Here is a 288,358-nt window from a genome sequence, read left to right as displayed (position 1 = left end):
CCTGCAAAGGACATGAACTCATCCTTTTTATGGATGCATAGTATTCCATGGTGTATATGTGCCACATTCTCTTTATCCAGTCTATCATTGATGGGCATTTGGGTTGGTTCCAAGTCTTTGCTATTGTGAATAGTGCCGCAATAAACATATGTGTGCATGCGTCTTTATAGTAGAATGATTTTTAATCCTTTGGGTATGTACCCAGTAATGAGATTGCTGGGTCAAATGGTATTTCTGGTTCTAGATCCTTGAGGAATCATCACACTGTCTTCCACAATGGTTGAACTAGTTTACAGTCCCACCAACAGTGTAAAAGCATTCCTATTTCTCCACATCCTATCCAGCATCTGTTGGTTCCTGACTTTTTAATAATTATCATTCTAACTGGCATGACATGAGATGGTATCTCATTGTGCTTTTGATTTGCATTTTTCTAATGACCAGTGATGATGAACTTTTTTTGTCTGTTGGTTTCAGAAATGTCTTCTTTTGAGAAGTGTCTGTTCACATCCTTCGCCCACTTTTTGATGGGGTTGTTTTTTTTCTTGTAAATTTGTTTAAGTTCCTTGTAGATTGTGGATAATAGCCCTTTGTCAGATGGGTAGATTGCAAAAATTTTCTCCCATTCTGTAGGTTGCCTCTTCACTCTGATATTAGTTCCTTTTGCTGTGCAGAAGCTCTTTCATTTAATCAGATCCCATTTGTCAACTTTGGCTTTTGTTGTTGTTGCTTTTGGTGTTTTAGTCATGAAGTCTTTGCCCATGCCTATGTCCTGAATGGTATTGCCTAGGTTTGCTTCTAGGATTTTTATGGTTTTAGGTGTTATGTTTAAGTCTTTAATCCATCTTGAGTTAATTTTTATATAACGTGTAAGGAAGGAAGGGGTCCCGTTTCTGTTTTCTGCCTATGACTAGCCAGTTTGCCCAACACCATTTATTAAATAGATAATCCTTTCCCCATTGCTTGTTTGTGTCAGGTTTGTTAAAGATCAGATGGTTGTAAATGTGTTGTGTTATTTCTGAGGCCTCTGTTCTGTTCCACTGGTCTATATAACTGTTTTAATACCAGCACCATGCTGTGTGGCATTATTCCTGAGGCCTCTGTTCTGTTCCATTGGTCTATATATCTGTTTTGGTACCAGAACCATGCTGTTTTGGTTACTGTAGCCTTATAATATAGTTTGAAATCAGGTAGCATGATGCTTCCAGCTTTGTTCTTTTTGCTTAGGATTGTCTTGGCTATACAGGCTCTTTTTTGGTTCCATATGAAATTTAAAGTAGTTTTTTCTATTTCTGTAAAGAAAGTGTAAAGAAAGTCAAAGGTAGCTTGATGGGGATAGCACTTAATCTATAAATTACTTTGGACAGTATGGCCATTTTCACAATATTGATTCCTCCTATCCATGAGCATGGAATATTTTTCTATTTGTTTTTGTCCTCTCTGATTTCTTTGAGCAGTGGTTTGTAGCTCTCCTTGAAGAGATCCTTCACATCCCTTATAAGTTGTATTCCTAGGTATTTTATTCTCTTTGTCACAATTGTGAATGGGAGTTCACTCATGATTTGGCTATTTGTCTATTATTGGTGTATAGGAATGCTTGTGATTTTTGCACATGAATTTTATATTCTGAGACTTTGCTGAAGTTGTTTATCAGCTTAAGGAGATTTTGGGGTGAGACAATGGGATTTTCTAAATATACAATCATGTCATCTGCAAACAGACAATTTGACTTCCTCTCTTCCTATTTGACTATCCTTTATATCTTTCTCTTGCCTGATTGTCTTGGCCAGAACTTCCAATACTATGTTGAATAGGAGTGCTGAGAGAGGGCATCCTTGTCTTGTGCTGGTTTTCAAAGGGAATGCTTCCAGCTTTTGCCCATTCAGTATGATACTGTGTGTTTGTCATAAATAGCTCTTATTATTTTGAGATACGTTCCATCGATACCTAGTTTACTGAGAGTTTTTAGCATAAAGGGTGTTGAATTTTATCGAAGACCTTTTCTGCATCTATTGACATAATCATGTGGTTTTTGTCATTGGTTCTGTTTATGTTATGGATTATGTTTATTGATTTGCATATGTTGAACCAGTCTTCCATCCCAGGGATAAAGCCAACTTGATCATGGTGGATAAGCCTTTTAATGTGCTGCTGAATTCAGTTTGCCTGTATTTTATTGAGGATTTTCACATGATGTTCATCAGGGATATTGGCCTGAAATTTTCTTTTTTTGTTGTGTCTATGCCAGGTTTTTGTATCAGGATGATGCTGGCCTCATAAAGTGAGTTAGGAAGGATTCCCTCTTTTTCTATTGCTTGGAATAGTTTCAGAAGGAATGGTACCAGCTCCTCTTTGTACCTCTGGTAGAATTCGGCTGTGAATCCATCTGGTTCTGGGCTTTTTTTGTTGGTAGGCTATTAATTACTGCCTCAATTTCAAAATTTGTTATTGATCTATTCAGGGATTTGACTTCTTCCTGGTTTAGTCTTGGGAGGGTTTATGTGTCCAGAAATTTATCCATTTCTTCTAGATTTTCTAGTTTATTTGCATAGAGGTATTTATAATATTCTCTGATGGCAGTTTGTATTTTTGTGGGATCAGTGGTGATATCCCCTTTATCATTTTATTGTGTCTATTTGACTCTTCTCTCTTTTCTTAGTAGCCTGGCTGGCAGTCTATTTTGTTAATCTTTTCAAAAAACAGTTCCTGGATTCAATGATTTTTTGAAGGGGTTTTGGTGTCTCCATCTCCTTCAGTTCTGCTCTGATTTTAGTTATTTCTTGTCTTTTGCTACTTTTGAATTTGTTTGCTCTTGCTTCTCTAGTTCTTTTCATGTGATATTAGGGTGTCGATTTTAGATCTTTCCTGCTTTCTCCTGTAGGCATTTAGTGCTATAAATTTCCCTCTAAACACTGTTTTAGCTGTGTCCCAGAAATTCTGGTACATAGTAACTTTGTTCTCATTGGTTTCAAATAACTTATTTATTTCTGCCTTAATTTTGTTATTTACCCAGTAGTCATTCAGGAGCAGGCTGTTCAGTTTCCATGTAGTTGTGCAGTTTTGAGTGAGTTTCTTGATCCTGAGTTCTAATTTGATTGCATTGTGGTCTGAGAGACTGTTATGATTTCTGTTCTTTAGCATTGCTGAGGAGTGTTTTACATCCAATTATGTGGTCAATTTTAGAATAAGTGTGATGTGTTGCTGAGAAGAATGTATACTCTGTTAATTTGGGGTGGCAAGTTCTGTAGATGTCTATTAGGTCCACTTGGTCTGGAGCTGAGTTCAAGTCCTAAATATCCTTGTTAATTTTCTGTCTCATTGATCTAATATTGACAGTGGGGTGTTAAAGTCTCCCACTATTATTGTGTGGGAGTCTAAGTCTCTTTGTAGATCTCTAAGAACTTGCTTTATGAATCTGGGTGCTCCTGTATTGGGTGCATATATATTTAGGATAGCTCTTCTTGTTGCATTGATCCCTTTAGCATTATGTAATGCCCTTCTTTGTCTTTTTTGATCTTTGTTGGTTTAAAGTCTGTTTTATCAGAGACTAAGATTGCAACTCCTGCTTTTTTTTTTTCTCTTTCCATTTGCTTGGTAAATGTTCCTCCATCCCTTTATTTTGAGCCGATGTATGTCTTTGCATGTGAGATGGGTCTCCTGAATACAGCACACTGGAGGGTCTTGACACTTTATCCAATTTTCCAGTCTGTGTCTTTTAATTGGAGCATTTAGTCCATTTACTTTTAAGGTTAATATTGTTATGTGTGAATTTGATCCTGTCATTATGATGCTAGTTGGTTATTTTGCCTGTTAGTTGATGCAGTTTCTTCATAGTGTCGATGGTCTTTACAATTTGGTATGTTTTTGCAGTGGCTGGTACTGGTTTTTCCTTTCCATATTTCGCACTTCCTTCAGGAGTTCTTGTAAGGCAGACCTGTGGTGACAAAAATATCTTAGCATTTGCTTGTCTGTAAAGGATTTTATTTCTCCTTCACTTATGAAGCTTAGTTTGGCTGGATGTGAAATTCTGGGTTGAAAATTCTCCTCTTTAAGAATATTGAATATTGGCCCCTACTGTCTTCTGGCTTGTAGGGTTTCTGCAGAGAGATCCACTGGTAGTCTGATAGGCGTCCCTTTGTGGGTAACCCAACCTTTCTCTCTGGCCGCCCTTAACATTTTTTCCTTCATTTCAACCTTGGTAAATCTGATGATTATGTGTCTTGGGGTTGTTCTTCTCAAGGAGTATCTTTGTAGTGTTCTCTGTATTTCCTGAATTTGAATGTTGGCCTGTCTTGCTAGGCTAGGGAAGTTCTCCTTGAAAATATCCTGAAGAGTGTTTTCCAAATTGGCTCCATTCTCCCCGTCACTTTCAGGTACACCAGTCAAACGTAGGTTTGGTCTTTTCACATAGTCTCAAATTTCTTGGAGGCTTTGTTCATTCCTTTTCATTCTTTCTTCTCTAATCTTGTCTTCACGCTTTATTTCATTAAGTTGATCTTCAATCTCTGATATCTTGTCTTCCGATTGATCGATTCAGCTATTGATAATTGTGTATGCTTCACGAAGTTCTCATGCTGTGTTTTTCAGCTCCATCACGTCATTTATTGTTCTTATCTAAACTGGTTATTCTAGTTATCAATTCCTCAACCCTTTTTTCAAGGTTCTTAGCTTCGTTGTATTGGGTTAGAACATGCTCCTTTAGCATAGAGGAGTTTGTTATTACCCACCTTCTGAAGCCTACTTCTGTCAATTCACCAAACTCATTCTCTGTCCAGTTATATTTGCTTGCTGGTGAAGAGCTGGGATCCTTTGGAGGAGAAGAGGTATTCCAGTTTTTGGATTTTTTTCAACTTTTTTGTGCTGGTTTTTCCTCATCTTCTTGGATTTATCTACCTTTGGTCTTTGATGCTGGTGACCTTTGGATGGGTTTCTGCATGGATGTCCTTTCTGTTGATGTTGATGCTATTTCATTCTGTTTGTTAGTTTTCCTTCTAACAGTCAGGCCCCTCTGCTGCAGGTCTGCTGGAGTTTGCTGGAGGTCCACTTCCAGCCCTGTTTGCCTGGGTATCACCAGCGGAGGCTGCAGACAGCAAAGATTGCTGCCTATTCCTTCCTCTGGAAGCTTCGTCACAGCGGGGCACCTGCCAGATATCAGCCAGAGCTCTACTGTATGAGGTGTCTGTCGACCCCTGCTGGGAGATGTCTCCCAGTCAGGAGGCACTGAGGTCAGGGAACCACTTGAGGAGGCAATCTGTCCCTTAGCACAGCTCGGGCACTGTGCTGGGAGATCCCCTGCTCTCTTCAGAACCAGCAGCAGGAATGTTTAAGTCTGCTGAAGCTGTGCCCACAGCTGCCCCTTCCCCCAGCTGCTCTTTCCCAGGGAGATGAGAATTTTATCTATAAGCCCCTGACTGGGGCTGTGGCCTTTTTTTCAGAGATGTCCTGCCCAGAGAGGAAGAATCTAGAGAGGCAGTCTGGCTACAGTGGCTTTGCCAAGTTGCAGTGGGCTCCACCCCGTTTGAACTTCCAGGCGGCTTTGTTTACACTGTCAGGGGAAAACCACCTACTCAAGCCTCAGTAATGGCAGATGCCCGTCCCCCCACCAACCTCAAGCATCCCAGGTTGACTTCAGACTGCTGTGCTGGAAGCGAGAATTTCAAGCCAGTGGATCTTAGCTTGCTGGGCTCCATGGGGGGTGGAATCTGCTGAGCTAGACCACTTGGCTCCCTGACTTCAGCCCGCTTTCCAAGGGAGTGAACAGTTCTGTCTTGCTGGTGTTCCAGGTGCCACTGGGGTATGAGAAACAACTCCTGCAGCTAGCTCAGTGTCTGCACAAATGGCCATCCAGTTTGGTGCTTGAAACAAGGGCCCTGGTGGTGTAGACACCTTAAGGAATCTCCTGGTCTATGGGTTGCGAAGACCATGTGAAAAGTCATATCTGGACCAGAATGCACCATTCCTCATGGCACACTCCCTCATGCCTTCCCTTGGCTAGGAAAGGGAAATCCACCACCTCTTGCGCTTCCCACGTGAGGCAACACCCCACCCTGCTTCAGCTTCCCCTCCGTGGGCTGCACCCACTGACTAACCAGTCCCAATGAGATGAGCCGGGTACCTCAGTTGGAAAAGCAGAAATCACCCATCTTCTGCATTGATCTCGCTGACAGCTGCAGACCGGAGCTGTTCCTATTCCACCATCTTGCCAGCTACCCAGAGTGATTTTATAAAGGCAACTATTAGCCTCATTTTTTGGCATTGGGAATAGTCACAGTGCTTATGGTGTTCATACCTTTCTTTATATCCATGAAAATGTGTAAGTTAAACATTTATAAGAGGAAAACAACCATAATATAAATAAATGTATAACATATATATTATGTTTAATATATATGTTTCCTGGGCTGCCATAGCAAATTACCACAAAGTAAATGGCTTACAACAGCAGAAATTTATTCTCTCACAATTCTGGAAGCTAGAAGTCTGAAATTCAGTGTTGGCAGGGTTGGTCTCTTATGGAAGTTCTGAGGGAGAATCTGTTCCATGCTCTCTTCTAGGTTCTGGTGGTCGCTGGTAACCCTTGATGTTCTTCGGCTAGGGGACACATCACTCCAATGACTGCTTTCATCTTCTCCTCATGTCCTGCTTTGTGAGGAGGACTCACAAAGTGAGTCCTCTGTGTTTCCGAGTCCAGACATCCTCTCAGTCCAGTGTCTAAAGACACTAATCATTGGGTTAGTGTTTGCCATAATCCAGTAGGACCTCATATTAACCCAATTATATCTACAAAGATTCTATCTCCAAATAAGGTCACATTCACAGGTATAAGGGTTAAGATTTTAAGATATCATCATGGGGAACACAATTTAACCCATGATAAACAGCATCTCCAAAACAGGGTGTTTCCATTCAACCAAAATGCGAAAATTACCTTGTGTAAATGAAAGAACAAGTTTTGAAAAGTTATTATTTATGTCTCCACTGGGAACATTAAAATTTATATCCACTTAATTTGAGAAACATGCATAATATCAAGGTTTCATATATATGGGTATTATTTGTAGAGATACACATGCACCCATCCACTTAACTCACACACACACAAACACACAATCTTATACCACACAGCCTTCTGCATGAGGGTGTGATGAGGCTTTACTATTGTGCTTCCCTAGCTATGCACATATACATGTGTACAAGCTGAGAATATCCAAAAAATGTTCATCCATCTTTGAACCCATTCCACAAAACACTGTCTGGCATTGGAGAAATTAGTAAGATTCAGATTACAAAATTAATAAGATTCAGAGTACAAGTTTAGTAAATGATGGTGGGTGAGTCATCAACAAACACATGTCAAGTAGTACTTTGTCTCCCCTCTCTTTTTGTTTCTTGAATTTGATATTCACGGATGTTATGGCTAACTATTCACCTAACCTGTCTCTTCATCCTTGGCCCACACCTAGGTGACATTTCTTAGCCAGTTAGACAAAGTCATGGACCTGACTTCTACTCATCAGAATGTGAACGGAAGGAATATGTGCCGCTTTCAGGCTTGACTCACAAAAACCTGCAACGGATGCTCTTTTCTTCTGTTCCCTCCTTCCTCCAGATTGGCTCCGATGAGCAAAGCATCCTTTTGGAAGCTGTTTTGAAGATGGCAGAGCCACAAGGCAGAAGTAGCCTGAGTTTCTGAGTCACTAACTGGCAGTCATGAACACCCATATTGAGCTTTATTATGTCTAAGCCATTATATAATTTAGGGTTTGTTTGTCACATCACCTTACACCACCTTAGTTTAAATATGTGTGCTACAAACACAAATGGGGATTTAAGCTGGCATAAGTCAGCAGTAATGTGAGAATGACTGAAAAATAATGTTGTTATTATTTGACTGCAATGTTCTCCCAATCTAACTAGTGCCTTGAAGCCTCTGCAGCTGATCATGCTCTTGAACGCCTTTCATCATATTGCTGGCTTATGTACGTGTCATACAAGGCCACGCATATTTCTCTCTTATTTCAAGCCTTTGACCTGTCTCCTTAACTACATAGTAAACTCGTTAAAGCCTTTTGCTTTGTCTGCTACTGCCCCTGGTTCAGAGTTCAGGACTATTGAATGCTCAATATAGAATTTATTCATCTGAGGGTAGACTGATTCTTTAAACAAAGCCAAAGGAAAATTTTACCAGCTAAATAATTTTTGGTGTACTTAATGACTTTTAAAACTAGTTTCAAGGCCATAAAGAAATGTAACCCATATGTATATTAATAAATATACTTACAGTATAAACATTAAAAACCATAAATACTATTAAAATCCATTTAAATTACTATTGGTCTCTTCATTTAAGGAGATGAAAGAGGTTTTATTGAATTTTTCTCATAGCATTTTGAGAGAAAATGGGACATTTTTAGAAACAAATTTATTTTCAACTGAGACTTTCAATGTGTTTCTTGACACACCTAATCTATCAAATCACAGCTAAATTAAATTAAAGGAGGAAAAAAACCCATGCTATTTCTCAGGTTTAGATACAATAAATAGGCTCACAAAACCAAAGTCAGGCCATCTGTAAATTACTTCCCACATAAACTTTGTTTCACAGTCTAGTCCTAAACTAATGAAAATGTAACTCAAGTCCAAGTCAGATTAACCTAAGGTTAACTGGCCTATATGAGAATCCATATGCAACATGTAAAACCATACAACTAAGAGACGAGAGACAAAAAGTAATAGAAGGTAAGGATTTTATCCTTTCAGTGGCTGTTGTCTATTTCTGCCCAGCTTCTCTCCATTTCTCTGGTAACATAATGTATCCCTTTGGCCTCATGAGAGTTCAGAAGACCAGGGCTAGCCCAGTTAGGGTATCCTCCTGTCCTCAAATGTGGAAGACAGGATGACAAGTGATGGTCAGTGATGGTCAGTTGCAACTGACCCTAACTAAGATCTGCCCTGAAATTTTTCCACCTGAGATTAATGGGACAGAAGTTCTTTACTCTTCTGGTGGCAGAGTTGTTGGGTTGACTTGAGGGATTCCTGTTGCCCATCATGTGCAGAAAGAGGATGCAGAGGTAAGAGAGTGAAGTCAGCACAGATGAAAAGCAGATGCCAGACCGAAATGGAGAGAGGGAGCCTTGAGAGCATCAAGGGACACCAGCATTGTCATTCCTGAGGCCAGTATTATCCTTTGTCCTGAGTTTAGTTTTATGAGCCTATAAATTCCCATTATTGAGTTAAAGCTAGCATGTGTTAGATTTTTGTCACTTGAAACTAAAAGGCAGTCCTGAACCTGCAGTCCCTAAAGCTAATGTTGTCTTCCCACTCTGGCATGGGACCATTATAGTTGGTTTCTGTTAGTTGGATACTCTTCTGCCCTCAGTAATCTTACTTTGGGTATTGGGCTGGCTCTATTTTTTCAAACCATTTTCCCACAAGACCTTAAGGGGTATATCTTATACATCATATGCATAATAAATATTCCAGAAGATTAAGAATAATATACCTTGGAATCATGAAAATCTCATAAATATTTGTGCTTAATCTACCTAAAATTCTGGATATCAAAAGGGAACACTGGTCCTGGAAAAAACTGATTAAACTCTTGAATATTTTAGGTATATATTTATGATTATGTATAAATATTTGTGCATAAGCTATCATAAAAAATTGTGCATAATCTGCCTAAAATATTCTACTTCATGGTAGTCCATTTAACAAGATACTCCATTTAACAAACTAGCAAATGGTTTGCTACTTGATTCAGTAGAATTCTACCACTCTAGGAGACATCTTTATTGTCTTACTAAAGCAATGCTTGGTTGGCATGTTAAAAAAAAAAAAAAAAAAAAAAAAAAGACACTTTGAGCTATCTTTCTAGCATCCTGTAAGGATTGAGATTCTGGGAAAGTAATTCAATAGAGTAATGAAATTAGCACCTCCCAGGATACATTTGGGAGCCAATCATGTGGTGAAAGAGTACTCACTAACTTTAGAATTAGAAAACCTCAAGGACATATTTGGTTGTAAGTGAAATAACCGTAATTCCTGTGATCTCAAACAAGTTTGGTTCCATAAGTTTGCAACTAATATTGATCATGTTAATGGATAAGTCATATTATTCATACAGGAATTTATCATTTGAATCAGTCATGAGAATACAACTACTTCTTACCCAGTAGTAAATGTATTTCTTTTTTAATTCTAGCATCTCCATTTTTGTGCCACCTGAGCTCTTGGTGGATTGCAGATTATTATCATTATCTAAATATTCATTGTCAAAATCCCCATAACTAAGAATTTGAAAAGTACCAATCCTCATCATAACATGAAAATGTTTACTAATCAACTCTTTATCAACAATATAAATCCCCACCAAAACATGCCACCCAACTTCACACTGGAGTCTATCCTCCTTCCTCTGGTTCCAAAGTCTTTTCAACTGCACATGAAACGGCAAATGCCAAAAGTGAAAAAAGTTTTTTTCTTAGAAAACTGCTAGAATCACATGGAAAATTACTGACAAATGAAAATCCAGGAGGTTTAGATGCATTAGCAATTGAAGACAACAAAAATCAATAGACAAGGAAATACAGGAATGTGAAATAAAATGATTTGGATATCAAAAGTTAACACTGGTCTTTGGAAAAACCAATTAAACTCCAAATATTTTTGCAAAATAACCCTCTGTTATATATTACCTTCCTGCTGTAATGCTACTTTCCACCAAAAATGTTATTCTGATTATTTGTATGTTCTAAGAATAACAGTATAGGCAAAATTAAATAATAATCTAAATTTAATTAAATAAAAATTATTTTTATATTTTTAGCTTTATTTTTCAAGACAAATTCTCAAACAAACCTTTTCCAATTTATTTGGAATTAGAAAAGTTGGTCTCCACTTTAAATGGATTCAATTTAAATGGCCTTTAAATGGTCATTGAAAATGGTTCCAAGTTTTCTTTGATAATAAGAATGTTCCTGTATCTTTATGAAAGCCCTCATAACATCCTTCTTGTTTGTGTTTCCTATACCAGATTCAAACTGTGAGCTCCTTAAACACAGGTATCTTTTTAAATTCATCTTTGATTTCCCTAACACCTAGCCAGGTATCTGCTGCTAAGGTTGGTAAAATAAAAAAATTAATGATTGCATGCATCTAACAGATATTCAGCATCTACCTTGTCAAGGGCCTTGGAATGTCCACTTAAGATGAATGTCCTGAGCAGTGGAAGTCTGAGTAGTCTATTTCTAGAGGCATAGAACTAGAAAAGAATACTCTCTTAAAATCCTTAAAGTATGGCAATCCTTACCCTTTTCTGTATTTGCCTTCCTTTGAAAACACAATTTTCAGGTATACTTTGCCTCACACACACACAGAAACAGGTTTCCAAAATATCTAAGAAATTGATTGCTTGTAAAACCATCTCTTGTCACTAACAAAAGCCAACTCTTAGATGAGAAATCAACAAGCTCGTCTTCCAAGAGTTGAAATACATGCTTGGGAGTGGTCTAGTATAGTTTCTAGGAGCCAGAGGCACAATAAACTACTGCCAAAATGGTCTTGAGGCAGTCCATAAAATGACTGGAAGCTGGCTGGACTTAAAATGAGGTTGGCATCAAGAGGGTTTGCACATTCAGCCTGCAGTTGCTAACATGCCTCTTTGATTCACTTAATGGAAAGTAACCCTAACAGGGGCCCTCTCTGCTTGGCCTGGAATTATATGGCTCAGACCAAACATATTAAATTCATTACAGCAAATTGGTCTTTGGCCCCTAGTGGCTGCAGGGATACAGGGAGGACAAAAGCCCTGCTGCTGTCAAGACATTGGAAATCTGCTGCTGGAGATACACAGTGAGGTGGAGATGGATTTTACACAGATTCAAAGTGGGAGTCATTATCTAATTTAAATAGATTGATTTAATGGCTTAGAGGATGATATAATGAGCCTGAGGAGGAACTCATAAAGGGCTTTTGTGAGCTTGAACAAGCATTCTGAAAAAAACATCCCTGGAGTTTCATGCAGTGCTACATAAACTCTGCATTTGGAGGCTTTTGAAAGCCACATGCAGACCAAAATTAACAAGAATACTTGACATCACTGTTTTGCCTTAAAGAGAGAATGATGAGAAGCATCATAAGGCAATTCAATTTAGTGATCAACTACTATGCACCAGGCGCCCTGTTAGGCACAGTGTTATCCTGCCCTAAAAGTGCTCCCAGAGTTATTAGACAGGGTATATGGGTCAGAATTGCATATAGATGTGGCCTAAACATAAATAAATTCTATTGAAATGTAGTATAAAAATTTAAAAGTTGTAGGGAATTTAAAAATACACCAAATATCCAAAGCAATCCTTAGGAAAAAGAACAAAGCTACAGACATCACAGTACCACACTTCAAAATATACTACAAAGCTATAGTAACCAAAACAGCATGGTGCTGGCATAAAAACAGATATATAGGACAATGGAACAGAATAGAGAACCCAGAACATAATCTACATATCTACAGTCAACTGATGTTTTTAAAGAGATGGGGTTTCACCATATTGCCCAGGTTGGTCTCGAACTCTGGGCTCAAGCGATCCACCAGCCTTGGCCTCCCAAAGTGTCAGAATTACAAGCATAAGCCACCATGCCCAGCCTATAGCCAACTGATTTTTGACAAAGGCACCAAGAATATTTGTTGGGGAAAGGACAGTCTCTTCAATAAATGGTGCTGGGAAAACTGGACATCCATATACTAAAGAATGACACTAGACCCTCACCTCTCACTCTGTACAAAAATCTTCTCAAAGTGGATCAAAGACCTAAATGTAAGACACGAAACTATAAAACTATTAGAAGAAAATATAGAAGAAACACTTCAGGACACTGGTCTGGGAAAATATTTTATGAATGAGACTTCAAAAGCACAAGCAACAAATGCAATAATAAACAAATGAGAATATGCTAAACTAACAAGCTTCTGCACAGCACACCAAAAATCTTCTGCCAAGCAAAAGATCAACAGAATGAAAAGCCACCCTAAAGAATAGGACAAAATATTTACAAACTATTCATCTGACAGGGGATTAATATCCAGAATATACAAGGAACTCAAACATCCCAACAGCAAAAATACACACAAGCCAATTTAGAAGGAGTAAAATGACCTAAACAGACATTTCTAGAAAGAATATATAGATGTACAAATGGCCAACAAAAAAAAAAAAATATATATATATATATAGAGAGAGAGAGAGAGAGAGAGACAGAATGAGAGATGGAGTCTTGCTCTGTCACCCAGGCTAGAGTACAGTGGCGTGATCTCAGCTCACTGCAAGCTCTGCCTCCCGGGTTCACGCCATTCTCCTGCCTCAGCCTCCTGAGCAGCTGGGACTACAGGTGTCTGCCACCACGCCCGGCTAATTTTTTGTAACAAACATATTTTTTAAATGCTCAACCTCACCAATCAGCAGGGAAATGCAAATCAAAACCACAATGAGGTATCATCGCAATCTAGTTAGAATAGCAATTATCAAAAGGACAAAAAAGAGAAATAAGGGCCAGGCACAGTGGCTCACGCCTGTAATCCCAGCACTTTGGGAGACCGAAGCAGGCAGATCATGAGGTCAGGAGATCGAGACCATCCTGGCCAACATGGTGAAACCCTGTTTCTACTAAAAATACAAAAATTAGCTGGGTGTGATGATGTACGCCTGTAGTCCCAGCTACTCGGGAGGCTGAGATAGGATAATTACTTGAACCTGGGAGACGAAGGTTACAGTGAGCCAAGATTGAGCCACTGCACTCCAGCCTGGTGACAGAGCAAGACTCTGTCAAAAAAAAAAAAAAAGGCTGGCAAAGATTTCTACCAAATCTTGCACACTGTTGGTGGGAACGTAAACTTGGATAGCCACAAAGCACAATGGAGAACAGTATGGAGGTTCTGCAAATAACTACAAATAGAACTACCACATGACCCAGAAATCCCACTACTGGCATTTATCTAAAGGAAGGGAAATCAGAGTATCGAAGAGATATCTACATCCCCTGTTTACAACAGCATTATTCACAATAGCCAAGATTTAGAGTCAACCTAGGTGTCCAACAACAGTTGAATGAAAACACATGCACACATACACACAATGATACACTAATCAGCCATAAAAAGAGTGAAATCCTGTCGACATGAATGGAATTAGATGACATTATGTCAAGTGAAATCAGCCAGGAACAGAAAGTTAAACACTCATGTTCTCACTCATATGTGGAAGCTTAAAAAAAAGTTGATCTCATAGAAGTACCAAGTAGAACAGAGGACACTAGAGGCCGGCAAGGGCCGGGGAAAAGGGAGATAGGGGGAGATTTGTTAAAGGATGCAAAGTTACAGCTAGATGAAGGAATAAGTTCTAGAGTTTTATACCACTGTAGGATGACTACTGTTAACAACAATATGCAGTTTAAATAGCTAGAAGGAGGACATTGACCGTTCCCAACACAAAAAATGATTAGTGTTCAAATGATGGACACGCTAATTATCCTGACATGATCACTATATATTATATGTATTGAAATATCACTATGTACCCACCATATGTGTACAATTATTATATGCCAATTTAAAAAAGAGAAGAATAAAAAATAATTCAGGCAAAACAAACCCTAAACTTTCAAGGTGGCTGAACATTGGAACAAGATTTTTTAAAACATCACATGTACAGGTTTGTTGGGCAAGTCCACCTTGAGTGATTTGTGTTAGAGTTGGAGGCTGCGTATGGAGCTTCCTGGAGTTCTTTCAAGCCTCTTGACACTAGATCTGTTCGAGAGTGAAATTCAACAGGGGCAGTGCTTCAATAGTAGCTTTTATGGGACCGTGAACAAGGTGTAATTCCAGGTTGAAGATTTCAGCTAGAATGGCAGGTGAGAAAGTCCCAAATGGCTTCCCTTCTACAGGGCTGCTGCAAACCTTGGACTTCAAAGCTAACCACATAATGTCTACTAGTATATTAAATTTAGCCCTAATTTTTCTTCTTAAAAAGAAATTTTGAGTTGGTTTAAAAGAAGCCAATTAACAAAAAGATTAGTAAAATAGAAATATCAATTAATAAATAAAACAGGAGGGTGTAAGTATATTACTTCAAATGCTAAATCTAAAAGTTTGCCTTTATAATTTCCTTGCAGTCAAGGCAAAAATGGAAACATAATTGGTTGCATTACTCTCATTATTGGAAAAAGGAGTCAAATCAGTTTTTTAAAGAAGAAAATAAACCTCTTAAACTCTAGAAGAAATTTCTCACATGGAGCTTTGTTTGGAAAGCATTAAGTTATATAAAGAATAATTGTCACGTATTTTTTTGCAGAGCAAATTAAAAAGTGAATGTCATCTGCTTGTTTCATGTAGCAACTTTTTATTCTTTTGCTAAAAGCTGAAAGAATACTATTAAAGCATAACTTAGAGTGGACAAAGCATTCTGCATTCTAAGTGTCTAATTAGAGTCAAGGTTAGAACTTAGAGATGTAAATTCATCCATAGGAAAGTAAGGATCTTTGCATTTAATGAATATTATCTGAATAGACTTTCTTACATGTTCTGAAATGGAAGAACATACATGTGTGTGTTCTTCTGTGAATGTAATTATAAGCAGCCTACCCCCTTCATTTTAGAGATCACACATTCTTTTCTCTCTTCCCACAGCATTTGTAGTTCTGCCAATAATGCTCCCTATAATACACAGTGATTTTCAAACAGATGGGGCAAGAGTGATAGAAAGGTGCTACCAGATATTCTGAAAGACCACTCTTCAAGGGATAGACCTGCCCCCTTCCACTTGAGAATTTCTGCTTCAGATAACTATTCTGTATGCAATTTCCTTCATCTTGGTTTTTGATGAGAGCATAGCGTTAGACGTTTTGAACTTGATATCTTGGATGGGGTTCTGAGTGCCAACTGAAAGCACATCCCAAAAATAAGGTCCAGTTGCCCGTAGAACATTGACAAGTTCCATCTGGGGTTCTCACTAGGAAACAGATTACAAAACTCCAGAGTTTCCGTATAAACATAGCTATATATTTACTCTGGTATTTGAAAAAAACTATATTTCAGTCTCCCAAACCTTTGGTCCGAGAAAAGGCAGAAATTTTCTATTAGCCTCGATGTTCTTCAAAGAAGAGAACTGCTGCAGTTATAGAAAAACCCCAGTAATGCTTCTAAAGTGTCTGCCAGGATATCATCATATCTATAAAGGATCAGGCTCCATTCTTTACCATTGTCTTGGGAACATGGGCTGCATAGGACAACACTATTAGATGACAACTGCTGGACAAAATTTGACTAGGGGAGAAAGACATCAACCTGAATGGTCCCTCCTACCTATTGAACTACAATTTGTTCTCATCCTTTAACTCCACCTCTTCTCCATTCCAGGAAACGGTGGCTACAGAAGGGGAAAACAAAGACCTTTAGCACATTCTATAGAAGAAGCAGAGGGACATGCAGTCACTGCACCAAAGACATCACACACTTTCCCTACGTGAATCCTTTGGGTGAGGTAGATGGCAGGTGACTCTAAGCTACTATATAGCAAACATGGAGTGCTTGACACTGAATGGCCATTAATTAAAGGAATTATCACTTCTTTTAAGCCCAGGATATTAAGGAAACCGACTGAACAAATAAAAGCATATTAAAGGTATGTCTTTTGTCACCCACAAGGAAAGCATTCTCTGTGAGAAAACTTTTAATAATCTTTTTAATGAGTTTAATCTATTAAATTTATCATGTGAGGGAATGAAGGAAAAGGAGCAGAAATACCAGATAGAAATGAATGCATGGAAGAGTTATTTCACTCACATTGTATCTGTGGACTCCCATCTAATCAACACCAAGTCCAGCTGATTTGGCCCTGTCAATCTCTCTCAATGCTTTCTATCCTCTCCATTCTACATACCGGCTCTCTCGTCTCAGCCACTGCCATCTCTCCCCAGGCTACTGCAATTACCTCCCAAGGACTCCTTTTTACTTCATCCACCATGATTGAACCCACAAGTGTCAGCATAATCCATTGCTTTCCATTTTGCTTAGGATTAAAACACACACACAAAGACACACACCCCTAACAAACAAACAAAAGAGCAGGGCCTCGGGGCCTAAGGGCCTCCTCTCACCCACTTGTCTCCTTGCTCTACCCTCTAGGTACACTGGGCTTCTTTCAGTTTTTCAAACATACCATACTTCTTTCTGCCCCAGAGGATTCACACTTGATGCTTCTAACTGCCAACTTTCTTTCCCTGAATAATGCATGCTCTAGGTCTCAGGTAAAATGTTAGTTCCTCCACAACCCCAGTCTTCTCAGACTCCTTACTCTTGATCAACTCCTATAGCACCCTAAACCTCTCCATAATAATACTCAGAGCACTTTGAGCCACTTATTCAACACCTCTCCTCCCCAGTGATTGAAAGCTTCATGAAAGAAGAGGCAAGGTCTTATTGTTTCAAATTTGTATCTACAGATTCTAACAACTTAGTAACAGATGTTATTATCCCAATTTTAGAAATCAAAATATTGAGACTTTGAGAGTTAAAATGATTTGTCTATGATCTTGAAACTTTTAAGCAAAACTGAGTATCTCAACTTTGTCTATCTGGCACAAAAGTCTATATATGTGTGTGTGTGTGTGTGTGTGTGTGTGTGTGTGTGTGTGTGTAATTTCACCTGCCTCCTATGATTTATGGACAAAGACATAGAAACATAAGAAATAAGTATTGGGTGCTGTATTAGCTCATTTTCACACTGCTATAAGGAAATCCCTGAGATTGGGTAATTTATAAAGGAAAGAGGCATGGCTGGGGAGGCCTCCAGGAACATACAATCATGGTGGAAGAGGAAGCAGGCACCTTCTTCACAAAGCAGCAGGAGAGAGAATGTGCAAAGTAAAATGAGTAACCATCTAAAATGTTGACTATCAATTCTTCTATTGGTGGGGGTTTAGAATGAGGTAAGAATATAAGAGGACATGGTTTTAGAAGCAAGTTATAACAAATTTACAAGGAACAGATAATCTCTATTTTATAAAAACTGTTTCAGATAACTGACAATGAAAGAAAGTTGCCCAATACTTCTAGAAATCTAGTTGACCCCAAAATAAAAAAAGACAATATAATTATAGTCCAAATTTACTTACAAATAGAGATACAAAAATATTAGTCAGCTGAATTTAGTCATTTTCATATTGACCAAGATGGGTTTAGTATAAGGATAGAAGAATGGTTGAATATCAGAAAATCTACTGTCTTTTACATGACATTAACAGATTAAAGGAAAAATGTTTGTCTAACTGATGCCCAATTTTTTTGATAAATTTCAACATTTACTCACTTATGATTAAAATTCTTGGTAAGCCAGGCATAAACGAAACTTATTTAACCTAGAAAATAGTTTCTATCAAAAAGTTGTATCAAACAGCACATTAGTTGTAAAACTGTTAATCCAGTTTCATTAAATCAGGAACCAGATGTCCCTTAATCTCCATTGCTATGCAGTTTTACACCTGAGGATGCTGTCTAATATAACTAGCCAGGAAAAGGAAATAAAACTTGTAGGAACTGGAAAAGAAGAATCAAAGCTTCACTCTCCTGCTCGAAGTTTCCCTCTCTTCATCTGAACTAACCTCACCAATATGTAACTTCACTTTTAAGGAATCAAGTCACTGCTCTCCTCTGCTTTGAGTCAGAGATACCGTCTCTTCTAATTGTCAGAGAGAAAAGCAGTTAACTTGATGCTCCATGGGTAGGGGGAGGAAGATATCAACAGGTTTCCTTTTCTTATTTGTAGTTTGATTTTTGCATAAGAGGCTAAAAATTTCTGATACATTTCACATGGTGAAAGTAAACTTTCTCCCCAAATCCCTCATCAAGCCTACAATGAGATTTTCTCCAGTTATATAAATTTGTACTTATTATTATTTGTCCTTTTCTGGACTCATGATTCTAAAATAAAACTTGGTAAAGAAGATCTCCATAATACTCACTTAACTCAACTTCTTATGATTTTCTTCTGACCAGCAGACAGAGGCTGTCATCCTAAAATATAATTATTTCAACATAAAAGTTCTTTAAAAATGTGGCTATTTTTTGACCTAGTGATAATACTTTTTGAAATTTATTCCGAGGAAAATAACACATGTTGTACAAGGATATATATCTCAACACATTTATAATAGTAAAAAATTTGAATGATGCACATGTTTAACAATATGGAATTGATTAAGTAAGTTATACGCTATTAATCTCATGGAATGTTTTGCAACCAATAAAAAAATCATGTTGTAGGAAAATATTTGCTGACATGAGAAAAATGTTTTTGATATCTTGCTAAGTGATAAAGAAGGCTACTAAACCTTGTCTGATAAATTATACTATCATTTTGATGATAGTTACATGCCTGGGAAAACACTGAAAAGACCTACAATAAACATCTGAATTTTCTTATTTCAGAATGGTGCGATTATAAGGTATTTTCTGCTTATTTGTTGTTTGTTGTTTTTCTGTGCCTTTTCATGTGTTCCAAATGAGAAAGAAAAAGAAGAGCCTGACAGCTATCAGCTGGAAGCTAGACTGGCTCTAATAGCTGCGTCATACTGTTCTCCTGATGAACATCATTTCACACTGCACCAACAGCATGAGACCTTTACCTGTAACCATCATGAAGTAAAACAAACACAGGACCCCTCTATAAACATGTCTGAGCACAGACAAAAACAAAAACACTGTACAAACCACGAAGAGCCAAATATGAGTGACTTCAACTTCCTTGCTGACTATAGTGTTTGTTAACCTACTCTGTTCTTCTACCTCCTAAGATAAAAACTTGCAATATAATCATAGAATTCCCCTTCTTCCACTTCCTCCCAATCCACACATCCTCGAACCCTACCCAAAATACCCAACACAAGCTAATCCTAACAAGCCCCTGTAACACCCTCTTACTGCTATGGTTTTCAGCAGCCTCCCTTGCTACAGCAAAATCAATAAATCTAACTTTTAGAATAGGTGTGTTTCTCGTGGTCTTTGGCCAAAGATGGTCATTGACATAAGTTGTATGCAGGGAGCATGTGTTCCTTTTGCAATTAAAGATAAAAATATTTAAAATTAAATAATCTCCATCCATTAATATGTCAAGTGACTTCAACCTCCAGAAAAAAGGTGGACCTTCAGCGACCTACCACTGGGTTCTTGCATTCACAACCAGCCAGTCCACCAGTCTGCCACAGGAGCTTAGGTCCTCAGGCGTCATGGACTTTGAGGACCATCAAAGGCATTGCAGACACATGCAAAACAGGGTTTCTCAACAGCGATACTACTGATATTTGGGCCAGACAATTCTTTTTGTGGGACTGTCCTATATATTGTAGGATGTTTAGCAGCATCTCTGACCTCTACCTACTTGATGCGAGTAGGATCCCTCTTGTGACAACAAAAAATGTCTCCAGACAATGTCCCCTAAGAGGGAGGAAGGGAAAAAATTGCTCCCAGTTGAGAATCATGAATGCAAAGAAGGTCGGTGTAAAGAGGAAAGATATTGCGTAAGTTATTAGAAGGACTGAGGATGGTCTTCTACCTCCCTGGGCCGTGGATCCTTCATCCTTGAGAATGGAGGCAGTCAGCCCTACCTACCTCATGGAAATAGTAACAAGAAGGGATAGAAAAGATAGAAATAGGCTTGAAAGTAGCTAAAGAGATAACTATTTAGTCAGTAAAGATTTATCTAATGCTTACTGAGTGCTAGATATAGAGAAAGGGTATTCTAATACCATCAAAGAGTACAAACTGAAAGCACACTAAGACCCTAAGTCTGAATGTATGTACACAGGAAAATGACAAAATGGAGTTATTATGGATCGTTTAAAATAGCAAAACATAGCAATGATTATAATGATGTCCTCAGAAATAGTGGTATAACTAAGGTAAATTTATGTAATTTGGACTTGTCCAATGTAGCTTAGTAGGGAGAACCAATTTTCATATAAGAAATAAGAAGAATCAAATTATTTCTTCTGAAATCAATCCTTCAGAGAGTGTTCTTAATTTTGGCTTCAATTTTAATGCAGAACTGCAAACTCCTTTCATGTATCTCTGAGTTATTCTTGACTGATTTTTTTTTAGTGAGTAGAAGGCAGGAAGAAAATAAGCTAAGAGAAATTTAATACAATATCTTCATGTGTACTGAAATGCTAGGAACAATCTTCTTTGGAGCTTCTAAATGAATAAGAATAACAGCACAATAGTTAAAAATGAAGAAATGTAGAGTCACAACATAATAATTTGAATAGCTTTTAAGTAACAGTAGCATAAGGCCAAAATTACTCCATGGAAAGATGACTGAATGCGAGTGGCATAGTTTACAGTGTAAGCTCCATAGAACACTTTAAAAAGATATTCTAAATAATAAAATTTAGCCTTGAAATTTTAACAAAATATTTTCTTTCTAAAGACAATGGGTTTTTTGTTTGTTTGTTTGTCTGTTTTGTTTGTTAATTAATTTATTTTTTGAGACAGAGTCTCGCTCTGTCGCCCAGGACGGAGTGCAATGGTGTAATCTCGGCTCACTTCAACCTCTGCCTCCCAAGTTCAAGTGATTCTCCTGCCTCAGCCTCCTGAGCGGCTGGGATTACAGGTGCCCACCACTGCACCCAGCTAATTTTTGTATCTTTAGTAAAGACGGGGTTTCACCATGTTGGCCAGGCTGATTTCGAACTCCTGACCTCAGGTTATCCGCCCACCTCAGCCTCCCAAAGTGCTGGGATTGCAGGCGTGAGCCACCACACCCAGCCGGTTTTTGTTGTTGTTGTTGTTGTTTTTCTGAAAAATAGAAATCAGCTATTTCTATTTATACGTATTTTATTGAAATGTGCCATGAGGGACCTTTTTAACCAGCTCTCAAACAACCAAATGGAAGACTTGCCCTTCATTGCAAAGGATGAGATGTTTCTTATCTCACTTTTTAAAGTGTAAAAACAGGGCTGATCTGGGGTTATGAAACTTCTCAGTTTCACAAAACTGAGAAGCCAAGATTAAAATCTTTCTCCTGAGTGGTAATTTAACGCAGTAGTTACTGTAGGAAAACAAGACAGTTAAAGAATGGATTCAGGTGTTGAAAGATGTTACACTGGGATGTGTAAAGGACTCCAGGGATAACCTGGTCTCAGTAGATAATTGCTTGAGCTTTGGGGGTTTTATTTACATTGTGGTGAATCAGAAAAACAACCTTTGGGAAACAGCTTCGTGACTACCTTAGATGGCCTTTAACAGAGCCTAAGACAACACAGGCTTCTAGATCCTCCCAGCTCCCACCTCAGCTCAACAACTCACACAAACTGCTCCCTAGTACAGGAACCTGATATCAGTACTCCTTTTTTGTTACTGTCAAAGCTTCCCATTTTCCCATAAAAAAAGTACCTGGCAAAATTATAAAATAAATGAAATAAAGAGAAAATGATCTGAGATAATTTCAAGACACTGAAAGATTTATACAGGGAAAGAGAAGGAATTCATCATTTGGTATTTGCATCTAAGTAGAAAACTACACAATCATCTGACCCAGTTTTATCATCTTTCCTTTGCCTTTTTTTTTTTTTTTTAATTCCTATTTGCAAATAAGCCTTTTTGGTCAGCATTGTAGACAGCAGGCTGTGCCTATCTTCCTTCAGCAAGTTGCACTTGATGTTTCATGAATACTTTAATACAGGATTGTTTTCAGCACTGACACATTTCACTTTGTTTATTTCTATTTCCAATAAAAGATAATGAAAAGTAAGGAAATGTGCTATTAAAGTTGCATCCTTGTGCTACTACTTGACTCAATCTTTACATCTAGATGCTCACGTGGCATGCCCATTTCCTATAGTGCTACATCATCATGCTGAGGCAATCGGGACTTAGGATATCTAAAGGATGGGTTCCTCATCATGGGGTGATTAAATAATGGGGAGAGGGAGCCAAAGCCTCTAGGAGGAGGAAAATGCCCACAAAATAGGAGATTCTTGCATACTTGGAGATGTTTAAGTGTCTATCTGTTACTTGGACAGCCACTTTCCACCCCGGAACTACCTGTGCACTTAATATACATGCAGTGTGGGTGTCCCACTCTTCTACTGTTCCAGATAAAGGTGGTTGAGACCTTTTAACAGCTTGCAATTTTTTGTAATTTTCATCATTCACAGTAACATGGACTTCACTAGACTGTTGATTATCAAACTGTCTACACATTTGAATACCCTGGAGAGCTTTTTAAAAAAGTACCTATGCCTGTGCCCCAGAAATCCTGATTTCATTAGTCTGGTGTGGGCCTTTGGCATCTGTATTTTTTAAGAACTTCTCAGGTGATCCTAATGTTCATCCAACATTGAGAACTGCTGGATTAGACTCTGTCTCTGTCTCTGATCTACTGAACCGGAAGTTCTTGGAAGAAATCCCTGGCAATATGTATTTCCCAAGCATGCTCTCAGTGCTCTGATTTCAGTAAAAAATTTCCAAATTCAATATTTATTAGGTTTTCTCTATAACCCTGTGCAGTGGACTATGAAGATGCTTTCTCCCTTATGCATGATGAATCAGTGGCTCACAGAGTTTAGATGATTCACCCAAGTTCGTCTGGCCAGAACTGACAGCCTGGGCCAGGACTTCTGACTCAGAACCCTGCATCCTGCTCCTGCTGAATGCATAGAATGTCAACTACGTAGGTGTGGTTTGGGTCTCACTGTTGACTAGGTTTTTAACAAGTCTTCATGCTTTCATGATATTTCCCAGTCTTCTTTGCTGATAGATGGCAGAGATTTCTTTTGTTCTAATTAAAAGTGTCTCAAATTGTGCATCCCCTTAACATTTCCTAGTCCCCTTCCACACTTTATTTTTCTTCTCTGCATTATCTAGCATACCATATATTTTACCATTGTTTATTTGGCTTCTGAGTCTGTAAATGACTTTACTGTCCCCCATGGCTTCCTCACAGTGCTAGAGGAGTAGCTTGGGCTTCTCTTTCTACGATAGAGGCCCTGGAAACTTCCATTGGGAAGAGCCCACTCAGTGCTACACAAGCCCCAACCCCAGCAAGCTGGGGCCCTGGAGCAGCAGCCACTGGCCCATGCTCTTATTGTATGCAGAATATTGTGAGATTGGCAGGCAGCAAGACCTATAGGAAAGTCCTTACCCTGTTTGTCTGTCTGATTTATTGTGTCTCTAGCACTAGGTATTTTTAATGTGTTATTTGCTGCTTTATTCCTGAAATCTAGAGGCAGTCCTTAGGATACAGCTTTTGAATGAATAAGTGGTTGAGACAATGGAAGCTCCTTCATCTCTAGTTAACAGGCTATGTCTAGGCCTCTTGGTTCTTCCTAATAACAGTCCTGTGGTATTTCCTAAACTAATGGTCAAACTGGCCCAGTTTCTGGCCCTGTTTTTCCTTTATTATGATTTGTTAAACATACTTCTCATGTGCTGTTGAGCTAACTTATCAGTTTTACAATTAACACAGAAACAAATGGAGCCGTCTTTTGTTGTTTTTGCCAATAAAAGAGTACCAGTAAGACTACACCAAAAAAGGAAAATTGTGAAACTTTAAGTCATTTCTCAACACATATATATGCCATTCATTCTTCTACCATTATTTATTGAGTTCTGGAGATCAACGACTTCCTGAAGGACAGCCAGGACAGGAACTCCATTCATCAGAGCTTTGAAACAGCATGAGGAGAATGGATGTGCCTTTGGCCTGGAAGAAATGAAGCATTTCCAAATATTTCATTCCATTTTATGAAGAGACAGAGCCAGTTTCAGGAAAGTGGTTTATTTTCTCTAGAGGTTATACTGAAATGTTTTCTGGCATTTCACTTAATAATGAAAATGGCAAAATAAATATGCATTCGTCTGTTTCATTTGAGGCAGGATCAATGACTCCTCTGACATGCTGGGCACACCATCAGCTTACCAGCAGAGACGGTAAATGACTAAATAGGAATAGATGCAGATCAGCACACCCATCAATACATATCATCTGGGTTCTAGGAAGAGAATTTCCAATCCCTTTAATTCTACTGTGTACCATTATTGGTGGACTTTGCCAAACTAAAAAATATAAAACACAAAACATCCACACTGAACCTTGAACACATCCTTATATAATAGTTTTTATTCCACCAGCAATAAAGCATCCTCAGAGGACCTAGAAGCCCACATTCCTGAGGAGAGTGCTTGACACTGATTGATATATTTTCCAAGCTACCTGGTTCAGTGTTCTGACCACAAATATAGCTAAAAAATCTCGCCAGTCCTTCTGAGTCATCCCTCATGACTATTCCCATCTGCACTCTGCACTTCACTTGCCTGATACTGCTTCCCTTGACCTTCCTAATTCACTCATTTGGGTTGATGTGATGCTCTGTAAATGCTCCTTCCACTTGTCCCATGGACCCTGGATGGTGCCACTGTACCTTTTGAGGGTGAGGGAGTCTCCTGTATGTCTTTCTACCCTTAAGACTTACAAGAGTCTGCACATAGCAGGAACACAATGGCTGCAGTTAGAGGGCCTGTGGCTGCTATTCCAGGATAGCCCAGCTTGCTGAGATTGACATCATACAGTGCTGAGTGGGCTCCCAGGGGAGGTCCCCAGGCCTCTAACTCAGAGAGAGAAGCCCAAGCCACTCCTCAGGACTGTATGACAGCCACTGGGGGCAGTAAAAGAATTTTGCAGAATGAGGAGCTGGGCAAGGCAGTAAATAAGAAAGGTATGTCTATGCAGGGCCTAAGGAGATGGCAGGTTGGGCCCCTGTTCTTCCTGGCTATTTTGGCTTTACCTTGATAGTCAGAGAGCATAATTCTGGAGAAATGAGTTGGGTTCCCATTTCTGTATTATACCATCTTTCCACCATCCTTCCACCTTTCTGTATGTTTTCCTTTCCTTCCTTTCTGCTTTCCTTACTCTTCTTTCCGCACCCACTCTTCCCCTTTTCCTTTTCTGCCTTCACTATTCATGCAGAGTTTTCCACAAGACTTTTCATGCAATGCTACACAGATTCAAAGGTGAGCAAGACTTGATCTCTGCCTTCCAGAAATGTAAAACCTCCTTGGGGAGATGCAACCTGAACACAGGCAGGAACTCGAGGCCACAGTCAGATGGATAGAGCGTTTAATCTTTATGAAGATGTGGATAATGTCAGGGGAACTGTAGTGGATGATGTCAGGGGAACTGTAGTGGATGATGAAGTATCCAGCAGTTAGTAATAGAGGGAAGCTATCACCACTCCTAAGTCCAAAGAGAAAAAAAGGGGACTGGAACCCAGAGAAAGCCAAGCTGCCCAGCAGGATCTGTGGCCTCATGTACTCCACACAAATGCCATCTTGCCCCTCAGCTCACTGTGCCTCATTATTCACTCCCCTCCATCCTCTTCCTATAGCCCTACTTCAGCCTTTATCCTCTAGTGTCTGCAATTCTCTCCACCAGAAAAGTCCATCTCTATCTACCTGATACATGGATATACAACCTGGACTTTGACCCTCTCTTGTATCTTAGAAGCCAGCATCTCAGGCTTTGGTCAAGTGATGATGGACAATATTTTTTCTAACTGGGAAGGCGCCAAGGTGAGCCCTGATATCAATGAAGAGGGTGGAAAGTGGGAGGAAATGAACACTGTCAATTCCAGCTCTGTCTTTCCACTAGTAACGGTTGTGTCCAGTTTTCTCACACTTCACCACAGTGAGTGTTAATTTCCCTCCCAAGAAAAACCCAGAATAGCCTCATGTGGAGGAGTATACTATTGAGTATATTATTGAGAAATAATAATCCCAGCATCTTTGTTCTCTCTGATCCTACTTATATCTGAAACCACCATATCAACTGAACATGGGTTTGTCTGAACTCTCGGGGATATAGCACCAGCCCCAGATTGTTAATTTCTAACCCCCAAACATCCCTCCTGCTGGTTGGAGGTAAGAGGGAGATCCCATCCAATCTGCCACAAACAGATGAAGGAGAAGAGACATAGAATGGGGAAAGGAAAGGAATTTTTCCTCCTAACTGAAACTTCATATTCTGTTCTATAGTACAGTGACTAAAGTAAATAATATGTATTGTCATTTCAAAATAGCTAAAAGAGAGGCTTTTAAATGTTCTCATGACAAAGAAATGATAAATATTTGAGGTAATAGATATGCTAATTAGCCTGATTTGCTCTTCTACAATGTATACAGGTACTGAAACATTATATTGTACCCCATAAATATATATAATTATTAGTCAATTAAGAATAAAAGATTTTTAATAAAAAAACTTTATGCTTAATATTTTAAGTGTTATTTTAAGAGAACTTGAATCCCTTCACGAATTTCTTTCCACTTCTGATCCTTAAAGAAATATTTATTTGTGTTATGGGTTGAATCATGTATCACATCCCCTCCCCAAAAATTCATATGTTGAACTTTAACGCTCACAACGTGACCTTGCTTGTAAATAAGGTTAGTACGGATGCAATTAGTTAAGACGAGTCATCCCAGAATCGGGCAGACCCTAATTCAACATGACTAGTGTCCTCATAAAAAAGGGAAATTTGGACACATACACACACAGGTATAACACCGTGTGAGAGAGAATGAAGAGATGGCTCTGATGCTTCTATGAGCCAAGGAACACCAAAGATTGCCAACAAACCTCCGGAAGCTAGAGGTGAGATCTGAGATAGGCTCCCACTTTACAGCTGTCAGAAGGAACCAATCCTGCCAACTCCTTGGTCTTGGATTTCTCTCCTGTAGAACTGGGAGACACTACATTTCTGAGGTTTAAGTCACCAGGTTGCTGGTACTTTGTTATGGTGGCTATGGAAAACTAATACAATTGTAAATCTGATGCTTTACATACAACTCCAAGCATCTGGGCTATAGGACTGTGGCTGAGCCTGATACAGGAGTGGCTTACCCCTGTAATCCCAGCACTTTGGGAGGTGGAGGTGGGAGGATTGCTTGAGCCCAAGAGCTCCAGATCAGCCTGCGCAACACAGTGAAACCCTGTCTCTACAAAAAAAAAATGCAAAAATTAGCCAGGCATGGTGGCACACCCCTGTGGTCCCAGCTACTTGGGAGGCTGAGGTGGGAGGATTGATTGATCCTGGGGGCAGAGGCTGCAGTGCACTGAGATTGCGCCACTGCACTCCAGCCTGGGTGACAGAGTGAGATCTTGTTTCAAAAAAGAAAGAAAGAAAAAAATTAAAGAACAAAGGGCAAGGGAAGCCCAGAGCAGAAACAGTAACTTTAAAATGGGAGGCAAATTAACAGCAATATATCAAAAAAGATAAGACAAGTCAGGTTTTTAAGGGACCCTAGATGCTTCTTGAATTCATGTCAAAAGTGACTTCTATCTTCTAAGAAACTCATCTGTAAAATGGTTCATGTCAACTACATTTGGATGTGAGCAGCATGGGAACAATAAAAAGCACACAAATCAAAATTGCACTGTTTCCTAAACATGCTATGTTGTAAATTTTAATGACATTTAATTACATTGCTATATTTAATTACCTTGAGTTTTGACCAATGCAAAATTTCATCAAAACGTCTTTGAGTAATTTCATGGGAAGTACATTAAACAGAAACTATTTGGCTGATTCTGAAGGAACCATTCTCCAAGCCTGTTTGCCCAACTCAACTCATCAGAATGGGGCTATTGCCCAGAGCACAGTGTGGGGCTGGATGAAATCAGTGATGGTATTGGCAGATGATCAGTCAGACTTATACAGAATATTTCAAATAACTGCTTATATATTACTTTATAAGCTTCTGCAGTTTGGGCTTTAATAGACTCTTAATATTTTAAACACGTTTAAAGTCCACATGCTTTTAGTTTTTACAGAGGCTGAAAATGAATCCAAGACTTTTTTGTCCTGCTATTGCAATGAGAAGATGGGAGACTTGTCTTCAGTTCATCACTGGGCAGCAGGCCCTGTGACCCATCTTCCTGGGCCCTCACTGCATAGGCACTGCATGACCCAGAAGTTTGACACATCTGGTCATTTGACTCTGGAATGCTCTAAGGACTCCACTGACATTACTACCTTTTGAACACAGACCCCAGAGACCAAGTCCCTGCTTCTCCTTTGAAGATGCAAAGATTTAACATAATAAAGGAGCTGGTCAAGGTCACAGGTGCCCCTGTGAAACTCAAATTGCAGGCTCTTTTCTAGTAGCAGACAGACAATGCTGACACTTTAAACATACCACTAATTAAATGTCCAGATGTAAAAAATATTGTCTGGGGTCTATCTAAACAATCGTGTGTATTTTAGTAAGTCTTTAACTAAACATCTTATTTATAGGAAGAGATAGGAGGGAAAAAGTGTGGTCAATATGCTTGCTTTCAGTTATTAGAAACGTAATAACCAGAAGTCATTTTATCTATTATGTAACAATAGGGTTAATGATGTCTTGGTTTATGTTTCTTTTTTTCTTTTTTCTTTTGATGTTTACATTTTATTTTATTTATTTATTTTTAAGGAAAATGATATTTTAAATTTAATTTTGTTATTAACTTTTTTTGTGTGTTTTGTCTAATATTTTTTCTTTTTTTTATACTTTAAGTTCCAGGGTATATGTGCACAATGTGCAGGTTTGTTACATATGTATACATGTGCCATGTTGGTGTGCTGTACCCATTAACTCATCATTTAGATTAGGTATACCTCCTAATGCTATCCCTCCCTCCTACCCCTCCCCACAATATGACCCAGTGTGTGATGTTCCCCTTCCTGTGTCCAAGTGTTCTCATTGTTCAATTCCCACCTATGAGTGAGAACATGCGGTGTTTGGTTTTCTGTTCTTGTGATAGTTTGCTGAGAATGATGGTTTCCAGCGGCATCCATGTCCCTACAAAGGACACAAACTCATCCTTTTTTATGGCTGCATAGTATTCCATGGTGTATATGTGCCACATTTTCTTAATCCAGTCTGTCACGGATGGACATTTGGGTTGATTCCAAGTCTTTGCTATTGTGAATAGTGCCACAATAAACATATGTGTGCATGTGTCTTTATAGCAGCATGACTTATAATCCTTTGGGTATATACCCAGTAATGGGATGGCTAGGTCAAATGGTATTTCTAGTTCTAGATCCTTGAGGAATTCCCACACTGTTTTCCACAATGGTTGAACTAGTTTACAGTCCCACCAACAGTGTAAAAGTGTACCTATTTCTTCACATCCTCTCCAGCACCTGTTGTTTCCTGACTTTTTAATGATTGTCATTCCAACTGGTGTGAGATGGTATCTCATTGTGGTTTTGATTTGCATTTCTCTGATGGCTAGTGATGATGAGCATTTTTTCATGTGTCTGTCAGCTGTATGAATGTCTTCTTTTGAAAAGTGTCTGTTCATATCCTTTGCCTACTTTTTGATGGGGTTGTTTGTTTTTGTCTTGTAAATTTGATAGAGTTCTTTGTAGGTTCTGGATATTAGCCCTTTGTCACATGAGTAGATTGCAAAAACTTTCTCCCATTCTGTAGGTTGCCTGTTCACTCTGATGGTAGTTTCTTTTGCTGTGCAGAAGCTCTTTAGTTTAATTAGATCCCATTTGTCAATTTTGGCTTTTGTTGCCATTGCTTTTGGTGTTTTAGACATGAAGTCCTTGCCCATGCCTATGTCCTGAATGGTATTGCCTAGGTTTTCTTCTAGGATTTTTATGGTTTTAGGTACAACATTTAAGTCTCTAATCCATAGTGAATTAATTTTCATATAAGGAATAAGGAAAGGATCCAGTTTCAGCTTTCTACTTATGGCTAGCCAGTTTTCCCAGTACCATTTATTAAATAGGGAATCCTTTCCCCATTTCTTGTTTCTCTCAGGTTTGTCAAAGATCAGATGGCTGTAGATGTGTGGTATTATTTCAGAGGGCTCCGTTCTGTTGCATTGGTCTATATATCTGTTTTGGTACCAGTACCATGCTGTTTTGGTTACTGTAGCCTTGTAGTATAGTTTGAAGTCAGGTAGCGTGATGCCTCCAGCTTTGTTCTTTTGACTTAGGATTGTCTTGGCAATGCGGGGTCTTTTTTGGTTCCATATGAACTTTAAAGCAGTTTTTTCCAATTCTGTGAAGAAACTCACTGGTAGCTTCATGGGGATGGCATTGAATCAATAAATTACCTTGGGCAGTATGGCCATTTTTATAATATTGATTCTTCCTATCCATGAGCATGGTATGTTCTTCCATTTGTTTGTGTCCTCTTTTATTTCATTGAGCAGTGGTTTGTAGTTCTCCTTGAAGAGGTCCTTTACATCCCTTGTAAGTTGGATTCCTAGGTATTTTATTCTCTTTGAAGCTATTGTGAATGGGAATTCATTTATGATTTGGCTCTCTGTTTGTCTGTTGCTGGTGTATAAAAATGCTTGTGATTTTTGCACATTAATTTTGTATCCTGAGACTTTGCTGAAGTTGCTTATCAGCTTAAGGAGACTTTGGGCTGAGACAATGGGGTTTCCTAAATATGCAATCATGTCATCTGCAAACAGGGACAATTTAACTTCTTCTTTTCCTAACTGAATACACTTTATTTCTTTCTCTTGCCTGATTGCCCTAGTCAGAACTTCCAACACTATGTTGAATAGGAGTAGTGAGAGAGGGCATCCCTGTCTTGTGCCAGTTTTTAAAGGGAATGCTTCCAGTTTTTGCCCATTCAGTATGATATTGGCTGTGGGTTTGTCATAAATAGCTCTTATTATTTTGAGATACGTCCCATCAATACCGAATTTATTGAGAGTTTTTAGCATGAAGGGCTGTTGAATTTTGTCAAAGGCCTTTTCTGCATCTATTGAGATAATCATGTGGTTTTTGTCTTTGGTTCTGTTTATATGCTGGATTACATTTCTTGATTTGCGTATGTTGAACCAGCCTTGCATCCCAGGGATGAAGCCCACTTGATCATGGTGGATAAGCTTTTTGATGTGCTGCTGGATCTGGTTTGCCAGTATTTTATTGAGGATTTTTGCATCGATGTTCATCAGGGATACTGGTCTAAAATTCTCTTTTTTTGTTATATCTCTGCCAGGCTTTGGTATCAGGATGATGTTGGCTTCATAAAATGAGTTAGGGAGGATTCCCTCTTTTTCTATTGATTGGAATAGTTTCAGAAGGAATGGTACCAACTCTTCCTTGTACCTCTGGAAGAATTCGGCTGTGAAGCCGTCTGGTCTTGGACTTTTTTTGGTTGGTAGACTATTAATTATTGCCTCAATTTCAGAGTCTGCTATTGGTCTATTCAGGGATTCAACTTCTTCCTGGTTTAGTCTTGGGAGAGTATAAGTGTCCAGGAAATTATCCATTTCTTCTAGGTTTTCTAGTTTATTTGCATAGAGGTGTTTATAGTATTCTCTGATGGTAGTTTGTATTTCTATGGGGTTGGTGGTGATATCCCCTTTATCACTTTTTACGGCATCTATTCAATTCTTCTTTTCTTCTTTATTAGTCTTGCTAGCGGTCTACCAATTTTGTTGATCTTTTCAAAAAACCAGCTCCTGGATTCATAGATTTTTTGGAGGGTTTTTTGTGTCTCTATCTCCTTCAGTTCTGCTCTGAACTTAGTTATTTCTTGCCTTCTGCTAGCTTTTGAATATGTTTGCTCTTGCTTCTTTAGTTCTTTTAATTGCGATGTTAGGGTATCAATTTTAGATCTTTCCTGCTTTCTCTTGTGGGCATTTAGTGCTATAAATTTCCCTCTACACACTGCTTTAAATGTGTCCCAGAGATTCTGGTATGTTGTATCTTCGTTCTTGTTGGTTTCAAAGAACATCTTTATTTCTGCCTTCCTTTCGTTATGTACCCAGTAGTCATTCAGGAGCAGGTTGTTCAGTTTCCATGTAGTTGAGCAGTTTTGATTGAGTTTCTTAGTCCTGAGTTCTAGTTTGTTTGCACTGTGGTCTGAGAGACTGTTTGCTATAATTTCTGTTCTTTTACATTTGCTGAGGAGTGCTTTACTTCCAACTATGTGGTCAATTTTAGAATAACTGTGATGTGGTGCTGAGAAGAATGTATATTCTGTTGCTTTGGGGTGGAGAGTTCTGTAGATGTCTATTAGGTCCGCTTGGTGCAGAGTTGAGTTCAATTCCTGCATATCCTTGTTAACTTTCTGTCTCGTTGATCTGTCTAATGTTGACAGTGGGTTGTTAAAGTCTCCCATTATTATTGTATGGGAGTAAGTCTCTTTGTAAGTCTCTAAGGACTTGCTTTATGAATCTGGGTGCTCCTGTATTGGGTGCATATATATTTAGGATAGTTAGCTCTTTCTGATGAATTGATCCCTTTACCATTATGTAATGGCCTTCTTTGTCTCTTTTGATCTTTGATGGTTTAAAGTCTGTTTTCTCAGAGACTAGGATTGCAACCACTGCTTTTTTTTCTTTTCCATTTGCTTGGTAGATCTTCCTCCATCCCTTTATTTTGAGCCTATGTGTGTCTCTGCATGTGAGATGGGTCTCCTGAATACAGCAAACTGATGGGTCTTGACTCTTTATCCACTTTGCCAGTCTGTGTCTTTTAATTGGACCATTTAGTCCATTTACATTTAAGGTTAATATTGTTATGTGTGAACTTGATCCTGTCATTATGATATTAGCTGGTTATTTTGCTTGTTAGTTGATGCAGTTTCTTCCTAGCATCGATGATCTTTACATTTTGGCATGTTTTTGCAATGGCTGGTACCTGTTGTTCCTTTCCATGTTTAGTGCTTCCTTCAGGATCTCTTTTAGGGCAGGCCTGGTAGTGACAAAATCTCTAAGCATTTGCTTGTCTGTAAAGGATTTTATTTCTCCTTCACTTACGAAACTTAGTTTTGCTGGATATGAAATTCTGGGTTGAAAATTCTTTTATTTAAAAATGTTGAATATTGGCCCCCACTCTCTTCTGGCTTGTAGGGTTTCTGCTGAGAGATCTGCTGTTAGTCTGATGGGCTTCCCTTTGTGTGTAACCCAACCTTTCTCTCTGGCTGCCCTTACCATATTTTCCTTCATTTCAACTTTTGTGAATCTGACAATTATGTGTCTTGGAGTTGCTCTTCTCAAGGAGTACTTTGTGATGTTCTCTGTATTTCCTGAATTTGAATGTTGGCCTGCCTTACTAGGTTGGGGAAGTTCCCCTGGATAATATCCTGCAGAGTGTTTTCCAACTTGGTTCCATTTTCCCCTCATTTTCAGGCACACCAGTCAGACGTAGATTTGGTCTTTTCACATAATCCCATATTTCTTGGAGGCTTTGTTCACTTTTTTACTCTTTGTTCATTCTTTTACTCTTTTTTCTCTGTACTTCTCTTCTCGCTTCATTTCATTCGTTTGATCTTCAATCTCTGGTACTCTTTCTTCTGGTTGATCGAATCAGTTACTGAAGCTTGTGCATTTGTCACGTAGTTCTCATGTTATGGTTTTCATCTCTATCAGTTCTTTTAAGGACTTCTCTACATTGGTTACTCTAGTTAGCCATTCATCAAATCTTTTTTCAAGGTTTTTAGTTTCTTTGCACTGGTTACATATTTCCTCCTTTAGCTCTGAGAAGTTTGATCAACTGAAGCCTTCTTCTCTCAACTCGTCAAAGTCATTCTCTGTCCTGCTTTGTTCCATTGCTGGCGATGAGCTGCATTCCTTTGGAGGGGGAAATGCCCTCTGATTTTTTGAATTTCCAGCTTTCTGCACTGCTTTTTCCCCATCTTCGTGGTTTTATCTGCCTTTGGTCTTTGATGATGGTGACGTACTGATGGGGTTTTTGTAATGGTGTCCTTTCTGTTAGTTTTCCTTCTAACAGTCAGGACCCTCAGCTGCAGGTCTGTTGGAGTTTGCTTGAGGTCCACTCCAGATGCTGTTTGCCAGGGTATCAGCAGCAGAGGCTGCAGAACAGTGAATATTGCTGAACAGCGAGTGTATGTGTCTGATTCTTGCTCTGGAAGCTTTGCTCAGGAGTGTACCCAGCCATGTGAGGTGTGAGGTGTTGGTCTGCACCTAGTGGGAGATGTCTCCCAGTTAGGCTACTCAGGGGTCAGGGACCCACTTGAGCAGGCAGTCTGTCCATTCTTAGATCTCAACCTCCATGCTGGGGGATCCACTGGTCTCTTCAAAGCTGTCAGACAGGGACATTTACCTCTGCCGAGGTTTCTGCTGCTTTTTGTTTAGCTATGCCCTGTCCCCAAAGGTGGAGTCTACAGAGGCAGGCAGGTCTCCTTGAGCTGTGGTGGGCTCCACCCAATTCCAGCTTCCCAGTGGCTTTGTTTACTTACTTAAGCCTCAGCAAAGGCAGGCACCCCTCCCTCAGCCTCACTACCACCTTGCAGTTAGATCTCAGACTGCTGTGCTAGCAATGAGGAAGACTCCGTGGGCATGGGACCCTCTGGGCCAGGTGTGGGATATAATCTCCTGGTGTGCCATTTGCTAAGACCCTTGGTAAAGCGCAGTATTAGGGTGGGAGTTACCCTATTTTCCAGGTGTTGTGTGTCTCACTTTCCTTTGGCTAGGAAAAGGAATTCCCTTCCCCATTGCACTTCCCACATGAGGTGATGCCTCGCCCTGCTTCAGCTCTCGCTAGTCAGGCTGCACCCGCAGACCAGCACCAACTGTCCAACACGCCCCAGTGAGATGAACCCGGTACCTCAGTTGAAACTGCAGAAATCACCCGTCTTCTCTGTCGCTCCAGCTGGGAGCTGGAGGCTGGAGCTGTTTCTATTCAGCCATCTTGGGCATGCCCTTTATCTCAGTTTAGGTTTCTTAATGAACCCAAGGGGTTAATTCGATCAGGTCTGCCTGTTCTGCTTGCTTTGGGTGGCTTGCTTTTTGTTTTGTTTTTCTGTGCTTTTTCTGTGAAGCTGAAGGTGTGGTAGCTGAAGGCTATGCCCCAAATGCTGAAACTTAATCTTTACTGGCCACTTTATAGATGACATTCATAAGTCACCATTGTGACAGTCGTTTCAGTTGTTTTTCAGGGACTTGGGTCAGCTCCTATCCAGTTCAAACCGTTGAAACCACTGACCTTTCACACGGACCTGTGCAAGTGCCTAAGAGGTGGCCTCTTCACGTCATAGGGCCAAAACCTCCACCCTCAGAGCACGCTAATGCTGCCATTTTCTGTACATGTCCTATGAAATGCCATGAACCCTGACTAAGCTTGCACAGAATAAACCTGTCACTTCATTTTCCCCCACTGCCAACCACCTTTCCCCATTCCTTAAACCACCCAACTTCCCTAACCCATTGATATCCCTAAGACTTATCTTTATGGAAGTGGAATTGAGAACTATTTTCCCACATCTCAATTCCGCAAGAACTCAGTGGCCTCTTTTCTTTTTCGCAAAACCCATGTGACTGTGATTGATTTACTGCACGTGGGCAGAATGGACCTAGACCTGGAGCTGGCTGATCATATTTATAGAAGAGGTGGTTTAAGTGTGAGATTTGTAGATTAAAGGATATTGCAGGTTTGGGGAGGCTTATTTTTTCCTCTTCTAGCTTCCCCCAGTTCATTTAACTCTCCAGTGTTCCCCTTCTGTTGTTCCCTCTCCTATAGCCTGAAGGTACAAGGAAATGCGATGGGCAGGCAGGAGCACCTAAGTGGTGCACAAGCTCCATAGTACAGTGGTTTGAAAACCCAAGCCTAATGGCCAACACTCAGCTGTCCACACACCATAGCTGAATCCTGGTGACTCAAGACCCAAGGAAGCCACAGTTCTCATCATTGCCCCCAGAAATCCAATATCTTTCATAAATAGGGCAGTCTCAGGGAGGGGCTGTTTCTGGGGAGACATTTTCTGTAAGAAATTTACAGTAGTTTTACCTGAGGCCTTGATTTTCAAAGAAATGCTGAAAGGCAGTATACAGGCTATCCCCTTCATGAACACTTCTGACAGGAGGAAAGGAAGTGGGGCCTTGACCCCACTTCAATCCGTGTCTCTTCCCTGCAAGCTGGGTGCTCCACTACCCGCTTGTATAGTCACCCAAGCTCTGGATTAGCCACCCTGGGAGTGACTTGGGGCTAATCTGAGTTTTCAGGCTTTTCCTGGCCACACTGCCTTCTACCCCATTTCCCCCCTGCCCTTCTCTAGTTATACTGGCCCCTTCCCTTCCCTATTACCCATTAACTCTTCTTCCTCCTGCCCATGCCTGTAACTTGAAATTCATATTTCCATCCTAGACCCTGCCCTGGGTGGCACAACTGTATTTCCAGGGATCAGGTGGATGTCTTACTAGGTTCTCTCACGGGTACCTTAAACTGACATCTCAAACACTCTTGTTGCCACAAGCTTCCTTTTCCTCCCTATGCCCTTTCTGTGTTTACATTATGACCCTCTTTTCAGTTACTCCTGCTGGGATCCTCAGAGCCATTCAATGATCCTTTCTCTCTTCTGTCCCAGATCCCATTTTACACCTAGTCTTGTCGATTCTACCTTCTAAATAGACTTTCACTCCATTCCCTCATCTCCGTTTTCTCTGCTACCTCCTTGGTCAGATTCCTACCATCTCTTTGTTTCTGCAAGTGTAAGAGCCTCATAACTAACAATATCTGATATTGCCCTTCCATAGTTTGCATCAATCCATCACCCTAAAATTATTTTGTTTAAAACCATTTCCTCTAATTACCAATTCATCAGATGAAACTTTATCTAAAATTCAACCTTCCTTGGGGTTTTGCATCCATACAAACATCAACTTTTTGTTGACTTCTTTGAGGAATTTTAAGGATTTTGTTACCATATCCCATCATTCAATACTTTCTTCCAAACTGATGTCATTAGACCCATAGTTAAAACCTATGTGCCAATGACTTACAGATTTATGGCTCTATCCTGACCTCTTCTCTGAGTTGTATTTTTTTTGTTGTTGGTGGTGGAGGTTTTTGTTTTGTTTTGTTTTGTTTTGTTTTTTGAGATGGAGTCTCGCTCTGTTGCCCAGGCTGGAGTGCAATGGTGTGATCTTGGCTCACTGGAACCTCCACCTCCTGGGTTCAAGCAATTCTCCTGCCTCTGCCTTCTGAGTAGCTGAGATTACAGATGTGTGCCAACACGCCTGGCTAATTTTTGTATTTTTTATATCCACTGCCTACTTGATGTCACCACTTAGATGTCTTTAAGGCCCTGCAAACTCAGTATGTATAACACTGAACTAAGATTTCCCTGTACTCACCACCTCACAAAAGCCCTGGTCTTCTTTCAATGTTTCTTATTTCCATGAATGCATAACACAAATCTAGTTGCACACACCAGAAATCTACTGGAGTCCCACTCTGCCACATGCAATTCATCAACAAGCCCTGTTGATTTTGCCTCTTAAATATCTCCTAAATAGCTCTCCTATCCATCCTTCTCTAGGACCAACGCCACAAGGTAGTCAGTTGCCACATTTCACCTTCGCTGCAGCACAGAAGGTCTCCTCATGTCTCCTCAGTTTATTCCCTTTCTCACCCGTTCTCCTCACCACAATTAGAGTGATCTCTGACAAAATGCAATTCTAATGAAATCATTTCTCATTAACACTTTCAATGGTGCCCTGTGGTTCTTAAATAAACGTTATAGACCCTAACTTGCTCCTCAATGCCCTTCATAGTCTGGTTCCTCCCTACACACTGTGCAGCCCTCAGATCTCAGATTAAATAGGATTTCTTTCAAATCCCTGAGTTATATAGGCTATCATAGTTGCAATTTTAAATTTGTGTGCTTATTTGATTACTTAACTTTAATGTTAACTAAAGTCACAAGCTGCTGCACTAGGTGACATCAATGGCCTACAGAAATATGTAAATCAAAAGAAACACTCTTGAGAAATAAACTGTCTTACATAAAATGTTCTTGACTTGATAAATATTTACTGTTTAAACTAAGTTACAACATTTTCAGGCATTCATATTCTATATTCAGTCTTTGAATTTGAAGATGCATGAATTTCCTGAATATCAGATAGACCTATACTCACTAAGAAGCAAAAGCCAAAAAACAAATCAAATAGAATGGATATTTTGAGCATATGAAATGTTACTACACTTCTATAATTGTGGAAATGTTGAACACTTCCACAACTATATCCATATTGAATATGTTAATTTTTCCCTTGGCTTTGCCTGAAATATTTGCAATTAATATAGGAAGCAGTAATACAATAGAAAGTTGATGCTGATAAACTATAAAAATTTTTCTTACAAGATACCAAAGACAATAGAAGATCAAATAATCCACAGCAAAAACAAACCAACAGATAAATTAGGTAGAGTCAGTCAAGGCACTTGTTACTCAGAAAAAGGCCTGCAGGGTAGAATTGATGGAAAATTGAATATGAGCAAAAATTGATTATTGCCAAAAACAAAATATAAAACAAAAATACAAAAACCCAGCAAAAGTAGAATTCAACATAATCTCTATTTCCTCAAATTAATGTGACATTTAGTATAATCTTGAATGTTTTACACTGAAATGCTTTTGGCCAAAATTATCCTGTGATGTAGTGTACACTTCAACATCTTCTTCGGTAGAATACATCAAACATAATGGAATAAATTTCTTAGAACGCGTTAGACCTTACCAATTATTCATGTGATCAATTTCCCCCTTTCTTCTGATGACATTCACATGTGGGACACACCTCTTCACACACTCATATGTGTCTACAAGCTATGGATATCGCACAATTTCTAACTAGCTAACAGCGATTCCACCACCCCTTGGTGTAAAAATGTGTCAGTTGAGAATCACTCACCTAGAACAGTCACCTTATTTTACATTCTGAGGTTAAGCAAAGCACGCAAAGACTTCCAGGTGTGTAATGGCATAGAGAGCCTTATAATTCCCAATTCTTTGTTCACTTAATTTGTCACTCTGAATTGGTAATCTGGAATTATGAAGATAATAATTATACTTTATATTTTAAAACTGTTTCTAAATAATGCATCTTCTTCAAGACCCTCAGCCATAAGAGGTAGGTATTGTTATAATCATGAGCATTTTGGCAAATGTCTAAAGAGAAGATATGCAAGAAAAATAAGCAATTCCTAGGGGATAATGTCTGAGCCCTTTGAATGCGCTCCCTAATAGAGAATTTTTGTATGCCTGAGGCCATGAGCCACACTGTATTAGTTTGATCAAATATTTTGGCTAACATATCTAATTTATGGTGAATATCCCATGTACCTTTTTCTTTGACTGATTTTAATCAGGATTCTTCTGCTGTAATAAACTATAACCATGAGCACAACAGCTTTTCTTAGACCTGTGAGTCCTTGTAGTGAGTCATCAACCTAAGAGTCATTTTGGGGAAATCTCCCCCATGCTGTTTTCTATGGCTGCTATAAGAAATTACCATAAAGTTGGTGGCTTTAAACAATGCAAATCTATTCTCTTGTAGTTCTTAAGGTCAGAAGTCTAAAATCCTTCAGCAGGTGATATGGTTTGGCTATGTCCCCACTCAAATTTCATCTTGAACTGTAGCTCCCATAATCCCCATGTGTCCTGGGAGGAACTCGGTGGGAGGTAACGGAATCACAGGGACAGGTTTTTCCCATGCTGTTCTCATGACAGTGAATGAGTCTTATGAGGTCTGACAGTTTTATAAACAGCAGTTCCTTTGCACCCAGTCTCTTGCCTGCCACCATGTAAGATGTGACTTTGCTCCTCATTCACCTTCTGCCATGATTATGAGGCACCCCCAGCCATGTGGAACTGTGAGTCAATTAAACCTCTTTTCTTTATAAATTACCCATTCGGGTGTGTCTTTATTAGCAGCATGAGAAGAGACTAATACAGGAGGGCTGCATTCCTTCTGGAGGCTCAAGGGAGAATCTATCTCCTTGCCTCTTCTAGAGCTTCTAGAGGCTGCTTGCATTTGTTGGCTCATGGTCTCATCTTCAAATGCAGAAGGGTAGCATCTTCCAATCTCTCTATATCTGTACTTTGGTCATTCCATTGCCTTATATTCCTCCTCTGACCCTCCTTTCTCATCCCACTCTTACAAGTAGGCCTGTGATTACATTGGAATCACCCAGACAATCCAGGGTCTTTCCAACTCAAAATCCTTAACTTAATCACATCTACAAAGTCGCCTTTACTATGTAAGGTAACACAGTCATAGGTTCCAGATATTGGAACTTGGACATCTTTGGGGATGAGGAGGCATTATTCAGCCTACCATAGCCCCAGTGTGTTCATACCACACAAAGGCCAGAATTACAGTGGCTCTCCATTCCTCCACTTTCTGGAGGCCCTATCTCCTTGCAGGACCATGAGATAAGGAGGACTTATCTCACCTGTCTCCCCCTGCCCCAAAAGCTCACCCAGATATTACTTGGAGCCTCCAGGGATATCTTTCATTTCTTACCTCCTGTTCCTCTTCTTGGATGAAGGACAAAGGTGGAGTGTGGAGGGTAGCTCTCTAAGAACAATACAGCTAATGTCTTTTGGAGAACATTGATTTCCTATTGTTCTTACTGTGAATTGCATTAGAAGAGATGTCATTTAAATCAGTTATTCTCAAATTACGATTATAGGAACCACTTCCAAAAGGATCACCTAGCAAATTTGTTAAGCTGAGCATTCCTGGCTGTACTCTCAACCCAAGAAGGAGATTATGAGGTAACGTTTTCATGAGGTTTGAGATTCTTTGGCTTAACAAATAGTATTGGCTTTATAGAGAAAAGCAAAACATCCTCCTCCTTTTGTCTCCTGATAAGAATGTTTCATCTTCACCTTCCTAAGCATGATTTTCTATCCCCACTTTGGGTCACCCTTTCCCAGGGTACACCCTGAAGCCTAAATTAAGGTAATAGCTCTAAATTTGGTCATCACTACCACCATCTCTTTATGCAAGGAACTCCCAAATTATTATTATTTGGCTTAAAAATGTTTCTCCCTAAAAGCACTCTAGGACATGTATTTATTCTTCCAATAAATTAAATAAAATTATTTTTCAAATGTACAACTCTAAGGCCACTGGAGATAGTGTGGAATGTTATAAAACAAAGACCGGCAATCACCAGTTTATGCAATGTACTCAAGACTGATAACAAGTTTGTGTAAAGATAAATAAGGAATCAACAGCAGGGTTGCAAACCTAATTAATCACTCCCCTGACGCTGAGTTTGTTCGATTACGGCATATCGGAAAAAGCCAAGATATGGAGTCCTTGGATTGTCCCTGATTTAGCTGATTACTTATCTGCATTGTCCCAAAAGAAACTTGAGAGTTATGGTTCTGCCACCCAAAGCACTGAAGATAATGTCTTTGGGGGAAAGAGCCAAAAAAGGTGTAAGTCCTTTTCACTGGTGCAACACTGCCTACAGCTGGTTCCATGTAACTCACACAGGGCATAAAGGATTCAATGCTTTGGGCCATTTAAATTGTGCAGCTGGGTCACTACATGCTTAATCCTGTGAAAAGATGAAGTAAATAGTTATGATATGACCCAAAATACAAGTGGCCTATAGCCAATATTTTGAACCACTAAAGACATAGCCATAATTTAATCTCCAAGTTAAAACATAGAAACATACAAACAAAAAATCTACTTAAGCTCCTTCAGTTGATTCGTTCTACCTTTCCAGGAATCAAGCTTTTGTGTAGGAGGTAGGTAGGATTGGGATACACTCCTTCACACCATTCCCATAAGGGAGCCCCACCTCCAAATTACCAGGCCATCACTTTGGACAATTTTGCTGTTTTTCAAGAGCTTGCAAGAAAGAAAATTGTGCTTGTCAGTGAATAGGTCCTTACTACGGAGGGAGGCTTTGTGCATTGAAAAGCTTGCCTTCAGAATATTCAAAATGATGGCAAATTTAGCCAAATTGGGCAAAAGTGAATCAGGTTTCACAAATTTAGGAATGTTTATTTAAATCTTTAAAACATATGTTGCCACAGCTGTGTTTACCATAGAATGATGATGAAAATAATCCTAATGAAAATGATGATGTATTTATATAATGTCTTTCATCCAACAAGCACCAAACCCGCTGCACAACTGATCTCATTAGGCCTGACTAAATCCCTTTGAGCTACAACATAAATATTATTTCCAATTTGCAGATGAAGAAACTGGGACGTGGGCAAGGTTATTTGCAGCTAAGGAGATGAAGTTACAACCCGACTCTCCCACCTGTGTAGTGAGCTGCCCTTTGAGCAGACTCTGAGAGGGGGATCCCTTCCTCCACACTTCCCCACATGAATTGCCACCCCCATCCTAGCCGTGGGAGAAAGAAGGAATGAAGAGCAAAGTACCATTGATTTTTATGCATTATTTTTTCTTGGAATTAACTGTCTGGATATATGGGTAGATAATCATCTTCTCAAAACATGCCATTGAAAGTGAGAGTTGAGAAGGTAGCAGAAAGCTTTGTATCATGGGTTTCACTGATGAGAAACCCAAGACATAAAAAGGAAGGAGCTAATTTAGAGCCACCCTCAGCAAAGGCCGAGAGTCAGCCGTGTGTCCTACCCTGCTCTCCCCACCAGTGCGACTCAACTTTCTGTCTTTTTAGAGTGTTGGGGAATGGGAAGAGCTTTTTAACAAAATGCCCATTGTAGACTCAACTACTTCAATTTGACCTATAAAATTCTGTCTTTTCCTAAATCTAGATTCTCTTGAAGTGATAGTTAACTCAAGCATTCAAGCATATTTAAGTTCAGTTCCTAATAGAGTTCCCATAGTTCCACCAGCTAATGGTTAGTTTCTGCATGTCTCCTCCTTCTACAATTAGTACATTTTTAAGGCAGCTGTGAGATCATTACCTCAGAATGTGTGGTTCAAATACCTAATACAAGAACCTGCATAGCACCTGAACCCTAGAGACTTTACCAAAGCACTGATTTTGACTCCACTCTCAACAGCACATTTTGAATTAAAGTTTTAAAGTAGAAAAGAATGTTTTGCCTAATCTCTTGCAATCAGTATTGATGTTAAATATATGCTTTCCAAATTCAATAAAAAATTGCTTTCCTTCCATTTGGAAAAAAAGGAGGTCTTTTCATGCAGGCATTTTTTGCCAAAACCTGAATTTAAGCCTGCCCAAGAAAAGATACTCTCTAGAAATAGCAGAGAAAAACAAACCCTGTTGAATATCTTATAGACGTTATCTAAATTTGAATTCTCAGAGTCCCACAATATATTTAATTTTAGTAAAAATGTATTTACCTATGCATGGAATATGGCTTTTACTGCCAGACTCATTTTCCCAATAAGAGTGATAGAAACAGTGTGGTGGGCTGCAGATAATCTAGGCATTTCCTACAGATAGCCCTGGGCTGTTACCCTGCCCTGCTTATTTATTCATAGGGACCTAGGGAAGACCACTCAACTTTTCTGAATCTCAGTTTTCTCATTTGTAAAATGGAAATAAAAATGAATACCTCACCAGTTGTGGAAATTAAACTTTAATCCAGAGCTTTTCCAAAGGAGACTCTGAATACATTAAGATTTCCTTCACTACCACCTTTCTAGCCACTCTCCTCTAAATCTGTAAAGGTTACCAAAATTAGTGTGTTTTATATACAGTGTGTGTGTGGACTAAATACACCAAAATATCAACAGCTGTTATCTCTGAGAAGTAGAATAATGAATATTTTTTTTCCTCTTTGCACTTTTCTGATTTTCCAAATTTGCTATCATTTATAATGAAGATATTGGGGTTTGTTTGTTTGTTTTTTGAGATGGAATCTCACTCTGTCACTGAGGCTGGAGTTCAGTGGTGCCATCTTGGCTCACTGCAACCTCCACCTCCCGAGTTCAAGCGATTCTCCTGCCTCAGCCTCCTCAGTAGCTAGGACTACAGGTACACCACCATGCTTGGCTAATTTTTGGGGTTTTTTTTGTTGTTGTTGTTGTTTTGAGACGGAGTCTTGCTCTGTCGCCCAGGCTGGAGTGCAGTGGCCAGATCTCAGCTCACTGCAAGCTCCGTCTCCCGGTTTTACGCCATTCTCCTGCCTCAGCCTCCCGAGTAGCTGGGACTACAGGCGCCCGCCACCTCACCCGGCTAGTTTTTTGTATTTTTTAGTAGAGACGGGGTTTCACCGTGTTAGCCAGGAATTTTTTGTATTTTTAATAGAGACAGGGTTTCACCACGTAAGCTAGGATGGTCTTGATCTCCTGACCTCATAATCTACCTGCCTTGGCCTCCCAAAGTGCTGGGATTACAGGCATGAGCCACCACGCCTGGCCGCCACTGTATTTTTAAGAGCTGATTTTTACTTTATGCTTTTTCCTTGCTTTGTCTTTGACTTTTGACAATTTCACTATAACATGCCTCAGAGAGGACCTGTCAGCTCTTCCAAGTTCAAATCTGCCCTTGAATTGGCCAAACTACTGAGATCTCCCCCAAATGGGAGAGGCCCGTGAGCTTCCAAGCAACTGATACAACCCTGGGCCAACAGAGAGGCTATGGACCTGGGCTCAGGACCTAAGAAACAGCCCCTCAGTACCCTGCCCCCTGCAAACACACTCCTGGTCTTCTTGATGACCCCCCCCCCACCACCAAGTAAGGGCCTGCAAAACAATCCCATAAGCTGCCTCTGATAAGCACAGTCCAAGGCTGGCTGAACAGCTAAGAGCCCATGTCTCAGACCTAAAAACAGCCCGGTGGGCCACTCCTGGTGGACATATCCCAGACAAGCCAAGCAACCACATGCCTGCATACTGGGCCTGAGAAACAGCCCTTCAGGCTGCCCCTAATGGCCATGTCTCTGAACTGGCTGAACAGCCTCACACTTGCATTCCAGACCTGAAAAAAAATATATAGGCTGCTCCTAGCAGATATGCACCCAAGCCAGCTTGAGAAGCTGTGCACCCACATCCCAGGCCCAATAAACAGGCCTGAGAAACAAATCTGTTGGCAGCACCTCTGGTGGGCACACCAAGAGACTGAAAAAGCAGACCTGTACCTGTGTCCCAGGACTACAAAGCAGCTTCAAGTACTACCACCTACAGAAATGTCCCCAAGCCAGTCAAACAGCCTTGTGCCCACATCTTGAGCCTAAGAAGCAGCCCTATGGGCCGCCCTCAGGAGACACACCCCCAGGCTGGCTGAGCAGCAGTTTGCCCATGTCCAAAACACAGAAACAGCCCCATGGATCACCCTCAGTGAACATGCACCCAGGCCAGCTGAGAAGCCATCTTATTACATCTTAGGCCTGAAACATAGCCATGTGCTCTGCCCTTAGAAAACATACCACTAGAAAAACTGAGCAGTGTAAGCAGTGTCCTGGGCCTGAGAAACAGTGCTGCACAATGCTCCTGGCAGGTATAACTCCAGGCTGGCCAAGCAACTGTATGTCCATGCTCCTGGCCAGATAGCCCATGGCCTCCATCTCAGAGAGACAGACCCCAAGCTAGCTGACTCAACTCCAGCTAGAGAAATAGCCAGACAAGCCCAGCTTTGGCTAAGCTACACCACAATCACCACAAATTCTGTCAGCCTAGGCCACTGAGAAACTCACAGATACCACTAATGTGGATTATGGCTGAAGAAACTACACAGAAACTATGTACTGCATCCACCTAGAACGAAGATCAATGTACCCCATCAGACCAACAGCGTAAGACCTATTCATACAAACAAGTCCCTACAAAGCCCATAAAATTACAAGAGGTGACTTTTCCCCCAGATGAATAGGAATCAATGTAGAAACATATCGACCATGAAAAATCAAGTACATATGTTATCTCCAAAGGAGGTAACAGATCCCAATCATAAGATAATATGTGAAATGCCAGAAACAGAATTCAAAATAAAAATCTTAAGGAAATTCGGTGAGATATAAGAGAATACAGATACACAATTCAATGAAACCAGGAAAATAATTCCTGATTTGAATGAGAAATATAGCAAAGAGCTAGATATCATAAAATAGAACCAAACAGAAATCCTAGAGCTGACAAATTCAATGAATGAAATTTAAAAATACAACCATGACCTTCAACAACAGACTAGATAAAGCAGGAAAAAAAATTCTGAACCTGAAGACAGCTCTTTTGAAATAATACAAGCAGGCAAGAAAAAGGAAAAGAGAATAAAAAAGAATAAAGAAAGCCTATAGGATTTATGGAATACCATTAAACTAACAAATATTCATATTAGGGGCCTTCTAGAAGGAGAAGAGAAGGGAAAAGGCAAGGAAAATATATTTAATGAGATAGTAGCAGAAAATTTTCCAAGTCTTGGGAGAGAGACGTACATCCTGGTCTGGTAAGCTTAAAGAACCTCAAATAGATTCAATTTAAACAGGTCCTCTCTGAGGCATGTTATAGTGAAATTGTCAAAAGTCAAAGACAAAGCAAGAAAAAAGCATAAAGTAACATGTAAGAGAATTTCCATTAGATTAAACATGGATTTCTAGGTAGAAACCAAAATAATAAAATTATATGTTCAAATTACTTAAAAGAAGAAACTCCCAGTCAAAAATGTTATATCCAGCAAAGCTATCCTTCAGAGAAATAAAAATCTTGCACAGATAAGCAAACACTAAGGAAACTGATCACCACTAGAACAGGTTTACAAGAAATGCTGAAGGGAATCTTACACCTAGAAGTGAAAAGACAATAACCATCTTATGAAAACATGTGAAACCATAAAATTCCCCATGTTAGGCCATTCTTGCATTGCTATAAAGAAATACCCGAAACTGGGTAATTTATAAAGAAAAGAGGCTTAATTGACTCATGGTTCTTCAGGCTTTATAGGAAGCATGGTGCTTTCATCTGCTTGGCTTCTGGTGAAGCCTCAAGAAGTTTCAATCATGGGAGAAGGTAAAAAAGGAACAGGCACACACATGGTGAAAGCAGAGGTTAGCAAGAGAAGGGACACAGGTGTTACACACAAACAACCAGATCTCACAAGGCAATCACTATTGCAAAGATAGCATTAAGCCTTAAGAGATCTTCCCTCATGACTAAAACACCTCCAACCAAGCCCCACCTCCAACACTGGGGATTACAATTCAACATGAGATTTGAGTGGGGACAAATATCCAAACTATATCATTCTGACCCTGGCCTCTCCAAATTTCATGTCTTTCTCACACCGCAGAACACAACCATGCCTTTACAACACTCTTCCAAAGTGGTAATTCATTCCAGTGTTAACTCAAAAGTCCAAAGTCCCATCTGAGACAAGGCAAGTCCCTTCCACCTATGAACCTTTAAAATCAGAAACAAGCTATTTACTTCCAAGATACAATAGAGGTATATACATTGGGTAGATATCCCCATTCTAAAAGGGGAAAATTGGCCAAAAAAAAATTTAAAAAAGGACTTACCGGCCCCATGCCAGTTCAACACCCAGCAGCGCAATCATTAAATATCAAAGCTTCAAAATAATCTCCGTTGACTCTGTCTCCCACCATTCAGGGCACACTGGTGTGAGGAGTGGGCTCCCAAAGAGGAGCAGGTATGCAGGAAGCAGTGTCTTGAGGCTGTGCAGGGCTGCAGAGCCTTGGGCATGGCCCATGAAACTGTTTGGTCCTCCTAGGCCTCAGAAAGGTGGGGGCCTGCCCTGTGATGGGAGGGGCTGCCTCAAAGGTCTCTGAAATGCCTCTAAGGCTTTTTCCTTGTTAGTCTTGGATATTAGCATTTGGCTCCCTTTTAGTTATGCAAATATCTCTAACAAGTGGTTGCTCCATAGTCTGCTTGAATTCCTCCCCTGAAAAAGCTTTTTCTTTCTTTACCACAAGGCTAGGCTGCAAATTTTTCAAAATTTTATGCTCTGCTTCATGTTTAAATATAAATTCCAACTTTAAGCCATTTCTTTACTCCCATACCTGAGTATAGGTTGTTAGAAGCAACCAGTCAACTTCTTGAAAACTTTGCTACTAAGAGATTTCTTCCACCAGATCCCCTAGGTCATCACTCTCAAGTTTAAATTTCTACAGATCTCTAGGTCATAGACACAATACAGCCAAGGTCTTTGCTAAGGCATGACAAGGGTGACCTTTGCTTCAGTTCCCAGTAACTTATTCATCTCCATATGAGACCTCAGCAGCCTGGACTCAATTGTCTATATCACCTTCAGAATTTTTGTCTCAACCATTTAACCAGTCTCTGAAGTTCCAAACTTTCCCTCATCTTCCTGTCTTCTTGTGAGCCTTCCAAACTCTTGCAACTTCTGCCCAGTACCCAGTTGTAAAGTCACCTCCACAGTTTCAGGTATTTCATAGTGTCATGTAAGTATGTGTGAAGAGAGTTCACCAATAGGCTTTGTGTGAGCAGCAAGGCTGTTTATTTCACTTGTGTGCAAGTGGGTTGAGTCCAAAAAGAGTCAGCAAAGGGAGATAGAGGTGGGGCACTTTTATAGGATTTGGGTAGCTAGTGGAAAATTACAGTTAAAGGTGGTTATCTCTTGTGGGCAGAGGCAGGGATCACAAGGTGCAGGATGGGGAGATCATGAGACTCATTGTCCAGGGGAGGAATGTCACAAGGTCGACTGATTCATTGAGGTGTGGCAGGAACAAATCACAATGCTGGAATGTCATCTTTTGTGGTTCTTCAGTTGCTCCAGGCCCTCTGGATGTATACGTGTAGGTCACAGGAGTTATGATGGCTTAGCTTGGGCTCAGGCCTGACATTCCTGTCTTCTTATATTAATAAGAAAAACAAAACAAAATAGTAGTGAAGTACTGGGGCAGCAAAATTTTTAGGGGTGGTATGGAGAGATAATGGGCAATGTTTCTTAGGGCTGCTTCAAGCCGGATTAGAGGTGATATGGGAACCTTGAGAGGGAGAAATTAAAGTGAAGAAAGCTTTTGGGGTAAGGGGTGATATTGTGGGGTTGTTAGAAGGAGCATTTGTCATATAGAATGATTGGTGACAGCCTGGATGCGGTTTTGTATGAATTGAGAAACTAAACGGAAGACACAAGGTCTGAATAAGAGAAGGAGAAAAACAGGTATTAAAGGACTAAGAATTGGGAGGACCCAGGACATCCAATTAGAGAGTATCCAAGGGGGTTCAGCACAATTATTTGCTTGGTTGGCGAGTTTTGGGGCTCTATCCTTGAGTTTTTTTTATTAATATGTTGTTATATACCAGGCCAGATTGATTTAGGTAAAAACAACATTCTTCATTAAAAAATATAGAGTCCTCTTTTTTTTTTTTTTTTTTTTAGCAGTGAGTAAGTCAAGGCCTCGGTGATTTTGGAGCAAAGAGACATGCAAAGTCAGCAATTGTTGTTAAAAAAGGATAAGAAAGAGCTACAAGAGAGTGAGTGAGATTGACGGTGTGGTGGAGATAGCTGGGGAGAGGTAGAGGGTGGCATAAGAATGGGAACCAGAATAAGAGTGAGTATAAAAGTAAAGAATAGGACTTCATCAGGGTGAAAGTATTGGAGGATGCCCTGTCAGCAAAGATCATCTACCCACTCTATGAGGGAGTCAAGAGTGGCAGTTTGAGGTAAAACCAGGAGATATCAATTATGATGGTTTAGAGAAAAAGTGTAAACTAGCATTGTAAATAAGGGCAGGGCATTTTTGAGTAGTTGGGAATGGTGAATAGGAGTATGACTAGACAGAAGATAGTAGGGATGACAAGTTTTTAGGGTACAATCCAAGTAGTGGGGGTGACTATGTAAAGCCCTGTTACAAAAAGTAGAGTAAGGATGAATAAACCTAATAGAATGAAGGGATGTATTAAGCTCATAAGGGTGATTACTGTTCTTCAGAAATGTGAGCGAGTTTAAGGGAAGTAGGGGTGAGTACTTGAGGCTTCCAGGAGGAAGAGGAGAGATCAGGCTGGCTGGCTGACAGATACAGCTTTATTCTGGAACAGTGATATGGAGGGGGTCACTGGAACAGGAATGGAGAGGGTCCTGCAGGCAGACAGCAGTTGGGGTACTATAGATGACTAAGTAGGGTCTGGTCCATCGAGGTTGTAGAGTTTGAGGGGTCAGATTCTTAACAAGAACTGATCGTCCAGCTAGGGTGTCTTCATATGGCTGGGAATGTAGAGTAGGAAAGAGAAGATTAGCAGCCTGGTGAATTTTCTGTCTAGCCTTCTGGAGGACTGGAGGATAGTCACCTAGAGAGCTGACATCTGGGATGAGGTTGGCATTGAGCAACAAAGTGCGTCCATATAAAAGTTCAAATGGACTGTACCCTGTAGCATCTCAAGGACAGGCTCTAATTCTGAGAAAGGCAAGAGGCAAAAGTACTGTCCAGTCCTTTTTAAGTTGGCAGCTGAGCTTAGTGAGGTGTGTCTTTAAAAGACCATTAGTCCGTTCTACCTTTCCTGAAAATTGAGGATGCTAAGGGGTATGAAGGTTCCACTGAATACCAAGAGCCTGAGAAACTGCTTGGGTGATTTGACTAATAAAGGCCAGTCGATTATTGGACTATATAGAGGTGGGACGGCCAAACTGAAGAATTACATCTGACAGAAGGGAAGAAATGACCATGGTGGCCTTCTTAGATGCTGTGGGAAAGGCCTCTACCCATTCAGTGAAAGTATCTACCCAGACCAAGAGGTATTTTAGTATCCTGGCTCAGAGCATGTGAGTAAAGTCAATTTGCCAGTCCTGGGCAGGGGCAAATCCCCGAGCTTGATGTGTAGGGAACGGAGGGGGCCTGAACAATCCTTGAGGAGTAGTAGAATAGCAGATGGAACACTGAGAAGTCATTTCCTCAAGGATAAATTTCCATGATGGAAAGGAAATGAGAGGTTCTGAGAGATGGACTAGTAGCTTGTAACCTACATTGAAGAGGTTATGAAAGGATGACAGAATAGAATGGTCCTGTGAGACTGGAAGGAGATATTTTCCTTGGTTCAAGAACCATTTGACTTGAGTGGGGAGAGATCGATAGGTGGAAACTTCCATGGGAGAGTAAGTAGGAGTGACTGATGAGAAGGAGAAAAACTGGCCGTGAGGGAAAGAAGTAGGAATACTGGCTGCTTCTTTAGCTGTCTTATCAGCATAATTGTTGCCTTGAGCAATGGGGTCTGAGGCCCTTTGACGGCCTTTGCAGGGAAGGACTCCAGCTTCCTTTGGAAGTAAAGCAGCCTTGTGGAGAGTTTTTATTAAAGAGGCATTAATGATGGAGGACCCTTGCATAGTGAGAAAACCTCTTTAAGCCCATATAACAGCATGGTGGTGCAGGATATGGAAGGCATATTTAGAGTCAGTATAAATATTGACAAGCAGTCCTTTTGCAAGAGTGAGGGCTTGAGTTAAGGCAATGAGTTTGGCTTGCTGAGAGGTAGTGGAGTGGGGCAGAGTGGTAGCCTCAATGATAGATGTGGAAGATACTTATAGCATAGCCTGCCTTTGCTGGTAAATGGTGATTAGGCCTGGTGGAACTGCCATCAATAAACCAAGTGTGATCAGGGAGAGGAACAGGAAAGAAGAAAATATGAGGAAATGGAGTGAATGCCAGGTAGATTAGAGAGATACAGTCATAGGGATCAGGTGTGGTATCAGGAATAATGTGGGAGACTGAAGTCCAGGCGAGGAACAATGGTAATTGTGGGAGACTCAACAAAGAGTGAGTACAGCTGAAGGAGCTGGGGGCGCAGAAAGTATATGTGTCAGGTGTGAAGAAGAAAATAGATTTTGAAAGTTAAGAGAACTGTAGAGTGAGTTGAGCATAGTTTGTGATTTGGGGGGCCTCTAAAAGTATTAGAGTGGCAGCAGCTGCCACACGCAGACATGAGGGCCAGCCTAAAACAGTAAAGTCAAGTTGTTTGGACAAAAAGGCTACAGGGTGTGGTACCGATCCTTGTATAAGAATTCTGACTGCACAGCCCTGCACTTTGGTTGTGTGTAATGAAAAAGGTTGGGATGAGTCAGGGAGAGCTAGTGTGGGAGGAGTCTCTAGAGCTGTTTTTAAGGAACAGAAAGAGGAGTGGGGAAAGGATTTAGGATCTATGGGGTCAGGTAGTTTTCCCTTTGTGAGTTTATATAATGGTTTCCTTAGGATGGCAAAACCAGGTATCCAAAGGCAAAAGTATTCAACCATGTCTTGGAAGGAAAGGAGTTCTTGCTTTGTAGAAGGGGTTGGGGTTTGAGAGATCAGCTGGACATAACCGGCAGGAAGCACACGCATGTTTTCATGAAGAATTATGCCGAGGTAGGTAATGGATGAGGAAGACATTTGAGCTTTGGAGGGGGATACATGATATCCCTTGGAGAACATAAATGTTGAAGGAGCAGGAGGGTGTCTTGTTGAGAAGATTCAAAGGAGGGGCTACAAAGTAGAAGGTCATCAATATATTGAATAAGTTGAGAAGCAGAGGGGTGGAAAGAAAGTAAATCATGAGAAAGAGCTTGGCTGAAGTAATGAGGGCTGTCCCTGAAGCCTTGTGGCAGTGTAGCCCAGATAAGCTGCTGGGACTGATGGAAGTCAGGGTCAGTCCAGGTAAAAGCAGAGAGGCTTGGACCAGGGGTGCAGGGGAATAGTGAAAAAAGCATCTTTAAGATCAAGAATGGAATAGTGAATTGTGGAAGGGGGTATTGAAGATAGGGGGGTGTATGTGTTTGGCACTATAGGATGTATGGGAAGGACAATTTGATTAATAAGGCAAAGATCCTGAACCAACCTGTAAGACTTGTCTGGTTTCTGGACGGGTAGGATAGGGGAGTTATAAGGAGAATTTGTAGGCTTTAAGAGGCCATGTTGTAACAGATGGGTGATAACAGGCTTTAGTCCCTTAAAGCCTGTTGTGGGATGGGATACTGGTGTTGAGCAGGTAAGGGTGATTAGGTTTTAATGGGATAGTAATGGGCATGTGATTGGTTGCCAGGGAGGGAGTAGAGGTGTCCCATACTTGTGAGTTGAAGTTGGCAGATATAAGAGGAGGACACAAAGGAGGCTTTGGGTTGGGGAGAAGGGCAGCAATGAGATGTGTCTGTAGTCCAGGAATAGTCAGAGAAACAGAGAGTTTAGTTAAAATTTCTTGACCTAATAAGGGAACTGGGCAGGTGGGGATAACTGAAAAAGAGTGCATAAAAGAATGTTGTCCAAGTTGGCACCAGCATAGGGGAGTTTTAAGGGGTCTAGCAGCCTGACCGTCAATACCCGCAACAGTTACGGAGGCAAGGGAAACAGGCCCTTGAAAGGAAGGTAATGTGGAGTGGGTAGCCTCCGTATTGATTAAGAAGGGAAGGAATTACCCTCCATTGTAAAAATTACCCAAAGCATCTATGATGGTCCAGGAGGCTTCTGAGGTGATTGAGCAGTGTCAGTTTTCAGCCACTAAGCTGAGAAGACCTGGAAAGGAATCAATCCGAGAGGCTTGGGCTAGAGTTCCAGGAGCTCTGGCAGTGGCTGCCGGGCAAGTAGTCTGATTTCCAGTGGGGTCCCACACAGATGGGACATAGCTTAGGAGGAATCCTGGGCTGTGGGCATTCCTTGGCCCAGTGGCCAGATTTCCAGCACTTGAAGCAAGATCCTGGGGGAGGAGGTCCTGGAGGAATGCCTGGCCACTGTGGTTTAGGTGTTTTGAAGTTCTTGTGTGCTGTAGATGTGACTGGGGTTTCTCTCACAGCAGAGGCAAGTAATTGCAACTCAGAAATATGTTGTTGCTTGACTGCCTCTTCTCTATTATTGTACACCTTGAAGGCGAGGTTAATTAAATCCTGTTGTGGGGTTTGAGGACTGGAATCTAATTTTTGGAGCTTTTTCTAATGACAGGAGCAGATTGGGTAATAAAATACATATTGAGAATAAGACGGCCTTCTGGTCCCTCTGGGGCCAGAGCAGTAAAGCATCTAAGGATTGTTGCCAAATGGGCCATGAACTGGGCTGGGTTTTTATAGTTGATGAAAAAGATCCTAAATGCTAACTGATTTGGGAGAGGTTGGATAACGAAAAGGAGAATTAACCTTGACTATACCTTCAGCCTCAGTCACCTCTCTAAAAGGAAATTGTTGGGAGGGCTAGTCATGGAGCAAAACTATAAGCTGGACCGGGTGTGAGGAGGGGAGGTGATAGAAGGATTATAGGGTGGGGAAGTGGAGGTTGAGGAAGAATTGGGACCTGGCTCGGCCTGGCGAGGAGCAGCCTGGGGAGGAGGGGAGAGGCCAGATAGGTCCATAGAAAAGGAGGATTCAAAGGACTCAGAGCTTGGGGTGGAGACTGAAGGAACAGACAGGAGTGAAAAAAGAAAGATTTGGTATGAGTCACATTGGGAGCAGATACTAGGGAGGGACCAATATGTAAAAGAATGCCTGGACATCAGGCACCTCAGACCAAATGGCCCATTTTACGACAAAAATTATCTAGATCTTTTAGGATGGAGAAATTAAAAGTGTCGTTTTCTGGCCATTTAGAACCATTGTCAAGTTTGTACTGGGGCCAAGCGGTGTTACAGAAGAAAATAAGAGGCTTAGGTTTTAGATCAGGTGAGAGTTGAAGATGTTTTAAGTTTTTTGGAACACAGGCTAAGGGAGAAGAAAGAGGAATGGAGGGTGAAAAGTTGCCCTCCAACTTTAGGTAAATTTAGAGAAAAGAGAGGGTAGAGACATAGAGGGAGGGAGGTGGTATGTGCCACCCAGGGGAGGTGGTACTTGCCACCAAGGTGAAGGAACAAGGCAGGCATCCATGCGGTGATCAGACACATCTTGAATGTGGGTGAATAATCAGGCAGGCATCCCCGCAGTGATCAGACACCAAAGGAAGACTATCTTTTCGATTCCACAACCAGTGCAGGAGTTTTGAGTTCACAGATAAAACGCATCTCCTCTGTCTCTACAAGAAAGGGAAAGGAACTGAAATTAAGGAAGGGAGAGATTGAAGGGTGGAAGGATAGCGAGAGAGGTTGGAGAAGAGAATAAAAAGAGGCTGCTTACCCAATTTAAAATTGGTAAGATGTTCCTTGGGCTGTTCTGAGGACCCGAGGTTGTAGGTGGATCTCCTCAGGAAGAGAGGGTGAGGACAGGGGACCCGTCCCCCAAAGGAGTCCCCCTGTCCCAGGTCTTCAGCACCAAACGTCATGCGAATCCATGTGAAGAGACCACCAAACAGGCTTTGTGTGAGCAATAAAGCTTTTTAATCGCCTGGTTGCAGGCAGGCTGAGTCCAAAAATGGAGTTAGCCAAGGGAGATAGGGGTGGGGCAGTTTTATAGGATTTGGGTAGGTAGTCGAAAATTACAGTTAAAGGTGGTTATCTCTTGCAGGCAGGGGCAGGGGTCACAACGTGCAGGATGGGGAGATTATGAGACTCATTGTACAGGGGAGGAATGTCACAAGGTCGATTAATTAGTTGGGGTGGGGCAGGAACAAATCACCATGGTGGAATGTCATCTTTTATGGTTCTTCAGTTGCTCCAGGCCCTCTGGATGTATACATGCAGGTCACAGGGGTTATGATGGCTTACCTTGGGCTCAGAGACCTGACACAGCAATGTTCCACTGCTGGTACCAATTTTATGTGTTAAGCCATTCTTGCATTGCTATAAAGAAATACCTGAGACAGTAATATATAAAGAAAAGAGGTTTAATTGCCTCACAGTTCTGCAGACTTTACAGGAGGCATGGTCCTGGCATCTGCTCAACTTCTGATGAAGCCTCAGAGAGCTGTCAATAATGGTAGAAGGTGAAGAGGGAGCAGGCACATCACATGGCAAAAGCAGGAGCAATCCAGAAAGTAGAGGGGAAGTGCCATACACTTAAACAACCAGACCTTGTGAGTACTCACTGTTACAAGGACATCACCAAAACATAAGGGATCTACCCCCATGACCCAAACATCTCCCACCAGACCCCACCTTCAACACTGGGGATTACAATTCAACAAGAGATCTCAGTGGGAAAAAATATCCAAACTATATCACTCCCTGGTAGAGCTGATACATAAAGGAAAAAGAAAAAGGAATCAAAACTTGTCACTACTGAAAACCACTCAACCTCAAAAATAAACAATAAGAGAGAAAGGAGCAAAGAATATATTAAAAAACCAGAATACAATCAATAAAATGGCAGAAGTCCTCACCTGGCAACAATAACATTGAATGCAAATGGCTTAAATTCCCCCACTTAAAAGAGACTGACTGGTTAAATGGATAAAAATACAAGGTCTCCCCCCAAAAATATGCTGTCTACAAGAAACACACCTCACCTGTAAAGACACACATAGACTGAAAAATGAAAGGATGGAAACAGATATTTGATGCAAATTGAAGCCAAAAGTGAGCAAGAATAGCTATACTTATATCAGACAAAACAGACTTCAAGTTGAAAGCAGTAAAGAGAGACAAAGAAGGACATTGTATACATAATAACAGAATCAATCCAGCAAGAGAATATAACAATAAATATACATGCACCAAATACTGGAGCTCTCAGATATATAAAACAAATATTATTAGATCTACAGAGAGAGATAGACTTCAATATATTAATAATTGAGGATTCCAACACCCCATTTTCAGCATTGGACAGATCAGCTAGATGGAAAATCAACAAGGAAATATCATATTTAGACTGCACCATAGACCAAACAGACCTAACAGACCTTTACAGAACATTTCACCCAACAGCTGCAGAGCAGTCAGTCTTTTCATCAGCACATGAAACATTCTCCAAGACTGACCATTATGTTAGGACACAAAAGAAGTCTTAAAAAGCTTTAAAAAGTCAAAGTCACATCAAATGTTTCATCTGACCACAAGGGAATAAAACTAAACATCAATAACAAAAGTAACATTTGAAACTATACCAATACATGAAATTAAGCAATGTATTCCTGAATGATCAATTGGTAATGGAAGAAATTAAGAATGAAATTTAAAAATTCCTTGAAACAAAAGAAAATAGAAACACAACATACCAAAATCTATGGGACACAGGAAAAGCAGTAGTAAGAGGCAAGTTTAGAGCAAAAATGCCTATATCAAAACTAGAAAGATTTCAAATAAACAACCTACCTAACAATGGACAAAGAGACTAGGAAAGCACGACCAAACCAAACTCCAAATTAGTAGAGGAAAGAAATAGTAAAGATTAAATTAAAGATCAATTTAATATTAATATCAAAGTGACAAATGTATAGCTAATATCTTACAGAAAATCTTTCAATGTTTCCTTTAAGACCAGAACAAGACAAGGATGTCAACTCTCACCACACTTATTCAACATAGTACTGGATATTCTAGCCAGAGCAATACGCAAGAGAAATAAATAACAGAAAATACACAAAGATGAAACTAAAAAAAAACACAGATGAATGAAACAAAAAGTCAGTTTTTTGAAAAGATACACAAAATCAATAAATCACAACCTAGGTTAACTAAGAAAAAAATAGCTAAGACTCAAATAAATAAAACCAGATTAAAAAAATACAAATGATCATTAGAGACTATGATGAACAACTATATGACAATAAACTTGAAAACCTAGAGGAAGTAAATAAATTCTTGGGTGCATACAACCTACTAAGACTGAAACAAGAAGAAATAGAAAACCTGAACAGACTTATAATAAGCAATGAGATTTACTCAGTAATAAAATGTCTTCCAACAAAGAAAAGTTCAGAATTGGATGGCTTCACAGCTAAATTCTTCTGATCCTTTAAAGAAGAATTAATACCAATTTTCCAAAATATTTCAAAAAATTAAAGCAGACGGAATTCCTCCTCATTCTATAAGGTGAGCATAATCCTAATACCAAAACCAGACAAGGACACAACAACAAAAGAAAACTACAGACCGAAATCCCTAATGAACACAGATAAGAAAATCCTTAACAAAATACTATCATATTGAATCTAACAACACATCAAAAAGGTAATACATTATAGTCAAGCAGGATTCATCCCAGGAATGCAAGGATGGTTCAAGATATACCAATCCACAAATGTCATATCACATCAATCCAATGAAGGCCAAAGTCATATAATCATGCAATAGATACAGAAAAGGTTTTGATAAAATTCAACATTCCTCCATCATAAGACAAAACAAAACAACAAAAAAAAAACTCTTATTAGGAATAGAAGGAAAGTACCTCAAAATAATAAAAGTCATAAATGACATACCCACAGCTAATATCTTATAGATTGAGGGAAAGCTTTCAGCCTGTCCTTTAAAAACTGGAACAAAACCAGGATGTTGACTCTCACCACTCTTTTTCAACATAGTACTGGGTATTCTAGCCACAGCAATTAAGCAAGAGAAATAACAGGCTTCCAAACTGGGAAGGAGGAAGTCAAATTGTCCCTGTTTGTAGATGACATGATCTTTTATATACAGAAAGACCTAACACTTGACAAAAAAACTCTCAAAATTGATAAATAAATTTAATAAAGTTTAAGAATACAAAATTAATATACAAATATAATATTAATATACAAAAATTAGTAGTATTTTTAAACATGAACAAGTTAGCTGAAAAAGAAATCAAGAAGACAATCCTATTTATAATAGCAAAAACAGAAACAAAAAAAAACTAAAAATAAATTCAGCTAAGGACTTAAAATCCTCGTCCCGTGCTCACGGATTGAAAGAAGTAATATTGTTAGAATGACAATACTATCCAAACCAATCTATAAAGTCATTAAAATCCCTACGAAAATAAAAAGGACATTCTTCACAGAAATAGAAAAAAAAAAGTCCTAAAATTTGTAAGGAACCATGAAAGACCCCAAGTAGCCAAAGAAATCCTGAGCAACAAGAACGAAGTTGGAGATATGACACTACCAGACTTCAAAATATACTGCAAAGCTGTAGTAACTAAAACAGCATAAAAGGATACATAAAACAATGGAGCAGAATAGAGAACTCAGAAGATAATCCACATATCTACAGCCAACTGATTTTTTACAAAGTCACCAAGAACATGCATTGGGGAAAGGACAGTCTCTTCAATAAATAATGCTGGGAAAACTGGATATCCATATGCAGAGAATAAAACTAGACCTGCTACCTCTAACCTTATACCAAAATTAACTCAAACTGGACCAAAGACGTAACTGTAAGACCCAAACCTATAAAATTACTAGAAGAAAACATAGGGGAAATGCTTCAGGACTTGAATTTGGGAAAGATTTTATAAACACTTCCAGAAAACATAGACAACAAAAGCAAAAATAAGCAAATGGAATTATATCAAACTAAAAAGCTTATGCAAAGCAAAAGAAACAATTCACATATTGAAAAAATAATCTACAGGATGGGACAAGATATTTTCAAACTATTCACCTGACAGGGATTAATATCCAAAATATGCAAGGAACTCAAACATCTCAATAGCAAAAAAAAAAAAAAAAAAAAAAAAAAACCCACAAACAATGCAACTAGAAAATGTGCAAATGATCTGAACAGACATTTCTCAAAAGAACACAAACAGCTAAATAATATATGAAAAAAAGATTGTTATCACTAATTAGAAGGGAACTGCAAATCAAACCATGATGGGGTATCATCTCACCCTGACTGGGATGACCATTATCAAAAAGACAAAAAAAAAAAAAAATGTTGGCAAGGATGCAAATAAAAGGGATCCCTTATGCACTGTTGGTAAGAATGTAAACTAGCATAGTCACTACGAAAAACAGTGGGAAGGTCCCTCAAAACCTGCAGATAAAAACACCGTATGATCCAGTAATCCCACTACTGGGCATTTATCCAAAGAAAAGGAAATCATTATATTGAAGAGACATCTGCACCCTCATGTTTGTTACAGAGCTACTCACAATAGCCAAGATACAGAATCAATCTAGTTGTCCAATAAGATGAATGGATAAAGAAAATATACTATTCAGTCATAAAGAACGAAATCCTGTCATTCGCAGTAACATAAATGAAACTGGAAGACATTACGTTACATGAAATAAGCCAGGAACAGAGAGTTAAACACGACTTGTTCTTATGCGTGGAAGCTAAAAAACGTTTATTCCATTGAAGTAAAAAGTAGAACAGAAAATACTACAGGCTGGAAAGGAAAGGGGAAGTTGGGGAAAGGGAGAGATTTGCTGAAGGATACAAAATTACAGCTAGATAGGAGGAATGAATTCCAGGGCTCTTTAGCACTGTAGGGTGACTATAGCCAACAGTAATATATAGTTTCAAATAGCTAGCAGGAGGATATTGAATGTTCCCAACCCAAGGTAATTATAAATGTTTGAGATGATGGGTATGCTCATTATCCTAATCTGATCACTATACATTGTATGTATTGAAACATCACCATGTACCCCATAAATATGTATAATTATTTTTTGTCAATTAAAATATTTTATTTTTTTATTATACTTTATGTTCTAGGGTACATGTGCACAATATGCAGGTTTGTTACATATGTATACATGTGCCATGTTGGTGTGCTACACCCATTAACTCGTCATTTACATTAGGTATATCTCCTAATGTTATCCCTCCCTCCTCCCCCAACTCCACAACAGGCCTCGGTGTGTGATGTCCCCCTTCCTGTGTCCAAGTGATCTCATTGTTCAATTCCCACCTATGAGTGAAAACATGCAGTGTTTGGTTTTCTGTTCTTGCGATAGTTTGCTGAGAATGATGGTTTCCAGTTGCATCCATGTCCCTACAAAGGACACGAACTCATCCTTTTTTATGGCTGTATAGTATTCCATGGTGTATATGTGCCACATTTTCTTAATCCAGTCTATCATTGATGGGCATTTGGGTTGGTTCCAAGTGTTCACTATTGTGAATAGTGCCTCAATAAACATATGTGTGCATGTGTCTTTATAGCAGCATGATTTATAACCCTTTGGGTATATACCCAGTAATGGGATGGCTGGGTCAAATGGTATTTCTAATTATAGATCCTTGAGGAATCGCCACACTGTTTTCCACAATGGTTGAATGAGTTTACAGTCCCACCAACAGTGTAAAAGTGTTCCTATTTCTCCATATCCTCTCCAGTACCTGTTGTTTCTTGACTTTTTAATGATTGTCATTCTAACTGGTGTGAGATGGTATCTTATTGTGGTTTTGATTTGCATTTCTCTGATGGCTCGTGATGATGAACATTTTTTCATGTCTCTGTTGGCTGCATAAATGTCTTCTTTTGAGAAGTGTCTGTTCATATCCTTTGCCCACTTTTTAATAGGGTTGTTTGTTTTTCCTTGTAAATTTGTTTGAGTTCTTTGTAGGTTCTGGATATTAGCCCTTTGTCAGATGAGTAAATACCAGGCAAGAGAAAGAAATAAAGGGTATTCAATTAGGAAAAGAAGAAGTCACATTGTCCCCATTTGCAGATGACATGATCGTATATTTAGAAACCCCATTGTCTCAGCCCAAAATCTCCTTAAGCTGATAAGCAACTTCAGCAAAGTCTCAGGATACAAAATTAATGTGCAAAAATCACAAGCATTCTTATACACCAATAACAGACAAACAGAGAGCCAAATCATGAATGAACTCCCATTCACAATTGCTTCAAAGAGAATAAAATACCTAGGAATCCAACTTACAAGGGATGCGAAGGACCTCTTCAAGGAGAACTACAAACCACTGCTCAATGAAATAAAAGAGGACACAAACAAATGGAAGAACATTCCATGCTCATGGATAGGAAGAATCAATATCATGAAAATGGCCATACTGCCCAAGGTAATTTATTGATTCAATGCCATCCCCATGAAGCTACCAATGACTTTCTTCACAGAATTGGAAAGAACTGCTTTAAAGTTCATATGGAACCAAAAAAGACCCTGCATTGCCAAGACAATCCTAAGTCAAAAGAACAAAGCTGGAGGCATCATGCTACCTGACTTCAAACTATACTACAAGGCTACAGTAACCAAAACAGCATGGTACTGGTACCAAAACAGATATATAGACCAATGGAACAGAACAGAGCCCTCAGAAATAATACCACACATCTACAACCATCTGATCTTTGACAAACCTGACAAAAACAAGAAATAGGGGAAGGATTCCCTATTTAATAAATGGTGCTGGGAAAACTGGCTAGCCATAAGTAGAAAGCTGAAACTGGATCCTTTCCTTACTCCTTATACAAAAATTAATTCAAGATGGATTAGAGACTTAAATGTTAGACCTGAAACCATAAAAACCCTAGAAGAAAACCTAGGCAATACCATTCAGGACATAGGCATGGGCAAGGACTTCATGTCTAAAACACCAAAAGCAATGGCAACAAAAGCCAAAATTGACAAATAGGATCTAATTAAACTAAAGAGTTTCTGCACAGCAAAAGAAACTACCATCAGAGCGAAAAGGCAACCTACAGAATGGGAGAAGATTTTTGCAATTAAAATATTTTAATGTGATATTTAAAATACCAAAAATAGTGGGAAAATATATGAAAAACTCAAAATTTTAAATAAAGATAGTGTGGTATAATAAATAATATATATTGGCTTTTGTACCTGCATTTCTGGCACAGAGCTTCTTTATAAAGCCTTTGGAGTTTCCTGACTCATAGGCGCATCCTTTGTTATTCATAATGAGCCCCTTTCAACAACACTTGAGTTTATCCTAATGAGGTAAATTTTGGTTGGCCCCTAAATAGTTTCAGTCTGGGGACTAGTCACCAGAGGAAACAACTATGTGATTACAGGGTTAGAACTTTGAGCCCTATTCCCAGACCTTCAGGGTGGAGAGAGGGCCTTAAGGTTGACTTCAATTACCAGTGGCCAGTGATTTTCAAGTATGTCTACAAAATGAAAACTTTATAAAAACCCACAAACGATGGGGTTTAGGGAGCTTCCAGATTAATGAAGGCATCGAGGCATTGAGATGCTCTGAGAAGACTTGGAAACTCTGTACCCTATAGCCCCCAAACCTTGCCCTATGTGTCTCTTCCATTTGGCTGCTCCTGGGTTGTATCCTTTATAGTAAACCAGTAATAGTAAGTAAAGAGCTCTTCTGAGTTCTCTGAATCATTCTGGTGATTTAAGAAACCTGAGGAAGGAGTCGTGGGGACCCCCAAATTGACAGTTGGTGGACAGAAGTGGGAGTAGCCTGGGTGCTCTATTTGTGACTGGCATTTAAAGTGGGGGCAGTCTTGTAGGACTGAGCCCTTCACCTATGGGGTCTGCACTAACTCCTGGAGTTCATGTCAGAATTGAATTAAATTATTGGACACCAAATGGTGCTGAGAATTGGTGTGGAAAACTATAATTATTTGATGTTAAAGAAAAAAACAAATTTGGTGCCAGAAGTGGTGTAAGAAAACAATACACGTTGTCACAATGACACTATTGTGCCATGCCTTAGGAGAGCCAGAGGTAAGAGAAAGGACACTAACACTGATCTCATCTCTATTTAAAATGCTGATATTTTGTTTATCATGGATTGGGGGTATTAATTTTTATTTTAAGAAAATATTGCATTGAAATATTTATCTTGATTACTGAGTTTTGGCTAGTAAAATGAATAAAGTATCGTTAAAATAATCGAGGAGTCTATAATTGAAGCAAATATTTGCCTTTGGATGTTATCTGAGAGAGTAGGCACGGAGAATGAGCTGTTCTGCAGTTAAGCAAATGCATTGTTCCGAGATCCCAGGGGTATGCGACCTTTCTAATTTGTAGACTGTACTAGCCCCTCAAAATCCAGAACAAATAACACTACAAAATGGGAAGACTTGAGTTCTGACAAAGCATGGGATAGGGAACTGAGCTGGGCATGGTCCGCAGGGGAGTGACCAGGAAACAGCTATCTGGGGGCAGCAAGACTAGACAGGGAGATCAGAATTGAATCCAGAGATAACAGACCAGCTACTCCCAGGTCCATGCAACAAGAGCCGACACCAGTGCTCGGTGGCTCCAGTGATGGTGGCTCTGTTTAATTCCTTCTTAGAGCCTTGAAGTAATTAACTTAGAAAAGAATAATTCAAATTCCATCATATATATGGTTTCAGTATCAATATTTGGTCAAAACATTAAGGCATATTTCTTCACTGTGCTTTGCATAATATCTACACAGCTCTAGAATTTTGCAACTCCTAATATAACCTTGAAATCTCTTGGCAGCAACATTTGAATACCAAAGCTTTTGCTAACACCCAGAGCACTGGGCTCCAATATGCTAGTCCAAGTTTGCCGTGTGAAATCACTGTCTTCAGGCAGTCTGGAGCAATGACTGACAGCGATGTAATTCTAGAAGCCGAAAGCTGAGGCTCTACAAAAGGATCATATTTTCTACTCAAAGCCAATTATTTTCCCAAGCTATGAAATTTTGCCACTTGAAACATTTTTCTTCATATCCTATTCAAGACAGCATCCTCTGAAATAGTTCTCCCTGTCTACACTGCCATCTCAGATACCTACGGCATATCAGAAGTATTATGAATCCATGGATTTTATGAGACTTGGTGACAACTTTGTTATTGAATCTCATTTTTTCTAAACTGTCCCTACATGATTTTTTTCCTCCATATTTTGTGGTACCTCTTGGATGACACTGCACATTTCAAAGATACTTTATCCTATCTCTTCTGTGTTGCTGCTGCTGTTTGTTTATTGGCTTGACCTGCTTTGCTTTAGGTTGGGTTTGTTGGTAGAAAAAGAATATAACAGAATTCTTCCATTCAGCTCAAAATTTTGCAGTTCTGGGCTGGGTACGGTGGCTCATACCTATAATCCCAGCACTTTGGGAGGCAGAGGTGGACAGATCACCTGAGGTCAGGAATTCGAGACCAGCCTGGCCAACGTAGTGAAACCCCGTTTCTACTAAAAATACAAAAAATTAGCCAGGCATGGCCATGCACACCTGTAGTCCCAGTTACTCAGGAAGCTGAGGTGGGAGAATTGCTTGAATCCAGGATACAGAGGTTGCAGGGAGTCGAGATGGTGCCACTGCACTCTGGCCTGCGTGACAGAATGAGACTGCGTCTCAAAAAAAAAAAAAACAAAAAACAAAAAAAAAAACCTTATGTCTTGGTCTTTCTCCCTGACAGAGGAGAGGAAATGAGGCCCCTATAATTAAGGGTCTAATCAGTGTCACTTAGCTGTTTGGTGAGTGAGGCAGGAATAAGACTCAGCTTCCCAATTGCCACTCCCCTCATTTAAACCACACAATGTCTCAACTATCTGGAAGCAAAGTTTGGTCTGCATGGCATCTACTGAATGACAGAGTTGTAGCAGGTGTTAAGCGCCCCCTTCCTAGAATGGTATAAGATCCCCAGTAGCTTATATAGGGCCTGCAATATGGGCCAGAGACCTAGACTCCAAGTCACTGCTCTCCCTACAGGAGGCAGCTGGTGAAGACTAGTTCTTCTCTGTCTGTCAATCACTGCTTCTCTGGATAACTTCTAAGACATTCCTCCCACGTCTGTTCCATGGACCAAGGCAGGTGGAGGTCCCCCAGAGACCTTCCACATCCTATAAAGGCATTTAGGGTCCATCCTCCTGCTGTATCCTTTGGCTGCAAAATACTGTCCACACGCACCCCACCCCATGCTCAGCCCCTCTGGGTCTCTAGGAAGATACTCCTCTCCCCACCCCTGCAGAGCAGCAACTCCCTTCAGCCCAAAGCACTGGCCTCCATTCCCTATCAGGTTAGAATCTCCATTAAGGTGCCAAAAATGCAAAAGCTATTTCTTTCTTATATGTTAGAGTCCTCAGAAGCCTCTACATCTGAAGCTTCCCCTCCCTCCACTCACCCTTTCCCCAAACCCCACGTATGACCTCTCAGTAGATCTACAGCCCTGGGCTTTAGCAACCTCTCCTCAGCACTTACAGGATGGTAGAGCTCCTACCATCCTGACCAGCTCCATGAAATAGGGGAAAACACTGGAAGGATAAACATAGATTAATATTTACTTAAATTATCTAGTCATGCCTGGATAATATGCTTATGGGGAGAACAGATTCTTATGTATCAAAGGGGAAAATATTTGAAAGCTTTGCTCAAGAGATTTAAATTGCTTCATGTTAAATAATGTTTTAGGATTATGTATTCAAAACAATAAACACTTCAGAAGAGTTTATGATGGGCATTTTTATACTTGCAATAAAAATAAGGCAAATTTTTTTTTTTTTTTTTTTTTTTTAGACGAAGTCTCGCTCTGTCGCCCAGGCTGGAGTGCAGTGGCCGGATCTCAGCTCACTGCAAGCTCCGCCTCCCGGGTTCACGCCATTCTTCTGCCTCAGCCTCCTGAGTAGCTGGGACCACAGGCGCCCGCCACCTCGCCCGGCTGGTTTTTTTTTGTATTTTTTTAGTAGAGACGGGGTTTCACCGTATTAGCCAGGATGGTCTCGATCTCCTGACCTCGTGATCCGCCTGTCTCAGCCTCCCAAAGTGCTGGGATTACAGGCTTGAGCCACCGCGCCCGGCCAAAAAAATAAGGCAAATTTTAAAAAATTTCTCACTTTATCAAAACACAGGATCTGTTCCCCTCCCTCTTACTTTAGTTTCTATTAGTTTCCTATGGCTTCTGTAACAAATTACCCCAAATTTAGTGGCTTAAAGCAACACATACTTATTATTTTACCATTCTGGAGGTCAGCACTCATAAAATCAAGGTGTCAGCAGAGCTGTGCTTTTTTGACTTGGGGGATCCTCAGGGAGAATCTCTTTCCTTGCGTTTTCTAGCTTGTAGAAGCTGCCCGCATTCTTTAGCTTCTGGCCCTTTCCTGGCATCTCTCCTCTTGCCATCTCGGCTTCCACCTTCCCATCTCCTTCTCTCACTGGATCTCTTGCCTCCTTCTTTCATTTATAAAAACCCTCGTGATTATATTGGCCCACTCTGATAGTCCAGGATAATCTCCCCATCTCAAGTCCTAACCACATCAGCAAAGTCCCTTCTGCCAGGTAAGGTAACACATTCCACATTCTGAGGATTACAATGTGGACATCTTGGAAGTCATTATTCAGCCCACCACACCCTTCGCCAATTTACCCGCATTTTGGCCTCCTTGACCCTGCAATCTCTCCTTTCTTGCCAACCTGGCTTCTGGCCCTTCAGCATCTCCCAGACACTAGAGTCCTTGCCCTGGCTGTTCCCTCTGTGAGGTGGCCCATCCCCTAGTGAGCTTTGACACTCACTCCTTCGCCTCCTCCAACCCTTTGCTCAAATATCGCCTACTCAAGGAACACTTTTCTGGCCACCTTATTTAAACGTTCAATTCCCTCCCTTATCCCTAGACACTTGTTTTCCCCTTCCCTAATTTATTTTTTCCCATAGTAATTATTATCATCTAGTATATCATCTATTTTACTCATTTACTTCTTTTATTTTCCACTTAACTCATCTTAAATGTAGGCTTTATGAGGGAAATAATTTTTTTTTTTTTTTTGAGACAAGGTCTCACTCTGTCACGCAGGCTGGAGTGCAGTGGTGTGATCACACCTCACTGCAGCCTCCACCTCCAAGGCTCAAGCGATCCTCCCACCTCACCCTCCTGAGTAACTGGAACTACATGCATGTGTCACCACACCTGGATAATGTTTTTATTTTTTATAGAGATGGCATCTCACTATGTTGCCCAGGCTGGTCTCAAACTCCTGGGCTCAAGTGATCCTCCTGCATTGGCCTCCCAAAGTGAAGAATTTCTTTTTTCTTTATTTTTTTTCTGCTGAAACCCTTGGACTTAGAAAGATCCTTGGTATATCATAGGCTTTCAGTAAATATTAGTTAGATAAATATGGCTGGGAAATTTATTAGAGAAGTTTCAAAGTTAATATCTGTAAGTTTTATATCTCTGGCTGGTTAGACTACCAATAAAACACTTTCCCTAATTCCAGCGGAGTGGTGAAGGCCTGGCTGTCCAGTGAGTTCTGGGAATCCACTGGAAAAAGAGGGCTGAGTCCTCACTACAAAGAACACATCATTCACTTAATTCTCAATTGTGCCAGATACCCTCTGTTTTACTCTCCCCAGAGACCCCCCATCTTTGGTTGGGTAGGAGAAGGACAGTATTCTGGCTGAGTGTGGCGGGAGAAGGAACACAGAGGTCAACGGCTTTTTAAACAGACTCTCAGCCAATCTTCCATGTTTTAGATGCATCGCACTCTCACTTCAGAGGTACCCTGTGTTGTCGGTTCCTAAGGCACTGGAGGACTCTGCAGTCTAGGTTTTGCCGATGCCTAGATTTCCCTGTTACCTATTAATATTCCCTTTTCTATAAATCCTTTACCACTCACTCAATTGCTTTCCATATTCCTAAGTTTTATTGTTGTTTTCTCCCCACTATTCTTCCCTTCCTTGTGATCACATGCCTTTAACAAATCCTTTTTTAAAATCTCAATTAAATGATAAAAACTGTTATTTAATTGAGGTTTCAGGAGGGGATAACACAGACGTGTGGTCATCCCATCATCACTACAAATGTCCCATGCTTACTATCATTTGAGGTCTTATGGATCAATACACTGATCCATTGTGTATTCTGTGTGTCTACTGAGTTTTTAACTTGAACTTTAGGAGAAACTATATTCCAAATTATACTTAAATTATGACTGGCCACATTTCCATTTATGAATCACTCCTCCCAATTGAAGATTGCTTTAAGTTGCATGGGCATTTTTTAATTCATCTAACTTAATCCTGTGAGATAAATGAAGATCTGAGACTCAGAAAAATTGCCACAATATGCCCAAGACCAACACAGCCAGTCAGTGGTGGGCCCAGTTCTCGAACATGTCTTCTGGCTTCTGACTAAACCATGTGGTCCCTCTTTGTCATGTTGCCTTTCTTCCTACAAAGAAGACAAATTAGGAAAATGTGTTTCTTTTCATAAATGTGACACAGCACAGAAAGCTTGCTGAAAAAATAGTCACATTCCTGAAACAATCTTGGAAGCCTCCCCACTCTGGTCTTGTGCAGGGAACACGTTTTGCTAGACCATCAGGCTGGCCACATCTTTCCAGGCTTGCTGGTCTAGAATGCATTGTTGGTACTGCCTCTCCCGCTTTGGGGCCTATTGATAATGTGTCTTAAGCTGAAAATCTTTCCTCTTGATCCCTGAGGTCCTTTCTAGGTCTCAGTACCTTCTGAAATCTCACAGAAAGCTTCTCCCCCCAGTCCCCGCAATGCTCTCACATCTTTGCTCCCGCAAGGAGATCTGCACATCTGTTTCCCATGATTGTGAACTATGAGAAGTTGTCAGGGCCTTTCAATCAGTATAACGGCCTATAAAAGCTTGCTGTATTTTCAGTTTTACTAAATATTTCTATAATTCAAAAATTATGGAAATGGATAATGTTTCTCTTCTTTGGGAATATATTTAACAGCTGTGTGTGCACCAGATGCAAATGAATATATAGAAATAAATTGTGCATTTTATGGACTGTACTTCATATTAACTTGCTTCCCCTTGAGATACCTCAGGCCATGCTCCCGCCAGAATGCCAAAGACACTGGAGCACTTTACAGGGGACTGTCTGCTTCTTAGTTCCAGGGAGAGAACAACAGGTAAGGTTCCATCCAAGCAATCTATGAGTAAGAGCACTACTCCTCCTGCCTAAGCCAGTGTTTCTTGAGCTGAGGAGAAAATTGCAAATTGGTTATCTAGCCCAGGACTTTACATCTGAAGAAGTGATAAAACAAACAAGCAAACAAACAAGGGCAGTTGCAGAATTCCGTTTGGTAGAGCAGTGGCCTGGGGTCTAGTGTCCTCCAGCAGTGGCTGTGGCTCCTGACCAGCCCATCTCTACGTGCATCCCTTTGTGCTTCCTTTTCCATTTCTGAGTCAGTTTTGCTGGCCTTCCCACCCTTCTGTGAACCACCCAGCAGCCCTCCAATAAGTTCATTTTTGGATTAGGATAACTTAAAATAGGCAAATTCTCATTTAGGATTGAGAACACTGATTGTTAGGAAATATAATTTTAATTGCTTTCTAGAGTTTTGGGACTCCTTCCATGTGCATCACAGAACATTACAGAGACCAGAGACATAGGCTCTATGAACTGGGTACACCTTCTCACAACCTCCCTACTGTTCTAGTCATGCTCCCAATTATACGGCTTATGAAGGCAAGATCCAGGCTGGGGAATGACCCCAAACAGTCAGGGGTCATCATAACAATTGGGGCTGCCTGGGTCCAACTGTAACTGGGGATATTTTAAGAATCCTGTGATTAATAAGGGTTGGAGGAATACTCAGGAGACCATTGGAGGGAAAAGCCACAGTTCCCATGGCCAGGTGTCCCAGAAAAACGGGGATACACAGAAGGGCTCCCACTATCAGCCCTGCATCATCAGCACCCACTCTGGTTCCCGAGAGAGATAAGCAAGAACTCAATTGGTGATTTCACTCTGCCAATTTCTAGAGCTATGCTTCACTGGAGGAAACAATACACACTTCAGTTCTACAACTGCCTTGAGTTAAATCCCAGCTCTGCCACTTACCACCAACGGCGCTTTGGCCAAATTATTCAAAGTCTCAGCGTTCTTATTTCCACATCAGTGAAATGGGGATAATAATGGCACCTACTTCATAAAGCCGTTGTGAGGAGTGAATAAGTCAAAACATTTCAAGGTCTTAAAACAGGGCCTGGCCCAGCATAGGCACTCAATATTTATTAATGGTACTTTTTTTTTTTTTTTTTAATGCTAGTAATAAATGGTGCTTGTAGTCTAAGGAGAATGAGTAAAGTAACTGAAGTTACCTTACAAGATTACTTTATAGTCATTACAAGAACTACTAACTGTTGTATAATGGCCTGCACCTCACAAAGAACTTTTTTTTACAAGACTCATAGTTAAGAGTGTCAGTCATGGCATCAGACGGACTCAGGCTCAAATCCAAATCTTTTACTTCGTAATCAGGTGAACCTAGGCAACCCCTAAGCCTCAGTTTACACATCTATGATACAAGGTTAATAATATTTATCTCTTGGGGCTATGTTGAGGACTAAATTAGATAATAGGCACAAACAGCTTTACTCAGTGTCTGACATGTGGGAAGCACCCACTAAATGATTGTCATCATTTTTACAACAATTATGTGAGGCCCTAGGTTTTTAATTCTTATTTTCAAGATGAGGACCTTAAGGCTCAGAAGAGAATAGTAACTTCTCCAAGATCATGTTGTCTGTAAAAGACGGAACACGAGCCACGCACGGTGGCTCACGCCTGTAATTTCATCACTTTGGGAGGCTGAGGCTGTTGGATCACTTGAAGTCAGGAGTTCAAGACCAGCCATTGCCAACATGGTGAAACCTCGTCTCTACCAAAAATATAAAAACTTAGCCGGGCGTGGTGGCACATGCCTGTAGTCCCAACTACTCAGGAGGCTGAGGCAGGAGAATCGCTTGAGCCTGGGAGGTGGAGGTTGCAATGAGCTGAGATCGTGCCGCTGCACTCCAGCCTGGGTGATAGAGGAGACTCTGTCTCAAAAAAAAAAAAAAAAAAAAAAAAAAAAAAAAAAAAGATGGAACAGGAACTTCAAAGCCCTGTGTTTTTTTGACAGAAACATATTTAGCCCTCCTAAAAAGCTCTCTGGTCAGCATGATATTGTAATTCTCATTTTGGGTGGGTGGACTCTCAGGCACCATTTGATTTTCTCTCAGCGAGGCAAAGGTGTTTCCGTGATCCTCAAAATTATTCCAGCTTTATTTCTATTTGTATCTGTGCCTTTTTCATGCTTAAAGTCAAGTGATCCCAACTCTAGGGTAGGTTATTGGAGTAGGGAGAACAGAAACTCATCTCATGTCCATATCAGCCCAAGAGACAGTCTTCATCCAAAACTGTATTTTGTTAAATTCAGGTGATTCTTCTCTCTTGCCTGTGAGCCTATGAACCCTATGGCTTTTGAAACCTCTGCCTGAGTATACCCTTGTTACCCTGTCACCCTTCATTATGTTAAACAGCATCACTCCAAGCCTAGGAACTTGTCAGTTTCCAGAGTGAAGAGCCATAGTTTCAAAACCTCAAATTAAAAACAGGGAGAAAATGTTCTATTCCATCCATCAGAAGGAACTTCGTCTCCTTGAACTTGCTTTCTCATACCTCATCTCTGTTCTTTGTCTGAATAGACTTGACAGAAAAATTATTTGGATGTGTCATGTGCTTGTCATCTCAGACCAAGAAATTGATGGTTTAATGCAAAATGACATGACAGTCCAGGAATTTCATACATAAACCTACCTCACACTGCTTTCAAGAAAGTTATTCCACCTGGGAATTCTAAGTAACAGTTTGACACTGCCCTAATCTCTTGGACACTGATTTCTTAGTGAACGCACTAGCCCTGCAAGGGAAAAGGAAGTAGGAAATATAATCTCATGTCTCCAAAGATGAGTCTCTTTCCATCAAAGGAAAAAGAATCTTTATCTTCTTCAATGGAAACAAAAATCTCCTTGTGTCTCTGTCTCTCTCTCTCCCTCTTCCCTTCCCCACTTGCTCCCTCCCTGTCCCCACAAAAATTCTCAAAAGTGCTCACAACATCCAACAACCCAAATACAAGACCAGGAGTTGACTTATCCTGCTTTTAGGATTACTGTGTGCCAAACGAAATGGTCCAACACTAAATAATTACAGCACAGCTGGCTAGCAGGAAGCCTCTCACCTGGGGCAGTAGGTCTAGTTCCTGACACTGTGTCAGTCACCTGACTTCTCTAGGCCTCAGTTTCTTCGCCTGTGAAAATGGGTGGTACGTGGTGGGGAAGGGGTGGGCAATTTGATATTTAATGATGCGCTTCGTGATCTCAGCTTGGGAAATTTTGGCTGCCTCCTGAGAACAAAGAACGAATAGAAAACTGTCTAAGTCTTTCCCAGAAAATGGATAATTATTAGTTTATATGTAGAAACTATATAAAAACTAGAGATCTGTATACATGACAACTAAAGAAGTAACAAAATAAATAAGATCCAAGTAAATGTAGAGCTGGAAGGGCTCACAGAGATCCTCTGAGCATTTCCTTATTCTACAGAGATGGAAGGTAAAGTCCAGATATATCAGGAGTCAGAAACCCACATCCCCCAGCTCACCGTCTCCAGCTCTTCTCACATGCAGGAGGCCTGATGCTGTCTCCCAGCCACTTGGGTTAGAATTATAGTACTCAGCTTGAGAACTAGTGTTCCCTGAACTTTTTGGCAAATGGAATCTTAGGAAGAGAATGATGAATGGATACCCCTAACTGCCTTGGAGATATTAGGTGGAAATCTCTCACTTATGCATTTTTATGGGTACAAAGGGAGAAACAAGAAGACAGAGCAACTGGACGTTTTTATTGGGGAAATGGCTCTGATAATTATCTCAAGATAATGAAGGCAGTGCTCTTAGGGAAAAACAAGGGAAATTACATGCTCATTTTGGGTGAAATGAGCTTTTTCTAGGACTTTTCTAAGACTCTTGTCGTTTATAAATGACATCCTTTCCTTGAAAATCAGAAAAAAAAATTGTGTCTCATAGGGTATTAGTTAATAATTATTTCTCCTATTGCGAGTGAAATTAATATGCTCAGATGTAAATATACTAATCTTTCCAGTTGCTGCTCTAACCTGATTTTGTCTTCAGGTCTGAGTGTGTCCAAAGCCTGTCATACATCAACATTAACTGTCCTCTGTTACATTTTATACATAATTGTTTATTTAACTGGTGGCTGCTTCGCTCACTAGGAGTGCTTATATTATAAAATGAATTAAAATCAAATAACTTCATGAACAAAACAGTGATACAGACACCAATTATTGTTTTGCCAGCTTTTACATATATGGCAGCCTTAACTGTTACCTAGAACCATCTATTAAATAAATCAACCATTGCACGTTGCACATTGACAGGCAACAAAGAATGGAAAAATTCTGTTGCAATTTGACATAAGTAGAAAACTAAATTCACAGTTGAGAACGTAAGGAAGGTGGAAAAGTCAGTGTGCTAATCCTCCCAACAGCTAACCATTCTTTTCCTATGTGGTTGGATGGGAGCCAAACTGTCAGCTAAACCATGAGCAACATGTTTTAATCATATAAACCTTTAGACAACACAATTATATAAGAGAACACTTGGGAGGAGAAGGATTTAATTCTTTCTTCACTGTTTCACCAGAAAGATATTAGATAGTTCTAAACTCCAATCACCCCTTTTGGTGCACTATTTTAATAACGACTGAATTTATCTAAGTACCTAGCTTTAAAAAATGTGGTTACATGTATTTTGAAAACCAAGCCAAGAAACACAAGACCCATAAAATCCTGAAGCATATTAAATGACGGTTCCTTTTTCCTTAATCCACCACCGCAAATATCAATTAAATGTAATTATATTAAATAGGATCCCCTGAGAGCAAATAAAGATTTGCCAGAACACAAATTGCTACCCAGGTGAACAATATATAATTTTCTCGCATACACAGACAAATACCGATGGTATACTCCAGAATGTAATGCAACAAATGTGTGTTTACTATAATATATACATTTATTTTTTTCTTCGCTACCAAAATGGCAAAGGGCCAAAAAACACAAATGAAATATATGTTTTTCTCTTTTCTTGGATGAGAGGATAAAGATTGCATTTTATATTAATAACGGCTAATTAAAAGGCTATTAATCTGACAATAGTAAATTAATGAACTCTGCTAGAAGCAAATGCCAGAAATAAACTTGTAAGTTTTGGCAAAAAAAAAAAAGTATTTAAGCAACTATTTTTCTTATTAAAAGCAAACGTTTTACTGAGCTAACTATGAAAGGAAGAAATGAATCCACAAATAGGAAAATGAAAACAGGTAGGATAAGATGGATTTGGTTAACCATTTTGGGAGCTAGCTATTTCATGCCTCTGGAAGTGAAAGAACAGGAAGTGGTGAGGCAGAGGACAGGGGTGAAAAACAACTTTCCCAATTATAAAAATGAGCTGCTCGCAGATGTTTGAATTCAAAGATCCCAAGGAATATATATACATACCTACACACACACATACACACACACATATATATATATAGAGAGAGAGAGAGTCAGCTCTGTAGCCCCAACTAAAATGCAGTGGCACGATCACAGCTCACGGCAGCCTCCACCTCCTTGGCTCAAGTTATCTCACCTCAGCCTCCTGAGTAGCTGGGACCACAGGTGCCCACCACCATGCCCAGCTAATTTTCTTTATTTCTTTTCTTTTCTTTTCTTTTCTTTTTTCTTTCTTTTCTTTCCTTTCCTTTCCTTTCTCTCTCTCTCTCTCTCCCTCCCTCCCTCCCTCCCTCTGTCTCTCTCTCTCTCTCTCTCTCTCTCTCTCTCTCTCTCTCTCTCTCCCCCCTCTCTCTCTCTTTCCTTCTTTCTTTCTTTTTTTTATTTGCCCAGGCTGGTCTCAAACTCCTGTACTCAAGCAATCTGCTCACTTCAGCCTCCCAAAGCGCTCCCCAGCCACCACACCTGGGTGAAATATTTCTTAAGAAAATTTTCTTTTTCTTCTTCAGGAAAAAGGAACACATGCCATGCTTATGTTCTTTTTCATTACATGATATGTCAGGTATGAATTTCTTCTGTCAGATGTTTTTAGGAATAGAAATTTAATTCATTTTTGGTGTTGTATGGAAAACCTTGAAAAATAATCAATTTAAGATTGAATGTGCTGATATGTCAAATATTTTTAGTGTTTGCTCTCTTAAAAGCAATAAAAATAATTTTCTATAAACAGAATCTTGGAAGCCCAGGCACTTTCCTTTTCCTACTGCTCACTCTCTTCAGATTGGAATCTCTCCTCTGCCCCTCAATATTGACTTTCATAGTAAGAATATCCCAATGTCAGGTCTAGGCAGTGCCAGAGGGAAACAGAAATTAGGGCTTTTGAATCTACTGATCCTCAGCTTTCTCAGCTAGAAAATGTCAGAAGTAGTCACTAACAACCCTTCTCATATTAGTGATTTGAGGATTTCTCATCAAATTGTCAAATAATATGACCTTCAGATAGGACTCACCCTGGTGAAACAGACACTGTCTATACACGCTGGTGTACAGAGCTGTCTGTTCCTCCCCTTCTTGGAGCCCAGGGAAAGTTCTTCATGAAACTTGGCTTGAGGGATCTTCTTCCATGGCAGAGATACCCCTCAAGCTGCTTAGAAAGACTCATGAGAAGATGGGGCATCCTGGTTTTGTTGAGCTGATGCTTGGGGAGTACAAGGACCAGAAAGACAGTGATTATTTACCCTGAATGATGGACACCACCACCCTTCTCCCCAGGCCAGCTCTCCTGGAATAGGGTGGTGAAGCGGATGGACTCCAGAAGGACCCCTTTTCCCTTCCCACACTGCTACCCTCTCCACTCCACTTCCCCCATTCTCAACACCCTTAACTCCTTATTCTCCCTAAAGTTTCTTCTTTTCTCTGTTAGGCGTACTAAACCCCAAGCTCCCTGTTCTGTCTTGTAAATCTTGACAGGCTCTTCAGTATTGGATAGTTAGTCTTAACTCTTCTCTACTGCCCTGCTCTGCAGCTGGGTGGGAACGTGGGGCAGCAGCTTCCTTCCTAGGATGGCAAAGGAGAGGGAGGTTGGAGAATGGCCTTGCACGTTGGGAGATGCCCTCTTTCCTTTCCACTCTTCCTGCTCCACCCACCTCCCTCCTTTCTTCCTTCCTTTTCTAGGGAACCTCAGAAAGACTAATTACACCTTTTAGTTTATGGTGCATTCTCTACACGGATCCAAGGAAGGCTGCTCTCTCAGTTAGTCAGTTAATTATTAGTTATCCCTTGTCTCCCATTCCCTTTTCCTTCTCCCCTACTCACCCCAGTTAACCATTCTAATGTTTAATACACATCTTGTTATGTACGTTCTTATAAATTTCATAAGGTACTTCTCTGTATATGTCTTTTAATTTATCTGAGTGATATTATAAACCTCATGTTACTTATAATTGTCACTCAGCATCTCAATTTTAATACCCTGTCTGCTGCTTCCACCAGCTGCATAGCACTTCATGGTGCACAGCCACCACATCGCACCCGGGTGGTGATGGAGCAGTGACTGCCTCCACCCACCTTCAACCACACATAGCACTGCACCTGTCTCTTTATGGACACTTGTGAGAATGTGTTAGGAACGCATCCTCAGGAGTGGAATGCGTTAATGTAACTGAGTCCTGCCAGGTTGCTCCCTGAAAAGGCTGTGCCAAGTGACACTCCCACTTATGGCACACAACTCTTCTTCTATCTTCACCTCCCTAACTGTATCTGGTACTTAGACACAAGTTCATTAAGAACAAATATCATATTTTATGAAGTAGAAGGAACCTTCTCTACATTCTTGGGTCCATTGCTTCCAAAATTCTTCCCAAATTTTAAAAACAATGATGTATATTTGAGCATATAGGACATATTTTCTTTTTAGAAAGAAAGGGATAATGTTATTAAATTGCAAAAGGCATAGAATGAAAATTGCACTAGCTCAGTCTAAATAGTTTCCAAATGTTCTATGCTAAGAAGAAATATAAGTGGTGTGCAAGGCTCTAGAAGAAATATATTAGGGTTTCTTCCAAAGATCTAGCTTGAAGATAGTCTCACCTGCCTACCCTCTCATCCATTCCATCTTAATTCAGTTTCTTCCTGAAAGCTTTCCCTAAACCCCTAGGCTGAATAGGTGCACATCCTGTATGTCAGATCTGCCTGTTGGCTTGTCTGTCTCTCACCCTAAATTCCATTAGGCAGACTCCATGAGAGCAATGCTTCCTGTCTTGTTCATAACTGAATCCCAGTGTCCAAAATAGCATCTGAAACATACTGGCAATTTAACAAATATATGTTGAATAAATGAATGTATAAACAAGTAAATTGATTTTGGATTGCCACACCTTAATGCAGGGTTTGCTATAGGACTTGGATTGAATTAATAAATGGAGGCATGAGCAAATGACCAATTCTACCCCCTTTGTTCTCTCTTCCCTTCTCTCCTTTGGGCTCCCCCATCAGATCTTCCTCCTTGAGTTTTCCCACATTCCAGGTGGGAGGACAGGGCTGTTGCTAGCCTAGCTTTAACTCACTTTACTGTCACTTACCCCTTTCTCACTCCAAGATGGGGGAACTAAAAGTTGTGCACTCCAGGGAAGGAGTGAGAAGGCACAGCCAAAAGGCACTGTTCCAACTCAGTGTGCATGAGTGGCTCCCTGCAGGGCAGGCCACCTAAGTGCACACACACCTTGTCTCCTTTACCCTCCCTCTTTTCCTCTTCTCTCCCCTTTCCCCTCCTCCCCCACAGGCTTTATTCTTCAAGACTGTCTAATGAAAGGCTGGTTTAGGGATGGAGTCCCCTGATTACACACAGATCTATACATGCACATACCAAAGAATGCATATAATCACATTTAGACAGTTTGTTTTCATATTCTATATAGTTTATGATGATACAAAGTTGACAGTTTCTCGGCATCATTTTCCCTAAATAAGCCCTCTATATTTTTCCTGGATGTGAAACACTGTTTTCACAGCCAGAAAAGAGCACTTGAGAAATTCTTGGGGACTGAGTGGTGCTTTGGGCCATCTTCCTTGGTTAACAATCAGTGAATAAATCATCTTAAATTCTGTTTCTACCTAATTAAAAGAAGCAAGGGAGCCTTTTGAATTAAAGCCATCCAACTTAAACTATTTGGACCGGAGAACTTGAACATTTGATAGTGCAAGCCTCAGCCAGTTGCATTCCAAGTATGATAATACATTTACTTGTGCTGCAGATAGAATCTGCTTGATGTTTTCACTGATGGTCTCTCACCTCACTATGTCAACCTCCGTATTCACCCGAATTTGCAACAGGACATTGACAGCGCAGATTTCAGAGTGCTAACTCACTATTTATTTACATAATTTTTAAAAAGAGAGCATTTATGCTAAATTTATGATCCTTGAGGACATGGTCTATCACCCACAGCTGTTAGCACAGAGTCTTACTCATGTAGTAAGATATCAAGATTGATTTTCTTATTGATATAACTTTTAAAAATTAAATTAGTATTATTGTTAATGCTGGCTCTACTTTATTAAGTTGAGGACAGTTGTTGAGACCTGTATGGACCCCCCTCTTGCCCTCAGACATTATTCAAGTAAGAGCCCTACCACCCCTGGCAAGAGTTCATCTTCCCAAACCCTTTAGGGTCCTTAGAAGAAAGGATCCATTTAGAGGCAAACTAAATAGCCTCCATTTTCAGTAAACCAGATTACCCAGACGGGCAGAGAGCATTTTATTTAAAAAGAAAAAATATATATATTAGGTAAGCAGATTTTTTAAGAAGACCTCCATCCTTGGAAAATAAATACAGTTTTATAGCTCTGTGCCACGGAATTTTCTCCAAGTGACCTGAGCCAGAGGACAATTCTGACTGTAATTGAGTAGTATGAAAACCCTCAATAACGCCACTGCATAAGAGTGGTCAGCTTCCCAGGCACTGCCTTCTAGATACTTAAACTCCTCAGAGAACAAAAGGATGGGTTGGTTTGGCCCATGATTTGGGTACACTGGGATGAGTCATCAGATCAGTCCTCCAACTCTAAATGATTATAGGTGCTTTATGGAAATGTATCCTTTAAGACAGGACATAAATGTCATCTTAAATTATTTCTGGAACAAAGTAGGGAATACATACATACTACATGCTACACGTCAATACACTAGGCACAAAAGGAAGACCTAAAGACCCCAGAACTTCAGTCTAAAGTCCAGTCTGAAGATTAAAAATAATAGCTAGCATTTACTCAGCAGTTTTCACTGTTCTGAAACACTGTTCTAAGCCCTTTATATATATTAACCCATTTAATGCTATCACTGTCCCTGTTTGACTAACGCAAAAACCAACCGAGGCACAGAGGAATTGAGTATCTTACTCAGAGCTACATAGCTCAACCAAGGCAATTTGGTTCCAGGGCTTTCTTCTGTGTTACTGCCCTAATTCTGCCTTCTCTAAGCACTGCCCAGTTTAGAACACAGCTTTGCAGTATACGCAACCTGTGCTTAATTCTGCTCAACAAATAGACTTTTTCTGACACTCCCCCTTGAACCCAGCACCGTGTTGAGTTCCAAGGGGACCTACGGTAGGCACATAAAGCACAGCCCCTGCCTCCCAGGACCTCGTAGTCTAGGGAAGAAAATGTGGCAGAGCTTCTGACCAGTAAGAGTGGTGGGTACCTACCCAGCTGTCTCATCCCCCTGGAAGGAGGCAGAAGAGATTCTGGGCAGGGCCTCTGCTTTCTCTCCCCAGCCCAACCTGATTCAAGCTGATGGCCTGCCCTTCTACCCTACTCAGGCCTATGCCCCTGGAGGCTGAGAAGCAGCAAGCTGGCTGAGCTTCCCACCCAAGCAGGACAGGTCCAGAGTGGCTGCTTTGCAGAATGGCTTCCATTCAGGAAGTATCCTGTGAAAAAAGTAAAGGCCAGAGCTAAAATGAATTAAGGGGATATCCTAGCCTCAATAAAAGAAAGAAGCCTGCTAACAACACATCTACAGAACCCCAGAATTGAGGGCACAACCACATGGGTGTGACGCCTCAGATGAGAAAAATGCCTCAGTGGTTATTATTCTGGCATTTCTCCATCTTTTTTTTTTTTTTTTTTTCTGAGACAAAGTCTCACTCTGTCACCCAGGCTAGAGTGCAATGGCACAATCTCAGCTCACTGCAGCCTCTGCCTCCTGGATTCAAGTGATTCATATGCCTCAGCCTCCCAAATAGTTGAGACTACAGGCGTGCGCCATCACACCCAGCTAATTTTTGTATTTTTATTAGAGATGGAGTTTCCCATGTAGGCCAGGCTGGTCCTGAACTCCTGGGCTCAAGTGATCCACTCACCTCAGCCTCCCAAAGTGCTGGGATTACAGGCGTGAGCCACCACACCCAGCCCATCATTCTAACAAGTAATTGCACTGATTTGAATGCCTTGATTCACGAGAGCCACACCACCTGCCTTCTCACAGCTTCTTCAGAGAACCCACACAACTGGCCTAAGAACCAGGCCTGGAGCCCACTCCCTGCCTCCATAGCTTCCTCTTAAAAGCTACTCAGGACAGTTTGAGCCCTGGGCAATATATCAAGATCCCATCTATCAATAAAAAAAAAAAGAAAATCAAATTTGAGCCTTTTTCAGGAATTTTGAAGTAAATGTTTTTAATCTACCAGAGCTCATTTACAAATGTGAAGCTATCATTTAAATTGCACCTGACATCATATTGCACAACTTCAAACTATATTACAGGTCTACAGTGACCAAAACAGCACAGTACTGGTACATAAATAGAAACTTAGACCAATGGAACAGAATAGTGAACCCATAAATAAAGTCACACACCTACAGTCATTTGATCTTCGACAAAGTTGGCAGAAATGAGCAATGGCAAGGGGATTCCTGATTCAATAAATTGTGCTGAGATAGCTGGCTAGCCACATGCAGAAGAATGAAACTGGACCCTACCTTTCACCATATATAAAAATTAACTCAAGATGGATTAAAGACTTAAATGTAAGACTTAAACTGTAAAAATCCTAAAAGAAAACCTAGAAAATATCATTCTAAACATTGACCTTGGCGAAGAATTTATGACTAAGTCCTCAAAAGCAATTGCAACAAAAACAAAACTTGACTAATGGTATTTAATTAAACTAATGGGCTCTGTGCAGCAAAGGAAACTGTCAACAGAGCAAACAGACAACCTACAGAATGGGGGAAAATATTTGCATATTCTGCATTCAACAAAGGTCTAACATCCAGAATCTATAAGGAACTTAATTCAACAAGCCAAAAACAACCCCATTTAAAAAGTGGGCAAAGGACACGAACAGACACTTCTCAAAAGGCGACATACAAGCAACCAACAAACATATCAAAAAATGCTCAACATCACTAATCATCAGAGAAATGCAAATCAAAACCACAATGAGATACCATCTCACACCAGTCAGAATGGTTATTATTAAAAAGTAAAAAAAATAAGATTCTGGTGAGGTTGCAGAGAAAAGCAACCTTTGTACGCTGTTGGTGGGAGTGTAAATTAGTTTGGCTACTGTGGAAAGCAGTTTGGAAATTTCTCAAAGGACTTAAAAAAACTACCATTTGACCCAGCAATCCCATTACCAGGTATATACCCAAAGGAAAATAAATCGTTCTACCAAAAAGACCCTCATATGCTCACCACTGCACTATTTGCAATAGCACAGACATGGAATCAACCTAGGTGCCCATCAGCAGTGGATCAGATAAAGAAAATGTGGTACATATACACCATGGAATACTAGAGCCATAAAATAAAATTATCTCCTTTGCAGCAACATGGATGCAGCTAGAGGCCATTATCTTAAGCAAATTAATGCAGGAACAGAAAACCAAATACTGCATATTCTTTCCAATAAGTGGGCGCTAAATATTGGGTATTCACGGACATAAAGATGACAACAATAGACACTGAAGACTACTAGATGGGGGAGGGAAGGAGAGAACTAAGGATGGAAAAACTACCTTTCAGGTACTATGTTCACTACCTGGGTGACAGGATCAATTGTACCCCAAACCTCAGCATCACACAAACCCACACATGTATTCCCTGAATCTAAAATACAATTTGAAATAAAAAAAAGAAAAAGAGTGTGCCTGAGATAACATGTGATGAGCAAGACTTACATAATGTATGCATCAAAAGACGAATATTGACTATGAAGCAAGCTTTCTTTGTGGGTTTGAAAACACAATTCAACCTCCAACCCCATTCCTCCCTCAACCATACACACTCCATCTTGTTTCATTTTAAGTCAAGATTATTTTTCCCAAGGAAAACATTTATTGTGTGTTTACTGCATACGCTTATCTGGGAGCTTATTAGCAGAATTCTCTCCAACAACTAAAAATCTGTAGGGCTAATCTGAAGTTGAACAAAAAGTGGTTTTATAAACATTTGGGATCCCCATCACCTCCTTGGTCTTGGCACTCCATGAATCACTGATCCACATCTCCCTGGGGCTTCCGATGCTGCTGACAAGAAGAAATTGCTACTTAAATTATATCAGGGCTGAAATGAGCTCCAACCCACACAGGAATATCAGCTCCAAGGAGGCACATCAGAGCTGACAGTTACCTTAAGGTAAACAGTTCGACTGTAAAGTGCAGTTTTATGGCCCCAGTAAGTGATTTCCACTCAGCCTCACAGGTGTATGTGCATATTTTTTCTTTGTTGAGGAAACTGTAATATCTTACTCTTAGCACCACAGAATCTCCTCTCCCAGAGAGCGTATTAAATGTCCCTCCAGTTTCCAAGGCTTAGTTAAGAGCTTTGTAAAATCAACTACATATTTTTACACAGGTGGTTGCTAAGCATGTTGAATGATTCTCTGCCTACAGACACTTCCAGTCAAGAACCCATTCAATTGTGCATAAAAGGGGATAAAAAGGACTTTTCTTTCTTGATTTTTTTTACCATGTCTTATCTAAGGTAGTGAAAATTAGATCATCATTAGCTGGCATGTTGGGAGTATCGAGATATCTAAAATAACTTACATGTTATCCCTACCAAATGCCCAGGTCCTGATGTTTTAGGACTCTTGTTAGAAGGTGCACTTCTACCTTCAAGTATCACGTTTAGTTTACCCTCTAGATTGTGACCAGATAAATCTCAGGAAAGGAAAGGAAACAATTTCCTCTGATCATTAACAGAACCACAGAAAAGCAAACACAAGAACCACAATTGCCCATGATTCAGTACTTTGGGTGTTACCTTCCACTTACTATCTTTAATGAACTGTGCTAATTCCCAGTAAATGTTCTTATTTTCTATAAAAGGGCATATTCCTAATATCTACATTGTATACTATAGATATTCAAAATATTCAAGAAATATTATTTAAATGAATGTTTAACAACTCAGGTGGGGGTGGAAGGAATTTTCTAAATAATTTTTTGAAAAGCAGCCAGTCCATGAATAGACACAGTCCTTATTATAATCAAGGCAGATGTTTGGCCCCGTCTTTCTCTTCCCTTCCCCAGATATTCTGCCTAAAAGGTCTCTGTCTGATTCCCCTGTGAAGCTGCCTTCACTCTTAGGAAGAGAAAAAGCAAAATAGGAAGGACGAGATTCAAGAAGCCCCTATTCTTCAAATGCTCACAACAAATTTTCTTAATAATGACTTTTTAAATATGTAGATGCTATAACTGCTTTCTTAAAAGTCTGATGGACACAATTGTTCTGAAGCCTTTGCTTATTAGGGAAGATTTATTGAAAGGAAAAAGAATAATCAGTCCAAACTTTTCTGGATGACTTTTAAATAGATGTGAGTCTTAAAAGTTAACCCAGGGTTCCTCCCGAAGACTAAAAATGCAAACACATTTTTAAAACTAATTAAATGCTTCTGGTTGCTAGCATAGTCCTTTTAAATGAGTCTCATTTTAGATATACTAAACCTTAGCTTCTCTACTTTTGACATTGCTAAGCAAAGTTTTCAACCCTCTGGTTATAGTCAGCATGTGCCTACGTTTCTACTTATTTGAAAAGGAAGACTGTGAAATGTTGAGCCCTTCTGCTTTTAGCTCCTTGATCTTGAGCCTCAGTTTCCTCATTTGTGAGTTGGAAGAGTTGGACAACCTCCTCAAGGCTTCAGCGGTGAGGTGGGGCTATAGGATAAGCACAGAAGAGCTAGCCAAGGCAGTTCTATTTTAATCGGACATGTTCATTCTGTAAGATTTTCTTTGGTCAAAGAGGGATTTTGACTTAAAAAAGAAAAAGTTCACAAACACCAGGATTAAATGAATGATGACTGAGGTCCCTTGGGATTCAAAGTTCCCATGGTGGAGATTAGCTTTACAAATTTACCAGTTAAGTAAAATGTGCAATTTGGTGCTTGTTGAATCTTTGGTTTGGTTTGAAAAGCAGGTGATAGCTATGCCTTTTCCAAGGATGAGCTTTTGGTGAGGAATGCAATGCCCTCACTGACAGCCGTTCCTCTGGAAAGTTCTGGATGCATATTCAGAAGGTCTACTTTAGATCATATAATAGTTCTATTTTTAATTTTTTTAGGAACCTTCATAATGTTTTTCAGAGTGGCTGTGCCATTTTACATTCCCACCAACAGTGGACAAGGGTTCTAAAATCCTAACAGGTATGAGGGGATATCTCATTTCAGTTTTAATTTGCATTTCCTTGATGATTATTGATGTTGAGCACCTTTTCATATACCTGTTGGCTATTTGTATCTGTTCTTTGGGAAATGTCTATTCAAATCCTTTATCCATTTTTAAAAACTGGTTATTTGGATTTTGATGGGTTTTCTCCTCTCCTTTCTTTCTTTCTCTCTCTCTTTTTTTTTTTTTTTTTTTTTTTTTTTTTTTTTTTTTTTTGCTATTTTGTTGAGGAAGTTCCTTATATATTTCAGAGACTAACCCCTTATCAGATATACGGTTTTCAAATATTTTCTCCCATTCTTTGAGTTTCCTTCTCAGCCTGTGGATAGTTTTCCTTGCTGTGCAGAAGCTTTTCACTCCTGGGTCTATAACTCCAAAATCTGAAATCAGGATCTCAAAGAGATATTTGCACTCCTAGAGTCATTGCAGCATAATTCACAATAGCCTAGATGTGGAGTCAACCCAAATATCCATCAACAGATGAGTGAATAAAGAATATGTGGTATATGCATAAAATGGAATATTACTTAGGCTTTAAAAAAGAAGGAAATCCTGCCATATGCTACAATATGGATGAACCAGGAAGACATGAAATAAACCAGACATGAACGACGAATACTGCATGATTCCACTGAAATGATATATCTAAAATTGTCAAACTCATAGAATCCGAGAGTAAAATGGTTGTTCAGGGGCTGGGGGAAGGGGGAAATAGGGAGTTGCCCCTCAATGGGTATAAAATTTCAGGTTATGCAAAATGAATAAGATCTAGAAGTCTGTTGCACAATGTAGTACCTGTAGTTAACAGTACAAATCTGCGTACTTAAAAATGTGTTAACACGGTAGATCTCATGTTAAGCATTTTTACCACACACATACCCCCACATCCAAAGCAAAGGGACACAAGAAAATTTTTGGTGGTGATGTATATATACATTACTTTGATTTTGGTGATGGTATGATGGGTGTATGCACATGTCTGAACTCATCAAATTATATACATTAAATATGCAAAGTATTTTTGTATATCAAATATACTCAACACTACAACATGAATGAACCTGGAGGACATTATGCTAACTGAAATAAGCCAGACACAGAAAGACCACTACTATACTATTCCACTTAAGTAATATATCTATAATAGTCAAAGCGAGGGGTAGAATGGCATAATAAAACAGCCTTATTTTGCAGTAAAAATCCTAGAAGTACATGGTAGAGACAAAGAACAATGGATTGTACTTCTGTGGCTGAGGGAGGAGATGGTTGAGGGTAAGAAAACAGCAGCAAATGAAGCTCATCAATAGAGGTTATGCAGAGAGAATGGCTCTGGAATGAAAGCATGCAAGAAGAAAAAGCAGTTACTTACCTTGAAGAGAAGAGAGTTGTGACGAGACTTTCACTGGTAGGAGCCTACAAAACTGAAAAGAAGAAAATGAGTTAGAAGTAGCAAAAGGAACAGAATAAGGAGGAGATGGTGACAGCTTGACATGATTTGTGAAGACTTTCTACGGAGTGATTGCCAGTCCAAGAGAAATCGTGAAAATAAGAAGGTAAAGATGAACCAAATATAAAAGTTGCAGTGAAAGAGGAAATGAACAGTAGGAATGACAACAACAGTAGGAATGACAACAACAATAACACCACCAGACAGATAATGAGAAGAAAAATGGAACATGGAGGATTCATTCAAGGAAGAGGTTGCTTTAAGCCACAAGTCCAGGAAAAGGATGAGTGCTTGATAAAAACTCCCAACCCTTAAGATTAGCTTCTGAGTCAAACTATCACTGAAGGTTCTTATTACTGCCTCATAAATGGCCATATTCATTTCACAGTTCTCGAAGGGCTCAGAACACATTCTTAAAGCATCTTAGAGCTATAATCTGAGGGTTAACCATGACCAGCTTTTATTCACAAAGCTTCTATACTTACCATCTGCACAGCACTGCTCTCAACTCTGCAAAAGCCAAAAGAGAAACAAAGCTCTATGATTAAACAGTTTTTACTGAGCTAAGTGCCCACAACTCCCTCTCCCTCTTAGATTTTTATCACACGTTTAAAAGTCAGCAAGGCAAAGGCAAATGAAGATTTCTACAGAGAAAGGGGGAATAAAACTACTTAAAGAAAGCAGCTTGCATTAGGATCTACAGAACCTCATTTTGCAAATTTAAAATATTAAGTGACTTAAATATTATGACAAGTTGTTTCTGGGAAAAGAAAACCAACTCTATTTTTTAATCCATATTCACTGTAAGTTCTCTGTGCCCACCAAGGTAGACATAGTGAGAATTCATTGGTTGTACGAAGCTAATTCAGTGCTCCCTTCAGATTTGAATCTTTCCACAGACTTCTGCTGATGCTGTCATGAAATCTGCCACTTTCTCTCTTTTAAAATAGTGACACTAGTCCCCTTTATAGATAATAATGATGATTCTTATATTTATTTGCCTTAGCCAAAGGAGCAAAATGGCTTTATGATTGAGAAGAAAGCATAATGGTAAAGGGTATGCATTGAGCTACCCAATAATGGCTTTAGATGTTTAATGCAAAATGATAGGCTTGTGCCAAGCCCATGATGGAGTGCTTATCGGGCTCTTTCCTTCTTGTGGTGGGGGAGACAGGATCTATCGCTGTTTCTTTCTGGAATGTGACTGATTTAGATGATTTACAAACTTTGTTCCACAGAAATGCCCCTCTCTCTGTGGGCGAGGCTCTTCCTCTCTCCCCCATAATAGAAGGGACAAAACAAAACCAAGGAAGCAGCCGGGCACAATGGCTCACGCTTGTAATCCCAGCACTTTGGGAGGCCGAGGCGGGTGGATCACGAGGTCATGAGTTTGAGACCAGCCTGGGCAACATGGTGAAACCCTGTCTCTACTAAAAATACAAAAATTAGCCGGGTGTGGTGTTGGGCACCTGTAATCCCAGCCACTCGAGAGGCTGAGGCAGGAGAATTGCTTGAACCCAGGAGGCAGAGGTTGCAGTGAGCCGAGACTGCACCACTGTACTCCAGCCTGGGTGACAGAGACAGACTCTGTCTCAAAGAAAACAAAACAAAACAAAACAACAACAAAACAGCCTGGTAGGGAGCATTGCTGAAAGGAGGGAGAGAAGAATGGGGTTCCTACAGAGGTAGAAGTCAAAAAAGCCTTTGGGTTTCTGCAACTCCTCTCCCTCAGCACGAGTACACAGAACTCCAGCACCCATCCCAATGCCCCTCTCACCGACCCCAGCCTGGCCCCTCCCCAGCACAGGCCTTCTCATCTTTGCTTTGCTTTGCTTTCCCGGACACTGCCCAAGCCCCATCTCCTCAGCACAGCATTTCCTGACCTTCCAAAGCACCATTCTCTCTTCCTCCCCTGAATTCCTTCTGCATCAAGTCTGATTTGAGTGCTTGGCTCTAAGTCTCATTGCCTTTTCTTCAACTCTAGTTCGGACACATGTTTTGCTGTCCCACTGAGATAGCAAGCTAGAAAGACAAGGAGGCATCTCATACTTTTGTTTTCTTCATGGCCTTAGCATAACCCTCACTCAGGGATTCCTTGCTGAGTTGAATTGATTCAAACTGAACCATGAAGAGTAAAAGTACAGAAAATCAAACCCCTTCTGAGACAAAGATCTGACCTCTTCCGCTTTCCTGAGCATACAAAGAGGGTGGGAGGCTTTCCCACCAAAGTCCCCTCTGCTCAGATTTGGGGTCAAACTGTAGCACCTGAGAAAGTGAGAAGTGGTTGAGAGAATGAGTAGGTCCATACTGTTTCACGCCTACCAAATAAGGACTTTTTTTTTTTTTTTTTTCACAGAATCTCACTTACTCTGCCACCCAGACTGGAGTACAGTGGCACAATCTTGGCTCACTGCAACCCCTGTCTCCCAGGTTCAAGTGATTCTCCTGCCTCAGCCTCCCGAGTAGCTGGGATTACAGCCGCCCACCACCACACCTGGCTAATTTTTGTATTTTTAGTAGAGACGGGGTTTTGCCATGTTGCCCAGGCTGGTCCCAACCTCAAGTGATCCACCCGCCTTGGCCTCCCAAAGTACTGGGATTACAGGTGTGAACCACCGCGCCTGGCCAGGACTTTCTTCTTTGTTTGTTACCTTTTGATTTTTAAAACGGCCTGTTAGCCAGGCATGTCAGCAAGGGCCTGTGGGCCCAGCTATGCGGGAAGTGGAAAGATTCCATGAGCCCAAGGCTTGGAGTTCAGCCTGGGCTCCACACTAAGGTCCCATCTCTTTAAAACATATTGCCTATAATTTTGGAGGAAAACACAAAAACGTGAGGTTTATTAAAGCCAATTTCTGAGCCTTAGACATCGTGTTCTTGTCTATTCATTAATTATGAATTTACTAAAAATATATTGTTACTGAAATGGCAAAAGTTCCCTTGTCCCCCTCGTAGGGCACGTGACGAGGGTGTGGCTCACTTCTTCAATGCCCTGCTGCTCAAACCTCTAAGGGGAGCATACAGACCGGCAGGGAGCCCCAGGGCTGTGTCTAGGGGTGAATGTTTACAGCTGAAGCCACAGCGGGCATGCATTACAGGGTGCTCTTTTAGTTTAGCCATCAGTAGGTGGCTTGTGATAGCTCATTTAGACGCCCCCTGCCTTATCATAAGGAGAGAGGGCTTTCTGTATCCCGGGGTTCTTGACTTGGTGTACAGGAAGAATCAGATCACACGTGGGCTTGGAGAATGAGCGCAAGGCTTCATTGAGTGGAAGTAGCTCTCAGCAGATGGGGGAGCCAGAAGGGAGATGGTTTTTCCCTGGAGTCAGGATGCTTGGCCGCCAGGGCTCTCCTCCAACTGCCCCGAACTCCAGGCCGTTCTGCCAGTGAGTGGCCTGCTGGTGTGCCAGTGCCTGTCAGAGCTCCTCTAGATGTCCAGCCACCCACATGTGCCTCCGCTGAAATGCTCCTCTCCACGTCCAGCCGCCTGTGTGTTTGCCTGCTAGGGTCTCGGGGATTTTATAGGCAAAGGATGGGGGCGTGGCAGGCCAGGGTGGTCTTGGGAAATGCAACACTGGGGCAGGAAAACAAAAATGTCTGTCTTCACCTAGGTCCATGGGCACAGGCCTGGGGGTGGAGCCCTAGCTATGAACCATGCCCTTCCCCGCTTCCCTATCATTTAAAGAGACCATGCCCTTCCCTTCCCAGCACTTCCCTTCCCCATTCCGCATCATTACTGAGTGGCTGCATTGTGCATTATGATAGCTGCTGGGTGTCCACTGATGAACAAAAGACACCTGGTTTTTATCTTCATGGAGCCTGTATTTTAAATAAGTTAACACATAAATATAACAAAATAGAAGTGGTTAGATTGTATAATGTGTGAGTTGTATGTCAATACGACCATTACAAAAATAAATAGAGACTACAGAGAGCAGCCCTTTTAAGTAGAGTGGTCAGGGACACCTATTTTCACTCTGTGTTCTAACTGTGTGTGTGTGCACAACAGTTATCACCTGCATATCCTCACATGATACCCTGCACGCATTAGGTGCTTTTTAACACGTCTGCGGTCCAGATGAAGAATGCTGAGGCAGGACTGGACTTTCTTGCTTGAAGATTCTGGAGAACACAAAGAGACACGAAGCATTTAGCTGCCACCTCCCATCACAGATGTTCCAGTGGCATGTTAACTTGTAACTGGATTGGCTTCTCCAGAGACCATCCCTTTCCCCCTCTTTTTGGGAGTAACTGTAATCTCCAAGTGCTTTATTTTCCACTTTGGTGAGTCACCCAGCCAGAGGATGGAGAATGTAAGTCATTACTTTCTTCATCTTTGTGATAATTTGATACCGTCCTTTTGAATGTTTCTTCTGTATTTAAATCTTGGCAAGGGCCTGCTACATTGTTTGCGATTCTTCTATTCTCATTGCCAGTTTTTTTCTGGAAAAATCAAAAAGAATAAGATGCAGGACACATCAAGCCACAGCTACTTGGCTCCCTGGTAGGATAGGGTTTTTCCCATTCTCCTGCCGCCCTCATTGGCTCCTGGCTCTCGGTCTTTGCTTCTGAGGATGCTCCCTGGAGACTCTCCCCGGGTACATAGTCTCTTGCTGAGGCTGATTGAGAACATGCTAATCCCTTTCCTCTTTCACACCCCCAAAATTAAACATTCCACAAAAATTCTTCTTCAAGGTGAGACTGACTGGCTTAATCTCTGACAGGTTTTCTACTTGTGTTGACGTGAGCGACAGAGAAAAATTAGGTGTTCTCCAACAGGCTCTCTGAGAACACAAAGAAAGGAAGCCCCTTAATCTAAACCAGTCCAGAATTCCAATGGTCCTGCACGCCACACATTGTTACAGCTAGCTCCTCTAATAACAAGGGGGAGTTGTTGAACTTCCAAAAGATAAATTAAGTTACCATTCGCTGCCCAGTGCAGCAGTTAGGGGAGTTTTCCCAACTGATCCAAGCCAATCCTTATGAAAAACGAGAGTTATTTACCAACATTCGACAGTAACTACATTAAAATATAAGCCTTGGCCCTTGAGTCAGAGTAAAATTGTTTCCTTGACATTTGGGTTTGAATGTTTTCAATATATTAAACAAGACTCCACAGTAAAATATTGACACTGTATTTGTCAGCTTCATGTCAGTCCCTGAACTATTTCCTCAAATAAACAGTTTGTCACAGATTTATTTGTAGGTGGCACTAGATCTTTATTCTCTAGTGCATCCATCGAACATCAGGGAACATTTCCCAGATATAAGAAACTAATATGTTGTGAAAACAGAGAACTAAATGGGGAGTTTAGACTATCCCTAAATCAAATGCCAAACATGTAATTGAATAGCATATTTGATTCAATTACTGCAAAAAGGGTTGCATCAACAATTCAGCAATTCAGTCATGGGTTTGGTAATGAACTTGAAAATGTTCAGTTTTTTAATACCTCCCAGGCATAACCAAAAGATACGTCTTTTCAGTATAGATTTATGAAGACCCAGCAGCTATGATATTAATATAAGCACAGTAGGGAGCCATATCAGGGAGTTAAGTACCCAAGTGGATTTTCTTTTTCCTATCAGTTTTGGAATTCGACATAATAATCAGGTTAGGTGATTTGATCAGTTACGTAAGTTTGTCTCCCTGACTGTTCTTTCCAGTCCTAACCCCAGGAACATGGTACTGCTGTAGGTAGTGACTTGACTGAAGGTTACCTGTTTTGTTGCCTAAAGGTATGCCTTGAATTTTCTGAAAACCAAGTATGTAGCAATGATAATCGAGCCAGTACAGGCTTGGTTATTGCTTTCAGTCTCAGGTCAACAGAATCTTTATCCTTGCCTCACCTACAATTCAGAGCAAGCAAATAAAAGACTGAACTGCAGGTGCCAAAGCACAAATGGAGAATATACCAATGGCAGTCGTTGCTCTCTGGAATTTAGGTCCTATTTTCTCTAAATACAACTTGGGTCATATTTTTTTCTCTGTTAAAATGTTGGATTGTGTGAGTCAGGTGGTGTGGCTCACACTTGTAATCCCAGCACTTCGGGAGGCTGAGGCGGGTGGATCACGAGGTCAGCCTAACCAACATGGTGAAACCCCGTCTCTACTAAAAATACAAAAACATTAGCCAGGTGTGGTGGCACATGTCTTTAATCCCAGCTACTCAGGAGGCTGAGGCAGGAGAATTGCTTGAATCCAGGAGGTGGAGTTTGCAGTGAGCCGAGATCGTGCCACTGCACTCCAGCCTGGGTGACAGAGCGAGACTCCATCTCAAAAAAAAAAAAAAGTGTGTGTATATATATGTATGTCTGTATATATATATGTGTGTGTGTGTGTATAGGATTGTGTCTTGGGTTGAATTGCATTCCCTCAAAAGCTATGTTGAAGACTGAATCCCTGGTACCTGTGAATGTGACCTCATTTGGAAATAGGGACTCTGCAGCTGTAATCTCATTAAGGTGAGGGCATACTGGATTGGGATGGGCCTTAATCTAATGAGTAGTGTGCTTACAAGGAAAGGAAAATGCAGACACACAGACATAAAAGAAAGAAGCCCACGTGAAGGCAGAAGCAGACACTGGAGTGATCATCTACAAGCCAAGGAATACCAAGGATTGTCTAAAACCATGAGAAGGAAAAAGAAGCAAGGAAGGATCCGGGAGCCTTCAGAGAGAACGTGGCCCTGCCCATACCTTGAGTGTAGGCTTCTAGCCACCAGAACTGTGAGAGTATACATTTCTGTTGTTACAAGTTACCCAGTTTATGGTACTTTGTACTGGCAGCCCTAGGAAACTAATACACTTTTTCATTTTTTCTTCCATTTCAATTACTTACTGTCTAAATTTCCCATTTTTTACTTCTACAGCGTCTGTCCATCAAGATTTGAAGGTTACATGTTTATTTTAAAATGTATTTTGGGGCCGGGCACAGTGGCTCACACCTGTAATCCCAGCACTTTGGGAGGCCAAGGTGGACAGATTACTTGTGGTCGGGAGTTCAAGACCAGCCTGACCAACAGGGAGAAACCCCGTCGCTACTAAAAATAAAAAATTAGCTGGGCGTGGTAATCCCAGCTACTCGGGAGACTGAGGCAGGAGAATCACTTGAACCAGGGAGGCAGAGGTTGTGGTGAGCCGAGATGGCGCCATTGCACTCCAGCTTGGGCAACAAGAGCGAAACTCCATCTCAAAGAAAAAAACAAAATGTATTTTGGGAAATGGCAGGATTAGTTGATGACTTTGCAGTGGAATGTTTGCACACCAAGGGAAAAGAAAAGAAACACTTATTTATGTGTTGTAATGCACTGCTCTTGCCAAAATAAAATGAATCTCCATGCATGATATGACAGTTAAACAGGGAGTAAGTCTGCAGCAGGAAACCTGCAGCGAACGAGCTCTGTATCAATGTCACTCCCATAAGTAAGTGGACACAGTTCTAATGTGCAGAAGAAGTCTCTGGGCTCCACCAGTGGGCTTCTCCATGACTTGCTTCTAGTGGGCTGCTCTGAACATAGTTAAGTGTCGATTGGTTGACAAACAGAGAGCATTGGATTTGAATCTTCTTCATAAAATGACCCTATCTCTTAGGGTGACCGAGATAATTAAACAGTATAAGAGTGCCTGCTATATACTGGGAGCTCGATAAAGAGAAACAACTATTATTATTAACTGCCAAGATACCTAACATTGTCTTATTGTAAATCACTTTGAATCCCTTGTGAAAGGAAGCAAACTAGAAAAACAGTATATTTCAGGAGGTGAAATTTACTAGCTATTTTTCAAGAACACTTGAAAAATCTCTTGATACCCAAAATCCTCCCTCACATTCCTGTTCCCTGGGCTACAAATCTACCCCTGCCCCAACAAATGATTACAGCTGATGTTCAGCCTGACTTACACTGATTACAATATTAGCAACTGACCTGTTGACACTGATCTAGACTGTGATTCTTGTTTCTGCTCAACAAAAATAAGACATTAATATGTTGTGAAAACATCAGAAAATCTGTTATTGCAGGGTCTAAGGTCAAACTAATATTACATTTTAGCTATGCACATTCTCTTTGATCAATAGACTAATCCCTGAATTAAGTGATACCTATAGGTGCTAAATTTTAAGTAAGATAATGTAATTTTGTGAAACAGCTGTTTGAATTATGGCACAAATGCTGTTTGAGTATCACTGGTTTTAGAGGCAACATCTGCAAGAATGGGTCATGTGTCCATGTGTGACATTGCCTGGCGAATGCCTGTTCGCCTTTGCCAAAACAGCACTCAGCACTGTAGATAAAGACCCCTCACGTCCTCTCTGGAGAGTGTACAGCGTCTGTGGTTGCAATAGCCACGATTTCTGTGCCTCCCCTGTCCAGGCGAGTTAGACCCAACCCTTCTCCAAAGCCCACAGACCACCAGAGGGTGCCCATCGCCTCCTCTCTGCCATCCGTGTTTGACACCCTGCCTGGAGCAGTGAGAACTCTTTCCCACCCCTGAGTTAGGGGTCTTCTCCTTCCTCGCTGCTGGGACTGAGAATGACCAAACCTGTCAAGGATGCTTCCTTTTGTTTTACTTATTTTTATTTGGGAACATCTGACAAACATTGAAAATGGACTGAAGATAATAGAATTGCAACAAAATTAAATAGCTATGATTTGAGGAAATGAATCTGCACTCTAGCTATAATTGCTAAGCAGACAGAGACAAGAATAGCCAGTAGGGTCATGTAGAACACAAGTATGGAATAATATTGAGTCTCCCAAGTGTTTGGTGATACCAAGTTTAACCAAGTTTAATCTTATGAATGTTTTTTGTCACTTTTTTACTTTGAAATGATGTCAAACATACAGAGAGGTTACGAAAATGGTACAAGGTCTACCCAATATACCCTTTACTATGGGAGTTATCAGTTGTTTATTTTATCCCATTTTGTCCTATTTCCACTGTCATTTTGTCTCTCTCTATCTCTCCATATATATATATAAAAAATATATATATATGTATCTCTCCATATATAAACATACATAGTGATGTGCGTGTATACATAACTCTATGTGTGTGTATACATAGCTCTATGTATGTTTATATATATGTGCATGTATACATATCTATGTATGTTTATATATATATCTATAGACATATGTATATGAATATATTAATATTATTTTTTATTTGAGAGTAACTTGAGTTATCATGTGCCTTTACCCCTTAATACTTTAGTGTGTATGTAGAAGCCAAGGACATTTCCTTATATAACTGCAACATAATTTTAAAAATCAGGATATTTAATTTTGTTGCAAATCTATTATCAAATCCACAGTCCATTTTCAATGTTTGTCAAAAGTCCCCAAAATATAATGTAGAGCCAATTGTTTTCCAGTCCGGGATTTCATCCAGGAAGACACATTGCATTTGGTGGTCATGCCTCTTTAGTCTCCTTCAATCAGAAACATCTCCTTAGCCTTTGCTTTTGTTGACTCTTTCAACCTGGGAGATTACAGGTCAGTTACTTTATAGATGTTCCTCCATTTGGCATTGATGACTGTTTCTTCATGATTAGATTCAGATTATGCACTTTTTGGCAGAAATGTCACAGAGTGATACCATGCCCTTCATATCAGAAGGCATATGCTACCAGTTTGCTTCATTTTGAGTGATAATTGACCTTTATCACTTGGATAAGGTGATATCTACCAAATTTGTCCACTGTAATTATTTTTCCCTGCGTAATTAATAAGTAATTTGTAAGGAGGCACTGAGATCACGAATGCATCTTGTTCCTCATCAAACTTTCACTTACTTGTTTTAGCAACCATTGTTGATTTTCTAAGTCCACCATTCCTTCTATGGTTACGGCATGTTATTCTATTTTACTGTTTGCATTATTACTGATTCTATAATTATTATTAGCATTTTAATTTCATTTATGTATATTTGTATTTTGCTGATTTATATGCTTATTGTGGTTTTCCTTTTTTTTTTGTCCTAACAATTGTAATTTATAAGGTAATCCAGGGATCATTTATATTGTTTTTGTTTTTCTAAGACCATTTTTTGAGGTATGATTGACATACAACAAGCTGTACATATTTAATGTACACAACTTAATGAGTTAGGAGTTTAAGTATATACTGATGTGACCATCACCACAATCAAGGCCATAAACATACCCACCACCTCCAAAAGTTCCTTCTGCCCCTCTATTTTGTTTAAGATATTTTTCTTTCATGGTAAGAGCATTTACCATAAGATCTACTCCCTTAGCAAATTTTTAAGTATACACTGCAACATTGTTAACTATAGGCTTTATAACTATAGATCTAGTAGATCTCTAAAATCTATTCCATTTATTTTTTACTTTTGCTGATAAGAATCCATATATATATAGTTTCTTTGTTTTGTTTTGGTTTGGTTTGGTTTTTTGAGACGGAGTCTCACTCTGTCTCCCAGGCTGGAGTGCAGTGGCGCAATCTCGGCTCACTGCAAGCTCCGCCTCCCAGGTTCACACCATTCTCCTGCCTCAGCCTCCCCAGCAGCTGGGACTACAGGCGTCTACCACCATGTCCAGCTAATTTTTTTTGTATTTTTAGTAGAGACGGGGTTTCACCGTGTTAGCCAGGATGGTCTCAATCTCCTGACCTCATGATCTGCCTGCTTTGGCCTCCCAAAGTTCTGGGATTACAGGCGTTAGCCACTGTGCCTGGCTGCCCATAGATTTATATTTTATGTAATGTGTTATGATCCATTATGATAATTTATTACTATGTTTAAATTGACCCACATTGGCCAGTAGGAGCGTCTTTAAGCTGATTTCTATGTCCTTTCCATAGGTCTTCACTAACTTTTGAGTACTTCCTTAATTTGTAGCAGAAAAAGAGGTTTGTGAGTATTTTCAGCAAAATAATTACGTTTGCATTAGCTATAGCCACAAAAAATACCATTGGGGTCAGCCTCCCAATTGCATGCCCCTGCCCTAGAAGGCTTGTGGATGTGAGGGGAGGGGCTACACCAGGTAGGGAGGCTGACTTTGGCACCTCGGGTCCTACAAATGATACACATTTGATACACAGAAGCCTCTGCATGGGCTTAGGGATTTGGAGTCCCTGAGTAAAAGGAAAATGTACCTATTCTATTTATTCCTTCTTCAGGTATCTTTGAATGTCCTTTGTCATACTGTTATAACAATTTCTCTACTCCTGGCATTCAGGATTGATGTGGAAGAGAAATCAGATTCAAAAAGAATCAAGGATCCTAGACACATGTTGTCCATGCCTGGGCCACCAGTGTGCACACACTGTATTTACATCAAGCGTCTCTGCACCAGGAGACAAGCCCAAGAGACAGTAGCCAGGCACCCGAGGCAGCAACACAATACAGGGGTGGGTTTCAGAGTGGATTGTACGTGTGGCCTCAGATACTTCTCAGTCAGCCCACAAGTGTGATGGAAGGAAGAAGACATGACCCCAAAGAAAATGTGGAGGAAAGTGTGCATTTCAAGCTTAAAACCTAAATTCCCATTCTGCCACCACAAAGAGATAAAGTGGCTAAATTAATTATTCTCCTCATAAGAAAGAATGCTAAAAGATTTATTTTAACCTCCAATTGCTCCTCAGACCTTAAGAGAAGATTTATGGTGTGAGTAGAGGATTTAATTGTATTACAATTTTTTTGTCTTAAGATCACATTTTCCTAACAGATTACATGATTATAGTGTATTCATCATGATGCAGATGAATTACACGTTCTCTTGTTTGTAGGCAGCAACACAACGGAGTGCTCGATTCTGGAAAGTTGACTTCTCCATAATGCTTATTGAAAAGAAAAGGGAGTAGTCAATTAGTCACAGATTCAGCTAGAAAATCATATTCTGTGAAACTATAAGCAAAATGCCTCAGGGACTTTTCATAGAAGGTCTTAAATCTGTGTTTGCCAGATATGGACCTTACCCCTGAAAGTGAGAAAACATAATATCCCAAATCTACACACATGATGACAGACTTGGAAGAGAAATAAATTATACCCATAATAGCCTTGATTTAATCTTTAGGGCATGGTTAGGCTGAGCAAATGAAATAAGGCCAAAACATTTCCTCACCTAACTCATAAGAAAGTGAGCCTTTTTATTTCTGCAACAGACATTCATGTTACGGTTTGGTTAGGCACCATCACCCTCACCTCGCCACTTACAGAGGAATTTTCCTTTCACTAAAATCCAGAGAAGAAGGCTGGAGGGTGCAGTACAGGGAGCCCACAAGAACGACATAGTCCAAACTCACCACACTCTACCTTCTGCTATTTGGAAATATGGTGACTTTAAAAGCAATTTAGAAATAAATGTGTTAGCATGTGGAAAGTTAGTCTTAACAGAATATAAGGGGTCTTTTGGCACACAAGAGGTGTCTGATAAAGTGTGTTCCAGACCAAAGCTCCAAATTAAGTATTTGAGAATGTCATCCAAGAGAGAGAAAAAAAAAGCCAAATAGTTGGCAAAAACACAGCTGAATCGTGAAACTGTACACCAGGCTGCCAACTCTCAAAGAATACTCTTAGGTACAATTTACTAAACCAACTAAATAAGAGGCAGCCATAAAGTACAGATGAATGCAGATGTTGGTGGACTCTAGAGTCACCTTTAAGCCTATTAAAACTTTAAACACTCTGGTGCCTGATAGCCCAAAAGGCTGAAAATAGTGCTGTGGTGAGCTGCTTATAGGAGACGTGTGTGTGTGTGCGTGTGTGTGTGCGTGTGTGTCTGTGAGGAGAGAAAGAAAGGGAGACAGAGGTCTGCTGCTACTGGGTGCCCACTTCTGCCCTGCTGGTCTTGAGAATGTACCTCAAAAAATATAATAAAATGTCTGCGAAAATCACCACATCAGCCTAGTGGAAAATGTAAACTGCTCCAAGACGAAAACTTCCAACAAAGCTGTTGAAGTCACAAAACTTTCCTGGATTTTTAGAAACAAAATGCCTGCATCAAGTGCTTATGTGAAACACAATTCCATTAAGCTAATATATGAAAGGAAGCAAGCATGAACTTTAACTTAGGAAACCAGCTTCTACACTTCCATCCTAGAGATAAGACTGTACCACAGGGCTGAGAGGAAGATGCTGTCTTTGGAGCTGGAGGACCCTCCCTCAGCTTGGGTCTCCTCAGATGCCAAGGCATGGCTCCATTTCCTGGAGCAGTGCTGTTTCCTTAGGAATAGAAGATTGATTCCCTAGGAATAGAAGAATATGGTTTTGACCCAAGTTTGCACTGTGCTGTACAATGTACAGAGAGCAAGCACATATGTGTATATCTTTCAAGATCCAACTCTTCTAAAATTTTGAACATCTTTTGTCCCAAAATATGTCTTTTGGGATTCCAAGATGTAACCCTAAAATTCTGACTAAAATTTTGTCCAGTGGTAAAATTATGGGCTTTTACTCATTTGTCTCAAGACAATAATCAGATTGAAAGGAAGATGTTGAGGAGTTGACAATCTGGAATATTAACTACCTTTACAGTAAGCACCATTTATGTGTCATCCAATTATATTTTTCTTCTTTATCTTAAAAAAGAATTTTTTAAGATAAAAAATTTGTGCATTGCCCAAATTCCTCATATAGAATGAAAAACAATCAAGCTAAATGCACAGAAGAATTGAGGGACCCAATAACCAAATGTTGCAATTTATCACTTTCGATGTATTAAAGGATGTACTGAATGTAACTATTATAGGAATGCTGAATACAATGAAATCTAATTTCAACTGATAAACTCACTTGTTAATCCAGCTCCCCGGAGAAAGCAGATGCCAAGATGGGATTCACATGAGAGGATTTCATCAAGGGAGACACCTGGGAGAACCATTTAGATGGATAGAGTTCCAACCACAGTGCAGGAGAGAGAGACAGGAGGTTGGGCAGTAGCACCCTACACTACAATAGATAATGCTGGGATAAGTAGATAGCCATATGCAAAAGAATGAGGTTAGACCCCTTCCTCACACCATACACAAAAATTAACTCTAACTGAACCATGGGCTTACATATAACAGATACAATTATAAAAATCTTAGAAGAATACACAGGAGTCAATCTCATCAGACACTTTTCTAAACTTCCTTTCAAAAGTCTAGGCTAGGCCTCTCCATGGTACATTGGCCAGATGGGCAGATTCTGTCTTCTCAAAACTGACAACTTAAAACATAAAATAACCCAGCAAAAATGATATGTGAGGCAGACCAATGAACAAATAAGTCTGAACATAAGTATGTATTTAATCTTGTGGTTAAGAACACAGACTCAGGAGTCACACAGAATCCCAACTGCACTACTTACTAGTACTGATAATGACCTTGGACAAGTTACCTAACATCTCTGTGCCCAGTTATCACATCTGTAAAGTGGGATAATCATAAAAATACCCAACTGTATTAGTCAGGGTTCTCCAGAGAATCAGAAAGAATAAGGTGTGTGTGTGGGGGGGGGGGGGGGATGTAAAGGGATTTAAGGAATTGGTTCATGTGATTATGGAGCCAAAATTGGCAAGTCCAAAATCTGCAGGGTGGACTGGAAGACTGGAGACCGGGGAAGAGCTGATGCTTTGGTTCAAATCCAAAGGCCATCTCCTGGCAGAATTTCCTTTTGCCTGAGGGAAATCAGTCTTGTGTTCTATTCAGGGTTTCAACTGATTGGATGAGGTCCACCTGCATTATGAAGGGCAATCTGCTTTGCTCAGTCTACCCAGATGAATGTTAATCTCAACCAAAACACCCTCACAGAAACATTCAGTAAAATGTTCAACCACATATCTGGGCACTGTGGCCAAGTTAATTGAACACAAAAAATTAACCATCACATCACTTAAAAGGGCTTTTGCCAGGATTAAATCAGTAGACATATAAAATTCTTAGGACTGTGACTGGCACATAATGGGTGCTACGTAAGTGTTAGCCATTGAGACAATTATTGTCATTTTTATTACACAAGGGGCAATGGAGTGGCAAAGGGGCCATGTTGCTTACCTTCCAGAAGCAAGACCCATTCTCTTACAAAGCAGTTGGGAAGGGCCTCATTAAAAACAGGGAATTTCTGTATATTGTGGGAATGAGGAAAGAATGACTAGAACACCAAGACACTAGGGTGTGGCTTTGGGGGAAAATGTGACTAGGAGCAGAGGACATTGTGCAGCATTAGTAAGAAAAGGGTTAGACTTTGGAGCAAAAGATGAGACCCCGAGCCTTCTTTTGCAGAGCCACTGGAAGACCCTCTGAGGCTTGGGGATCAGGTTGAATGCACTGAGCAAACACAGGTGTGAAATAACTTTGGCAGTAGAGTTGAAGGAAGGGCTGAGTAGGAAGTGGAGGCTTTCAAGAAGAGGAGATTGTGGCACTCCACATACTGAGTGAAGAAAGGCCATTTTATCCACTGTCCCTAAGAACTACAGAAATGAAAAGTAAGGTCTATAATACAGTGGAAAATATAATAGAGTTTCTTGCTTAGGACTTTGAAAATTGCCTGTAGGTAGATTCCTATAAAGGGGATGACTGGCCTAATGAGAGAGTGGCAGAAAATTAAGCAACTTCTTTCTACAAGTGGCATTTTCGGTTTTCCCTTGCTATGCAGCTTATCTCTCACTTTAAATAAATCTACTACTATGAATTTATAGCATTAATAAAACAGGACACTAATTTATGCTGCTCAGTCAAAAGGCTCAAACATAACACTGTATGTTAGACAATGACAAATGATGTTATTGCAGCTTAACTACAGCAGACATTCATAATCCAAAAGAAAAAGAGAGGACAAAAATTAAGTTATGGGATCAGGGCACCAGTAAATCCTCACACGCGGGAGATTAAGAGGGGAGTCATTCAGAACCAGGAATTAAGAATGGGTTGCAAAACCACTTGTAGTTCAAGACCAAGAAAAGTCCATCCATGAATATCATTTCCATCCCTTGTTTGCCTGCCATCTTTTGATTCAACGGAACACTTTTTCCCCTAAATGGTATATTTTTGTGGCTATAGCTAACATAACATGTAATTATGCCCTAAAACATGACAGCAGCACAAATAGGCCAGCCAATTGAATTAAGCCAGATCATCTGGCCAGCCATCTCCAGGTTCCTTGCCTGCTTTTGTGCTTGATGTGTTTTTATCATTGTTTTGTTTCTTTTTAAGATGGAGTCTCGCTCTGTCGCCCAGGCTGGAGCGCAGTGGCCTGATCTCGGCTCACTGCAAGCTCCGCCTCCCGGGTTCACGCCATTCTCCCGAGGAGCTGGGACTACAGGCGCCCGCCACCACGCCGGGCTAATTTTTTGTATTTTTAGTAGAGACGGGGTTTCACCGTGTTAGCCAGGATGATCTTGATCTCCTGACCTCGTGATCCGCCCACCTCAGCCTCCCAAAGTGCTGCGATTACAGGCATGAGCCATCGCGCCCAGCCGTGTTATCATTGTTTAAGCATCCCAAGTGATTCTCAGGACGCAGGAATAGGTAGCACTGCCTAAAGGGAAGACAAATATGGAGGAACAAAAATGGAAACTTTGTGCTCCATCAGCTCCTCTCATGTAGAGACCGTTCCCACACCAAAAACCATGAGGGATCCTGCTTGACTTTTCCCTGGGATAGGGTGATCCCCCGCAGCCCCCTAGCTTCCACGTTGTGCTGGCGACAATGCCATCATCCTGGAGAGGATTGGGGTCTGTGGAAGGAGAGGAGCGGCACTCCTAGGCCCACCATCCCGTTTCTTTTGAACTGTGCTGTGCTGACACCTAGCTCCAGCGCAATATGTGAGAGAAAGCTTCTTGGGAACTTGGGAACGCTCCTCTTAGGGAGAAATTTAAGAGAATCCCTGACTTCTGCATTTCATTTTGGATGACAAGTTGGCTTTTCAGATCAGTCAGGGAAGGCAGGGAGGTGGGGAAGCCGTGGGAGGGAGAGGAAGCTCCGCTCTTGGAGCTAAAGCCCAAGAACTGCAGCCAGGTTATAAACATTTCCGTGGCTCATCACGGCAAAAGCAGAGGATGTGACCGCAGGGCCATGAGGATTGGACATATCCTGTCCCTCAACTTTATAGCTGTTTTATTTCCTTTCAGACTCAGAAAACTTGGATTGGAGTTGAGCCAGGGTGGAGAAATCAAGATCCTCACGTACAAGAAGAACTTAGAACCCTGAGCAGGCTGTTTGGGGAGAGGTGCTGATTCCAGTCTTCAGTGACCACATAGCCATCCAGCCATGGGCTCAGCTCCTGAGAGGGGAGTCCTCAAATGGAGGCCTTGCCTGGGCAGGGAGCCCCTGCCCTTCTCCACAGAGAAGAAACCAAATGGCCACCTTTCAACCTCCCAGGGCTTACAGGGTCTTCACAAGCTCTGTTCCCAGCAATCAAAATCAGAGGTAAATTCCCAGTGGTGATCTGGGAAGAGTGGGTGGGGGTCAATAGGAAAAAGGGGTTGGAAATTGACGAAGGTCTAGTTCCCTTGCCTTCAGATTCATGAACCAGCAGCACAGTGATTCCCAACAGGACTTGTCCTAACATGGTGCTTTTTTCTCCTTCTGAAAGTTAGTATAGCTGAGCCAAGCTTTCTGTCTTCTTTCCCTGGAGAAAACAGAAAAAAGGGCCTGTGTCCTGCATTTGAAAAACATCTGGTGGGACTATCAGGAGAGAAAAAGCAAAGACTATAATTTCACTTACCTTTTGGGATAGTTTTTATTACATTTACTTTCTTGGATACGCAAAAAACTTTGGCATTTCCCCATTAGTTAATGGGTTCGGAATTTTATTAATCAATGTCTAAATGTTCGTAAAATAATGCCACCTTTTAAAACCAGGGGCAAGGACTCCTTCCAAATGCTTCCAGTCATAAGGAATAATATTAAAATGCAGGTTGCATATGTGCCAAAACCAGTCTTCAGGGAGTGGGGCATAAGGCCTCAATTATCCCAGTCACCTCCAGAGCCAGAGATCAAGGGCAGAAATCCATGCCAGACCAAGGAATACACCTGAGGATTGGGCCTACCAGGCCCTTTCGCAGTTCAAGCTGATTCCTCACTTCCCTCCTCCCAATCTCCACACAAAATTCACCCTATCCCCGGTCTCCTGTGCCCTAAGGGCTACCAGAACAGTTGGGTATTAATCACACATCTCCAGGGAGCGTGTTGTTGCTCAAGCTGAGTGTGGTTCTCCCTGGCAGTTGCATGCTGTGCTTTAAGTACCGGGAAAGTTGAAAGTGTATCTTACATCCCCTTTTTTTCTGAGTACTCACTCCTGCTATCAGTTGATGTAACTGTTTTTTTATGTCAGATTCCCCACCTGGTTTGTAAAATCAATGAGAACAGAGACCGTATTTGTTTTATTCATATTCAATACCAAGTACCCAGCAGAGGACCTGGTACAAAGTAGGTACTTGGTAAATAGTTGAAAAAAAAATCCCAGGAATTCTCTCCCTGGTAAACACCAAAGAGATATGAATGCATTTGTCTTTTAAATATCACAGATGCAAATGTTCATAACAGATTTATTCATAATAGTCCAAAACTGAAAACAACCCAAATCTTCATCAAGTAGTAGAATCAACAAATAGAAGGTGGGGTATTTGCAGTGGAATAATAATCCCAAAAAAAGGAATATAAAAAAGAAGCTACAACTCTACTCAACCACACAATATTGAACAAATGAAGTTCCCCAAAATGTGTGATTACATTCATATGAAAGTTGAAGACCAGACAGAACAAATCTATGATGATAGAAGTCAGAATAGTAGAAACTCCTGAGCGGGGGTGGGTGGTGGTGTATGGGTGGCCAGGTGTCAGGGGATTGACAGGGAAGGGGCCAAGATTGCTTGAGGAGCTGGAAGCCCTTCCTTCAGGTTGTGATGGAGTGGATGCTGAATGTTTCCACATTGAGAATGACAAAAAGGAAAGCTACACTTTAGGGCTCTGCATAGGACTTGGGTCCTATCAATTGCTGTATAAGAAGGAAAGCTCCATGAGAAGAGCGACTCATCCTTGTTCATATGAATCTCAGGATTTAGAATAGTGGCTGCACACAGGAAAATGTTTTTGAATGAGACAGATTTGGAGTCCTTTTGCCTCCCTGTGACCATGGGTCTCTCCTTGATTCTCCCATCAGCACCCTCTCATGCTCACTGAATGCTCTCCCCACATGAGGCCCTGCTGTGCCTGCAGGCCAGCGGCTACCTCCAGTCAACATGTCTAAATTGGCATACCTCCTATTCCCACCCTCAGCAGTTCTTTCTCCTGGGCTTCCTCTTAATCTTCCACACCTTCAACTTACCCAGACTTGACACTTGGCCACCTTTAACATCTCCCTCTCCCTTATATACCACAACTACTCTTAAACAAGAGCCCATCTGCTATCATCTCACTCCAGTTAAAATGACTATTATCAAAAAGACAAAAAAATAAACCAATGATGGTGAGGACATGGGGAAAGGAGAATTTTTATATACTGTTGGTGGAAATGTAAATTAATACAGTCATTACAGAAAACAGTACAGCATTCCCTCAAAAAAATAAGAATATAACTACTATAAGATCCAGCAATCCACTACTGTGTATAAAGCCAAAGGAAAGGAAGTCAGATATTTTGAAGAAATATCTGCACTCCCATGTTTGCCACAGCACTCTTCACAATAGCCAAGATATGGAATCAACTGAAGTGTCCATCAAAGGATGAATAGATAAAGAAAATCTCAGATATATACACAATGGAATACTATTTAGCTGTAAAAAAAGAACAAAATCCTGCCATTTGCAACAACATGGATGGAACTTGAGGACACTGTGTTAAGTAAAATAAGCCAAGCACAGAAAGACAAATGTCACATGTTCTCACTTACATATGGAGTCTAAATAAATGAATCACATGGAGATAGCAAATAGAATGATGGTTATCAGAGGCTCAGAGGGTAGTGAGGAGGGGGAATGGGAATGAAAACACTTAGATATTATAGAAGGAATATAATCTAGTGTTCAGTAGTATAATAGGTTGGTTATAGTTAACAATAATTGACTGTATATTTTTAAACAGCTAGAAAAGAAGATTTGGAATGTTCTCACCATAAGAAACAGTAAATATTTGAAGTGGTGGATATCCCAATTGTGCTGATTTGATCATTGCACATTGTATACACATAACAAAACATCACACTGTACCCCATAAATATTTACAATTATTGTATATCAAAAATAAAGCTTAAAGAGAAAAAATGTAGAAGAAAAAAACAAAGAGATGCAAAATTAAAAACAACAACAAAAAAAGAGCCCATCTGTTGTCATTATCTGTTTCTACTCACAACACCCTGACACCAAAATACGTAAGTTTTTTGCCACGCCCACCACCAGTTCTCCAGCTTTCCAGACACCAACTGGGTGTCCAATGATTAAATTCCATTCTGACACTAGGTACCCAGAGTTAGTTCAGACCCTAGATTACGGCCTCAGTCCCACATGACTGTCCCACTTCAGACACCAATCACAAGTCCCAGCCACCCATACTTCTGATAAACCAGTCATAAAGTCAGAGGTTCCCACAACCCTTTCCTCAGTTTTGATGGTTTGCTAGAACAGCTCACAGAACTCAGAAAACCAGTTTACTTCCCATTGATTATGTATTATAAAAGCTAAAACTCAGGAAGCACCAAATGGAAAAGATGCATAGGGCCAGGGATGGGGGTGAGAACACTGAGCTTGTGTGCCCTCTTCACACCTCCATGTGTTTGCTGACCAAGAAGCCCTTCGAATCCCATTGTTTGGGGATTTTATGGAGGTTTCATTACATAGGCATGACTGATTAAATCATTGGCCACAGTTGATTGACTCAATCTGTATCTCTTCTTCTTTCTTCAGAGGTTGAGGGGTGAAAGTAGGGTTGAAAGTTCCAACTCTTCTAACCTGCCTGGGTCTTCCTGGGAACCAGCCCCCAGCCAGAGCTATCCAGGGTCCCCCAACCCCCAGCCATCTCACTAGCATCCACTCAGGCATGGTTGAAAGGGGATTCTGAATAAAAAAACACATTCCTCTCATCCCATCATTCAGGGAATTCCAAAGGTTTTAAGAGCTCTGTGTAAGGAACTAGAGCCAGGGCCGAAGACCAAGGATATCTTTTTGTATTATATCACAATATCAGGCTATCTCCTGAACCATTCCCTCCTGGCAGTTCTTACCACTACTGTTTAAACTCAGGCCTTGATTATTTCAGGCTGAAATAAACATTCTCCAGGAACCTCTGACCCATCATTCCTAGCACACAGTTGGAGTCATGGTGCTTTACTGTTCACACACTTTCAAAGACTCCCACTGCCGACCAGGTAAGACACGATACGCCTTATCCTGGCACTGACAGTCTTCTAAAAATAGGCCTCAAAACACCTTTTATCTTTATCCCCTGTTACTCCCCTCCACATACCCTATACTTAAGTTAAAGGGAACCATGTGAATACCCCAAACAAACATGTCAGTTTCTCACCCCATGCCTTTACTCCTTGCCTTCCCTCTGGCAATGCCTTACTCTCCCTTCTCTGCCTGCCCTCTGTAACACTACAGGTTCTAGTTGAAATCATGACCACCCTTCACAAAGACTCATCCCACATGTTGGTTCCCTAAACACCTCAGTTCCTGCTCTCAATTGATTGTTTCTATTTGTGCTGTTCTCATGTCACTTACTGTATGCTGCTTTATGGTGATTTCAGTTCCCTTTTAACCTGTAAGCCCATTTACGGCAGAGTGCATGTCTTACTCCTCCTTGAACTTATATAGTATCTTATCCTCAGATGCTCATTAAATGCATACCGATTGTAAAAATAAATGCACGAAGGAAAATAAAATCAAGTCTCAGCTAGCTGTTACACTGACTAAGACAACAAATTAATTCACACTTAGATGGAAATGACTGCTTAAATGATTATATACACAAAGATATTTTCATTGTAATTGCAGACAATTCATTAACCAAAGAATGACACTAAATTGTGGAACCTCACATGGGTAGTGTTGGAGTTTCCTGGTGCCACCTAAAATCAGATCACCAACTATCCTACTTTGGGTGTGAACTGCCTTAAGGATTGCCTAGGCCTAGATGTTTCAGGGTCCCCAGGATAGTCAGCTCTCCCATGTGACCAGTGCATCTTTATAATGCCACTCAGTTCAAAGTCAAACAAGGCTGACTGTCACATCCACCCTGCCATCCACTATAATATGTTCCTTCAGGAAACTGACTACCTACCTGAGGCTTGGTTTCTTCGTCTGTCAAGCAAGCATGATAGTCCTGCTTTTCCAGGTTCTCATGAGGAACAGTGATCCAGTCAGGCAAGTAGAAGCTGCCAATGCAACCGTGAGCATTCAAGTTTCTACTTGGGCCTCCAAGCACCACAGGTATGCTTGTGGTTCTGTCTGGCTCCACGTGGCTTTGGCAGGAGAAAGGGAGTCTGCCTCACTCTCTTGCTGGACACTGCGGGAAGATGTTCTAAGCCTCCCCTCCAGTCTTTGTGGAAAATTATAATAGGAAGTGATTTGGGGCAGGCTCCCTGATTCTTATGACTTTCTCCACCTCTGAGTTCACTGAGACCAAAGGAGCTTTTCCCAGTGAGAAGAGAAACATTCCAATCTATTGACATAAAAATGCCCATGGGATAGTCCAGGGGAAATCATCAGACAGGAAGAAGATGGAAGAAATTGCGTGGCAGAGGCTTCAGGAGAACACAAGGTCTCAGGGTCAAGCATGCAAAGTGAGAGAGGGAGCTCATGCTCCTGCCAGTTCCTTCTGCTGAACACGTACCCTTAGCACAAAGAGCAAACATGCACACACAAGCTTTAAAAATACAAAAAACAAATGGGAAGTTTTCCCTTGGAAAAAAATTACAGCCTCTGGCAGAAAACCACGAAGGTAATTGCGAGAGACTGGGCCCATCTCGGCCCATCGATGCTAAAGCACGGCCTCTCCATACATGAAAGCTCCTGCTTGCTGGTCAGGCCAGAACCCCAGGCCAGGCCTTCCGCTCTCTCTGGTTCTCCTCTGGGAGGATTTAATCTTACTGCCAGCTGGCAGTGAATCCGGACAAATTGGCAGGGTCCCACCTTGCTTTAAGTGAATGCATGTGCACCTCTCAAGCTCACAGAGGATATTCATTAGCCTGCTCCCCTGCCCCTTTGAGGGAGGTTAAGGTGGCCCTGTCTACCAACACCGACAGAGCCCACCTCTTGAAACTGTCACACGCCCCAACCTTGAGGAGGAGAAAGGAGGCCTTTGCTCCCCAAATCCCTGTACCTAGAAAGACCTTCTATTCAGAGTTACATGCTGGCTCCTTCTCATGCACCAGTCTCCCTACATATTACTGTGGCTATGTGCTATGTCCAAGTGGAAAGAAGCTGGTAGAGCTGACAACTCCCCAAAAAGTTAGCCATTGAGTATGACTCTAAATATGCCCCAGGGAACACAGCTCAGAAAAATTGTTAATTAATTCTCAGTGGAAAACTAAGTCTGACCACAGTCAACTTGAGTTTAACATGGATCAGCTAAGAAGTAATGGAGATCCATCCTGTGATCACGCTAGCCGGAACTTTGTCACCTCCCCGGGCCACCATCTGCTGAGGAGGCCTGGAATCAGGGCGGATGCACAAGACTTTGAGGGAAGGATGGATAAAGGGAAGCCTGAGCAGTTGGAGAATTTCTATTTCGCCCCTGCCCCTTCCCCTTCTCCTCTGAGGGGTCTGCTTTTTCTACTTTGTCACATTCTCTCTCTGACCCCATTTTAGATGAACTCTTTAAAATAATGAATTTCCTATTTGATGACTCAGTTTATCTCTTTGATAAATGGAGAGGGCATCGATTGCCGAAGCTGCCATCAACTGCCTGTATGGGTTGGGCCGGTCGGGGGCAGTAATTAGCAAATGTTTAAGGACAGAAGAGTCAGTTCCATAGTTCCGGTTATTCACAATCTCTACAGTTCTTATATATCCACCAATTCCACCTCTAGGAATTCCTCCTAGAGAAATATGCAATGATTTATGACTCAAACTAGTAACAGAAGTGTTATTTATAAAGGCAGAAAAAACAAATGTTAAAAAGTAGAAATGTACTTGAATGAGTTATAGCACAAAGGAATACTTCTAAACCAATAATAATTATACATCATTATGTATTTATCACAAAAATGTGTTCATAATACATGAAGTAAATAAAAGGGGATCACAAGCAGTATGATCTCATTTTGGTGAAATGAAATAGCAAAAAAATAGGAAGAGAGAAAAATAAAGACAGAGGAGGGAGAAAAGGAAAGAAATAATCTAAGGATATGTCTTTTAAAATGCTTCTTGCCTGTAATCCCAGCACTTTGGGAGGCCAAGGCGGGCAGATCACAAGGTCAGGAGATCAAGACCATCCTGGCTGACACGGTGAAACCCTGTCTCCTACTAAAAATACAAAAAATTAGCCAGGTGTGGTGGTGGGCACATGTAGGGAGGCTGAGGCAGAATGGCGTGAACCCAGGAGGCGGAGCTTGCAGTGAGCTGAGATCACGCCACTGCACTTCAGCCTGGGCGACAGAGTGAGACTCCCAATCAAAAAACAAAAAAATGCTTCTCTATGTAGTGACGTTTTCTTTATGCTTATCATGTGGTATAAATTTTCCTTATAAATTTCGTTTTTTTTTAATTAGAGAGGAAAATCATGCTATTTAAGCAAGGGCATGCGCGCGCACACACACACACACACACACACACACACACACACACGAATCTGTCGACTTCACTGTCCTGTCTCTGAGATGAAATGCCTGTTTGCCAGCTTCCTGCAGAGGGGCCGGGACCGGCAGGCTCCACCACCCGGTGACTTGGAGCATGTTCTTGCAGTACTTGCCCACCATTCCACCAGGCTAGGCGGCACCTGGCAAAGGTGAGGAAGAAGGGGTGTGGAGGAGCAAGACAGTAGGATGCCTGGCTATCCAAGTTCTCCTATTACGAGCACAGGCTTGTGAAGCAAACCAGAGCTCCTGTTACAGAATATTTTTGTTTTCCAAACCTAAAATACTGAATTGACTGGAAAAGGAGAACGCCCTGAAGGGCTCTGCTAAGTAGATTATTTCACTCCATGGCTTTACATTCGAAGTCAAACTAGTTTAAATGTTTGCTTCCTGTTGGGGAGCAGGGTGCACTGCTGTCCCAACAGTGGCTGCCTTGCTAAGGGTCACAGAGTATGACACTTAGTGCTCTACAGGAGGTGGCAGGTCCCAGCAGCAGCACCAACTCCAACAGTTTGGCATCACACTTCATTTTCCAGGCCTCAGTTCCCCCTCTGTAGTAATGGGTACTATGTATTCACTAATAACCAGCATAACAGTCAGTACTCTTCATGCTCTGTTAGAGGAGCTCCATGGGGAGCTTGTGGGGAGGGGGAGTAGTGACTTAAGTGGGAGCCAAGGAAGAAGCTAAATGGGCAATGCCTTGGACCCCCAATCCCCAATATAACCAGAGCAGCGCTGCACCTTCTCTCTTTTATATATTTAGGTTCAAGGGAAGGATTTATTGGAAAACAGAGTTTTACAATTATGACTTAGCCACCAAACTAATAATGTAGCTCTGATACACACACACACACACACACACACACACACGTTTTTTTGTTTTTTTTTTTTTTTTGAGGTGGAGTCTCACACTGTCACCAGACTGGAGTGCAATGGCGCAATCTCGGCTCACTGCGACCTCTGCCTCCCGGATTCAAGCGATTCTCCTGCCTCAGCCTCCCAAGCAGCTGGAATTACAGGCACCCACCACCACACCCAGTTAATTTTTTGTATTTTTAGTAGAGACAGGGTTTCACTATATTGGCCAGGCTGGTCTCAAACTCCTGACCTCATGATCTGCCCACATCGGCCTCCCAAAGTGCTGGGATTACAGGCATGAGTCACTGCACCCAGCCCTGATATTCATTATAATAAAGTATTACCTCGAAGCACAGTGGACTTATAATTATGTTTCAGCTGAGACAAGCATTGATTTCTGGACTCTTTTTCCTATTTTTCAATGTGATTCACTCATGCAGAGGAGGGGTGCCATCTTTGGGTATAATCTCAGAAATAAGATTCAAACATTCAGCAAACAAAGATGGGTTATTAAGTCATCCTCCCATAAAGAGAGTGAGAAATCCATGAACCTGGCATCTCTACAAGGCACCTGGCACCAATTATTCCTGGCCCTGGCTAAATGGCTCTGCATAAGAGTGCTCAAAAATAAAGTGGAGCTATTTTGGGCTCTTTACTTGGGTTTTATTAGGTATTTTCTTTCCATATGAGGAAATAGTTCATTGCTCTGTTCTCCATGGTACCTGCTATTTAGCAATGGTGATGTCTATGTTTGTGCATATGCACCTACATGCAATGCCCTTTGGTGGTGGGCATCTGCATTTTAGAAGTACTTTGAGTGAGGGGAATATATGCCAGCTTTATTTCTTAAAATAACAGCCATCTCAGTCTGTTTTCTGTTCCTATGACAGAATACCTTAGACTGGGTGATTTTTAAAGAAGAATTATTTATTCCGGTTCTGGAGGCTGGGAAGTTTAAGGGACTTCTCACTGCATCATAACACAGTGGAGGGCATCGCGTGGTGATAGCAAGAATGTGCGGGTCAGCTAGGGTCTTTCTTCCTCTTCTTATAAAGCCACCCATCCCAATTTGGGGACCTCCCACCCTCATGATCTTATCTAAACCTAATTTCCTCCAGAAGGCCTCATGTCCAATCAACATATGAATTCGGGGATTAGGTTTCCAATACAGTCAAACCATCGTAACAGCACCAAAGCAGAACTTTCACAGCTATCTGATTGAGCAAACCCCAAAATTCCTTCCTTTCCTGGAAATAAGAAGGAGAAAGAAGAGAGGAAACAGAAAGAGGAAAGGAAGGGATGGGAAGGTAGGAGAGATGAGAAGGAAGAGTAGAAGATAAAGAAATTAAAATTCATTTTACAGCAAGCTTTTTAATATCAAGTATGCTAGATTTTGGTTCTGGGTTTGGGAATTCTTAGCCTGTGCCATTTTCATGATCTTGAAAAACAAAACCATCTATGGGAAAGGCTGCCATGTGGACCTGGATTTGATTTTATTGCATTTTGCTCTCATCTCTTCTGGAGTGTTGGTGGAGTCCATGATTAGCATGAATGTCATTTTGACAGAATCCAGAGCAACCTAGCCAAAAAAAAAAAAAATATTCCTCTCTCTCTCTCTCACGCGCGCGCGCACACACACACACACACACACACACACACTTGATAAAGATTGTCAACTGCTCATGACTTCATGCTGAGCCCCCTTTCTCTGGGACAGCCCACATCTGCCCAGGCAGTGATGAAGCTCTTGGTAACCTCCTTAAGAGGTGTGACTGCTGCCTGCATATTGTTGTCCACGAAAAGTTGACATTTTCTTATTCTGAAGCATTTGTGTGTATATATGTGTATATATATATGAAAAGGCTTGGAAGGTTGATAAATTTTTCCACCTCTGGCACGTTTTTATAATATAGTGCTGAAAAAAAAGGTGACTTCAATGGTAGGTTTGAGTTTGTATTTTAGCAGATATACTAAGAAGAGAATGTCTCTGAATTTCACAAAACATCTGTATCCTGATGTGTGCTGGCAGTGACCATAAAACTAACATGTATTGGGTGACACCATATTTAGAATCCTCTCTGGGCCCTTTGCCTGAGGTAACTCATTTAATCCTCACAACTCCCCAGTACAGTAAGTCCTGTGGTTCTCCTCATTTTAGGCAGGAGTTTGAAACTGGTCCAGTCATGCAGCTAAGAAATGCTAAGCAAGACTGGAACGCAGTCCTCTAGCACCAGAGATTGAAGAAATACACAAACAGGTGGAGGAAGGAGGCGAAAGGTAAAATCTAGGTGTAGGATTGCTAAGTCTTATGATAAGTGTATTTAACCTTATAAGAAACTTAGCAAGCTGTTTTTAAAGTTTTTATTTCAATTTTGAATTATTCTTTGCTAGTATACAGAAGTACAGTTGATTTTAATATAATGAATTTGTATGCTGCAATCCAGTTAAATTCACTTATTGGATCTAATAGCATTTTTCTAGATTGAGATTTTCAATGTAAGTAATCATGCCATCTGAAAGAGTTTTATTGCTTACTTTCCAAATTGTATTTCTTTTATTTCCTCTTCTTGCCTTGTCGCACTGACTAGACCCTCCAGGACAATGTTGAATAGAAATGGAGAGAGACATTTACAGAACAGTCCATCTAACAGCCACTGAACACACATTCCTCTCAATTGCCCATGGAACTTTCTCGAGGACAGATCATATGTTAGGTCACAAACTTAATCTTAACAAATTAAAGAAGATTTGAATCATACCAAAATGGTATAAAACTGGAAATCAATGACAGGAGGAAATTTGGAAAATTTACAAATACATGGAAATGAGACAACGCACTATTGAATACCCAATGGGTAGAAGAAGAATTTAAAAGAGAAATTTTAAAATTCCTTGTGACGAATTAAAATGGAAATGAATCATATGAAAAACTATAGGATATGGCAAAAACAGTCCTAAGAGGGAAGTTTATAGTAACAAACACCTACATCAAGAAAGAAGAAAGATCTCAAGTAAACAATCTAATACTGTACCTCAAGGAACCAGAACAAACTCAACCCAAGATTAGTAGAAAGAAAAATTAATAAAAATCAGAGCAGAAATAGAGATTTAAAAAGCAATATAAAGATCAATGAAACAAAGGGTTGGCTTTGTGGAAAGATAAAATTGACAAACCTTTAGCCAGACTAAGAAGACTGGCTAAAGAAAAGACTCAATAAAATCAAAGATGAAAAAGAAGACATTACAGCTGATACCACAGAAATGCAAAAAGTCATGAGACTATTATAAACAATTATATACCGACAAACTCGATAATCTAGAAGAAACTAATAAATACACATACAATATACCAAAATTGAATAATGAAGAAATAAAAAATCTGAAAAGATCAATAGTTAGTAAGGAGATTGAGCTAGTAATAATACTATAAAATGTCTTCCATCAAAGGTTCCACCCAGAACCTGACAGCTTCACTGCTGGATTATACAAAACATGTAAAGAAGAACTAATACCAATTCTTCTTAAACTATTTCAAAAAATTGAAGAGGATGGAATACTTCCAAATTTATCCTATGAATAAGTTTGATGCCAAACCTGACAAAAATACACACACACAAAAGAAAACTACAAATGAATATTTCTGATAAACTTAGATGCAAAAATTCTCAACAAAATCCTAACAAGCCAAATTCAATGGTACATCAAAAAGGTTTCCCACAGACCATCATGGCGGATGGGAGGCAGGACTAGATTGCAGCTCTGACTTGGACAGACAGAGCAGCGTGCGGAGGCTCAAATCATGAATTTTAGCTCCAGAATGACTGCAAGAACAAAACAGGAATCCTGAGAGGACCCACAGACCCTCTGAAGGAAGTAGACTGCTCCTGCAGGACCCTGGAAATGTCCCAACTACTGTGAGTGCCCCAAACTTTGGAAGTAGGAAAGGCAGACCCTCCACTCCCAAACACAGGCGCCCACTGGGGAAAATAAAGGTCTAGTTTGCGGGATAAGTTTCCAACCTTACCTGAAGCTGAGTCAAATTAGAGAACTTCCTCTACAGGGGTAGAGAAAGCAGCAGGAAAGACCGTGAAAGCTCACTGGGTCCCCAAGCAGGCCATTCCTGCCTGGCACCACAGGGACCCTTCAGGAGGACAGCCAGAGGCATGGGGGAAAATGCTACAGGAAAAACAAAGTCTCCAGCTGAACTCTGTAATAATTTGAACCAGGTGAGAAGCCTCCTTGCCAAAACTTGGTTGGGGGGAGGGAGCGAATCCGGTGTGCAGACTCCACAGGTCAGGGAAAAACCAAAGTTCTGTTCTTTCGCAGTGGGAGGTGGGTAGCCTGGGGCAAGCTCTCAAGCCTGGCTCACCCACTGCCTGGAAACAGACTCAGGGCTTTTATGGGGGGTATGGTGGGAGTGAGACCGGACCTTCAGATTGCATGGGAGCTGGGTAAGGCCTGTAACTGCCCACTTTTCCCCACTTCCCTGACAACCTGCATGACTCAGCAGAGGCAGCCATAATCCTCCTAGGTACACAACTCCATTGACTTGGGAACCCCATACCCCACAGCAGCCACAGCAAGACCCACCGAAGGAGAGTCTGAGCTCAGACACACCTAGCCCTGCCCCCACATGACGAGCTTTCCCTATCCACCGTGGTAGCTGAAAACAAAGGGCATATAATCTTGGGAGTTCTAGGGCCCTGCCTACGGCCAGTTCCTCCCCATACTACCACAGCTGATGCTCTCTGGAAAGCACCATCTCCCAGCAGAAGGCCAACCAGCACAAAAATAGAACATTAAACCACCAAAGCTAAGAACACTCATAGAGTCAATTTCATCCCCCTGCCACCTCCACCAGAACAGGTGTTGGGATCCATGGCTGAGAGACCCATAAATGGTTCACAGCACACGACTCTGTGCAGATGACCCCCGGTACCAGCCTGGAGCCAGGTAGACTTGCTGGGTAGCTAGACCCAGAAAAGAGATAACCATCACTGCAGCTCGGTTCACAGGAAGCCACATCCATAGGAAAAGGGGGAAAGTACTATATCGAGGGAACACCCCGTGGGACAAGAGCCTTCAGCCCTAGACCTTCCCTCTGACAGAGTCTACACAAATAAGAAGGAACCAGAAAACCAACTCTCATAATATGACAAAACAAGGCTCTTTAGCACCCCGCAAAAAAATCTCACTAGCTAACCAGCACTGGAACCAAACCAAGAAGAAAACCCAGATTTACCTGAAAAAAGAAATCAGGAGGTTAGTTATTAAGCTAATCAGGGAGGCACCAGAGGAGGGTGAAGCCCAATGCAAGGAAATCCAAAAAAAATGATACAAGAAGTGAAGGGAGAAATATTCAAGGAAATAGGTAGCATAAAGAAAAACCAATCAAAACTTCAGGAAATATTGGAGACACTTATAGAAATACAAAATGCTCTAGAAAGTCTTGGCAATAGAATTGAACAAGGAGAAGAAAGAAATTTAGAGCTCGAAGACATGATCTCTGAATTAACTCAAACCAACGAAGACCAAAAAAAAAAAAAAGAATAAGAAAATATGAATGAAGTCTCCAAGAAGTCTAGGATTATGATAAATGACCAAACCTAAGAATAATTGGTGTTTCTGAGGAAGAAGAGAAATCTAAAACTTTGGAAAACATATTTGGGAGAATAACTGAGGAAAATTTCCCCAGCCTTGCTACAGACCTAGCCATCCAAATACAAGAAGCACAAAGAACACCTGGGAAATTCATTGCAAAAAGATCACCACCTAGGCACATATGTAAAGTTAAGATGAAGGAAAGAATCTTAAGAGCTGTGAGACAAAAGCACCAGGTAACCTATAAAGGAAAACCTATCAGATTAACGCCAGATTTCTCAGGAGAAACCCTATAAGCTAGAAAGGATTGAGACCCCATCTTCAGCCTCCTCAAACAAAACAATTATCAGTCAAGAATTTTGTATCAAGCAAAACTAAGCATCATATATGAAGGAAAGATACACTCTTTTTCAGACAAACAAATGCTGAGAGAATTTGCCACTACCAAGCCACCACTACAAGAACTGCTAGAAGGAGCTCTAAATCTTGAAACAAATTCTGGAAATACATCAAAATAGAACCTCTTTGAAGCATAAATCTCACAGGACCTATAAAACAAAAATACAGTTTAAAAAGCAGAAACAAAAAAAGCAAGTAACACAGGCAACAAATAGCATGATGAATGCAATGGTATCTCACATCTCAATACTAACATTGAATATAAATGGCCTAAATGCCCCACTTAAAAGATATAGAACTGCAGAATACATAAGAACTCACCAACCAAATATTTGCTGCCTTCAGGAAATTCACCTAACACATAAGGACTCACATAAACTTAAGGAAGGGGTGGAAAAAGATATTCCATGCAAATGGAGACCAAAAGCAATCGATCAGGGGTAGCTATTCTTATATTAGACAAAACAAACTTTAAAGCAATAGCTGTTATAAAAAAGACAAAGAAGGACACTATATAATGATAAAATGACTAGTCCAACAGAAAAATATTACAATCCTAAGTATATACATGCCTAACACTGGAACAATTACTACTAGACCTAAGAAATGAGATAGACAGCAACATAACAATAGCAGGGGACTTCAATACTCCACTGACAGCACTAGACAGGCCATCAAGACAGAAAATCAACAAAAAAACAATGGACTTAAAATATATCCTAGAACAAATGGACTTAACAGATATTTATAGGACATTCTACCCAACAATTGCAGAACATACATTCTATTCATCAGCACATGGAACAGTCTCCAAAATAGACCATATGATAGGCCACAAAGCAAGTCTCAAAAAAATTAAGAAAATCAAAATTATACCAAGTACTCTTTCAGACCACAGTAGAATAAAATTGAAAATCAACTCCAAAAGGAACCCTCAAAACCATGCAAATACGTGTAAATTACATAACCTGCTCCTGAACAATCACTGGGTCAACAATAAAATCAAGATGGAAATTTAAAAATTCTTTGAACTGAATGATAATAGTGGCACAACCTATCAAAACCTCTAGGATTCAGCAAAAGCAGTGCGAAGAGGAAAGTTCATAGGATCAAATACCTTCGTCAAAAAGTGTGAAAGAGGACAAATAGACAATCTAAGGTCATACCTCAAGGAACTGGAGAAACAAGAACAAACCAAACCCAAACCTAGCAGAATAAAAGAAGTAATGAAGATCAGAGCAGAACTAAATGAACTTGAAACAAACAAAAAATGCAAAAGATAAATGAAACAAAAAGCTGGTTCTTTGAAAAGTAAATAAAATTGATAGACCAATAGCAAGATTAATCAAGAAAAGGAGAGAAAAAAACCCAAATAACCTCATTAAGAAATGAAATGGGAGATATTACAACTGACACCACAGAAATATAAAAGATCATTCGAGGCTACTATGAACACCTTTACGCACAGAAACTAGAAAATCTAGAAGAGATGGATAAATTCCTTGAAAAATACAACCCTCCTAGCTTACATCAAGAAGAATTAGACAAATAACAAGTAGTGAGATTGAAATGGTAATTTTAAAATTACCAACAAGAAAAGTCCAGGACCAGAGGGATTCACAACAGAATTCTACCAGACATTCAAAGAAAAAATGGTATACATCCTTTTGACACTATTCCACAAGATAGAGAAAGAGGGAACCCTCTCTAATTTATTCTACAAAGCCATCATTACCCTAACACCAAAACCACGAAACGACATAACCAAAAAAGGAAACTACAGAATGATTTCCCTGATGAAGATTGATGCTAAAATCCTTAACAAAATACTAGCTGACCAAATCCAACAACATATCAAAAAGATCATCCACATGATCAAGTAGGTTTCATATCAGGAATGCAGGAATGGTTTAACATATACAAGTCAATAAATGTGATATACCACATAAACAGAATTAAAAACAAAAATCATATGACCATCTCAACAGATGCAGAAAAAGCATTCAACAAAATCCAGCATCCGTTTATGATTAAAACTCTTAGCAAAATTGGCATACAAGGGACATACCTCAATGTAATAAAAGCCATATATGACAAACCCACAGCCAACATAATACTGAATGGGGAAAAGTTGAAAGCATTCCCTCTGAGAACTGGAGCAAGGCAAGGATGCCCATTCTCACACTCCTCTTCAACACAGTACTGGAAGTCTTAGCCAGAGCAATCAGACAAGAGAAAGAAATAAAGGGAACCCAAATCAGTATAGGCGAAGTCAAACTGTCACTGTTAGATTATGATATGATCATTTACCTCAAAAACCCTAAAAACTCCTCCATAGAGCTTCTAGAACTGATAAAAAAAAATTCATCCAAGTTTCAGGATACAAGATTACTTTACACAAATCAGTAGCTCTTCTATGCACCAACAGTGACGAAGCTGAGAATCAAATCAAGAACTCAACTCTTTTACAATAGCTGAAAAAATAAAATAAAATACTTAAGAATATACCTAACCATGGAGGTAAAAAGCCTCTACCAGGAAACTACAAAACACTGTTGAAAGAAATTGTAGATGACACAAACAAATGCAAACACATCCCATGCTCATGGATGGGTAGAATCAATATTGCGAAAATGACCACACTGCCAAAAACAATCTATGAATTCAGTGCAATCCCCATCAAAATACCACCACCATTCTTCAGAGAATTAGAAAAAAAATCCTAAAATTCATATGGAAACAAAAAGGAGCCCACATAACCAAAGCAAGACTTAGCAAAAAGAACAAATCTGGAGGCATTACATTACCTGACTTCAAATATACTATAAGCCCATTGTCACCAAACCAGCATGGTACTGGTATTAAAACAGGCATATAGATGAATGGAACAGAATAGACAACCCAGGAATCAAGCCAAATAGTTACAGTCAACTGATTTTTGACAACGCAAACAAAAATATAAAGTGGAGGAAGGACACCTTATTCAAAAAATGGTGCTGGGATAGTTGGCAAACCACATGTAGAAGAATGAAACTGGATCCTCATCTCTCGCCCTATACAAAAATCAACTCAAGATGGATCAAAGACCTAAATCTAAGACCTGAAACTATAAAAATTCTAGCGGATAACATTGGAAAAACCCTTCTAGACATTGGCTTATGCAAAGACTTCATGACCAAGAACCCAAAGCAAATGCAACAAAACAAAGATAAATAGACAGGACCATTAAACTAAAAAGCTTCGGCACAACAAAAGAAATAATCAACAGTAAACAGACAGCCCACAGAGTGGGAGAAAATCTTCACAATCTATAAATCTGACTAGAGGACTAATATCCAGAATCTACAGCAGACTCAAACAAATCAGTAAGAAAAAACAATCCCATCAAAAAGTGTGCTAAGGACATGAATAGGCAACTCTCAAAAGAAGATATACAAATAGCCAACAAACATACGAAAAAATCCTCAGCATCACTAATGATCAGGGAAAATGCAAATGAAAATGACAATGCAATACCACCTTAATCCTGCAAGAATGGCCATAATCAAAAAATCAAAAAACAGTAGACATTGGCATGGATGCAGTGATCAGGGAACACTTCTAATCTGCTGGTGGGAATGTAAACTAGTGCAGCCACTATAGAAACCAGTGTGGAGATTCCTTAAAGAGCTAAAAGTAGAACTACCATTTGATCCAGCAATCCCACTACTGAGTATCTACCCATAGGAAAAGAAGTCGTTATACGAAAAAGATACTTGCACACACATGTTTATAGCAGCACCATTCACAATTGCAAAATCGTGGAACCAACTCAAATGTCCATCAATCAATGAGTGGATAAAGAAACTGTGGTATATATCTACACAATGGGATACTACTCAGCTATAAAAAGGAACGAATTAATGGCATTTGCAGCCACCTGAATGAGGTTGGAGACTATTACTCTAAGTGAGGTAACACAGGAATGGAAAACCAAACATCATATGTTCTCAGCAATGTATGGAAGCTAAGCTATGAGAACACAAAGGCATAGAAATAATACAATGAACTTTGGGGACTTGGGGAGAAGGGTGGGAAGGGACTGAGGGATAAAAAACTACAAATAGGGTACAGTGTGTACTGCTTGGGTGATGGGTGCACCAAACTCTCACAAATCACCACTAAAAAATTTACTCGTGTAACCAAATACCACCTGTACTCCAATAACCTATGGGAAAAAAACTCTGAAAGCAAATTAAAAATAAAACATTAATAAAAATAAAGCTATATGTCTTCTGAAAAAAAGAACTAAATGCGATCTTACTTCTTAATTAAAAGACAAAGAATTACAAGTCCTTAAGGTAGTAAATTTATTCCTGTGAATATGTGAGCAGAGATTCAACTTTATCTAATTAAATTACAGAAAGAGACCCCTCCTTGATCAGATTGACAAAGAATGAAAATAAATGCTAATTACCAGTGCTGCTAAGAGTGCAATAAAACTTTCACTCTTTAAAAAAAGTGGGGGACTGGGGGGATCCAGGCACGGTGGCTCACGCCTGTAATCCCAGCACTTTGGGAAGTCAAGGCAGGTGACTCACCTGAGGTCAGTGGTTTTAGAACAGCCTGGCCAACACAGCAAAACCCCACCTCTACCAAAAAATAAAAAATAAAAAAATAGCCAGGCATGGTGTTGTATGCTTCTAATCCCAGCTACTCGGGAGGCTGAGGCAGGAGAATCGCTTGAACCTGGGAGACGGAGTTTGCAGTGAGCCAAGAACATGCCACTGCACTCCAGCCTGGGCAACAGAGCAAGACTCCATCTCAAAAAAAAAAGGTATTCCATGATCAAGTAGGATTAACAGGGATGAGAGGATGGTCCAACATACACATATCAATAAATACGATGCATCACATCAACAGAATAAAGAACAAAACCCATGTGGTCATTTCTGTAGATACAGAAAAACATATGACAAATTCAACATCCTTTTGTAATTAAAAACTCTCAACAAATTAGTTCTAGAAGGAATGTACCTCAACACAATAGAGGCTTTATATGACAAACCAACAGCTAACATCATAATGAATGGGAAAAAGTTGAAAGCTTTTCCCTTAAGAACTGGACCAAGACAAGGATTCCCACTCTCCCCACTTATACTCAAGATAGTACTAGAAGAGTCCTAGCAAGAGGAATCATACAAGAGAAAGAAACAAAAGACATCCAAATTAGAAAGGAAAAAGTTATATTGTCTCTCTTTGTGAAAAGTATGATGTTATATGTGGAAAACCCTAAAAACTCCACCAAAAAACTGAGAGACCAAAAAATAAATTTAGCAAAGTAGCAATATACAAAATCGACATACAAAAATCAATAGCATTTCTATACAGTAATGGCACATTTTCTGGAAAAAAAAAAGAAGTCAAGGAAACAATCCCATTTACGGCAACTACAAAAAATAAAGCACCTTGTAATAAAATTGACTAAGGAGATGACAGACTGCAACACTGAAAACTATAAAACATTGATTGAATACATTGAAAAAGACACAAATAAATGGAAAGATAGTCCATGTTCATGGATAGAAGAATAAATATTGTTATAATGTCCGTATTACCCAAAGCAATCTGCAGATTCAATGCCACCCCCTATCAAAATACCAATGACATTTTTCATAGAAATAGAAAAAACAATCATAAAGTTTGCACGGAACCAAAAAAAGACTCCAAATAACCATAGCAGTCTTGCATCAAAAAAAAAGAAAAGAAAAACAATGCTCATGACATCACACAACCTGACTTCAAATTGTACTACAAAACCTATAATAACCAAAACAACATGGTACTGCTATAAAAACAGACACATAGACCAATGGAACAGAAAAGAGACCTCAGAAATAAAACCATGCATGTACAGCCAATTGATTTTCAACAGAGGTGCCAAGAGCACACAATAAGGAAAGGACAGTCTCTTTAATAAATGGGCTTGGGAAAACTGGATATCCACATACAGAAGAATAAAATTAGACTATTAGTTCTCACCATATACAAAAACAAACTCAAGATGGATTAAAGACTTAAATGTAAGGCCCAATACTATGAAACTAATAGAAGAAAAAATAAGCAAAAATCTCCATGACATTGGTCTAAGCAATGATTTTTTGAATAAGACCTCAAAAGCACAGCCAGCAAAAGCAATAATAGACAAATGGAATTGCATAAAACTGAAAAGCTTCTGCACAGCAAGAGAAACAATCAACAGAGTGAAGAGATACCCTATGACATGCAAAAACATATTTGCAAAGTGTACATCCAATAAGGGACCAATATCTAAAACATATAAGGAGCTCAAACAACTCAATAGCAGAATAATAAATAACTCAATTAAAAAATGGGCAAAAGACCTGAATAAACATTTCTCAGAAAAAGACATAAAACTGTCAACAAGTGTATGAAAAAATGCTCAACATCACTAATCATCAGGGACATGCAAATCAAAACCATGAGCTAACACTGCACTCAAGTTTGAATGGCTATTATCAAAAAAGTTGAGAAATAACAAGTGTTGGCAAAGATGTGGAGAAAAGGAACTATTTTTGATAATGTAAATTAGAAATTAGTACAGACATTATGGAAAACAGTAGGAGGTTCCCCCAAAAATTAAAAATAGAACTATCACATGATCATGATCCAGCAATCTCACTACTAGGTATATGTCCAAAGAAAATGAAATCAGTATATTGAAGAGCTATCTGCACTCCTGTGTTTATCGCAACACTGTTCACAATAATCAAGATATGGAATCAACCTAAGTGTTCATCAGTGGATGAATGAATAAAGAAAATGCGGTATAGCCCAGGCACAGTGGTTCATGACTGTAATTCTAGCACTGTGGGAAGCTGAGGCAAGTGGATTCATTAAGCCCAGGAGTTTGAGACAAGCCTTGGCAACATGGTGAAATCCCATCTCTACTAAAAGTACAAAAAATTAGCTGGGTATGGTAACCCATGTCTGTAGTCCCAACTATTTGGGAGGCTAAAGTGAGAGAATCACCTGTGCCCAGGAAGTTGAGGCTACAGTGAGCCATGATGGTGCCACTGCACTCCAGCCTGGGCAACAGAGTGAGACCCTGTCTAAAAAAAAAAAAAAAAAAAAAAAAAAAGAAAGAAAATGTCGTGCGCTGTGTTGAAGGGGTGTGTGTGTGTGTATATATAATGAAATACTATTCAGTCATAAAAAAGAATGAAATCCTCCCATTTACAATAAGTGATTTCTCCCATCATTCATGCAACATGATAGAAGAAATAAGTTCTGGTATTTTAATGCACAGTGTGGTGACTATAGTTAATAATAATGTATTGTATATTTCAAAATAGTGAGAAGACAGGAATTTGAATATTCCTTACTACAAAGAACTGATAAATGTTTGAGGTGATAGAAATGCTAATTTCCCTGATTTGATCATTACATAATGTATCCATGTATTGAAGTGTCACATTATGCCTCAAAAATATGTACAATTATTGTGTGTCAAATAAAAATAAACCTTTTAAAATAATTTTTTAAAGAGCCAAGGAAATAAAATGGCACAGCCATGGGGGTCTTTTCTTCTAAGTAGCAGAAAGGCCATGCCATTTATCCAATGGTGAGGGATTTTTGTTGTTGTTGCTTGTGTCCTTGGTTACCATTAACTAAAGATTATGGGAGAAGCCATCCTTATTCATTGATGACCTCTCTCTAAAAAGGAAAGTAAAACGAAGTGTCAATATGCTCATTAGATTTCCACTTTAGGGATTTAGATGACAACATGCTTCTCCTATGGTAAGGAACTACATTTCAAAGACCCACTTTCTATAAACAAGGCTACAGATCAGTACTGTCCAATAGAACTTTCTATGAAAATAGAAATGCTCTATATCTGTAACTTTCTTTTTTTTTTTTTTTTTTTTTTTTTTGAGACAGAGTCTTGCTCTGTCGCCCAGGCAGTTTTTTGTATTTTTTAGTAGAGACAGGGTTTCACCGTGTTAGCCAGGATGGTCTCGATCTCCTGACCTCGTGATCCGCCCGTCTCGGCCTCCCAAAGTGCTGGGATTACAGGCTTGAGCCACCGCGCCCGGCCTGTAACTTTCAATAAGGTAGCCACTCCACATGCAGCTACTGAGCACTTGAATGGTGACTAGTATGACTAAGAAACTAAGTTTTAATTTTATTTAAATACGTAAATTTAAATTTAAATAACCACGCATAGCTAGTGATTATCTAAATAGCCAGTGCACCTAAACAGTGCCAATTTTACTTCTCAAAAACTCTTAGAAACCAAAGTCCTCACTAAAGAAAGGGAGAGAAAGACCTAGAAACAAGTTGTAAAGGTAAGGTTTCCTGGACAGCCTGTGGGTAGAACTTCCATCAAATTGCAGACTAATGGATTCTCAATGCTTCTTTGGTATTACTACCATCACACTGAAAAAAACGCAAAGTTGTCAGTGGATGGCAACATTATACTTTTTATTTGGAACTGATGTTCTTATGGTGCTCTGTATTGTTAAATATACACTCTCACGGGAGGCATCAAATTGAATATTCAACATGACTTCTCTGAGATTTGATTCCCACACACTGAATGAATGTTTTGGCTCTTGGGGGATGGTAGCATAAATATCTGAGCTTTGTATCACCAACAGAGGATTCAGAAAGAAATCAAACTTCATTTTTGTGTCTTGCTTCTTTTAATTTCATTTTATTTTCTCCCTTCTCTCTTTCTTAATAGCTGAGATGGATGGGGGGAACAATTGAAAATAAATGGCATGCTTTGGAGCAGCATTGAGCCTGACTCAATTTTTATGCATTTCTTTCAAAGGACCTTCTATGTTAAATTGCTTACTTGCTATCAGAGATACTCACAGTGAACACAACTTAGAGATTCATCAAAATGACAAAACTGAGAATCTCCAGGGCAGGAAAAGGTCATCAGACTCTGCGCAGTGCTGGGTCTGTATGAGTCCTTCACAAACACTCTCAGGATGGTGATGCCTTTGTTCCCCTCTGTTCTGGTGGAAATGATTTAGTGAATGCTCTACACCTTTCTCTCCCTTCAATGCCACCCTTGACCCCTCGCCCCCACCCTTTCACATTAGATCTTTTTGCTTCACTGGCCTTTCCGGATGAGGAAGAGTCTCACCAAATCAAGAATGTACCTTTTCAGAAGAGGTCAATTAGTCCTGGGGAGTAATGAGGACTAAGCTGACCTCTTCACTTTGACCATTGATTTAAACACTATTCACAGGCTCCAGTGTGCTAGTGAGGCAACTCTCTGGGAACCGATGAGGGACATCATCCTCCATTCCCATAACCCATGCCCAGTCACCCCAAAGAATCAGCCACCAGCCGAAGCTCCCTCCCACCCTGCTACATGGTAACCAAAACAAACCCCTTCTGTGTACATTTTCTGTAGCGTGTAATTGCCAACTGGTGACAAAGAAGAATGGAAAGGAAATGCATTAAGACAGCGCCGAGAAAATTATGGTAAGAAGGATTCTAAGGCCACAACCCTGCATGCCAAGAGCAAATTTTGTGGCATGGCTCATGCCTGAAGGTTGGACCATGCCCAGAGCTGCTTCCTAAGAACTCAGCACCTTTGCCCATGCCACACACACCATGTGGGCCAGCTGTGCTCCTAAAACCATAGACTCTCAAGTCAAGAGACCTTGGAGGTTCTTGGAGTCTCACTCTTTCTCACGTGAGAACTCTCTTTTCAAATCCCCCAGAAGTGGCCACCCAGAGGTAAAGACATCACTATTTCCCCAGAATAGACCTAAATTGAACCAAATATTTTATGACGGCTATCATATAGTCCTTGATTTTTATCATTTCTGTTCCAAATGAAATTTCCCCGTTTTTCTCCACTGTGAATTCAATCCTCATATGATATGATTTTGAGGTTCTTCCCTATCCTGGTCACTCTTACAGTCAAGGTCAGTAAGAAATTTCAAGCCGAGCCACATATGTACAGATGCCATCATCTGTCTCTAAATGTTTTGAGTTAGCAGAGACGAGTCGAGGCATGTGAAGAGTGTGAAGGTAGGAGGTGGGGGGAGGGGAGGTAGTAGTAGCTTTATCCTTTCTCTGAAGCAGCACTGAGAGCATATTAGGTTACAGTAGAAGCACATAGAGAGAGGAACAAGGTTTCCTGATGTGAAAGAGCTTCAGTCTTAGAAATAATCATATAATTTTTGAGCACCTATCAATCAAGATCTATTCCAGACATTTTGCATATATTAATCCTTACAAGAAGATAAGCCTTACTATTCTCACTTTATAATGAAAGGAAGGGGCGCATAGAGATTCAATGATTTGTCCAAGGTCATATAGCGAATAAGTGGTAAATAATGTATTTCTCTAAAACTTCCAACTTAGAATCATTTCTCCTGGCAATGCCACATCCTGGAATTATACAACCTCTTGAAGCCCAGATGTGTTCTGTTTTAACTTTTCAGAGCCTTCCAGTCACTCCAGTTTGATCTGATTTTTCTGGGCTCAGATCATTATCTGCTGTGACCTTTAATTCCTTCCTGATTTTTCCAGACTTGCCTCCTCTGACCTTGGATATCTTCCTGATACCACAAGTCAGTCTGGGTCCCTAGTTTTCCCCTCATTGTTATGTATGCACATAACCCTTAGTGCTCTCAAGAGAAAGGGAGATTCCACACCCCTGAGTCACTGAGTCTATGTGTTCTCTTCCTTGCAAGTTCTTTGAAATGATCTGGGTGATCTAAGATGAAAGTAAGCTTTTATGGAGGTCTAGGCTTCTAGATGTCATTAGACGACTTTTAAATTCTCTAGATTTTTCTTCTAAATGTTTACATCTTCCTTCTTTTCTTGGTGATCTTTCCCAAAGAATCCAGTGTCCTCTGGATGGCTCCTGAATTGTTAGAAGGGGAAAAAAATAGAATAAGCATAAGCATCCAATTGCTTAAAGGCTGATTAAATGACTTTCAATGTAGCTCATTTTCAAATAATACAGCCTGAGTCAAATCTCCAGAGACCATTTTTAAGTTGTCCTGCTTGTGATACAATTCAGGTGTTTGAGAGCTGTTAGAAAATTCATATCAGAAATCCACTGAGGCTGACAATGGGTGTATTCTTACTGAAGAACCTCGTTCTCACTAACTGAAGAGTACTTTGTACTTTTAACAACTGTTTATAAACTAGAGCTCCATGTGGTCCAGTCTCTACAAGTTATAGCATTCAAGTAAATACAGTCCTAGAACTGTAAGTAATTAAAAGTAATTCCAATATTTTCTTGAATTTCTTAAAGGATGTCAAAGGAAAATCCATTTATAACCCACAATAATATTTCTTAAAGCCCTCTCTCTCCATTATTTTCCCTCTCAATATCAGTCTTATTTGCAACTTCCCCAAAGCTCTATATATTTCATTCCCAACCTTCAATCATAAACTCTTCCTTTAAAAACAATTAGCACAGACTTTCCTTTAGGTCTCCCCTACCTAAAGCTTTCCTGAGAACCACAGGAATCCATTCTGCCCTCACCTACATGCAATCCTGTAGTGCAAGATAGTTAACACTCCATAGTCAAACCTTCACTATGGGAACTAGGAGCTGATAGATAAATGTTTCCTTGTTTCTTCCCCTGCACATTTCATAAGCTTTTCACATTGTCCTAGAGACATAATTTGCAAGATACTTAGTATCCTTCAATAAAATCTTTTTTTCTTTTTGCTTGCAGTAGTTACAGTGAATTATGTTGTTTGCAACCAAGAACTGTTTCCAATAAAGCTTCCAATAGCAGCTATTAGAGTTCCAGTTTCCAGGTGCTTCCCAACATTGGCTATTATCAATTAAAATAAGCAAATAGCATGAAATAAAACACCTTTTAGGGTCCAACCTTATAGGACAAGAAAAGCAAATAAGTTTCTCCAGAGTCCCCCTAGTTGAGCTAGCTTTTAACTGTGAGCTATAAACTGGGTGAGGATTCTCATATGAACCAGGGCTCATAGGAGTTTAGCTGGATGGCTATTTCCCTCTTTTAATTACTCTGATCATTTTGTATTATGACCCTCAAGTCTTATGGGATGTTTGGTGGAAAACATGATTTTGTAAAGCTTGACTGTTTCTGGTTAAATTAACTAGAGGAGGGATTTTTCTGACATGCTGATTCCTTCTCAGTGATAACCTGTATCCAAAAGCATTTATCTAAATTTATTTGCCTCATAGCGGATTCTCAAATATGTGTACCAGAGTACCCCTAATAGCAGAGTAAATTCATTCTCTTGGGGGTCTGATGGTAGAAGAAGTGGCACAACTCAACTTTAAAGTATCTCTGAAATTTTGCTTTTATCAAAACATTAGTTTAAACCTTAAATTTTACTTTTGTTCCCTAAAATGCCAATGTCTACTTTTACATAAAAATAATAAATAGAATTACTCTCTAAGAGACTTCCAATTACATAAAATAGATGAAATAATACATTTGTCTTTGCTCCATCTCAAAATGCCATGAAAAATGTTAGGTAATATCAACCTAAAAAGAAAAAGAGATCAAAGAGATGCCAACCAAACTGCAGAAGATGGAAATCAATTGATTAAAACTAACCTAGGCCGGGCACAGTGGCTCACACCTGTAATCCTAGCACTTTTGGAGGCCAAGGCAGGAGGATTGCTTGAGTCCAGGAGTTCAAAAGCAGCCTGGGAAACATGGCAAAACCCCATCTCTACAAAAAATACAGAAATTAGCTAAGTGAGGTGGCACACGCCTCTAGTCTCAGCCACTCAGGAGGCTGAGGTGGGAGCAACGCTTGAGCCCAGGATGTCAAGGCTTCAGTGAGCTGAGATTATACCACTACACTCCAACTTGGGCAACAGCAAGACCCTGTCTCAAAATACAAACAACAACAACAACAAAAAAAACCAAAATAACCTAGCAGAGTAGAAAAGTTAAGATTTCAAATGACAACAGAGGAGAATGCCAAGCAAACAAAAATTCAGATTTGGTACACAAAATTCTAGGTATGGCCAGGAATGGATGCACCTGTATCTCTAAAAGCAGAGTTGAAGACTGGGAAGAAAAGCAGAAGAAAGTGGTTGAAAGTCCATTTAGGGAGCACTTAGATCCCACTCCACCTGTGCTTCCAGGTAGCCCTCAATCCCTAATCTTAGAAGCAGATGGAAGGTTTACTTTATGAAAAAAACTAAAACAGAACGACTGAGCAACGGTTGACTGAGCAGACTGTGGGACGGAAGCCACCTACTGAAAAGAGAGGGATAAGTAAGACTCTACATGTTGAACATAACTACCTAGCCTTGTTCCTTCATGCAGCTCCCAAAATGCTGGCAGCCATATACTCCCCAGAAAATCTGACCCTAGAGGAAAGGCCTAAAGAAATGACATCTGTGAAACACCAAGTGAAAAATCCAGGTGACTGACCCTTGTTGTACAGCAAGGGCAGGATGGGAGCTATAAGCCTAGGGTGTGAGCAATGAAGAATTGTTTATAGATAATTTAAAACCAATAATTATATTGATTAAAAGTTGGTTTGCTTTTTATTATTACTCTGTGTGGCAGTTCTGAGTAACATGGCTCAACTTCAGTGAGAGAGTACTCCTCCAAAAAAAAAATCTTTTCTGGATCTAAGTTTTGCAAGTGCTGTGACTATAATTGAGTATTAGCAACATAAATGTAAACTTCAACGTGGCACATTTTAGTGTTCTACCTGAAAGTTCATTCAGAAAACTCCCCATTATTCAGTCAATTTCCAACTAACACAAACTCAGCTGTATATGGTCCCTTTCGGAGTAAGTTCAAAGGGCCAAATTCTTCCACTTTGATTTAGCTCAGTCCATGTCTCCAATCCCTGTGGCACTACATATTCCTGTGTTTAAGCAGTAGATTAAAAAATAAACACCACCACCAAGTAATTGTGAAGAAAAAGAGTCCTTGAATTACTTAAGTTTGTCATTCTACATAATCACTTGGAGTTTTTATTTATGTTTACAAATTAAAGTAGTGACACAGAGAACTGTGAAGAATAATACTTTTGTTTAGCAATTGCAAAATTTATTTTATACGTAAAATATTTCACTTAATTTGAATAAAATCTTTAAAACAGAAATTTATTCTCCTTTCTATTAATTATATTTTTCAACTAAAGAACTAACCAAAAAATAATAAATGATTTTATCATTACTGACAATAATTTTGTGATATATGTACATATATAAACACATATATGTATTATAATAAATAAATGTATTCACACATGTGCACAAATTGATCTGTTCCAGATATCAAATATGCTAGGTACATCCCTGATTTGAACCCTACCTTACTCCTGTATCAGCACAGTCAGCAATGATCATCAGATACGTGAAATACAAAGACCAAAATTAACCAAAAAGAAACTTGGATGAAACAGAGACCATGAAGAGATAGAAAGAAACTTAAACCTCAATCTAAAATTCTCAGAGACAAAAGAAAATATTGCCTTCTTGTTGAGGGATGATAAGAATAGCATATTATTTTAGAAAGAAAAGAAAGGAACTTTCTGAGCATAAGAAAGAATTGTTGGAATAAAAAATATGGAGACAAAAATCTTAAACAGACTAAACAGAGGGTAAAGTTGAGAAAATCTTAAAGGAAATGGGACCAAAAAATAACACAATGGAAAATAGGAGAGAAAAGGTTTTTTAAAATAGAGGATTGATTCGGATGGTCTGGCCTCCAATGGGCATTCCAGAAAGAACACCAAGTAAACAGATGGAAGTAAAAATCCGATAATATAGAGAACTTTCCCAGAACTAAAGGCCATGAGTTTCCAAATTGAAATGGCCTACCAAGTGCTCAGAACAATAAATGAAAAACAAACCACACCAAAGCAAACCACTGTGAAATTTCTAAATATTAGGAATAAAAAGAAATCCTAAGAAATTTCAGACAGAAAAACCAGGCATATACCAAGGGTCAGGAATCAGTAAGACACTGAACTTTTCAAAAGCACTCTGAAATGAAGAAGATGCTGGAGCAATGCTAGCAATATTCTAACTTTTTAAAACATTTTAATCTAAAATTCTATCAGCAGCAAAATCAAGTATAAATGTACAATAAAAATATTTTCTGATGGCCAAGATCTCAGAAATATTACCTCCCATGTAACCCTATGTCAGAAAACTACTGATACATGGCTTCACAAAAATAAGACAGTAAACAGAGGCATGTAGAAAATGAGAAATATAGTCTCAGAAGAGCTGTAAAGAGACATCTAACAATCATGGGAATACTAAGATCTGCACCTATGCAGCTGGCCTGGAAATTCCCCCAGTTCAGATTATAACAGGAAAATGAAATACTATCACCAAGGAAAGAAGTGGAATCAATTTCTAAAACCATCTTCTCCTAGAGAATGTGGAAACTAATTAGTATAGGTGCATAATACTAGACAGATTTATTTAGAGAAAGATAATTTAAACTCCAAGAAAAAACACAGAGCTGGTACAAGAAAGAATTGTAGTCATGGTGAGCTGTGAGCAATATTTACATCAACCTAATAATGTAAATATTGAGTGCTAATTTAACAAATAATTATGACATAACTGCCATGGGTGAATGAGGCTGGAGAGAAGTTGGTGTGTTTATGAGTTGTATGAGTCCATTCTTGCATTGCCATAAAAAAACTAACTAAGTTTCGTTAATTTATAAAGCAAAGAGGCTTAATTGGCTCACAGTTCTGTGGGTTGTACAAGCTTTGGCTTACGGGGAGGCCTCAAGGAATTTACTGTATTAGTCCATTTTTACCCTGCTAATAAAAGACATGCCTGAGTCTGTGCAGTTTACAAAAGAAAGAGATTTAATTGACTTACAGTGCCATGTGACTGGGAAGGCATCACAATCATAGCAGAAGGTGAAAGGCACATCTCACATGGTGGCAAACAAAAGAAGAGAGCTTGTGCAGGGAGACTCCCATTTTTAAAACCGTCAGATGTTGTGAGACTTATTCACTATCATGAGAACAGCACAGAAAAGACCTGACCTCATGATTCAATTACCTCCCACCTGCTTCCTCCCACCTACGAGCCTGTAAAATCAAAAACAAGTTAGTTGCTTCCAAGATACAGTGATGGTATATGCATTGGGTAGATAGTCCCTTTAAAAGGGAGAAATCGGCCAAAACAAAGGGGCCTCAGGCCCCATGCAATTCTGAAATCCAGCAGGGTAGTAATTAAATCTTAAAGCTCCAAAAAAATCTCCTTTGACTCATGGCTCACATCCAGATCATACTGATACAAAGTGTGAGTTTTCCAAGGCTTCAAGTAGCTCTGCCCCTGTGGCTCTGCAAGGTACAGTCCCCATGGCTGTTTTCATGGGCTGGCATTGAGTGCCTGCAGCTTTACTAGGCACACACTGCAAGCTGTTGGTGGATCTACTATTCTGGGTTCTGGATGACAGTGATCCTCTTCTCACAGCTCCACTGGGTGGTGCCCCAGTAAGGACTCTGTGTGGGGGCTTCAGCCCCACATTTCCCCCCTGCACTGCCCTAGTAGAGGTTCTTCATGAGGGCTCTGCCTCTGCAGCACACTTCTGCTTGGACATACAGGCATTTCCATACATCTTCTGAAATCATAGCGGAGGCTCCCAAAACTCAACTCTTGCCCTCTGTGCACCCACAGGCTTAACACCATGTGGAAGCCTTGGCAGCTTCCAGCTTGTCCCCTCTGGAGAAGTGGCCTGAGATGTATCTGGGACACTTTAGCCAAAGCTGGAGCTGGAAGAGCTGGGATGCAGGGAGCAGTATCCCAAGGTTGCGCCAGGCAGCAGGGCCCTGGGCCCAGCCCACAAAACCATTCTTTCCTCCTAGGCCTCTGGGCCTGTGATGGGAAAGGCTGCTGCAAAGCTCTCTGAAATCCCTTCCAGAAAATTTCCCCATTGTCTTGGCTATTAATATTCAGCTCTTCTTTACTTATGCAAATTTCAGCAGCTGTCTTGAATTCCTCCCCAGAAAATGGGTTATTCTTTTCTACCACATGGCCAGGCTGCAAATTTTCCAAACTTTTATGGTCTGTTTTCTTTTTAAATATAAGTTCCAATTTAGGTCATTTTTTGGCATATGCATATGATTACAGGCTTTTCAAAGCAGCAAGGCCACATTGGAACCCTTTGCTGCTTAGAAATTTCTTCCACCAGATACCATAAATCATCTCTCTCAGGGTAAAAGTTCCTCAGATCTCTAGAACAAGGCACAATGCTGCCAGTTGTTTTTGTTTTTTGTTTTGTTTTGTTTTGTTTTTTGTTTTTTCTTGCTAAAGCATAGTAAGAGTGACCTTTACTCCATTTCCCAATCAGTATCTCATCTCTATCTGAGACCACCGCAGCCTGGACTTCACTGTCCCTATCACTATCAGCATTTTGGTCACAACCATTCAACAAGTCTCTAGGAAGTTCCAAACTTTCTCACATCTTCCTGTCTTCTTCTGAACCCTCCAGATTGTTCCAAACTCTGCCCATTACCCAGTTCCAAAGTCACTTTCACATTTTCAGATTTCTTTACAGCAATACCCAATTTCTCTGGTACCAATTTTCTGTATTAGTCTGTTCTCACACTGCTACCTGAGACTGGGCAATTTATAAAGAAAAGAAGTTTAATTGGCTCACAGGTCTGCAGGCTGTACAGGTTTCTGCTTATGGGGAGGCCTCAGAAAACTTACAATCATGGCAGATGGTGAAGAGGAAGTAGGCACTGTCCTCATATGATGAAACAAGAGAGAGAGAGAGAAACAGGGGAGGTGCCACACTTTTAAACAACCAAATCTTCAAGCACTCACTTACTATCACGAGAACAGCATTGAGGGGGAAATCTGTCCCCATGATCCAACCACCTCCCACCAGGCCCCTTCTCCAACACTGGGGATGACAATTCAACATAAGATTTGGGTGGGGACATAGAGTCAAGCCATATCATGAGTTATTTAAGGGATTTAAATTTTTATCTTTTATAAGAAAAGTCAATAATTATAACAAGAAGTAGCAGTATCATATTATCTAGAAATATAGAACTACATATTAAGGAATAAAGCTAAAATAAGCAAAAACAGGGGAGTCTGACTTAGAATGGGAAGGTAGGAAACTGATATTTCTAATTCGTATCTACTATTTGGCTTTTTACAATTCTGTATATGTATTGCTTTTGGCAACATATTTAAAAGGGAGAAGAAGGAAACAAGAATTTTATTGGAAACTCCCAAGTTTAATATGTGTTGAAAATTAATACAAAATTAACAGATAGAAAGGTAAGCGGACACCTCAGGGTTCAAACAACATACCTCCCTAACTAACTTCTCTATGCCAGATCAGGCATCTGGGCCACAGGAAGGTTTTGAAGGGTAGAAAAGTAACACTTACGGAGCACCTAGTGCATGCTAGCACCATTATAGAAGATGTTCAGAGATCATTTTGCTTGATCTTCACCATGACCCTGAGGAGTACAGAAATTATTTTACAGATGAAGGACTAAGTCTCTGAAGGATGAAGAACATAATTGCAAGCACTCATTTATATTTCCGATTGTGAACCTTAGGGGACTGTGGACAGCATCTGACAACTGATTCTCATCACAACTCAGATATGTGGAGCTATTTTACACATGAGAAAATTGAGATCCACCAAGGTCAAGTAACTGACTTTGTCATACAATGAGTAAGCAGCAGAGCTGCAATGTGGCCCCAGCCTCCAATTACAACTCCCCACTCAGAGCCTTTGGAAGACACAAAGTGTCTTCTCCCTGTTTGTAACCCCAGTACCTCATACACTGTGCATGGCACATAGGAAATGCTCAAAGTCTACTGACTGAAGCAGGCAAGCCTCTGAAGGGGTCTCACCTAGTTCATTAGCCCATTAGGACAGGTTGATTCCAGTAGAATCAAGCTCCCAACCTTCCTCTTTCTAGGCACCATGCATGTGACTTGTACAAGGGCTGTCTGGATGCAGATTCTGCAGGGGTAGGCCCTTTCTCCAGAACAAGAGAGAACAATTTAGCTCACCTTCAAGTGGCCCAAAAAGTCAATTTACAGCTCTCCAGTCCTGGACTTAACACTGAAATGTCACACACTTTAAATTACAGGACAAGAGCATTTTCACTCTCACAAAATAGCAAAATTAAATCTTTAATGCCAAAAATAAAATAAAACTGTGGAAACAATTTTGAAGCCCACAGAACTTTTGAAAATGTTATTAACAAACTGTGAAATCGGGGAGATAAAAATCAGACACCCTGAGGGGGAACAGCAGGGCCCCCAGTCCAACGCCTTCACCCTGAGTCATGGAGAGACCAGTTTCCACACTATGGGTCCAGGAAGCGGGGGCTATGGAGCTAATGCATGTCTCCTGCTCCACGCTGGCTCTTAGGGCACCATTTGGAACATGGAATGAGTAAATTCTCCAACATATGAAATTGTTGAGAAGTTGGGTTCATTCTCGCAGTTTCCCTTGGTCGAGTTTCCCTTGGTCCTACCTCTGGGCAGGAATTGGAATTACAGAGCTTATCGCTAGGGCTTCCACAATAATAAATTTAAAATGATTCCCAAGAAAAAAGTACTTGTATGGATTAAGTACTGTAGAGCATTCACAAAGAGCAGCGTGGATTACAAAATATTTCCAAAAGATCCTCTTTCTTGTCTAAGAACTTTACAGTAATGGTGATGTTAACAGGATATCTGTTCTGCTCTTAATCAGAAAAATTTGGAGTCAGTTAACTTTATTGCTCACAGAGATGCTTCCTAAGACTAGAGAGATGATGGAATAACATCTAGAGAAGTGTCTCTACCCCTAACCATGTGGCAGGGTGTTTACCTATCTAAATTCTCTTGCCAGGTTTAAGAGGACTAGCATGTGCGAGTTTGAGGAGGCTATGGCCCTGTGTCCAGGAAACACAGATCTAATACCACCCTGACCCTAGGATTCTCAGGAGAAAAAAACAACACCAAAGTCCCCAAGCAATAGAATAGGGATAAAGGAAAAGGATACAATTCCATGGACATTCATAGCTTTCCTGTAACAGTCTTCCTTGTTCTCCTGACACTGGCTCATAGGAATTTCTGAAGAACCTACTGCAGGCCCTCTGGAATACCACATTTTTCTAGCCCTGCTCCCTGAACACAAGTTGCATAAAACTGCAAGGGTAGTTTTATATTTCTAACCTTAAGTATTAAACCAGGTAGCTACTAGGCCTCCCTAGGGCAGAGTGATCCACTTCCCTTCCCACTTCTGTTAAAAGTCTATTAAAGACCAATAGATAAAGCGCCACAAAAATGCACATTTATTTAACTAATTCATACTTGGCATGGGAATCTGATTTTAACCAACATTACAAGGGAAACATTGGATCATGGGGGCTGGTATGTCTTAGAGAAAGTCATGCAAGCAAGACTTAACCGATTATACATATCTTCACGAATGTTCTCAGGCAATCTTTGCTCAATCATCCTTGAAATCATGCAGTATTTCCTGGAAAATCTCTCTTTCCTCCTTACTCAACCTTGAGGTGATGTAACCATCCTGTGTTAGGGCAGAATTATCAGCTTTAGAAATAGTTTGTCTTACAGGCTTTTTCGGTTGGGAGAAGAGTGGTTGCTGTGCTTGCCTGGCTTTGAGGACCGTCAGTCCTTTCACTGTTCTGCAAATCAACAGTCCCAAAGTGCATTAATGCTTCAAATCAAAATTATCTATATCTGATTTCTCCTATTTGCCACCCCAAAAACATCTGAAATGCTGCTGAGTACATTTGACCTTTTCTGGTGCAATTCAAGCTCAATAAATAAAACTCTGCCTCCGGAATCTTTCTTTCTGGAGAAAGAAAGTTGGGATCTCACTCTGTCACAAGCTTTATAATAAAGGTTGTCTCTATATTGATGGTGGAATCAAATTTGGCACAACTACTGTAAAAGATAATCTGGGACTCTGTAGTGTAGTAAAAGCCTGCAAATAATTATATCTGAGGTCACACTTCACTTCAACAACTTATCCTGTGGTAATTAGGAGTGTTCCTAAAGATGCTTACTCCAGCAGTTTTTATGACAGGAAACATTTGAAATCAGTCCAAAGGTTCATTAATAAGACATTGTTTCAATTAATTATTAATCTTTGTATGATGCATGGGTATATATTAAAGGTAAAATCAACAGGATTATCTAATGTACTGGATACACAGTGAGAGACACAGAAACACTGAAGTTTCGGCCTGAATACCTTTAAAACATGAGAGTGCCACTTACTGAGATAGGAAACGCTGGAGGAGGAGCAGCTGTAGGGGGAATCAAAAGGATGTTTGCCCAAGTACATGATCGTGATCCCAGTTTACACTCAGATGTGCTTACTGACTCTGGGCCAGGCGCAATTGTACTGTTTGACAGTTCTACGCACTCATTTAATTATCAGAGTAACTCTTAGAGATAGATTACTATGATTGTATCTGGGATTATGATTTACTTTTTATATCTAAATATTCCAAATATCTAAATATTCCTTTACAGTGAGTATGTGTACCTTATATTATAAAGGCAAGTTGAATGCGTGTGTGTGTGATCACCCCAGTGACAAATGATGATACATCTATCAATTTTAGTACTCACTGAGTCCCTAGTGATTGCTCAGTCTAGGTTGCCATGAGATCGTTTCACAAGTGTTTTTTTAGATCAGCAGTTTTCGACTTTCTTTTCCTGCCAGGCAAGATGAGTTCATATCCAAGACTCAGTCCCATGGAAATCCCCTGAGTAATATATAGTTCCCTCCTATACCCTAGTTGTAATTAAACCCCCTTTTCCTCTCACTTTTAAAAACACTGGGATGCAAATGAAAGAAATAAAAATATTAAAGGGATAACCTTGAATCTGTTCTAATTGTTTTCATATGAAATTTTACAACTAGATTACTTTATCTATTATACCTAATACATCTGAACACATTATTTGCAACACATCCCAAACAAATGGAGACTCACCAATGGGTCCTTACATCAAGCTGAGATCCTCTGGTTTAGATGATTGTATGAATCAGATTCCTGGATGGTTCTCATTTTTTTTAAGTTGGGATCTCACTCTGTCACCCAGGCTGGAGTGCAGTAGTGCAATCATAGCTCACTACAACCTCAAACTCCTAGGCTCAAGCAATCCTCATGCTTCAGCCTCCCAAAGCCCTGTGATTACAGGCCTGAACCACTGCACCCAGCCTGATTTCCTTTTCAACATTTTATAAATGAGAGCCCTTGTTTAGTTCTGTCTTTTCTCTCCAATCACTAGTATTCAACCACAAGTTTGGCTGTTTAGTCCAACAATATTCATCTATGTGAATATATGCAATGAAGTACAGAGAGCTGGAGTGATTATAGCTCCCTACACTAATTAGGGAGACATTTGAGACAGGGGTCCCCCCTAACTACCATGATACTCTCTCTTCTAGAACTTGTGCAACTCTACCTGCCATGAGCATAACAGATTTGCATGGAATTCTGACCATGCTCTGTTGCTATCTGGTATTTTCAGGGTACATAAGTGAGAGATGAAACAATCATATCCAATTTAAAATGAAAAATCAGACTGAGACCTCAGCTCATTATGCTCCTCCGTTAATGCTCAGTAAGCTCCCTGATTCTGGAATTTCACCAAAAGCAGTCACATTCAATTACTATAACTCCCAAATAAATATCTATTTTTATTTTCTTTTGAGAATGTAGAGAGGAATCCCATCATAACATGACTCTTATTAAATAGAACTGGATATGCCTTGGATCAAATTGAGTCTCCTGAATTATGAACATTGGAAATGGAAAGGAATTAGAGATTACATCGTCCAACAGTGTCACTTAATAGATGAGGAAAAAGATTCTCAGAGAAATTGAGTGATCTGCCCAGGACCACACAGAAGCGAGGACCAGAACCTTACACTGAGTACAGGGCTCTTTCCACCCACTAGACTATGTGACCGGCCACTGCCACTGCCGCTGCTGATGGTCTCAGTTGGCCACACAATCATTCCCAGGAGACGACTAGGGAAACATCCACCACAACTGTACCGTATGCCTCATGTCCCCCATAGCAGCAGGGTTGGGCTGTCCAGGACAGAAGAAAACCCACCCAGGCAGCAGAACCAATACCTAGTGCCTCATGGCGAGGGGTCACACGGGCATTTGGCTCTACCCTAGATTCCCAGCTAGAGATTGTGAAAGGAAATTTGGAAGGACTAAAGAAAAAGAAAGAAAAGGCTAGCAAGAAAACAAATCGTGCTCATGGATGTGTAGAAAATTAAGGAAATACAGGTTAGAAGCATTTAAGAATCAAGCCTTTGTCTTTTAAAAGTTACTTTCAATAACAACTATATCAGAGAATTTCTCTCCTTACAAATATTTGCTCAACTTCTAAATAAAATAACGTGTAAATCACAATTATTTTCTTGCCTTACACCTTCTCTTGCACCCCAGCTCCAATTTCTTCAACAGGTCAGCTAGCAAGAAAACCTCAGCTTGCATAGCAGTCAAGAATCAAAAAGCTTATAATAGGAATGGTTTTAAAAATCTAAACTTGGCAGTGCTATCAGCTCTGCAGTAATCACGAGCAACATGTTATTACCTTTGAGAGTAAATTTAGATGTGGAAATATCATTTAAACTTTATGTCAACCATATAGGATAGCATTTTCCTGCCTATAACTATTTGCCACAAGCTAGTAACCAACCACTGACTTTCATATACACTGTAGAATACTATAAACAGGCTGGGTTTACCTAATCAAATGCTTTTACCCTCTGTTTTGATGACAAGCATGACAGTTCCCAGGTAGCCATCCTTTGGAAAGCCTTCCTTTAGGGGTGACAAGTCAGAATGCCATGTCGGTGACAGGGCTGGCTTCAAAGCTTCAGCCACAGTGGCATGTCTGCCCTGGAGTTGCATTTTGGATTGTCCCTGCTGGCTCAAATTCCTGGTTAGCTATTCCTTGGACTTACTGATTCAGTAGGATCTGCAAATAATGCTAGTAGGTCACATGCAAAGCAAATCACAGAGAAAACTGCCCCTCTGTTTTAATTACTCATAATGATTGGCCACCTTTCAGGGAACTGGTCATGATCTTCTTCCTGAGGCTGCCATTTGCTCCACCATCTTGGACAGGTTCTTCCTCTCTAAGTCTCCGTTCCCTCATCTGTAAAATAATGCAGGGAGTGAAGAGTATCGCTCCAGTTGTCTCAGGCTCTGACATTCTGCAGATTGGTTTTGGAAAAAAGTTGAAGTAATTGAAAACAACTAGGTGTGAGAATATTACAAGAGACTCTCGTTGGAGTTCAGGGCAGTCCCTTACTAATGATAAGGCAGACGTTGCCTGAGCCAGGGCAAAGAGGTTGTTCATTTAGATGTTTGTATGAGGGTCTGCAATTCTTTGCTGAAGCATTAACACTTAAGTGTACATTTCTGGGCTATCTTTCCCTTGCTGAGTCTTGAGAGCTTTACACATATTTAACCAAGAGCTGGTGTTCCTTCTCAACATGCACTCAGATTATGTTTAATTCCAGGACATATCACACAGTTGACATCCTCCTCAATGAGATTCAGAAAGTGTCAGTTGGCCAGATACAGATTTTATTAATGTGACCTAATTCTTAATATCTCCTCACTGGAGTCCAGCTCTTTTACTGATTTGGAATCCTGATACTTCATAATTTCTGAAGCTCTGCTCACTGTCTGCAGAGTCAGCTGCCTTCATGATTCTCAATTCACCAGGCCTGCAATTGTGAAAGTACCAGCTATGGCCTGTAACACTCCTCTACCCTAGCTTTCCAAATAAGCCTCCAGAAAATATTGCTGAGAGAAAAGGTAATGGCAATGATAAAATAGCTTGCAAAAGCTGCATTCCATCCATAATACTGGATTTATGTGGATACTTTTATAGCAAAATAAAACCATGCCATATTTTATCAGGGAAACTGTGCCATATTTTAATTCTAAGTATATGGATTTATCTTGTATGAAGCAACCCCAATATATTAAAATCTGGCAATATTCAGTTGGTAAATTCTAGAGTAGTTACTTAAAAATATTTTTAAATTACCAATAAAGTTTTATAAAGTAACTAATTAATGGTTATTAATTTTTCCATGAACAGAAGAGTGAAATTAATTTAAACCTCTGCCTGCACTGAAAGCCCCCAAAACAGATCTTAGTAATTTATACAAGTATCTTGTAAAGTATTATAGCTGATGTGATCCAAGCACTATTTTAACTTGTACTGATATTAATTCCTTTAATCCTCAGAACAATCCTATGAGGTAGAGTGGTTAGCATCTCTCTGAGACACTGACAGATGAAGTAGTTTGCCAGAATCATCCTCTAATTAAGTGAAAGGACTCAGATTTGCACCAAGGTGCCCTGGCACCACACTACATGCTCCTAACCTCATGGCTAAGCCTACATTTTAAAATGATAAATCTGCTTAGTACATTTACAGATGATAGATTTTTAGTTTTTTAAAAAAAATGTTAGTTTTAAAACTAAAGTACTTTAACTTAGCCCAGACTCAGAGCTAGGTCTATGAGCAGTGCTTCCCATGAGTTTTGAACTAGAGGCATAAATTTGTCTTGAGTCAATCAGTTGCAATGACAGAAACTCAACTCACATTGAAGCAAAACACAGACTTGTTGGAGATATCAAACTGAGATATCGGGGTGGAGTTGGCCTCAAGGACTACAAAGGACTCAAAAATTATTAAAACTCACTCTTACTATCCGTAGTTCTCAGATCTCACTTCCTCTGTCTATTGGCCACATTCTCTTCTATTCCTTTACTGAAGATGGGAAATGAGATGAGGGGCTAGGATGAGGGAGAAACAAAAGAGCAGTTACCCAGGTCCCCCAGGACTCATGAGCAGAACGATCATCTGTACTGTCTGCTGCAGACTTCTACTACAGAGAAATCAATTGATTCCTATCTAGTTTAAGCTGCTGACATTTGGGGCCTCTATGACCTACAGCCAAACCAAATCTTACCTAAGTCTAGAAATAAAGTAATATTTAAGCATGCCAGCATATAAGGAACTGAAGTGAGGAACCGGGGGATGCTCACTCAGTGAGAGAATGGAGAGGTAAGAATTTGTTGTTGCACTTTCATGGCGAGGACCACCCTAGGGCCAAGCACCTGCTGGGTATCTGGACACACTAACTGGTTTCAACGCCCAGCATCGACTCTGAATTCTCCATAGCTATGACCATTTCACAACTGAAAGAACAGAGTCAGGTGACTTAAGTCTTTTTTCTAAGGTCACACAGCTAGGAAGAGAGAGAGGTAGGATTTGAGCCCACGTGAAGCTCTCTCTCTACTATGCAGCCTGCCTCCTTGGCCTCCTGATCCAGGGGCTTTATTGTGCGTGAAAACATAATGCAAAAGGTAGTTATTTCACCCACAGGTTAAACACAGAAGATGCCTCAATACCAAGCTTGCCAATCTATTGAAAACCTCATTTGTTTCAAGTTCCTTTACACCCAGCTTTAGGAACACGTGCATAGCATCTCTCAAGCTTCTCCTCCACTGTGGGCTGCTTCACTGCAAGACAGTCCCCATTCCTTTGGGTTAGGGGAGAAGGCAGTTTCACTTTGGGAAATATCCTAACAGATAAATTAAATTCAGAGATGAAATCTTTCTTCCCTGACTGCAGAGCACATTAGCAACAGAGTCAAGCCCAGATCTTGTCGCCCCAGGTTTGCTTCCTTGTAAGGCTTATTTCCACTCCAAAAGTCCTCTCGCCCTGCAGAAATCTTGCGAGAGTTCAACGCCAGAGCTTGGTCAACCGCTATTATGGAGCTGACAGATTCTTGGCTCTTCCAAGTTTTTTTTTCTTTTTTTTTTTTTCCAAATGAATAAGTAGGTCTAATTAGGTTTATTATAGGAACAAAAGTTCTTCTGGAAAGTTAATTCTTTAAAATTGTTGAAATGAAAAATAATACCTCTTCCCACCCTTCAGAGTCCTCTCTGATTTAGGCAGATGAAAACACTAGCATTTCTAAACCGAAGGCTCTATTTGGGATGTGGAATATAAAGTGCCTTTTCTAGCCATTGTGACAGGAAAGGAATGTACAGGTTTCTCAAAAGAAGATTGAAGGACCCATGCTGATCTAATTTATTTATCTTCCTGCCAGGAAAAAAAAAAGAAAAAAAAACCCTCATGGATGTGGCACTTATTCAATGATTATTTGATATTTTAGATATTCAGGGTATATTTGGAAATATTTTTAAATTGAGTTTTAAAACTTCTATAAAGACAAAATATACTCCTTTCCAGTCTTAACTTCTGGACAGCCACATTGAAAAGTACTCCTCACATGCAGAAAGAGATTAATGATTAGAAGACAACACATGGAAATATGACAATTATTAAGTCCATGGACAGATTACAATGTTAGTCAAGAATGACTCATGGGATTGTATCTGGCTTTGGGTTTGTGTGTTAGCAATAATCATTTGGAATAGCTCCTTTAGCAAACCAGTCACCTCATTTTGCTCTTTCTTTACCTCAAAGGAGGGGAACAATGAAAGAGGATCCTTGCCTGGAGTGCATGAGCACACTCAAGCCAATGTGTGCTACGCGGAGGAGAGGCGGGGGTGTATGGCGATAACTGAGGCTCTGAACAAAAGGAAAAAGCCCTTCGTGTCAGAAATCTGCTTTGTAGGAGTTCGGTGGTTTTTAAAGGGTCTTGTGCAGAGCTTCTCAAATGTGAATCCACGTAGGAGAGACATTACTTTTAAAAATTCTGTAAGTAAATAAATTATTTATTAATAAGCAAGCGTATTAGTGTTTCATCAGTTCTAGGGATGAGCTCTGTTTATCTCAATATCCCACTGCTGTATTAGCTTCCTAGGGCAGTAATTACCACAAATGTGGTAGCTTAGCACCATAAAAACGTATGCCCTTACAGTTCCAGGGGCCAGAAGTCTGAAGTGAAGGCGTCATCAGGGTTGGTTCCTTCTGGAGGCTCTGAGGGAGGACCTGCTTCCCGCCTCTCCTCCAGCATCTGGTGGCTGCCCACAGTTCTTGGTGCTTCTGAGCTTGTAAATGCATCAGTCCAACCTCTGCTTTCTTCTTCTCGTGGCCTTCCTCTCTGTGTCTCTGTATGTCTCTTCCTTTTCTCTTATGAGGATACCCATCATTGAATTTAGTGCCCTTCCTCATCCAGGATTTGATCTCTAGATCCTTGCCTTAATCACAATGGCAAAAATTCTTACTCCAAATAAGGTCACCTTCACAGTTCTGGTTTCACATTCTTTTTTGCGGGGGGGGAAATATTTAACCCACTACAGTAGCAATGGTGTCAGTCCCTGAAAACTCCTAGGTTCATAGTCTTGGCTTCATGTCTAAGCTCTCTCTTTTTCTCTTTCCTTTGTTTCACTTTCTACTTCTCTTCCCCTCTAACACACACAAAACAGAGTTTGTAACTTGATTACTCCTCCTCCATTGCAGTGCTTGACAAACTAGAGTAAGATATAGACACCAATAAAAATAAACACTTTCACAGACTCTGGTTGAATTTAACTATCTTAATTTCATTTCAATGTGCACAATGTAGAACTAGGTTTAAAGTTCTTAAGCATGAAGTTCTTATGCAATTGTAAAACAAAAACAAATCTATGAACTAAAACAATGAAAGTATAAAACCAATAAAATTTAAATTTATTCATTCCAAAAGGTTTTTATTGAGTATCTATTATGTACCAGATACTGTCGAAAGTGCTAGAGATACAATGATAAAACAGACAAAAGTAGCTGACCGCATGGATTACACTTACACACTTCAATATATTGGTAATTCTGAAAGAACCAGGTAATATTAACATGCCCAAACCAAACACAATGCACAATGGACTCTCTGAAACTAACTGCTACTAACCAACGTCATTTGAGTTCAGCCTATCTATGCCACCATTTACCACATGATAACCCAATTCTACAACCTTTTGTCTGTATTCCAGTAACTGCAAACATTTCCTCCATATAATGAACTATAATATCATATGGTACAATCACATCATTTACATATTAAACTCACCATTTTATTTTCTCATTCAGCTTCAACATTTTAACAACAGATCACTCTGCCACACCATCCCATTTTCTTGCAAACCAAATCAACAAGTCCATATATCAAATAACCAAGGAACCAAAATCTTGCTCTATGAAAGGTCCTTCTGAGGGCAAATTTCATGGCAAAGGAGAAATTATGCCTTTGGAACCAATTTTTAAAATTTGACCTGCACACTCTGGCATTTTTTTTTTTTTTTTTTTTGCATGTCCTGGTTTATAGCTTCATCAGGATTCCCTATATTTCTAGAGCCTTAATTCCAAAAGCACACAAGGATGGAAAACACTGCTCCACCCCAATATTTCATATACTCATCCCCTTATTCTTTCTTTCCAGCATTTGGAAGAAACAATGGGATATGTAAAATATATTTGCCAAATTTCAACTGAACATTTTAGCACTTGCTTAGCTGTTACCTGCCAAAATAACGAATATCCCAGAAGCACCACAACACATCTTATCAGAGAAAGACAGAAAGCCAGAGACAAGGGGGTTGTAGGGAAACTGCTGTTATTCTGTAGTGACCATTTATGGTCATTCATACCTCCTTGATGCCTTATGCTGCCGGGACACGTAAATCCCAGGCATCCACAGGAGCAAATGCACCAGAGCTTATCATTGTTACATAAATAGTTTAAAATACATATTTTAAAGTCATTTAGGACAATTTTGTTCTTTGAGCATCGCTAGTGTTTAGACTCCTGGGTAAACAGTCATCTGCTGAACAGCGGCAGCCAAGGAATGGTTACTGTGATTTTGACTTTAGGAGCAACCAACCCAATGACAACCAGACGTGCCTAACAGCACATTAAAAGTTAAATGCTGTCATTTTGGCAATTACATGGTGCCAATTCTCAACTACAAATACGAAGAAAATACAGCATCTAAATCATACAGCAGGGTTAGTTATAATATGGTTTATTCAGATGATCAAAAAGAAAAGCAGCCTTTTCAAAATCTTAGGGAGCACTTGCTGGGCCTTGAGAATGTATCTATAGATCCTGATTGGGAAACACAGATCCATACATGTGTTAGACTTCCTTTGTCCGTTCCTGGTGTCCTAGCTATGGCCTCTCTAGACCTCTTATCCTTGGCTCACGGTCACATCTCTCTTTGCCTTTGTCTCCATCTACTCCAACCCATCCCCTACGCAGTAGCCTGAGTGATTGCCATCAGTTCAACCTACATTTTTTGAGACCTACCATGTACCAAATGCTATGCAAAGTTCTAGGGATACCAAAGTGACAGATATATGATTTCTGCATGGAGTTGACTCTTAAGCAAGACAAGTTTTAACTGCACGGGTCCATTTATACACGGATGTTTTTTAATAAAAGTTACACCGGGAGTGCCTGCCTCTCCTGTCTCCACTTCCACCTCCTCCATCTCCCCACCTCTGCCACCCCTGAGACAGCAAAATAAAAATAAAAAATTCTCCTACTCCTCAGTCTACTCAACATAAATGATGAGGATAAAGAAACTTACCATGATCCTCTCTCACTTAGTGAATAGTAAATGTGTTTTACCTTTCTTATGATTTTAATAACATTTTCTTTTCTTCAGCTTACTTTATGGTAAGGATCCAATAAATAATACATATAACATACTAAATACGTGTTAATCCACTGTTCACATCATTAGTAAGGCTTCTGGTCAATAGTAGGCTATTAGTAGTTCAGTTCTGGGGGAGTCAAAAGTTATCCATGAATTGTTTACTGTGGGGGGGGGGGTCAGTACCCCTAACACTGGTGTTGTTCAAGGTTCAGCTGTATAAGGAACTCACAAACATGCATTCTTAAGGGGGTCTCTTTTTCAACAAGTCATTATCTCTTTCCCTCCTTCAAAGCATTCTTCAAAATGTTTACTTTACTCATAGTCTTCCCAGACTCCTCTCTTCAGAGCCTCCTCTCAAAAACACCTTCAGAACTCACCTAGCCATGAAGTAGACCCCATTCTCTCAGTGTTCACATGTAAGTTCATATTTTTACATACACATTTTTGTCAGTTTGTGCTCCCCTTTCTTCAGACTGTGAGCTCCTCCAAAATCATAACTTTTATTCGCAGCTTCATTCTTTAAATGAATATATCCTAGTACCAACCACTGTGCCCCAGGAAGCAAACATCTTCTGTTCTTTGTCAACAAGAGTGAGTCCTTTGTTACCCAATTCAATCTGAAAAGTAACCTCAGACAGTTTCAAAGGGTTAAGTTCTTTGCTCCTTGAGCATACAGCATTTGAGACAAGTCCAGGTAAAGCTTGAACCAGAGTCTGGAATTTCAAAAGCCAGCCAATCTACAGAGCTAGGCTGGGCCTTCTGTGTACCTGAACCACCAGGCTTCTTGATCTAAGTCAGCCCTACAGAGCCCCCTGCTCTCCCAGAGTCTGAATTGAGGATTCAGTGCACAGAAGTTTGTTTGTTTCCTTTTACAATTTGTTCAACCTTCCCTAGGAGCCCCAACCTAAGTCACATCCTTCCTTAGTTCTGCTTGGCTCCTACTGTTCGCATTTTGTCATCTAGTAGGAAAAACGGGCCAAGGTTTATATCATGACTGCCCAGAGTGATTCAAAAGATTTGTAACACTCACAATGTCCAGAAGACTAACAAGTCAGACCACCTGAATTGCATAACAAAGTAATGCATAAAATAACCCATGAGCTTCTAGCAGCAGAATTTGCAATAACAGAGAGAGAGAGCAAACGAGATGTGGAAACACTCACTTTAGTTCACTACATTCTAGAAATCATTCTCTAAGATTCCGGTGATGGAGCAGAAACATTGCCTACATTCACTTGCACACACATACGCACACACAATAATAGCAGCAAAAGCTATTTGGTTCTTAGCAAAAGCTAAGAACTCTTCAGATAATAGCTCACTTAATCCTCATCATAACCCTATGGAGGTAGGTATTATTATTACTTGCTTTTTTGATAGGCATGGAGATTTTGTCACCAAGATCCCACTCCAAAAAAGGACTCACTTCTCAGCTGCTGGGGAGAGTGGTCAGCAGGTAGCCTCCAGCTCCTTCAGCGTCTGTCTCAACTGCAGAGCTGTCCTATCCAGAGTCATGTTCTTCACACAGGAACCCTGTGTCAGCAGAATGAGTTGGGGAAAGAAAGACCTGGCCACAGAAGCCTGACCTGGGGTAACACTGATGGACAATATTCACTCCAGGACTCCCCACTGAACTATTCCCTATACTGTCAGGCCTGAATCACTGTTTGAATTCTCCCTCTGCCCTATTCCCTTCCTCCCTTTTCCTTTTACAGGTCCTGATCTCTAATCAATGCCCTGCACACCAAACTCCATCTTTTCATCTGCTTCCACACAGCCCAGCCTGGAACATGCATTTTACCCACGAAAACGTTGAAGAACAGGGTTACATAACCAGTAGTATCAGGAGCCAGATTCTAACCAGGTAGTCTAGCTCCCGATTCCATACGTTTTAGATATTTTGCTAGTCTACCTTACAATATGTGAGAGACTTTAGGTTCTTCCCATCCAAAATTTCAAGTAGCCTTAAATCCTTCTGTTTCAGGGCTGTGAACAAGAACTGAGGACATCTCTACTGCCTCTTCCACTGTCTGTATTAAAGTTGTTCCACTTGGATTGACTACCAGATAGCCCTGTGGGTTTTCTTTGAAGAGTCATCTCAGTGGCTCCACTAACTCAGAGAAGATATGCCGCCACAGTTGTGAAACCAACTACTCACTGAATTAGAAAACCAAGGAATAATCAAGAACTAGTCTTGCAAAGATCACTCAGTGAGCATCAATAAGGAATATACAAAAACAAAGTGAATGGCAGGGTGTATGGGGAAGTTTTCAGAATACTATTACTTTCATTTTTTTCACCTTGGATAAAAGAGAAGTAAAAATTATATTCTATATATTTAGGTCCAGAACAGGATACGTTTATGTGTGTGAAAATACATTAGAAATTAACAAAATTTACTGTAAAAATGTTTTTTCATTGGTGTTGCTAAATTCGCTTTTCTGAATAAGCTAAAGCTTATTTTGAGCAGAGGTAGGGTGAGGGTGTCTAATTATTATCTCAATAATAACAATAGACAAAATAATAGACAAGAGACGATAACAATATTATTGTCTCAGTATGTCTCTTATTGAGACAATAATAATTGGACTCCCTCGCTCTACCTCCACTCAAAATAAGCCAATGAGAGCTAAGATATCACTTTCCATATGGCAGTCTTAGGAGAGAAGGACCAGTGAAAAGCTGAGCCCAGTAAAAATGAAAGGAACAAAGGGTAACTGCACTAAGTGCAGAAGCACTCCCAGTAAAGGAACCCAGCCCTGCTCGTGGGGAGCTGCCACCATGAGTGTAATGGAGTGTCCTTGTGGTGTGCTGAGACCCACTTCAGATCCATTTACCTTCCCTCAGAGAAATGGACCAACCACAAAATAGGTACCACCCAAGTTGTAGTCCAGTAGGGACCATGCATATTCCAATCGATCACCTAACACATACATCCTAAAAAGAAACACCTGGACTGTGAGAACATTGAGAACTGGTACTGGAAAAGACTAAGGGTATGTTTTGCAGGATGGGAGGGGAACGGGAGGAGTTGGGTCTGGTGTCCCACTGCCATAATGCCCAGACAGCCATGAATACACCTATTTTCCTTTTCAGGGGACTTGTGGTAAATGCCCCATATGATCATACCAGGTGAACGAGCTAAGGAGAATTGTTCACAATCTGTGTCCTGATACACAAACTCCTCAGCTAACTCAGAGGAGATATGCTGCCACAGTTGTGAAGTCAACTACTTGCCCAATTAGAAAACCATGGAACAATCAGGAACTAATATTTCCAAGATCACTCAATGAGGCTACAGTTGTCCTCCTTCTAAATAATCACACGACTTCACCCTTGCCTTTCATTGGCCTTTTCTCCTTCTGCCTCCTCCTTCAGTTGTGTGTGTGTTCTCACTCTTCTGACAGTCTTTGAGTGAAAAATGAAAAATAACTGTTTTCTTTTTTGTTTTTTTTTTGTTTGTTTTTGGTTTTTTTGTTTTTGGTTTTTTTTTCTTTTGTTTTGTTTTGTGAGACTGAGTCTAGCTCTGTCACCAGGCTGGAGTGCAGTGGCGCAATCTCAGTTCACTGCAACCTCCGCCTCTCAGGTTCAAGCAATTGTCCTGCCTCAGCCTCCCAAGTAGCTGGAATGACAGACAAGCGCTGCCACACCCAGCTAATTTTTGTATTTTTAGTAGAGACGGGGTTTCACCATGTTGGCCAGGACCTCGTGATCTGCCCACCTTGGCCTCCCAAAGTGCTGGGATTACAGGCATGAGCCACCAGGCCCGGCCAAAAAATAACTGTTTTCTAAGTTTTTTCTCGTACCACTTCTAAGGTAGCTCTGGAGATAAAACAGAGGTGATATTCTAGAAACATATGGTGGCCATTTTTGTGATCTGTCTTAAAGTGGGGCATTGTCTTTATAAACAAAATGACCCCTTAAACACTTATGGTGCCTTTGAGGTTCAAATGAAGGTAATAAATGCCCCTGGGTGTGACTCTGAACAATAGGCCACGAGGATCATGAACATCAGTACAGAGGCTGGGTAATGCCTCTTTTATTGTTTGGTATTGCGTGAATTACATTTATCAGTATTGTACCAACTCCACACTAGATGTTCTGCATACATTGTCTCGTTTGACTCTCACCACTGCTGTGAATGCCACCGCTAGATTTCCCCCCACAGTCTGGCCTTCTGTCCAGCTCTCTGCCTGGGATTCCTTCCTCTCCACTTGTCTAGGCTAAAGCTTCAAGGCCCAACTCACATCTCCCTCTTCCATGTAGCTGTACCCACTTCTCCTCACCTTGAGTGATCTCTCCTGTGAAACTCCGCAAGCCTTACATGCTATGGCACTAATTTGACACCTTGTCTTAGTCTCCTCCTTATCTGTACATCTTGACTCTCCAACTAAAATGAAGGCCTCTTTGGCACAGGAATCAGTGTCCTTCATATATATTCCTGCTTATCATATTTTTAGAAATTTAGCCAGCCATGGTGGCTGTCATCTGTAACCCTAGCTACTCAAGATGCTGAGGAGGGAGGATTGCTTGAGGTCAGGAGTTTGAGACCAGCCTGAGTAATATAGTGAGACTCTATCTCTAAAAAAAATTGTAATAGAAATTTAAGAAATACAAAAAGTCCAGAGAACAACAGTCATTTCACTCAGAATTAACGACTGTCCCTATTTCAAGTTATTGCTTCTAGACTCACCACCAACCCCTCCATTCCCCTCCTCATGGACCAGAAAGCCCTACTTTCATGAAGTTGATATGGCTTTTACAAACACCCATATGTGATATGAACATTCTATGGCGTTTTAAGTATGGAAATTTAAATTTTACACAGGGGGCATCATATTCTACTATTGTTCTGAACCTTGTTTTTTCCACTCAACATTATAATTTTTCCACTACTAATTAATTGCATTCTTAGGACACATACCAAACACCCAAAAAGGATTTTGATAATGATGACAATGCGGAAAGACACCAAGCAAGGAGTGTAGTTACAAATTCATTTGTAATGTTTTCATGAGCTTAAGAGTTCATTAAGAGCTCATAGCTAGATATATATTTTTTCTTTCCAGGTTCTCAACTTCCTAGTTCTGAGACCTAAGGCAAGTCACCTCACTGGTCTGTCTCTCAGTTTTCTCAGCTATAAAATGAAGGATAATACCAGTAGCTAATTTACATAGTGAGAAGTAAATTAACTAATGCATTTCAAGTTCTTAGAATGGTGCCTGACACATAATAAGCACTCAAATCATTATTATATTTAATAGTAATCATAATTAATATTATTATTATGACTCTAAAGACATAAGCAGGAGAAAATTTGAATGATATGAATTTTGAACCTTAAGAAAGTAGATAAGAGAAAGGGTTCACTGGGAAATGCATTACATTATCAATAGTAATTAATTCTATCTTTAGTATTTTCCCAGAAAGCCTGACTCTTAGAGTCAAGGCATTTTGCTTTTTTATCCAGTTAGCTTTAGGCCTGTGGCCAATCAGTTGTCAATCATTTTAACCTCTAAACCTAACTCCATAGAACAGAATATTCTCAGAGCAATCTGAAAAGTGAATTTGTTGGCTGCAATTATACTGCAGTTTTTCAGCCTGCACTTTACAGAGTTCTTAGCTGGTAAGGAGAAATCCCCTCTAAAACCACTGTGACAAAGTTATTTTAGAGCTTCAGTAGTTTTTCTTTCTTTAAGCCAGGTTTTTTTTTTTTTAATGTTACTTTTACACTCTCTCTATTTATTTATTTTGGCCTCGGTGGACTAGACCACAGCTAAAACTTTATGGACCTAATAAAATTCCCAACATTCTCAGACACGGGTCGTGATGTTTGTGCACTGGGCAGAAAACAAAGGTGCTTTATGAAGAGAATGGGCACGCTCAGAGATCAATGAACTGAGGTCAGGCACGCAGGACTGGGCTGCAGCTGAACTGTGGCACAGGCAGTGTAGGCCCTGGGTGTGTCCTTCACTTGCAAACTTCCTCTCCTCTATCTTCTTTTCCAGACAAGTGACACAGTGCTCTCACGCTGTCCCTAGATTACCAGAACCTCCAACCAGGATACTGCTGAGGGCTTGTCCTCCCCAGAATAAACTTTCCATCTTAACCTGCATGCATGGAACTATCCATCTTAATCTCACATTCATGCCTTCAAAAATTATCTGTCCTGTGCTTCCCTCCCTCATAGGCTTTCTTTAGGTGAGAGTTGGTTAGTCTGATAAAGTCAGTTCATTTGTTTTCTCTACCTTGTAGGAAAGTCCTTTCAACAGAGGCTTTCTGGAGCCAACATCTCAGTCCAAAGCTGTGGTTCTATTGTTGAGGAAGTAGGTAGAGCTTAAGGAAATCTTGAAATTATACCACATCGGAGGCTGTCTCATTTACCCACCTACAGGACTAGCTTCCAAAACTTGTGGGTTATACAACACTGCATTTTGCTGCAGCTGTGCACGAGTCATCAGACAGCATAATTTCATCTTGCATTTCGTTATGTGCTTTATAATCTTTCAATATACTTTTTTCTCACTTGATCCTCATGATACCTCTTCCTCGTTAGGTAAAACAAATCTGCCTTCTGATTAGTTTTCTATTTCCTGTCCCAAACAGAAGGTGTCTTACCAAAACGACTGGATGATATTGTTCACTTAAGGGGCTACATTATATCAGCTGATAAACACAAACCTCCTTTAGATGAGTAAAGTGGGAAATAAGTAAGCAGTGGTTCTTAGTCACTTGTAAGGGATTAATCATTTTAATAATTCAGGTAAGAATGACTATTCCTGAAAGAAAATTTCAATCCTCAAATAGTCAGTGAATATGGCCTTTCCATCTATTAAAATCTGAAAACTCAGTGGGAATCTATTAAAAGATTAATTATGCCTTGAGCAAATAAACACTGCTGTCAATCTTCAGATAAGATTCAGAATGAGTTCTTTATTCCAAAAATATTTCATCTATGTACTTGCCATCAGCCATGATGTTTTTAAAAATTATTTTTAACACTAACATCTTGTCATACTTCCTGCCCCTATATTTTGTCCCTTCGTCCTTATGTCTACACAAATTTTTAATTTAGATTCTATTTCCAGCAGATGTTATATCTTTTAGTGTTTGCTTTCTCTTTCATTAAAAAGGACATGTAATACATTTTATCATTTTGACATAAAATTGCCTAAATAAAGGTGTTCAGAAATCCTGAATTATTATTCCTTTTTAATGGTATGTGTGTGTGTGTGTGTGTGTGTGTGTGTGTGTGTGTGCACGCATGCACATGCACAGGTTCTAGGAATAGGAGAACTCTAGAGAAGAAAGCTGTGTTTCACAAATGTCAGAAAAGAACATGACTATCATCCACTAATTCCTAAATAGGGAATAGAGATGAGCATTTCAAATCACAATAAAAATTGCCATTGCAGAGCATTTTTAATATTCAAACCCATTCCCTTAAATATTAGCTCACTATTCTAACAAGCAACTCTCTGGGTAGTTTAAGTATGTAAAGATCTGCATTTAGCTGTATTAACACAAGTTTAACTATAATTCTGTTTAACAGGCTACTAGCTCATGAATAAAACTGACTTCATCCAAATTTTTCACTTTCCCTTCTGAGTGGAAACCCTTCACCCAAATTATCTGTGCCCTCCAGTCCTTTCTCTTCCCTCACTTTTCCAAAAAGGGAAAGATTTCAGTTAACACCCCTGTTAGCTTTAAGTCTATTTAAGCATCCCTAAAATATGCAATGACCTAAGTTTCTATTTGAGAAATCCGTAAGTTTGGGGGGAAAGGAAAGGACTCTTGAGCTCACCTGGTCACTTGTTCATTTCCCAGCAAGGTTGATCTTGTTAACTGTAATACAAATAGAAAAAAAAAGCATAAACGACAACAGAATCTCCGTGGCACTTTAAGCCTATAAAATTCTCAGAGTCTGGGAAATTGGCACATGGAGTTATTCTTGGCTTCTCACCTCTCTTGAGCAGAGAAGCTATTTTTTCATGCATGATGAGATATTTTATCCTGATTTTCTTGCTTTTCACTGGATGATCTCTAAGGTCTCCACCGATTATGGAATTCTGAGGTTTTACTCAACTTAGTACCCTGAGGGTTTAGCACAGCAACAAGAGCTGACACCCAATAAATATTAAATGCTTGAACTGAGTGAATGAATGAATAAATAGATGAATGTCCAAATTTGGGATTAAGCTAGGATTGCAGCTCCAGGAGACAAGAGGAGCAGGGTAAATGGACTAGTGCAAATAATTGAAGGAACATTTTCAAGACTTATGTCATTGGACAGCCTTTAATGATATTACAACTCTGGGATGGTGAGTCAGCCTCAATTAATAAATATGTCTTAGAAACTGCACTAGGAGATTGAATTTCCTTAGCAAAGTATTGGTGCACCACCTGAGCAAGTAGTGCGTAGTCTATGAGACAAATAAGACAGTGAAACAGGTCATCAGGAAACACTGTGTTGAGATTTTCGGTTTTGCAACAGGAAAGTTCCAATTAACTGTCAACTCAGCTCATCTAGCACCTCCACCAGAAACGCCTGAGCACCTAAAGATCACATTTTAAAAATTCACAACTCATACACAAACTTTCGGGATTACATCCTCACTCTAAAGTCAACTTTTCTCTTAAATAGATTAGATGAACCAATTTCTCTCCCAAATACCTACTACTAATTTGGTTAGTAGCAAGCAAAGGCTCTCTCACAATGGGATCTAAGTCTTAAATAAAAGAACTACCCACCCCCATCCCAACCCCATAAAAGGCAAATGGTTGATGTTAGATTGTTTCCTGAGGTTCCATAGACTGAGCGTTAAGATAAGGACCCAAGCCCTAAGAGTTGTGAAAAGAAGTGTTGAAAGGAGACTGAGACCAATAAGAAAGCAAGAGACTTGGGCACAAAGAAGAAGGCCTGCTTACCCGTGAGCAAACCAGGAGTTACATAGTCAGGACTCCTCAATATCTGAGCACTCCTTCTTCCCTAAAGTTTTAGCAAATGATGGTCACAACCCATAGCTAGGAAACTAGACAAGAACCACCTACTGGAGACTCAGCAAGAGCTTCCTCCCTGGTGTCTGCATCAAGACTCGATCCCTAGTCTCACTGACAGCCACACCTCTCCCTGACTCCCTGCGACAAACAAGAAGGTGGAAGAGCTCAAGGTGCAAGAGCTCTCAAGGGAAACCAAAGTATTCCCCATAAGGTCTCCAGGGGATCTAAACTCCTCTCTTGGCTCCACTTCCCAAAACTCCCCATTTCAGAGGTCAGCACTCCCAGGAGTGGGAAAGAGAGGCCCTTTTCAGGACTAAGCCCCACGTCAGGAGATCCAGGACTCCACCTGCAGGCTTAATGTCTGTAAGACGGTCACACTCCCAGGGGCTTCCCTGCCCCTCAGATGCTTTCATTTGCTCACAAATAAAGCAACAAGTGAAGGATCAATGCTACTCTCAAATAAAGGAGGAAAATGTGTTTTTCAAATGGAGTTTGATGGTTGGCTTGATTTGAGAAAAACTGTTCCTGATTAGTTTATCTTGAAATTCTTAAATTTAAATTGAGCATTAATGGATTGGGGGTAGAGGACAGCTTTATTTACATTTATGCTATAACCAATTTACTCTACTACATTAAAAATTAATATGTTTTAACAAAAAAAGTTTCAAAACGTATAGCAACATCTTTCCCTTGAGATAAATGCCCTTGTGTACATGAGTGTATCAAGCTAGCCCTATTTGGGTCAGTGTTTGGATATGAGTATTATTAGAGAGTTATTTGAGCTTTGTCTTCAAATATTTTAAAGCATCCATACTCTGCCTTTAACCAAATACACATGAACAAAGCCATGATGATGAAACAGGATTTATAGAATTTTAAAGGAGAAGAGGAAATCTAGAAGGATTATTTAAAAACTGATTAAGTAGAGAAATAACAATTTTAAAAACTGATGAAGTTGAGAACAGTTATATAATTTCTAATTATGGAATTACATATACATAAAATCCTGAGAATAACTTTTGACTTCTACAGAAAAGTTATCGTCTTTCCATACTGCTTTTACTTTTCTGTTCCCAGGTTAGCAAGACTGGAGCCTCCTAGTTTACCTCCCTTTGATTTTTCTGAGTTATGTGACAATCTCCAAACTTGCTTCCATCTCTCCTGCCTCAGCACATTTCCATTCTAATACACTGTACTAACCAAAACCTTCCTCAATAAAAAGTATATCACAACTTAAATAGATGGGGTAGTAGTGGGAAGAGAACTCACAAATGAATGCTATACTAGTAGGTGTTCTTACAAAATGGAAATTAGATTTCTTCCCCTAACTTCTCAATAAAACTTATTTAATATGCTATTCGTTGTGTGTTCGTTCATATTTCTGCCAATTACAATAAATATTTTATCTGGGAGATGGAAAAATTCAATGGGCTCATTGATAAGACTACCCTCTCCTCATATATCTGTATATCTTTTTCCTTATTGCCACACTTACATAACTATTCATTACTCTAGCACACATTGTTTCCTATTTGCAATTACACATATACTTACTTAGAGCATTTCTGGATTTGTAATCCAATGGGCACATAGAGCAATGTGGGGGAAAGATTGGGGGAAAAAAATGAACAGAGCTTCCGGCACCTGTTAAACCTAATTGCATGCATGAATTATAGTCCCAGAAACAGGAGAATCAAGAAAAAATGGGGAGAAAACTATTTGAAAAAGTGACAGCCAAACATTTTCCAAATTTGATGAAAGACATAAATTTACAGATCCAAAGTGCTCCATGAATACCAAGAAGGATAACCACATGAGACACATCAGAGTCAGACTTGGAAGTTAGGAGTCAGAGTCAGAAGCCAAATATAAATAGTAAAGCTGGAAAACAGCAAGAGAAAAATGGGGCATTATATATAGGAGGACAGTGCTTCAATTATGAGTCAACTCCTCACTATGAAATTATGAAGGCCAGAAGAGAGTGGAGCAACATTTTTAAGTGATTTTTAAAAAAAGACTGTCAATCCAGAAATCCATACCCCACAAAATATCCTTCAATAATAAGACAAAGTAAAGACATTTTAAGTTAAAAAAAAAAAAAAAAACACAAGATAATTTTTCATTAGAAAATTGGCAGAGAAAATTAGACTCCATACTACAAGGAATCTAAAGAAAGTTCTTCAGGCTGAATGGAAATGATACAAAATGGAAATTAAATACTCAAGGAGGAATAAAGAGCAATGAAAATTATAACGGAAAATATTAAATCAAAACATTATAATAGACACCCGTTTCAGGCTATGATTGATAAGCTTGTATCAAGCTAACCTTCTCCCATTAAAAAATAAAACAAACAAACAAACTTAAGAAAAGAAACACAGAAGGGTAAGCCAGACATTTGGTGCACATATGCCCTCAAGGCATTTGTTCATTCAGAAGTAATGGCTAAAACACTAAGAAGTTGAACAGGATTTTCAGAACTTTCACAGGGCTAGAGCCAAAAATGGAGTTCAAGATTGCATTAAGTTGAATAGTGTTCCCCCCAAAAAAGTTAATGATGGCGGGTGCCTGTAATCCCAGTAACTAGGGAGGCTGAGGCATGAGAATCGTTTGAATCTGGGAGATGAAGGCTGGAGTGAGCTGAGATGGCACCACTGCACTCCAGCCTAGGCAACAGAGTGAGACTCTGTCTCAAAAAAAAAAAATAAAATAAAATAATTCATGTCTACCTAGAACCTCAGAATGTTAACTTTTTGAAAATAGGGTTTTTACAGTTGTAATTATTAGGTTGATGCAAAAGATAATTTGTAGTTTTTGCCATTACTTATAAGGTGGGGCCCTGGTGGGAGGTGTTTAGGTCATGGGGGCAGATCCCTCATGAATGACTTGGTGCCATCCTTGTGATAGTGATAGTGAGTGAGTTCTCATGAGATCCGGTTGTTTAAAAGATCTTTAAAAACTAAGATGAGGCCATTGTAGAGTAGGGTGTGCCGTGAATTCAATATGATTGGAATCCTTGTAAGAGAAGAGACATGAAGACAGACACTCGGGGCAGAAGGTCATGTAACAATGGAAGCAGAGACTGCAGTGATTCAGCTCCAAGCCAAGGAATGCCAAGGATTTCTGCAACCACCAGAAATTAGAAAGAGGCAAAGAATTCTTCTTCCCTGGAGCCTTCAGAGGGAGCACGATCATGCCAACACTTCGATTTTGGACTTCTAGCCTCTAGAACTGTGACAGAATAAATTTCTGTTGCTCTAAGCCACCTTCATGGTAAATATTTTATGGCGGCTAATATAGTTTGGATGTTTGTCCTCTCCAAATCTCATGTTGAAATGTAATCCCTAATGTTGGAGGTGGGATCTAGTGCGAGGTGTTCAGGTCATGGGCAGATCCCTCATGCATGGCTTGGTGCTGCCCTTGTGATAATGAATGAGTGAGTTCTCATGAGAGCTAGCAGTTTAAAAGTGTGTGGCACCTCCCCTTCTCTTTTGCTCCTGCTTTTGTCACGTGATATGCCTGCTCCTCCTTTACCTTCTGCCATGATTGTAAGCTTCCTGGGGCCCTCACCAGAAGCAGATGCTGGAGCCATGCTTGTACAGACTGCTAAAACATCAGCCAATTAAATCTCTTTTCCTTATAAATTACCCAGCCTCAGGTATTTCTTTATAGCAATGCAAGAACAGCCTAACACAGAAGCCCTAGGACACTACTACAAAGGTCAACCAAGGAAGAAGAATCTAAGAATCAGGGTGAATCATAAGTAGACCAGTCATCACAAAGAATAAAACCTAGTTTCAAAGCAGCTCAATCCTGAATTGAATTAAGGTGAATTCTCTGTAACCTAAATGCCTGTCAAAAGCAAAAAAAAAAAACTCTCTTAGAAAAAACATAACATTATCTATCTATCCAAATTATCTCTAAAATTTCTATACACATTGCCTATAACTCAATCTAAAATAATCAAACATTGCCACAAACAAGGTCTCAGGGCACAGCTTTGTTCAAGAGAGTTTCTACCACTGGCCCCGGGCTTCTGAACTCCCCACATTGTTCTTGCTTGTCACACCATTTTGGAAGTCATATTTTGCAATTGCTGTCTAAGAATTGCCACCTGTGGACTCCCAGGGCCCCAGGGTGTGCTCTGAATCTTCCCTCTCTAAATTCTTTTTTTTTTTTTTTTTTTTTTTTTTTGAGATTTAGTCTTGCTCTGTTACCCATGCTAGGGTGCAGTGGCACAATCTCAGCTCCCTGCAACCTCCACCTCCTGGGTTCAAGCGATTCTCCCACCTCAGCCTCCTGAGTAGCTGGGACTACAGGCATGTGCCACCCCATCCAGCTAATTTTTATATTTTTAGTGGAGACTAGGTTTCACCACGTTAACCAGGCTAGCCTTGAACTCCTGACCTCAGGTGATCCCAAAGTGCTGGGATTACAGGCGTGAGCCACCGCACCCAGCCTCTGCCTCCTTCAGCAAAACAACTTGCTCTGCTCTATCTTGTCCCTTTCAGAGTGGAGACCTCTTGTTCAAAAGGAATATTCACTGGACAGCTCTGAGAACTTCAAGCCCTTACAGCCCCTTGAAACCTCTGGTCTTACCTGAAGAAACAACATGGGCTTCCTGTTCAGCTCTGCTTTTGGCAGCACTTAAAAGAAATCTGGGATTTTCTTGGGTTTCTTTTTTCTCTTACTTTTGATTAAATGTATTTTGAGGTTTACTTTCTTGTTGTTGTTTTTAGTTCTCCTATTGTTTGAGTATTTTCTAGAAAAAAAAAAAAGAGAAAATTTAGAACTAGACTTTTCAAATGCTCTTGGAACTCTCCAAAACACAAAATTGTATATTCAATATGATCTCTGCTAATACAAACATTATCTATTGAAAAATGAAAACAAAAAGAGACACAATAGAATGCTAAGAAATGATGATTGGCCGGTGATGCAATTGCAGTTTATTTCTTATTCTCTGATATTTTATGTCTCTCCTGTCTTCCATAATATATATATTATTTTATATTCATAAAAATAAAGTGGTAATTATATTAAAGTATTATTTACAAATAAAAGTAACATTTTAAAAATAAAAATGTAAGAGTAAGAAGGCATATTCTCAGTGCTGTAGAGGCCATAAAAGACGTATAAAAGAGTCCCTGTCATGAAGGATCATAGATTTTGGTAAAGTTAAGAAAAGGCAAGTAAACAATCATTTTAATATAAAGTAAGTTTGAAAGTGCCTTAAATCTCAAACAATGGGCCATGGGATTTTAGAGTAAAATCTGGCACATTAATTTAGAATGATGAGGAAGAATTTCCACTGGGAGGGTCCACATAGGTTTTGACTCAAAAACATAGTGAGATGGAAGAGGGATGGGGAGAAAAAGTCAGGTGATCAATCTAGCATAGCCCAAGATGTGGCGAGAAGAAAGCCCAGAATGTGCTTGGTGACTGGTGATTGTCCAGTTTGACTTGAGCGAGAGACCATCATAGGGAGATGAGGCTAGAAAGAGAGACCTTGTGGCTTCCTTGAGTGCCAGGTTGAGACATCTGTACCTAAGTCACGAGGAATGGGAACTCCTTGGTGGCTTTTTGAGCAGAAATGAACACTAAAAGGGGCTATACTCAGGGAAGACTAATCTAGCTGTCGTGAATAGTAAGACTGTTAAGGACATTACAGCAATGAACAGACAAGAGGTAAGAATGGTGTCAGTGAACATGAAAGAGGGGACTATTCACTCACAAAATAGATCTTTACTATCTGTTTTGTCCCAGGTCCTGTGCTAAGTGCTAAGTCTACAGTGGTGAATGAAACGAATATAATCTCTGCTTGCTACCTAGTGGGAAAGAGACAAATAATTGCAAAATATCATTTTGGAAATAAAAACAACCAGCTGCTGTGTTACCACATAAAAAAGCTGCAGAACGGGAGTGATCAGAGAAAAGCATCCCTGAAGAGATGATACAAGAGATGTAAAGATGAGGAGTTGGCTCTATAAAGACTGGGAGAAGAGGGTTCCTGGAAGAGCGGCCAGCACAGAAAAACTCTCAAGAAGGAAAGAGCTTAGTTCATTTGAGAAGCTAAAAGGAGGGCTATGAGGCTGAGCTATATTTACTGATGGGGTGAGGATGACGTTGGACAGTAAGGAGGTACCTGGTCATACAGGACTTTGTAGGACAAACTAAGGATAATGAGAATGGTGCGCTAAGAAAGCATCCAGCCTGAACAGATGGCAGGACTACGAGAAGCTCAAGGGAGCAAAGGAATGATTAGAAAACACTGGTGTCATTTTGAGCTCTCCAGGAAGCAGACACACCATCATGGAATCAGAAATGCAAGAGATCTGTTGCAGAGAAATCCCATGGAAAGGAAAGCAGAGATGAAGCAAGAGTAGTCAGGGAAATCCTTCAGACCATGACACAGATCTGACATCTGTGAAAGGAGACGTGGAAATGAAGAAGGATTGGAAAGGAAGACCCTGAGGCAGCAGTGCATCTCTGAGAGTCTCAGGCCAGTGCAGGAAGGCAGAGCAAAGCAGCCTGTGAAGGAGTCCCATGTCAGGCAGCAATGATCGGTTTGCATGCTCCTCCTAAGCTCAGCCACTGGCTGGAGACGGCCCACGCAGAGCAGAGCTTCGGCATGAACACTGCCATGGATCCTGAAGGTACAGCAAATGCAGGCTGCCAGCTCACTACACTCCTTGCCACAAGTTCTCACTTAAAGGGACATCTGAGCAGGGCACCTCCCAGGCTCTCGCATTTGGTAAATCTAAATGATCTCTTTGGGGAAGTTATAAAACTAAGTTCAACTAAAATTTCAAATAATAGTTAACAGAGAAGACAGGAAGAAGGAGTTTGGGTTAAAGCATTTTATGATTTGACCTTCTTTCAGAAAAGGATAGAGACATGGATTAATGTTAGGTCACATGAAACATGCATATTAAAATTTTAAGGGTAACCTTTAAAAAGAATATAAAGTGTATGTATAACTTTTCAAATCAGTAAAAAGATCCGAGGAACAGAGAAAACTTGATCACCATAATCAAAGGTAGGAAAACGGGGAAAGAATTAAGGAAAGCAAAGTGAATAGAAAGCAATGCATAGCTCAGAGAAGCTACATGGAGGAAATAAAGTGGAAAAAGTACAGGCACGATTATTTCCTGGTCTTTCATAGTAAGGCAAGCAATATCTTCTAAAATTGATAATTTCTCTAGAAGAAGTTTAAGTATTTTATAAAGAGAAGCAATAGAACAAATATAAATAGCACAAAACAAAAAATGTGGAGGGTAAAAGTTGGGTAGTATAAGCAAGTTAATTATTATTCTTTCATTGTAAGGAATGAATAGATGCTATATCTAAGGTCAACACATTAATTAGCAGAGGTATGAATATATTACTCAGAGTATTGGGGGTAAAGCATAAGAATTAAAAATACAAATGGTTAAAAGTAATTGAGTTTAAAGACCTACTGAGGATGGAGAAGTGAAGGTAAACGTTCACATTTATTTTTTGTACTTCTGAGTTTTAAAATTTTCTGCCAGTGGATTATGGGAGCAAAGAAAGAAGAGTGTTCATAGATGGCTCCATGCTGATAGGCCAAAGAATGAGTAGTGCCTTTCGGAAAAACAGAAAAGCCAGAAGGGGCAGGTAGGATATAGAAGAAGATGTATTTCTATCTCACTTGTTAAACCACTGTGTTCAAATTTCTGTTTATAAATCCATTCAGCAAAGAGCTCTTTAACCCATCGAATGCAGAGGCACAGGTTCACAGGCAGGCTAAGAGAGATGGAAACTACAGAAAATGGATTTGATTTTTATGATAAATAAATATTGTCTTGACAAAATATTTGATAAAAGGTTCTGGATTCCGAGCCCTCATTCGGGCAGGATCATTCCCTCACAGGGCCTGTGGTTACCCTTTTTGCTCTGAGACTCAAAAAAAAATTCAGAAGGAAAAGATTGAGAAACCTGCTTTGAATTACAGCACAGCTAGGCAATATTTTTCTTAGCCAGTGGGTTTTTCTCTTTATTGCACTTTGGAACACATTGGAAGAGGACATTGGAACGTTGGAAGGGAAGGAGGTCTCTCAAGTTCCCAGCTCTAAGTTTAATAACTTGAATATATTCTGGTTAAGTCATCTTCAATAACTTGTATCCATTTTGATTGTGATTTTTATTTTCTGTAAAGCTATTTTCCAAATTTTAAACTTCTCATAATAGCATGATCCTGAGAACAATGGATTTTGTTATTGTCAGCAAGCCTTCATCACCTCCAGGTTCCAACATCACTAAGTTGGAACCACAGATAAAAAATTAATCCATGGAACACTGAAATCTTGGGAAGGCTGTGATCTCTCTCTTCGTTGATTGTAGAAGGCATTTATTTAGAAGTCCTAGGTAAGTTCTGGGCCCTCAATTAATAAATAAATGGATGAATAGGTAAAAAAAGAATGAATGAACATGGAAAACCACCCATCATGTACAAAGGCTCAATGATGTGCATGAATAATGGATGTGCTGGCAGCTCATGCACCGCATGTTAGACCGAGTGCTATGGCATGAGCTCCATGACAGCAGAAACCTCTCCTATTTATCTCTGTGTCCCCAGAGCCTAAAACACTGTAGCTCAATCAACTAAAAAGCAAAATGAAAATGTGACTGTCAGTGGATATTTTAGGGGGCAAATGTTATGAAACAAAAATGAAACAAAACAAAAATTCCACCCTAACTCACAAAATGCTATTTCCCCCTCTATCTGGAAAGCTCAGGATAGATCTTTAACAAAAATCAAAACTTTTAAAAATTGGTTTTGAAAACCTTAAGAGGAAGGTCTGTGAACAGAAAGCAGTAACTGATTTCTTTTTTTTTCTAGCTTTATTGAGGTGCAATTACACATAAAAATTGCGTATGTTTACAGTGTATACATATATATATATATATACACACACGCGCACACTGTGAAATGAGCACCTCAATCAAGTTCAGTGACATATCCATCACCTCGCATAGCTATTTTCTTTTTTGTTGTGGTGAACATTAAAGATCTATTCTTTTAGCAAATTGCAAATATACAACACAGTATTGTTAACTATAGTTGCCATGCTGAACATTAGGTCTCTGGAACTTATTCATCCTGAATAACTATGACTTTGCCCAACATTTCCCATTTTCCTCACCCTAAACCCACCAACCACCATTTTACTTTCTATTTCTTTGAGTCTCACTTTTCTAGATTTTACATATAAGTGAGATCACACAGCATTTCTTGTTCTGTACCCAGCTTATTTCACTTAACATAATGTCCTCTGAGTTCATACATGTTGTCACAAATGACAGGATTTCCTTCTTTTTTATGGCTGAATAATATTCTGTTGTGTATATATGCCACATTTTCTTTGTCCATTCTACCCTCAAAGGACACAGGTTGATTCCATATTTTGGCTGTTGTGAATAATTCTGCAATGAACATGGGAGTAGATATACCTCCTTGAGATATTGCTTTTATTTCTATTAAATATATACCCACTCTGTGATTTACAGTAACCAGTTTACCTCCAGTTCATACCACACTTCACCAAGGAAACCTCCTTGACTATCGCATCCAGACTGCTCTAAGAAGCAGCATGATAAGACCCTGGAACAAATTGCCCAAAGCATCTTAGGTATTTTCTATCTGCTTTTGGCAATTTCTATGAAAATTCATTCTGGAAGATGCCAAATTTTAACTTCTGTGCAATTCTCATAATTCTGTTTTCACTGTTCACTTTATAACAAAACAAGCCAAGGTGACCACACCACTCCAAAGGAAGAAGGGTAAAGTTAAAACCCCTTCCCAATAGGGACTTGATTAAACTTAAGACCTGGACTTTGAGAATGTTCAACTCAGGGAAATCTGATAGTATATGTATCTCTCTGCTGGATTCCACATGTCAACATATACATTTTCCATACAACTATGAGGATATTCTGCCACGATATGCTTAATATCTAATACTGCTTTTACTGCTCAAGAAAACTAGAAGATGTTTATCCTCATGTGATAATGGCTTTGGGACACAGGGGGCATTGGTGATGACCTCCAAATGAAACACACCCAACGCTCCACTGCCACCCTTCCCCAGCCCAGCCCTGATGTTTCCCAGAGCATCTTCTGGTTACGCCAACTGACAGCAACTTCAGACTCGCACACAGAAACTTAATCGCTGTTGCAGTTAGACTTTATCATCCCATTGTTTCTTCCTGTGTAATACAGATAATCATCCACATGAAAACATGGGCTATGCAGAGCAAATACTACCAGATGGTCCATCAAAACCTACACTCATCAACTCCAAGAAATATAGATCAGCCTGTATTTCATCAATCTAACCTCGCAGACCCAGCCAGTGGCTATATATCTGGATTTCTTTCATCAATTCACATTGCTTTTTTATTGCTGGCTTGGGCAGTTTTTCCACTGGGTATTTGTATTTATATATATTTTTTAATTTGATGAAATTTCTTTGCATTAAGTCTGATTTTGCATTTCATCGTCTAATTCTAAGATATCTTGCTTCATGAACTTGAACATGCTGCTTTTTAAGGGATTAAAAAAAATAACATTATCTACTATTTCCAGGGACTTTATAAATATTAACTTGTTTATAACTTTTAAAAGCCTACATGATATTGTTGTCTCTATTACATAAATGAAGGGAATGAAAATAATAGAAGTTAAATAACTTGCTCACCACTGGTAAGTACTAATACAGGAATGTGAATAGAGATCTATCTGGCACCAAAGCCAATGGTCTTTCCACTCTACCACACTGCCCCATCACAGATCTGGTTACATTGGGAGAACAGGAAACATAACAAGCCTACAAAGTACTAAGTCTTATCATTAAAGTAGAATCCCACATAATACTTATAACAGGAATAATCAGGGTTCTCCTTATATTTTCTCCTAAATGTGCACAAACACAACTGTCTCAATGTCTTCAGGATTAAACGAGAGTCTACATGATTTAGTAAACTATTATTAGATATTATTAGATTATGTAGAGAGACACTATTGTATATGTTCATTGGAACTGGGGTTAAAAGACCTTTGTAAAAACCCAGCTTCTCCATTTGATATCTGTGTGACTTTGCACATGTTACTGATTATTTAGAGTTCTCTTATTTGTAAAATTGTGTTTGACAGAGAAGGACAATGCTTTCCAGATATACCACTCCACCTCCCTGCAGTCAGGGTGAGACCATGTGACTAACTCAAGCTGGTGAAATGTGAAAGGACACAACTTGAATCTCTCCAGGTCAAGGCAGGTGCAAACCAGTGTATCTCCTCTAGCCCTCCCTCAGTTGAAGCAACCTCAGAGGCCACATGTGTCAGATGTTCAATTTGGTATAGCTGCAAGATTGAGGCAGTCCGTCCAATTACCATCACACTTTTCCTGAGGGAGAAAGAAACCTCTGTTGTGTTAAACCACTGACATTTCAGGGTTTCTCTGCTATGGCAGCCACAGTTAATTAACCCAACTAGCGCATGGGGATAATAGCTTCTGTCATACTACTTTAGATTATTTTAAGACTAAAACAAGATTATTAAAATAAATATTTGTTAACTTTATCTTTACACAGATTTATGTAAGCCTTTATATAAATCTTTACATAGGCCTATGATTGTTATTACTCACATTTTAAAAATCTGACTTTATTACTGTGAGTTTTTTATGGTGTAATGATAATGTAAAAATTGTTTTAATTATCTTAACAATTATTTGTAAAAGAAGGTATGCTTCTGACCTGCTTAATATGTTCTTTTAAGCAAAATAAATGTTTTCTTTACCTTGTGGACACTATTTTCTTGTTGAACAAGCTTCCACAGAAGATAGTATAAACACAAACTTCAGCTCAATTCTTACTGAACTACTACAAATACGCATGATCTTCCTTCTTAATTAATGAGGCCTCAATGGAGTTTACTTCCTAGGAAATTGCTCTCTTTTTCCTGATCATGTAGACAGCAGAAGAGGGGACATCTGGCATGCCCATTGGATTTCACAAGATTGATGCCCACAGGATAAAAGCCTTTCATGCATGTTAACATGGTACAGGACCTGGCCTTCAATCCCACTAACTATTGGCCTTGTTTGAAACAATGCCAGTTCATTCACTAGGTATCAGAAAAACAAGCCACGGCAAATGATTGATGTCATGTTCCCTTTCTCTCTGCCCTTATGTATTTTTACTTGAATTTAGTATTGAGAATAGAACTAAAGTCAGAGACCAAGGTACGACAATGACCTAAATTCACACACAAAAAGATGCTACTTAGAGCTACAGAAAGGACTTGTCTGGAGTTTGGGGAGGAGGTCGCCGCATTGAGAAAGAAGATAAACACAAAGAGAGTGAAGATAAAATATACAAAAATACGTAGCAAATATTCCCTGTGAGACTGGGTGTGGTGGCTCATGCCTGTAATCCCAGTACTTTGGAGGGCCAAGGCAGGCAGATTGCTTGAGCTCAGGAGTTTGAGACCAGCCTGGGCAACATACCAAAATCCTGTCTCTACAAAAAATACCAAAAAATTAGCTTCTCTTGAGAGGCTGAGGTGGGAAGATGGCTTGAACCCAGGAGGTCAAGGCTGCAGTGAGCCGTGATCATGCCACTGCACTCCAGCATGGGTGACAAAGTGAGACACTGTCTCAAAAAACAAACAAACAAACAAACAAAATACACACACACACACACACACACACACACACACACACACACACACGTATTTATTTCCTGTGAAACTTCTCCTCTTAAAGGCTTCCTTGTTTCATTTTGAAGAGGCAGGAGGATTCCAATATGAGACAACAGGCCCACCTGTCAGACATGAAATTTGCTTCTTTCTCGTGTTTCAGTTATTGGTTCATATAATTGAGCAAGTAAGGGAGACGGCACACATATGACACTAAGTTGTTATTAAACACACACAAAGTACCAGAAAACAGACTAGATGCTTGCTTTCAATGACTCGGTTTTAAAACTATCAACAGCCACATTAAATCACAATAAAAGGCGGCAGAACCAGTGGGAACTGAAGAGAAAAGAGCCAAGGAAAAGGGGGAAGACAGGGCAGGGAAGAGAAGGGGAAGGACAGCAGGGCAGGGAAGGGGCAGAATCTGCCGCAGCACAGGCTGGGCTCTGCCAGCACCGAGGCTGAACCTCATTCACAGCAGAGTTAATAGGAAGGTAGGAAGGTAAAAGCTTCTCTGAAAAACCATGTTTTCTCTCAACAAGAATATCTGAATTAGGAATAAAAACATTCTCTGCTTCCTAGAATATTTTGCAATTACAAAAGAAAGAAAAAAGAAAAAGAAGAAGCTTCTATAAGCCTGCCAGAAATCTAGCTGACAAAAGTTCAAGGGTTTTTTTTTTCTGAATTATTGTGCATACACAGTTTTTTTTTTTTTTTTGGAAAAATAAAGCAACCCATTAAAATTAAAAGGGTTTTAAAATGTTGGCAGAAGAAACATTTCATTGTCGCAACAAAGAGAACGCTGTTGAGAAATGCTTTACAAAGTGGGAGCTAAGGCAGTTAAAAATTGATTTTCAAAGTGGTTTGGTTTTGGTCTATGTCACAAGCTGGCCCTGACATCCCACTTCCTGCTTTCCAATGTTCAGGCCTGGCCAGAGAAGCCAGGTCTCCTAGGATGCATGTGGTGCAGAGGTTGAAAGCTCAGGTTCTCCGGACCATTAGCCTAGCAAGGAGCCTAGGAGCAGACAGCACCCACAGGAGAGGCTCATTCAGGGCTCATGTCTGATCCTGAACTGATAACCTTTGTCTTGTGCCCAGCGCTGACCCCTCACATCCAGAAGCAGCTGGGGCTCCCTTCAGTAGCTCCTGCATAATACCACTGGACAAATTCCAGCAGAAAACTCAGACACAGGAAAAGGATAGAGCAGCTTAACCTGGATTTTAAAACTAACTGTCGTTTTAGGAGTGGCTACGTGTTCTACTAGCTAACAAAGTGGGAAGCTTCCATTGCAGAGCCCTCTTAGGCCACCTAATCCCTGAGGAATTTGTCTAGTTTTTCCTCTACCTCCTTCAGATCCCTGTGCGATAGCCCAGCTTTGAATCTGAAATGAAGCCCACAAGCGAGAGCCCTCGCCCATCTTTGTATGAGAAGGTGATTGCTTAGTACACACAAAACCGCTACAGCTGGCCACCTGCTCAGCCCTGTCCTGCCCTGAAACACATCCAAGCCTAAACAGTGGACGGTGACACGTGATACCATTGATTGACTGGCCTCTAATCACCTGCTGTCTTATTTCAGCCCAGTTATGGCCACATTCACAGCCATAAAGCAGCGATGGCAAATAGGTTTCCTCTTGTGGGACAATTCTAGTTGTTAGTCTCTTACATCTAAAATTCTGTGTTGAAAAGTGTTTTGAGGACATATCTGCATTCATGGAAAAGCATAACAAATAGGGGGAAATATATCACTTCACTTGAAAACTAGGGATTGCAATTTTGTGAAGAAACATCAAACTAAAAGGGAGAATCAGCAAACCAGCTGCAGGTGAAATGAAGGAAAGGCAAGGAGGAGACGGCTGGTGGGGGCTGTCACTTGGTACAGCTTTTCAGGAGGGAAATTTGACAACACACATGAAAAGACTTAATAATGTTCTCTAACAAAATTGTTTTACCTTTACGAGCTTATTCTAAAGAAATCAGTATGAATGCACTCAAAGGTTTGTCTACAAATATGTTCATCAGAGCATTGTTTATCACAGCTGAAAATTAGAATCTACCTAAATGTTTAAAAAGAGAGTATTGACTAAATTATGGAACATATATACAATAAAATACTATGCAATCTTTGAAACTATACTATGGAGAACTACTTAAAAGATATGGAAAATATTCACAACATATTTTCATGAAAAAGCATTCAAAAATAGTAAGCACAGTGTGATTCAAATTTATTTTGAAATATAAAGCTATATATGTATATATGCTCCAAAATGCTAGCTGTGAATAGCCTAAATTTTCTACAATGATTAAGGGTTACTTTTGTGATAAGAAAGTAAATCTTACTTGTTTTAAAGACAATAATAGACAACCTATAGAAGTCCTGCATATGATCATCCCACTTTATTGCCCAAAACTGTAACTTAGGTGGCTGTAAAGTGGAAAATGTATACAAACTAAATAGAAAAATAGGTAAGTTATTTAACGTATGCTACTAAAAATACAAAACTTAGCCGGGCGTGGTGTTGGGCACCTGTAATCCCAACTACTCGGGAGGCTGAGGCAGGAGAATCACTTGAACCTAGGAGGTGGAGGTTGCAGTGAGCCAAGATAGCACCATTGCACTCCAGCTTGGGCAACAGAGCAAGACTCCGTCTCAAAAAAAGAAGAAGATGAAGAAGCCTGAAAGTATCCCAGAAGCATATCCAGGCTCCAGCTGGCTGTCTCAGTACACGTAAGCACCTAAATGGACCAAGACCAGTTTCATTAGTGTCAGCATTAATCTTTTCTTTTCTTTTCTTTTCTTTTTTTTGGTGCTTAACTGGCTGAAATAACCATACTTAGAATTATGACTTTATCAGGATCACTGCTAAGTGACTTACTAAAAAATAAATTGTCCACAACACTGAAGGACTCTTAGTACACATTACTCAGAAGTGGTTATGCAATCACTCAAATGTGAACTGCAAGGTTTTCCTTGAGGAGACTGTCCTGCCTTTTTTAAATGAGTGAAAGGACATCATACAATCTAACAGACTAATAGCATTGCTCACTATATAAGATGGGGAATTTGCGTTCCATCTTGAGCACCGCTGAGCCTCAGGCTGCTTGGTGGCATGCAGTTCCTACCTCAGCCCCAGCAGTGTGATTTCCAAAGTGCGGCAGATAATTCTTGATCACCTACTTATTTTGCCCCTGAAAGATTAATATGGTTGAGATCACGTCTGGAAAAATGCTATTTATCAACAGTAGGTGCCTTTTTATCAATCAGAAAATTCTCTTTTCCTCCTGTTGTAGTTTGTACAATAAGTTCAATTAACAAAATTCTTCTTCTAGTTTACTATTATCTCATTTTCCAGGAAGATTTAACCCTTAAGTAATTGATGCGAGCGTATTTGTACGTACCTATTAAAAGTTGTATTGAGTCTACTTATGAAAAAGCATGAGCTAGCTTCACCTATATTTTCCCATAAAGGGGGAAAAACAGGCACATTGATTTAAGATCAGATTCCCACTAGATTATCTGCAAGTGAATGGCTAGTACAAGAATATGACCCTGAGGTTAAAGTGAACAATCATTTTTCTAATTAAAATATTCAGATATCCAAAATGAAAGGTAAATTAAAGAGGGAGGAGACTTCTAGTCCCACAATCCCAATTAGAAGAAAAGAATAGAATTTCCAGACTTAAAGAACTGCAAGAATCTTAATTTTCAGAATGGGGAATTTGAAAGTCAAATAAATGAAGTTAACTTTGTGGGCTACCAATTTATTCTTGGCAAAATAAAATGTCTTGAGTGACCCATTCATAACAGATTTCTTAAAGCTGACATTTTTTCTGAATTGGGTGTTCTAGAAGAGAAGAGAAAATTGTAACCCCAAACCCTGAGACTTGATATCGGGTATCCCTATAGGGAAGGACCTCCAACAACCCAACAAGTACCTATCTCTCCTTCCAAAGACCTGAATGCACTACTAAGTGTCTTCAGGATGATGCTCCTGCAGCCCTGCCAATATATTTACTTCCAATGTCTTTATTGGAAGGAGGCTCTTCTGGTCACAAGTTTGTTGGATGCATCCAATGATATTATTTATTCTTAATGCCAGACTGCCTGGAATCAACAGCTTAAGTGCAGCAATAGGGTGCAGATCATAATATTTGGGAGCAGAGGTGCTACCTAGAATCCAAACCAAATCTAAACCCTTTATTTTACTTCTATGCCAAGCACCAGGTCATACTACTCAGACATTTAAATGCTTCTTTTCCATAATAATACATATGATGGGATTTTCATGCTTGTGTCCACATGTACATTTACTGTCATGTTATAAGAGAGAAGTCTACTTATTTGTATATTTATACTTGACTTCTTGATTACTAAATCTAGAAGCAAATCTGTATACATGGCATATAGTTCAGCCTGTAATCATTTCTAAAGTTAAATTCAGCTTTAGCTCCATTGATTGCCTTGTAATCATGCTTTTGTTTTGTTTTAAAATAGCATTGATAATTTTTAAGTATCTGATATTAGTGTTTCATGAAACTGTTTTCCCTAATCTTCCTTAAAAACATGAATTTCAAGTGTAACAGACAAAAATAATAGAATTTACGCACAACAAACAGAAAAGCATATGAGTATGTGTTTTTGTGTGTAAGTGGGTGGGTCGTGACAGAGAGAGAGAGAGAGTGCTACAGGGTAGAGAAACACTCTCAGACAAGTATCTCAGCCAAGTGCTTGCTCCAAAATATCTCACGTGAAGAATTTAGTGAGCAGTGTGTCATATGTTTCAACAGGTTAACATGGAATTCTACTGCTGCTATGGAAAAATACCTAAGTCCATGTTGCTTGGTTTTCATACAAAATAATAAACAGGGCTTCTCCTCAAAGGAGCATCAAAAAGAACATGAAGAAACATTCAATTCTCCTTCTGTAAGATAAATCCCTATGAAAGCGATAGGTTCTCCTTGCGGATGCTTGCCGCTTGTGCTGGTTCAGAAACTGTCATCACTTCAGCAGAGGTCCAGCCCTCCCTAAAAGGGAATAAATCAGAAGGCATCAGTCTTTTCTCTTTGGCAGCCTGACCCTTGACCCCCTTTCCTTCTCCCAGGCAGAGGTCTTTTAAAATTTCTTTTCATTTTTGTTGTGGATCACTGCCTCCATTTCTTCTGACTCCAGAGTGACTGAGCTTGTCGCCAAATCCAAAGGCTCCAGGAGAAAGCCTGAAATTTCTCTAGCCTTAGAGGATTTCCCCCAGGCATCGCTTTGTAAAGAGATCAACACTTCAAAATTATGGTAATTGCTAGTCCTGTTGCTAGACATTGTTATAGGATGCCTTGACAAAGAAGAAAAATGTTAACATAGCACAAGTTTGTTTTCTTAATATTTTAATAATTCCCTTCCAACCTATCTTGTTTCTTTTATCATATGCATTTTAAAAAGTCGTTCTAAAAGGGGTCTGCTCAACTGCCAAAGAGGTCCATGCCACACACGAGAAAAGCAAGGAACCCTGGCAGTGGAAGATTTCTGACCAGAGTTTGCTCATGGTTTAAATGGAGGCTGATATGGTTGGAAGAGTCTATTGTTTTACTTAATTTCTTTTTCTCCAAGTCGTTTTCAATATTGTCCAATGGATGTTCCCTTTTCTATTCAAATATGAAACTTCCATCTTTTTTCTGGTGAGCTACAGCAACAAAAGCAGAAGTTTGTTTCCTGAGTTTGGAGTGAGAAATAGGTTTTTTAAAGCAAGTGCTTCAAGATGCACCTGAGAACTACCCCCATGACCCTTGCTGTCACTTTAAACAAGGCATGCTTTCTCTGTGCCTCCAGGTTGAGAGGTTACAGCTAGGTGTCCTCATGGTCTTCTGAGCTCTCCTATTCTGCACAGCATCACACAAAGATGGGCTAGATCCCCTCTGAGAGGGGAACAGACATGTCTTCATTTACTGGGACAGGCTTCAGTTAGACCATGCTGCTACATTTCATGGCAACTTTTAGGTTAAATTAACTGTTTACTACCATCCTTTTACAGGCTTATAAATATGGTCAGTATGGATTTTTTTCCACAACACTTGGATACAGGAAATCTCCGATTCATTTGTTTTTCTAAATCAAATTAAATCTGCTCTAAGCTCGTACCCAAAGAGCCTAGTGACAAACTGGGCACTCAGTATTAAGAATCTCTCCCCACCCTCAAAGGAATCGTACTCAAATATGCGGCGCTGTTAGTGCCAGCAAACTCTGAGCAAGCTGTCAACTTTAGGGTTGCCGTCATTCCCGCTGTTCCTTCCCCTAGCTGATGCCCCTTGGCTCCCAGGAGGCCCAGAGATGGCCCCGCAGTGGGCACTCCTCTGACCACAAAGAGCCTCCTCGACCTCAGAGAGCCTCACCACCGAGGCTGAAGGGCACAAAGTACCCCCTTGTCAGGCCTCTCATGCCCCCACAGAGGGGCTGCTGCACAAACACAGACAGCCTCCCACCCAGTCCATCCTCACTCTCCTCTCAGAAAATCTACCCTCCGCGCAGTGCGCCTGCTATGGCCTCTGCCTCCTAAAGTACCATCCTCCACCCTCTCTCCCCCAAGAAGAGCCAAAGATATCCTCTCAGTGAGCCCAGGCTTTCAAACACCAGTGATGACGAGGGTGGTTGCCTTTTGGGTGACTGGAAACTTCTCCTTCCGGCCTGTAACCCCAAGGCCCCTGAGCTATGGGAACATAAATGCCTGGATTACATGGATAAAAGTAAAACCCTACAGCAATAGAAATGAAACCCAAATTAATATTCCAATATGCAGATAGCCTGCATATGAAAGAAAGCACACGGGCTAGAGATGCACTTCTAGAGAAAATTAATTAGGTATGAATGTTTAGTTATAGAAATAGAGCTATTTTAGGTGAAAATTGTAAATTATATTTTGGATTTGAATTGATTCATTATCTGTTAAGCATGTACACACACACACACAAAATACACTTTGGTTTTTACCAATCTCAGAGTAGAGACCCAGTGAAAGCCAGTTAGCAGACAAAGGTTATCGTCACTTTGAATGAAGCATCTTGGAGAGTCTATGCAACCAATGACACATCAGGACATCATACTAGGTAACACAACGATTGTTTAAAGATAGCAACAACAACAACCCTCTTCATGCCCATTCACAGATCTCTGCTATTCTAATCAGGTCACGATGAATTCCTAACTGCATTCCCACTCACAGAGGAAAAATATTTCAACTCTATGGTCATTACTCACTCTTAAAAGATTAATTTAACAAAAATGAAAACCCACCACAGTAATGAATGTAATTCACTGGAAGAATGGTTTGAGAAAGCTAGCCACACTGGAAAACCTTACTTTTTAAATTAATGACAGAACTGAAGATTATTTTCAGATTTGGTCAGCATTTTTGAAAAGTAATGATTAGCTGGGGTGGGAAAAATTCAGATTAGTATTAAGTGTTTGCATGTTATGAGGCAGCATAAGCTCAACCCAAGGCTGGGACTTATTATTCAGCCTCTCACCGACCGCTTTACTAGCCAATAGGGACACACAAGGTCAGACTATGCTGTAAAACTTGGGGGATTAATAGAGCTGCTACATTAAGGTCCCAGTTACATAGATCCATCACAAATAAGAGCTAGTAATAACAGCTAACCTTCACTGAGTGCTGACTACCCCAAGCCACTAGGAAAAGCACTTTATTGCATTTATGCCACATAACCACACAATGAAGGAGGTATTATTATTATGGTGGTGGTTGTTATTAATCCCACTTTACAAACAAGGATATTTAGGAACAGAGAGATGGAGTAATTTCCCAGTGGATACACAGCTGGTACATAGTGGATTCAGGATTAGATTCTAGACTATATGTCTAACAGCCTATTCATTTTAACCACCATTCAATGCTGTGGCAAGGATGAAAAATGCACACACTTACACATACTCACTTGAAACTCCTCACAGATACACACATGCATACATTTGTGTAACATGATAAATCACTTTTCAAAGGCTTTATACTTAATCTTTGCCTAGTAATAGGTCGGTGAGTTCATTATCATAGTTCATTCTCACCTAGTGATGGTGACAGCTAACCTTTATATAGCACTATATGCCAGCCTCTGCTCTAACACTTCACATATATTCATTCATTGATTTTTTTTTTTTTTTGAGACAGAGTCTTACTCTGTTGCCCAGGCTGGAGTACAGTGGTGCCATCTCAGCTCACTGCAGCCTTCACCTCCCAGATTCAAATGATTCTCATGCCTCAGCCTCCCAAGTTGCTGGGATTACAGGCACAGGCCACCAAACCTGGCTAATTTTTGTATTTTTAGTAGAGACAGGGTCTTACTGTGTTGCCCAGGCTGGTCTCGAATACCTGAACTCATGATCTGCCCACCTCATCCTCCTAAAGTTCTGGGATTAAAGGTGTGAGCCACCGTGCCCAGCCTGAATTCTTAAAGCAATCTTATGAAGCACTTATTATCATCCCCATTTCACATATAAGGAAATTGAAGCATAGAGAGGCTAAATGACTTGTCCAAGGTCATACAGTTAGAAAGTAGCAGAGTCAGAATTTGAAACCACTAGGTTATACTGACTGTTATACCACCAACCTGAGGAAACAGGCACTATTATGCCTCCTATTTTATAGTTGCAGAAGCAAATTCAGTAATATTGGAGGTGACTTGTCTCAAAAAGGTACTGTCAATTTATTATTAGTTTTAGAAAGTTACAGAACATTTAATAAAATAATATTCTATTCTGCGAGAGAGAGAGAGAGAGAGAGTGTGTGTGTGTGTATTCTCTGTGTTTGTAGTAGGACTAAACAGTGGCTAAATGTGTATGTGAATACATGCAAACATCTCCATACATATTCTCTCAAAACCCTGGTTTTCTCTCCACTATGTGTCCCATCTCACACTGTGCTGCTACTAAACCCTGGCCATTCTTTAAAGACTGGCTCAAAATTCTCTTCTTCACAGAAGCTGTGCCTGAGCTCCCCATGTTCCATTCCTAACTCTACAAAGAAAAATTATCAATGTGTCACGTATATTTGAGCAGTGCTATCAACCTAACAAAAAGGTCTTTGAGAGGAGAGCCTTAAATGTTTTTTAAACTCACTCTCATCCCCTGCACACTCTCGCAGAGCCTGTCTGGCACATACAATTCTAGGGCCACAGACGAGAGCTGTAAGACCCTGATAATGCATTACCGATTTCAGGTAGGCTTGCCAATAGCACCAAGTATAAAATTCAGTCAGTCACTCAGTGATTTGACAAGCAGAGAACCAAAAAATCCCTGCCTCATGAAGTGTACAATGATTCCAGTGAATGAAACATATAAGAAAATAAACAAGTAAATGTATCCCATGAATGATGATGACAGGATTAGGGGAAAACACACAGTAAAGAGGATAGGGAGATGAAGGAGGTAGATGGGGAGGGGTTTATACACACACACAAACTTATATACAAACTATATATAGAATATATATAAACTATATACATATAGAATATATAGTTTATATATATATACACTCTATATATAGAATATATAGTTTTTATATATGTATATATACACATATACATATAGTAGTCAGAGAAGGCATTTCTCGGAACACTGAGCAAAGATCTGAAGGAAGTCAAGGCATGAGACATGCAGATCAAATGTGTTCTTACCTGCAAAGTGCTTAGAACAGACTTGGCCCACAGTTAGCACAGTACAAGTGCTATCTCTCCTTAAAGATACGAGTATGCTCCCATCTTGGGGCCCTTGCACCTACTAACCCCTCTTTCTGGGATTAGTAGGTGCAAGAAAGAGGGGTTAGTAGGTGCAAGGGCCCCAAGGTGGGAGCATGCTCGTATCTTTAAGAAATTGCAGGGCAATCAGCATGGCTGGTGCTGAGTGAATGAGGGTGAAGTAAGGCAAGTGATGTGTTCACAAAGGTAATGGATTCAGGGGATGGAGGAGCAGATTTTAATTGTTGACTTCTTCTAGTCCTTCTAGAGTAAGGACTCTGGCTTTACTCTAAGTGAGACAGAGAGCTGTTGGAGAGATCTAAGGCAAGCAGTTACATGATTGACTTATATTTCTAAAGGCTCACTCTGCTTGCTATATGGAGGTTAAAATGAAGGACTAGTAGAAGCAAGGACTGAAGCAGGGAAATGTGTTGGGTACCAATTGCAATAATGCTGATGAGAGATGGTGGAGGTTTAGACCAGAGTGGTGGTGGTAGAGGTGGTAAGTGTCAGACTCTAGATATATTTGTAAGATAATTCAGCAAGATTTGCTGATAGATTAGATGACCAGTATGAGACAATGGTAGCATTCAAGGATAACTCCAAAGTTATTTTGTTTTGTTTTGTCTGTCTTTGTGTGGACAAATAGAAAGAGGGCATGGCCATCCAAGAGAGAGAAGATGGCAAAGAGAGCAGAATTTGGGGCTTTAGGGGGATGGGAAATGGAAATCAGAAGTTTAGTTTGGGACGTATTAACTTGAAGTTGGCAATTAGGCCTCCAAGTAGAGGTCTTGAGTGAGCAGTTGTATACACACCCAATGGGCAAGGGAGAGATGAACTAAGCTGTTGCCAGCTGATGAGTAGTATTTAAAGCCATGAGACTAAATTAAGTCACACAGGAAGTAATTATGGGGAAAGAAATGGAGAGGTTCAAAGACTAATCTATGGGACACTCCAGTACTCAGAGATCTGAAAATGAGATGGAAGAAAAACTGAGAGGAGAGGAAGTGGACACAGCCAATATAGAAAGCTCAAGGTCTTTCTGGAAAGGAGCATAGGAAAGGAGATGAGGAATCAAGAAAGGGTTAGAGCCTGGCCAACATGGCAAAACCCTGTCTCTACTAAAAATACAAAAATTAGCTGGGCATGGTGGTGCATGCCTGTAATCCCAGCTATTTGGAAGGCTGAGGCAAGAGAATCAACTGATCCCAGGAGGCAGAGGTTGCAGTGAGTCAAGATTGTGTCACTACACTCCCTGGGCAACAGAGTGAGACCTTGTCTCAAAAAAAAAAAAAAAAAAAAAAAAAAAAAAAAAAGACAGGGTCAGGCTGCTGAAGATGAGAGAAATGGCAGCACACTTATAGGCTTGTCTCAGTCTGCTAGAGCTGGCATGACAAAGGACCACAGACTGAGTGACTTAAACAACAGACATTTATTTTCTCACAGTCCTGGAGAGTAGAAGTACAAGATCAAGGTGGCATCAGGGTTGGTTTCTCCCGAGGCCTCTCCTCTCGGCTTGCAGATGGCCATCATCTTTTGGTGTCTTCACATGGTCTTCCCTCTGTGTGCGTCTGCATCCTGATCTCTTTATTAAGGACATCAGTCATACTGGATTAGGGCCTACTCCAATGACCTCCTTTAAACTTAATTACCTGTTGTAGAGACCCTATCTCCAAATACAGTCACCTTCTGAGGTACTGGGGGTTAGGACTTTACATATGAATTTTTGGGGAACACATATGAGCATATAACAAGGCTATTGAGAAAAATTCCAGAGAAAATTGCTGAAATGATGTATTTTTTTCAATGTTTATTTTAGGTTCAGGGGTACAAGTGCCGGTTTGTCACATGGGTAACTTGTACGTCACTGAGGTTTGGGGTATGAGTGATCTCATCACCCAGGTACTGAGCATGGTACCTGATAGGTAGTTTTTCAACAATATTCTGGAATAGGCAAGGAGGGATAGGATCAGATGCAAAAGAGAGAAGCAGGCTGAAGACAGGACATGGGTGGTTCCTCATAATAATAAGAGAGAAGGCAGAAAACCTTGATACAGAAACGGGAGTGTGGATGTGCATAGTGGGGGAGCACACAGAAGTTCTCTCCCAATTACTTCCATTTTCTCCATGAGCTGGGCAGCAGAGTCACCACTGGAGCAGGCAGGTGGGAAGGATGTGCTGAAAGGTTGAAGACAAAGAAGGTCTATAATGGTCGTGTCAGATGGCAGGAGAGAGAGCTGACTCTAGGGAGAGGTAGCATGGTAGCTGGGCAACACCAAGAGCCCACTTGAGGTTGCCAGCCTGGGCAACCTCAAGGTAAGCAAGACCAGTTTGCAGGGATATGTTTCCTTCCCATGATGTTCTGTTGCACAAGTTCAGCCCCGGAGTATGCAAATAAATGGGTCTCACCAGTATGCTACAGGAGGGAATGCCAGGCAAGTACGACAAAAGTGGTTATGGGATTTGTGGGGTGGTTATGATGTCAGACCATGGCATCTGTGCTGAACGAAAGGTGTATCTGTCTCCCGGGGCTGCTATGACAAAGTATGGTGAACTGAGTGGCTTAAACAATAGCACTGCGTTGTCTCACCAATCTGGAGGCCAGAGGTCTGAAATCAAGATGGGGCAGGGTAGGTTCCTTTTAAAGGCTGTGAGGAAATGGGGAAGTGGATAGGGCCAAGAAATTGGAAGTTTGGGGTGTCTTTTTCACAGAGGAATTATTTAATAAAGTATACTAACAGAACTTCGGTTAGGAAAGACTTACATAGAAAGAGATGGAAAAATTGGTGACAGAAGTCAGAGGGAAAGTTAAAGGACAGGAAGAACTTGAGGGACAGATAACATCAATAATGTCACAAGCAGAAAAGATACAGATGCAAATGAGAGCAAAGTACTGAATGGGAAAATGAGGAAACCTCAAGACTTTAATAGACAATCCTGTACCTTCAATCGTAGTCTGTGCCAGCCCAAAATGGGCCAGCCAGTCTTGCTATATTTCAACGAGAGGCTGTCAGCCTCTGATTAAGAACGTGGAATCTGTCCATAGGCTGTGTGGATTCAAATCCCTCTCTAGTGCTTAAATGCTCTTGGCCAAGAAAGTCAAGCTCCCTTTGTTTTATAAGGAACACTTACCTAAGACAAGTCTTATCTTCCCCATGTATAAAAATGCAGGATTTGTTCTATGGTCTTAGAGAGTTCCCAGAGCTGCCTGTATCCAAGAGAACTTTCCTGTAACCATCACCAACCCACACAGGACCATTGCTGGTAATCTCTATATCCTGTACACGTAAGAATCACAGACCCTGATCCAGTTCCTCCAAGCATCTTGACTGAAGATCGGTGTTCCCAGAGGATAGCAACCTCATCTGAACCTGGCATTTGTGGTCCTTAACTTTGCAGGGGGAGGCATCAGACCACCTCCTACCTGATTTCCATCCCTCTGTAGGGTCAGAGCACCCTCCATGAAGCACAGAGGCCAAGCTGGACATGTTCTGGGTTTAATGTAATCGGAGAGAGAGGGCCCTGTAGCGGGGTCATTCATAAGGCACCCAATCCAGTTTCTAGGTCAGACGTTCTGTACACTGGTAACATCCTGTGAATATATTCAGGCTGAAACAGTTATCTGTTTGTGTATCCATTTCCTTCACTCAGTTGTGAGTTCCTTGAAGGAAGGCACTGTACCATTCATCCTTCCAGCCCCAGCCCCTAGCCTGCCTGCAATCGATGCTTACTGAATGGTGAGGTATAGTAGCTTCATGGTTCAGTGACAGACTGGATTCTACTTCCACCACTACCACCCAATAATCAATGATATCGGCTTTATTTCCTAACTTTTCCAAGCTTTATTTCCTTATCTGTAGAATGGGGATAATAATAGCATCTTCCCCATGAGGTTGTTCTAAGAAATTGTTTTAAAGTAGATGACATAAAGGAAGAATTCAGCACAAAGCTGGCATGTTGTAGACATCAGAATGTCGTGTATTATTGATAATGTTCATTGTGCTGAATACGCTGAACAGCTGGACCTTATATGTAGTTTATTATATCAAGTAGATTTAAAAATAATATTAGAGAAAAACTACCTAACACAAAGGGAACCCACATATATTTCTTACAGATTAAATACACATTTCATTCAGTGTGTGTGGCATCCTCTCATCTCTCTACTTGCTCACAATCCCAAATCATGGATTTTTTAAAAAGCAAACCACAAAGGCAAGAAATTCTAATTTACTAGAAAAAAAAAAAAACAATAGATCACCTTTTAAAGGAGTTATAGGCTATATGGTTACTATGAAAATAAGAACAGTCCAGACCTAGGAAGATGGTACTAACATAACAACTACAAATAAGCATTTCAGAATACAACAAGGAGACAAATACATCTTTTCCTTTTCTATTCAGGTATGTGGGAAAGGATGAATATGCTCCAATCATCAGCTAAACGTGGACAATGTGCAACTTAGAAATTAGGCAAAGCTGTTTGATGTTCTTCTTTTATAGTAAACTAGGTGGTCATAAAATGCAAAATCCTTTATACTAAATATGCTACAGTTTAACAGGCTTAAGACAAGGAGAAGAAAGAAGTCTCTTTCTTTCTCTTTTTTGTTTGTTTTTAAAGACTGAAAGGCTAGTGATCATGCAGGCTGACTCTGGTATATTTGTGGGAGGTGAGAGAAGGATAAGGGTTCAGCCATTTTCTTTGGCTTTTTAAGTAATTCTTAGGTCATGCTTTTTGAAGTTACAAAGTGTGCTCAATTTCAGTGTTTGTAAAATGCCAGTAGAGGACCTAACCTCGCAGGAGGATGTTTTGAAGAGTCAGGAGGAGACAGAGGGCTTGCCCAGTACCACCTTCTATGATCTATAAAACTATCTTTTGAAGAACATTGAAAAGATGGGTTTGGCATGTGCTGGCCTTCAACCATGGATGGTGGATAAATTAGAGTTACCCGGCCATCGCAAATTATGCAAACTGTTAATATCCTATGAAACAATAAAAAATTATGAAAGGCTTCTCAACCTCAAAAATACTGACATTTAGGACACATAATACTTTTTTAGGGCGCAGTGTTACTTGTACATGTATGATGTTTAGCAACATTCCTGTCCTCGATCCACTAGATGCCAATAGCATCCTCCACCCCAGTCATGACTACCAAAAATGCCTCTACACGTTGCCAAATATTCCCTCGGGGGCAACTTTGCCCCTAGATGAGAACCACCGAAATATAGATATAAACTCACAAATGATCAATAGAAATTTTCCTTTTTTGAAGGTATTTTGCAAAAAAAAAAAAAAAAAAAAAAAACCGTTACTTCTTTTTTTACTAAGAGATTTCATAAACTATGAAAATCCACATTTCTCAATACTTGCCATACTGGAGAAAGTCTTATAGTGTTTAATCACCAAGTAGAAGCAATATTCTTGGCAGATTTCCCAATCCCAATATTGTCAAGAGATTCACCAAAGTTTGCATCATTCCATAACAAAACCCAGATACTTATATTAAGTTTTGAACCCTATCCCATCCCGCTTAAACATCAAATGTCCATGATCAAAATAACCCAAACTTCATAACTTTAAGATTTGAATTGTGGGGTAGGCAGTATGAGGCAGGGATTATAGAAATAAATCTTATGAAATTTATTGAAGTCTATAACGTACTTGCCACAGGAACAACCTTGCATATTTTTTCCAAAGAACAGCACAGAGTTATTAATTAGATAATCATTTGCATTATTAGCTCTTGAGATGATGCCCTTAGATATCTGTGGAGTACTGGGATAAACAGAGATTATGGATCACTGACCCTTATTTCCTTTCCCTCTTGGAGTAATCGTTATCCTTTGGATTCATCCACAAAAATCCCTAACCAAACAAGAACACTAGGAGAGTTTGTGAAACAAATCATTAGGCTTCTTCGTTCTAGACTCAAACATCTCTGGATCTTTGAGTCTAGAACCAAGAAGTCTAATGATTTGCTTACAATTAAATAATTAAAACAATTAATGATTCCTCACCATTAATTGTTGGAGGTTAGATTGCCTTATATCTATGGTCCCTTCCCACACTTATATCATGTGTATTTTATTTTTGAAATCAAGTCACCAAATACAAAATAATGGGAATGGTAAGAATTCTTGAGACTATATGTTCCACTTTGACACTCTTATCGTTACTCATATTCAGATTTGCCCAGGCCGTGAAGAGGTACTATATTCATTTCAGACAAGACAAAAAAAATCTCTCTGGAACGACTCAGGTCACAATGTCATCTATCACAGTACAGAGGAAAGTCCTCTTAGTCTATTGTCACAGGGTCATGAGTTTATAACCCTGCAGAGAAAGAGAATTTAGTGTAGAGAAAGGGCAATCCCAAAACTCTGGCCTGGAGAATTGTGAGAAGATGTGAAATAGAGACAGAATTCTGTTTTCACCAAAAACTTTTATTTGTGTTGTTTCTGTTACATGTATAAGAATTTAATAAGCAACTATATTTTTGAAAATGTGAAAGGAGACTATGTACCTGATAACCTAACTTTTCACATGAGTTGGCACATAAAAACATTTGCCCTTTTAAAGAGGAAACCTCCAAAATCGAAAAAACTAGAAGACTCAATTCAGATTCCTCCTTCTCAAGATGTAAGTCTTTGTACATTGTGCCAGTACTATTAGAAATACCTAGAATATGACTTTATCCCAATGAACAGCCACAATATCATTTTGACCATAATTTTGGCCAAATTCATCAGTGTCTTTCTTTATAATGAAATGATATAATGAAATAAAGAGAGATTATTTCTCAGATTCCTTGGAAACAGACTTGATTGGAGAAAAACTCTGCTTGTAAAAATAGAAATGTGACCCAAGCTAACAAAAGCACAGACACTGTGCTTTTCACCACATGGCATTACAGAAACTTTTAGTTTTGATTACCCTATACAAGAGGGTCACACATGCTCCCAAATAAGTTCTTAGCTTGTAGCAGACTACTGATAAGCCCCAAAGGTAAAGAAACCAAAAGTGGCTAAGTGTCTTCATATATGGTATGGGATTCAGAGACCCTGCCTCTAAGGTTTCTCCCAGAGATTTAAGGAAACTCCTTATGATTACAATAGGGCCTTCCTCTTTTCTACCTTTTTATACTCTTTCCTCACCTGGCCAGATGTCCCACAGCTTTCAAAACATCCTGTTACTTTATATATATCCATATATATATATATATATAGTACTACATATTTTTATTGGGATCTTTCAGTGTACTAGGTCTTATTTAGAGCTCTTGGGTTTTCATTGTTTCGGTTGGGATTTTACTTTTATGAGGTGTTAGGGTAGAGGGGGAGTGTGTTCTGTTTTCATTTTGTTTCTGTTTTGATTGCCGCACACTCTTCTAACCCTTCCCCTGGTGTTGACCCCTCTGAAAAGATGATAATCTCATTTCCTGCATCTTAAGAGAAATTCTTAACAGGTCAAGAATCTTTAGTCAGGGGTTTAGACAGCTATTTTTACCTTCCCTTTCCTACCAATGACATTAAACTCATGATGAGACAAAATGTGATACAAGCTTTTTCAAATATGCTTTAAATAGGCACATGGTTTCAGTTCTGTTCTGGAATATTCTGTTCCAAAGAATTGCAGCCTTCCAGTCCTCTTTATTTGATAGCATTGTATTTCTAGAAAGTAGACCAAATAAAGCTTTTCACTGGGCACAGTTTTAAAAATATAAATTTAACTTGAAAGTAGATGAACTGAATTGTATCTTCATTAAACATTAACATCTTCCTCCTGAAAACACATGAGTTAAAGAAAGGGACAAGGACAAAGTATAACAAAAAGTATTGTCCAAACCACTTGATTTCAGATCCAAAATGGGAATCTCCTTTCTGTTCTGATTCTGAAGCTCAAGAAAAGGACCAATTTAATCGTGTAATCCCCTATTCTACCCTTGTGGCTGAATCTGGATCTGTGTGTCAGGTAAGATGTCTCCAAGGAGAGCAGAACAGTAGTTTTCTTTATTCTTGGAACACCTGTTAAGAGGTTATAGGGAGTTTTATATACAGCAAGTAGAACTCCAGTCTTCTCTCTCAAGGGGAAAAAAAAAGCCTCATTAAAACATATCCTTTGCCAAAGTTTCATTGCTCAAAAGAGTCAATGAAATTTCAACCCTTAGGCACTCTGCAAATTTTGCTTTCAACCTTTCTAAGAGCCTTCTTGTAAATTCTAAGCTTAAATATATTTCACATTATTTTCTAGGCTAATGTGGTTTCTGAATTAATATCTGTTTAACTACATAGTTAAATAAGTTATTTCTTAATGAGCCAGCACATTATAGACATAGTTTTCTATCAAAGTACATATACAGTCATCTCACAAGTGTAACCAAGGTTAGAATAACAAAATGTTCAGGAAAATCAACAGGTAACTATAAATAGAATAAAAATATCACGATTTCAGTAATGGGAAACCTCGAATCAATATGGTAGACTGCATTGACAAAATACATTCTACTCCAAAACACATAGAAATGCTGAATAAAAGATAAAATAACCAAAAAATAAGCTGAGGGTGAAAACAAGAAAGAAATTTCCATGTGCCAGAAATAGAAAAGAACTCAAAACACGAGCGAGGAGCTGAAGGCCATGACTCACAGGGTTTCAGTCTCAGATATAGACCCCAGAGGCTGGCATCTGAGGTAACACACTCAGAGAGACAGAACATGAGAAATCAAGCCTGAGAAAAAAAGGAGGGCGTGAAATGAACCTTCTGAAAACTCCCAAGAGCATAAGGACCACACATATTTGAGATGGGAAATAGAACAACTCCGTGCACTGGCCTGGACAAGCATCACAAATCTTACCTTCTCCCTGAGCCAGTAGATAAAAGAAGTGATCTCTGAGTCATTAAAGCCTGAACTCCAGCCCATGCTCAGATGTGTGGTCTAACTTCTACTGCTAAGTGAAACAGAAATTCAAGATGACACATTAACATAAAAAGTGCCCTGAAACACTGAGATCTGTAGGGTCCTGACTGACAGCAACCCCACACCAACCTACAAGACCACTTCAATGGCCCAGGTTTCCTAGGGCTCAGGAAGCACCCTCTGCTGCGATGAGCTAATAAGAAAACATGACAAACCACGGAGAGAAAACAAACCACCAAACAATGGGAGAATTGGCACCTCAGGAATTAGAGATAGTAGATCTATCTGGAAAAGAAATTAAGATAAATCTTTATAATATTCCAAAAAATAAGGAAAGGAAAAGAAACCATAGGCAGTGACAATGTCTTTTGATTCTGAGCAGATTTTTGTCCATCAAAAGACAGAGGAGAGGGAAGAGAAGAATCAATCATTCAGCTTTGAGGGAGTACATTGCATGGCGCTTCAGAAGAGCTCATTTGTCTGGCCTGAATAAGCAGTTTGCTTTCAGACAATGGAATATCCACTTCAGGAAGTACTCTCAGTTCTTATGAGTGACACAAGGAATTATGTGGTTACACAGTTGTTTTCCTTAAGCTGGAGAGACTGCACTGACAAGAGTAGAAAGACAATGAAATCTTCTCTGACATTTTGGCAAGCCCCAGGCTGAAAGTTTTATTTTCCATATACCAGCTTGACTCCTTTTCCAAAGGTGAGGCCAAGGCCTCAGAGAGAACTTTCTATTCTTTTCTCTTCCTTTCTAGTTAAACTGCTCATTTGTTATCTTTTTTTTTTTCAGTACTGATAAACTCTATAAATTTTTTTTCAAATCATGATGACCAAGTGGTTTCCTCTTTCCCTTGTTTCTGGTAATCTTCAAAGTAGAAATTCCCTAAGCAGAGCCAAGATTGCTATTCCTAAACAAGTCAGCTGTCTTAATCAGCTCAGGCTACTGTAACAAAATGCCATTGACTGAGTTGCTTAAGCAACAGAAATGTATTTCTGACAATTCTGGAGGCTGGAAAGTCCAAGATCAAGATGTCAGCCAATTCGGTTTCTGGTGAGGGCTTTCTTGCAGACAGCTGCCTTCTTGCTGTATCCTCACAAGGGGGATGGAGGAGAGACATTCTCTCTCTGATCTTTTCTTATAAGGATATTAATCCCATTGTGGGGGCTCCACCCTAATAGCCCCCTGTAAACCTAATCACCTCCCAAAGGCCCCACCTCCTAATACCACCACATTGGGGATTTAAGGTTTCAACATATGCACGTAACGGAGACACATTCAGTTCATTGCAGCATGCCATAAGCCTATATTATAATCTTACTCTTGTTTCTAACTCAATGCCTAATAGTGAGAAAGTTATCATCAGTTTATCATCAGTGACACAGGAAAAAAATAACATTTTTCCTTAGAAGGTTGTTGAAAGATAAAATGATACGATGATCTCAGAAAATGCTGGTTTGCTGCCTACTTGCACACTTTCAATTAACAATCTTGAATTGGTTTGGTTCATCTATTAATTATAAACTACTTTTCACCTGAAGAACAGTCAAAAATACATGATAGAGTAGATGACTTTGCAAAATCTCCTTGGACCACCTCAATCCAGTTATTTTATTTATCACCTGCTCTCAAAGGCTGGGTAATTTGCTGTTTGGCCATAGCTTAACAAGACACGTAGGAAAAAGTGAAGCCTCCAGAAAAAGCCTTAAGGACTATTACATAAACTGCTTCTGGAATAAAAATTGAATGTTTCAGAGGGTAGGTGATTTTCACTTCATCTTATGAATAAAATATGTAACAGGGGATTAAATTGCGTTATCTACCTAGGAAAGTAACTCACCTAAGAAAAGGTTATGTTCCTGTCATTATAAATATAATTATTTCCTTCAATACAGAGAATAATCTAACCCCCCCAAAAAAAGCCAAAAATGAAACCTCTGTGGAAGTGGTAAGTATATTCAGCAGAACAGGCAATGTTGATAGACAATACTCCATTAAATAACTAGTATGGTGTTATTTCATAAATACAAATTTCCATTTAGGAGAAAAAACCCTTGAGACAGGATGAAGCCTAATAATCATTAGGAACCTGTGTATAGAAATAATTAGCAGTCAAGAACTAGACATATTCAGTTGAATCTCACAAAATGTACAGAGTAACAGTGCTTCAGGTTTCAACCTAAAACGTTTCAGAAAATTCACAGAGGAACCCTGGAATTAACAACCAAACAGAACAAGAAAACAATGGAATTAACTTAGAAGAAATTATTTTATAAATATTTTCAATATTATTCCCCTGAGAGATACATTGTATCATGCCATATATTCACAATGTCTTATGTCATACCACATCATTCATAACACCCAAGGTCCAAAATAATCACATATCTATGGAAATTCTTCAAGAGTTCAGCTTAATTTCTATTGTTGATCTTGTTTAAATATTGTTATGCTACCTTGATAGACCCTGAAGACTTTCTTTGAAACTTTGCAGATTAAATATCAAAGAAATTCCATGTTCTTCCATGACACAAAGTAAGATTAATCAAGGGATTTACTGAATATGTGATGTTCCAAGGAAAACTAGGCCTACAACTTCCAACCAAATATCTGAGGCGTCAGTGCAGAACCAAAAAAGAAAAAAAAAACACTGAAACTATTCACCTATTCACAAAATGTCTCCATCAAGAGTTCTTAAATGATCAGGCTTTACCATCTGGAAACAACTGCCTTGTGATGGAGAAAACAATGTTCTAGAAAGGTTGCTTTGAGATCAAGTGGATCAAGAAGAAAGGTAGAACCAACTCTTAAAACAGGTAGAGTACTATACAGAAATGAGAAAGGGGAAGGAAGATAAGAAAGCAGATAGTCTTTGGCCGGAAATGAAGTGAACAAAAACTCATTCATGAGCCATCTAACCTGTGGTAGACCAAAAACTACCACATTTATTCCTTGGGTTTCTGATACATAAGAGAAAGATAAGCATATTATTATTGCTATGAGTAAGCCTTTTAGAATATACATTCCAGGAGGGCAGCAGCTTCTTTTCTCTTGTGCCTTTCACAAGGTAGATCCTCAGCTATTTATTACACTGCTGAACGGCTGGAGAGAGGAAGGAGGGAAGGAAGGGGGGAGTTGCTTTCCATTGAGCTGCACCCCTGATTTGGACACCTCTCCCATCTCTTTTTAGGTTGACACCAGCCACATCCAAAGAGGTCCTCAGGCCCCATCACCTTGGCTTGGACAGATGTAGGAGCTCACCTACTGCAGGCTGAATGTGGATGTGCAGCAAAGGAAAAATGCATTCTGTGGGTGTGTACAGTATGGATGACAGATCCATTCCTGATCCAGTTGAGGTCAAATCTGACCCCTACCATGTGAGCAATTAGGATTTTTATAAATTTCACACTTTCTGCCTTTTATAAAAAATTAAGTATAATCTTTACTTATAAAGAAACTAACCTAATCTTTAAACAGAGTTTTAAACTATAGAGTTTGTCTTTATTTTTGTTTTCCTTTTTTATTAAAAAAAGTGAGACACAGTTTTTAAAGGGCAATGCTTTATCATAAATTCACATATATGTAAAGAAAAGCACATAAAGACAAATTTGCATTTATGAAAATGATCATTTGAATTTTCTCCTTTATTTTGTTAATATGGTGTATTACATTGATTGATTTTTAAATATTAAATCAATCTTGCATTTCTGGGATAACTGCCACATTGTTATTATGTAATATTCTTTTACGTGCTATTGATTTAATTTGTTGATATTTCATTGAGAATCTGGTACCTATGTTCATGAGAAATATTGGTCTGCAATTTTCCTTTCTTTTCTTTTCTTTTTCTTTTTTTTTTTTTTTTTTTTTGGTAATATCTTTGACAGGTTTTGGCATCAGGGCTATGTTGGCTCTTAAGGCAAGTTGGGACACATTTTCTCCTCCTCTATTTTCTGAAAGAATTTGCATAAGATTGGCATCGCTCCCTTAAATATTTGCTAGAAGTTACCACTGAATCCATCTGTACCTCGAGTTTTCTTAGGGACAAAAACCAGTTTTGATATCACACTTTATTCTGTCTCAATTACCCAAGAGAATATACAATAAACACTTTCTCCTAGTATCCCACTTAGGACCTTTGAACCACTATTATTCAACAGACAGAGATAGTAACTGTGCACCATAACTGATGAATTACCAAGACCAAAAATTCAACTGATTTTCATAGGAAAAATGTTCAATCTCTTAATTTGGATGAAAGATAGCCTAATCGTGCCAGAGAAGTAGAAGCCCTATTAGGTAATCCATACCCCTGTCCAGCAAATCAAGGCTTGTACAACAATGCTCTCAATGTTTTCCAGATCACACTCAGGATAATTTGTCTTTTCTGTCCCTGGCAGTCATGACTACTGCCCATGCTCCTATTTTCCAGCAAAAATAAAACATCACTGAACCTGCCAAGGCACTGAAACTAGTTCAAGGAAATAAAAACTGTCAAGAGCAGGCAGATTTGGATTATTACAGATGTCCAAAATTTTTGTTTTTAATCTCCAATTCCCAAATCCAGGTGAAATTTTCAAGATTCTATTTCACTCATGTGCATAGTTAATTTATGGAGATGACTGCACAAACACACCAAACACACACTTTTGATTTGTCATTTTGTAGTTTTCCATTCTCTATTAAAAGTCTTCACCAAAAATATATATATATATGTTTCACCTAAAGAACGATGAAAATGTCTTAGTTTGAATTTATTAAAAGCCATTCACATATGTTCCTGTCAAAAGTTAAGACATGGCTGTAAAGGAATAAGGTAAAGGAATATGGCTGAATCATAATGAATGAACTAAAACATACTCATTTCCCCTGTTGGCTGCATGTTTATTCCAGTGAGTTTCCATTTTCCGTTTATGTAAGGGATGCTTCTCTTAGAACTGCCTTCCACAGCTACATCTGTCCTCCTGACAGTCGGTGGAGTGATGAGGATCACTGGGAACAGGTGAGCCAGGAATGGCTGTGCTGGGTATTCTCCATTCGCCCCTCCAGATCACCCTCCATGCTTCTCTACTCTGCTCTGTGTCCCAGAAGATTGATCTGTATGGGCTGAAGGAAGGGGGCTCGCTGGCTCTCCAGTTTTCCATCAAGAATGGACAAAAGGAAGCACCATCAGAATTTTGAAGGTAAACAGGAGAGTGAGCTCAGAGGTGTGGCTGCCTTCCTCCTCTGTAGTCCCCAGGTGCAGTGGGAAAACTCTCACCTACATCTGACTCAACATGCCAATAGCATCTCCCTCCTTTTATCCTATACAAACCTAGGAAAAGTAAAGGCTCCCCCATCCCTTGTTGGTTTCCCATTATCCTTTGCACATCTTTTATAAATAGACCTTTGTTAAAAAGTCCTCAATTAAATACACACACACACACATGCACACACATTATGTAAGTGAGCAATATATTTCTTGCTTGAACCCTGACTGGTAAAGAAGTCAAGTCTGCATGTGGGTGATTATGCTGGGTAACATGTCTTCTCATACAAAAGATAGTTCGTCGACACAATCTTAGAAATAATTTTTGACATTGCCCATTCCTTACTCGCAAGTTCTTTCCAAAAGAAAAGTTCCAACATTGTTTAGTGCAGGGGCATGCTCATCCAAGCATCTCATCTCCAAAGGTGACTACTTTAATGGAAGCATTATTCAGTTAGCGATTAAAGTTCTGGATGCTTATTGTTTTTAATGTCTCATGACATTAGCATTGCATTTTATGACATCTATTTATCACTTCCCACAAGAAAATAGGTACCTTGGAAATTTTGAGTGGATAATCAAATTTTTTAACTACCCAGGCCCCAGTAGGAAAAACAAGAAATGTCTGTTATACTAAAAAGGAGAGAAAGAAAGAGATTGATTTGAGGAGAGATTTGGCTTCATGGGATACAGGGAAATAAATAAGATTGCTTCCAAAATCATATTTCATTAAGTAGACACATGTAAAATTAGTTTCATGTTGTGAGGAACAAGTTGCCTATGATTTTAGTCATAAAATATGCTAATGCTTGAAGAATCATTTATTTCCTTAGACTCCCCAAGAATCAGCTTTCTTTTTTAGAATATTGACATTTAAGAATATCTTGAAACCTGATCTGGCTCATTCTCTACTTAGAGTCAGTAAATTTCATAAAGCTGGTATTAAGCTATCCTCTTTCTTTTATCTGCACATAGTGTACTATATTGAACCATTATTTGCTTAAAAATACATGATGAACATTTTGAATGTTCTCGGTGTTTTTAATTTAGATTTGCCCAATCATAGAAATTAAAGATGGAAAAATAAGATTCTTCCTCTTACTATGAACTGTAGTCCTCAGTCCAGACTTGATTCTCCTTTTCTGATTAATTAAGCTAAAAGAAGGGAAAATAAGCCTTCTCGGCAATTGCTTCCATTATCTCAGGATTTCTGGACTAGCATTATCTTTTTAATGAAATGTCATTACTCCACTGATTTACCCCTAACAAATCATGTCTCTTGCTCTTGGCATTACACTTCAAACTTATTGGTCAAAAGAGGCTGTGTCTCTATCAGCTGCAGTTTATTGGAACAAAAGACGTCATTGCAATTAACTATATCAAGATTGGCTTAGAAAAGACAGAGATGTGGAACTCCCCAGTCCACTCTGTTTGAGACCATAGAAACAAGGAAATTCAACCTGACTTTTAGTCATATTTAATTTATACGATAGAATTATTAGTACAAATATGATTTTCAATAACTTAATGTTTCTAGTTCTTTTTGTTTGCTTGCTTTTACCCAAAAGACAAAATGGATTTTTAAATCTAATATTATTTTGGAGATCCCCTTAATTTTGCTTTCCTCTCTTACCTACAGCTCCATATTAAACTCAGGGAGCTAAGAGTAAGAGAGATGGTGTAAATCATATAGTTGCTAACCACATTTGACACATGAGTAAACTAAACCCAAAGGCTGATTCATCATTATCCCTTCCAAACTTTCGTCTAATATTTACTAATAAGATATAATAGACTGTGCTTTTGAGAACAACATTTGAAAAATATATAATCTGTCTCCCAGGAGTTAGGCCAAATATTTTTTAAACAATTCAGAATTCTACTAAAATGTCTCATTTGTTTCAAATCAGAGTTATTTCAAAACCACACTCATTGATGAGGCTTCCCCAGTCCAATGTAAATAAACTGAGAACAATGCAAGGCTAATTTGGCCCTTATCATATGCCATGTTAGCTAGCTATATTTTCATATATTTCTCTTTTCCTCCTAACCAAATTTTAAACTCTTTATTCTTTCTTTCTCCCAATATACCTTGCTCCTGGCTTTCCATGTAATCAGCTAGACTGCTTGAAGAAAGTTATTGGCAACCTATAATCCACAGCTCTTTATTCCAGTTCATTAAATGGTGATGCCAGCATTGGTTTTGGGGGAAAAAATGCATTTAATTTGCTTTAGAAATACACAGAGGGATGAGGTGATTGATCTTAGCAGAAAGAAGCCAACACATGCCTGATGAAAATGTAACAGCGCTTAAAAGCAAACATGTGATTTGAACATGGAAGAACTCTAGTGAACCCCAACTATCCTCCTTGAGTGGTCAGAATTGTCTTGTTGAGTGTTCAGCCTAAGACTAGCATTTAGGATCAATCAGTACAACAAAGAAGGTAAAATCCTTTCACTTCAACTTAACCTATAAACTCACAAGCTGAGAATGTTTTCTCATTTTGGCTAGAAAAACTACATAAGGATGGTTTTGAAGGAATATATTTATTATTAATTATAAATGCCTCATATATAGGTCCTGTGACATTTATTTTTCTGCTTCTTTGTTTAAATAAACAGTGGAGTCTCCATAAGAATTTTAATTTGTCTAAAATATTAATTAGTTAGACCTAAAAATGTTTCCCTCTTTATTACTTTCTGACATCCCTTGGAAAGAATTTTTAACCAATAGGAAAAAATTAAAGTTTATATTGGAGAACATTTTCTCAAGTCCATTTGGCTAGGTCAGTAGGTTTGGAATTTGGGAGTGCTTGTAATTTTTAATTTCACTGCACTTTGAAATTTTGCTGACTGAATAGAACTATCTAAAGGAATCAGAGAATGATTGATTATAGGAATTTTTCAAATATTGCCTAAAATATGGAGAAAAAGACATCAGAGAGTAATAGTAAGTTGAAAGACAAGGGAACCATTCAGCAGATTAAACAGAATTTTAGAAAGACAGGTACTGACAAAATAGTATGAAAAGAGAGACCCAAAGAGAATTATTTTATTCCTTATGGTTATAACTGTTACTTCTTTCTTATAGAACAAAGTTAATATTTAGATGGACTAAGGGATATTTTAGTAATAAAAGTATAAATCAGGATTAAAAGTGTAAGATGAAAAGTTTGAATGATTTACAGAAATTTTTCCATGCCCTGACTACAAATGAATACAATTTTTTGCATTACCTGAAATATGAGACCATTTTCTCTCTCAATAGACATCTTCATTTCCAAGGTGGGCTTCTCAGGGGGTTCATGAACCTCATAATTTTTCACAAACTGAGAATGTCTAAGCACAATGTGACATCCTGGAGAAAGAAGATCAACCATATAGAAGTGTCAAGGGTCACATCAACATGGACTAAATCACTGTTCTAACATGTAGAATATTTTGGTAAGAAAAGATTTTGGGAGAATGATTGATTTGAATCTGAATTTCCCTGTAGACATCTTTGGAGCAAGTGCCGTTTGGCTCTGGGGAATGAGCTTCCTGTTACAAATCAAGTCTGGTCAGAAGAGTGAGCCTTCCGATAAGCATGGGATACCTACAATGTCAGAGACCACAGCAAGTGGCCAAGGAACCTACAGGTTCTCTTCAACCCCCTTCAATCACAAGCTCAAATACAAAAGTAAAGGATAAATACCATTTCCAAGGAATTTTTCTATAGGCATATTTACATGAGAAAGAAGCCTTATAGGGTAGAGAACACAAAGTAAGAATTTGCCATTGTTAAGAACTAGCCTTCACATAGCTTAAAAATTCATTCCAATTTAGCTCAACAGATCTTTTTTTCAGCCTCTACTATGTGACAAGCTTTACAGCACAATTTGAGGCTCAGAGAAGGAAGGAAATCAACAACAAAAGAGCAAGAGGAAGGGCAGTTTGCACCAGGAAATGGAGATAAAGTCAGACAAAATACAACCTGTACGGTTTGAGTCTTCCAATGGAAGATCATTGGTAGGGGTACAATGTCGTGGTCTTGAATAATTAGCTCAGAAATGCCTAATCTACCCTTTGGTTGGGACCCCTGGGCCCAGACTCCAACAATAGTCCCCTGGTGCCCACTAAGCATGGTTGTCCTCTCAAGGGAGTTAATGAGACCAAGAACAGCTTTCTCATAGCTGTGTCTGGAAACTTCATGGAGAAAAACAGGGATAATTTAAATGTGTAATAGGAAAAAGGAGGCATGAAATCAGCAATACTCTCTCAAAAGTAATTGTAACTCTGAACTACGGAAAGGGTATTTGACAATGTAACTCATGAAATGTATTAGTCAAATTAATTCAATGTGGCTCAGATATGAGTGTAGCCACATGAATGAAAATAACTAATAAGCAGGAAGAGGAAGAAAGAGGGATGTCTACTGCAAATTTGAAATAATAGCTACTAGGGTGCCAAAAAGTCTTAAGATTTGTTGGATTTTCTTTATGTCATAGGAATTACATACCCTGACTCTGTAGTATTGCCTACTGAGTATTTCTTCATGGATGTGCCTCAAGCATCTAAAACACATGTCCAAAACCAGATCCATTATTTTAAAATTCCAAAATAGAGTGATATAATTTATGTTTGCTCAAAGGTCTCTAGAAGCTCAAAGGTAGGAGAACTGACTACAGTGTAGGTGTCAAGGAAGGCTTCACAGAAGAGGCAAACCTTGAGCCACGTGTTGAATAGTGAGCAGGAGCTCACAAGGCGAATGGGTGCAGGAACAGGATTGCAGGCAGAGTAGAGCACACAGAAAGGCAAGCAGGCAGGAAGGGCATGGGGTGTTTTAAGAATTTCAAAGAATGTAGCTGGTATATGGGTGGTGATAGAAGATGCAACAGGAGAGGAAGCAGGAGTCATATTATAAAAGGCCTTTATTAAATTGAAATTGTATCCAGCAGTCAATGGAAAGTTACTGAAAGATATAAAGAAGGAGAGTTATATGGTCATATTTGTGTTCCTAAGAGATCCTTCTGGGAGCACTGTGGAGAGTGGCTCAGAGGCATGCAAGACTGACAGCCACACTCAATAAGAACTGGAATAGAGCCATGTAACTGACACTTGAGAGGCATAGGCATATGGGAGCAAGAGCACAAAGGCCGACCCTGTGGAACTTCACAAGATAGCAGAAGCTGGGAGTAAAGGAGAAGGAGCAATTAAGAATGATGCTCAAAATTCAAGCTTGTGTGAGTGGTTGGCAATGGCCCAAGGTGCCAAGGCCTCCAGCAGAAGAGAAGAAGGAGCAGGGTTTGGAATGGGGCTGGAGGCAATGAGAACTCTTTGGGACATATTGAGGTCCCAGTGGGTCTTTCTGGTAGAAACGTCAGGGAGGAAACTGGAGAGGGAGATCTGGAGAGCAGAAGAAAGGTCTTACCAGAGATAAGGATTTGGGAGTCATGGGCCTGGCTAGGGTCAGGCATGAGACTGAAAAGCACTCCTAAGTGAGACTCAAGTAAGAAGAGGGCTGAGAACAGAACTCTGGGGGCAAAAGCAGGTATGAAGCAGTCTCCTTGGGACAAGTTTGTATACAGACCCACCTCTTCACCCATAACAAACTGGCATAATCGGAAGGAGAAGAGTGTGAATAGTGGTTCCAAAAGAGGATTCCCACTCTGTGAAGTTCTGGGATTAGGAAGATGGAGCCTGGCTCTACTGTACGGGGTCTTTCAGCAACATAACTATTAGAAACTAGATGCACTTAGAAGAATGACTTTTAGGAAGCCTGTGTAAAGGCTCCCAGCATAACTGCACCACCAATGTAGGGTTGAAAGTGCTCCACATGGAACCAGAAGTGAAACCTAAAAATTAATGGATGAAATTATAATGTGGGGTGATGTGTGCAAGCTTGTGTGTACAGTCGATCCTCATTATTCACAAAGTCTGTATGTGCAAATTCACCAACTAAAAATGTATTTGTAACACCCAAAATCAACACTCGCAGCATTTTTGGTCACTCATAGGTAGGCATGGAGTGGCCAAAAAACTGAGTCCCTGACGTGCACGTTCCCAGCTGGGGTGGGACAAGCCAACGCTCTGCCTTCTTCTTTCAGCTCTCAGGCTATAAACACATCTCGTCTTCACAGTCTACGCAATGCCAAGCTTTTCACATGTCTGTGCTTGTTGGTGACTTCGCTGTGTAAAACAGCCCCTAGGCACAGTGCTGAAGTGCTGTCTGGTGTTCCTAAGCACAAGAAGGCTGTGCTGTGATGTGCTTTACAGAGAAAATGCATGTGCTAGATAAGGCTCATTCTGGCATGAGTTACAGTGATGTTGGCCATGAGTTAAATGTTAACGAATCAACAACATATATTAAATAAGGTGTCTTTAAGCAGAGACACATATAAGCAAGGTTATATATTGTTTGCTTAATGAAAATGTTGTGACCAGAGGCTCACGGGAACCTAACTGTTTCCTCTAGGAGCAATGATATTTATGGCAACCTTACAGAACATAACTACTACAAATAACAAGAATTGACAGTATAGGTATAAGGCTGGAATAAGCCAAGAACTCCTAATTTACTCAAAATGGTTTGTTATAAGCACAGAAATTTAGAGGATGGGCAGGGTGTTGAGGTTTTGTTTGGGTTTCTCAGGCCAAAACCAAAAAACAACAATGAAACAATTTGAACTGCCTGATCATTCATTGCAGTCGCATGAACTGAAGATGGAAAAGTCCATCATAGAGTCCTGGGTCCCAGCTTGCTTTATACTTGCTCTATGACCTTGGACAAGCATTTCCCCTCTCTGAATCCTCATGCCTCACCTGTGAAATGAGGCAATGACACCATATGAACTCTCAGATACCTGTCAGCTCTGCCAGTTCATGAGTCTGCAACCAGTCCCAACGCAAGAGATAGTTTGTCATGAATTATGGCTGCAGGACTCCATAAGGCTTAGGAAGAAGTATTTACTGGAAGTGCATTTCCTGCATTTTCCAGAGCAGCGTGAGGACAGAATCATTAGATTCTTGATTTAAGGATTCTGGAACTTTTATTTAGTTTTAACTTCAATGACAGAAATGAACCCAAAGGAAAACTGTAAAACTGACAGAGTAAAATAACCTCCATTATTTCAAACTTAATGTAATTAAAAATAGAAACAGCATAAAGAGAAGAGTGTCTACTTGTGATTATTTAAAGCAAATGGCTTGAGTGATCGAAGCTGGACCCAAATGATGTGCACGCCAGGCTGCTCTGAGTCCCCTGATTCTCTTTTAGGTTTTCCCAGAAGACCTCAGTATATCTCACCAACAATTGCGTGCTCCATTAAGCACTTGGCAAAGAACTGGATGGACATGTGTAACCCAGACGTTTCTGTGGAAGGTTAGTCCTCCCAGATGGAGTCTTCATCTTAAGAATGTGTGCAGGATTAAGATGTAATCCATTGCTTCAAAGAACACAATGATGCACAAAATAAAATGCTCAACTTAATTTTCCTCCAGAAGAATTCTTTAACTGTAGAGGATGCATTAATAAACAGAATCCTCTATTTAATGAAATGTCACCTCCCTTTCATCTACATTGTCAGAGGGTAACTCTAAGAAGTAATGGGAAAGTTTGAAAAGATTAAACACACACACACACACACACACACACGCATCACCTTGCTTTATCATTTTTTTTAACCAATGAGAAAATTTCCATAGCTACATGCAGGCCCATAGCTAACATCAGTGGTGGTCCCGCCACCTTCCCTTTTCCCATCTGCATCCTACTTGGAGGGGGCCTTGTATGCTTGTATCACCAGCACATAGTAATAGCAGCCAACACTCAAAACGGCAAACCTACAGACCTCACAGGCTCTGATCATGGACTTGGAGACCCTGGGCCAGGGAATCTGAAGTTCTGGGTGCTCAGAATATGGTCTGGAAGCAGACACGGGCTCTGGTTGAGCATCTCCCTTGGTTCCTCAAGCTCTTCACCCTGTGGGGTGGGACATGGCTAACCTGGCATATGTGCACCTCTCTCAAGATGCCATTTTATTCTCTCTCCACATATGATAACGCACATGCCTTTGCATCAATTTCCTAAGCAGCCTTCCAACCCTAAATGTCTCATCACATCAAAAGTGGCCCCTCTTGGAGGATCTGAAGCACAGAAATGTGTTGCAATGTCTGTGATATAGCTGTGATAAGCTCATGAAAACACACTGGAATGAACTTCTGGGGTTAAAATTAAAGTTTCTCTTATATAGAAGCAGCTGAAGTCCTAAAATAAAGAAAATCAACATTTCACTGAGAAACAACACGTTCATGAAATACAGAAAAGCATAATCACTGCTCTGTCTCCGTTTAATAAACTTCCCCAGAAGCACCATGAAAGCTCTATGACCCATGCTTGTCTTTGGCACCTGGCTCAGTGTCTGGCATGTTGTGGATGATCAATAAATATTTGTTGAATAAATAAATTTAATTCATTCTTTTAATCTACAGAACTTCAGCGCCTTTATTCTAAACAATTGGTTTAATTTCAAAACCCACATAATAAAATAGACTTGCGTTTCCTATCCCATGTCTGTTTCTGTGACTGCAAATGTTTTTAATCTTAAGAAATGCATGTAGCCACATGGTGTGGCATTGTTTACTCAGCTATTCTTCATTATGAGAACTCACTTTACTTATGCAGTACTCTTCAAAAGATTATGTGAGCTTTCAGCTTTTGGCTTCAGGCAACAAACTGGGCCCTGGTAGCAGCAGCAGTGAGGAGACAGTCACCAGTCAGAAGGACCCAGGAGAGTGAGGAGACCCTGTCACCACCTTTCCTTCAGAGCATCTTCACGACATGGCATCTGTTGGCATCAACCAAGATCCACGGCCTTTCATGTCTGTTTACTTTGCTCTTGTCATCTTTTCCTTTCTAAACTTCATGGCAGTCAGACATCTACACACCAAGCCAAGTAACTGCTGCAGCAGAGGCAAGAAGACTCTTAAGCCAGCTAGGATCTGGGGAACAGTGGAAAGGTAGGATCTGTTGGGTTGCTTTGCCCAAGATAAAAGGCATTAAAAGCATTTAGATATTTTTTAGTTGATACTTAGAGTGCCACAATGAAAGTTAACATCTATGAGAAAGGTATTTTTAAAATTACAAATTTTAGTTATGAGATTTGTAATCACACTGTGATTGTGTTTTGTGAGATGAAAAGAAGTAAGGTACAAAACTACATACCCTCAGGGCTGGTGGTCAGTCCAGATGTGCTGGTATGGCCAACCTGGCCTAGTACTAGTGAATAGTGTCCTCCTGCTGCACTGGCCCATCCTCAAGGGTCCCTCGACCATCCCCACCATCCAACCACTGAAGGGTTACAGTGGATCAGTGCCTCTGATACACAGGTCATTCAACATTTTAAATATTACTGAGTATGATCCTATTTTTTAACAAATATATACGTGTGTGTGTGTGTGTGTGTGTGTGTGTGTGTGTGTGTAAAGAGAGAAAATACACCAAAATGCATGGCAGTGATTATACTGAAAGCTGGAATTGTGAGTGATTTTTATTTTCTTCCTTCTGTTTGCAGGGTTTCCATGATTTTCTACAGTAAGCATATATTGCCATTATGGCAACAGGAAACAAGAACAGGACTGTTATTTTTTAAAAGAGAGAGAGGCTCTTCAAAGAAAATAAATCATCCCACTATTCACTCATACCTAATTCATTCCTGGTAGCAATTTACTAAATTGCATATGCACTAAGGTTAATAAATAAATCTGGGTGACTACTATGAACACAGCATACGGAATGCCAAGTAATATAAAACAGGACCTCTGTCGAGGAGTTCACGATCTAGTTTGGTGCTAAGACACATCACATCTCTCTCTCACACACACACACACACACACACACACATACACAGCTCTTCCAATCTTTCTTCAAATATCATGGTCCCCAGGGGCCTACCCTGACCATTGTGCTTAACACTGCAGCCCCACCTCCAACTGGGCACACTGGCTTCTCCTTACCCGGCTCTAATCTATCTTTCTCCATACCACATAGCACCTCCTGCAAGAGCCCTGAAGCAGCAGTACAAGCCAGTGTATTTTCAGCGCCCACTGAAGCTATAGGCTGTCAGGAGAGGCAAAAGGAACAGAGACCTAAATGCTGCCAAGAAAGTGCTATGGAGGAAGGTAGGACAAAGAGGTGAGGAGGAAACAGTCAGGCTTGAAAGAATTAGTTTACCTAATCCTCAAGTCCCTAATCTGGAGGGATACATGAAAGACCACAAACAGCAAGCCAATTTTTTTTTAATTGAAGGGCACTTTAGTCATCAGAGTAATGACCTCACTTCATTGCAATCTCAGGTATAGGGAAATTTAATCCTATAATTCTAGTGGATACAAGCTAAGGTTCTCTAACCAAAAATTTGACCTGGACTTGAATTTGGGCTTCACATATGTTATCTCTGTGACCTGGAGAAGGTTACTAACACCTCTAAGCATCAGTTTCCCCACCCACAGAATGAGGATAATAGCAGAGCCCACTGTAAGGGATTGAATGACAGGGTGATTGTGGAGCCCTTCACTCAGTGCAGTGAAGAAAGCCAGTGCCTGACTTGGTGAATGGGGCTTTATTGAGAGGGGAGGAGCACAGACCTGACGCTGGGCAAGTGCAGTTCTGCATGCTGGTCCTCTCCCTCCCTCTGCCTTAGAAGGGGCAGGTGTGTAGAAGTGGACTGAGCTGTCTCAGTGCAAAGCTGTAATGACACAGCATGCAGAGGCAGTCCCATTATCTGCTGCGGTATAACACATGCATCTTTACTAACTCCCACCTCCTCCCCTCCTGGGAGAGCCTTCCTTTGTTTTGCCAGTCCCTATAATCTCACTGTGCATGGTTGACACATGTTAGCAGGGCTAGCGACGAAGGTTGAGCAGACTCACACGCTCAGTGAGTAAAGACGTCCTCTGTGTCCCAGGGACATGGAGAAATCCAATTGCAAAAAGCTCTGCTTTCCTCCTACCCCCACATTTGCAGAATATCCCTGGAAGTGCTCAGTCTGTGGAAAGAATCACCAAAGTGACAACGTTCTCCTTCAGCTATTCAGGAGATCTTCAAAAGAGTCATTTTGCTCTGAAAGGGGGAAAAAGCCTCCTTAAGCATACCACGCTATGAGGGATGTGTCTGGGGTTGAGGGAGCTTCAAATGTCCTTAAGAGACAGTTTTAAGGTCACACAGAAGAAGGTAGTAGTCTTTTCAAGGGGTCAATTTGACCCTAACACCCAGGTCTCAGTGTTTTCCTAAGCAAGACACCACTGTTGGCAGTCCTCAGAGACATGATCAGAACACATGTTCCACAGATTTCTTGAAATCAGTTTCCCCTCTGTGGGACAACAAAGATCAACGATCTTCTCTGGCCCAAAGGGGAATGGTTGTTTGTGGCGTCATGCCACATGTGTTAGCATCTTCTCTGTCCTCCCTGTGCTTTGGATACAGGACTGTAATCTTGTGGAACATTTATATTACACAGTGCCACAGTCGATCATTTAGAAAATAAATTTTACTCCTACTTTTGCACGGCCCCTCAGGTGACACATCACCTAGTCACTACAGCCTGCATATTCATCTTGTCTATGTCTTTTTAATCCACGCAAAACCCCAAAAATATCATGAATCTAAAACTAAAAGAAACAATTCTCATTTCCTGGCCCTAGAACTAAATGCATTTTTTAACCCAATTTTGAACCAAGGCTCTTTTCTAAGCTCTCTTGAATCTATCTAAAGCAGAACCAAATCTAGTTTCCTGATTATTAATTTGGAACTAAACTAGAATTTTATTTTATCGTATTCTATGTATGTATGTATTTATTTATTTGAAATGGAGTCTTGCTCTGTCGCCCAGGCTCGAGTACAGTGGCATGATCTCAGCTCACTGCAACCTCCGTCTCCCAGGTTCAAGTGATTCTCCTGCCTCAGCCTCCCTCCTGCCCAGCTACTATTGGGATTACAGGCACGCACCACCACACCCGGCTAATTTTTGTATTTTTAGTAGAGACAGGGTTTCACCATTTTGGCCAGGCTGGTCTCAAACTCCTGACCTCAAGTGATTCACCTGCCTCAGCCTCTCAAAGTGCTGCGATTACAGGTGGGAGTCATTGTGCCTGGCCTTAAACCAGAATTTTTTAAACTCTTCTCTAGCCTGGGTGACACAATGAAACCTCATCTCTACCAAAAAAAAAAAAAAAAAATAGCCAGGCATAGTGGTGCACGCCTATAGTCCCAACTCCTTGGGAGACTGAGGTGGGAGGATCATTTGAGCCCAGGACACCAAAGTTGCATTGAGCTATGATGGCACCACTGCACTCCAGGCTGGTCAACAGAGCAAGACCCTATCTCAAACAAAACAAAACAAAACAGAACTCTTCTCTGAACAAAATGTGCCCCAAACCAACCCTTCATGCCATTTGATTAAAGCAGTTATGAAACATCCTGGTGTCACATGCTTCTTTTGGAGACAGTGGGGCATGGAGGCCTGAAAACAATTTGATATTACTGCAATAAAAAGTACAACAGTGGTGGAAGATGGAACTTTAATCCACTGCTCAAAGTTTAGTCAGTGATCTGCAATAAATCAGACTAGATATCCTCAGTAGTAATATGCCTCATTTGGGTAACATCAGAAATAGGTCATGAGTCAACACCAGGCAAGTCCATCAGAGGCCAGACACAGGCAAGAGTAAGGATCCAGTGGAAGTTGCGGGCTGGGTGGGCAGGAATGAGCCAGGCAGATTATGCAAGAGGCCAACTGAGGCAGGATTCAAGAGACTGGACCAGGAACCTGGAAGCTAGCAGGAAATTGAGGAAGAAAGAATACATGGTAAGAAAGTCATCAAAAAAGGATCAATGTCCAAAAAGACCTTAATAATGATGGGACATTCTCTGGTTACTGAGAAGATGAGAGCTGAATGGCCTAGCCAGGATAACTTAGGCTGAGGTTCCAGGAGATGACTGTCACAGTTTTCTAAAGTGTAGCCTAACCCACAACTGGGCTTCTGGAAAATATGTATACCCCATATATAGCATATGCACTTGCATGCTTTTGTATGAATGAGTTCCTGCAGATCTGAGGTATAGGTTTGCTATTATTTTCTTATATGTATGATGTACAGCTCACTCAGACAAGAATAAGTCTTGTAAGATAATGTCTCTAAGTGCTGCTCTATTCACCATAGCAAAGACATGGAATCAACCTAGGTTCCCATCAGCAAATAATTGGGTAAAGAAAATGTGGTACATATACACCATAGAATCCTACACAATCATAAAAAATAATGAAATCATGTCCTTTCCAGCAACATGAATGCAGTTGGAGGCCATTATCCTAAGCAAATTAATGCAGGTACAGAAAACCAAATACCACACGTTCTCACTCATAAGTGGGAGCTAAACAATGGGTACACATGGACAATAAAGATGGCAACAGTAGACACTGGGGACTCCAAAAGGGAGAGCAGAGGGAGGAGGGCAAGGGCTAAAAACCTACCCACAGGGTTTCCATCCTTCTACTTATGTGATGGGATCATTTGTACCCCAAACCTCAGCATCCCGCAATAAACCCATGTAACAAACCTGTACATGTACCCCTGAATCTAAAATAAAAGTTGAAATTTTAAAAAATAAAAGAAATGCTGCTGATTTGGGTTTTTCCCCCTTTTGACATTAGACTCTTGACTCTGATAATCAGAAAAATACCACCTGGTATTTCTCTTTAACACTACTGGAAGGGTTCTTTAATCCTAAACTTAATATAGGTAACCAAAGGATATTTTCAGACCAACATGAAATCTAATCTTCTTGCATCTCCATACCCAAGCATAACACACATGCAGAAGGTTCTGATACCAAGCTGGCTCAAATTCGCTGAGGAGCAGCTAAAGAAAAGTTGTGATGTCATTGGGATCCTTTTCTGGATGTCTCACATATTCTTGTCCCCAAAGAGGGGTTTGTCCTACACAATTATTTTTCTGGAATCACATTTCAGATCAAATCTCCTACCTGCTCAGAAAGAAGTCAATGATCGCCCACTATCAATTAGAGAAAACCCATACTCTGGTATACCTTTGGGTTTCTTTTCCACTATCACCTTCCATAGATCTTTCATATTAGCCATGCAGAGCTACTTGCTGTGTTCAGCCAGATCTCACTCACACTTTCCCACCTGTATGCTTTGCTCAGGCAGTTCCTCAGCCTGGAATATCCATTTCCCATTCTGTTCCCTGGGTTTAAGTCCTACCTATCCCAAATCATAAGCCCTTCGCTTGACTATTACTAGTTCCTAGCAGCTTAATCCCTTGAATTATAATTTGCAACACTACTCCAGTAACTTTTCTGCATGCCCTGCCTTTGGGTCAGATGATCATACTCAATTCACTCCCATTTAGTTTTGAGGAATTTGTCAATTGTATAGCACTCTCAGGGAGGAGCACTTAACGTGGACAAATGCCAAAATGAGAGTGAAAGAGATAATACACTTTTACAATCGTTTGAAAGTGTTGTGTTTTGAATGTGTCAAGTTAGGGACGTGTCTCAATGACACACACATCTCCACTCAAAAATTCAAAACTCAAAAAGCATTCTTGCAGATGGAGGAAGAATGTGACTTCAAGGGAAAAGTACCAGGAAGTTTTTAGGGGTGATGGAACTGTTCCATAACCTGATTATGGTAGTTGCAACCCAAATCCAAAAATGTGTTAAAATTCATATAACAGAACACAAAATGAATGAAAAAGCCCATTTTACCATATCATTTTTTTTTATTATTAAGTGTTTTGCCAGAGAAGTTAACTACACTTTATTAGCCATTATTTTTCCAAAAACAGGGTCAACCAGGGTCTGATTTTGCATTCACTCACTCCAAGGAGATAAACAGTATTTGTTGTGTGTTGGGGAGAAAGAAGAGGGGGCTGGGAGAAAGAAAATGTTTTATGCCAAACAATACTGTGCAGTTTTAAAACTTGGGCCCTTAGTATATGTAGCACCAGACTTAATTTGCAATTTCCTTTCTCACATACCTTAAAACAAGACCTTAATACAAATATAACATACAGATTTTATATACAGCTTTTCTTCACCTGACCTAGACCTTTATATTTATTTTCATTCATTATTTCTTATCTAATTAGTTTAGTTATTTCAACTAAACCTGCTGCAGGTGATGCAGGCAATTTGTTTCAGAGCCATAAAACTATACGTGCTTTTATTGTTACTACAGGTTTCCAAAGTATGCAGTAATTTCATTATTTGCCTGACATGTTTTATCAGGTTAATAATTCATTTCTATATTATTCATGGTTTGATGACTATGGTAAAATCTAGATATGTGAATGATACATTTTCTAACATAGTATCTTTTCTGTTGTTTCTTTACATTAATCTAATTTCCATCCTCACCTAATTCTATAACAATCCTAATTGAAACCCACAAGGGGTAGTTAAAATTCAGGCTCAACTGAAAAAGGATTTAAGTGAGTTCTTAATGGAACCCAGAGACCTGCCAAATTTAAAAGCTGCCTAATTCCTAGCCAGGTTATAAAAGACTTTCAACAGTAGAAAGGTGCAGCCCAGAATCTCCGCGGATCTTACCATGCTCCATGGTGGCCAGGCCAAGTTTTGAGATTTTTGTTGTTGGTTTTGTTCTTTTTCTCTTCAAAAAAGCAAAAACAAACACAGTGTAAAAACTTTCCTCATAACTTCCTAAAAAGCACTTTTTCTCAGCCAGGTTATATACATTGTATGTTTTATGATATGTCTCTATTTTGCATAACAGCCATTAAGGTGCAAAATCAACAACAAAAATGATGAAAATGTGGAGTTTGGAAAATTCTTAGCAAAATGCTCATGCAGAATTAATTTCTATACTTAATTAATATACCCTTTGCAAATGAAGTCACTGGGCTTTAGAAGGATAAGATTCTAACTTAAATCTCAAAAAAAAAAAGAAAAAAAGTTTCTGATAAAGATGAAATTATTACCTCAGTTCTCTGCTTCATTTAAAATTGCTTTAATGGAGGGAAATTTGACCTAGGGAAAATTTAACACTGGCCAGCCTAAAATCAAAAATCAATATACAAAAATGGGGGAAGGGCAGCTTTTTCCAATCACTCACATCCAAACTTTCGCAGCTTTAAAAGTACTTGACCATTTTCTCCAATTCTGGTACAGTACTTTTCTTTCTCGAGGAAAGAAATTTAATGGTTAGATACAAGAATCCTCTTCCGTGACAAATAATTGTGTCTTTCCCGGATTTCTTCTAACAATTTCTCACTGGAAATTTTTAGATAGAAAGTTTGAGGAAATTCCTGCCCAGAAAGGAATATAACTATGGAAACTTTAAAACTCAGTTTCACAGTATACCATGCAACTAATCACCACATACAAACAAGAGAGAACTTTCTTCAGTCAAGACATTGCAGTCGTATAAAGCACAATGATGAATCATCATGGTAAAGTAGAGGTTATATTTGGGGCCTCTTTTCTGTTGTTGCCACCTCAGATAGCTAGCATACTGCTCTGTTAGAGAATATGAGACTCAGTCATTGTCAGTTCAGAAACCAGCCATGAAGCGTGTCCCATGTCCATCACCTAGAAGGAACCAGACTAGGCAACAGAACTGAGAGGGGCTGTCTCGTTTGATTCTCTTTTCCAGCGTTCTGCGTGTGACTGTCACTGGGTGATATGGTTTGGCTGTGTCACCACCCAAATCTCAACTCAAATTTTAATCCCCATAATCCCCACATGTCAAGGGAGGGATCTGGTGGGAGGTGATTCGATCATTGGCAGTTTCCCCCATACTATTCTCCAGATAGTGAGTGAGTTCTCATGAAATCCGATGGTTTTATAAATGGCAGTTTCCCCTGGGCTCTTCTTTCCTTCCTACTGCCTTGTGAAGAAGGTACCTTGCTTCCCCTTTGCCTTCTACCATGATTGTAAGTTTCCTGAGGCCTCCCCAGTCCTGCAGAACCACGAGTCAATTAAACTTCTTTCCTTTATTAATTACTCAGTCTTGGGTAGTATCTTTGTAGCACTGTGAAAACAGACTAATACACTGTGGGGGTGCCAAAATGGTTTCTTCTGGCAGACTCTCATATTTTCTTAGCCTGACAACAATCATCTCATTATTACTGACCCATTATCATAAGAATAAAGCCCGCTTTAAACTGTTGTTTCCCACAGAGGTGATGGATTCGTGCAACTCCATGCAAATTCTCCTGGGCTTATTTGTGAGTAACTGGTAGATAAAAGGCATAAGCTATGGCCAAAGAACAGGGCAAAACAGGTGACCTGTGTGGAGATCAAACCCATAGTCTTGTTAGCACATTCTACACCTAACCCCTCTGAGAGGCCTCAGGGAACTGAATAGAAGATAACAGTACTAAGACTCGGTCATCAAGAAAGACAAGGAGCTCGGGAGATGAACACAAATGAATAGGTACTTGATGTGGAGAGTAACCAACTATGTCTTTGGGAGATAACATGGATATTAAACGGATGATTAAATCTTGTCAAGTATATAAAAGTTCTGTGAATGTTAAAATCTTTGTTTTTGAAATTAAGTCAAGAATTAATCATATAGCCATTTTAAATAAAACACACACACAAACTCTGAAAGTGTCTTTGCCTCAACTAACAGCAGTTAGAACACTTTTCTAATTACTTAATTAATAAGGAACTCAAAATTAACTTTTAAAACTAAACTGCTAGAGTTATTTTTATGCCTTGATGTTTATATTTCAAGCAAACAAGTCTTTGGACATAAATTTTCTTTTGGAATTGCCTCAGTTGTCTGCTTTGTTGTGTCGGCATGGTGTTGTTGAAAGGGAACTTGGTGATTCTCCACTTCAACCCTCAACTTTTTTCTTTTATAGAATGAGAGGACTTGGATGGCTATGCACTCTGGTGAAGGAGGACCAAAAGCTTGAGCACAGCATCTGACTTCCAAGCTGGTGCTCACTGCACTACAGCAAGCTGACTGCACTGATTTATAGTAAATTAACAAAAGAGAGGGAAAAGGAGACAAATCTATCCTTTGACTTGACTACTATGAGAATGTCATTTTATTCTTTCACGGTTTCTGTAACTCAGATCACAGATAGATCCATCCATGCCTGTTCAGCTTGAAGTCAAGAATATGTGGCAGTTTACTTGAGAAATAGAAGCAGCATCAAAATAGATATTGGAAGTGTTTACTTTACAAATAATATCTTAAGTTAAAAATTGAATAATAGCTGGGGATCCATGGTCCTTTAGCTCAGTCATCCCTTCAACGTTTCTGAGAGGAATGCATGTTCAGAAAGGAAGACCAAGAAAATTCACATTTATTACCCAGAGACTTTGCACCAAAGCCCATGATAGTTCCACTTATGTCAAGGCCAGAGAAGGATCAAGTGGCCTCTTACCCCTCTATTGCCCCAGCCTACACTGAAGTCTCCTCTTCATCTTATCACTCTGATGACAACCAAAGCTTAGTCCAAGGAAATGTGCTAAGGGAAATGAAGGGAAAGCAAGAATTTGCCTGTGGGGCCTAGGACTCGTCTAACTTCCTTCCACAAGGCCTCTTTAGGAAGGAAAAGTCTAAAACAAAGCCAACACAAGTTCAGACCCTCAACTCATTCTCCAATTACACCAAAGCTCCAAAGCCTTGTACCGCGGGACAATATCCTTGACCCTGATTCATTCTTATCAGATCTCCTCCCCTTGACTTGCCCTAGGGAAGAAAAAGCAAATGCAAAACCTTGTGCTCCCACTAAAATCAAATCCTGCATTGAACTCTGTATAGTGTAAACACATTCCAACGGAGACCAGATTTAAATAGAAGCCTACACGCTAGACACCCAGCATCACCTCCCCCCAATTGTAATTGATAGAAAGTATCCCTGATTGCCTTCAGACAGCCATTTTCTTTTGCTCAGGCATAGGAGATGAAGAGCATCTACCCTCTCTGCAAATATATAATAAAATCCTTTACCTGATCTGAGAACCCTGAATTTTTGTCCTAATTTTCTCAGCCCCCAGAACATCCATTTGAAAGTGGGAAAAGAAATTTAGTTCAAATCACTGGGGAAAAGAAATATAGTTTAAACCACTGAGGAAAAAAAAAAAGACAACAGCAACAACTACAACTGCAATAAAAAATAAAGCCCTCTTATTCCTTCTCCTGGATTGCAGTTTACTTTCAATCTTCCTTTGTTAGCCTTAGTGTATTTTGGCCTCTGTCTCCCACAGGAGTTCAAGCTCCCGTGATACCGTGAAAGACTAAACAAGGAGCAAGTCAATAGGGTCAACACGTGCCACTTGGTCCAGAGGGCATTTGGCCAGGTTCCGTCCTCCCCTCTCACACAAACCCACTCTTACTTCCTGAAACCTTTTTCCATTCATGCTTAGATCCATTTGGGGGAAATTTTCTGAGTAAAAACTGGATTGCATCTCGTTAGGTCTGGTGGTTCTTTGCTTGACAGGGAGGAAAGCCAATATATAAATAGTCTCTCTTTGCCCATTTTCTGTAAGAAAAGTTATTTTATGGCTGGGTGCAGTGGCTCACACCTGTAATCCCAGCACTTCAGGAGGCCAAGGTGGGTGGATCACCTGAGGTCAGGAGATTGAGACCAGCCTAGCCAACATGGTGAAACCCCGTCTCTACTAAAAACACAATAATTAGCCACGTGTGGTGGTGGGTGCCTGTAATCCCAGCTACTCAGGAGGCTGAGGAAGGAGAATCGCTTGAACCTCGGAGGTAGAGGTTGCAGTGACCTGAGATCGTGTCACTGCACTCCAGCCTAGGCAACAGAGCAAGACTCTGTCTCAGAAAAGAAAAAAGAAGAAAGAAAGGTGATTTCTCACTTTACAAGCTCCACCATTGTAGAGTAAAAGCCCATATGGTTTAGGTTCTGCGTTTGTATGGGTCATGTTGGCTCTGTGGCCCACCAACGGTTGCTGCCATCTGAGGGAAAGGGCAACTTCATTATTTGCCCTCAATATGTTGTTACAGGTGGACCAGATTTTGCCTCTTGCAGCCCCAGAAGAGCAAGAAAACTTCATTTAGATTTCACATTAATGATGGATAGCCACTGAGTCAAGTGTGGGACCAATCATATAATGCAATCTGGACATTATTTGGAAGAATTGAATCCTTGAATCCAGCCTATTCACATAAAGAATTGTCTATTTCCCTGTCTGATTCATTGGCTGCCATTATTCACATGTCTCAGAAGAGTTATAGTTTAACAAACTTTTTCGATCGTGAGATACAAGTACATTAAAATCACCAAGATGGCCATCTTTCCTAAGAGCTGAAATAACCCTTTTTACCCCATTGGTAGACTCTTACCCATTTTCAACTTAGGGGAAAATTTCTTACTGGCTGCCTTTTTCTAAGTGGTAGAGCTGAGAACAGGACCCCAATTTCCTGGCTCTTGTGTTCCTCTTGGTTTTAGAATTACATACACACTTTCGGTGTGCCTCTTTGGCTCCAGCTATGTTATTAAACTATTATTACCTAACAATACTCCCATTAATCACCATGACAGATGGAAACCAGCCCTGGTCGTGTTCTCTGAACTCAATGTCAAACAGTCCCAATGCTAATGGAGATGACGCCAGCCATGAATTAGCTCTAAAAGCTTCTGTTTATCCCTCCACCCCTTTTCTTATTACTTTTCATTGCAATGCCTTTTTCTTGTCACAAGACTCCATACTTCTATATGGAACGACTCCTCGTGGAATTCTGAGAAATGGTTTTCTGTTGACAGACACCATATAATGATGATAAACGATGGACAAGTCAGCAGTCTAAAAACTGTTATTCCCCTAGCAGCACACTTCCAAATACATGGTGTATTTCTACAGGCTTAAGCAGCAGAAAGCTGCAAACCTGGAAAAAATTCTCCATTCAGCCTCCTTTCACAGACTAAGGAAAAGAAGTGATACTAAACAGAAAATGTAAATCACCTGTAAGGTAATACGCCCCAAATGATGCCTTAAAGTGTTGAAGGTACATAAACAGTTTCTTTACAAAAGAGCTTTGTCCTGATTTAACTATGAATGGGAATGTTGGTTCTCCTTGCTTCCTCTGAATAAATTACAGTTTGTAGTAAGAGTGCTACATAATAGTGAATGTCTTCCTCTGGAAAGATGCATATACTTTTTAAACTTTTAGTTGAAAGCCATTTAACATCCTACCTCTTAAGAAACTACTAGATATGTAATTCCTCACAACTAACAGGTTATTAGAAGAAAAAAATGTATATGATAAAGATGCATTTTAGCAGCCCAGAAAAGCATAGGACAATTAATTAAACTTCCTCTACAGCTCACATTGAAGGATGCTAAAAACATTTCAAAAGATGGCATTTCATAGTCTTGTTGGATGAAAATTTTCTACTTCACTGATCCCACTGAGAGAGAAAAAGAGAAAGTATCATGAAAGAGGAAGAGGACACTCCAAAAGTCGCTGCTGCTGTTGCTATTGACATCACTATTGATATCTTGCTATTGATTGATTCAGTTACTAAGTACCATAGGCCAAACACAGCTTTGAGGTCCAGTACAGTAGCCACTAGCCACATGTAATGATTTAAAAATTAAATTAATTAAATTAAATAAAACGTCAACTTCAGTTTTTAGTACAGTAGCCACATTTCAAGTGTTCAGTAGGCACATATGACTAGGGGCTGCCATATTGAATAGTACAAATGAGAGAACATCATGAGTTCACTTGAACAGCACTGGCAGAGAGTAATCATTTATTTATCCACTCTGTAAACAGCTGTTGAATGCAGTGGTCACCAAAAGAAAGTTTGTGCACTCAAGGAATTTACATTCTACAAGAGGCAGACAGACAAGAAACAATGAGACAAATAAATGGACAAGATCATTTTACCTAGCATTAATTAAATACAATTAGGTGATAGGGTAGACAATTGACTGGACTGGAGGTGAGGTGGAGATGGGGGCTAGTTTTAATTTTTTAGTTTAGTTTTAATTAGGTAGCCACTGAAGCCCTCATTTAGGAGGTAACAATAAGCAGAATGTCAAATGACAAGAAAGAGGCAGCCACGGAAATCCAGGGACAGGGCATTCCATTCAAAAGCAAAAGAAAGTGCTCAGGCCTTAATGTAGGAAGCATCTGGAGCACTCAAGGCACAGGAAGAAGGCAAGCTGGCTGACATGTAGACAGATGCATGGTAGGAGGTGACATCAGACCTATCAGCATGAGCTGGGTCCAGTAGGGCCTTGCCAGTCATGAGAGAGGGTTCAGATTTTATCCTTCAAGGAACCAAATTATCACTCCCTTCAACCTCTAAGTTTAGAAAATATGCTTTGAAAAATAACTCATTCTGTTATTTCTCACCAAAAGAGATTGCCCACTGAACTATATACTTAAAAATTATAAAGATGGTAGAACTTATTTTAAAAAAAAAAAAAAAAAACCAATTACCATCAAAAGCATGGACCAGATTTGCAGGCAACTGCTGCTAGGAATAATCAAACCTTATACTTATTCAGCACTTGCTCTGTAAGTCATGCAGAATTTTATGAACATCTCATGACTTCCTCTAACATCTTTTAAGTATCAGTATAGTTCATAGAGAACGAGTAACTACAAAAAATAAAAAATAAAAGACAGAGTGAATGGCTTAGAAGCAAACTCCACACCAATAGCTCAGTGCTTGACATTGTACAACTCGCAAGACCACCCAGATAAATAGCAGAATCACCCTTCCCATTTACAAGAGAAAATACGATTATTTGCTTCAGTTAGTAACAAAATAAAAATAGACTCATATATTTCAGCGATGGAAGGAAACCTGTCAAATCCCTTTTTTACAGTTGAGGAAATTGAAGAGAAAAGGTAAGTTACTTTTCATTGGCACATTGCTAAGGGTTTTCTATTATTATGTAGATGAATTAATCATTTTTAAAATGAGGTAAAATGGTTTTATTCATGAACTAAGCAAGTACACGTGCATGTTAGGGATGAAATTGATTGTTCAAAACTCTTTCATGAGCACACTCTCTGTTTCACCTTTTGTTCTGAGTCTGTGAGCTCAGATAGTACTCTCATACTTCGGCAGACGTGAGGCTGCCAGACAAAGTGCTCTGAGAGTGCAGGTAAGTGTGAGAGGATAGAGTAGACACTAAAGGGACCCCTGGATTTCACCGAAATCTCGAGGAACAGAAGATTCACTGGGGACACAACTGCCTGTTGGTAAAGAGCTGATCACTTTGTCCCCAGTGAATCTTCTGTGTTTCTCACAGTTGGAGGTGTACACAGGCAAAGGCGATCCTTATTAAAATCTTCCCAAGATACACAGACGGGTCCTGCCTACCACTGATCTTGGCCTCCACAAAAAATGGGGGTTTAAAAAAAAAAAACATGCAAAAGTGAGTTTCTACCTTATTTCTCTTTTCTCCTTCTCTCCTGACAGTGTCTTGCACAATCAAACCTCAATGCTTCCTTCATTTTCCTTTTCAACAGAGGGGCTAATTACTGTTCAACTTTTAGCATACTTCTTACACTGGCTATTTCTTTTTTCAAGCATTTTATACAAAATGCCCAAGTTTGAAATTACAGAAACCTAAAGTAAATAAGAAATACTTTTTCTGCTTTTAAGAAACCTTGTTCTAATTAGGTGGTTCCTTTTGAGGTCCAGATGCTAAGTTGGAAAGTTTTTTGTTGTTTTTTTTCCCTGAAAGAGTAAGATGTAACAAAGTTACGATTTTTGGAACATTTTCTATGTCTGAGTCCTTGTAATGTTTGTTACCCGGCTACTGCTTGTGGAGAATGAGCTGAAAGAGATTGTGGAGGGTACATGGTTAATGACTAAAGTAACAAGACCTAAAAGACAGGAACCCTGACCCTTCCACAGGCTAAGTGGCTAGGCCGGGTCATGAGGTAAGACGATCATGTCTTCAGGCTTCTGGTCTCCCTGGCTAAAACAAAGATGACACTGACCATTAGTTAATGACTAGAGTGATGTTTGTGCACAAAACATAAATTAAGATCTTTAGAAATATTATGAAATAGATAAACACATCAACTGAATTAGCTCTTCCCACTTCTTTGCAAAATATAATTAATCTCTTCTAGAGAAGCCATTAGGAACCGTAAACATGATCTAAGTGAGAAATCATAGATTAGGGGTGAAAAAACATAAAGTGTTGATTGCTCAATATTTCTAGGGAAGGGTACTGGGCTGCAGAGAGCCAGATGGATTCCAGTTAGGACTGACTCTGGCAACTGAGGATTACTGCCTGTTGGTAAAGAGCAGACCAAAAGAGAAGCAGCACCTCAGTGCAAATCATACACATGTGTATGATGTCAGACCCAGAATTGGAGTGGCCAGAGACAGCAGACCCCCAAAATCTAAGTAGATTATATCCACAGACTCTGGACAAAAACAGAATAGCCCACATAAACAATCAACCCTCTAACATATCTAACATACTGAGAGCAATGCCACTGGAACTCTTGAAATGGTGAGAGAAACACAAGCTGTCTTGCTATACATAATTTTATCCACAACAATTTATTATTTTCAAAAAAAGATGGCCACAGAATGCACCTTACAATAAGTCCAGTAGAAATCATCCCTTTTTTTGCAAAGAGTACCTAGTGCTAATAATCCCAAATTAAAATGTATGAGCATAATGAACAGTCATCATCATCATAATATATCTTCCATCACAAAACATTTCACCAAAATCATTCTTGTCACAAGCCCTAAAATCCTGATGTCTGGACAAAGACATAAAATATAGTCTAGTCCCAAGTTTAATATTTTCTGCAGAGGATGTGGTTTTATTTGTTGTTAATCCCAAGTCTTGCTGGAACACACTTTTCTAATTCGTCCAGATAGTTGTCAACATGTTGCCCAAGTTGCCCTTTCCTTCCTGGGCTGCTGTTCCTTGTGGTATTTTGCAATAACTCATAAATGACTTGCCTTGCCACTATCTCTGCTCTAAAAAGCACACTGCATTTTTCTGTCTGTTTTGGAAAATATAAAAATTTTTCAAAATAACAGAGCCACCAGATCAAAGAGGCCTGATCATGTATACAAGCCCAAGAAAGCCACTCCTCACTGAGTCAGAGTTATGAATGAACAGCTTTGGCAAGTTCCCTTTGCAATGGATGTGACAGAACACAATGAGACATGTTCATCTCCTCAAGACTTTTGTGTGTGGGGGGTGTGTGTGTGTGTGAACACGGAGATATAAGATTCAGCCAAATGCATAACCCTCATACCTTATAAGATAATAACACTTGAGATTTCTAACTTCTACTTGGAAGATGTGTTTATTTACAGAGAAGACACAGAAAGATATTCTAGAGACAGAGAAATTCGGGCAACAAATATGTCCTTCCAGCTTTTATAATCCCCCCACCAGTCAGTACCTTTTCATGTATGCCAGAGAGGCTCTAGCATGGTATAGAAACGAAGAGAGAAAGAATACAGATCTGCCTGATGCTGGGACGGGTCAAGAGGAGAGTCTCTCAAAAACTGAGAGGAGTTTCCATGAATTCCAGTATGAGAATGACCTCTGGGGCCAAAAGTGTTTCAAACCTTCTACAGCTGAACTCCACTCCCTTCCTCACACAAACCTCTTCAGAATCCCTGCCTGTGCCCATCTGACCTTGACAGTCTGCCTCTGACAGTCCCAGGTTCTAAGTACTGTGCTTGGTCCCACTGGTGGATTCTCTTCCTACCTTACTTTCATATTCAGCCTCCTCCCTTGGTAAAGTGCTTCATTCTTGCCCCTGTATATTTTTTACTAAATATTTATTGAGTACCTACCATGGTCAGTTACTATTATGTTAGACGCTACTGTCAGAGCCATAAAAATAAAACTCCTTAAGAAGCCAACTATCTATTAGGGGAGGAAAATAAGTTAATAATTACTTAAATGAAAGACAGAAAAAAGTGCAATTGAAGTGGGGAAAAGTGATTTATTCCTACTGGGTTAATTTGAGCATTTCTTGGGTAGTGATTGGCTGAACTTTGACAGATAAAGAGAATTTTCATTGGAAAAAAACATGAAGAATGAAGGACATTCCAGACTGAGGAAGGAGCATCGGCTCTTAGCAAAATAAAGTGCCAAGAAATGTCTACAAGTCCAGGAAGGGTGGAAAATAGTGAAATGAATGGATAAATGTAGACCAGGAGATTTAGGGACAGAAGATGGAGAGCCTCAGATGTAGGCTCAAGAGATGTGGAGTCAGAAGAATGAACACCAGGGTGCTGGTGCCTATATGTAAGAATAGTTTGGTGAATGATGTCAAGTTCTGTAATGGAAATGTTGAATTTGAGCACAGGGTTTCTATTTTTTAAAAGTTCCAGGAGGTAGCTGAAATTCTGGAAGTCACCTTCATGGAGATAGCACTATCTGAAGGCAACTGGATGAAATCAGAGAAGCACACTTGACCTGTTCACTGTTGGGTCACAAGTAACCAGCATAATTCCTAATGCAGATTAAGTAATCATTAAATATTTATTTAATCAATAAATGTAATATAAAAGAAGTAAGTAAGCAGAGGTTGAATATTGAGGAAGGCTTCAATTTATCGAGGAAAGGTCAATGAAAATAGAGGGGAGAAATTAGTAAAAGAAATACATGAAGACTACAATATCTCAAAAACCAATGAAAGAGCAAATCTTAAGAACAAGCAAATGTATTCAATCATTTATTCAACAACATTTTTTGAAAAAACAGGGTCTCACTGTCACCGAGGCTGTGGTGCAGTGACACAAACTCAGCTCACTGCAACCTCCACCTCCCAGGTCCAAGTGATTCTCATGCCCCAGCCTCCTAAGTAGCTGGGATCACAGGCACAGGCCACCACATCTGGCTAATTTCTGTATTTTTAGCAGAGATGGGCTGGTCTCAAACTCCTGACCTCAAGTGATCTGCCTGCCTCGGTCTCCTGAAGTGCTAGGATTACAGGCATAAGCCACCATGCCCAGCCTTATTCAACCAGTATCAACTCCTCCTCTGCATGCCAGGTATTATTTTGTGTGCTGGGGACACAGCAGAAAACAAGACAAAAAAGAACCCTGCTCTTAGAGAGCTCACTTTCTAGACAATAGTTAGCAATGCTCAATGCTCATTGCTTCTGGAGATGTTAAATGGGATAAGAATAAACAACTAGTTACTGGATTGGGCACTTAGAGGACTTTCAATAGTCAATCTTCAGTAACCTTGAATGAGTAGTTTAGTGGAACAGTGGCAGTAAAAGTCACATTTACCATATCTGTTTTTGTGTTTGTTTTTGTCTTTTTCCATTAGCTTTTGAAGAAAGGAACCAACCCTATTCATTGTTGGACTCACACAATAACTGGCAAACAATGCTTGGATGCATATATGAATTAGCAATAAGTGATTAGAAAATATGTGTTTGGTAGTGAAGAATAAGCCCAGAATGAACTTTTAACTCTATCTATTAAATGAACTAGAAAGATAGGCCATTACCTTTTAAGTTTTATTGGTCAGAGTTTGGTTCAAAAAAACCAGAATTCATTTATTTTAGTCCAGGTTTTAGCAGAAAAGCAATGCCAGTATAAGTGATATGGAATAAGGGAATTATTAAAGCGACTGACCTTACGCAATTGTAAAAACTGCTAAAGAATTCAGTGGAAGACTGTTACTGTCCTGTGGGTCTGGTGCAGGCCACCTGAAGTTATAAATCTGTGGAATGGAAAACAAAGAAAAGGTGAGTGAAGTCGGGGAACCAAGAAAGACAAACTGTAACCTGTATCTGTCTCTCAGCATCCCCAGTCTCAATGGGGATGTGCAGAATGCTGGCACACTTCACCACAAAGCTGTAAACACACTGACCTAAGATTCAGAGAAACTGAAGGAAGAGGTCTGACAGGAGCTAGGAGAATTTGGGCCCAGTGGCTGCCTCATGTGGAGGAGCAGCAGGTCCCTTGTACCCTCCACCAGGCTTCAGAGTGTAATACCTGCTACTACACATCCACCTTCCAAATCTTACAAATTTCTTTTGTAGCCAGCCCCAGCTTTATCCTACCAAAACCCATACAGGAAATAAATTCTGGGAAACATAGTTCCAGCTTAGTCAACACATAACAAAGGCATTGCAGTCTGCCCCTTTTCTACATACCTCTTTTAACTATACTTACCTCCCAAATAAAAATAATAACAATGTCATGCCTCTACCTGACATCATACAACTCTCCTCCAACCTGAAACACTGATCCTGTTTGTATCAGAAATATTTGAAGCCCCTTTATCTGTCATTTGGTGATGCTCATTCCTTTTCTACTTGAGTCATACTTCCCCCTTTGATATTCTGTAACTTAGTAAGATACAAGGTTAGGCCAGACACAGTGGCTCACTCTTGTAATCCCAGCACCTTAGGAGGCTGAGGCAGAAGGATCACTTGAGCTTAGGAGTTCAAGACCAGCCTGGGCAACACAGGGAGATGTGCCTATGGTCCCAGCTACTTGGGAGGCTGAGGTGGGAGGACTGCTTGAGCCCAGGAAGTCAAGCCATGACTGTGCCACTGCACTTCAGCCTGGGCAACAAAGTGAGACCCTGTCTCCAAAAAAGAGAGAGGTATGAGGACAGGTGGTAGGGAAATGGAGGAGGGCAAGAAAAGAATTTGTTTATGTGTGTGTTCATATCAAAATAAGAAAGAAACACTCATTATGATGCTTTTATTGCAACTAGTCATATGGTCTTAGCTGATATTTATACTTTTCTTCTTCCATTATCCATTCCATATTCCTTTTGCCTCAGCAGACATCTCAGCTCAGACATATTTCTCCTTGCTGTATGGTTTAGCAGCAACCCTCAACAAGCCAGAATCAATCACTCCAGTCAGTATAGCATCCTCTCTCCTCCCCCAACCACTGCTTATTCATTTGATGGTATGAGGAGCCCAAGTGAACAGAGGGCAAATTCAACTCCCAGTTTAAGGGAACCATGGGTGTATCCCCTGGAGGAAATCTTCCTCCTTTGGGAACTAAGTCTTCTATGTTAGCGGAATACAAAGTCACTGAGATGGGAAGCAAAATTTTCACTAGTAAAACTCTAAGGTTAATAGTAAGTGGAGCTACTCTTATTTCCAATCCTTGATTTCCTGGATATATAAATCCTGGTTTTGGAGAGAAAACACCATATAGATTAGGTGCTGCTTTATAGCAGCCACATAAGGTGTTCCCACCCAACTGGCATGGTAACTGAATCTTCTTAAGGCCACTCTACCATTCTATCTGGCCAACTGCTTGAGGGTGTTGGGAATTTTCTAAGGCCAGTGAATTGCATGAGCAGGAACTCATTGCTGCACTTTACTGGCAATAAAGTGAGTCTGGTGGTCAGAAGTAATATTGCATCAAATACTATGATGATGAATAAGGCATTCTGAAAGTTCACAGAGAGTCATTTGGGCAGAAGTAGGAAAGGTAAATCTGTATCCAGAATGTATTAGTTCATTCTCATGCTGTTATGAAGAAATACCCAAGACTGGTTAATTTATAAAGAAAAGAGGTTTAATTGGTTCACAGTTCTGCATTGCTAGGGAGGCCTTGGGAAACTTACAACCATGGCAGAAAGCAAAGGACAAGCAGGCAACTTCTTCACAGGGTGGCAGGACAGAGCAAGCACAAGCAGGAGAAAAGCCAGATGTTTATAAAACCATCAGATCTCATGAGAACTCACTCACTATCATGAGAACAGCATAGGGGAAACTTCCCCCATGACTCAATTACCTCCTCCTGGTCTTGCCCTTGATATGTAGAGACCATGGGAATTGCAATTCAATAAGAGATTTGGGTGGAGACACAAACCTAACCATGGAGACACAAACCTAACCATATCATTCTGCCCATGGCCCCTCCTAAATCTCGTGTCTTTCACATTTCAAAATCAATCATGTCTTCCCAATAGTTACTCAAAGTCTTAATTCATTCCAGTATTAACCCAAAAGTCTAAGTCCAAAGTCTGATCTGAAACAAGGCAAGTCCCTTCTGCCTATGAGCCTGTAAAATCAAAAGCAAGTTAGTTACTTCCCAGATACAATGGGGTCACAGGCATTGGGTAAATATACCCATTCCAAATGGGAGAAATTGGCCAAGATGAAGGGGCTACAGGCCCCATCCAAGTCTGGAATCCAATAGGGTAGTCATTAAACCTTAAAGTTGCAAAATGATCTCTTTTGACTCCATGTCTCATATCCAGGGCACACTGATGCAAGAAGTGGGCTCCCATGGCCTTCAGCAGCTCCACCCCTCTGGCTTTGCAGGGTACAGACCCCATCTTCTCTGCTTTCACAGCTAGTGCTAGGTGTCTGTGGCTTTTCCAGGTACTTGGTGCAAGCTGTGAGTGGATCTACCATTCTGGGGTCTGGAAGACCGTGGCCCTCTTTTCACAGCTTCACTAGGCAGTGTCCCAGTTGGGACTCTATGTGGAAGCTCCTAACCCACATTTCCCTTCTGCACTGTCCTAGCAGTTCTCCATGAGGGCTCTACCTCTGCATCAGACTTCTGCCTGGACATCCAGGCATTTCCATACATCTTCTGAAACCTAGGCAAAGGTTTCCAAACCTCATTTATTGACTTCTGTGCACCTACAGGCCCAACACCATGTGTAAAGTGCCAAGGCTTGGGGTTTGCACCCTCTGAAGCAATGGCCTGAGCTGTACCTTGGCTGCTTGTAGCCACAGCTGGGATGCAGAGCACCAAGTCCTGAGACTGCACAAAGCAGCAAGGCCTGGCCCATGAAACCATTTTTTCCTCGTAGGTCTCCAGGCCTGTGATGGGAGGGGCTGCCATAAAGACCTATGACATGTCCTGGAGATATTTTTCCCATTGTCTTGGTGATTAACATTTGGTTCCTGATCACTTATGCAAATTTCTGCTGCCAGCTTGAATTTCTCCTCAGAAAATGGGTTTGTCTTTTCTATTGGATCGTCAGGCTGCAAATTTTTTGAACTTTTATATTCTGCTTCCCTTTTAAACATAAGCTCCAATTCCAAAACATATCTTTGTGAAAACATAAAACTGAATGCTTTTAAGAGCACCAAAGTCAACTCTTGAATATTTTGTTGCTTAGAATTTCATTCTGCCAGAAACCCTAAATCATCTCTCTCAAGTTCAAAGTTCCACAGATCTAGGGCAGAGGCAAAATGAGCCAGTCCCTCTGCTGAAGCATAGCAAGAGTCACCTTTATTCCAGTTCCCAACAAGCTCCTCATCTCCCTCTGAGGCCACCTCAGCCTGGACTTTATTGTCCATATCACTATCAGCATTTTGGTCAAAACCATTCAACAAGTCTCCAGGAAGTTCCAAACTTTCCCACATCTTCCTGTCTTCTTCTGAGCCCTCCAAACTGTTCCAACCTCTGCCTGTTATCCACTTCCAAAGTTGCTTCCACATTTTCAGTTATCTTTACAGCAGAATCCCCCCACCTTGGTACCAGTTTACTTTATTAGTCCATTTTCATACTGCTATAAAGAACTTCCTGAGGCTGAGTAATTTATAAAAGAAAGAGGTTTAATAGACTAACACTTCAGCATGGCTGGGGAGGCCTTAAGGAACCTTACAATCATAGTGGAAGGCAAAGGGAAAGCAAGACACCTTCTTCACAAGGTGGTGGGAAGCAGAAGTACAACCAGGGGAAGTTACAGATGCTTTTAAAACCATCAAAGCTCATGAGAACTCACTCACTCTCATGAGAACAGCATGGGGGAAACCACCCCCGTGATTCAATTACCTCCACCTGATCCCACCCTTGACACATGGGGATTATGGGATTACAATTCAAGATGAGATATGGGTGGGGACACAAAGCCTAACCATATCACAGAGTAAGTGTATATTCAAGTGAGAATGAGTGCTGCCCCTTCCACAGTTGAAGTAGTCCAGTGTAGTCAAATTGCCAATAGCCAGATGGTCCCTGGAGAATTCTGCCATATTGAAGGCTAGATGTTGTTCTCTACTGTTGCCGGCTGGAAAATCTGCTATTCTATAGTTGCATTCCCTTTAGTGCATGGAAATCTGTGTTGCTGAGACTATACCTAACCTCTATCCTTGCTGCTCTGGCCACTTTATCCATGAGCACACTGAGCAAGGACAAAGGTGGCTGGGGAGAACCAAATGGAAGTTCACCAAACTTGTCTACCCGATTACTGAGTTCACCCTGACTAAGGCTGCTCTTTGGTGAGCATTCATACAGGACACAAATATATTAATGTTCTGCCTACTTGGAAAGATCTATCCACATATCTCTTCCCCAGATTGCCAATTGTGTTCCTTCTGAGTTTTTGAGAGTCTAATCAAACCATTAATCCTCATTCATTAATCAGGACATCTCTTTGTCCAGGCCAAATGAGCAAGTGTGTACAATAATCGGTGTTCAACTGGGAGGCCTTCCCTTCACTGCTGTCCTTCAAAGCCAGCCAGAAATAGGGTTATAGAACTGTCAATATCCACATTCAGGTGATGCCAACATATCATAAAAAACCTTCTAAAAACTAGGCCCAAATTTTCTAGCCAGCTTAAGTAGAAAGGGAATTTTATAAGAAGTTATAAAATGGCTTGCCAAGTAAATGGGAAACTTGAAAAGACAGACTCAAGGCTAAGCTTCCAGGAATGACAGAACCAGGCCACCAAGGAAGCCAATACCTCTGCCATGACCAAAATGCTATAAAATCAGGAAGCCTCCAGGTGAAATTGGAAATCATCACTTTAGTTAGTGGACACAGAACCACGCCACCTTTGTCACAATCCATTCCAGCAAAATGTATCTTCTATCCTCTGCCTCCCAATAGCCATGAAGCCAGGAATAAGACACTGGAACCTCTACTACAGTTACTACAGAAAAATCAAATACCTCTGTGGCTGTTCCTTGCCATGAAAGAAACAGAAATGTGAGTCTGGTCTCATGAGATTTCATTTTATTTCCATTTTCCAAATCTCATACAGGTACCTCTAATTGACTGAACCTAAATTACATCCAGAACCCTGGAAAATGGAAAATGTAGGCACACTGAGTTTATGCTAATGAGGTGACTCAGGGTGAGGCCCCCTAGATAGCCTCAGAATGGGGCTGGTCACCAGAATGACCAAGTAATTAGAGGGTTGGAACTTTCAGCCCCACCTCCCAATCTCCAGGAAGGCAAAGGATGGGCATGTGCTTAAACTCCATACAAACTCTTGAATAACACGATTAGATGAGCTTCTGGTCCACCAAAGAAGCCCATGGAGTTGCTGCGAGGTAGCACATCCTGGAGAGTGCCTGGAAGCTCTACTGCCCTATCCATACTTTGCCCTCTGCATCCTTTATAATTAACCAGTAAATGTGAGTGAAGTGTTTCCCTGAGTCTCGTGAGTCATGCTAGCAAATTATTGAAGCAAGGAAGGGGTCATGGAAATCCCCAATATGTAGCCGGTCGATCAGAAGTACCTGGATTTGCAATTGGCATCTGAAGTGAGAGAAGTCCTGTGACACTGAGCCCTTAAGCTGTGAGGTCTGCACTAATTCCTGACAGATAATGTCAGAATTGAATTGAACTGTGGGACACTCAGCTGGTGTTGGTGAGGGAAAAACTTGCACATCTGGTGTCAGAAGTGTTCTGTGAGAGAATATGGAGAAACACTCTACAGTATGCAGTTTTCTCAGAGGATGTAAGCCACTCCTTAACTTAGAAAAATCCTAAGCAACATGACCCTCCTGCTTTCTCTTCCTCCTTAGATGTGGGGTGGGAGTTATGAGTTGAGGTCCAGGGCCAGAAGAGAGAAGCAATTTCGATCCTGTGGCACCATATGAAGAAAGCTTTCTTGGAGGGTTTCTTGGAGAATTCTGTGTTCTGCCTAACACAGAATTTTGTGTAATCAAGAAACAATTCTTTGTGTGTTAAGCCTCTGAGGTTAGTAAATACAAAACGTTGTAATTTTGTCTATTTTGACACAGATACGGATACGCAGTTGTAAAATGCTGATGTTTAAAAAAAATTAAAATAGGTGACACTGGTGGTCAGGCAGCAGGCAGTGAGAAAATTGATATGAGAAGGTTTAAAGATAGTCACTGTTGTCACCTTTGGTAACTGTTGCCTGCAGTAAACAGGGAAGTAGACCATGTACTTAATGAACTTGGTGGCCTAAGGTGGAAGGGGTTAGAAAACAGAAACTTAGTAATATGTGTTAGTTGTTATTGATTGTGATTGACAAGAAATTACAAGAAATAAATGTATTCATGAAGGAATTGCCTGGTTTGCAAACAAATATTTCAGAAATGCAGGTGGTGTTGCAAAGTTGGAAAAGTCTACAGTTTTTTCGACCCCAGATTTTTTTTTCCCAGAAATATAGAAGGATTTTGAGAGTCCAGGGCCCAAAGTGACACAAAGCAAAGACCAGCCTAAGAGTATGGTACTTTGTAGAACCTTTCAGGAAAAAAAAAAAAAAAAAGGAAAAGAAAAGAAACTCAGAGCAAAAATTAGTGCCTTAAGGATGTGGCCTTCTCATCCATTTCCCAGCTGGTGACCACCATCACACAGAGAGAGAGAGAGATGGGGTATTTGTGAAAAGCAAAAAAGTCAAGTACATTTGAAAGTCATGGCTCAAAAAAAACTTAGGTAGGGTTACTCTCCTATACAACTGACTAAAAGTAAATAGATGCTAATTAAGTAAGTGATAGGTGCTGAATGAGGGTGAGAATGTATTTTTTAATGTTCTAAATAGGAAGCACAATAATTAACCTAACATTTTCATGGATTCTACGTCCAGAGCACCAGTTCTCTATTTAACCCAGGTTGAACGTTTAAGTGATTACAATTTCCCCTTTTATGCAGATAATGAATATCATCAGTGTGCAGTTACCCACCCTCCCCTCCCCTATGACAAGGACTGAGTTACTATGTCTCCTGCACCTCTGATTAGCATGTGTGAAATAGAAATGTAAATACTATACTTCAGATATATTATGAGTAAAATAGGCCTCATCAACTGGCCAAAGACCTCAGCCGCAATGCATAACATTGCTTCTGCTGGGTGCAGTGGCTCATGCCTGTAATCTCAGCACTTTGGGAGGCCGAGGTGGGCAGATCACTTGAGGTCAGAAGTTTGAGACCAGCCTGGACAACATGGTGACACCCTGTCTCTACTAAAAAAAAAAAAATAGCTGGGCATGGTGGTGGGTGCCTGTAATCCCAGCTACTCAGGAGGCTGAGGCAGGAGAATCACTTGAACCTGGGAGGCAGAGGTTGCAGTGAGCCGAAATCATGCCATTGTACTGCAGCCTGGGCAACAGGAGCGAAACTCCGTCTCAAAAAATAAAAAAATAAAAAAACAAACAAAAACATTGCTTCCAAGTGAAAATGTACACTGGGAACCAAATATCAATCTGCAACAAATTTTGCAAATTAAATCTTTTGGAATCCGTGCCTATTCTAGCTTTCCAGCTAGAAAAGAGGGCAGAGAGAAGAGGTCCGGGACACGTGCAACCTGATGGTTCAGATAGAAGAGAGTCCCTTCCTACTGATAGGAGCCACAGGAAGCTAGACAGGAGTCAGGACAAACATGGCATATGCAGAAACTGGTGATTAAACTGACGCATTTATAAAGCAACTTGGTTTTGAAAATGTGGCAAAATACATAGGAAGGCGAGTGAGTCTCCATCTCATCCAAATCTGGGAACTATAGACATATTGCCTTTTGCAAGACCCTTTCTCAGGGGCAAGTTAAAAAGTTTGATGGTCTCATAGAGAGGATGTTACTTGGAATCTTTACTGTTCAACTCACTAAGTCTCTCTTAGTCCTGCTGACACTTTAAATCAATGCTTCTAGCAGAAATATAGTGCAAATCTCAAAGGTAACTTTAATTTCCTAGTCGCCATATTTTAAAAAGTGAAAATAATCAAATAAAATTAATTTTAATAATATGTTTTATTTAACCCAATATATCCAAAATATTATTTCAAGATGTAAGTAACATAAACATTAATATTTTATATTCTAGTTTTCATATCTCTCCTCTCTCACTGGCTATGACCCTCTAGAGTTTAGAGAAAAGCCCTAAAAGAATTGTGAGCTTTTGAGAAGCAGAAATTGGAATATGTATCTTAAATGTGTCTCAAACAACATGTTTTCATCATTTGAAAACGTCTTCTCATAGTTTTATTCAAACATTGACTGACATGAGTCAATGTATACATCCAAATCAAAGTGATTGAACAAAATATAACCAAAATAATGCATACCATATGATTGAACAAAATATAACCAAAATAATGCATACCATATGATTCCATATACAAAAGATAACACAGGTAAAACTAATCTATGCTATTAGGAAGAGGACAATGGCTACCCTCAGGGGAGGGGTATGACTTAAAGGAACATAAAGGGCCTTCTAGGGTATTGGTGATAATCTGTGCCTTTATCCAAATGCTGGTTAGATGAGTGAGTTCAGCTATTAAAAATTTATCAAGGCCGGGTACAGTGGCTCACGCCTGTAATCCCAGCACTTTGGGAGGCCGAGGCAGGCGGATCGTGAGGTCAGGAGATCGAGACCATCCTATCTAACATGGTAAAACTTCGTCTCTACTAAAAATACAAAAAATTAGCCGGGTGTGGTGGCAGGCACCCGTAGTCCCAGCTACTCGGGAGGTTGAGGCAGGAGAATGGCATGAACCCAGGAGGCGGAGCTTGCAGTGAGCCGAGATCACGCCACTGCACTCCAGTCTGGGTGACAGAGCCAGACTCCATCTCGAAAAGAAAAAAAAAACATATATCAAGCTGTTCACTTGTGATATGTGATAACTTTGCATATATATGTGTGTGGACACATATGTATAAACACATATGTATGTATAGACATATATATACACATATATATATATTTATAACATACAAGTATACCTTGGAGATATTGCAGGTTAAGTTCCAGATCACTGCAAAAAAGTGAATACTGCAAATATTTTGGGTCACACAAACATTTTGGTTTCCCAGTGCATATAAAAGTTATGTTTATACTGTATACTGTAGCCTAAGCGTGCAATAGCATTATGCCTGAAAAAAACAAAGTACATACCTTAATTTTAAAATACTGTATTGCTAAAAAATAAAAGCCAATGATCATCCGAGCCTTCAGTGAATCATAATCATTTTGCCAGTTTCACTTCAATAGTAAAGACTGATGACTGATCAGGGTAGTAGTTGAAGGTTGGAGTGGTTGTGGCAATTTCTTAAAATAAGGTAACAATAAAGTTTGCTTCAATTGACTCTCACAAAAGATTTCTTCGCAAATGTGGTACTGTTTGATCGTATTTTACCTATAGTAGAACTTCTTTCAAAATTGGAGTCAATCTTCTCTTCTCAAACCCCGCTGCTGCTTTATCAATTAAGTTTATGTAATATTCTAAATCCTTTATCAACTAAGTTTACATAGTATTCTAAATCCTTTGTTGTCATTTCAACAATGTTCACAGCATCTTCGCCAGAAGTAGATTCCATCTCAAGAAACCCCGTTTTTTGCTCATCTATTCAAGTTTTATCATGAGATTGCAGCAATTCAGCCACATCTTTAGGCTTCACTTCTAATTCTATCTCTCTTGCTATCTCACCACATCTGCAGTGACTATCTCCACTGAAGTATTGAAGCCCTCAAAGTCATGAAGGTTGGAATCAATTTCTTCCAAGCTCCTGCTAATGTTGATATTTTGATCTCCTCCCGTGAATCACGAATGTTCTCAATGGCATCTCAAATGGTGAATCCTTTTCAGAGGTTTTCCATTTACTTTGCCCAGATCCATTGAGAAGTCACTGTCTATGGCAGCTATAGCCTGACAAAATGTATTTCCTAGGCAATAAGATTTTGAAGTTGGAATTACTCCTTGATCTGCGGGCTGCAGAATGGATGCTGTGTTAGCAAGCATTAAAACAACATGAATTTCCTTTACATCATTATCAGTGCCCTTGGGTGACCTTGTGCCTTGTCAATGAATGGGATTACTTTGAAAGGAATATTTTCTTTTTTTTCTGAGCAGCAGGTTGTGTGCTTAAAATCTTCAATAAAACATACTGTAAATAGATGTGCTTAATCCAGGCTTTGTTGTTCCATTCGTAGAGCACAGACAGAGTAGATACAGCATAATTCTGAAGGCGCATAAGATTTTTTAGAATGGTGAATGAGCACTGAATGCAACTTGAAATCATCAGCAGCATTAGCCCCCAGCAGGAGAGTCAGCCTGTCCTTTGAGCCTTTGAAGCCAGGCTTTTACTCCTTTCTAGCTATGAAAGTCCTATCTTCTTAAAACAGAAGGCTGTCTTATCTACACTGAAAATCTGTTGTTTAATGCAGCCACCTTTATCAATTATCTTAGGTACATCTTGCAGATAACTTGCTACAACTTCTCTATCAGCACTTGCTGCTTCACCTTGCACTTTTATAGTATGTTATAGAGATGGCTTCTTTCTTTAAACCCCATGAACCAATCTCTGCTAGTTTCCAACTTTTCCTCTGCAACTTTCTCACCTTCCTCAGCTTTCATAGAGTTGAGTTAGGGCCTTGCTCTAGATTAGGTTTTGGCCTAAGGGAATGTTGTGGCTGGTTTGATCTTCTATCCAGACCACTCAAGCTTTCTCCATATCAGCAACAAAACTGTTTTGCTTTCTTAGCATTCATGTGTTCACTGAAGTAGCACTTTTAATTTCCTTCAAGAACTTTTAATTGCATCCACCACTTAGCTAATTGTTTAGTACAAGAGACCTAGGTTTTGGCCTATCTCAGCTTTTGACATGCTGTCCTCACTAGGCTTTATCCTTTCTAGTTTTTGATTTAAAGTGAGAGATATGTGACTTTTCCTTTTGTGTGAACACACAGCTGCCGCTGTAGAGTTATTAACAGCCTAATTTCAATTTTTCTGTGTCTCAGGGAACAGGGAGGCCCATAGAGAGGGAGAGAGATGAGGGAACAGCCAGTTGGTGGAGCATTCAGAACACACACAACATTTATTGATTAAGCCCACCATCTTATATGGGTGCAGCTCATGTTACCCCAAAACAATTACAACAGTAACACCAAACATCTGTGATCACAGATCACCATTTAAAAAAATGAAAAAGTTTGAAGTACTGTGTGAATTACCAAAATGTGACACATACACACAAAGTGATCACATGCTGTTGGGAAAATGACGCCAACAGACTTGTTCAATGCAAGGTTACCACAAACCTTCAATTTGTAACAAAACATGATATCTGTGAATTGCAATAAACAAGTTTATATATAACTGCAATAAATAGTTAAAATATAAAATGATAAGGACTTAAACTCCTTTAATAAAATGTGATTATTTAAGATTTTTTAAATGGATACTAACAGCATGCCTTTTCTGGTATCATCCTCATAAAGGACGACTAACTCAAATATTGTGGCACAAGACATTTCTGATGCATAAATTCTCTGGTTTTCATTAGTGAATAAATCAAACATTAAACTTTTCTTTCACTTTCCTTAATTTGAACATCAACCATGTGATTTCAAAAAATTATATTTAAATATATATTTTGAAGTAGGATATAGTAACTTAAAATTGTGTTTAAACGTGTGAATGAAACATCTGTGCTTCAGGATGCATGTATTCCTTGGATACTAGCCTATTCCAGCTCTTCCTTATCTACACATGAAATATGCAGCACACCCCTTCAAAAATCACCTAGAAGGTTTACGAGAAACTTGGAACCTAGCACTTAACTAGAAACCACATTCGAAGAAAACATGCCATCTTATCAATAAGAATCATTATTACCTAACCTTTTTATATATGGTGCTTAAAAGTTATCGTAAATGTATAAAAGAAAGAGGCAAAAGGAAACCAAGAGGATAATGGATAATCAGAAAACATGGGATCAAGACTCAATGTTATTGTCCTCGAACGACTTCATTTTCAATACCTCCCTCTTCCCCTCCCCACCACTCCCCTCTCAGCAATGAGTCTGACACCATATAAAGCAAGAACAACAGAAATCAAATTTAGAACCTATCTTGCAGGGTGAAATAAGAGGGTACCTTGTGGCTCAATTCTGCAGTTCTTATACAAAGCAATATAACTCATCATTCAAGAGAAGTCTTATTTCAAATCATGTTCATTCGATAGAGAAGATGCCTTCTACTACCGACTTCAGGATGGAGTTCTCCTCATCCTCTCAGGATACCACATACATGCCTCTAGAACACCTCTGCTCTGTTTTAATAGTTAGTTTATAATCAATCTTTTCCTACATAAACTACGAACTCTTAGAGAGAAAGGTATTTAACATAACACCTGGCACATAGTAAGTACTTCTTAAATTTAAAGTAATTTTACTAAAATGAGAGAAAACCTCTACTCTAAGAAATAAATGCCAAGAGACCTAACTCTAAGGCTAAAGATATATTCATAAAGTATGGAGTCACCAGGAAGGTATATTTATAATGGCTAGAGTCAAAACTTTGGCATAAAAGAGTGGGAAGAGGATAGTCATGGGCCTTTAAAATGAATACACACTTTATTTTTTCAATTGCTCAAGAAGATGCATCTGGAGAGTCCTGTGGAGTGAGACAATCACACTCTGGGGAGTGTTGTTTAGACTTAACCTGTATATTAGAATATGCCCAGCCCAGTGCTTGGAATGGTTCTAGGCCCATGGTAGGCACATGAGAAATAGTTTTTTAAATGAATGCACAAATGAATGAATTGTTTCAAAGCACTTCTACAGTCTTCTCTGCTCTAAAACCGTCACCAGAAGGCTTCATGTTCCAGCCTATCATAATCACCTGGGGTGCCCATGAACCTGGCTAACACGGTGAAACCCCGTTTCTATTAAAAAATACAAAAAATTAGCTGGGCATGGTGGTGGGCACCTGTACTCCCAGCTAATCGGGAGGTTGAGGCAGAAGAATGGCGTGAACCCGGGAGGCAGAGGTTGCAGTGAGCCGAGATTGCACCACTGCACTCCAGCCAGGGTGACAGAGCAAGACTCCATCTCAAAAACAACAACAACAACAACAACAAAAATTAGGAATCACCTGTCATGGAAACTCACCTAGAAAGTTATTTAAAATGTTTAAGGTCTGGAGTTGGGGCCCAGGGATCTGCATTTTTAACAAGCAACCCAGATGATTATGTTTCTGCTTCAAGCAGTCCATGAAACGATAGCCAGAAAAAAAGAGAGCAGTTTATACGCTTCCTGGGTCCCATTCTGGAATTTATCCATTCCAGAATTTGCCTTTAAATTCCAGAATGGAGGTCAGTCGAACGTCACATAAGATGGACATCACTGTTCCTTAGGGTGCAGTCAAAAAAGTAGACACAGCATTAGTTGCTGTTTTAACAGAGATACTTTAATACAGGGAATGGTTTAAACAAATATTAGAGGACTGAAAAGCAAAAGGGAACTTTGTGATAGCATGCAAATAGTTACTATAGGTGGCAGCAACCACCCTCGGGCAGGGACAGCAAAGAGAAGCAACAGGAATTATTAGAACCTGGAGACCTGGAATAGTGATCCTACAGAGGGAGGACCCAGACCTCCAAGGAAATGTGCTGCCCAGCAGGCTACTTCCTCCAATGTGCAGCACATTTCCTTGGAGATCTGGGTCCTCCCTCTGCAAGGTCACTATGCCAGAACCTAGAGAACACATCACCAGACCATCCCAGATGAAACAGCAGCATCCAAGAGAACAGACAACCCGGGCCATGTGTAATACAGAACCTCTTCTGCTTGAATCAGCAGATCTGTTCACATAACTGTGGTCCAAAGACATATATCAGCTTTAGCATTTATCAGCAAAAAGACTGGATGAATTTCAGTAAATGTAAACATAATATGGTGCAGATGTGTTATCTGTAAATAGTAAAGCCTGCAGATTTTCTAGAACAGTGGTTTTCAAAGGGTGGTCCCTGAATCAGTAGCATCAGAATAACTGGGAACTTATTAGAAATTTAAAGTCTTGGGCTCACTCCAAACCTACTAAATCAGAAACTCCAGGGACAGGGCCAAGCAACCTGTGTTTTAACAAGCCAAGCCCACCAGGTGATTCTCATGCACAGTAAACTTTGAGATCCATTGTCGTGATACATATCAAGTTTTGGAATTGCAGCATCTTTACTTGATCCTTGCTGCAAGGTTTATCAGGTTTTATGTATCAACAATCATTATCCCACCACAAACAAATGATTAATAATCAAAGCTAAGCAGAGCATAAATTATAAAAGTTCTCTGCTTCCTTTGGAACATGCAGATGTCTTCTCCTTTAGTATTTGTAATCCTTTTCAGACTTGCCCTGTAGTATAAGGGACCCAATTTTTAAAAAAAATACACTATTTTTCCAATTTATTTTTATAAATAAGCTGAGTAATTATGTCCTTTCTGGTTCCTGGAGCAATCCAACTTTTCATAGAACTTTAAGATGAACAAAGAAAATTCAGTTAAAAGGCATGGACATAAGGGAATCAACTTAGTAAAATTAATGTTCTGGGGAAGTTATAGCAAATAACTAGATTTAGGAGGATTAAACACATCACTGTGCTTCTTTTCTCCAACTATCCAGGTTATTGTCCATATTAACATTTTCCTCCATGGTTGTACAGAGAAGATAGAGTTGATACATGAAAATGCCAAGATAAACCTAATCCCTAAAAGAGGCTTTCTAAATCAGAGTTAGAAACTCACTGGTGCCCAGGGGCCAAATTAGGCCAGCAGATATATTTTATTTGACACATATGCTGTTTTATTTAATTCTCTGTTTGTTTTTAATATTTGCCAAAATTTCAAAACTAGGAGATTTCACATAGAAATCCAGAATTCTGGCTTTTCTTGATTCAACAATTGGGCCCTGGCAAATATGACTAGAGTAAAACAGCAGCCACCCAGCAGAAGGGCACAGGCCTCCCCACCTGCCTCACTTCATGAATACTAGAGCTTGTAATTTCTGCCTTATATTCTATCCAAAGGGCTTCCAGACTGGGAAGAGAGTGTCTGTACTAGTCTGTTCTCATGCTGCTAATAAAGACATACCCAAGACTGGGTAATTTATAAAGAAAAGGAGGTTTAATGGACTTACAGTTCCACATGACTGGGGAGGTCTCACAATCATGGCAGAAGGTGAAAGGCACATCTTACATGGCAGCAGGCAAGAGACATCACATGTGGGGGAACTCCCCTTTATAAAGCCATCAGATTTCATGAAACTTATTCACTATCACAAAAACATCATGGGAAAAACTCAACCCTATGATTCAATTACCTCCCACAAGGTCCCTCCCATGACATGTGGGGATTATTACAATTCAAGGTGATATTTGGGTGGGGACAAAGAGACAAATCATATCATTCCACCCAGCCCCTCCTAAATCTCATGTCCTCATACTTCAAAACCAATCAAGCATGATCATGATTTTATTTGAGTTTATTTGACACAAAACAGCATATGTGCCAAATAAAATATATCTGTGGGCCTAATTTGGCTCCTGAGCAACCATTTGTAACCTCTGATCTAGAAAGCCTTTTTTAGGGATTAGGTTTATCCTGGCATTTTCATGTTTCAAACCCCCAGAGTCTTAACTCATTTCAGCAAGAACCCAAAAGTCCACAGTTCAAAGTTTCATCTGAAACAAGGCAAGTCTCTTCCAACTATGAGCCTGTAAAATCAAAAGCAAGTTAGTTGCTTCCTAGATACAATGGAGGTACAGGCATTGGGTAAATATATCCATTCCAAATGGGAGAAATTGGCCAAAATGAAGGGGCTACAGTCCCCATGCAAGTCTGAAATCCAGCAGGGCAGTCAAAGCTGAAAGCTCCAAAATGATCTCTTTTGACTCCATGGCTCACATCCAGGTCACAGCAATGCAAGCGGTGGGTTCCCATGGTCTTGGGCAGCTCCATCCCTGTGGCTTTGCAGAGTACAACCACCTACTGGCTCCTTTCACAGGTTGGCATTGAGCATCTGTGGCTTTTACAAGGATCATGGTGCAAGCTGTCGATGGATCTACCATTCTGGGGTCTGCAGGATAGTGGCTCCCTTCTCACAGTTCCACTAGGCAGTGACTCAGTGGAGACTTTGTATGGGGGATTCAACCCTACATTTCCCTTACACACTGCCATAGCAGAGGCTCTCCATGAGGGCCCTTTCCCTGTGGCAAGTCTCTTCCTGAATATCCAGGCATTTCCATACATCCTCTGAAAACTAGGCGGAGGTTCCCAAATCTCAATTCTTGACTTCTGTGCACCTGAAGACTCAACATCACATAAAAGCTGCCAAGGCTTGGGGCTTGCACCCTCTGGAGCCACAGCCCAAGCTGCACCTTGGCCCCTTTTAGCCACAGCAGGAGTGGCTGGGACTCAGGGCACCAAGTCCCTAGGCTGCAAACAACATGGGGTCCCTGGGCCTGGCCCATGAAACCATTTTTTCCTCCTAGGTCTCCAGGCCTGTGATGGGAGGGGCTGCCATGAAGACATACCCTGAAGACATTTTCCTCATTGTCTTGGCAATTAACATTTGGCTCCTCATTGCTTATGCAAATTTCTGCAGCCTGCTTGAATTTCTCCTCAGAAAACGAGTTTTTCTTTTCTATCACATCATCAGGCTGCACATTTTCTGAACTTTTATGCTTTGTTTCCTTTATAAAACTGATTTCTTTTAAGAACACCCAAGTCACTTCTTGAACACTTTTCTGTTAAGACATTTCTTCTACCAGATACCCTAAATCATCTCTCTCAAGTTTAAAGTTCCACAAATTTCTAGGGCAAGAGAAAATGCTGCCAGTTTCTTTGCTAAAGCATAGCAAGAGTCACCTTTGCTCCAGTTACCAAGTTCCTTATCTCCATCTGAGATCACCTCAGCCTGAATTTCATTGTCAGCATCTTGGTCAAAGCCATTCAACAAATCTCTAGGAAGTTCCAAATTTTCCCACATCTTCTTGTCTTCTTCTGAGCACTCTAAACTGTTCCAACCTCTCCCTGATACCCAGTTCCAAAGTCACTTCCACATTTTCAGGTATCTTTACAGCAGCACCCCACTCCTGGTACCAATTTACTGTATTAGTCTGTTCTCATACTGCTAATAAAGACATACCCGAGACTGGGCAATTTATAAAGAAAAAGAGATTTAATGGACTCACAGTTCTACATGGCTGGGGAGGCTTCACAATCATGGTGGAAGGCAAAAGACACATCTTACATGGCAGCAGGCAAGAGATAGTGTGTGCCAGGGAACTCCCCTTTATAAAACCATCAGAGCTCATGAGACTTGTTCACTATCACAAGAACAGCATGGGAAAAGCACACCTCCATGATTCAATTACCTCCCACAAGGTCCCTCCCATGACACAGGGGCATCATTACACTTCAAAGTGAGATTTTGGTGGGGACACGGAGCCAACACACATCAGTGCCTCCTGTCCCATTATACCAAACAGGCACCAAAAAGAAAATCTTATTGTACAGACCAGGCAGATCCAAACTTTCTCTGTCAGGGCAACTCCCATTATGTAAAGCCTTCTCATTTACCTGAACTCTTGGCTCTCACCACTTGCCTGGCTCTCTCCCATACTTCCTGGCCTTTCCTCCTTTACTCTGCTTTTGGAACACTGCACAAATTTTTCAAGCCCTAAAAAATAAAAATAAATACATCTTTGATGCCAAGACTCTCTGGAGGCCATCATCCTTCTTGCCCTCACCCTTTCCCTTTCATCTCCACTTTCTCAGTCCCTGGCCTCTCTCCAGTCTGCTACGATCCAGCTTTCTATTGAAAAACCCCCACCATTCCATTCAAACTGCTCTGGCTGATGTTACTAATGGTTTCCTAATTCCCAAATCCAATGGACTTGTTTGAGTCCCTCTCCCCCTATATCTTATTGTCCTTTCTTCAGCCTTCTCATCCTTCATGTGTCAGTTCAGGCCTCACTCTCTCCACTGAGCCTGCCCAGGGTCCTCAGCTGGGTTGAGTGGCCCCCAGGTCTCCCATGACATCCTGTTCTTGTCTCTACCATCCACTCCACACACGGTATCACAACTATTGCTTATGACTCTGTCTTCCCCATTGAAAGTTAAAGACTGTGCCTCATTCACCTTTGTATTACAGTGCCCACTACAGCAATTGGAACACAATAAGTATGTGATAAATACTGATTAATAAATGAATGAATGAACCAACAATTAAGCCACCTTCTAAGTTTGTTAAGAATGAGAAGGTCCAAAATTCTTCCAAAAGTCTTTTGTCCCAGAGCAGTAGCTTTATCCAGGAGGCTACCTTACATAATGCAAATTAAATCAGATTGGAGAGAAATGTATGCACTTTTCTCCTTTTCTTGCTGGACATTTAAAATGGGTTGGATTAATAATGTTCTTCAGTATTCACTGGGATATTTAAAAGATGCCCTCCCAAAATATTGTAAAGCTCCAATTATACAATAATGAAAGTACTCAGAAAGACTTTGCACTTGAAAGGGAGAGGAAAACCACACTAACAATGTAGTCCAGAGACTTGGAGCAATAGAAAAAACCAAAAAAATAATTAGGGGAGATAGGAAAAAATGGCAGGTAGGAGGCAGGACTAACTTGCAGCTCCCACTCAGACAGACAGAGCAGCGTGTGGAGACCCATGTCATGAACTTTTGCTCCAAGAACCACCAGAGGAACATATGAGGAAACGCAAGAGAATCCACAGATCATTTGAAGGAAGTGGACTGTTGCTGCAGGCTCCATGGGACAGCCAAGAAAATGTAAGCCTGCTTGCTTTCTCAGCTGGAAAGCTTGTAGCCTGGGGCAAGTTCTCAGCCATGATCACTGGCTGCCTGGAAATAAACTTGGTGCTGTTGTTGGTGGGGCATGGTGGGAGTGAGACTGGCCTTTTGGGCTGTGGGCTATGGATTTCTCCCACTTTCATAGTGACCTATGTGACACAGCAGACACAGTCATGATCCCCCTGAGGACATAACTCCATTGGTCTGGGAACCAAACCCCTATCACCCACAGCAGCCACAGCAAGCCCTGCCCAAGGAGAATCTGAGCTCAGACATATCTAACCCTGCCCCTACCCAATGGGCTTTCTCTACCAGCCCTTGTAGCCCAAGACAAAGGGCATAATCTCTTGGGAGCGCTATGGCCCCACCTACTGTGTGATCCTCCCTATATAACCAGAGCTGCTGCATTGTTGAAAGTACCACCTCCTGGCTGGAGGCCAACCAACATAAAACCAGCACATTTAACAAAAATACAATCAAGTACCCTCACAAAGTCCACTTCACTCCCCTGCTACCTCCACCAGAGTAAGTGCTGGTATCTACAGCTGAGAGACCTGAAGACAGATCACATCACAGGAATCTTTATAGATGGAGCCAGTACTAGCCCCGAGTCTGGTAGCTCTGCTTGGTGACTAGATCCAGAAGAGAAATAAATATCACTGCAGTTTGGCTCTCAAGAACCCCCATCCCTAGGGGAAAGGGGAGTGCACCACATCAAGGGAGCAGCCTGTAGGGCAAAAGAAGCTGAACAGCAGCCCTTGAGTCCCAGATCTTCCCTCTGACATAGTCCAAATGAAAATGAACCAGAAAAACAATTCTGGTAATATGACAAAACAATGTCCTTTAACACCCCCCAGAAGATCACACTAGCTCACATGCAATGGATTCAAACCAAGAAGAAATCTCTGAAATACCAGAGAAAGAATTCAGAAGGTTGAATATTAAGCCAATCAAGGAGGCACCAGAGAACGGTGAAATTCAACCTAAAGAATTTTTTTTAAAAAGGATACAGGATATGAATGGGAAAACCTACAGTGAAATAGATAGCATAAATAAAAAGCAGTCACAACTTCTGGAAATCAAGGACACACTTACAGAAATGCGAAATGCACTAGAAAGTCTCAATAGAATCAAACAAGTAGAAGAAAGAACTTCAGAGCTTGAAGACAAGGTTTTCAAATTAACCCAATCCAACAGAGACAAAGAAAAAAAAAATTTAATGAACAAAGCCTCCAAGAAGTTTGGGATTATGTTAAATGACCAAACCTAAGAATAATTGGTGTTCCCAAGGAAAAAGAGAACTCTAAAAGTTTGGAAAACATATTTGAGAGAATAATTGAGGGAAAATTCCTCAGCCTTGCTAGAGATCTAGACAATCAAATACAAGAAGTTCCAAGAATACCTGTGAAAGTCAAGACAAAGGAATCTTAAGAGCTGTTAGGCAAAAGCACCAAGTAACCTGTAAAGGAAAACCTATCAGATAGCAGCTGATTTCTCAGCAGAAACCCTGCAAGCTAGACGGGATTGGGGTCCTATCTTTAGCCTCCTTAAACAAAACAATTATCAGCCAAGAATTTTGTATCCAGTGAAACTAAGCTTCAAAAATGAAGGAAAGATATAATCTTTTTCAGATAAACAAATGCTGAGAGAATTTGCTTTTACAAAGCCACCACTACAAGAACTGCTAAAAGGAACTCTAAATCTTGAAACAAATCCTCAAAATACACCAAAGTAGAATATCCTTAAAACATACATTTCACAGGTTCTATAGAACAAAAATCCAATTAAAAAAAAAAAGCTATTCAGGCAAGAAATAGCATGATGAATAGAATAGCCCCTCACATATCAATATTAACATTGAATGTATATAATGGCCTAAATGCTCCAGTTAAAAGATACAGAATGGCAGAACGAATAAGAACTCACCAATCAAATATCTGCTGACTTCAAGAGACTCACCTGACACATGAGGACTCACATAAACTTAAGGTAAAGGGGTGGAAAAAGATATTCCATATAAATGGACACCAAAAGCAATCAATCAGGGGTAGCTATTCTTCTATCAGACAAAACAAACTTTAAAGCAACAGCAGTTTAAAAAGACAATGAAGGGCATTACATAATGATAAAATGACTAGTCCAACAGAAAAATACCACAATCCTAAATATATACACACTTAACACTGAAGTTCCCAAATGTATAAAACAATTACTGCTAGACCTAAGAAATGAGATAGAGAGCAACACAACAATAGCAGAGGACTTCAATACTCCACTGACAGCACTAGAAAACTTCAAGACAGAAAATCAACGAAGAAACAATGGACTTAAACTATACCCTAGAACAAATGGACTTAACAGATATGTACAGAACATTCTACCCAACAACTGCAGCACATACATTCTATTTATCAGGACATGGAACATTCTCCAAGATAGACCATATGATAGGCCACAAAGCAAGTCTCAAAAAATTTAAGGAAATCAAAATTATACCAAGTACTCTCTCAGACCACAGTGCAATAAAATTGAAAATCAACTCCAAAAGGAACCCTCAAAACCATGAAAATGCGTGGAAATTACAAACCTGCTCCTGAATGATCACTGGGTCAACAATGAAATCAAGATGGAAATTAAAAAGTTCTTTGAACTGAACGATAATAGTGGCTCAACCTATCAAAACCTCTGGGATCCAGCAGAAGTGGTGCTAAGAGGAAATATCATAGGATCAAATGCCTTCATCAAAAAGTATGAAAAAGGACAAACAGACAATCTTAGGTCATACCTCAAGGAACTGGAGAAACAAGAACAAACCAAATCCAAACCCAGCAGAATAAAAGAAATAACGAAGATCAGGGCAGCACTGAATGAAATGAAACGAAATGAAATGAAACTGAAAAAAACAAACAAAAATACAAAATATAAATGAAACAAAAACTGTTTCTTTGAAAAGATAAATAAAACTGATAGACCATTAGCAAAATTAATCAAGAAAAGAGACGATCCAAATAAGCTCAATTAGAAATGGAACAGGCGATATTACAACCAATACCACAGAAATACAAAAGATCATTCAATGCTACTATGAACACCTTTATGTGCATAAACTAGAAAACCTAGAAGAGATGGATAAATTCCTGAAAATACACAACCCTCCTAGATTAAACCAGGAAGAAATAGAAACTCTGAACCAATACAATAATAAGCAGTGAGGTTGAAAGGAAAATTTAAAAGATATCAAGAAAAAAAGGTCCAGGACCAGATAGATTCACAGCTAAATTATATCAGACATTCAAAGAAGAATTGGTACCAATCCTATTGACACTATTCCAAAAGATTGAAAAAGATGGAATCCTCCCTAAATCATTCTATGAAGCCAGTATCACCTTAATACCCAAACCAGGAAAGGACATAACAAAAAAAGAAAACTACAGAGCGATATCCCTGATAAACATATATGCAAAAACTCTCAACAAAATACTAGCTAACCAAATCCAACAGCATAACAAAAAGATAATCCACCATGATCAAGTGGCTTTCATCCCAGGGATGCAGGGATGGTTTAATAATAAATGTGATATAAACAGAATTAAAAATGAAAATCACATGGCATCTCAATGGACACAGAAAAAGCATTTGAAAAAAATCCAGCATCCCTTTATGACTAAAACCCTCAGCATAACTGGCATAGAAGGCACAAACTTTAAGGTAATAAAAGCCATCTATGACAAACCCACAGTCGACATCATACTGAATGGGGAAAAGTTGAAAGCATTCCCCTGAGAACTGGAACAAGTTAGGGATGCCCACTTTCACCACTTCTTTTCAACATAATACCAGAAGTCCTAGCCAGAGCAATCAGACAAGACAAAGGAATAAAGGGCATCCAAACTGGTAATGAGGAAGTTAAACTGTCTCTGCTGATGACATGATCACATACCTGGAAAACCCTAAAGACTCATTCAAAAAGTTCCTCAAACTGGTAAATAAATGCAGTAACATTTCAGGATAAGAAATCAACATGCACAAATCAAAGCCCTGCTATACACCAATAGCAACCAAGCTGAGAATCAAATCAAGAACCCAATTGCTTTTATAATAGCTGCAAAAATTAAAATAAAATACTTAGAAATATACTTAACCAAGGAGGTAAAAGACCTCTGCAAGGAAAACTACAAAATACTGCTGAAAGAAATCACAGGTGACACAAACAAATGGAAACATCCCATGCTCATGGATTGGTAGAATCAATATTGTGAAAATGAACATACTGCTAAAAGCAATCTACAAATTCAATGCAATCCCCATCAAAATACCACCACCATTCTTCACAGAACTAGAAAAAAAAAATCTGAAAATTCATAAGGAAACAAAAAAGAGCCCACATAGCCAAAGTAAGACTAAGCAAAAAGAAAAAATCTGGAGGCATTACATTACTTGACTTCAAACTATACTATAAGGCCATAGTCACCAAAACAGCATGGCACTGGTATAAAAACAGGCATACACACCAATGTAACAAAATAGAGAACCCAGAAGTAAAGCCAAATACTTTACAGTCAACCGATCTTCGACAAAGCAAACAAAAACGTGAAGTAGAGAAAATCTATTCAACAAATGGTGCTTGGGTAATTGGCAAGCGACATGTAGAAAAATGAAACTGGATCTTTTAAAGTGGCATAGTAGTGTGGCTGGCAAGATGGCCAAATAGGAACAGTTCCAGTTTGTAGCTTCCAGTGAGATCAATGCAGAAGGCCAGTGATTTCTGCATTTCCAATTGAGGTACCTGGCTCATCTCATTGGGACTGGTTAGACAGTGGGTGCAGCCCACGGAGGGTGAGCCAAAGCAGGGTGAGACTTCACCTAAGCTGGGAAGCACAGGGTGTCGGGGAACTCCATCCCCTAGCCAAGGGAAGCCATGAGGGACCCTGCTGTAAGGGATGGTGCACTCCAGCCCCAGATACTATGCTTTTCCTACAGTCTTCGCAACCCACAGACCAGGAGATTCCCTCAGGTGCCTATGCCACCGGGGCCCTGGGTATTAAGCACAAAACGGGGCAACCCTTTGGACAGACACCGAGCCAGCTGCAGGAGTTTCATTTCATACCCCAGTGGCACCTGAAATGCCAGCGAGACAGAACCATTCACAGCCCTGGAAAGGGAGCTGAAGCCAGGGAGCCAAGTGGTCAAGCTCAGTGGATTCCCACCCCCACGGAGCTAGGCAAGCTAAAATGCACTAGCTTGAAATTCTTGCTGCCAGCACAGCAGTCTGAAGTCAACCTGAGATGCTTGAGCTTGGTGGGGGGAGGGGCGTCTGCCATTATGGAGGCTTCAGTAGGCAGTTTTCGCCCCACAGTGTGAACAAAAATACTGGGAAGTTCGAACAGGGTGGAGCCCACCACAGCTCAGCAAAGCCACTGTAGCCAGACTGCCTCTCTAGATTCCTCCTCTCTGGGCAGGCCATCTCTGAAAAAAAGGCAGCAGTCCCAGTCAGGGACTTATAGATAAAACTCCCATCTCCCTGGGACAGAGCACCTGGGGCAAGGGGCGGCTGTGGGTGCAGCTTCAGGAGACTCAAACATTCCTGCCTGCTGGCTCTGAAGAGAGCAGTGGACCTCCCAGCACAGCACTCAAGATCTGCTAAAGGACAGACTGCCTCCTCAAGTGGGTCCCTGACCCCTGTGCCTCCTGACTGGGAGACACCTCCCAGCAGGGATCAACAGACACCTCATACAGAAAAGCTCTGGCTGGCATCTGGAGGGTGCCCCTCTGGGATGAAGCTTCCAGAGGAAGGAACAGGCAGCAATCTTTGCTGTTCTACAGCCTCCATTGGTGATACCCAGGCAAACAGGGTCCTCTAGCAAACTCCAGCAGACCTGCAGCAGAGGGGTCTGACTGTTAGAAGGAAAACTGACAAACAGAAAGGAATAGCATCAACATCAACAAAAAGAACATCCACACAGAAACCCCATCCGAAGATCACCAGCATCAAAGACCAAAGACAGATAAATCCATGAAGATGAGGGAAAACCAGCACAGAAAGTTTGAAAATTCCAGAAACCAGAATGCCTCTTCTCCTCCAAAGGATCACAACTCCTCACCAGCAAGGGAACAAAACTGGACAGAGAATGAGTTTGACAAATTGACAGAAGTAGGCTTCAGAAGGTGGGTAATAACAAACTCCTCTGAGCTAAAGAAGTATGTTCTAACCCAACTCAAGGAAGCTAAGAACCTTGAAAAAAGGTTAGATGAATTGCTAACTAGAATAATCAGTTTAGAGAAGAACATAAATGACCTGATGGAGCTGAAAAACACAGCACGAGAACTTCATGAAACATACACAAGTATCAATAGCCGAATCAATCAAGTGGAAGAAAGGATATCAGAGATTGAAGATCAACTTAATGAAATAAAGCATGAAGACAAGGTTAGAGAAAAAATAATGAAAAGGAATGAACAAAACCTCTAAGAAATATGAGACTATGTGAAAAGACTAAACCTACATTTGATTAGTGTACCTGAAAGTGATGGGGAGAATGGAACCAAGATGGAAAACACTCTTCAGGATATTATACAGGAGAACTTTCCCAACCTAGCAAAAGAGACCAACATTCAAATTCAGGAAATACAGAGAACACCACAAAAATACTCCTCGAGAAGAGCAACCCCCAGACACATAATCATCAGATTCACCAAGGTTGAAATGGAGGAAAAAATGTTAAGGGCAGCCAGGATAAACACCAAGTTATCCACTAAGGGAAGCCAATCAGACTAACAGCGGATCTCTAGGCAGAAACGCTACAAGCCAGAAGAGAGTGAGAGCCAATATTCAACATTCTTAAATGTACATTCAGAAAGCTGCTATCCATAATTCTGCCTCTTCCCAGAGTTCTGCAATCACCAATTCCACTCTGAGCCAGCAGAGAGGTAAAATGGAAAATAAGGAGTGAGGCCGGAGGAAAACAGTCCCAGACATGATGATCTACCTATGCTGGCAAGAAGGAGAGATGTGGGGATGAAATCAGTATTAGCAGGAGAAGAGGGTGAGTCCTTGTGGCCATCTCACACTAAACAAGGGCTGCCTTCCCACACGGTCACTCACACATCACAGTCATTCCCTAGCCCATGTTCATTATATACATACATATGCACACCTATGATATACTACATATATATGCACACCTATGATATACATACATACATAGAAGGCATATTAGGATTACTCTGCAGAAATTCCAAAGCATGGGTATCTCTCTCTCTCAGATCTAGGCTCAAAGAATGGTCCCTGGGAACCTCCCACCTGCTGTCACCCCTTCACCATGTGGCTCCTGGCTTCCAAGTCACAACATGGAAGTTCAGCCCTTATCAATGGCTGAAAGGCATTGGTGCTGGGTCTAGCTGCCCATCCCAATGGGCAAAATAGCCAAGCATTTTTCTTTCCCATTAAGCTGCTAGAATCCATAAAGAGGCTCACCCCTACATCCCTCCTTGTGTATCTATAAACATCTGAATTGGCTGAAGGTATTCCTCTTAGGTCCACGAGAATCTCTAGGCCCCTCACCGAGCCCCTCTCCAAAATGCAAGGAACAGACATATGGCAGGCATGGAATGCCCATATTTCAGCTCGCATGGTGTAGACAGACCTTGCTTATGCCCTCTGGCACTCTCCCTCCTTTCCCTTTCCTCTATACACTCTCTTTCATTATCAAATGACTGAACATAGTAAGGGAAAGAAGAAGAGATCTTTAGCATCTCCAAAAAACAGTGAAAAGGAACATTAATTCCATGCATGCCTTTCTCCCAACTCAAGTGCCTTGCCTCACTCATCCTATAGTAACTCTCCAGAAAGATTCCAGTGGAAACTAAATGTATTGCACTGATCAACTGATGCACACAACAGGTAATTTCTTTACAATTTCTTTGTAATTGTTGTCAGATGTATTCAAAAAGGTAATTTTAACTATTTCAAATTATCGCCTGATTGGCTCTAATAATAGGCAATCATTCCTTAAAAAGAGCCCTAAAAACATATAATCTATTTTTAAAAGGATGTCTAATATGCAAAATAAATAAATAAAAACAGAAACTATGATAGTGAAAACTGCCATTGTATTTGAAAACCATTTGAAAGCGGATTATGATTTTTCTACTAGGCATATGAGTATTTGGAGTTTCTGGATAATTTCATTATTAGCAACAACATTTTCTGAGCATCTCTGCAAGGCGCTATGCTCTCTGCTTTCTATTTCATATCCACCTCAGTAATAGGACTATTGCAGCTCAATCCTAATACAACTCTAACATTCACAGATACGGAGTTTGATCTCTAACATCTCTTAGCTCCTAAAAGCCAGTGCTTAAAACAATTATATTAATTTTTAGATCTGTACTCATGTAGCTTAGATGAAGAAAGGCATGGCATTCAACATCCCTTCAGAGCTGCGTAGGCTGTCTTGAAAGGGCATGTTATGATTATTATTTGCCAATGGCGCATGCATCAGGATTGGCCTAAACCTCAGCTCTACCAAAACCAGCTGCCTGAGCATCCAGTCCCAAGAATATAACTGCTTGCCTGGTGTTTTCCAAAGCGATTCCCCTCCCTCAAGACACTTAAGGGCAAAGAGTTGAGAGATTAAAAGATTTGAGAGGCCAGAGAGAATTCAGACATCCTGACTTCTGGCAACTCCCCTTCCCCTGTTTTCCTACAGCCCAGATGGTACTTAATCAGTGATGAGTGCTAGAAAATCACTTAGCATTATTGAAACTTCTCTACCACATTTTTTTCTCAGAGCAACATATACATTCTCTGTAGCATATATTTGCATTAAGAATTTTCTGGATACAATTACCCTTTGCAACTAATAAAATGAGAGGTAATTATAGATGGACTGTTAGCAGTGCCACTTTACATTTAGGTTGATATGTTTGTGGCTGTCTGGAATTCCAGATCTGAGTTCTGTTGATTGCTTTCACCCACACATGTTATTTCTGGAGATGGTGCTGCTCAGGGTGAGAGCTATCTGGGGCAGCAGAATCACACTCCTTTGGGGGCCTCCCTGTCTCCTCAGGCTTGCACTTTTGACCTTCTTCTGAACAGCTTACAATGCATAATTCAACCCAAAGAGGGGCCTCAGATGCTGCCTTGAATCCAAGATTTAGTGGTCTGACTTTAAAGTCAGTTTAGTGTCAGCTGATTTAAATGAAGAATAGAGATTTATGTACAGAGACCTTAATTTAAAATTTCAGAAAGAACCCACCAGACTTGGACAAAGAGCTCTACAGAACTTCTCTGCATTTTCTACAATGAGCATATATTTAAAAAAAAACAAAAACAGAAAAGTCATCTAATAAATGTTGTATGAAGTCAGAAGGGAAATAGGACTTTTCTTTTGAGATCATGAAGACTTACCATGGGGACCATGGATTCAGGGAGATTTTAAGGGAATTCACTTCTAAAAACTCAACTTCCTAAACTAGGTCTTACTGAAAACTGTGCCTGAAGACATGTCCACTTACTGTTATACCTCAATATAAAAAAGTAAGAATAAATTGATGTAGAGCGTTCAGAAAATAATAAACAAAAGCTTCACTTTGGGTTTCTCTTGACTCTAACATCTTAGAAGCAGCAGGAGGTATCCTCAGCAACCATTATATGCATGTCTGTGGAGGAGTTGTCCAAGTCTTAAGAATATTCAAAGACTACTACATGAAATCCTCTAGCAATGAGAACAATATCACTTTAGACACAAGCCAAGCAATGTGATCTGATGGCTGTCCATTAAATGAACGAAGGAGACCTAAGAGCTCAGTGCACACAGGTGAGGAGGAGGCCAGACAATCTGCCTTGAAGCATGATCTTCTCAATGGCTAATGCCTGGAAATAATTGAGACATCTGAGGGAATCCAACCAGAGGAGGGAAAGATTTCACAGAGCACCAGGTAGGGGGACTGCCCAATCTGAAGACTCGGGGACAGATCAGCTGGCCAGGCAGTTAGCACAGTGTCCAGCAAGAACTGTGTGGAAGAATCACTTTAATAAAGAAGCCGGAAGATGTGGGGCTGTGAGCCATGTGGCAGTGAAGTGCCCGGGGGCCAGGTTGTTGGAGGTGTGGAGTCCAGAGACTAACTCCTGCAGCAGAGAAGCTCTGGAAAAGTTGCAAAGAAGGACATGGCGTCGGAGAACAGTTTAATGTTTAGGAATATAAGCCTTGACCCCAGAGAGCCCATGACAGAGATTCCAGCTCTGCTATTCTGCTCCCCTTGCCATGAGACCTAGGGCAAGTCCAGCTTAGGGACCTCAGTTTCCTCCCCTCTAAACTAGGGTTCTAATAGTAGTTATCTCACTGAGTGTCATGAAAATTAAATAAAATAATTCAAGTAAAGCACTTATTACAGTGCATGGCACAGTATAAGAGGCCAGCTGTCAAAATTATAATTATTTGTTCCCCATTTTTTAAAGCAGAGGAAAATGTCAAATAGAAGCAAAAGGTTTGTCTCAATCCCAGTTCAGGGGCAGAATTATAAAAATGAAGATAGCTGAGGCTCAGAGGGATAGGCTGAGCAGGGAGGGGTGGTAGCAAAATATAATGTCAAGTGTTTTCTACGCCTTTCTTTCCCAGCATGCCATGTGGGTCAGTCAGCATTCTGTACCCTCACAGATGAGAACAAGTCTAAGAAGGGAGGTTGCAGACAAAGGAGACTCTAAGGACTCTAGGGGACTATCAACACCCAGAAGTAGATAAGACAGCTCATGTTGTATTCAATGTGAATACCTAGCATGGCGAATTATGAATGCATTCAGTTATCTTTTCATGCATTTATTCATTCAGTAAGCATGTACTCAGCATCTACCACATGCAAAACACCATGTGAGGTGCCCAGGATACAAAGATTTTTAGAAGCACATGCATATAACTCCTGCTCTCAAGGAAAATAGGAAGTGAGTCTAATAGGGGGTGAGTTAAGATAGGCATTAATAAATTGACCCTGAGAGTTCAGAATTTTAACATACCAAGGATATGTTTCTCACTCAAGCTTGCACAGTGGGAGAGGGCAAAGGAGAGGGGAGGGAGGATCTGCTCCACACGGTGACTCAGGGACCAACACTGACAGATGTTTCACATCTCAACACTTTCCAAATCTCTACAGCAGTGGAAGGAGCAGGAGGGCTTCACATGGATCTTTAAACGCTTGAGTCTCAAAGTGACAAGCATTGCTTCTGCTCTGCCCATTGGCCAGTTACCACATAGCCCTGCCTAGCTACAAAAGGCTAGGAAATGTGAGGGAACATGGAGATTCTCTGAATCATAATCATCTCTGACATAAATAGGAAAGCAGAAAAGTAACAGCCATTAAATAGAACTTAAACATTGTCTGCTGCCTCCGGGGCCACAGGGAATGCCCTGAAGAACTACGGAAAGAAGGAACAGAGGTTGCAGAAAAGAGTAGAAGCCTCAAGAACTACGGAAAGAAGGAACAGAGGTCGTAGAAAAGAGTAGAAGCCTCCTCAGGCCAACAGAGATAAGAACCAGTCTCATTTCCCTTGAGAAAACATCCTAAAAAAGATGCTCTACTCAGTCAACTTTAGATTAACACTGAACAGGCAAGTGCTCTCTTTACCACCAAATTGAAATCCTTACTCCAGAACATCATGGCACTTCTCATCCAAGACCTTCACGTTACCTCTTCCTGCTAATTGTGTAAAATCATATACATTCTCCAAAAGTCCTAGGGAGCTAATCCCATTTCTAAGTCAAATAATGCTCTTAACTTGCTATGTGAACAAGCCCCACGCTTTAGAGACAGTTAATACCCACCTTGCCCTTGCCTACCTCTCAGAAGAAAGTATGGCTAAAGTGAGTCCACTAATGTAGAAAATACATAATCTTATGAAAACATGTGCTAGAGTCATTGATAACAAAATGTTTTGGTTTGTTTACACAAACTGCAAGTAAGAAAATAATGAAATCTTACTGAGCCAGGAAATGTTATTTCCACAGAGATACATCCATCTTGTCTGGGGGTGGGGGGTTTAAAATATACATGACAGAAAATTTATCATTTTAACCATTTCCGTGTGTGCAGTTCAGTGTCTTTAAGTTCCCTACATTCACATTGTTGTGCAACCATCACCCCTGTCCATCTCCAGAATTTTTCATCATCCGAAACTGAAGTTCTGGATTGGTTAATCAATAATTCCCCATTACCACCTCCTCCAGCCCCTGGTAACCACTATTCAACTTTGTACCTCTATGATTCTGACTATTCCAACCTCCTCCCTCTTTATCAACAAATATTTGTCGAGTATGCACTGTGCCAGGCCCTGAAGATACATCTGTGGACCCAATAGACATGATCTTGCCTTCACAGAGCTTACATACATTGCCTTTGCAGCTAGGAATGTGAACAAAAGCTTCAATAAGGAGACTGTTACAGCATTGCACAGGGACAAATCCATGGCAACAGCCATATATTTTTTATCTTTTCATTTTTCAAGGAAAAGAGAGTGCTAGTGACTCTCTTCCTGCCTCTAAGATTGAGTACTTGATAGGACTGGCATTAGGATGAAACTTGCCTGGCATGAAAACCCTAGCTCCTTCCCCCATACAGTTCTGTGTATCCAGGGAAGTAGGTGAATCTTAGCAGGTGATTTCTACATCTCTAAAAGGGGATGGAGGTATTTGTGCAGGCCCATGGAATACATAATTCCAGGCAAGTTCATCTTCATCCTACCCATGTACCCAAATCATGCCATCTACTACTTCACCCACCTGTAACCTAGCTTTGGAATAACTGACCACAGAGCTATTCCATATTCTCCTCTGATCTTTTCTGATCACCTCCTTTCTGCCCATAGACAGATAACTTTGTTATAAATTTATATGGGAGATGGAAGTGTCCCAAAGGATCACAGTTCAAGATAGCACATCTCCAGTCTACCAAATTCTATTGAGAAATATATTTCCCAGAGCTGTCTCCTAGCAGCCACTGAGAGGCTCTCATGAATTGGGCAGGGTTCCTATGTCCCAGTCCCAATAGCATCAGCAGTCACTGGACTTCTTGGTTTTTGTTAGACATCCTTTGAAAACATTCTAATCCCAGCACTTTGGGAGGCCGAGGCGGGCAGATCACGAGGTCAGAAGATCGAGATCATCCTGGCTAACACAGTGAAACCCCATCTCTACTAAAAATACAAAAAATTAGCTGGGTGTGGTGGCGAGCATTTGTAGTCCCAGCTACTCGGGAGGCTGAGGTAGGAGAATGGCGTGAACCTGGGAGGCTGAGCTTGCAATGAGCCGAGATCCCGCCACTGCACTCTGGCCTGGGAGACAGAGCAAGACTCTGTCTCAAAAAGAAAGAATCTGAATTAAATACCAACATCATTATCTATCATTTCACTAAATTTTGACTAACCTACTCTGTCCAAAGGGAAATGAGAATGTCAAGGCAAGAAAAATGTGGCTGGTCTAATTTAGAAAATACTGAGATAAGGATTAGTTCCTTGGGAGGAAAGTTAAACTAAAAAATGCCCCAGTTCATTTTTCTCTGAGATTTCTCTGAGATCCCATTCGAACTCCATGTTCTTATCTGTAGAATACAGAGAAGGGCATTTAACTAGATACCCTTAAGCTTCTTTCTACTTCCAAAATTCTATGACTATGGCACATAATTAAACCAAGTAATATGTATCAGAATTGTGGTGAAACCTATCAGGATTACAGGGAAAACTTCAACATTTGCCAGGAGCTCAGACAGTAACTTCATCTGGGTTGGAAAACCTTGGAACGTTGGAAAACCTCACCTAAGAGCTCATACTCTACACTGACTCTTTAACCTAAAATAGCTAAGATGGGAAAAATTCAATTCAGCATAATTGCTCTTCCTACCATCTGTAATACCAACTAATGATCAGAGTGTTTTAAGCCTGAATTGTTTCAGTCACTATGTGAAGAGAAACAATCACACAAAGACTCCCTCTGAAATCCTGTGAACTGTTCAGGCCTAGGAATTGTGATTGGCTGATTTCTTTTAAATATTGTTGTTTTCTAATGGAGTGGGACTCAGCAAGGAATTTTTCAGGTCAAAGTAATACATATTTCTTACCCCTTGATAAATCCAGACAAGATGGGATATTCAAAATAGGAAAAAGACTTTAGGACAACGATGGAATGTGAATTGGCTTCTTAGCTCTGCAACTGGGAAGCAAAATTCCAAGTACTGGAAACCCAGAGATGTGGTAGCCCACTGGGGAAACATAGCTCTGAAACAGAAGAAGCTAGGAAAGAAACAAAAATTTAAAAAATTGATGAGTTACCCAGGAATTGGAAATAGTGAACAGTGAATAGAAATTCAGAAAATTTAAATTGGGGTGGAGGAAAAATGTATCTTATCATTCTTTAAAAAATAATTTTTTTGAAAGACTCAGGCTGTCTGGGCAAGGTACTAAAATATGCTAATACATTTATAACTTAGTGTCAGAGGGTCACTCTGTCATTCTTAATCCCCATGAGCTAGTCTCTGCCTTTATCTCCTAAGTAATGAACAAACCAGTCTTAGAAGATGAAATGGGTTGGGTTCACTCAGATTGGTTCAGATAGTTTTCCCTCTAGATAATAGCTGACTTTTAGGAAGGCGGCACATAAAAATTAGGCTTCCCATTTCAATCCATAAATCTAATTTTACTTCAGTGTAAGTAGGCCTTGACATCAACTTTATGTGCTCTTCAGCTCTATTCCAGCTAAACTTGTAAAGTCTTTCTGTATGGGGGCAACAAAGTACCTAGTTTCATGCTTTAAAAATTACTTTCAGTATAGAAAAAGAAGTAAGACTGAAAATACCACTACACAAATTGTACTGTTGTTGAACAGGGAAAGAAAATGTGAGGAGGGAGGGCAGGAGAAATCTATTTGCCTGTCATTTTAACAAAATGTCAGGCCTTTTTCAAGATTTCTAAGCTGGTCTTTACTAAGATTTGATTCATGGCATAGGACTTGTAACTAGAATGAGGGTGAACTTTTCTGTGATTTATAAGAGACTACTGTCACTTGTTCAAGGAATCTATGTTCAAGGCAATACATTAACTAGAATCCCACAAAAGTATGTAGACTCTTCAATCCAAGTTTCCAGAAACTTCTGCAACTGGGAAAATCAGTTTCGAAATTTTTTCAAATGGCAATGTGAATTCCCTGGAAGCAAAGTTTATATACCATCCTACACTCTCCTTATGAGGGCAATTATGTTATACCTGCTTGATTTAAATTATATGTAGTGAGTAGAATTTATGGCAAAGGTACTGCAAAGGAATTCCAACATTCAATGAATTTGCAGAAGAGGAAAGAAAGAAAATCATTATGTGGTTCAAAAAATAATGAAAACCTCTCAGACCCAAAGCAAAATTGTATATTTCTGTTTACAAACATACCAGTAAAATGCACGCCCTGAAAAACACTAAGAGGAAGCCTGCTAAGGTCACAACAAAAACAAGACTCATTGATATCCACGGTGCCTGAAGGAAAAGAGAACCTCTGTGAGGTCCTACTAAGTGTCAGCTACCTTCCATATATCATATGGCTCAATCCTCCCAACACTGAGACCTAAACGTTACTCTCTATGCACAGCTGAGGACACCAAAGCACAGAGAGGCCAAGCACTTTGTCCAAGATCAACATAGCTGGTAAACTGAGCCAGATTTTGAACACGAATCTATACAGCTACAGAGTTCAGGTTGTTAAATCACTTTCCAAGAGGTATTCTGTGCTTTTTCTAAGTTGAAAAGAGAATTTTCTGAGCTGTCTTCCTTCTTTACTTGCTATTTTTTTCTGAAAGGGGCTGCCTCACCTGAGGTAGAAATGATTTTAAATTCATTCCCATTCCCTAGACTAAAATAAACTCTGCAACATCCACAAATTGTTATCAGAAATATAGCACAGGGAGAGAAGTAGATATGCCCACCACAAGACAAGTTTTCCTTTTGACTTAAGGTATTCGATGGTGTTCCTGAAAGGCAGAATGCATTGAACAGGAGTTCTTTAAGATTCATTTCTTTGAAAATATATATATATATACAAAATACAGCTTCATTAAAAATAATATCTAACCATGGTTTTTAAAGTTTTTGTTTTTTCCCAGAAGTTTTATGTGTTTAATCTTGAGAACAACCCAAGAGGTAGAACAGGTACTCATCTAAGGTATTTGAGTTGTATGTAGCATTATATTAATTGCTACATACAATTACTTTTAAAGGCAAAAACCACAATTACTTTTGCACCAAACTAACATTATTACATGGGCAAGTAAGGTTTCATGAGACAAATGTTAATAAATACTCAATTGGCATATTAACTGCTTGGATACAAAGAGTTTACACCAAATACTTGAAGTCAGTTATTTAACATACAAGAGACTCTTAACTCAACATTTCCAGTGTGGGATAGCCACTGAGCCAGTTGGCATTCCTTCCCTAAAACTCAACTCTTTTTATTTGTTTTCCATTCTTAAATCTTAACACTTTTTTTCTTTGAAGTTCCACTGAGTATAAAAACACTGCTGGCCAGGAGCGGTGGCTCATGTCTGTAATCTCAGCACTTTGGGAGGCAGAGGCAGGCGGATTGCCTGAGACCAGGAGTTCAAGACCAGTCTGGTCAACATGGTGAAACCCCATCTCTACTAAAAATAAAAAAAAAAAATTAGCCAGGTTTGGTAGTGCGCACCTGTAATCCCAGCTACTCAGGAGCCTCAGGCAGGGGAATTGCTTGAACCAGGGAGGTGGAGGTTGCAGTTAAGCCGAGATCGCACCACTGCACTCCAGCCTGGGCGACAGAGCAAGACTCCGTCTCAAAACAAACACACAACAGTGCTAGACATCACAGAGGCTAAAAAACAAAGAATCCCACAAGAACCAAAGTTGGAAACAGGAAAAACATGCAGAGCCACTAAAAATAATCTACAAAAATTCACATAGTAGTAGACATTAATCCTTGGCTGCACAGAGGAGTCATGCAATGAGCCTTAAAAATATCAATCACTGGGTCATGGCCCCAGAGATTCTGATTTCACTGGTCTGGGATGGAGCCTGAGCTTTGGTAATTTTTAGAAGCTCCCAAGTGATTCTACTGTACAGCTGAGATTGAGAAGCACTGCTTACAAGAGCAGTGGAGAGATACACAGTACATGGATGGCTGAGAGTGTCAGTGCATAGCTGTCAGGACATTGTAGGGATCTCCTTCCTTCCTTCCTTCCTTCCCTCCTTCCTTCCTTCCTTCCTTCCTCTCACCTGAATTGACCCCTTGAATTAAGTAGCATTTGGACTGGGTCATGAAGAATAGGCAGTTTTGAAGCATTGGGGATGGAGAACAGAGAAAGTGCGTCAGAGGAAGAGGAAATGCCATAAATCAAAACCAAGATGTGAAAAAGAACAAGGAGCATTTCAGGGATTTTAAGTTTGAGTGAAGCAGAGTGTTATGCGACATTAAGGGGAAGAACAGGCTAGAAATGTGCAGCAGGGCCCAGAGGCAGAGAGTCTGAAGGCAGCTACATTTGAAGCTGATTTCAGAAGTAATAAGAAACTACTGCTAATCTCTGAGCCAGGAAAGAATGTGAACAAAATAACTGTCACTCTGCAACTGGAAATGCAAGGAAATTCTTCTAGAGAATGTGCTGCATGGATTGTAGAGGACAGCCTGGAGAGAGAGAGGCCAGGTGGCAAGTGATAGAGATGAGGAAGGCCAAGGTCAGAGGCAGTGCACCAGGACCACGGCAGTGTGAGGGCAAAGGACACATCCAAGGCACACTGTGATGGAGGAAGTGACAGGACTTAATTGGATGATAGGAGACAAGGAGAGAAAGGGATTAAAGATGGCCCTAAGATTTAGCCCTTGGTGACATAATTAACAGAAATGGGAACTCAGGAGGAAGAAGCAGGTTTTAGAGGGCAGATGATAAATTCCATTTTATATACATTTTGCCTCGGCTGCTGTCATGTCATCAATTTGGAAACATCCAATGACAAGTCTGAAATTAGGAGTTGGAGCACAGCAGGGTATTTCAAGGTAGAAGTAGAGACTTAGGTGTCATGTTGTCATAATAGTGGACCACTAGAGAAAGCCCTAAGTGAATTATCTGAGGGACATAAGAAAGCACCTCTGGATATGGTTGAAGGGGCTTATGAAGGACACAGGGAACAGTCCAACACAGAAAGGGACAAGGACAGGCTGCATTATGGGACTCAATGAGAAAAAGATTCCAACAGCAAGGGATAATCTACAATGGCAAACGTTGCATACAATAATCACATGTGAAGGCAAGAAAAAAAAACCTGTGTATGGTCAATCACAGGTCATTGGAGACCAAACGCACAGAAGAGTGAGTGCAGCAACCACAGCATGTGATGTCAGAGCAAGACCACAAGAGGTTGAAGGTGGGAGGTAAGAAGTGGAGATAAAAAGTGGAGTCTTCTGGTTCAAAAGGTTTACAAGAGGAGGAAAGAGGAAAATATTCAGGCAGCTGGAAAGAGTATTAGAATCACCTAAAGGAGCATCATGAATGCATACATGTAGAGATTGGAGTCAATACAAGAGGTATTAAATGCCAGAGAGGAAGAGGGGACTGGGGAGAGTGAAGGAAATCATTGAGAAGGTAAATCAAAGGTAACCAAGGGGAGGAAGGTAAGATTGCCCCCAGACAAAAGGACAGATCCACTTTTTCTTAAAAGACAGAGAGGAGGTAGGATTAATAAAAGGACAGCTTCGAAAATATGAAAAGGAGAAGAATGAGGAAGCTAAAAGCCTGATGAGTTAGATTTTCTTAATGAAGCAGAAAACAAAGATACCTTCAAAAGGTGGGGGAAATGACATGGTCCGGGGGAAGGGACAAAGCCTTCGCAATAGGCAGGATGGGAGTACAAGCTGTGTGCTGCTGAACAGAGACTTTTATTGACTCATTATTGCCTGGATAGATCACCTAAAGTAATCAAGGAACCTATATGACACTAACCTCAAAATTATATCTCTAGAAGTGCTACCACCCAGAAATAATCTGAGTTTACAAGCTCTCTTTGTGGCATGATTCCCCACTAGAGGTCTTCAACCAGTAACTCTTTCACACCTTCAATTTAGGGTGTCACAATTTATTCAAAAGGATGCAAACTTCAGCCTACCCCAGTTTAACCCACTCTTCCCAGTTGGGCTTCACTGCTATTGTGTTCACTTTCAAGTCTCCCGTGGTCCAAGTAGACAGATTCTCAACTCAACCTACGTCCTTGAACAAGTCACATATCGTCCGCCTTCTCGACTGGAAAATGAAGGGTGATGATAATGCCGCACTGCCTCCAGGACAAAGGGCTTGTGAGGATTAAACAACAAATGGCTGAGCAATTTGCAGTTATGAAGCTATAGAAAAGCTTAGTGATCATCTCTGCCTGGCTGGGCACAGTGCAGTTCAGCAAACACAAAGGCCACATTCAGACCTTCCCAGGTGCCAAAGACCCACAGAGAGCTGGCCAAATGAAGCAGAATCAGAAGACAAAAGAAAATCCCTCAACAAAACAAGGCAAGAGGAAAGAGAGTGCACAGAGGAAAGGGATTGGGAGGTTAAAGGGTCATGGAGTTTTCAACCTCTGAAATTCTCCTGGACAAAGGAATCATTTCATGTTTCTCTTTGGGTTACAATATGTGAGTGCATTTATCGCAGACTGCACATTGACCCTGCAGCCATCTAGGAAATCTATCTGATGGACAGGAAGAGGTGTCTGATATGCACTGGCACCCCTTCTTTCCAATGAAATCAGCTGTTGTACCATTTCAAGGCTCCTACAAGGAATCTCACTTGTGGGTCATTGTCCTCCAGAAGAGAAGCAAGTAGAGCAACACCTCAAAGCCTTTGGGGTACACTTCTTTTCCTTCTTTTACTCAACCAGAGACTTATTCAATATTAACTTCTTCATGAAGATTAAGGTTTTTAGTCTTAGATTATAGTCTGGGCAAAACTATTTTAAAGCCTACTAAATGTTGAAAGTTGCCACACTTGTCCTCCTTATCAAGATCCTACAATGCTCTCTAATGAGTATCACAGAGGCTGTCTAAAGAAATACCCTCCTTGGGGGTGGGTGAGTCACACTTGAGTCTGTAGTGTAACCCAGGGTTCCCAAGGTCCCATGCAGCTTGAGAATCATAGAAGAGCACTTTGACACTGTATGGCTAGGTGGGATGAATGAGTGGTCCTCATCTACTAGATAGGAATTACCTTCAAGCTCCCATTCCAAAGGTGTCTGAGAGGCTCCAAGACAGCAGACACAGTGGTGATGCTACTATGTTCAGAGTGGAGCCATCATCTGACCAGCCCGGTCCTGCTCTCTAACTGCTTTCTCCATCACACAGTTCTGGTGTTCCTGGGTTCCAGTGCCATTGCTGTGGGATTACTGAGGCCACTACATCCTATACTGACCTGCTCTTGGCTACAAGGAACCCTAGGCCTCCGCCCTCACTGCACTGCCAGCCTCAGGCATTGGCCTCCATTTTGTGGTGGCCACTACTGCCTCTCTCCTGCTAACATCTCAGGGCAGCAGCTTCTTTCTTTATGTCCCTTTTGTTCAGAAGAGTCAAGGGCACTCACAACAGTGGAGTTGGGGGCTCTGGTGGCATTATTATTTTGCATCTTCCTCATACACAATCCTCTTACACAGAACACATGGATGTGGGCAGGAGGGCACGGTTGTCCACAGGATCCCCTGTGCCATCTTGACATTGGGTCACAGGCTTGGTCTTCCCCATCCTTTCCAACTCCTTGTTCACTGAGGGTAACTTTCTCCCATGGACCCTGTTTCTAATCTCCCTCAAACCAGGTTCCCACGGGGTAAGCATCTGTTATAGCGATATTCAGACACATCAGGATAGGTGTGAACATCAGGTGTCGATGAGATTTAAACTCTTTTTTAAGGGGCTTCTGGACCTCAGGCCTGAAGTTTGCCCTCTTGGGCATGTCAAAAGAAAATCTTTAGACAAATTAAATTTGGAGGGTTTTGTTTTGTTTTGTTTTGAGACACAGTTTCACTCTGTCACCCAGGCTGGAGTGCAGTGCTGCAATCTTGGCTCACTGCAACCTCTGCCTCCCGGGTTCAAGCGATTCTCATGCCTCAGCCCCCCAGGCAGCTGGGATTACAGGCATGAACCACCACACCCTGCTAATTTTTGTATTTTTAGTAGAGACGGGGTTTCACCATGTTGGCCAAGCTGGTCTAGAACTCCTGACCTCAAGTGATCTGCCCACCTTGGCCTCCCCAAGTGCTGGGATTACAGGTGTGAGCCACCACGCCTAGCTAAATTTGGAGTTTAGATGAGAAAAGAACAACTTGTGAATCAGAAAGCCCCTGAACCAGAAGAGGTTCAGAGAGACTCCAGTGCTGCCACATGTATAAAGAAGATTTATAAACAGACAAAGGCAAGTGATGTACAAAAATGGAAGGGAAGTAGAGAAAGAGCTGGATTGGTTTCAGCTCCATGTTTGCCTTATTTAAACATGGTATGAACAGTTGGCCACCTTTGATTGGCAAAACCTCAGTGATTGGCCCAAGAGTAGGTTATGGTCTGTTTACACATCCAGTTAGGTTACAGTTCACTATGTACAGAGAAACCTTTAGGCTGAACTTAAAATATGTAAGGAGGCAACTTTAGGCTAGACTTAATTTAACAGTCCATAATGATGACTCCAGCCTGGGTTCACTCCTCAATGTCTAGCTGACCTATGGACAATTCACATCCTTGCCATTCTTCCCAGTGGGAATACAGGACCTGCAGCTGCCACCCCTTTGCCAGAGCCAGGCAACTTCCAGAAAATCTCTATGAGCTCCACTCCAGTCCCTGGAGTGAGCTAACAAACTTCTATGGCTCAGCAAACAGCCAGGTGGGAAAGGAAATGAGATTCTCTCTCTTTTTTTAAGAATATGCCAAATCTCTATGAGCAGTTCTCTTGATGTGCTACTGCTCACCTCCCTGGCCATGTATATGTGTGCACATGCACACACACACACACACACACACATGCACACACACAGCCACTACTTCCTGGGCTGACACAACCCTTTTACCTTTAACTGTTTACCTTGATGGCTTTCTCCAACCCATCTTTCAAAGGTTTAACCTTATTTTGGATGGCTTGAAGGTGAGAGACAGGGTTGATCGTTTTATGACTGGCTCTGCTATCCTCTTATAAATCCAGCAAGAAGGTCACTAATCCACCCACCTCTAGAATGTAGGAGGTAGTTATTGCTTTGTATTCAGCTTTAGAGCATCAACAGGATATCATCTGTTTTATAAGTGTATTTAGGGGGACCCTAACCCAGCAGCGCTAGAGGAATTAAAGATGCACAAACAGAAATATAGAGGTGTGAAGTGGGAAATCAGGGGTCTCACAGTCTTCAGAGCTGAGAGCCCGGAACAGAGATTTACCCACATGTTTATTAACAGCAAACCAGTCATTAACATTGTTTCTATAGATAAAACTAACTAAAAGTATCCCTTATGGGAAACAAAGGGACGGGCTGAATTAAATGAATAGGTTGGGCTAGTTAACTGCCGCAGGAATATGCCCTTAAGACACAGATCACTCATGCTATTGTTTGTGGCTTAAGAATGTCTTTAAGCAGTTTTCTGCCCTGGGCGGGCCAGGTGTTCCTTGCCCTCATTCCTGTAAACCCACAAACTTCCATCTTGGGCGTTAGGGCCATTATGGACATGAAGAGATTTTGTTTATGGCCAGTTTTCAGGCCAGTTTATGGCCGGATTTGGGGGGGCTTGCTCCTAACAATATTTAGGTTACTAAATACAAATTTTGGTGTGAGTCACAATCGTTTAAAAGCAATGTTTACTAACCATTTTAATATGTATCAGCTAGTATTATATCTGCTTCATGATGAGATACATTCTAGAGTATACCCACAATTTAGTGCATAAAAGAGAAATTATAAAACTTACCGGAGCTTCAAAAAAATCAGGAAGAAATCTAACAAGGCAGCACTTAACATTGATTATTCCCCTTATTTGAAATCCAGTGAGACACTTTTATTTGCCATGCATGTCTTAGGCAGCAATAGTTCTGATGGCTTTAAAAGATCTCTAGAAATTGAAAATTAGGAAATTAGTTTTTGAAAAACACTCTTTGCCCTCCCACCTTAAAGTAAAAAAGAATCACCCCACATAAGGTCTAGTTGTTGGATTGAATTACCCATTTTTAATGAAATTCTCAACATGAGTTTACCCCTCAAGTAAAAAAAAATCCAGATAAATTAATATGCTTCCAAACTAAAGATAGTGTGCTATTTTACATCATCCAGAAATGGTCACACAAGATAAATCTGGCTTGACATTTAATCTCTGCTGTCATATTTTTGGCTCTTTCAGTATCATTGACCAATATATTATATAAACTTCTACTCTGAACCTAGACAGAATAAATCAACTGTATCTTTTTGTTTGGGATCTTTTTTGCAGAGTTGGCAAGTTTTGACACACAGAGAATCAGAAGCAGAGGCATCCCCGATGATCCCGCTGTAACTATATCCCTGCAGCTTTCACTGCTAAAATGGAAGACATCCACCCACATGGCTCCTTGGGCAGCCTTTGCATTTGCCATGGTTTTCTGCATCCTACCTATCTCAGAAATTCGTTCTCTCAAGCCATGGCATGCTCTTCAGCACTTCCTCAGGGAATAGCCTCCATATATTGCCTGCCCTTTATATTCTCTCCTTTTCTGGTGGTGCCCAAGTCATTGTCCAGAATGCATCACACTCGACCAAATGGAGAAAATGTGCCTTTGGATCCTCCACCTCTCTCTCTGCCTTTTCCTTCTCATTGTTGTCTCCAAGTCGCACCCCAGTGCTGCAGGTTTGCTCCCTCCTCTTACCAAAGGGCATTCTCAGGAAAGAATCAGAACAAGTCATTAACACATTAAGAGTGAAGTGTAAAAAACTGATAAAGTTTCACCTTTCCTTAATGCTTTTAACAATCATTAAGTCCCCTGTGTGGTTTTAGCTGAAGCTCTGATTGTGACAGACATTTCTCTGCAATATAGTCTCATTGTTATTTAACTATTTTATATGTCATAGTCTCATTTAACTATTTTCCCAATCTCGAGATTTGACCCCATCATACCCCTCCGTCTCTACTCTGACACCCAGCCATTTCATTTCCAAATATCTAAAATGGTTTGCCTTTTCTTCTCTGCCAGCTACTCTCCTAGGCCCCATTCCACCATTGTCTCTCAGTCCTAAAACGTTGCTTCACCTTCTCCCAATAAACTATACTCTACACTCACTCCTCTAAGCAAAATTGATAAACAAACTTTCTAGGAAAACTTTGTCCATAACCTCTTGAAGAAAAAAGAGAAACTGTAAGTCCTCGAAAGTGGGTTTATAGCTCATTCCTCCATTACCGAAAAACAGCAAAGGAGAAAAGATAAAGTAGCCAGCAGTTCTTGGTAAATTGAAACCAAGTTTGCGTGTTTTTATACAAGCCTCTAGCATGTGATAAAAAGAGTTATCCAAAGGGTTACTAGGCTTAATATATGAAGAGTTCATTTTAAAAATTTATAATTTCCAATAGAAAAAATGTTAAAGTTACATGAACAAACAATATAAAATGATGAAATGTAATTTGTTACAAAAGGGAGGAAATCTTCTCTCCCATGCATAATTAAAGCTTCAATAAAATAAAGATTCTTCAAGTGCAAAATTAAATTAGAAAATAACAATAATAATGTTGTGGGAGAAGAGATTGAAAAAGCCTTCTGGAGAGCAATTTGGTAGACATTAAAATTTTTTTAGACTCTTTATTCAGTAATTCCATGTCTAAGGAAACATTCTAAGTGAAGAAAAATTTAAAATATGTTTTTAAAAGTTTGTAGCAGCAATGCTTATAAAAGCAAAACATTGGAATGATCTAAAGACCCAATGATCAGGTGATGCTTTAGTAAAATATGATATATATACTTAATAGCACAGTAGTAAAGCAGGAAAAAAAAAACAAGAAGTGAAGCACTCACAGTTTTGAGGAGAACTGACCAGAAGAGCTGCCCAAACAGGAGCATCAAACTGGACTTTGTGTGAGGCAGAAATACACCTTGATTGGATGAAGCCACTGAGATATCAGGGTTTGTTTGTTACTGCATCATAATATGACCCACTCTAACTAATAGATTAAAAACTTAGTGAAAGTAAAGAAATCCACAGGAGATAAATTCATAAATACATTCTGAAAGAGAGAAGCCCCAGAGGCGCAACTGATGACAAACAGAGCAGAGACAGCCACAGTCCAGTGTGTGCAGGATAAATCTACAGTGGAGGTGGGAAACAGACTTTGCAGAAGAAACCTACAAATGTCATCAAGGAGGAGGACAGGTGTGAGGCACAAAACCGAAAACCAGGAATTAGTTGAATACCTGGCAAAAGAAACGTTGGACCAGTTACCCTGTTCACAGAGAGGTAGGTAAGCCAGTGTTTACCTTCCAGGAAGAAAAACAAAATCTTCTCTAAGCAACGGAAAGAAAGGGAGCAGGATGGAGGGAGGGAAGACATGAGGAGGAATGATCCAGTAGGATTTCCTGAAAGGGAGAATAGAGAAAATGAAGAGTGAGAGATTATCAGAGAAATAATAATCAAATATTCTCAGACTTGAAGAAAGTGTCTTCTATTTGTATGGGCTCATGGAGTACCCTGCATATAAAGGGAACCACTTGGACACAGAATTGAAATCTCAAAACAGCAAAGAGCAAAACAAGATAAATTTAAAAACAATGGTATATCCATACTACCTGAAATTATTGGCCACTGACATAATTGAAAACTGAAGTAGTTCAAAGCGACAACCTCTGAGAAGGACTATTGTTGGACGGGATGGCTGAGGGGCTTGATTTTCATTACTAATTCCTCTGTCTGCTTTGTGTTTCTTGCTTTTGTGCATTCCCTGGGTGGATCTTTATTTTAATGTGAAAACAAAAGAAGTAAACATGCTGCCTACCATATCTCTAATTACACCCATAATTATGAATTATGAATAAGAGGGAAAAAGTCACCCTACCTATATATAACTATTATCATTATTAGAAATATTGTTATCATCTATTGTTATTATATAGAAATGAAATTATTATTTGCTGATGCAAATTACATCAGTTAGCTTTAGAATATGCATTTTTCCAAGTACTCGTAATTGACCTAGGCCTCTTTGGCTCTCTCCCTAACCCACATTAGGTCATTGGCAGGAGTAAGGATAAAATGCACATATGTTTGGTACAGGTACAACTGCATTCAAAAATGAAAGTTATTTAAATTTGTCATCATTTAATCACCCTCTTATTTTCTTTCCATTAGCAACTATTAATTATGGGTTCAATTTAATACATTTATACTCCGCCACTTTTTAGGGAAAAAAAAATTGGAAGTCACTTACAAAAAAATTTTAAAAATTAATTAAAATAGGGATTTGAAAGAAGGTAAAAATGGTGGGAAAAGAAAATCTAACAGGCCAATCATAGTAGTAGACATGGTAATAGTGATAGAGCCTAAAACTTGGCATCGCATTTCCTGGAAACTGAGGCAACAGGAGCTCAGGAAGTGGCAATATTTCATCCCATAAATGATACAGACCACCTTCTTGGGAAAGACAAAGGTCTTTCTTGAATCAACTTTGAAAGAAATATAATGGGTGGGGCATTACAGACGGGGCATTGAAGAACATAAAGCCAATGTTCTTCAACAAACACAGAGTTGGAAATGTCCCTTTGACCATGTGATTTAGCATCCATACCCACCCCTGACACCCACACTCACAAAACCCAGCCCTTTTTCAATGCCCATCTGATTACACTCAGTGAGTGGTTCCAAGACTTGTCTGATCATAGCAATCAGCTGGTCAGTTGCTTAAAAATTCTATTTTCTTTATCCAGTCTAGCATTGATAGGCATTTGGACTGGTTCCAAGTCTTTGCTATTGTGAATAGTGCTGCCATAAACATACATGTGCATGTGTCTTTATAGTAGAATTATTTACAATCCTTTGGGTATATACACAGTAATGGGATTGCTGGGTCAAATGGTATTTCTGGTTCTACATCCTTGAGGAATTGCCACACTGTCTTCCACAATGGTTGAACTAGTTTACACTCCCACCAAAAGTGTGAAAGTGTTCCTATTTCTCCACATCCTCTCCAGCATCTGTTGTTTCCTGACTTTTTAATGACCACCATTCTAACTGGCATGAGATGGTATCTCATTGTGTTTTTGATTTGCATTTCTGTAATGACCAGTGATGATGAGCTTTTTTTCATGTATTTTTTGGCCACATAAATGTCTTCTTTTGAGAAGTATCTGTTCGTATCCTTTGCCCACTTTTTGATGGGGTTTTTTCTTGTAAATTTGTTTAAGTTATTTGTAGATTCTGGATATTAGCCCTTTGTCAGATGGATAGATTGCAAAAATCCCATTCTGTAGGTTGCCTGTTCACTCAGATGATAGTTTCTTTTGCTGTGCAGAAGCTCTTTAGTTTAATTAGATCCCATTTGTCTATTTTGGCTTTTGTCATGATTGCTTTTGGGGTTTTAGTCATGAAGTCTTTGCCCATGCCTATGTCCTGAATGGTGTTGCCTAGGTTTTCTTCTAGGGTTTTTATGGTTTTAGGTCTTAGATTTAAGTCTTTAATCCATCTTGAGTTAATTTTTGTATAAGGTGTAAGGAAGGGCTCCAGCTTCAGTTTTCTGCATATGGCTAGCCAGTTTTCCCAGCACCATTTATGAAATAGGGAATCCTTTCTCCATTGCTTGTTTTTCTCAGGTTTGTCAAAGATCAGATGGTTGTAGATGTGTGGTGTTATTTCTGAGGCCTCTGTTCTGTTCCATTGGTCTATATATCTGTTTTGTCCCAGTACCATGCTGTTTTGGTTACTGTAGCTTTGTAGTATAGTTTGAAGTCAGGTAGCATGATGCCTCCAGCTTTGTTCTTTTTGCTTAGGATTGTCTTGGCTACACAGGCTCTTTTTTGGTTTCATATGAATTTTAAAGTAGTTTTTTCTGATTCTTTGAAGAAAGTCAATGGTAGCTTGATGGGGATAGCATTGAATCTATAAATTAGGCAGTATGGCCATTTTCACAATATTGATTCTTCCTATCCAGAACCACGGAATGTTTTTCCATTTGTTTGTGTCCTCTCTTATTTCCTTGAGCAGTGGTTTGTAGTTCTCCTTGAAGAGGTCCTTCACATCCCTTGTAAGTTGCATTCCTAGGTATTTTATTCTCGTTGTAGCAATTGGAATACTATGCAGCCATAAAAAAGGATGAGTTCATGTCCTTTGCAGGGACATGGATGAAGCTGGAAACCATCAGTCTCAGCAAACTAACACAGGAACAGAAAACCAAACACTGCATGTTCTCACTCATAAGTGGGAGTCAAACAATGAGAACACATGGACACAAGGAGGGGAATATCACACACCAGGGCTTGTTGAGGGGTGGGGGCTAGAGGAGGGATAACATTAGGAGAAATGCCTAATGTAGATGATGGGTTGATGGGTGCAGCAAACCACCATGGAATGTGTATACCTATGTAACAAACCTGCACATTCTGCACATGTATCCCAGAAGTTAAAGTATAATTTTAAAAATAAAAATAAATAAATAAATAAAATCCCAGAATGTGGTTAAAAAAAAAAAAAAAAGTTCTGTTTTTCAAGGCTGTGTCATCTACATTATTTCAGTGGCATTGCACATCAACCTTGTAGACAGAACAAGTAAAAAAAAAAAAAATCTATTTTCCAGGTCCTTCCCCTGGAGACTTTGATTTGCTAAGTCTGCAAGAATCTCCATTTTTAACACACTCCCCAGGTAAGCAGGCAAGTTTGGAAAACAAGGTGATATGTGATAGTCTACAGCTGCAAGTAAGCTTGCTCCTCTTGCTGGTCATACCCTAGCTGCTTAATCTCCCTCAGCTTGACTCTCTCAGCATCCTAATGTCTGGACTCTCTCCAATCACAGCCTCCTCTGACATGCATTTGCAAGACAGCATTTGAGAAAGATAAGGAATGTAACATTTGTTGCTTGATGGTAATAACTCATAACTCCCCTTTCCCTTCCTCCGTAACACCAATTTCATCAGCATTACCATGAGAATTCACTAGAGGCTCCACATGAAGTCTATCATGTACACGATTTCATACAAACACATCTGTGCTGATGTACACATCTTTTTATCTTTACTGATGATATGTCGGCCGCTGCAGAACTTTTATAAAATCTTAAGAGTTCATCTATTATTTCTGAAATAAGGTAGAAACAAATCTCCCCAGGAAAAGAGCTACATACATTGGGGCATACACTTGTTTTGCTAGACTCCCATACTGAACTAATTGCACTTTCGAAACTTTCTTGCCTGAGCCATGTTTCAAGAAGACTCTCAGCTACATAGAACACAGACTCCCTTCCATACACATCAAAATCAGAAGAAGTGCCAGATTTCCCCCACAGTGTCTTGTTTCTCCCCTGCCATTCATAAGAAACCTATTCCAACATGTTGCATTACAGGGAAACTGGAGATGAGACAGTCACAAAAGTAGAGAGATGTTTAGCCTAAGGACAGTTATATGTGTTCCAGAATGAAGCAAAAAAAAGGTCAAACTTAAGTCAAGGAAATGGCTCAGCTTTCTCTAAAACAGAGACAGAGAACTTCTTCTCAGCTAAAAACATAACAAGAACGGGAGAGGAAAGAAACCTGAGATAGAGCATGATAACATTTCTTGTCTTGGCCAAATATTCATTTGGATTGTCAAAATTCATAGAGAATCAAACTGTGCATGAAGACTAAAGGTGAAGTATAATCTATAAATAAATAAAAAGAACTGTAATTGTGGCTTAGGAGTAGAGGACCCCAAAAAATACATTGGCCATGTACCTTGAAGTTTTAGGATGCTGTGGAAGTCGCGAATTCAATAAAGGCCAACTACAGAGGTCAGACCTCCTCCGGATGTTCCAAATCAGCCTCTCCAGTCAAACCCTGACCATCTAGAAGGGATTAATGATTAGTTATCTTGTGAATCCTATGAAAGAATATATTTCTTTTTTAGACACAAAATTCTCTAGAGGATGCTGCTTGCCAACACTCTGAAAAAAATAATCTCTCAAAATTCTTGCAATCCACTGTGTTATGATTTCATCTCATGAAATATAACACCTTTACATTAAAACTCATACAACCAAATCCCACTGGATCTCTTCCAGACTCAGAATACTCAGCTCTGTTGGTGATGCTTAGAGAAGGGAAATACAGCCTCGTCTCCTCAAACTGGTTCCCACCACTGGGTCCATTTTGCAGGGAGCAAATTTGCTTTACATCTACAAAATATTTACATGTGACTACTCTCATACATAATAGATCTTGCAAATGCCTTGTGAATGAAAGAATATCTTCCAACATCACAGTGATAATTCCCCTGAAATGAATCTTTTAAACTGAAATATACACTATTCCATTCTGGTTTTCCAGTCTATGGAAATTATCTCTGGTTCTCCTGGATTCGCCTAGGGGTGGTCAAAAGTATGAATATAAGGGTCAGAAAGGACAAAATAAAATGCTCTTCTCACTAAAGAGAAATTCACTTGAGTTTACATTATATTCTTGACTCAAGAAGAAAGAATGCCTTGCTAAATAAAGTGACAATATCTACATGTAACATAAACACACAATGACAAGAAGCAAATCTGCACATACTCCTATCAGTAGCTACACATTTTCCCAATACTTGGCAATTTTTGGCAACAAGGTGATCCTGTGATAAAGATCTCACCAAGAAATCAATCAATGATCAATAACACAAAGATTGATACCTCATACATTCATATTATTGTTATTATTAGAAACACTCCTTGGTTCATATTTGTCTTCAGTTGAAGACATTTATGTCGAAGATGAGCCAAACATCATTAAGGAATTGTCTTTGTCAGCCTCATCAAGAATGTTTTACAGGAATTCCGCATGTCATCTCAAATGTCTTTGATGTCATGGTTTTTATGTAAGACATAAAATGACAGGATATAGACTCCTTTGGTGTCATCACAGGATACATTTCCATACACCTCAGCAGATATTATATGACACAGAGGTTAGTTTTTGGTCTAGGAAGGCTTTTCTCTAGTGAGGCATTCATATGATAGAATGGAGGTCCTATTTTATTCAACAAGTAACTGTTGAATGCCTTCATTGAACTGGCATGGTGAAATAAAGCATATTACTAGGTAGTAATAATTGTCCACTCCATAAGAATCCAATCCCATTTCTAATGCATCTTCTAAAGGTCATTAGTATACACTTGACGTCCCCTTTTCACCTTTTCTACATTCATATGTTTTCAAGATTCAACCCATCATTCCTGAATTAAAACTCTAAGGTGATTAGTCAGTGGCATTTGACTGCAGCCTGGGAATTCCAATGTTCCACAAAGGAGCTCCTGCTGGTCTCCTATAGCATTCAAGTTCACAAGGTGCTCACGTCTCTACTCAATTTCAGGAATATATTTATAATTTACCCATAAGGCAGTCATACATACAAATCCATCCTTTCCACTATTTCCACATTAGTGAGAGTGACAGTTGTTATCTCCATGTTTCTAGCAGTAAGAAATGACCAGATTAAGGGGTCTGTATTAGTCTGTGTCCATCAAATGATCCTATGTGCCACAAGAACTTAAGAACCATGGACCTAGGCCTCCCTTATCTTGTTCAGATTGTCAACCATTTATATTATAACTTCATACAGAGAAAGTATTTTAGTCTTCAAAACACGAAAATTTTTCTCTCACTGGTTGTTAGCATCAGTTGGACCTATAAGACATCTCACCTCAACCATTTGTGGCTGGCCCCTGGAATACAAATGAAGATAGTGTTTGTGTTACTACAGGGCCAGTGAGGGGGTGTGAGCTCTTATTATCAATTCCAGTGAGCTCTTATCATATGGATGTAAAAATGCTTGTGCTCTAAACCAATACACAAAAAATACAAAAGAATTACATATTCCCTTATTCACTTCATGTACCATAAAGCATTTACTGATCTCTGCAAGTCTGGCTGTATGGACAAGAAATAACCCAGGGCCCACATTTGTAATACAGTGATCATAGAGTATGAGACTTTAAGATGTTTAACCTCTCTGATCTGTCTCAGTTTTTTCATCTATATGATAGAAATAATACCTTTTTAGCAGAAGTTTTTAAATTATTAAATGAAAATAGTATCTATGAAAACACTTTAAACGAATATTAGTTTTTGCTGCTGCTGCCATTATTAAGCCCAAATTGAACCTCCCAAGGCCATTCTTGCCCAAGATCATTTATTCATTCTACAAATACATCCCAAGCGCCTATTAAGTGCCAAGCACTGCATGATTCAGTGATTACTAAAAGCTTCATAGAGTTTATTATGGTCTATCTAGTGAAGGGGAAATACATTGATTTAATAATCACACTCCAAAAAAATGGAGAGTTGTTACCATAACAAGTGCTTTGAAAGAACGATACGTAATGTTACGAGAATTTATCATAGAGGATTTTGACCAGAGGGGGCCATTATGGTTCATTTATTCAACCACATTAATCGGGCACATTAACTGCCACAAACTGTGATGGTGCCAGGGATTCAAAGATGAAGGCATGATGCCAATCCCCAATCAACTAGCAATGCAGAGAAGAGCATCACCATGTAAACAGCTGGCACAGGAACATCACAGGAGGACAATCAGACACAAAGGAAGAGGGAATTCTACAGAGAAAGGGAAGGAGAGAGATATGAGAGAAGACTTCCTACAGGAGATGATGAATGAGCCAATCTTAAAGGATGGGTAGAATCCTCCCCCTGGGGAAGAGCAAATCAGGAAGAGGAAGAAGTGAAAGCAAAGACAGTGAGTGGGAGAAAACATCTTATGTTACAGAAGTAGTTTTCACTGGGGAGTGATTTGAGCTGCCTCCCACCCCCTGAGGGCATTTGGCAATGTCTGAAGGGATTTATGGTTGTCACAGCCTGGGGCTGAGGGCTGCAGGGAGAAGGTTCTGCTTGTACGTAGCAAGTAGAGGCCAGCCATGCTGCCAAACACCCAATGCATGGAATAGCCCCTACAACAAAAAATTGCCTGGCCCAGAATGTCATAATACTAAGGCTGAGAAACCCTACATAGAAGAAATAGAGTAGAAAAGCTTCACCACTCATGTATTTGTCCGAAAAACAGAAATATTTTTACTTCCATGTGACAAACAGTCCCCAGAATTGAATGACCTTCCTTTCTGGGTGTTTCCCACATCTCAGTAGAGAAGACATCTAAGAAGCAAAGTGTACGTGTGTGTCTGGGGTTCAGGGAAAGGTCTGCAATGAAATACAAGCTAGGGCACAACAGTGAGGGGATGGCTAAAGCCCTGGGAGTGGATGAGACCATCCCTGAAGAATATGTGAAATACTGAAGATATTAAAAGGCCTACCATAGAACCCTAGGAAACACCACCACTGAGAAACTGGCAGAAGAGGAGGCATCAGCAAAGGGAAACAGGAAGGAATACTCAAAGAAGTAAGAGGACAACAAAAGGGAGAAGGATGCCATGCAAGTCAAGAAAGGACAAGCTTTCAAAATTAACTGACAATTACCAAATGAGTTGAAAATGTATGTTTACACAAATCATGCACATGAATGTTAATAGTAGCTTTATTCATAATCGCCAAAACGTCTTTCAGCAGATGAGTAGCTAAACAAACTGTGGTGCGTACTTACAAGGGAATATTACTCTGAGATAAAAAGAAATGAGCTATCAAGCTACAGGCAAACATGGAGGAACCTTCAATATGCATTAAACCTTAAATGCATATTGCTAAGTGAAAAAAAGCCAATCTGAAAAGTCTACATCCTGTATGATTCCAACTATATGGCGTTCTGGAAAAGGCAAAACTAAGGAGAGAGTAAAACGATCCATGTTTGGGCTTGTGGAAGGGAGGGAGAGAGGGAAGTGAAGCACGGGAGACTCTTAGAGCAGTGAAGCTCATCTGTATGATACTGTAATGGTGGATACATGACATTATGCATTTGTTAAAACCCAGAGAATATACAACACAAAGAGTGAATCTGTATATAAACTACGGACCTAGTTAACAAAAATGTGTCAAAATCGACTGATCAGTTATAAGAAATATACCATACAAATGTAAGATGCTAATAATACAGAAATCTGTGCAGGGAGAAAGGAGGTACATGGGAACTCTCTATATCTTCCCCTCAATTTCCACTCTAAAAAATCAAGTCAATTAATTATTTTTTAAAACAGGTTTATGTTGAGTAACTTAAGTTCAATTAATATCTGTGCTAATAACTGAGGGTTAATGTTGAAAAAGAAGCTAGATTTTTACCTTAAATGTTATGAGTTATATTCAAAATCCACCCCAAATTGAGTGATAAGCTGCCAAATGACATAGAAAAGTCAAATAAGAACCAAAACTGAAATCTACTCAGCTGATAATTAGGATATCACAGTGATCTTTGACAGGACTGTTAAAGTGATCAAAGCAGAGACTGCAGCTGGCTCAATGTAAATGTGTGGTGAGGAAGTGGAAAAAATAAGTGAAGACTCATTTAAGAAGCTAAAACATGAATAAATGGATAACGAGGGATGCAGAATACAGTTTCTTTCCTTAATAAGGAGGGACTTGAACATGTTTGTAAACTGCAAGAAAGACTTGTCACAGAAGGAGAGACTGTAAATATAGTTAACAACAACAAAAAAGATTCCTAAAGGAACACAGTCAAAGAAGAAACCACAGCAGAGCATTTACTCAAGTCTTGGAGGAAAAAAAAATAGGTGTTTTTCTTTCATATTTTATTAAAGAGGTTTTGAAAAACAAGAGGTAGTGAACAATTATGAAACAGGAGAGAGTAGCAAAACAAGTTTGTCTTCCTCACCATCCCGCCTGGACCTTAGTCTCCAATTCCTATAGATGAGGATCAGGACCACTCAACAAGCTGATCTACGACAGCTCTGCAATACAGATTGGTAGACTTGAATTGAGAACCAGGAATTCTAGCATCTACTCTCATTCCCTCACTACTACAACCCCTGTCTTCCCCTACACCCACCATCAGCATCATTCTTAGTGATTTGGCTAAGTTGCTTGGCCTTCTTGGGTCCTCAGGTACCTCACCTGTAAAACGGCAGAAATGTCTTCCCAGCCTAGGACTGCATCCTGGATCAACTGACCTCTTGGGATTCTTTCTCCTGTAAAGCCAAATATAGCAGATGAACCACCATTTTGGCTGAGGAGTTAGCCTTCTGGTCAGAGAGATTTTTCTCCTAACATCGTAGAGAAGAAAAACAAGTCAAGCAAGCAGTGTTCTCCATGGGAAGTTCCAATATCCATCCTCCTCCAAAGTGAAAGCAACCACAAAAGATAAAATTCCGCCAGGTGCAGTGGCTCACACCTGTAATTCAGCACTTTGGGAGGCTGAGGTGGGCAAATCACCTGAGGTCAGGAGTTCAAGACCAGGCTGGCCAAAATGGTGAAACCCCGTCTCTACTAAAAATTCAAAAATTAGCTGGGCATGGTGACTTGGGAGGCTGAGGCAGGAGAATCGCTTGAACCCAGGAGGCGGAGGTTGCAGTGAGCCGAGATCATGACACTGCACTCCAGCCTGGGCAACAATGAAAAAAAGCAAAACTCCGTCTAAAAAAAAAAAAAAAAAAGAAAGATAAACTTCCACTCTGAGGTCAATGGTCAATATGAATTTCAGTATGGGCCAATACTAATGTTAACCAATACTGGGATTCATCAAATTTTTTTTTTTAGTTCCAGAGTACATGTGCAGGATGTGCAGGTTTGTTGCATAGGTAAACATTTGCCATGGTGGTTTGCTGCACCTATCAACCCATCAGCAAACTATTAAAGCCAGCATGCATTAGCTATTTTTCCTGATGCTCTCCCTCCCCCAACCCCACAACAGGCCCCACTGTGTGTTTTTCCCCTCCCTGTATCTATGTGTTCTCATTGTTCAGCTCCCACTTAAAAGTGAGAACATGTGGTGTTTGGTTTTCTGTTCCTGCGTTAGTTTGCTGAAGATAATGGCTTCCAGCTCAATCTATGTCCCTGCAAAAAAACAAGATCTTGTTCCTTTTTATGGCTGCATAGTATTCTGTGCTGTATATATACCACATTTTCTTTATCCAATCTATCATTGATGGGCATTTGGGTTGATTTCATGTCTTTGCTATTATGAATATTGCTGCAGTGAACATATGCATGCATGTATCTCTGTAATAGAATGATTTCTATTCCTTTGGGTACATACTCAGTAATGGGATTGCTGGGTCAAATGGTATTTCTGGTTCTCGGTCTTTGAGGAATTGTCACACTGTCTTCCACAATGATTGAACTAATTTACCTTCCCACCAACAGCGTAAAAGTGTTCCTATTTCTCCACAGCCATGCCAGCATCTGTTGTTTCTTGACTTTTTAATAATCACCATTCTAACTGGCTTGAGACAGTGTCTCATTGTTGCGATTTGCATTTCTCTAATGATCACTGATGTTGAGCTTTTTTTCCATGTTTCTTGGCCACGTAAATGTCTTCTTTTGAGAAGTGTCTGTTCATGTCTTTTGCCCACTTTTTAATGGAGTTCTTTGATTTTTTTGTGTGTAAATTTGTTTAAGTTCCTTGTAGATTCTGGATATTAGACCTTTGTCAGATGGATAGATTGCAAAAATTTTCTCCCATTTACTCGTCTTGGAGGAAAAAAAACAGGTGTTTTTCTTTGATACTTTATTATCAGACTATCTGTTCACTCTGATGATAGTTTCTTTTGCTGTGCAGAAACTCTTTAGTTTAATTAGGTCCCATTTGCCAATTTTTGCTTTTGGTGTTTTCATCATGAAATCTTTGCCCATGCCTATGTCCTGAATGGTGTTGCCAAGATTTTCTTCCAGGGTTTCTATGGTTTCAGGTTTTACATTTAAGTCTTTAATCCATCTTGAGTTAATTTTTATATAAGGTGTAAGGAAGGAGTCCAGTTTCAATTTTCTGCATATGGCTAGCCAGTTCTCCCAGCACCATTTATTAAATAGGGAATCCTTTCCCCATTTCTTGTTTTTGTCAGGTTTTTTGAAGATCAGATGGTTGTACAAGTGTGGTCTTATTTCTGAGTTCTCTATTCTGTTCTATTGGTCTATGTGTCTGTTTTTGTACCAGTACCATGCTGTTTTGGTTACTGTAGTCTTGGAGTACAGTTTGATGTCAGTTAGTGTGGTGCCTCCAGCTTTGTTCTTTTTTCTTAAGATTGTCTTGGCTATATGGGCTCTTTTTTGGTTCCGTGTTAATTTTAAAGTAGTTTTTTCTAATTCTGTGAAAATGTCAATGGTGGTTTAATGGGAACAGCATTGAATCTATAAATTACTTTGGGCAATATGGCCATTTTGATTCTTCCTATCCAAGAGCATGGAATGTTTTTCCATTTTTTTGTTTCCTCTCTGATTTCCTTAAGCAGTGGCTTATAGTTCTCCTTGAAGAGGTCCTTTACTTCCCTTGTTAGCTGTATTCCTAGGTATTTTATTCTTTCTGTAGCAGTTGTGAATGGGAGTTCATTCATGATTTGGCTCTCTGCTTGTCTGTTGTTGGTGTATAGGAATGCCTGTGATTTTTGAACATTGATTTTTGTATCCTGAGAGTTTCCTGAATTTGCTTATCAGCTTCAGAAGCCTTTGGCCTGAGATGATGAGGTTTTCTTGATATAGGATCATGTCACCTGCAAACAGAGAGAGGTTGAATTCCTCTCTTCCTATTTGAATACCTTTTATTTCTTTCTCTTATCTGATTTTCCTGGCCAGAACTTCCAATACTATGTTGAATAGGAGTGATGAGAGAGGGCATCCTTATTTTGTGCTGGTTTTCAAGGGGAATATTTCCAGCTTTTGCCCATTCAGTATGATATTGGCTGTGGGCTTGTCATAAATGGCTCTTATTATTTTGAGGTATGTTCTTTCAATACCTAGTTTATTGAGAGTTTTTAATATGAAGCGATGTTGAATTTTATTGAAGGCCTTTTCTGCATCTATTGAAATAATCATGTGGTTTTGTCTTTAGTTCTGTTTATGTGATGAATTATGTTTATTGATTTGTATATGTTGAACCAGCCTTGCATCCCAGTGATGAAGCCAACTTGATCATAGTGGATAAGCTTTTTGATGTGCTGCTGGATTCGGTTTGTCAGTATTTTATTGAGAATTTTTGCATTGATGTTCATTGGGTATATTGACCTGAAGTTTTCTTTTTTTTGTTGTATCTCTGCCAGCTTTTGGTATCAGGATGATGCTGGCCTCATAAAATGAGTTAGGGAGGAATCTCTCCTTTTCAATTATTTGGAACAGTTTCAGAAGAAATGGTACCAGTTCCCCTTTGTACCTCTGGTATAATTCAGCTGTAAATCTGTCTGGCACGGGCTTTTTTTGGTTGGTAGACTATTTATTACTGCCTCAATTTCAGAACTTGTTATTGGTCTGTTCAGGGATTCAACTTCTTCCTGGTTCAGTCTTGGGAGGGTGTATGTGTCCAGGAATTTATCCATTTCTTCTAGATTTTCTAGTTTATTTGCATAAAGGTGTTTATGGCATTCTCTTATGGTTGTTTGTATTTCTGTGGGCTGAGTGGTGACATACCCTTAATCATTTTTTATTGTGTCTATCTGGTTCTTCTCTCTTTTCGTCTTTATTAGTCTAGCTAGTGGTCTATTAATTTTTTCAAAAAACCAGCTCCTGGATTCATTGATTTTTTTGACAGGTTTTTCGTGTCTCTATCTCCTTCAGTTCTGCTCTGATCTTGATTATTTTTTTGTCTTCTGCTAGCTTTGGGGTTTATCTGCTCTTGGTTCTCTAGTTCTTTTAGTTGTGATGTTATGGTGTTAATTTGAGATCTTTCTAGCTTTTTGATGTGGGCACTGAGTACTATAAATTTCCCTCTTAACACTGCTTTAGCTGCGTCCCAGAGATTCTGGTACATTGTCCCTTTGTTCTCACTGGTTTCAAAGAACTTCTTGATTTCTAACTTAGTTTCATTATTTACCCAGTAGTCATTCAGGAGCAGATTGTTCAATTTCCATGTAGGTGTGTGGTTCTGAGCGAGTTTCTTAATCTTGTGTTCCAATTTGATTGCACTGTGGTTTGCTTCCAAGATGGTACGTTGTTGCTGCGTGCTCCAGAGGAAGTAAATGTCCTCATGTGGAGGAAGGGATAGAAGGTAATGAATCCACTCCCTTAAGCATATTTGTAAGAGCCTTAATTCCTTCCATGAAGGCTCTACCCTCATAACTTAATTATCTCTTAAAGCTTACAAAAATATAATCTATTTATTGCATTACTGGCCAGTACCATCACTTTGGCAATTAAGTCTCAACATATGAATTTTGGGGGAACACATTCAGACCATTGCAAAGAGCAAAAATATTTTGAGCTCTTGAAATGTACAAGGAAGGAATTAGTCACCATGAGAAATACCAGGATAAAACACACACACATACACACACACACACACACACACACACACACACGCACTCCCAGGAGTTTACATCCTAATCCTGACCCTTGGCTGCAAGCAGGTTTTTTCCTGCATTCTTGCTGCCTGCTGAGCATGGTAACACAAAATGACAGCAGGCTGCTTATTTCTTTCAAAGCCACAACAATGGAAGAGGGACATCCTGTGTCTGTAACAGGTAGATGGAAATGCTTGTTGAAATATTTTATGGATTGCTTTGTAGAAGAAAACATGCCATTAGACATCTCATACTATAAGATAGTCCTGATGTAACTGAACTGAGCCACGTGGCCAGAGTATGTAGTATGAGTATGTCAATATTTGTTATCCCTCATATTATCACTCATACTACATACTGACATCTCATGCCACAAAATAGTCATGATGTAACTTTCAGAGCACATAGCATGTGTTCCCAGGACAAAGTGATGCACAAAGATGTCCATGTAATACCCAAACTGACACAATGAATCCCACATGCTTGTAAAAGATTATCTGATAAAACTTGGGACCAAATGTTGGTACATAAACTATACCTTACTGTGGTCGTGTCTTATTCCTCCTATATAAATTAAACTCCAGATACACAACGTACATGTTCCATCTTCTTCTTTCCCTTCATCTGTTCAATCCTCCCTCACTTCACTAACAAACACCCATTACTGTAATGTTTTCAGTGATAACCATTATTGAACAAATGAAGGAATGAGGTATCAAAGCTATAGCAGGTATGCATATGTTTGGCTATAAAAAATAAAAACCTTCACTGCAAGAACTTAAAAAGATATAGGTTTATTTTGTTTCTGGCAACAAGAAGTCTAAGGGTATAAACACCAGGGCTGTCAGAGTAGCTCAGAATTCCACAAGTCACTGCCCTTAGTATCTCAAGATGGCCTCTGCACTTCCAGACCCCACATCCAATTTTCAGGAAGGAAGAAGATGAGAGGGCTAAAGGCCTTTTCCCAGGCAGCTTTTGTCTTTTTGCGTGGAAAGGAATTGTCCATTTGCATCACTGGCTAGAGCTGAGCCAGGTGGCCACCTCAGGCAGTAGGTGTCTAAGAAAATGGAGTGTTTTGCTTTTAGCCTTTACAAAAGGGGAAGGCAAGGGAAAAGTCAGTTGGGAATGGAGCTGAGTAAGCCACGTCCTGATGCTATATGCAAACAGCTCTTTTTCCAATAATACATGGTTTTCACATATATACCACTTTGCACTCCATTGATATTGTTTCCTTCAACTGATTTAATTCAGTGTTTTTATTTAGGCTCTTGGAGTTAGTATTATTAAAGGTTCTCTTCATTTCATTCCCATACTTTCAGAGCCCAGTGAAGAACCTTATATTCTACCCCTTCCAACTATTTGAAATTGATGTGGATACACTATATTTCTATCCCAAACTTTTGCCCAATTATATTCATTTCAGTTCCAACTTTTGCAAATCAGTTCATTTTGTTAACATCCTTTTTACCCTGCTTAGTTTGTAAATGAGAGAGTCGGAACTCAAACTCAATCAGATCTGTATTCCTCATCTCTAGCTGCTTCTGGAACACCCAGACTACAGGGATATGCACACACACTTTGCCATTGAGAGGATTTCCATAGTTTTGCTCACTGAAACCTGTATAATTTGCCCAGCATGTGATGCATACATAAAAAAAAAAAAAAAAAAAAAAAAAAAAAGGAATTACTTATAGGCTTGGAGAGTTGGCCAATCTTTTGGGAAAAAATTTGACAACCCCTTCTCACACCATACACAAAAATCAATTCCAAGCCAAATAAAGATTTGAATATGAAAAAGCAAAAATTCTGCAAAGAATGGTAGAACGTTCTCTTTAGAAAATATGTTGAGAAAGAATTTCTTAAGCAAGTCATACAAAGCATAAACTATAAAGAAAAAGATTGATAATTTTATCTAAATTAAAATTACTTCTGGATGAGAGAAAAGACCATAATAACATTTTAAAAAACAAGACTCAGAAGGAATGAAGATATTTGCAATTCACTTAATTGATTTCTAAAAACCATGACATCAAGAATATGTATTTTTAAAAACATGACATCAAGAATTTATAAAGACCTACAAATCAATAAAGAAAATGACAAAAAATAGAAAATAGAGAAAAACAATGTGCTCAAGAAGAAATTGAACGAGCCATAAATATGTGAAAAATATTGCAAATCTCACCTGTAATGAGAGAACTGAAAAAATGAATATTATATTCATTCACACCTATCAAATTGATAAAAATATGTGTCTGTGAATACCAACTATAAGGATGTGGGAAAATAAGAACTCTCAAACACTGCCAGTGGTAGTTTCAATTGGCACAGGCACTTTAGAGAGCAATTTGGACTATCTAGTGCATACCCCATAGCCCAGCACTTCTATTCCTCAGCGTACATCCAGGAAAAAATCTCTCCAATGTGCACAAGAAGACAAATACAAAGATGTTCACAAAACAGCTTTGTTTGCAATAAAAATTTGGAAGCAACATAATTGTCTACCAGAAGGAGAATGAGTAAATAAATTATTATATTTTCATCCAATGGAATGCTATAAAAACATTAAAATGAATAGGATAAATCTCCAAAACATCCTGGAGTTGAAAAGTACTACCCTTAATCAAGCTCTGTGCTTTGCCTTCCATTTTTACCTTCCATGTGTTTGAATTTTATTCCTCCTTCAAATCTTTCTGAAGCATTAATCCCTCCAGAAATTTTCTCTGCTGTTTCCAATCTTGATCTTTCCCCCAGGGATTTTTATTTGGATCTCTCTTACGGCATTCACTCCAACAGCCGTACAACAAATGGTCCCTAGCGTCATAGTCTCACCAACAGGCTTTTTAAAACACCTTAATTAATTTGATGGGAGTGGCGGGGGGGAACTCATTTTAATGTACATTCATTTGATGACTCCTGAGGTTGACATTTTTCTATGTGCTAATTCTTCATTTATATTTCTTCTGTCTTACTCATTTACATCATCCTAGCTCATATTTAAAATAGCAAATAAGGCCAGGGGTGGTGGCTCACACCTGTAATCCCAGCACTTTTGGAGGCCAAAGTGGGTGGATCGCTGGAGCCTAAGGGTTTGAGACCAGCCTGGGCAACATGGTGAGACCATGGTCTCTACCAAAAATACCAAAAACAATTAGCTGGGTGTGGTGGCATGCACCTGTAGTCCCAGCTACTTGGGAGGCTAAAACCAAACAAACAAACAAAAGAACATAGAAGGCCTCGCGCCTGTAATCCCAACACTTCGGGAGGCCGGGGCAGGAGGATCACTTGAGCCAGGAGTTCAAGACCAGCCTAGGCAATACAGCAAGACCCTCAAAAGAAAAAAAAAAAAAGGAAAATAAACTTTGAACCAAATTAAAAATCTATAAATTCAAAGTGAATTAACAAAAACACTCAGACCGAAAAAAATTACTCCAAAATAGGTAGTGTGCTAACATATAGAAGTGTATTATGAACACTACAAACTTACTTGCTAGGGCCCTTTCTTGCGTCTTTATATAACATGTATGTTTATGGTTTACATGATGCTGAATGGAGGGGGAATAACTTAGGGCTTAAATAGTTTCTACTGGTTTGAGGAACAAAAAGCACTTTGTGCAGGCAGAAAGAACACAGAAGCCAAGAGACTACATGCCAAAAGCCAGTATTCCCTATGAAGACTCTATCTAACATATGAGACTGATACTCATCCCAATAAATCCTGAATTCTGCAAATGTATAACTTTATTCCCTCACTGTAACACATGTGTCTTTTTAAAGTTTCCTATTAAATTTATGATTCGGGGGTTTGCAGCTAATAAGCAGAGTCATAATTGAAACAATTAAATATAGTCATCTATTCTCCAGAAAATGCAAGTTATTTGTACTCTGCAGTTCACATGGCTCTTGGTGGTCCCTAGGTTGTTGTTTTTTGTTTTTATGTTTTTGAGACGGAGTCTCGCTCTGTCGCCCAGGCTGGAGTGCAGTGGCGTGATCTCCACTCGCTGCAATCTCTGCCTCCTGGGTTCAAGGAATTCTCCTGCCTCAGCCTCCCGAGTAGCTGGGACTACAGGAGCGTGCCACCACACCTGACTAATTTTTTGTATTTTTAGTAGAGATGGGGTTTCACCATGTTAGCCAGGATGCTCTCGATCTCCTGACCTCGTGATCCACCCACCTTGGCCTCCCAAAGTGCTGGAATTACAGGCTTGAGCCACTGCGCCCAGCCAGTCCCTAGGTTTCCTTCCCTCCTTCCTTCCTTCCTTCCTTCCTTTCTTTTCTTTTCTTTTCTTTTCTTTTTTTTTCAGGATTCTTGAGATTCCAAGGATCATTTGTAGGCAGCACGGTTTTTGCTGACAGCTTCCAGAAACTTCTTCTGCCATTCAAATTCAGAGGTTTTACTTGGGAATCAAACGTTCAATATGAAAATGATTTGTATATAAAAGTAGAGCTATAGAACTGGAATTACCAAGATCATAGCCAGTGACCATCACTGCAATAGTTTCCTCTGTTTTTATTTATGAGTAATTTATCACTCTGTCTGGATTTTGACATGAGCATCAGACAATCCAGATTTTAAAAGAACATTTGGCTCCCAAAATGCTGAACAAACAGAATCTCTTTCTTTGAGGATAGTCAGGACATCATCAGATAGAGCTACTTAGGAGATTTACTCCAGAATGCTACTTACCCAGGCTTTAACCTGGACTAAATCCCAACTGAGTCAGTTGGTTAACTGATTATCGGATAGGACACAAGAACAGTCAGAATGGGTAAATGTGTCATATTTCCACTACTTTATCTCTTCAGGGGTGCATATTACAAGAAAGTAAAAACATTTCATTAGAATGCAAAACAATGATGATAGCATTGCCATAAATACCGTGCTTCCTTTGAATATCCTATCCACTTCCAAACTATATTTTCATAAGTTTAAGTTTATATAGAATTTGATCATGTGTCATAAGGTGTTTGAAGTATGTTTCTACTTTTGTTCATCTCGGGTTTTTTATTTTTGTTTTTAGTGTCATGTAAAATAAACAAGACTTCGTTTTAAATCTGCAATTATCATGAGTAAATACATTTCACAAAATTTTTTTTTTAAATCAGCCTAAACCAGACTTTGGTTTATATTAAAAAGTTCCCCAGGGAACTAGATTTTACATTTGAGACCCTGATTTAGCTAAAAGATTTATAAGGGCACATGTAGAAATACAGGTACCCATTGGGTGATGAACCAGGGCTGACATAATTATGATTCTCTCTGCTCTCCATTCCATTGGAAACTGCTCCCAGGAGCCCAGAGGTGAGTTGGTTGTCAAAGGAGAACATAAATGTTCTATGCAATGTGACCACCTGCGTCACCTTCCCAATCTCCAAGGCCAATCTAAAGAACATTAGAAGATGATACACAAGTCTTTTCAGATATTAAATTAATGGGAATACTTACTTCACTTGTAACCAATGTCAGTGATGTTTGAGGACCTTGAAGCCAAATTTACTTGGATCAATTTGTGCATTATCATTCCAGGCTGTTGCTCAGTTCAGCCTGTCATAAGCATAGTGGCAGCACACATGAGCCTAAACGAAAAATTATGTCTCAAAGTAACATCTGTAAAAGAGTCCAGGACTGGAAAATTGAAATTTTCCTTATAAAAAAATAAAATTGTGTAATAACTTGCTGAAATGTCTTAAGAGTGAAGTAACACACTGGGAGGACTGGTCTTAACGGCCTATCCCGTTTGCAAATCATCGCATTATGGGACAAAGTGGGGGAATGAGCCTATTCACCAGTCCACAGGGGAGCGCGACAAGTTTCTTACAAGCCTCAACGGGTGGCAGTGTTGTTGCAGGTGTCTGGGTTGCCATTGTTGCTGCTGTCATTTAGTCATCACAGCAAAAACTGGGCCACCAAGAAGACTGTTCACAGGAGTCTGTTAACAGCCAGGGTCTCAAGAACTCTAAGGTTGAATGTCAGTTTTCAGCTATATAACAAAAACAGGATTTAGCAAGGAGATTTTAGGAAAGACAATATCTGTTGATGACATCCTCCCCACTCCTCAACCACATACCCTCTCCTCTGCTTAACAGTTACACAGTTAACCGCAGCAGAATCCCAATCTTGCAATAACCATCCTTCACATATGAAAACTACCATGTTATTAGTTCTCACCAAAAGAAATACACACACTTTTCATACATGTTTTGTACATTCAGCGTTGGTAAAAACATAAAAACTCAGAAATGTGCAAATCTGTACAAGAATATTAGCAAGGTATTGTTCAGGGTATTTCCTGGAAGTCTGACAATCAAGTAATTTCCATATAGAGAAACAATTTTAAATTTTTTTGATTTTTTTATTTTTTTTTTTTAGAGACAGGGTCTCACTCTGTAACCCAGGGTGGAGGGTAGTGGTGAGATCATAGCTCACTGTAACCTTGAACTCCTGGGCTCAAGCAATCCTCCTCCCTCAGCCTCCAGAGTAGCTGGGATAACAGGTGGATGCCACTATGTCTGACTAGTTTTTTGGGGGGGTTTTTTGTTTTTCTTTTAAGAGATGGAAGTCTTGCTATGTTGCCCAGGCTAGTCTCAAACTCCTGGCCTCAAATGACCTTTCCACCTCAGTCTCTCAAAGTGCTAGGATTAGGCTAGGTGGCTAGGAGTCACCATGCCTAGCCTAAATTATTATTTTAATCCTATTCAGCTCTGTTGAATAAAATGCTGGTAACATTAATTCTTTATTCCCTAAAGTAATATTATTTACATAATTTTCTAATATTTCTATTGAGTTTTTGCCATTCCTTTGACAAAAGGATTTCATCGTTGTGGGTTTATCAGCATGTCA

At 40.0% G+C, this 288,358-nt stretch overlaps 1 long non-coding RNA gene across 4 annotated transcripts; it reads right to left on the bottom strand.

The window, feature by feature from the left end:
* Positions 1–49,198: 49,198 nt before the first annotated feature.
* Positions 49,199–265,057, bottom strand: LOC114678188 (uncharacterized). Of its 4 annotated transcripts, none has more exons than XR_013417352.1 (12): positions 264,917–265,057; positions 256,056–256,227; positions 240,718–240,817; positions 222,809–222,896; positions 163,161–163,323; positions 157,366–157,406; positions 150,988–151,094; positions 87,804–87,828; positions 87,241–87,292; positions 55,780–56,505; positions 55,498–55,698; positions 49,199–49,569 (listed from the first exon to the last, which is right to left on the bottom strand). It is a non-coding gene; the product is annotated as an uncharacterized LOC114678188 (long non-coding RNA). The 4 variants fall into 4 exon arrangements; XR_013417349.1 differs by having other exon boundaries at positions 55,498–55,678; XR_013417350.1 differs by lacking the exon at positions 150,988–151,094 and having other exon boundaries at positions 55,498–55,678.
* Positions 265,058–288,358: the final 23,301 nt, after the last annotated feature.

Source organism: Macaca mulatta, chromosome 5, assembly GCF_049350105.2.
Source record: "Macaca mulatta isolate MMU2019108-1 chromosome 5, T2T-MMU8v2.0, whole genome shotgun sequence".
NCBI lineage: Eukaryota > Metazoa > Chordata > Mammalia > Primates > Cercopithecidae > Macaca > Macaca mulatta.
This window is presented reverse-complemented; position numbering and strand designations above follow the sequence as displayed.